General features: G+C 35.5%; 4 protein-coding genes across 6 annotated transcripts; 2 read left to right on the top strand and 2 right to left on the bottom strand.

The window, feature by feature from the left end:
• Positions 1–2,671: 2,671 nt before the first annotated feature.
• LOC149797690 (thioredoxin domain-containing protein 9-like) lies at positions 2,672–8,222 on the bottom strand. Its single transcript, XM_089962612.1, has 2 exons — positions 8,100–8,222; positions 2,672–5,616 (listed from the first exon to the last, which is right to left on the bottom strand). The coding sequence occupies exon 2, from the start codon at positions 5,569–5,571 to the stop codon at positions 4,909–4,911; it is 663 nt and encodes a 220-aa protein (XP_089818738.1). The 5' UTR covers positions 5,572–5,616; positions 8,100–8,222; the 3' UTR covers positions 2,672–4,908.
• A 492-nt stretch (positions 8,223–8,714) lies between these two features.
• LOC149797689 (iduronate 2-sulfatase-like) lies at positions 8,715–36,214 on the top strand. Of its 2 annotated transcripts, none has more exons than XM_089962610.1 (7): positions 8,715–8,971; positions 11,075–11,217; positions 20,884–21,061; positions 24,210–24,298; positions 26,785–27,001; positions 27,928–28,215; positions 30,340–36,214. In XM_089962610.1, exons 1-7 carry the CDS (start codon positions 8,905–8,907, stop codon positions 31,191–31,193), a joined length of 1,836 nt encoding a protein of 611 aa, XP_089818736.1. In that variant the 5' UTR covers positions 8,715–8,904; the 3' UTR covers positions 31,194–36,214. The 2 variants fall into 2 exon arrangements, with proteins under 2 accessions (XP_089818736.1, XP_089818737.1); XM_089962611.1 differs by lacking the exon at positions 8,715–8,971 and adding an exon at positions 9,087–9,209.
• Positions 36,215–50,319: 14,105 nt separating this feature from the next.
• Positions 50,320–173,891, top strand: LOC149797688 (uncharacterized). Of its 2 annotated transcripts, XR_016421861.1 has the most exons (13): positions 50,320–50,444; positions 85,236–86,848; positions 101,523–101,635; positions 110,836–110,941; positions 132,827–133,009; positions 136,636–136,817; positions 140,343–140,433; positions 144,832–145,007; positions 149,621–149,875; positions 153,777–156,109; positions 158,575–158,683; positions 161,975–166,723; positions 166,856–173,891. XR_016421861.1 is itself a non-coding variant. In XM_089962608.1 (12 exons), exons 2-12 carry the CDS (start codon positions 85,984–85,986, stop codon positions 162,074–162,076), a joined length of 4,515 nt encoding a protein of 1,504 aa, XP_089818734.1. In that variant the 5' UTR covers positions 50,320–50,444; positions 85,236–85,983; the 3' UTR covers positions 162,077–173,891. The 2 variants fall into 2 exon arrangements, 1 of the variants encoding a protein (XP_089818734.1); XM_089962608.1 differs by having other exon boundaries at positions 161,975–173,891.
• Positions 173,892–179,850: 5,959 nt separating this feature from the next.
• On the bottom strand, positions 179,851–213,288 carry LOC149797687 (transmembrane protein 272-like). The gene is made up of 6 exons (XM_089962609.1): positions 213,169–213,288; positions 208,950–209,055; positions 205,073–205,183; positions 196,224–196,283; positions 188,382–188,588; positions 179,851–185,347 (listed from the first exon to the last, which is right to left on the bottom strand). The coding sequence occupies exons 1-6, from the start codon at positions 213,193–213,195 to the stop codon at positions 185,160–185,162; spliced, it is 699 nt and encodes a 232-aa protein (XP_089818735.1). The 5' UTR covers positions 213,196–213,288; the 3' UTR covers positions 179,851–185,159.
• Positions 213,289–228,293: the final 15,005 nt, after the last annotated feature.

Genomic DNA, 228,293 nt, shown 5'->3' with positions numbered 1-228,293 from the left:
GTAATTGTAATCATTGATTTCAGAAGCATTTTAATTGTAATTGTCCTTCACTGGCAGGGTAATTGTCCTTCATTGGCAAGGTAATTGCATAGTTTAAGCATGATTGCAAACTAAAAGTCACTAATTATATTCTTAATAATTGCAAGAATAATAAAAGTTTCTATAAACAAAAGACCAAGAATGCTGACTATTACAATAAAGAATGGGCAGTTTTATGTGGCCAATATACAGTATAATTGTCCATAAACATTTACACAGTGTTAAGCTGTTTGTTTTCAATTATATAATCTATATAAAACAGAACAAAAAAAATGATAACAAGCTAATACAAACCAATTGTAATCAATCCCCCTGCAATCATAATCATGGTTTCCAAATAAAGTGTAATCATAATCATTATCATCAGTGCCAAACAACCTGTAATTGTAATAATCGAGCACCTGTAATTGACCCATGCTTAAGGAGTGGTGGCAGTGGAAAAATGTACATGGTCATAGTTGTTATTGTTCCTCTTGTTTCTATATTTTCAACGAAAAAGTTCTTGTTATCAAAACCTTTACATCCCACCTTTCTAGCCAGGCTCCTTTCTTCAGAATTTGATCTATTTCTTCTCTGCAGTTTTTGAGAAGCTGTTGGCTAATTCTTCTTATAACAGTGCCTATATCTGGTGCCTGATTGGCATAATTGGTATAAAATTAAAAGCTCTAAATGCCAGGGACCTATCTGCAAAATGTCGTCGAAACCAGTTAAGTGACTTTTAGGAATATGTTGGAAAAAGGCAATTGTTGATGGATGATGCCTGCCAGATGCAAGGCCATACCATAACTTCACTTGGCCTTTCGATCCGGTGATCTTAAATGAATAAACAAGGAAATGTCTGAAGTTAAATTTGTTAAAAAAATACACTAATAGATCAAATCTTCTGTGTCAGTAATAGATTCCTTTGACCGAGACAGCCCGAAAAAATTATATGAAATAAATAGCATGGCAAGCAGGAAAAATATGAAATACATGTACTGCAGAAGTTGCCCATTGTTGTCAATGAAGAACACCAAAGAAGAAAATGTTTGAATGGAAAATTTCTTTTGCAAATGCCATTTAAAGAAGACAATTTTTTCCCCAGGCAATAATCAATTATATATCCTGGGATTTTGTAGTATGGACATTTTGAAAAGATGTCCAATTGTTATAATGTTAAAACACTTAAATTCGACACAGAAACCAAACTAATTTAGAAAATGCCATATATACTACCTTCATGGAGCTTACATAAGATAATAACTTCTTTATTTCTTCTTGTGTATTGCCCATTAATGTGTAAAAAGACTCTGCCAATAAGATGCAATGGAAACCTCACAGGTATGTGTGGATTGCTTATTATTGATCTTGTCCGAGATGTTAATGTTAAAAGTATACATTCCAAGTTTTATCAAGATTACCGTATATCAGAAATATGTCTTCTAAATAATAACAAACTTTGCCAATAAATCCATGATTATCTCATTAGTTTGTGTGGATCTTACTCACAGAACTTGTCACTGATCTTAATAACATAATATACATGTATATAACATAAGCCATTTTTCCAAATCTGATTAATTTAAAACCAGAAACATGGCCTCCTGAGTGGTAACAATGCTGCCAATCAGATGCAAGATCTTCTTATTTAACAGTTTTGCTCCTTATTAAACTCCTCTGAGAATAAAATCGTATAAACCCATATTCCAAGTCGGATTGAAACTTGATCTGATATTTCCCCCATGTACTAATGTCTGTGTATACTTATACCCATGATATAGCTTTTTATGCTCAACTCTGGGAAAATGGCAGCATGCATAAAAGGTCTTTGATCGGCAACCTATAACTGGTGAGAATATGGCACTATAGCTAATTAGAACAGATATTTGGCATCCCTTGTATAAATGATAAGAATCAATCTTTTATTCAGCCAAATAAGTGTACATAATTTGGTGCCCTTCAATTTTCAGTAAGACAAATGTTAGGGACACTTGAATATTATTCGCTGCAAGCCACTCTAACTGTTGGTTTAAAATATAGAGCTCTTCACCATGTTACCAAAACTTTACAATAGCTGCCTAATTGCCATCTTGAAAATATTCTTGCTTCATCTCTTAAATGATTCATGATATTGATAATTGGTTGGATGAAAACATTACAATAGTCCCTAGTGCTGTATTTGTAGTCGTAATCAAAAATGCAATCCATCCAATATGCTGTCTTTTATAGTGACCTGATTTGCCTGAGAGTGTAGTTCTAATGGTCATCTTATGTCTTCATTTAAAATGACACAATTCTGCAGCCAAATGTTTTCAAGAGTCAAATTCACATTCATAATGAACATATGTCCAGGTATCACTCATTAGGCCCGAGATGCTATTGCAGTCTAGTCCTAACAATGATGTTTTTATACAATCCAGCATGCTCAAATATAGTTAGCCATTTTCACAGATGAAAAGAAAGAAAGAAAGACAGTAAAATGTAAAGATATAAAACAAATGATCTTGTCAACTTGGACAAAAACCTTGAGAATTTCATTCTCTCTTTCTCTACAAAACCTTTGCATTGTGGATTAAAAAAAAATAAAGAGAATTGTAGACAAGACTGGGTTGATATGAACAAGTAAAGGATAAGTAAAGAATACTGAACTCTGTTGAATGCAATAAATTTTATAATCAGAATAAATGTTTGTTACATTAAATATTGTAAGAAAAATACACTTAACTGGCACATGACAATGTTCAAGACCACTCAGATAAGCAAGGAAGCAAGGCATATATTACTATTATCTTGGAACTTAAGAAACCAAGTAGGTGTTTATGTCTAGAGTACATAAAACTGCCATATTTTTTTAAAATCTAAGTTATTTTGAAATTCTATTAAGCTGATCACATGATGAACCCTACCAGTTTGTACAAAGTGTTTGCCATTACATAAATAATTTCAGAAAGCATATCTCTTTGACCTAAGCAACTCAGACATAATAACTTAAACATGAATAGCTATCATGTTCCGAATTTGTGCTGAAAATATCTTGACTAAAATCAAAGCAAAACAAGTAATACTTTAGCTATCAAAGCTTGAATGGTTTTACTCCAGACAAATGTTATATAATAATGCAAATACCTACATTATGAGGCAGACCCAGTACCATTAACCTGACTTAGATAAGTTACCATTTCATCAACAGACTTGTGTAGTATTGTATAAACACAAACCTATGTAAACTATCTCCAATCCAATATATCAGGCTGATAAAAAAGTCTCCCTAAAGATAATGCTGTAATTACTATTGCTCACACTCAATAATCTTTGTGATTGTGAACATATCTACTAAAATTTATTGAAACTGAACGAAAAAAAAAAGTGGTAGCAAGGTCAGCCAGTAAGATGCAAGATTATCTCATAGATATGTGCAGATCCCATTTATTATAGAGCTTGTCCAAGTCATAAAATGTTGGCAAATAAATAAAATGCAAGATCGCTTCACTAATATTCACAGATCTTGCTAATAATAAAAATTTTGCATCATCTTCATGATACTGGCCTACTTAACAAGTGATTAAAATTAGAAAACAAGTACCATCACTTAGGTGTATGTGTGTGATTTAGATTTTTAATGAAGCTTTAACAATTTTTCAGTCATATCGCTATGATGTCTGCAGTGTGACAGTTTATAGTGATGTATAGCACTGGGGCATCATGCCGCAGACATGTAGCATGATGTTCCACTCAGTTACACTATCCTGACACCAGGGCGACCAGTCCTGACACTAACCTCTTAATGCTGAGCGCCTAGTGAGGCAGCTGTTAGTACCATTTTTTACAAAGTCTTTGATATGACTCAGCCAGGGTTTGAACCCGTGACCTCCCGCATCCGAGGTGGATGCTCTAACCACTAGGCCACTGAAGCGGTTCACTTAAGTGGTAAAAGTTCAGTCAAACAGATGAAAGAGGACCATATCAATATGCATTGATCTCATTATAAAATTCATTGGATATATTGGTTAAATAAGCCTATTTATAAAGTGTGATCAAGATCTGATCAGAAATAGAGCTGCCAAATGTTGACAAGCTTAGCCAATATTATGTAGGATCACCTCAAAAATATGAGTGGATCTCACCCACCATTGCACTATTGGCATCCATGGACTTGATGATTTAAACCTATTTAAACCTATTTATTGAGTCAGAGCAAAGCATGGATCATCAATACCATCTTCAGAGTGGAAACAAGCTCACGCCAACCTTTTTAATATTCATGGATCCTGCTAATTATCAAACCCTTAAAAGAGCCTGAAGTAATCAACCTATTGACAAAGTCTGATAAAAAAAACAAGGTCTTCGATTTGTACAGTGACAAAATAAGATTAATCTTATCTCATTAATATGCATGTATCACACTCATCATCAGCTCATCCAAAATCTTAATGATATAAGCCCATGTACAAGTTTGACAAAAGTCAGATCAGAAACTTGACATTCAAAGTGGTAACAGCCAATCTGATTCAAGATCACCTCATTAACATGAATATATCAAGCTAAACATCAAACATCAAGTGGAAGCTAGATCAGCCAATCAAATGCAAGATCACCATAATAATTAGCATGATGTGGAAGTTGTTCATTACTGAAAAAGAGACCTTGATGACACATCCACATTCCAAGTTTCATCAAAGTTGGGTCAGAAAAAAGGCTCCTAAAGTGGTATAAGGCAATTTTTGATGGGCAGGCAACAAATAATGGGCCATGCCATAAATGATCAGGTAAGCTAAACACGGAAGTTTCAATTTAGACATAATATTTTAAAGTTATGAAAGAAGAATGTCTGTATTTTAAATGTGAACACCAATACAGTCTCATGAACACTCATGATGTATAATTTGCAGTTCACCAATCATCTTCGTCACTACTGCTGTCTCCACCACCTCCACGAATCGTTTTCTTCTTTGCAAAGCCTAACACACTGGTATCTTTCTTCTGACCTGCAAGTGCTGGTGGGTGTAGCAGATCTCCCTGATAGTTAATACAGTCAGCTCGTCCTAATCTCCATTCTAACATTTCTGTTGGAAATTCGTCAGTTCCACCCAAGTCATCAAAACCGACAATATAGTCAACAGTCTTGCCATCTTTGGCAATGCAGATGGTTGGGATTACTTTTATCTTCAGCCTCTCTGTCAAGAATTTACATTTTTCTGCGTTGATTTTCATGAATTTTGTCTCCAGATGTTTGGGTGCCAATATTTCCATGTGTTTGTCCACAATCTTACATCGAAATGTGCTGTCCCTATAGAAATGACAAACAACATTTTTGCTCTTTTTACACTCTTCAAAAAATTGCTTTTCATCTGCCACCTCAAAATATTTTCCATGACCTGCAGCTAACCATTCCTGCTTTTGTTTCTGAGCCTGCTTCATACTCTCAAGCCGTTTCTGCCTTAACTTTTCAAGATCATCATCATCCAAATTGTCCAGTCGTTGGATTTCAGCATCAATCTGATCTTCCATGACCACTGTGGCCTGCAACATCTGTTTCTCTAGTACTTTCTCCATTTTCACTAAATTTTTCAATTATGTCTCATCAGTTCTTAAGCCAACCTGAAATAAATAAATAAATCAGATCTTAAAAAAACTTAAAGTCTTGCTGGCCTCTTCAAGAGTTTGGTTAATCAAGGTTTTGAGGTTACAGGAAAGAGAAGGATTTACACAGGGAAGAGAAGGCTTTGTACAGGTTAGATGAGAAATGATAGTCAATATACTAATATTTGTCAATATCAATATAAGAGGAACAGAACTGAAAATATTTTAATTCCTTCCAAATTTTAGTGATGAAATTGGTAATAAAATGTTATAAAAGCATTCATGCAGTGCAGAACAAACGGTGTGACGATCAAGATGAGCCTGCACATGAGGAAAAGGAGCAGCCTGAAATAATCTAAAATCATACATAAATAAAAATCACTGACAACCTAACAGGTAGTCTGTTTGGAATTAAATTTTTTAGCCTATCAAAGATTAGAATGGCATATAAACAGATGACGAGTCTATGTCTCTCTTTAATCTGCATGCTAGAAATACAACCAATACAATTAAAACAACAACCCTACTAATAAGAGACTAACTAAAGATGAAAAGACCATTTGGTTGATATGTGTGTTAATAATTTATCATATTTAGGCTGTGTATTGTGAATCATATTGATACACATCAGAGCAGTATCACTTCACCCCTAGGACATTTAAGTGAAGGGTTTACAACAGTAAGGTGAGAGTTCACACGGGTATGACATGGATTTAAACATGTAAGACAATGGCTTTTATTGGGACTCAACAAGATCTTCAAGTCATGCCAAATATTCAAGTGACTTTCATTTGAATTAAATAAAGTTTAAATTTAAAATTAAATTAAACAAAATAACAAATCTATGCAATAATGTATCCAAAATCTAATCAGCTATAACTTTTAATGCAAAACTTTGGAGTTTATGCTGCCAAAAAAGTCACACCTGTTATGTAAGTTAACTTGAGAATAAAAATGCCAAACTTAGTCAGCACTTTCTAAGGTTCTTTTTGGCAAATTAGACAACACTCTTTTTTACAGGTCTGATGGGCACCTCAAATTTAATACAGTTGGGAACCAATCTAGAATTAGAGTGACCACGGGCATTGGGCTATCTGATCATTTTGTTGTGGTTACCTAAAATTACAAATTAAGCGAATGATCAGTGGCATATGTATCTATGTATCTGCCATTATAAAAAAAAGATCACCAGATTTCTAGTTGCACTCAGTGGTTAAATATCTGTAATTGTTTCAGCCATGTTAGCCATTACTGAATAAAACCATGAAAGATGATAATGTCTGTTGACTTAAACGAGTACAAAAAGAGAGGACTTAATCAGTTATTTAAACCTGGCTACTGTTTTCCTTTTCTTTTTACTGACAATGTGAATTTTAGTACAAATTTGTATATATACACAAATGTTATTCTTCAATAAAAACAATTGATACAACCAATTATCAGTGCCTGGACAATTTTTTGCCTCGATCTGCTTTGCTCATGCAATTTTTAAGGTAGGTATCTATCCAGCAATCTACACAACTATACACACAAATGATGTCTTAATTGATTTTAAAATGAGATTTGTTGTCATTTTTAACAGTTTTGTTTTTCTACTATGCCATGAGATGCCATGCATTTACTTTTGCCACATTTAGTTTTGTTTGCAATTCTTAAATGTGTTTGGATCTGGACAGAATTTGTCTATAACCTTTGGATTGCATTCTTTTCTATTAAAAACAGTTCATTTTATTACTGCAGTGAAGTAGCTATTTTCATGTTCATGATGTCAGTGTGAGTTAAACATATACAGTATTCAGACAAACACAAAAGAACAAACCTAGAAACAGGTTCATCAACTGCAAAACTTAAATTTTGGTATTTATTACTCTGGTGAAATGAAAATTGCATATATCATTACATTACAATGGTTCGTCTTTTAATTAATGTCATATTTTGTATCCATACAGAAACAACTGTTTTGCAATAAAACACTGTATTGTTTTCATGTAGCATATTAATTATGCTAATTATTTATTAAGGATTATCCAAAGATAATCACTGTTATCAAGGCACTACTTGAAATCAAAAATGTACCAGCTTAAAAAATGTAAGAAATATCTATTTATATGACCTTCATGTTCGTAAATTATACCGAGAATTGGTCTCTAACCATTATAATGTATTCAGTTTTGATGAAGTAATGAGAAAGTATGTATTCTCAATGATGACAAGAATATCTAGTTGTATATTGAAATCTCTTTGGCACTATGATACTCATTTAAATTCTTTTATTATCAGCAGATGGAAGAAATTACTCTTTAAATGTGCCACATAATTTCATTCTTAACAATGCAGGGCGCAGTTAATTATGTAGATCTGTATCTGTACTGTATACTTTGTACGTATGATATATGTTCTTTTATGTTTACAATGTTTTTAATTTATATCTATATTTTAATTTAGATATATGGACTTTGTAGTCTGAAATAAAGAATACTTATCGTCTTATCTTATCTTACCTAAAATACCTTTATCCCTTGTACAAAAATTACCGACTCTTTGAGTTCTTTACGTCGTTACCAACAAGGACCAAATAAAGTTTCTCCAGTCTATGTTATGTTTGATTTGATTGGACACTTGCGGGCTTTTAGCCTGGTTCTTTGCCTGTGTAGCTGCTGTCCATACTTATAAGACGACAAGGGACCAGTCTAAAACAAAGTCTACTTTTTTCGGATTACTTTTGTTTTCTCCCTACAAATGTTGTCATTACGCCTCAACCGAAACACCCTGGCCTGTCTGTCAAATTTACTGAGAAACCTTGGATGTAATTCGTCACCATTGAGAACTATATTCTGAATTACTTTCGTTCACTTGAAACAATATGGCGGCTAAAGGAGACGAAGTCACAATTGCGAACTCACAGGCTTTGCTGCCGTAATACATGGTATACCCTTTACCAGAGGCCAATCACCAAACACATCAAATTGATGTGTATCTCTACAACTACCTCCGAGCTTCTATACAGACTTAGCGGAAATGGCCGAGCGATGCTCCGATCGCATGGTAATATGGATCCGGAGTCACGCGAGAGAGATGTAGATAGTATTTGGTATCCAGGTACCCTGAGTGGTCGGTTAAGTATTATTGGTATTTTGTGAAGTACTTGTAGTATTTTAACCTACGAGCCATGATACCCAGATACTGAAAGAGACAATGTTATAATCCGAATGTTGTCGGCCTTTTCTTTCGTAATAAGTGTGTAAACAAAGCAACGTGCAATAAATCACACATTTCACTTCCGGATCAGCGTTTTTGCCTCATTAGATGATTTGGGTCTATTCACTGTGTACTGTCGTCAAAATACAAGCAGGCAATCGTACTATAAGCTCAGGTTCTAAAGAATAAACAATTACCTTTAAATCAATACGATGAATGTTGTAAAGAGTTACTTCTATCACCCCAAACGTGAGAAGAAAATGCTAAATAAAAATAGACTGGGGTTACACCCCGGAAGTAATAACTAAGACCCAAGTCCGAATGTCAATAATGTGCTTCCAAAACTAGTAAAAGCATGAAGAGTTTGACCATAGTAACTTTAGTATTCTTGGCATTGTTTTTATTAGATGTCTGTAAGTTGCCCGCATTCAGTACTCCACTGAACACTCCATGCCATAAAGAAACGAGCTTTAATTTCAAATCAGTAATTTTACAATGCAGATCTTTGGAGAGGCGGATCCAGAGTGGTTTGTTTAGAGCTGTTAGGTAGTCCACATGAGTCTGACGTTTTATCGATAAACTTCGGCGAAATCTCTGACAACATGAAATCACCTTATCGGTAATATAAATGTTCATTTATATTACCAATAAGGTGATTTCATGTTGTCAGAGATTTCGCCGTACTTTATTGATAAGACGTCAGACTCATGTGGGTAGTCCTATCACAGGTGCTCGACGCGAGCTTGATGTTGAGGAAAAAAAACAAAAACAATAATCTGAAGGAAAAAAAATCATACAGAGTGACAAAAGTACTTTAGATTACCCCCATGACCTGTTCTGACATATATAGTATGATAGAGAGGGTCCTATGTCAGAACGGGTCATGGAGGTAATCTAAGGTATTTTTGTCACTGTATGATTTTTTGCCATCAGATTATTGATTTTTTTTCTTCACTCAACATCAGGCTCGTGTCTAACACCTGTGAGTCCTACAATATAAGACATATCACTTGCTATTTATGGTTTGGTACTATGTCTTACGTTGTAGGACTAGCTGTTAAGAGGTTCAGTCAGATTGGAACCATCTTTTCATTTGAAGTAGTCAGGGATACACACTCTTAGGCTGTTACTGCAAACTGAAACAGATAGGTTAACCCAGAACTGCAACAAAATAAGAATTTAGACTCGAAATGCCTTTTACTTGCATGTTGAATCAGTGTTCCAAACTCGACTAAAAATGTTGCAGACCAGTAGGGTCTATTCCATCCAAAGCAAATGGAAACCGCAGGTCCTTCATGGAAGCTGTAAGGCCCCACCTTCAAAATGCTAAAAAGTTAATTTAAATTGTAGACTTTATTGTTTTTTATGATCTTTAGTAGACAGGTTAATTTTTTGTTGTTGCATCAGTATTTTTTATTGGCATTGTTTAGCCCAGCTTGGAGACAAGTTTTTAGCCATTTTTTGAGTAACGCACAGGTACACACAAATGAGGTTTAAGCATAAACTAATGACATTTCAACTTTCACTTATGACACTTTTTGCATATTTAAGATGCTTGCATGGTTCAACACTATAAATGAAAGTACAAGTTCATTACTTTACTTGATCAGACTTGTTACATACATGCTATGTTAAAATATAGTTTTAAACACAGGATTAGCTGTCAACCAGAAAAACCAATATTTTGTCAAATACAGGGGTCATGTGTCCAAAACACTACTATATATATATGTGTGTGTGTGTGTGTGTGTGTGTAAAATCAAGCCTTCATAAACTTTTTGGTAAGCATTTTGTAAAGTATTAGCATATTTTTTATATAAAAAGAACGACTTTGCAATTTATATTTTACAGAAGTTAACAGATATGAAATATAAAGCCCACAAGAATAGAAAGCAATCCATGATCAGGGAATCCAATATACTGATATTCCTAGACATTCTGTAACATTTTCACTTGATAATGTCGTAGTAATATTCCCTCATTATTAGGCCCTCATTATGACATGGATTCTATACAAAAGGACAGTATGGTCATGAATCAGATTTGGTTTAAGTGATAGTAAAATTATATTATAATGGTTTTCATTATAAAATGACCTCATTGTAAGATTGAATATTCCATTATTCCAAAGAACAGTGTTTTATAATGAAGGGAGTACATGTACTTTACTTGGCTTTAATGATAATAAAATGGGTGTTAGCTTGTATCTTTTCCTTTGTTTCCATTTGTATATTATTCAGAAAGCTTTCAAATAATGTTCATTATATATCAATTTCAGCATCCACAGCACCAAACATTCTTCTGATAATTGTAGATGACCTTAGACCAACACTTGGCTGCTATGGAAATGGCAGTTTCTTGACTCCAAATATTGACAGTTTAGCCAGAAAATCTGTTGTCTTCAAGAATGCCTTTGCACAGGTAAATCTCTTTTTTATTTCTTCTTATGATATATAAAATTGAGCAAAATTTTTACGTCTTTGTTAATTGAATTTAAATTAGATAAAAAATGTCAAACTGAACTGGAAATGGGTAATCAATAACAGCATGTAAACACATGAAAGGCTGTTTAATGCTGAGGTTGTAGAAAAGTGTTTTGTCCTGAGAGGCAGTACAGCAGCTGACTTAGTGTGGGATAAGCCATATTAAACCCAGGATCCCATTAATTCTGAGTGTAGCACAGTAACCACTGAGCCACTTTGATTCCCTGAACTGTAATGAGAATTATTTGGTTCAGGCTTGAGAAAGAAGAAGTATATATGCACTCCAACAAATTAGTGATGGAGAATGTCTGATGTTTTGGATGGCTATTTTGATTGATTTGTTTGATCGTGAAAAGGCATCTGCAAGCATAGTGAACTTCTACATAATGTTAAAATTGTTCATGAAACATGGAAATTTTGCTATAAAGTCACATTTGTTTGGAAAACATTTCTGTACATTTACTAAGAGATAATGTAAACTCAAGTTCTAAATCTAAAATGAGTGAATAGTGATGTATATGCCCTCCCTACAGGTCCGAGATGTATGATGGCCACCCATGAGACATTAATCGAAGCAGGTCAGAGATATATAATGGCCATCCTAGGATCATTGATCCCTTCAGTTTAGACATTTTTATGGGAACCCAAGGATATTGATCCCTACAGGTCAGAGATGTATATACAGGTCAGAGATGTATATGACCACTCAAAGGATATTTATCCATAAAAGTCAGAGATGTATATAACCACTCAAATGATATTTAGTCAAGAGATGTATATAATGACCACCCTAGAAATATCGATCCCTAGAGATCAGAATTATATTTAGACACCCAAGGGATATTGATCCCCAAAGAGCAAAGACGTATGTGGACACCTAAGGATATTGATACTTTCAGGTCAGAGATGTATATGGGAACTCCAGGATATTGGTCCATACAGGTCAGAGATGTATATGGGTACTGAAAGATATTGCTCCATACAAGTCAGATATGTATATGGGCACTCAAGGACATTGGTCTCTTAAGGTCAGAGATGTATATGGGCACTCAAGGATATTGGTCCCACTAAGTCAGAAATGTATATGGCATTCAAGGACATTGGTCGCTACAGGTCACAGATATATATGGCCACTCAAGTACATTGGTCCCTACATGTCAGAGATGTATATGGGCACTCAAGAACATTGGTCCCTATAGGTCAGAGATGTATATAGGTACTGAAGGACATTGATTCATACAGGTCAGATATGTTCACTGTTCCACGTTTAAGCATGCCTGGATAACTTGCAAAACAACTTATAATGTAGTGGAAGGAGTGGATCTCATTTTTTCATACATACCAAAAGAATAGGTCCTCTGCTAATAATAAAGTTGTCATCAAATTTGGTAAACCAAGCCTTGATATATCACTTGTTTTGAAATTAATATTATCTGGAGATTTGAAATCAACATCATGAAATCTGCAGCCTTTAATAAGAAATAATATTTTTTAAAATTTTCTTTAGATTAATAATAAATACAATATACAGTGTGACCCCTCTATACTTGTATTGTGGATTCAATGTATGTGATGAAATTCGTGGGTGAGTACATGGTGTTGATATTCTATTCATGCTACACATAAGACATGTATTTATGTCACCTGTTTAGGCTCGAATAAACAATAACACAAGAAAGAGTGAAAACAACAAGCTTTTAAAAATACAGTAATTTATTTCCCTGGAATAATTCTGGAAAAATAAAAAAAATATGAACTTTAGGTTTTATAGAATCAAATCCAAAAATAATCCAAAAATAATCAGAGATTAAAACAATAATAGCAACATGTTCTACTGATTTCACATTTGAATCCCAACGAAGAATCCAAGATGGAAGATGATGACATATATGTAGTGTTTAAGTCTACAGTTCCTTGTAGAAATAAAAATTATCACTCCGGTTTCGGATAGCTCAATAAATTTTTATAGAAGAACTGTCCTTGTTCCACAATATTACATAAGCACATGTATTTTCCAGAAAAATAACAGAATTAATCCTTTTGAATCCAAGTAATTTGAAATAACTCCAAACTAAGTAATTTGAAATAACTCCAAACAGCACAGCATATAACTAATAGTTTAACAGCCCAACTTCTACGTGAATGGCAAACAAAACTAAAAAATATCGTTGACCAGTATACAGTAAAAGTAAAAAAATATCGTAGACGTGTAGTTGTCATTGACATAATTGTGTATTCGGCATCTGTTTTTATTGTTGGAACCATCATATTATTATCAACAATAACACCCTTGCTAGCAGTTGTAACAATTTGTGTTTCAACCACAACAACAATTGCTGGTCTTTTTAATATCATCACAAAAAAATATCTATGTACACAAATGCAAAATTATATGATTATGTAGTGAAATTACATAGAGCAACGCTAGCATACTCTAAATTATTCTTGTTATTATCAACAAGCCTTAACGATGGAAAAATATCAGATTCTGAGTTCATGGAGGTGATTAAAATCTACAAAGAAACAATAACTTTGATTGATTTAGATAATCCGGATTTAAATAATAATGACTGAGTTACTTCAACAGATTACCGCAAATAAAACACCATTGAAAACCACGATGATATCAGTATCCTCAACCAACCCTGAATTTAGAGTTAACTTTCCAACAGCAAATCCAAAAAAAGAAATAGCTCATGCACAATTACATGTGTATTACAGGTGGCCCAATATTAAATCAAAATCCTTTGGCGGATAACCAGCAAATATCTTGTATTTGCAAATAAAATCTCGACAATGGAACGATTGGCCGGTTGTAGTTATACCAACGGGTGGTTATCAAATTGAACAGATCAGCGATGAATTCCAGCATAGAATAAAGTCACTAACAAAAAAATATTTAAAAATAGCTATAATGGTTCATGAACCAATGTTATTAGCCGTGATAGAAATAAATTCACCAGATTATGTCGTTGATATTTATTCTTCGTCGATCAGAAGTGTTTTAGGATGGCCTGAATTAGCACCACCAGCAGCGCCTACAGCAATTCCTGAGCCAGCGTGTTCTGATTTTACTTCGGATAAACACTGATACTGGGGAATTACTACAGGATATGAAAACAGTATTCCGTTGTGGAAATCTATAAAAGCAAACCTGGACAGTGGCTATTTAGCTCAATACATGCATAATGAAATATGATAGATATATAAAACACCTCTAAGTGTGTATGCTACCACCAATGAAATCAAAATTATTTTTAATTATATTAATTAGGAACATAAACAACATTGAGAAAAATTGTGCTAATTATTCACTGAGTATCTTTTTGACGTGATGTCTACAAAATATGAAATCATCAAACATAGAAATATTAAACCAGGCTGTATTTGACTTAGAAATTGTTTATCGAAGCATTATGAAGACGGTAATCAAGTCAGAAGAAAGTTATAAACAGTTTTTCATAAATAAATATTCAATTATAGAAGCGGATCTAGCAACATTTAATTTTAATGGATTTAACACTGCCGAACTAAAGAAATCAGTCAATGATATCAATGATGAATATTTTCCTAAAACACTTGAGGAGTGGAGAAAAATACCACAACGGGAAACTATTCTCAGATATAACAATAATCGATACTGTGAAGGTTGTCATATTTCACCAGGAATTGTAAATATAACGTCAACGATCATGGTTAATCTTGTATGTCATGCAATTGATAGTAGTTATCAAACAGATCTTGAAAAATCAAATCAAAATTAGCAAGGATATATTTTGTAAACTTTTATGTCTCAAGTCCCTCCCGGATATTTGATCTTGCAAGAACCAATCAATCTGGTCTATCTACGATGTCGTAATTTGCTGTTTTCAAGGATACATTTCAAACTAACTGACCAGACCAGACACCTGCTTGATTTAAGGAATGAAATTCTGAGTATAAATTTATATGTAAGATCATAACGATTTTTAATCATAGAGTGTTATGCAAATTAATTGCTTAATCAAGAGGTATTATATAATGTACCAACATGTGAGAATTTTTATACATGACAAAGACATGCTTGAAAATGCCATCAGAACAATAATGACACCATCCCAAGTCAATAGAGAACAATTTAGTGTTAATATAATTATTGATGAATATGGCAATGAAAATTTTTGTTGACGCAGGAAAAATTAAATGAACTGAAGCAAGAACATATTATTATGATTATGTGTAACAGAGATCAGATTCAGAATTATGCACATTCTTGTACTGAATTTCATCAGCTTAAAATATTTTGTCTAATTCTGAATAAAAATCTCATCTCATCAAAAACAGAAGAATTTTGTTTTACATAATAATCCAACAAAGTAAAATCAGATAAGTATATTATGACAGAATTTATTGTTTTAAACTGATTTTTCATTAATTTGATGAGGGTTAAGTAATGAAAATCAGTTGGATTTTAAAAATTTTATGGGTCAAACCTCAAGCAGTTCTCTAAATGATTTTAGGATTTGTCAATGAATTCCTCCTTTTCCGCTCAAAAAGCAATAAAAATCAGACAAAATTCAGTACAAAAAACATTATTTTGGACTGTGTTTCATGACAATTTATTGATAAATCCTAATATCATTTAGAGAACTGAGTGAGGTTTGACCCTTTGAAAATCTGCAATTTAAATGATTTTTTTTACTGACAAATCGACTAAAATCAGTGAAAAACCAATGAATTTTGACTAAATTTCACTACAATCTCGGATTGTTCTAAGAAAATGAACAAAAAAATATTATAATCTGAATAAAAAAATAAATTTGAATCAGAATAAAAAAATAAATCTGAATAAAAATTACTTTCACTTTCACAATCACTAGCCACAACAGGGACCATAACTTTCATTTTCATCACTACAGTCACTGACAGTATTTTCACTTTTGCTAATAACAGCACTTTTGTTTTAACATGATCTTTCTTAATTGTCTCACACGTGTGTTCATATTTTTTATTCTGTTTCATATTCGTTAGACATTTCTGATCTAATTTTCTCAATCGTGTGTGAAAGTGAGACAAATTTATCAACTTCTGTTTCCTTACTGCAGTCAAGGATTGGAACATAGCTTGTTGAATGAGCTTGATGAATTTATACTCGGTAGTGTATATCTTTCTTCAGATTTACACTCTTTTAATGACTCAAATCACAAATAATTTTTTCAGGATTTAGTTTATCAGATATTTTTATACCATCATGTTTTAATTTTTTAATTGCAGAGATAATGGCATTGATATTTTCATAGTTCATTATGTAATAAATATATATTTATATTATATTCCTCAACCATGATGATGCAATACAGTTGTGTAAAACACAACCTCTAGATTACTAAATAAAATACTTCACTTACCTCTTTTCACTGCACTTCAGTCTGTCAGAGATAGAGAAATTCTCCATCTTTTATACGCCTACACAGAATCATTGGGTGAATGGAGAATAAAACAAGAAAATAGACTTGATTATTCTGAATCCACTGATGTTTCGATTAAAGATATTTATTACCCAAAAATTCAAATATCAAAATTATCATCTGCACCATCGGTATATGACCCTATAGCTAGACATAAAACAGTTTATCTCAATGGACTGGGGGTTGTGGTAAATCAACTCCTGTGATCGAATTATTCTTGAACAGTTGTTTAGAAATAGTTGTATTAACACCTACACTCACAAGAGAAATGAGAGAAAAAAATATTAAATTATGTACTAATCATAAATTATTTGATGGAAAGGATTAAAATGGACTCCTGAATGAATGGACGAGAAATATATTCCAAGGATTATTGTTTGGGATGCAATATGTACAGTGTTGCTAGAAGCGCTACAATTATTTCTTCATTGGCTTTTATTGCAGTATACTGCTGTAATAATGTGTGGCGATCATGGTCAACCACCATAGTCTTCAGCATTTATTTTATTGTTGGTGTTATTTTTTAAAATCATAATATCATTTAAGCTCTCTGTATTTTTTACCACCACATTGCACACACAATTGCGTTTCTCCTCCAACTCCAACACCACACCGTAAGCACGATTTTGATCCTAGACTTCCACGATGTACGCTTTGTAAATGATATCCACAGAATTCATTTACACAGACTTTGTTACAGGGAGTTGTAGAGCCTATCATTAGCCACTTACATTTGTTCTTTGTTTGAATCATTTTATATATATACATTATTTCCTTTGCATATTGATATCCAAATCAGCATTCAGCAAGTGTTTGATTAAATCATTCTACAATTGCCTAATCGCAATGAATTGCAGTATGTCCTTGTCTGATTTGGACATTATGTTGCTTCATCAACGACTATACTGCACCAAGAAATTCCTTGCCAGGATTAACGTGGCCATCATTGACCACCCTGTGGTCCAGATCCCTGTTGATAAATTTGTTCATGTGCAGATGAAACTTCAGTTGATAATGGTTCTTCTTCTTTATATCTACTTGCAATGTCAATGACAGTTAACGAGTATTTGTATGTTAATTGATGTCCTCCAATTTTAATAGTATCATGTGGTAAAAATATGATATCTGCTTGATGAACTTCATTTGGAACACTGACATCAAAATGTGCATGCTGAATTTTTTTATTTGGTGGTGGAAATTTGCCATATTGCCTGTCATGCTAACCAATTTGCAGCATTAGAACAAGTGACATTTGCTGCATCAGCAAGTTTATCAATTGCGATTTACCTTTCCAATATTCTCTTGGGCTATAATAAGTCAATTCCATTATTTCAATAATTGGTTGATTAATTACCGGCTCCGAATAATAATTTACCTTTCATCGCAGATTTTATTAAAAAGTTAGCTCTCTAAAAGATTTTTTATATAGAATTTAACAAGTGAATTAACTTCACATCTGCAATATGTCATTGCTGAAGATCTTTACTTTTATAAGCTACATCATGAATATGACATGCTCGATCAATATCATTTATAGGGTACTCTCCAGGTCTTGGTTGATCATTTTTTTATCAAGTCGACTATCAAGTTGGGTTCCAGGACCACAGTAATTATACCCAGGGTGATGTTTTTCTTCTGGGTATTTGGCCCATGGTGTTCCTGGCAGTTTTCCAAGCGAAGCGGCATTATCACTGCCTGACTATCAAGGAAATAAATATATATTTTTATATACCACATTTCACACATTTACCTGTAACACATGCTCTTTATTTTTTGTTATTATTGTTATTAATTCACTTGTGGGGGTGGATGATCTGCATCGAACACAATATAGATTCATATTATAAGTATATGGATGTAATTGATTTCTCAGTGACAAGAAAGCAAGAACCAGTCAAAGATCATCCAGCTCTACCAAATTCTATCAGAGCAATTATCATCGGTCCATCTGGGTCTGGTTAAACACAATTGCTACCTAATTTGATAATGAGATGGATCAGAAAGGATAAGTTGTATTTAGTAGCTCCATCAGTTGATCAGTGATGCTACGAAGTGCTTAAAGATTTTAATGAAAATGCAAATTTGTTAGATGAGGACGGCAATGATATTATTGAATTTATTGATGATATTGATGAAGCCCCATCTGTAGATTACCTTGATGGATTTATTAATAATTTAGTAGTTTATGATGATGTGATGCAGGATAAACAGTCAAATCCAGCTAAAATATTTTCCAGAGGAAGATATTAAAACACAGATGTGATTTATGTTACTAAGCAATATACACAAATACCTAAAGTGATTAGAGATAACTGTAATATTTTAGTTGTATTTAACAGAGTTAATACACATACTCTGCGAAATATTCACCGTACTTAGTGTAGCGGAGAGATGGATATAATTAAATTTAAAAACTTCTTTTCATGAGCACAGTCAACCCCGCACGGATTTATAACAATTGATTTACATGATCCTTGGTCATGATATCAAATAGGCCTTGATACAATTTTTGGATGAGAGACTGATTTAATTATAGCAGCAGAAGGTGTGTAACCTCAATAAAATGTCATGATGGGTAAACACGTGCGCATACTTTTTAAAAAAACACTAACAATAACAATAAAGTGACAAAAAAACTAACCCAATTAGAGAAACTCTCGGTTAGTTAGAAGCTTTGGTTTGGCATTATTGACCTTATATTTTCATTTCATAGGAAGCGTTATTTTTCTAAAAATGACACTCCAGCAAAAGTTCTGTTCACCCCCTCTGCTCCTTCATTATATAAGTAACATTTAGTGTAAATATCATTGTGTAAGTAATATCTTAATGTAAATATCTCTGTGTAAGTAACATATTGGTGTAAATATCACTGTGTAACATCTTGGTGGAAATATCACTGTGTAAGTAACATCTTAGTGTAAATATTACTGTAACATCTTAGTATAAATATCATTGTGTATGTAACATCTTGGTGTAAATATCAGTGTAACATTTTTATGTAAATATCACTGTGTAAGTAACATCTTAGTTTAAATATCACTGTGTGACATCTTGGTGTACCGGTAAACATAAGTGTGACATCTTAATGTAAATATTGCTGTGTAAGTAATATCTTAGTGTAAATATCACTATGTAACATCTAAGTACAAATGTCATTGTATAAGTAATATCCTAGTGTAATTATTGCTGTGTAAGTAACATGTTAGTGTAAATATCACTGTGTAACATCTTGGTGTAAACATGAGTGTGACATCTTAATGTAAATATTGCTGTGTAAGTAACATCTTTGTGTAAATATCACTAAATAACATCTTATTATAAATATCATTGTGTAAGTAACGTCTTAGTGTAAATGTCACTGTAACTTAATGGAAGTAACATCATAGTGTAAATATGGTTTATTCTAATCGTTGACAGATGTGATCAAGGTTAGCAATGGAAAACAAGTGAGAGGCATACTAATAGCATATGAAAAGGTTAGCAATGGAAAACAAGTGAGAGGCATACTAATAGCATATGAAAAGGTTAGCAATGGAAAACAAGTGAGAGGCATACTAATAGCATATGAAAAGGTTATCTTCAGGCTTCATTATTAACAAGTGAGAGGCATACTAATAGCATATGAAAAGGTTATCTTCAGGCTTCATTATTAACAAGTTTGAAATGAACCTAAAATTTCCTAATTGGCACACACAAGTTTATTTTTAGATTGTGATATCTTGGAGATAGGAATATGGTAACATATAGACTGGTGTATCGGGAAACCCAATGAACTGTATCGTCTCTGTCCATTGTTTCAAGGCAAACCTGTGCAGAGAAATGAAACCTAAAGCATATTTCTGAATTGGTGCATATACAAGTTTATAATACTGCACAAGGATGTTGATCCAGATGACATGTTGTTGTTTAGGAGAATGACAAGCATCTCACTAAGGTGAACATTCCTTTATATTTCTTTTAGGAAAGTGATATTTACTTAACCTTCATTGAATAAAGATTTATTGTCAAACAACAAGCTTAGTCTTAATTGTTGTAGATGTGCTACAATTGGGTATGGAAAATTAATATGATTTTCTTTCAAGATAGCAGATTTAAATAGGCATCCAACTCAGTTTGTTCTATAATAATGAATTCACCATTAATGCTTTTTTATCCAGCAAGCATTATGTGGACCAAGTCGCACTTCCTTTCTGACAAGTCGTCGGCCAGATACGACGAGGCTGTATGACTTACACTCATACTGGAGAGAGGCAGCTGGGAATTTCACCACTCTTCCTCAGCATTTCAAAGAAAATGGCTACTTTACACAGTCTGTTGGAAAAGTTTTTCATCCAGGCAAGTAAAAAACCTATAATATTTTTTTTTCTCTTCTCTGACATACTCTTAAGAATAATATAATAATTATTGTTATCTTTCTTAGATGCAAACTGTTGTGACAATTGGTCTACTGAAAACACTTTGCAGTTTGTTACTTTTCATGTGCAGGTGTACTGTGGTCAGTTGAGGTGTCTAAGATAAAGCAGGGATCATACATGTTTTTCCTAGCATCAACATTTGCTGAATCCCAGAGGGATCTTTAAAGCTTGACCCCTTAAGGGTGAGGGTTTCAACACACCCAAGGGATTTGGTAAACATTGATACCGGAAAAATAGCTGTATGATTGATATCGTTAAATGAAAATGAACAATAAAACCCTTTGACATTTTCAGATGTAACTTAAATGTCCTAAATGATGGCATTGATACAGTATGTTGGCTTTATCTAATCATTTTCTGGGGCATTGTACACTCCTTATCAGCCTGTGTAAGGGGGAGCTCACCAGTTATTATGTACTTTTGAGAGAGTGACATGTTAGGTGAAGTTGTTTGCATTTAAAACATGCACAATGGAGAGAATCTTGGTATACCTCTATGCTACATTAATGTAATGTGGATGATATTTCTTTGTATATTGTACTTTTGGAAATTGTACATGATTTAAGCACACTGCTAGCTAAAATGACTGCTCCCTTGTGCTAAAAAATCAGTCTGAATTAGTCTAATGTACATTATCCATAGCAGCTATTAAAATAGGGAAAATGAATTTTGCCAGATTAGACAATACTAGCTTCTGAAAGTGCAATGAATGAATTACCAAGTATATAAAATGTAAAAAATGTTATTGGCTCTTTTTTTTATACAATTTACCTCTGAAGTTCAGGAAGTGAAAATGGCCAGCTGGAGCTAGCACTTTTTTGAAAGATGCACATCTTGAGTAAGGCCAAGCTGTATACTCTATAACCCATATTACACTCACCAATCATACACCAAAATAAAGGGAATTAAAGGTTCTTCAAACTGTATCTAAGATATATAAGGTCATTTTTAAATAGCCAGTATAACCAGTGAGGAAAGCGGGGGAAATTCTTTTTCTTTAAAATTCTAACCCTCATTCAAAATACGAAACTGTAGAGCACCACCTAAAGCATTTGTTGTCCATGAATCTCTTGTGAGAGAGGTAATTTTGATGATCTGTGGAAAATAAATCCCACTTTTGCAGATTGTGTAGTATCGTATATCATTTTTGAGAGAAAAAAGTAATGGATGTAGCTTTGATGACCCGTGGAAAATAAACCCCACTTTTGCAGTTTGTACAGTATTGTACATCATTTTTGAGAAAAAAAGGAACTACACCATATTTACCTATCTTTGAGAGGTAAATATCTTGCCTGCATAATTATTTCTATTGCTATGAGTGAATCATATGAATTAGGAAAAGAAAATGAACCATTTTTTTAATTTCTCAGTTTGGAAAACTTTTAATGTGCAAATTGAGAACGTAAGAAAATTGCATGTTTTCGGTCAAAACACATGATACAGAATGATGTCATTTGTTTCGAGTGTGGCCCAGAAAATGGATTACTATAATAACACACCAGGGTATTAATACAATATGAATTTTGATGCTGATATGTGTATAAAACTATATAAATTCTAGAATGAATATTGTTACCTGTTACGGCTATTTGCAGTCAGTGTAACTAAGAATATTTACCTTTCTTTAGCATAATATGTTTTGACTCCTTAGATTTGATCTTGTCACGAGGCCATCATCAGAGAAATGACTTCAGGACTGGAGTCACATGATGAACTAAATATTGACCATGTGACAAAACCCTCCTGTACAATGGTAGAAGTTCCAGCCTGGAAACACAGTTCAATACTGAATCACCCAATAGCTTCCCTTATTTTCCTCCTCAGGGTATTGTTCTCTCTGCTGAGTTATCTGATGTCATCCCAAGAAATAGTATGCCCCGATTCTCTGCAATGTTCAGCAACTCCTGTCAGGGATTTTCTGTTGGTGTACAAAAGTTCTTTGACTGATTCTTTCAAGGCTCCTAGAGGTTTCCCCCAATGTAGTCTTTTCCATGATTATCACACTGGATTATCACAATGGAGTTTACAGATCATGATTATCACACTGGAGTTTACAGATCATGATTATCACACTGGATTATCACAATGGAGTTTACAGATCATGATTATCACACTGGATTATCACACTGGAGTTTACAGATGACTGAGCACTTCTTACTAAAAGGAGTTTGGATGTACCAAGATTGAGTGAATGGTGTTATAGGGGTTGTGGAATGCATGAGCTCCATGCTTTTGGAAGATTTTTTATGATCTTTCAGAGAGTTCACCAGTATATGGTGAAGGGACCAGTACACATTTAAATTCTTTCTCCTTCAGTAAACACCAACATCAGGTCTTTGAAGCCATTGGCCCTCAAAGCTTTCTTAATATGAATGACCTTGAGCACTCGGTCTTTCTCAGCACTGACAATGCTGTTCACCTGAAGCATCATTCCAGGGTTATCTATAGATTTCAGATCTGAAGTCATTTGAAATTTGACACCAAAATCTCAATAACCAAACTGAAAATCTCAATAGTCGTTTGTTTTCGAGTCATGAGCTCATAAACGGTGTTGTTCTTTATTTATTGAGCAAGTGGATAGTAAAGATTTCATTCAATTTTAGGAGATTTATTCACCTTCTCCTCAGAATTGTTGCTAAACTTCAGTTTCTTGGAATCAGTAAGAATGAATATTACTGGCAAGTCATTTCTGAGATGAGACAGAAAAGAAAATGTACTTTTTTGAACTATTGTGATTAATTGATACAACTTAGTGTGTGACAGTTCAGTGAAAAAGGAAGTTTGACTGGATTTATAAGTGAATATATATGGCATAAGTTATCTTTCAGGAAATTTGATTTGTCAGTGTATAAGACATGCCTTTCAAATGTACTGAATCATACTTATATAAATATTAGAATCTACTCCATTCTATTTTTCTCCAAACTACATATTAGTAAAATAAGTGAGGAAAACATAAATGTGAATAAACTTTGCTGAAGCATGGGTGGGTTGGTGGTGTTAGTGTATGAAATATACGTCTGCTTCTAGAGAAGATATTTGTAACCTCCTTTGATCCATTTTTCCAGGAAAATGCTCAAATGGCACTGATGACTATCCCTACAGCTGGTCTGTGCCAGCATATCATCCACCAACAGAAAAATATAAAATGGCAAAAGTAAGTATCATTTTACCAAACTATATAGTTAGTATTGTTATCATCATCATCATCGTCATCATCATCATCATCATCATCATCATCATATTGCTGCAATATTTACCAGCAGCAGTTCATTGGTATAATTGTTTTGTTCTGCTGATATAGTGGTCAGTATCAATATTTTCACACTTTTGCAAAAGACTTTAGGGATATTTTTATATTTCTTGTCTTTCTGTCCAACTCATCGTTATATCCCTTAAACTAACAACTGGAATTCACAAAACTGGAAAGTTTGTTCCCTATGTTGTAAACTTTTTCCAAGTGGGGTAAGTTTTGTCATTCTGTTTCTCCTGGCTCCTTTTGTACTTTGAGGAGTGTTTACAAGGTTAAATGTGCTACAATTTCTTCTTCATGTATGTTACCTGGTCGTAGTACCTTAGGTATGTGACTTTTGCTTCTCAAATCTAGCCCTTTCAAGCAGAAGCTTTTATAGCTATGGGTGGCAGTCAGACAGTGATCTCCCTTAGATATTAGAATTGGTGCCAGATTTTGTCTGTACATGTATGTCAGTTGCCACTTCTGCACATGCTAGATAATGTGCTGTCTATAGGGACCTCACAAATCTGATGTTAGGAGTTTCTTGTGTTCAGTTGTAGAGTATGTGGAGGAGTTTCGTGACTGAGCAGTGTGTACTTCATCTAAATTTCCAGCTACATTCAAACATATCACTAGCGGCCACCAAGGGAAAAGGCAAAATGGCTTTTGCACAGAGGTCAACATACATTAATGAGCACCACCTACCACTAACAGACCTTCTAAAGATGGAAAGACCATGAATTTAATATGTGTATTGATAATGTATCATATCACAGGCTGTGTATCATAAATCACATCAGTATGTGGCACACTGGTTCACCCCAAGTATTAAATATATCTTGCATATGAGTGGGTGAGTTCTGGAAGCCATATTTCTGATCTTTTTTTATAAACATTGAAATATGGACTAATATCATCAAGATCTGGATGCATTCTGAAATTAGAACTTGAGTAATATTGAGGTTATCTTAGATCTGATTGGATGGTCTTGTCACCACTCAGCAGGCCAAATTTGTTAATCCAATTTTGATCAAACTTGGAGCATATGATGATATCTCGTCAAGACCTTAGATAGGTCCAGTGATAAGAGAGGCACTTATATTAATGCATCTGTGTGGTTGAGTTTATTACATCCTTGATGCCATAATTGTGGGCTTGTATCATCAAAATTGTATTTAATTTTGATAATGAGCATAATTTGTACATATTAATGAGGTGATTTTACATATGATTGGCAGAGGTTGTTTCCTTTCTAGAAGGCATAATTCTGATCTGCTCTTGATAAGACATGGATCTTAAAGACCTCAGAGTTCAATAGTGAGTGAGGTCCATTCATATTAATGAGCTCAATATGCATGAGATTGGTTAAGCTTATGATTTCTATCTAACTTTGAACATAGGTTTATTTGTTTGAAATCTTGTATTAGTTCATAAGCTCTGTTTATATTTATGAGGTGATTTGCATAGATTTTAGGTTCAGGAAGCTGTATGTTTTATAGGGATTTAACAAAAATCGTAAATACACACTGTAGGTCTATCTCATCAGAAGCATGATTGATTTTGAGTGAAATTCTTGCATATTATTGACATGACTTTGCATTGGTTGGGCAGAACAAATATATATTCTCTAATCAAATGTTGATAACACTTGTTGTATAGTTATATGTTATTAAGATGTTCGATGAGTGTGATTATGAGCAAGATCTGTACATAAACATATTATGGATTAATCTTGTAATTGATTGGCTAAACTTTTTACCATTTTATCTTGTTTTGATTGGCTAAATTTGTTACCATTTTGTTTTGTATCTGATTGGCTGAACTGGTTACCATTTTCTCTTGTTTCTGATTAGCTAAACGTGTTACCAATTTGTCATATATCTGATAGGTTCAACTTGTTACCATTTTGTCTTGTATTTGATGAGCTAAACTTGTTTCCATTTTGTTTTATATCTGACTGGCTAAACTTGTTACCATTTTAGAGAGCAAATTCCAGCTGAATTTTACTACACCATGATAAATAAGCTTATATAGTGCATTATCATTGTCTAAGATATGTTCCATAAGATCTGCACATCTTAAGCATCTTAAGAAAATGCCCTTCATCTAATTGGCTGAACTTTTTGCCTTCCAAGATTATCAGCAAAAGATCATTTACACTAATTATACCTATCTCTTTATGAAGAATTTGTATTAAATTCAATTAAAATACAAATAATTAATGATATAAAGTTTGTGGGATTGTTTACATCAGTTATTTTCTTTGTTCTTACAATACTGTGTAATCTAGCTTAGTACAATAGTCAACTCTCTGTTTATGTAAGACAGGTGAGCAACATCAGGCTCTCTAGGGCCTTTTGTTTTTACTTATGTACTTGTCCAGATTTTACAGTATGTATATTACACAGGTTTGCCCTGGACCAGATGGGAGGAGATACATGAACCTTGTGTGTCCAGTAGATGTGAAGACCCAACCAGGAGGGACTTTACCAGATATAGAGAGTACAGATTTTGCCATCCATTTCCTAAAAAACTACTCACTGGATACAAATGGAAAACCATTTTTCCTAGCTGTAGGATATCACAAGCCCCACATTCCAATGAAGTACCCAAAGGAATACCTTGGTACAGTAATCCAGAGCACTTAATCTCCATCACTAAAGCTTTTAAACCTTTATCAACTGCTCCAGTGGCCTAGTGGTTACAGCATTCACCTCAGATGCAGAAGGTTGTGGTTTCGAACCCCAGCCGAGTCATACCAAAGACTTATAATTTTTTCTCCAGTATTTTTAAAATAAATCTCTATCTTTCTGTTTCTGCATTTACAACAGGTATGCAAATGATGTGTTAATAGCTAACTTTTAAATTTGTAATTACATAGATGTGATATAAGATTTATGTTTAGTAAGTTCATTTTTTAGAGCACCGAAATAAAACTATGGTTGTTTTAATCTGAGTCCTTGTTCAGCCATATTTGTTCCCTTTTGAGATATAGTACCCATTGAGGAACCATCCATCCACCAACAAAACTTAAATTTGTTGAGTGCCAGTCTATTCCAACCTAATTTTATTTCAGTTGCAGTCTGTTTGCATCTGTTTAACATAATAATTTACAGCATTCTTCAGGGGCAGATAATAGAATGCCTGGAATAGGAAAGGATTTACCCAGCCAAAATGATTATATAAAACTGGAAAGGTTGGAGGGGGTATGGTATAGAGAAACCAGAATGATTGCTTAGTATTTTAAAAGTTGTGGGGAAGTGGGTAGGAAACTAAAATGATAACATAAAAATGGTAAAGTTTTCTGAAGAATGTGGAGACAAAATCATAGCATAACAAACCCCACTTATTCAATAAAAAAACCCACTCATCTAGTAAAATTAAATGACTTAATTTTGCAGATTAATTTATTAAAATCCTGGGTATTTTTAAACTGGTATAGGCATGTTTGAGTGCATGATCCATGTCAAAACAATTACATGATCTTCATGGAAATGCTTTCTTCGAGCATTTACAACTTTGAATTTATATGTGTTTCTTATTCTTTTCAGCTTTATACCCCCTTTCTAACGTTAGTCTTGCCAAGGACAACACATACCCTGTTAATCTTCCTCCTGTTGCCTGGAACCCTTGGACAGATCTGAGGGAAAGAGATGATGTTAAGAGTCTTAACATCAGCTTACCTTATGGTCCCATCCCTTCAGATTTTCAGCTGCTAATCCGACAGAGCTATTATGCTGCAACAGCGTATATGGATAATGAAGTTGGGCGGCTATTGGCAGCTTTAGATGCAACAGGGCATGCAAATAACACCATTATTGTCTTTTTTGGAGACCATGGTACATTTCCTTCCAGTTTTGGTTCAGGGAATAGATTTTAATACAGTAATCCAAAACTATAAAGTCTTTCAACGTATCACTGATCCTGATAACTGTCATATATTCCATTAAATGAGTCAGATTTGTTTTGTTATTGCTACCTTATTTCACTTTCTTAAGTTCTCGGATAATGAGAACAATAATAATGCAGTTTCACAATCATTAAATACTGTTACTTTTGTATTTTAAAACACAGTAAGGACACAACCTTATTTGAATGCCCCTCATTATAAGGCTATCTCACTCACATTAAAATATACTGCTTTATAGAGGGTAAGATGGCCATCTTATCACAATCTGAGATAGCGATGACAGGGAAAAGTTGTCATAATGGGACCAAGATTATGAGTTTGTGTTTGATACTTGCTGCAGCAATACTTATTCTGCTTTGGAGCATGGAACATAAACACTGATGCCAGCAGTATGGAACATAAACACTGATGCCAGCAGTATGGAACATAAACACTGATGTCAGCAGTATGGAACATAAGCATTGCTGCCAGCAGTATGGAACATAAGCATTGCTTCCAGCAGTATGAAACATGAGCATTGCTGCCGGCAGTATGGAACATAAGCATTGCTACCAGCAGTATGGAACATAAGCATTGCTTCCAGCAGTATGAAACATGAGCATTGCTGCCAGCAGTATGAAGCATGAGCATTGCTGCCAGCAGTATGGAAAATAAGCATTGCTGCCAACAGTATTATATGAACATGCTTGCAAACTTGCAATGAGATCGAGAGAGGGAATATTTTTGTGTGTCCATTTAAAGTTGACATTATACATTGGTATATGAAGATTACACTCCTGACAACAGTGATTATGTTCTATAAAATTATTAATATTGGAATGTTAATGTAGACAACAAAAAGATGGTATACGGTAATATCATACTGTAATTAGCATGTCAATATTGACAGCATTAGTCTAAATAACACAGATCATGTACTGTAAAATGACTATTATTATTGACATATCAGTCTAGACACCACAGATCATGTAAAATGACTATTATTATTAACTGATTCGGCGTGATGAGGCTGTACCCTACTTCCAAGCCCTGCAGCATCAAGGCCATTTAAGATAGGCCAACGTGGGTGGTATTAAAACAAAGCAGACAGATATAGCTCTAAAAAGATATCAAATAATCTGGAAGTTCTAGTTGCACTACAAAATACAGTTAGAAAAAGCTCATTTTTTGGACCCGTTTTTTTTTTTTCACCCAAAATTTGCTCAAGATCGGAATGCGATTTTGTGTCCGGATTTTAGACCTTTAGGCCTCAGCTCTAAGGCATACCAGTCTTAACTTCACACAGACAGGTGAATCTTTGCAAAAACTAGGATAAGGTGGGCATTTGGAATAAAGTGCAGTCTCCATACGAAAAAGATGGGTCTATTAAGCAAAAAAAAAAAAAAGAACTCCAGCTTTTACCCTTCTGCTCATGCGCAAGCAAAATAACCAATGGAAATCGATGTTTCTAATACAACTAGGCATTATTCTCATGGATAATCTGTTGAAAACTGCTGTATTACAATGTATTCAGAAATAGCACCCCAAATCTCATTCCTACGCACATTTCAGGCAAAAACGACAAAAACCTCTGGGGCCAAATGAGTTAACACATCAGTCTAGACAACACAGATCATGTACAGTAAAATGACTATTATTGTAAGCACATCAGTCTAGAAAAACAGATCATTTACTGTAAAATATTCTAGCACATTGTGTTGAATACATAGATTATATATTTTAAAAGCACTAATACAGACACGTCAGTAAGTACATCGGTTTTGACAACACTGATTGTGTACTGTGAAAGGACTACTTTAAGATGTTGGTCTTGACAACAATGATTATCACATCAGTCTCGACAACACGGCTCATGTACAGTAACATGACTATTTTTAGCATGTCAGAATTGGCATTTCACAATAGAATAATGTTGGCACATGTCTAATTCAAACAAATAAAAATATAAAATCAGATCTTAGTGTGCATGTAGCAGTTGACAATCATGTGAATGTTTTAAGTGCATTAATATTAGTCATTGCATAGTATCTCTTTTCTTTTTTTCTTTTTGTAGGTTGGTCCCTAGGAGAGCACCAAGAATGGGCCAAGTATAGTAATTTTGAGGTGTCTGTCAATGTACCCCTGATGATCTATGTTCCTGGAATGACAGCCTCTCTTTCCAATTCAGGCAGGACATTCCATCATATCAACCCACTTGATGCACTCGACACTAATCATGAGCAGATACATGGATACACAGTGTTAAAATATGAAGGTTTTGCAAAGTCACAATATGTTGATAACGAGCTGCCAAAATTCACTCTGTCAGGGCTTGATTCAAAGCCATTGCATATGGTAATGGACAGTTCTGATATTTTGAAGAATGGTGAGAATTCTATTCAATACAGGGATGAGTTAGTAGAACTTGTAGATATTTTCCCGACACTTTCGCAACTTGCAGGGTTGCAGGTGCCTATTACATGCCCAGAAAATTCTTCCACCAGTACTTTTTGTACCGAGGGTGTTAGTTTGGTTCCGTTACTAACACTTACTATTGATAAAAGCTCTTCAAATGAACCTAGTATGAAGTGGAAGTCAGCAGTTTTCAGCCAGTATCCACGACCAGGTGACTTTCCAATGAATAACAGTGATGAGCCTTCTCTGCACGACATAAAGATTATGGGATATTCCATGAAAACTCTTAACTATAGCTATACAGAGTGGGTTGGCTTTGATCCACATAGGTTTACAATGAATTGGTCCGATTGTCATGCTAGGGAGTTGTATATACATGATTTGGATCCATCTGAGAATAACAATGTGGTAGAATTAAGACAGTATCAGAGTCTTGTTACTGAACTGTCACAAAAACTGCATGACGGATGGAGGCATGCATTTTTAGGTGCACAAGGAGATAACCCACCCTAAGGTAGTCTGGCAAATGAAAATTTACTTGACCATTTAATCATTAGTGCAATATCCCTTTAGAAATAGACTGTACCTCTCATTGTGCCAAAGTTGTGAGTCCATTATTAAGTCATTAGAGTCTATGTTTATTTTATGCCCACTAAGATTATGGTAGGGGCATGTTGTGTTGCCCATCTATGCCTGTCTGTTTATCCTTCACACCTTGGTTTTGTGTATGGGTGATTTATGGAACTGTTGTGGGGAATCTGTGCTCCATTAACACATTTCTATTTTCATGCTGCTTTATATTATTCAGATACATTACCTAATCATATTACCTTATGAGAGTGCCACTGCTCTCCAGCCTTCCCAGTTAAAATTTTTAGCTATAGGAGCTAAGTATTGTCTGGCCACATATGTGGCAGTCAGACAGAGTGATCTCCCCTATTTTTAATAATTGATGCCAAATCATGTGTGCACCTTAGCTACTGTTTCAGCTCTTACCAAGTAGCATTGCACTTTGCGGTTGAGAGACCTTGCAAATCATCAAGATTTTTGGAAGATATTCAACATTAGAGCAAGTTGGAGAAATATTCTTTTCAGAGAAGTATATTCTATCCATAGTTCCAGCTTTTTCTTGCTTCTTTCTTTCGCAGACAAATACTTTCTATGGAGCAAGCACAACATGCTGGGATGCATGGCTCCTTCCATCATTTCAGTTGGCCAGAGGAATTATTGCACATCATTATTCTGGGGATGAAAGCCATATTTACAGTACTTCATTGGTGGCAGGAGAACTACATGAAAAGGGTGTTTTCATTCTTTATGACAACACCACAGTAGTGATTTATATTAGAAGACAAGGGGGAACCAGATGTATGGCTTCTTAAGATACAGCATAATGACTTATACCGGATTTGCATTGCAGCATATAGAATTAGTACTCCAACTGGGTTTTCAGTTGAAAAGCTGCCTCACATACCTTAAGGGTTCAGAGGTGTTCTCTCTGGAAAAAGGAATGTAACTTCCTTCACTCTTCCCTATTCTCCTAAGGTATTATGATTCAGTAATATATTTGAGGAAGAAACTGATTTTTCTTGTAAAATATGTTTATTTGATGATAGTTACTCTATTATTAATACAGATGCACACTCTCATCCTGTCTTCTGCATGTACAGCCTGCTGGAGAGTGAGCATTCTACTCTTGTAGTAACTGAGGTACGTACAGGATTTAACACCAATGGGGCACACTAAAGATATGATGTACTTCTGAGAGAGTGACAGTTGTAAGGCAAAGTTGTTTGCATTTGCAACATGCACAGTGGAGAGAATGTAAGCTAGTCTTACAATGTAAGACATAGCACATGTTGTTTTTGTGTTAGTGATATGTCTTACTACCCAAATAATGGCCTTGTTTAGCGTGTTACAATGTCAGTTGACATCGGAATGAGTAGTAAAACTTTCAGGAATATCTCACACACTTGGCAACCTATATCGACACTCTTTCACTAATTTATGTGTAATTAATATACTTACTTGCTTTTTTTATCCTGGAGGAATGAAAATATGACACTAGCAAATGGATGCATTTTCATGTTCTGTTGACATACATTTGAATTTTTTTGCAATGCAACGGTAGCCAAGGTATGCAGAGGTATGTTTAAGTAGGTTCGTGTGGGGGATATGTTTCTTGAACGAAATGAAATGTTGATTACAGTTCCAATATGCATGATATATTTTTATTAATTTTGTTTAAAGAATAATATTTCAACTTAACCCGATTTCGGCATTCACGGCTTTCATCGTTTTCCAGCCAACTGAAATGTAGGACAACAAAACTTGAAAACAGGTCCATGTCTTTTGCAAGAATTTGAATTTATTAGAGAAAAGACATCAGGGTAAGTAAAGTCTGACAAAAACATTATAACTTTTCTTTGTAGAAAAGCATCGTTATTGGTTGCCTATTGTGTGTGATATTTCTGAAAATTTGAATTTCGTTACATTGTTAGTCAACATCAAAACATGCTACACAGTGCCATTACTAAGGTGGTAATACCCATTACCCCCCAGAACAAACATATCAGGTGACGTGTCTTACATTGAAGGACTAAATGTTAGTATACATCTACGTTACTTTCATTTATTAGACCTGAAATATTTTTAGATATTGTACTTGTGAATATTGCACATGATCAAAGTGCATAGCTGGCCAAAATGGATGATTTTATGTGCTTGAAAAATCAGTCTGAATTGGCCAAAATGGATAATTTTATGTGCTTGAAAAATAAGCCTCAATTAGCCAAAAGTGGATGATTTTTTGTGCTTGAAAAATCAGCCTGAATTAGCCAAAATGAATGATTTTATGTGCTTGAAAAATCAGCCTCAGTTAACCAAAGTGGATGATTTTATGTGCTTGAAAAATCAGCCTGAATTAGCCAAAATGAATGATTTTATGTGCTTGGAAAGTCAGCCTCAATTAGCCAAAATGGATGATTTTATGTGCTTGAAAAATCAGCCTGAATTAGCCAAATGGATGATTTTATGTGCTTGAAAAATCAGCCTCAATTAGCCAAAAGTCACTATCTTTAACAGTTAAAAAATTAGTGAAATTGAATTCTGCCAGACTAAACAATACCAGCTTCTGGAAGTGCAATGAATGAATTACAAAATATATATATATATAAAGTTTAAAAAGTTATCTGGTCTTTTTTAAAAACAATTTATGATCAAGTGGAGTGAGCAGTTTTTTTATTATAGGTGCACATCTAAAGTAAGGCTAAGGTGTATACTGTATAACCCAAATTACACCCATCAATCATAAACCAAAATTCTTGAACTATCTGCCCCTACGCAAAATATAGAACTGTAGAGCACCACAAATTCCTCTATCAAGGGGAGATCATTCTGATTGTCACCTATGTGGCAAGACAATATTTAGCTCCCATAGCTAAAAATTTAAACTGGAAGGGCTGGATTTATGAGGTAGTGGTAATACTTCATTGATATTATGATTAGTAAGTGTTGTCAAAGAAACATTTTACTAGAATAATTAGTTTTTAAAAAATATTCTTATATGTATGTGTAATCTTAATTTATTTGATGCAGTTGTTTGTACAAGTTAAATATATGATATAGATGACAGTGTAGTTCATATCATGTAAAGTTGTTGATGTTGTTGTTATGGGGTTTAATGTCATTTTTCAGCACAAGATAGGCTATACATAGCAGCCAGTATTAATGGTGGAGGAAGAACCCAGGAAAACCCCGGAAAGAACCACCAACCCACGAGAAGCTACTGACAAGCTTTCTCACATATCCACATTGGCTGAGCCCGAGACTCGAACCCATGCAGACAGAGGTGAGATGGCAGTGATCCGTGATGGAGAGCGCTTTAGACCACTTGGCCACTCTGGGTCCCATGTAAAGTTGTAATTACCTGACTGTTTGTAATGTGAACTCTTGGTGATGTCCATTATCAGTCATGATTCAAATTTCACCGTTGGCATTTTTGAAAAAACTGCAAGCCAGTTTTCATCAGACTTTGTTGCATCATTTAAATCAAAGTAGTGATTTTAGGAATCATCCTTGTAAACTCTTGGCAACCACTGCAGTCAAAAGTAAGAAACACATTTTGACCTTTTCAAAAGAAACAATGGACCAGTTGGAATCAACCCTTCTGGAAATGTTTCTAATGATATTCTATTACTGTGTGTTTTATGCCCATGCAAACTCTGGTTCCTCTGTACACCTCAATGGGTTCGGGAGCGGGAGACCTCAGTAGTATAACATAAGTGACCAAACCTGGTAATTGTCAATAATTACTGTTTATATAAACGCTACTTATGGAAAATTTACTGCCTACCTCCTAAAGTTACTACACCTAAATCTAGCTACATTATTTTCAGAGAACTGTCTCCCCACATCCTCTTAATCATCTCACTCTCCTCTGTCTATAAAATATACCAAAAGACAAACCAACACCCAATTTCCTTACAGAATATAATTGGCTAACAATTACCTTTGAAAGGCAGGCCCTATAGACCAACCCTGTATCTAAATTCTGAGCCATAGTAATGGTAACTGTTGATTCTGTTTATGCATGTCATCATGTCATTCTTAAAATTACATATTTAAATTTTTCTTACCATAATTTTCCTTTGATTATACTAACTACCATTTGGCTTCCATGGAAAGAGGGTGATTTTTTTAAAAAGAGTACCACATATCACTTTTTAGGTGCCTTTTGATTTCCAAACTTAGAACTGTTAAACGTTTGTGGATTTGTTGATAGAATCAATTACTTATTAAGAGTCAGTGAGATACACAATGTTCATTTTCATATACCCTTTTATAATATATTTATTTATAATCGACTTCCAAAGGTAACTCAGTTCATAAAGTTTGCCCAAATCAAGTTTTCTCTATTATATTCCTCCAACTGTATTTTTACCACAACAGCTTTTGTATGTGTTAGCAGCACTAATGTTATCCTGCCCAGTGGGATATGCACATACATGTAGTTTAAGCACAAGGATATGCATTACATCTTGTGTAAGTGCAAGGATATGCATGTACATCTTGTGTAAGTGCTAGGATATGCATGTACATCTTGTGTACGTGCTAGGATATGCATGTACATTTTGTGTAAGTGCTAGGATATGCATGTACATTTTGTGTAAGTGCTAGGATATGCATGTACATTTAGTACAAGTGCTAGGATATGCATGTACATTTGGTGTAAGTACTAGGATGTGCATGTACATCTTGTGTAAGTGCTAGGATATACATGTACATATGGTGTAAGTACTAGGATGTGCATGTACATCTTGTGTAAGTGCTAGGATATACATGTACATATGGTGTAAGTACAAGGATATGCATGTACATGTGGTGTAGGTACTTATGTTATTAATCTTATGCAAATTCTCCTGCAACATTACAGACAGAGACTTCAAACCTTGTCATATGTCTAGGGGTGGTTTTTTGATATGTGTAACAGTCTTATGATAACTATTAAATTATGAGACCAGCATGTCAGAGAATTGGTGTTAATTGCTATTATTTACCTGAGCGTCAACATATTTCAGATGGGGGCTTGAATGAAATTCTCTGGTTCATACCTTGGGGTCAGAAAGTTGTGATTCATGGGTAATAACTTTGAAGCTATTGTGATTCCTATTCATTAAGTAAACATACACTTATTGGGCATGAAAAGACAAACTCAGATATGAAACTTTTCCTCAGGGTAAATATTTATCCCCAGTGGCTTATCCTGGATTATAACATATAAACAACTGAGATCAGCACAACATATATATGTATACACTTACTGGACAAATAGATGTATACAGTATTATGTATATTTAATTTGTATTCATTGTTATTTTTGTTTCTCCATGATAATGTATTTTGGAATTGACCTTGTCAAGTTCATTTTCTACCTGACCAGTAATTTTTCTTTTGGTAAACAAAAATACATAATTATTATTTCCCAATTAATGTGGGGTAAATATTATGATCATTATCAATAAAGATAAACATATTTATTTGGGTCTGGTCTAGGACATTTGATATTCCCAATGGAATAACCTGTTGTACCTAATGTTTACCATATTATTTATTTTAAGTTTAGTAACAGATTTTATCTTGTTGACAGCTTAGAGGTTTCTCAGAATGTACTTGACCAACATACTGGTTTCTCCTTTGTGTCTTAGTTTTTTATACATAATCTTGTTTACTTGAAAAATTATTTATTCTTGCTTTAACATCTTGTACCAGAATCAATCTTATTGTTGTGTTCAGATTTTGATTTGGGTGAAAGTGTTTATTGAAATTATTGTTCACTGGAAATACAAAGTGCTCATCTATAATATTCTTGGACAGAAACATTATTTTGAAATTATAATGAACTCAGACATGGACATCTTGGATTATATTATTGTGATTAATTGGAAGACTGTTAGTACATCATTACACTTCTGGCTACTGATACATTTGAACTTTCAAGACTTCAGGCACATCAATTCCTTCAGTGCTGGATCATATTTCAAACACCACTGGAATTTTAATTAGAACTGTATTCATTAGGACTGGTTATAGAACCTTTTGGACTATTTGTGATTTAAGAATCACTGTAAGTTTTCTTTTAAATTTTCACTTTGTATTTATGGGAAAAAATGATTAGTTGAATTTTACAAAACTTCTTGGTTTTCACACTTTTCTGTTATTTAGTGTAAGACTGTAGATTCATAATAACATGCTGTTAATGTAAGCCCTAGGATCCATACTTAAGCACCACCACCCTCACTTTGGATTTAGCTCCTGGGTTAAAACATAGAAACTATAGAAATCCACCCATGCTATAAACATTGGAACATAGGGTTGAGTAATCTATTTTCTAGGGATAATGGCAACTAAACATTTATGCTGGGAAATGGGAAACCATTTTGCCAGATCTAAAATCAGTTATGCAGCCAATATATATATATATATATATATATATATATATATATATATATATATATATATATATATATATATATATATATATATATTTGGACAATTCTCTTTGTCACCCCAACACAACTTCCGAATATTTAGAATGGTGTGGGAAGAGCTGCATAATAAATTCTATCTATGCACAATGACATAGTTTTATTTACTTTCAAAGATATTGTTTTGATTTTTTGTTGTTTTTCATAATTCTTCACATAATTCTAGTCCATTATGCACACATTGTTTTATTTTGAATAAATTATTTCCTGTGAAGATCTGTAGTGTTACTTTTTATTTATCAGATTTTTAGCTGATAAAAAATAAAAAGGTTTTCCAAATTCTTTCAAATTAAACAGTTTTTGTTTGTACTGTAGACAGCTTGGCCATCTACAGGTAACTGCGGTACCATCAACTGTTGGGGGATGCACATGCAAGTCCAGCAGTACATATAGACATTTAAGTGAGCGATAGCAAGAACTGGGACTGGATTTGTAAAAAAATAACTCACTGCTGACACAAAAATGCTATATCATGGGAATGGATTATAACTGAAGAATATACTAAAAACAAAAACCACATTTAACTATTAAACCATCAGTACAAAGAGTAACATATATGTATCTCACTTTAATGCGAATTTGTAACTCACTTGCTCGCACATTTTTTAAACTTGAGTATGTGATCAAAACAAAATTTTGTCACTCAAGATATTGTCAAGGTAGAATCACAGGTAAAGAAATGATTACACACCATTAACCTGATCTAAGGCATAATGATTTGCAATGTTTTTGTAATTGTTATGAAAAAGTTGGTCCTGAAAAACTGTTGTTAATACATATTCAAATGCAAGACATTTATTGAAAGCATCTACTACTGGCTTGCTTTTCTAACTTCCACAACAGATGCCTGTATTGTATATTTATATATTCATGTGAAAATAACATGAAATTTTGATATAAATACAGCTAATTTATATTTGAAAAAAACATTGTATGCTTGGGGTGGCAAAGCTTCTGCTGACAAAATATTGAAAGTGCACATCTTTGGGTTTTTTATGTGTATTTGTCACCCACTGGCCTCTTCAGGTACATGGTCTTTGAGATGCAGTAACTATTCAAGTTCATTGCATGTGCACTTTGTGTGAAATTGAGTAATCAGTGAAAGTATTTTGCTACCGTATATACTCACTTGTAAGATAAGTGCAAGTGCAAACTACACAGAATGTGCTGGCAGATATGGGACTGTGCAGTTTGTTAGGCTCAATCAGTAGAACAAGCAAATTAGACCCTGATCTGCAGGTGCATTATGCTGTGGTAGATCATGATCTTTGTTGTTTGCAGTTTGACTTGACTTATTATCAAGTCAGTAATAGAGTACAGTTCTTATTAACAAAGCAGTCTTGTACAAGCAGAACAAGTACAGTTTGCTTCAATGAATGATAAATAGTTTCATCATGAAGCCAAAACTTTGTTTTCTTTGGTCAATCAGATTTTATTTCTTGCTCCTGTTAGTTGATTATTTGATATTTAGACATGTACATATATACAACTTGTATGCCAATATGGCTTCCTTAAAGCTTTTATTAATTAGAACAAGGGAATTTATCAAGGGCCTATGTTATTGGTTAGCTGTGAAACAAGTAGAATGCCTTAAATCCCATGACATTTTACAATGCATTAGCAAATAATAATAATAATAATAATAATAACTAAGACTTTATTTAGAGAAGGTAACTCAGTTACAGAACTAATCTACCTTGAGGCCTTTTGTCTGTTATGTATGATATATACAGTATATACAGCATGATGTAAAGAGTCTGGCTTGACATTAAATAATTAAGTGATTTTAAAAGTCAAAATATCAAGCCTGGAACACATGCACAGGCATCAGTGAAAACATAAAGATATATAAAACATAAAATATCATCCTGCATTGAAAAATTCAGCTATGAAAATTATGCAAAATTACAGAAAAGCAGGTGGTATTTTTTGTACTAGAACTGTTAAATTTTATAATGATTTCATCCATTTAAGACATTGATTATGAAAAGATGGAATGCTAGGAGCCTGCCTTATGTCACTGGACATGTTGTTTCATACCAGTGGACCAGTATATTGAAAACTGTTTTTAAACAATTCCTTCTTTGGCCTTGGTATAATGTAATTTTTTCTTCTTATGGACCTTAAATTTGGAGTACCATCAGCATCACTTTGGTAAAAGATATTGCTTAGATAGACAGGAATGTCTTTTCTGGATACTTTATACATCAATTTGGCCTTTCTTAGAAATATTCTTTCATGTATTGTTAAAACCTTTATATTATTCATTGCATCCTGAAAATTATCTATACATTGATCTAGAATTAAATGGCAAGCCCTCTTTTGGAGTTTTAAAAGTCTTGTTATGTTTCAATTAGAGGCATTACCCCAAATTACATTACAGTAGTCCAGATATGGCTGAATATAACTTTTATAAAAGATGACCCTATACTGAAGAGGAATGTGTGTTTTGATTTTCTTCAGTAGCCAAAGATAAGAATTAACCTTTTTGAAATGTGTTTAATGTGAACAGACCATGTAAGATTGTTATCCACGAATACACCAAGAATTCTATCTTGAGAGGTCATTTTGAGGCTCACGTTGTCAAATAGAACCTGGAGAATGTCGCTTTCTAGCCTTGCTTGTTTTTGTTATGTTGTAACTAGTAGGGCTTTTGTTTTCTCTGTATTTATGATCATACTGTTTTCCTTGCACCATACTTGAAGTCTGTTGAGAGCATCTTGTAAGTTATTTTTCAAGTACCGTTTTGGTTTTACCACTCTCAGACAGTGTAGTATCATCTGCATAGAGGTCAGTGGAAGAAATTGAAGTTTCAAATCTTAAGAGGTAAATCATTGATAAAGAGAATGAATAACAGAGGTCTAAGGATAGAGCCCTGTGGTACTCCACAATTAATATTTTTACTTTCAGAAAGTTGACCATTTAAAGATACTTTTTGCACTCTGTTGGTTAAGTAAGAAGTAAACCAGTTTAGGGAGTTTTCAGTGCATTGATAGATTTTTAGTTTTTCAAGCAAAATTTCATGGTCTACAAGATCAAAAGCTTTACAGAAATCAACCATAATAGTGCCTACCATTTCTCCTTGATCTAATGCTTTCAGCCATTTATCAATCAAAGATACAAGTGCAGTTTTACAGGAGTGATTCTATTGAAAGCCAGGCTGATTATCATGAATAAGAGAATTGTGATGAACTATGTCTGACATGGAAGGATAAAAATTTGCAAATGGTCTGTCATGATAGACTACTTGGTGTTCTGGTAGATAATAACCTATTATGGACTGAACATATCAAACATATCAGTAAAAAAGTCAATTAATGTACATGTCTTCTCAGTAGGATAAGACCGTTTCTACTTGAAAAGCACATAAAAAAATGACAATGTGCACGACCTTCTGTTGTTGCTGCAAAAAGAGTGGTCACACGGCTAGCAGATGGAATGTATGGCAGTATATACATTGATCTAGAATTAATGTGGAGAGTGGGGTCTCCATGCTCCAAATAAGTAAAAATGGAGATATAATAGTGAGGCCCTGGGTGTCCAAGTTGTCTAAAGTTTTCACCTTCACGGATCACTGCCATCTTATCTCTGTCCACATGGGTTCAAGTCTCAGGTCAGCCAATGTGCATAAGGGAAAAAGCTGCCAGTAGCTTCATATGGATTGATGGTTCTTATCAGGGTTTTCTCAGGTTCATCCTCAAATACTTTGATGGGTTGATGGGTCTTATCAGGGTTTTCCCAGGTACATCCTCAACCACTTATACTGGCTACCATCTATCGCCAATATTGTGCTGTAAATGGCACTGAACACCAAAGCAATAAACAATAGAAACAATAGTATTCAATTTTGTTATATGGCAATCAGGTGTACTTAACAGTTTAGCAAATACAGCTGACTGTAGATTGCCAAGGCTAGGTCTTGTGTAAACTGCATACTCAATTTTACCGTTTTATGACACCTAATGGTGTGTTTTATGTGGAGCATGCTTATTACTAATAATATGAAGATATTTTTCAATTTGGATGATATTTAAAAAGTGAAATTTAGAATTCCATAGAATGTTTGCTGACCTTGAACACTTAAATCTCTTTTAATGCTGCCAAAACCGTACAGAATGAAGATTGGTAGCAAGACAGTCATACTAATTCAGTAAGGGGCTTGGTTATTTACAGTAAAATATTACATTTTTTTATAAATATAATAATGAAAGTAGAAAAGCATATAAAAAGAAATATAAAATTTTAACATTTTGCAATACAAATTATATACATGATTTAAATTACCTAACTATCCTCTGTATATCCAAATATTTTCGTGCTGTTTTAATCATATATCAGAACAAGGATATCGTAAAATTCATTGTTACTTTACTGTTTGTTTATTTGAATGATCAGGCGATTTACTGTTTATCAAGTATACAGCTGCTTGTCAATGACATTTTGAAGTACAATAAAAAATATTGTTTGATACTTTCAACAATAATATGGCAGTATAGATGATGCTTATCACAACCACACATCCACTTAAAACCAACTTAAACTGGCATTTAAGACTATCAGTTTTTAATTTTGAATTTCATATCACTATACAAGAGTATTTCAGAACTGATCATATCGTGGTTATAAACAAGAATACCCCCAAGTCCCTTGGTCACAGGATACATTGTTTTCATCATTGACATTGACATGCAGAACCATCTATTTATATATATATAGAGAGAGAGAGAGAGAGAGAGAGAGAGAGAGAGAGAGAGAGACACACACACACAAAGTGGAACCTAGTTAATTTGGACACCTTTGACCCCAGCGACTATATCCAGATTATTGAGTTTTCTGGATAATTGAATGATGCACATTTTTATTTGACGATGTCATATTGTATACTTGTACTGTACACATAAATGTATTAGCTATGCATGCACTGTATATTCAGTAATAGTTGAAATGAATACATATGTTGATCTGTGTTCATTTCACTTTATTATAACATTCACTTGTACACATAACTATAAGTTTAAGCAGTTAAAACATGGAACACATCATATATTATGTCAGTTTCCTCTGACCTTTGTTTGCCTGGATTCTTAGGCAGATTGATATGCAGTGAGTCTTGCTGACCTTTATTGCCTGGATTCTTAGGCAGATTAATATGCAGCGAGTCTTGCTGACCTTTGTTCACCAGGATTCTTAGGCAGATTGATATGCAGTGAGTCTTGCTGACCTTTGTTTGCCTGGATTCTTAGGCAGATTGATATGCAATGAGTCTTGCTGACCTTTGTTTGCCTGGATTCTTAGGCAGATTGATATGCAGTGAGTCTTGCTGACCTTTGTTTGCCTGGATTCTTAGGCAGATTGATTTACAATGAGCCTTGCCGACCTTTGTTTGCCTGGATTCTTAGGCAGATTGATATGCAATGAGCCTTGCTGACCTTTGTTTGCCTGGATTCTTAGGCAGATTAATATGCAATGAGTCATGCTGACCTTTGTTTGCTAGGATTCTTAGGCAGATTAATATGCAGTGAGTCTTGCTGACCTTTGTTTGCTAGGATTCTTAGGCAGATTAATATGCAGTGAGTCTTGCTGACCTTTGTTTGCTAGGATGCTCAGTCAGATTATCATGCAATGAGTCTTGATATATTTGCTGGTGGATATCTTGAATGTTAACTTTTGCAAAAATATTTTTTCATGTGGGCTTGTATCTGCTCATCTACGCTTGCTTAATGGTGCCACCATAATAATGCAAACAGTTCAAATATTAGAAATTGGTATCTCACAGTTAAATGTGTTATGGTAAGTTAATATATAGCATTCATTTTTATATTACAACAGTTTCAGCTGCTAATGAGCCAGTATTTTACATCACTTTTTATTATGAAATGAAGTCTATACTGTCCAATTCTTAAATCAATCAACCTTTTTATCTGATGGGCTGTATTTTCATATATGATTCTTTGAATTTCTTATTTTTGGACAGATTATTTCTGGATTATCGAGGCAAGTTTTATTGTAATTTTACACTTTGGTACCCAGTTTTTATTTCTTTAGGAATTCCGTTCCCATTGAACTATGTCTGGATAGTGAGATTTCTGGATAAATGGTGTCTGGATTAATGAGGTTCTTCTGTGTGTGTATGTGTGTGTGCGCGTGCATGCGTGCGTGTGTGTGAATTCCATTCCCATTGAACTATGTCTGGATAGTGAGATTTCTCGATAAATGGTGTCTGGATTAATAAGGTTCCTGTGTGTGTGTGTGACAAAAGAGCACAAAGGTCTCATGATCATTGTGTACATTGTCTTTGATATTCACATATACAAGACTAAATTATAATTTATGTTTTTCACGAAACATAAATATCACTCGGGTGGCCTAAGTGGTTAGAGCATCCACCTTGGATGCAGGAAGTTGTTTGTTTGAACCCTGGCCAAGTCATGCCAAAGACTTATAAAAATGGTACCAGCAGCTGCCTTGCTTGATGCTCAGCATTAAGAGGTTAGTGTTAGGACTGGTCAGCCTTGTGTCAAGATAACGTGTCAGGGTGGGACATAGTGCCACATGTATGTGGCATGATGCCCCATTGCTAGATGTTACTATAAATGCCACACTGCAGACATCATAGCTATAAGACTGGAAAATCTACATTAAAAATCCACAAAACACACACAAAACATAAATCATAGTGAATGAAAATACATCTTAACATGTTGGCTATGCTATTACAAGTTAATACCTTTGTATAAATATTGCCAATCCAAACAGTCAACCTTATATTATAATTTAGACTTTTTCAAGTGCTTAAATGTACCACATGCAATCAAAAATATTAATGGTGGCAAGACAATACATACGGAGATTAGTATCTTGTATAACAGAACACCTGTACTCTCTAGTCATTTGATTTGTTCAAGGATAAGATTAGTTTAGGCTCAAAGGGCCTGAGTCCAACACATCATGACCACACTGGTGTCAAAGGACTTGACCTTGCTAAAGATCACATGTTCTGCAAACTGCCATGCAAGGTAGATCTCTGGAGAACATTTTAACATGGCAAGTAATATAAATGATTCAGCAGCATCCCAGCTGGTTGGAAATATGTCTCAAAATTCATGATAAGAAAGAGCTATAAATCATGTAGCTGAAAACAGTTATGTTCACCCAAAAGAACTCATTGACCTCTCTCCCCTAACCTACCATCTCCCCTCCCAGGCCATGTACACACACACTGGGAATTATAGGTCAGAGAGTGCAGCTGGATAAAACTTATTATAAATATGAATGGTTATATATGCATGCCACATAGAAAAATACATTTTGAAGTTTTGCCTGATTAAATTAAACAAAATGGTGAATGTATATTGAGATATGTCTTAAATAAATTAAAATAGCAAAACATGTATTGAAATTTGTTCTTGAAAAATTGTGACATATATATTGTAGTTTTTCATGTTTACATAAAAATAGTGACATATATATTGTAGTTTTTCATGCTTAAATAATACTATCGAATAAGATAATGTCAGAACAAATACCAAAACTAGATAAAATGCATAGCCACCCTAAATATGTATTCCAGGATTAACATAATTGAGACATATAAATAAGAAAAATGTAAACAAAATCATTAGCAAATGACTTGGACATTAATTTACCATTATTACAACTCTATGGTTTCAAACTAAGTACAAAGAAAATGCAAAGCCAACAGGTTTAGTAAAATTAAGAAACAAATTGATTTCTCTAAGTTACAAAGATAAAATTTAAGATGAACTTAATGTATTGTAAATTAAATCCCAAATAATCCAAAATGTTCAATAACAAGTCAAAAAGTATAGTGTTCCAAATCAATTCCAATATTGAATGTGCTGATGTATCATTAGTCTTGAACAGGTTGATGTACCAACAGTTCTGATATATCACAATGATATAATACAGAATGTCTTTGAATAAATACACAATAATCCCAAAATAGCGATTTAGTCCAAAATGTTAATTAGCACTTAATAGTTCAAATTAATAATTTTTAAATATTTCCTCTCAAATTGTATCCGAGCACAACAGCATACTTTGGCAGATTGAACTTAAACAAAGATTAATAATTTTGTTTACAACAACTTTTTATCAAACCAAAGACACTAAAATGACCCAGAAGTGGGTAAGAAGTTTGCTTCCAGAACATTCTAAGTTTCTAAAAAAAAAACAATCTTGAATGCAGATATCAGTAAACAACCTATTTATAACTTACAAACATGACAAAAATCAGAAAAACACCAAAATGCTATCCTCAGTTAAGGACAATGGTAAATCACACATATGAATTAAATGTACATGATACATCCCCTCATAAAGAAAAAGAAAGATTTCTACAATAAATTGTTCTTTTACATATTAGTCAAATATACATAAGGATGTCCTATGAATATCACAAAATGAAACAATATAGTATTTCTATGTATATGAAAGTACATCTGCATTCAGGTTATTTTTTTCCCTTGGTGTGCCTAATGTCAGTGTTATATTCCTGCAACATCAGTCTCAACCTCAGCAATCCCTAATTTATATTTTTCATTTTGTTAATGAAAGTAAGGGTGTTGTGATAAATGAAAACAATAATCAGAAAAGGAGCTGAACTAATAAACACTTTAAAGTGTTGCAAAGTCAATATCAAAGCTAACACTCCTTCCTAGTTGTGGAATAATTTCTCTGGTTGTGTTTATTTCTTTTATAGAAAAAATAGCATAATGATCCACACCATTTTCACCTTCTTCAATGACTATTTCACCAACCCCAACATCACTTGCATCTTCCTACACCTTAAATAATTGACTGAAAATAGGAGCTGAAAGAATTGGTGCACTCTTAAGTACTGCCTTGAATTTATCAAAAGCCTCCATGGATATTTGTCAGATCAATGAAACTTGGAAATTTGTCATGCGTTCAGCAATAATGGAAATATATGAGGATCCAGCTATACCTACAAGATGCATCAGATGCTTTTTACTAACAGGCACTGGGAATTCAGAGATAGCCTTGACCTTAACTTCTATAGGTTTAACTTGACTGTGTCCCATAATATGCCCTGAAAATGTAACACAAAAATGGCAAATCTCACTTTTATCTAAAATATTAATTGTCAGATTTTCATTACTGCATTGATCAAAGAATTTTCGAATGGTTTCCAAGTTATCTTTCCAGGTATCATTACAGATGATGACATCATTGTGTAGACATCATATTATCTAGACCAGATATTATCATGTTCATTGAAGACTGGAATGTTGACTGATAGTGTTTTGTACTAATGGGCATATTTATAGAGTCCATCTGGAGTTGTAAATACTGAAATTTCTTTTGCACATTCCATGAGAGTAATTTGCCAGAATCCTTTCAAAAGGTAAAATTTGGTGAGACACTGCATTTTCCAATGTTGTCAATGCAGTCGTCTATTCTTGACATTGAAAATGAATGTTTTGATGACACTGTTGACTTTTCCATAGTACACCTGTGAAATATATTATCTGGTTTAGGAGCAAGAATACATGGTGAACTCCAGTTACTTTTACTTGGTTCAATAAAATGATTTTTTCAGCAAATATTGAATTTCTTATTTCAAACATTCTTATCTTGAGAGGATTCATCCTGTAAGGATGCTGTTTAACAGGTAGACTCTACAATCTCATTGTCATGATAGATTGCATTTATTCATGTTGGAACTTAGGAAACAAGTGTTCATATTCACATAATAGCTGTTTTAGTTCACTCTTTTCTTGTGGTTATAGATGTGAGAGTTTCTGGTTCAGATTGTTTAATATATTTGAAATCTGAAAATTGTTTGTACCAAAGTCATTACAATCAGATTGCATTCAATCAAATACATCCTCACTGTATATGACATATATATCTAAATTGACTGACTTATTAGCTGGGCTATCTCTACCAAAATACCATATAACATTTATATGGCAAAGTTGTTTCAGCTTTGCCACCTGGGAGTATTAATGATACATTTTAAGTCAATTACATTCTTTTTAATTGTTAAAGGACCATTAGATTTACCCCAAAGAGGATTTTGAGGTATGGGCAAGAGAGCCAGAACTCTAATACTGTTAAAACGGGGGGAGAATTGTCCCTCCGAAATTTGGTTTTCATTATCTAGGGGTTGACCGCCCTCGATGTTATTGCCCGGTTCGAGTAATTGTAAATATAAGTGGTGAAACTCATAGGTGGAATAGATAGAGATCTGAGCAGGTATATAGAACAAACCAACACGAGCCCCCATACATGTAAACAAACAATTTAATCAATTACATACAAACACTGTGAAAATTCATTACATCAGGAATGTATTCTGCTTTTAGGAATTTAAACTTTCACCGAAATACAAAGAAAATGCAAATAGATTTAAATAAAATAGTCAATCTGTTTAATGATAGATTTAGTTCAACATAGGATCGAGTGGACAATCGAAGCCAACGTCTTGTACGATTTCATAACCTGCTCGTCCTCGGTCTGTTTTGCTTCCTCTGTACTGTTCAGACCCTTGGATCTCAGGATGATACTTTCTACCATCCATCTCAGGATATTCTCAGAATACGTCTTCAGGAATTAATACGTCGCAGGATTGCGTCACAGGATAATACGTCTCATATGTCTCATACGTCTCAGAATAACATCACATCATATGTCCCAGCATATTGTGTCTCAGGATAATACATCTCATATGTCTCAGAAGCTATTTTCTCCCTTTGCTTTCAACGTTCCTCCTCTAATCGGTAAATTAGTTCATCGATTCCTTTCGACAATAGTCCCCTTTTGGACAACAGTTGTTTTATGGAAATTTCTTGCAAATTCCCGGAGTCCTACTTTTTGGGTCTCCTGTTGCAGGAAAAGCTTAGACTGATTAAAATTCGATGCAGGCGATATTAAAACCTATGAAATTTTGTGTTGGAACACGCCCTCTCATTTAACGTAACCAATCAGAATTTTTCCAGAGGCGCCAAAGTCAGGGTCAACTTGACCCTGGTAGTTTGAGTAACAGAGTTTCTGCGTTCTCTCAATTTGTGACAGCTTTACCATGAAAATGAAGTTTTCCTTGTCCTAAATTGTCCGCCTGGCTGCTGTATAAACAAATGTTTAATTAGGAACAGAATTCTCCCTCTAAAGGGCATTACCGTACACGGTAGTATGGCGATATGATACGCGCTTGTCTCCATAAATCTAATTAATGGTTCTCTGGTCTCAACTAATGTATTCTTGTTAGATCGACATAAAATTTGCCACTTCACAAATACCAGACTGAAAACTCCCTTTTTTTGTATTCTGTCATACATTAACATTTCTGACTGAGTAGAATGAAGATTCGTTGCTGCTGCTTCACAGACCTTTGACCACTTATATTTAAATTCAGAGGCATAGTCAGGAAGACTAATCATGGAATCCAAAACTAGGTAAAAAGGTCTAAAACCTAATGATGCTTAAACTGATTCTCTAACAGCAAACAACAGCAAATAAACCATCATCCCAGTCTTTTCCTAAATAAAAAAAATATGACTTCAAAGTTTGATGAAAGCTTTCCAAAGCCCCTTATTTTCAGGGTCATATGAGTTTTTAAATTCTAGTACTACCTTTTGTCTATCCCAACAATTTTTGACCCTTTTACACTTTTCTGGATTGTTTTCAGTCTCTGCTAATTAGCCCGATACATTTCCATAATTTTGGTACTACTTTATATTACTCTAGACCAATTAATTTTTACATTTGTTTCCAGGTTTTCTCAGTCTCTGCTAAATTTGGTTCCGTGTCATAATTGTAGTACTTTTTTTACTCTCAGCCATTTTAATCTAATTATCTGGGTTTTGTTTAATCCATGGTAAATCACAGAACTGTTTCGTAATTTTAGAATTACTTTAATCATGTTCATTTTAATAGTGGTTTTGATCTTTAACATCAGTATAAAACATGCAAATTTGCTGCCATTTCAGGCAGAATCTGATGATGGATATCTTTGACATTAAGGGTCATAGTGTTACCACATGTAAAGTCACAGCGTAATTTTAATTCGACCATAATGGGTGCAAGTTTCTCATATAACTACTTTTATATTTGAAAGGATTTTCATTTTCATCATTCAGCTTCTGCAACTGGACTTGATAATTTCTCTCCACATATAGAAAAAGTTTTAAAATGTCTGTGTGACGATTGGTTGACCAAGTCCTACGTGGTTTGATTGAGGGTGGGGTTATCAATTTATGGCTGAAAAACTGGATAGAGTAATATATATATATATATATATATATATATATATATATATATATATATATATATATATATATATATATATATATATATATATATATATATATATATATATATATATATATGTGAGATAACCAGAATTCCATGCATACTGTTTTATTTTTTTTAATCCATTTTGAAATGTTATATATCTAGCAATGTATATGTCATAAAATAAACAATTTATTTTATTAATAAAACAATAACAACCCTAAAATGTATCATACGTTAGTGGTGTGTTACCAGTACCAGGCTAGTTCACTCGGAACTTCTCGTTTATGTCCGTATGGAGCAATCTGCTAAAGCGGCCGATTAGGCAACGATGACAAGCAGCTGCACAAATGAATTCAAGGATTTTGGCCGACGCATCACCAAAACTGCTAAAAGTTTCAAAGTAATGAGTTTAATATAGAAAGATGAAATAAATGTGGTGAGTATCACACTTTATTGGATATATCCTTGGTAATATGAGAAAACTGTAACTGCTTGAGTCGCACAGCTCTGACTTTTCTTTGTTACGCTTGAGTGAAAGCGGTGAACGATACTATAGTGGGAGAAAAGTAGACCTAGGCCCAGATATGTTTACATTGTCAGGATAAATCTATCTGGCGTTTAAGCAGAGCTAAATAATAGACGTTTGCAATATTCCTGATGACAGTTTAACTTTGCTGTATATTGGGATGCCTACTGTTGGTAACGTTTGTGACGAGAAAACGTTGCTTTGTATGAAAATGGACAAACCGTGTGGATGTTAACAATAACATTATCGTCATTATTGCACTTGCCACAGTTAAATCCAAGTGAATAACCAGGACTATCGGTCAGTTACGCTTTTTTTTAAAACCATGTGTGTTGACCATGAAAAATGCATGCTTATAACGAAGTGCATTCTCTACTCGCCACGTTCCTTATGTTTTTTGAGGTTAGTAATTTGTAATTAATATTTTTTTATTTTTTAAGACGTTGAAGTAAAAAGAAAAATCATAGGTCCTGATACGTTGAACTTGTACATTGTTTGTGGTGATGTAGATTTATCGATAGTGTTAGGATTGGTGTGACTTTCATAATAGCTAAGTGCATTTCCTTCAGTTCTGAATGTGGTCCTTACAGTTTAATCACTCTGGTGGCCTAGTGGTTAGAGCATCCATCTTGGATGCAGGAGGTCGTGGGTTTAATCCCTGGCCGAGTCATACTAGAGACTTATAAAAATGGTACCAACAGCTGCCTTGCTTGGCACTTTGCATTAAATGGTTAGTGTTAGGACTGGTTGGCCTGGTGTCAGAATAATGTGACTGGGTGGGACATCATGCTACATGTCTGCAGCATGATGCCGCAATGCTAGACATCACTATAAACTGCCACATTGCAGACATCGTAGTGATATGACTGAAAAAATTTTAAAAAGCTACATTAAAAATCCAAATCACAAAGCACTCTCTCTCTCTCCTGGAATGTGCTAAATGTTTTATTGACTTGCATGTGTGTCCCCATATTCTAAATGTGAGAAAACATGTACATTACACTCTGATGTACCAGACACCTCCATGTAAAGAACATCTGCTCAACATTTAATGGTCCATTTTCTATTTTGGTTGTCATTTTAACCAATATATGACAGACACCATTCAATAAACAAAAATTGGTGAACTGTTGGGTGTCTTTTATTGACATTCTTCAGATAGGTTTCACTGTAGCTAATACCTGTCTCTAAAATGGTGAAACTCTTTGTTAAATTTTGTATTGGTAAATGGAGTTTTGGGGAGAATGATGATTATACATGAATGTTATTGGTGTGATTTATTTGACAGTTTCCTGTTTTGTTTCTGCACAACAACTCAGGACCTCCACATTCTGCAGTTACCAAATATTATGGATAGCTTGCAGTTGGGGTAAGGAAGGTGCATGTTTATTTGGGGGTAAATGGTCAAAGGGTATAAGGTCACTGATGGTAAAAAGGAAGGTTTACACAGTTCATTATTTCAACATTACAAATCCAGACCAAATGTTGTGAATGACCTGCATTTGGGCCAATAATGGGTTAAAAGGTCAAAGTTAAAGGAAAATGTCGTTGGGAACTGAGAGAACAAAAATGTAGATTTATTAATAGTGTTATGATTGGTGGGACTTGCATAATAGCTAAGTTTATTTCCTTCAGTTCTGAATGTTGTCCTTACAATTTAATCACTCCGGTGGCCTAGTGGTTACAGCGTCCGCCTCGGATGCGGGAGGTCATGGGTTCGATCCCTGGCCGAGTCATACCAGAGACTTATAAAAATGGTACTAACAGCTGCCTCGCTTGGCACTTTGCATTAAGCGGTTAGCGTTAGGATTGGTGGGCCTGGTGTCAGGATAATGGGACTGGGTGGGACATCTAATGCTACATGTCTGCAGCATGATATCCCAATGCTGGACATCACTATAAACTGCCACACTGCAGACATCGTAGCAATATGATTGATTTTTTTTTAAAGTTACGTTAAAAATCCATATCACACACACACACACATGATTTAATCAGACTTTGTTCCTCATACATGAAGTAAGTAGAAAGTGTAATAATTTATCCTGAAAAATTAAGAGCAAGATTTGGTAATATATTGCTGTAATTCTTTTTCCATTATAGGTTTCAGTTATTTTACAAACTTATTCAATTCATGGGGAATAAATAAATTGTATTGTAAATGACCATAACAGTCAAAGGTTTACTGAAAACCAAAATGATCTGCGAAATTGTCTTTTGGTGCTATTTACAAACCATTGGGTCATGTTACTAATAATAACTAAGAGCACTTCAGGTTTCAGCTAAAATGGTTGCACTTATAAATAAATATTAAAATTGGCAAGTGAAAATTGTCAGCTGGTTGCTGTTTAGAATCATAATGCCAGATTATATATTAAACTGCCATCCTAACATGTGACTTGGTAGGTTTACAGGCTGTTATGTGACCAGTATAAAACATGACCTGTGTACCTAACCTTAATGCAAATTGACAAAAATGCAAAGATTGAGATAAATACAGACAATTTAGTAGAAAAATTTCAGTCAGTCAAAAATATGCATATTTTGTTAAGGCTTTACTAATATGAACTATCATCAGAAGAAAATAAATGTTAAAACCATTTATCACTGAATTTGTGGCCATGCAGTATCAAGTGATATAGTTAAGAGAACTCCAGATTGTTTATTCAGTCTATCCAGAGATTGAAGTAGGGTGATGAACGATGCAGGGCTGGCCTTAGGTCAATTGGGCCCATGCTCACAGGGTCCCTGTGCGTATCTATTGAGAGAAAGTAATTTTAGAGCAGTGGAAGAAAATTTTAATTTCAATATCATATAAAACCTTTTAAATTTTTTATTTCCAAATGCCATGCTCACAGGGGGCTCCACACATAAATCCATGGGGCCTTGCCAAAATGATCCAAATTTGGCGTGGCGTTTGCTAGTACCATTAATGGACAGCTGACAATTCTGTCAGCACTAATGATACTTTTAAAATAGGCTCATTTTTTTTAATAATTGCTCATTAATTTGCCTTGACTAAAAACTTCACTTTTTGTCATCTTCTGCCATTAATTCTCCACTCAGTTGATTTCTGCTCTCATTGTGTAAGGCAATGAAATTGTTAGAGCCTGGCAGTCAAAACTTTTCGATGGCCCAGGGCTGATAATTTTTTTCTCACTTGTCCTGCTTTCATTTTCAATTGCACCAAAATTGTAACCTCTTGCCTAGGTTCGACGTGATATATGAATTTTAATCCATATTAAAAACAACAGCGTAACTTCCATGAGAACAAATGGAAGGGAATTTACTGGAATTCATACATTACCTATGTTCTTATAATTAGCACCAGGTTTAAGACCATTCACTTCCTGGAGTGTACATTGCATTTCCATATAGAAAATGGTTTTCCTCACTCGGCTAGGATGTGTTAAAGAAAGCTCCTGTTTTATTTGTTTTTATTTCATTTTCATTTAGTTTTAGTATTCCCTTTGATAGTGGAGTGTTAGTAACTCTAACTTCAAGGATCTTTTGCACATGTTGGTTGGTGCTGTACAAATACTGAACTGAGGTTAACAAGACAATATAACAAGATAGTTTAAAATATTGCTTTATAATCATATCATATTTCTTATGAAGTGTTTTGACTGGCAGATAATTTGGTTGCTTAGCCACTTATGTAGGCATGCAGTAATGGAACTCGTTTACATGCAACAGTTTTCAATGACCACATGCTGTAGTATCACATGATGTGAATGAGTATATGGAGGCAGATTCAAGCATGCACTATGCTGGGAGAATGTAAATGGCCACATAAAGTTAGACAGTCAATTAAAATATGAAAATGAGCACTTGTTGGACTTATTTTAAAAATGGAGGAGAAAAAAAACATGCTTGTCCCATTGATTAGCTGCCTGGATATCTGGCTCTTAAAAGGGATATTTGTCATATGTTTCCTTACATTGTTATTGCAGGAGACCAGTGCATACTTACTCTTTGGCAAATAATTAAATGGGTAATAAAAAAAAGTTTTCTCAAGTCATTCAGAAAAGTCGGATATTGTTTACATGCATGTCTTTGGTTTCCAGGTGAAAATTTGATGACGTGGAAGTGGATGCAGACGTGAGAAGACACATCACTCCCCAGAAAATAGTAAAGAGTGATTTTGTCGTAGTTGCAAAATTTCAGGGAGGGAGTCAGTTTTACCTTGTTTTCTTACTGAATGGATACTTAAAGCTGTATATATATCTTTGCTTTTCTATGTCAGTATTCTTACCCTTCTATTTCTTATCTACGTATCTGTCCATAACTTGTTGTTGTTGTAGGGTTAAATGCCATTTGTCAGCACACAATAGGCTATACATGGCGGCCAGTATTAATGGTGGAGGAAGAACCCGGGAAAACCCTGGAAAGAACCACCGACCCACAAGAAGCTACTGGCAAGCTTTCTCACATACCTACATTGGCTGAATCCAAGACGAACCCACGCAGACAGATGTGAGATGGTAGTGATCCGTAATGGAGAACGCTTTAGACCACTCGGCCACTCGGGCTCCCCTGTCCATAAGTAACATTTATATGTCTTTTTTATAACTTAATAATTTATGTGTGGTTTCAAGGTGCAGAGATAAAAAGAAATAAATTGTTTGCTTCTAAAATACATATAATATGGTTTCCTTAAAACATATGATATTTTTCTTTTACCATCATGCTATATTTTTCTTTTACCATATTTTTTAACTTTGTTATATTTTCTTGTCATATTTTGATGAAAGCTCAAATCCTCCAAGGGCAATTAAATTTTCCAATTAGATTTCCATGGGCAAGCCAGCTTTTATCAGATTTGTGAAACCCTTATGCAGAAAGTTGCAGATTACTGAAAAACAGTGGTTGCTATGGAGAGGTGGCAATTATGCACACATGATTAACAGACCAGGTTTGACTGACTTGATGCTTTTGGTGTTCAATTTTGTCCAAATTTTAGCAAATTACACCTGTATTTCATGCTGATCATTTTTTTATCTGTATTCTTTCGTAATGTTGTGAAGTTGACATTTGCAAAGTCTTTATTTTCTTGTGAATTTTCTTTAAAATTTGTGATTTTTGAGGGAATTCTAAATCAGAAAAAAAGAATTTGCTTTCATTCAGTGTGGAAAAATAGGCACGTATTTTATCAGAGAATGAAATCACTTGAGAGACACTTGGGTGTCTTGTGACTTTTTCAACATTGCCATAGGAAGAAAGGACAAACTTAGACATGACATTTAACCACAGAGATCATATGAAAAGGTCAGCAGTTTTTATACACTGACTTTGAAAACAAGATCACATTTCATATCAGTATTTTTACAGATTGTGTGATCTGTCAAGTTAAAATGTATATAGCTTCTTATTTGTGCATGGTTGACAAGGTTTCCTATTTGTGCATGATTGACAAAGTTTTCAACTTGTTCACTGTTGAGAGATATATTTATTAAATAGACAAGATTTTTCATGCCTTGAAATGGATAGCCAGAAGTTTTAAAAGCAAAGGAATATCTATATTCTGTATATTGAAATACTTCTGCAGTTTTGGACGGATGGAGAAATATTTACAATTGTCTCTTAATCTGCTAAATTTATTACATTGTAATGGCAGATTTCATCAAGACAAAGGTTTTAAAAATGCATTTTTGATACACTACAATATAATTACATGCCCAGTTCCAGCAAAGAATTTTCTTATGGATGGTCAGGGTTGGCATGAGTGGTATCTTTTATGATAGCTGCACTTTCTTTAACAAAGGCGTACCTTTGGGATAAAAAAAAATGATATATTTTGCAACCAAAAGACTTGCTGCTAATGATGAAATTTAGAACTTTCTCTTTCTGGAAAGTGAAAAGTTGTGGGTTTGACATTTATTGTCCATGATAGGCTGTACATTGAAGTCGGTATATTTGGGTGGAGGAAAAACTTGGAAAAATCCCGGGAAGAACTACCAACCTACAGGAAGATACTGGCAAGCTTTCTCATACCCTAATATTGGCTGAGCCTGAGACTTGAACTCACATTGACAGATGTGAGATGTTGTTGATCTATAAAGGTGAGTTACTTGGATCACTCGGAGACCTGGGACCCTGAAAGTGAAAAGATTCAAACCATATTCGTAGGTCCTGATATGTTGAACTTGTACATTGTTTGTGGTGATGTAGATTTATCGATAGTGTTAGGATTGGTGTGACTTTCATAATAGCTAAGTGCATTTCCTTCAGTTCTGAATGTGGTCCTTACAGTTTAATCACTCTGGTGGCCTAGTGGTTAGAGCATCCATCTTGGATGCAGGAGGTCGTGGGTTTAATCCCTGGCCGAGTCATACTAGAGACTTATAAAAATGGTACCAACAGCTGCCTTGCTTGGCACTTTGCATTAAATGGTTAGTGTTAGGACTGGTTGGCCTGGTGTCAGAATAATGTGACTGGGTGGGACATCATGCTACATGTCTGCAGCATGATGCCGCAATGCTAGACATCACTATAAACTGCCACATTGCAGACATCGTAGTGATATGACTGAAAAAATTTTAAAAAGCTACATTAAAAATCCAAATCACAAAGCACTCTCTCTCTCTCCTGGAATGTGCTAATGTTTTATTGACTTGCATGTGTGTCCCCATATTCTAAATGTGAGAAAACATGTACATTACACTCTGATGTACCAGACACCTCCATGTAAAGAACATCTGCTCAACATTTAATGGTCCATTTTCTATTTTGGTTGTCATTTTAACCAATATATGACAGACACCATTCAATAAACAAAAATTGGTGAACTGTTGGGTGTCTTTTATTGACATTCTTCAGATAGGTTTCACTGTAGCTAATACCTGTCTCTAAAATGGTGAAACTCTTTGTTAAATTTTGTATTGGTAAATGGAGTTTTGGGGAGAATGATGATTATACAAGAATGTTATTGGTGTGATTTATTTGACAGTTTCCTGTTTTGTTTCTGCACAACAACTCAGGATCTCCACATTCTGCAGTTACCAAATATTATGGATAGCTTGCAGTTGGGGTAAGGAAGGTGCATGTTTATTTGGGGGTAAATGGTCAAAGGGTATAAGGTCACTGATGGTAAAAAGGAAGGTTTACACAGTTCATTATTTCAACATTACAAATCCAGACCAAATGTTGTGAATGACCTGCATTTGGGCCAATAATGGGTTAAAAGGTCAAAATTAAAGGAAAATGTCGTTGGGAACTGAGAGAACAAAAATGTCTTTTGCAAACAACAGTTGTTGTTGATGATGTGCTTTCACTGAAATTTATGACACACGCTGTTTAGGAATGACATCTATTGATTTTGGGGTTTAGAGGTCAAACTTCAGGATCACTGGCTGAAAGAAGACAAATGTATTTTGGATAATAACTTAAATTCTTGACTGTATCATCATTAATGCTTGTGGAGAGCTTATATTTGCGGTAAGAAAGAGGCTTATTATTTTTGGGGTCAAAGGTTCAGATATCTTGGCCATTTTAGCTTAAAGAAAAGTTGGTTTTGTAGATTAGCTTTTGTTCTAGATTAAGTTCCCTAATTAAATTTATGGGTGCCTTGCATTGAGGGTAATAAGAGAGCCTGTAGATTCTAGGGTCTAAATATCAGTGGTTACATTTGTGGTAAGTCAAATAAGTACATTTATTTCTAGACTGTATTCCTGGACATGGTGGCCAGATCATTGAGACCTGTTGGTCACGGATCTCCTGTGTCAACCTTTCCGTACTTGTGCCTCTGTACAAATTTTGTAAACATGTGTTGGGCATATAATGTGCCTTTCAGAGTACGTTTTTAAAAATTTGCAGTTTCTTTGCACTGGACTCTCAAATTATGGAAAAATGTGGCCCAGGAGTTCCACTGTAAGAATCATATGAAGAACAAAATTATGAGTATTAGGGGTGAAACAATTTGATATAGTGATGTAACAATACTATTTCAATAATGATATCCAAATTGATACAAGAGATGGCTACTTGGATCAAATTTGAACACTTCCATTGTGTCACATTATGATAGATTCTGTTCAGATTGCTGGTGGTTGTTTGTTCATGTCCAGGGTAGAATAATCAACACCAATTAGAACTACAGGTAACTATCTTGTGCACTGATGACACACCAGAAGTACTGGCATCCAAACCTGAGCCAAATAGATACCAAGCAACAGAGAAATTTGGCTATTATATGATATGTAAGTATTTAAAACAAGATGGTATCCAGGTGGGCTACTAGAAAGATTGGTATCCCAGCTTACTTTGAAATTTAGCTATCCAGTGAAGATATTTTAATTTGAAACTGAACTACCCATTTTCCATGTTAAGTGTTGTTAATAACTTTGCTCTATTGTGAAATATTTTCATAATTTTCTTTTCAAAACAAGAATGTAGAATAAATTATGATATAATTCAGGAATTGGGTGCTGGGCTAATTGAATTCAACAGTCATATGTAGCAGAGTCTGCTAACATTATGTTAATTTCTTTTACAAGATTTTTATGGACCCTACTTTTGTGATTTATTTACATCTGATAAAGTATGTTTAATTATATACATGTAGAGACACCCAAGAAAAACTGTTGGGAGAGGAGGAACAAACATGTACATTTTACTTCCTGGAGTTTTAACTAAGGCTGTAGAAATTTTCCCACACTTTTAGCATGCTGTAAGTGGCATTAGCTTTGTCTCCAAACTCATGCTGATTGCTCTTCTATATATCTGATATAATGGCTTGCAGCTACAATCAGAAGCATGCAGCTGTATCTATCAGCTTAAACACCCACTCCATCTGTAATCTCAGAGAATCCCTCATTATTTTGTTCTCTCAGACTTTAAAGTAATTGTAGTACTTTACAATTGAAATGGTTGTAATTTTTCACTCCTGTTTAATAATTAAAAGAAGAATTTCTGGTATTTTACATCAGCAAGTGGGATGGGTTTAATATTATCATTTCTGAAGTACTTAAAGCATTAGAAATCTGTCTAATGATTCAGTCTTATGAAGCAAGTTGTATTATTTGGTTAGCTGACTGAAGCTTTTCTATGTAATTGATTGTGTGACTTAATTGTTAGTCCACAGTTCAAGAAGGGCAGTGGACCCTTGATAAATGCATGATCTTGTTGATGGATTACATAATGCTATATAAGTGGGCATGTCGGCAGCCTGATCTTGGGTGTTAGTTTCTTTTCAGAAGTAAGATCATGCATTGTTGTTTTGTGGTGCATGTTTATGATTCATATTTGTGAGGTATCTTAAAAGGGATGGGGAATTTTGATCAAGTGATGTTGGCATGTACACCATGTATTGGGTTATCAACAGATGCATGCCCTCTGGTTTTGACATGTGGAATTTAAATTTTGCCCATTTTTAATGCATGGATATTCCAACCTGTGCATTTTTGTGTGACTTGCCTTGATTTCGACTGGAGCATCAGTCATCATTACCCTTATTCGCCTCTGGCATAATTTCATACTGAGTGTAAAGTATCCAAAATAAATTGACTGTATGTGACAGTGACTGATGTTTACTTCACTACTGTTTACCCCTTATTGGCCCCTTAGCAAAACCAATATGAACTGGGCAGAGCCAGGAGGTTCCTTATGTAACATTGTTTCGAGATCATCTTTGATCTTTATGCTAGAGGAAGAGGAATCAGTTATGACTTGATTGGATTAACTTTTAGATATCCAGGTTTGTTTTGTTGCTGTTAACATGCATGTGATTGTACCTGTGGTAGGACAAGAATACCATTTTAACACATTAACCCCTGGAGCTTTTTGCCATTTTTGCCTGAAAATCGAGTAGGAAACACATTTTGAAAGCTATTTCTGAATAGACTTGAAAACACCAAATCCCCGGTCATCTTTCAATAACATACTGCCTAGTTATTTAGAAACATCATTTTTTGTTGGCTATTTGACTCGTGCATGAGCAGAAGGGTAAAAGTTGGCCTTTTTTGTTATTTTGTGCTAAACGGAGCCATTATTTTTTTATGGAGACCACTCTTTATTCCAAATGCCCATCTTATCCTACTTTTTGGAAAGGCTCATCTGTCTGTTTGCAGTTCATACCAGTTTGCCTTAGATCTGAGACCAAAAAGTCTAAAATCCGGACACAAAATGGGATTCCAACCATAGGCGAATTTTGCATTAAAAAAGAGTCAGGTCCAAAAAATGAGATAAACTAGATATTCCAGATTATTTGGTATCATTGGCAAGCTACATCTGTCTACCTTTCTATAATACCACCCACTTTAGTGTATCATGCATGACCATGATGCTACAGAGCTCGGCAGTAGGCCACTACCTCCTGCCCCATAAGGTCGTCGCTAGGGGTTAATGTGTTAACAAGAATTTTTTATTTTTTTTTTACAATTCGTCTGGGAATTGCTAAATTTGTAATTATGTGCAATGTCGATGCACAAGTGATTAAATACGCAAGGAATATTAAAATTTTGTGATGTCATCAAAATGGACTTTAACACGTTAACCCCTGGAGCTTTTTGCCATTTTCGCCTGAAAATCGAGTAGGAAACACATTTTGAAAGCTATTTCTGAATAGACTCGAAAACACCAAATCCCCGGTCATCTTTCAATAACATACTGCCTAGTTGTGTTAGAAACATCATTTTTCGTTGGCTACTTGACTTGCGCATGAGCAGAAGGGTAAAAGTTGGACTTCTTTTCTCTTCTTTTTTTTGTTGTGCTAAACGGAGCCATTATTTTTGAATGGAGACCACTCTTTATTCCAAATGCCCATCTTATCCTACTTTTTGCAAAGGCTTATCTGTCTGTTTGCAGTTCATACTGGTTTGCCTTAGATCTGAGACCAAAAAGTCTAAAATCCGGACACAAAATGGGATTCCGACCACGGGTGAATTTTGCGTTTAAAAAATGAAAGGTCTAAAAAATGAGGTTTTTCTATCTGTATTTTGTAGGCAGCTAGATATTCCTGATTATTTGGTATCATTGTAGAGCTACATCAGTCTACCTTTGTATAATACCACCCGCTTTAGTGTATCATGCATGACCATGACTAGCTACGATGTCGTAGCCTCAACTTGATTTGTTGTGGTTGAGGCTACGAACTGATCCCATATAATGTAATGGAGCAAAAAAAATCATCACCAAAGTGAGAAAAACAAACAGTGTAGAAATCAACTACATAAGTATAATCATGCTGTAAAAGAAGTTTGGCTTATTTTGAATTTATTAAACCCTTACACGATAAAATAAATTGGCTTGGTTACTCTAACCGTATCCTGTCCACCATGACAGATAACGCGAGACTCTCGCCGTGACCCCTTTTCTACGTAAGGCTTGCCAGACCATATTTTGGATATTCTACGCTATATTATTATCAATCAAGTGCGAATAATCGCTTCTTGGTGGAATTTCAAAGTTGCCGATAAACCGTATTTACTTTTAATGCGCAGAATTTCTGACCCAAACGGCGCCAAATTTTTACTACGATTTATTTACATTACCAAATAAGGCATCAATGTCCTTATATGGCACACAAACAAACGAGGCTGAGAACGGAAGTAATCATTATTTGAAATAATATGGCGGATGATCTAAACGAAAATATCGGCTAAAAAAGGTAAACGAGATTTTGCAACTATTTCTACAATGATTTCCGATACTTCCAGTATTAAATAAGAGGACTACTCAATTTATTGGATTATATGCAAGGAATATGTTTAAAGTGTTATTATTAGGCTAAAAGAGCGCCGGGTGTGAATCACACCCGGCTTGCTCCATTAACACGTATATGCTCATGTTAGTACCCTGTCCACGAGGTAGGAGTAAGGGTACTAATATTAGTACTAGACCATGACGCTACAGAGCTCGGCAGTAGGCTACTACCTCCTGCCCCGTAAAGTCGTCACTAGGGGTTAATGTGTTAAAGACCATCTACCATGCATACCATTTTGTAGTTAGAATCTGTTGCTTTTAGAAAATTAACAATTATTTTATATTTTTATTAAGACAAAAATAATCAGTATATTTGTGCCTATTTTCCCCATATTACAATAACAAGTGGGAATTAGTCTACTGGAGACCAGAAATGTTATGCATGTACCAGTGCAATGATGTGTGGTAATCCAGTTACATATGCTGACATGTGTACACATTAAGTTTTCAATTGATTGCCTTGATGTTGCAATCTGGAGAGATGAGGCCAAATGCAGAATGTTTTATGAGGTGTTTTAAGCAATAAATGGATCAAAGGTGGTTCACGAGGGCTTTGGTGATCTTTAATACAATTTGGCTGATTGTGAATTTTGTTAATGTTCTTGTGTTATTCTAGATGTTTATAGGGTAATATTTTAGGGCAGTAGATATATGTTTTAGTTCAGTTTGTCAAAATGCATAAACTTAAGCTTTATCTCAATAATAAATAAAGTGACCCCCCACTGGTTTAAGACATATGAGATTCAGGAATACATCTGATGTCCAACTCTGAAACTTTCTCCTTAGGATGAACATGGCTTGGTGGAGTATTGGAGAACAGAAATCTAGGTACAGGTAAAACCTGTTATAACGCCATGCCTGGGGTCCAAACAATCACATCACGAAATAAGCGGGATCACGTTAACAAATTTTTCAAAAAAATTTCCCATAGAAAATGCACATTGAAATTTCAATGTCATCAGTTTTAACTAACCTCTTGATCATATAATCTACTAGGAATACGAATAATCAGAGTTTCCGGGAGCATGTATTTAGGATATTAAAAAGAGAGGTCACCTAAATAAAAAAAATGGGAGCCATGCTGCCATCATGTTATAGGTGGAATTGCATCATAATGGGTTTTATCTGTATATAGAAATAGTTATAGAGGATTACAAATATAAACCAAACAGAATGGAAAATACTATCATTGGATTATACAGAAGAATTGTTGATAATGCTAAAAGAAAACAAATTGTTAGTATTATCAAGCATTCCTCAGTAGAATCCAGGGACATCACTTTCCATTTTGTTAGGTGTATATTTGTAATCATATACATATATATATGTCTTGTTCCAGTGGATACCGAGTTTATATAGGCAACAATCCATAATGGACAGACTTTCATAGTAATGTATATTACTTATGTTCAGTCAGTGTTGAATGAGTGGATACTTGATGATAATGGACTGAATAAGTGAGCCTGTTGACAATTAATTGTATATACAGCCTTTAATTTAATGTATGTGCTACTATACCATAATTCAGTTATCCCAAGCATAGGTCATATCAACCTTAATGTGTAAGGTCATAAACTAGATACTGTAACAGTTAATAACATGGCATCTTGATTTTAATGTAGAATAAATGGTTGACAAATGGCAAATAATGAAAAAGGATGATATGGCTTTAAAAATCATTGAGCACATTCTTGTAGGGACAGAATAAACTAGGGATAAACACACTTATGTAGAGACTATAAAAGCAACAAAATAATGCCAGCATTTTGTAATGAAATAGTAATAAATTCATTATGCTATGCAAAGTAACTGCTGCATAAATTGAATAAATAGAATAATTGATAAAACATCCAACATTCATATGTGTGGTTTGTATATTGTTCTTTGAGAATTCCAACTGTTGCAATTTGAAACATAAAACAAGTACAGTATTAGACAACACTTCTTTAGAAACACTGAAATAGCTCCTTTGTTTTGTTATGTATCAAAATTCTGTCTCACACCCTCCATATGTATGTATACAGTGGCATAACTTACCACCCCCACTTTCTCAGCAATGATGGTGGGTGGGTCATTTCTGAAATTTTGCAGGTGGGCAAAAATATGGAGTTGAGAGAGAGAGAGAGAGAGAGAGTAATACCAGAGTTGTTGAACATGCAGCCTATGGATACCATGAGATGCTCCAAACTCTGTGCTTATCCCAATTAACTAAGAAAGCAAGTGAACCAAGTGCAATTATCAAAACATTCAAGCCTTCTCAGGTCCTGAGTAGAGCAAGCATATCTTTAAAATTGCTTTAGATGAGACACTATGTAGTCTGAGCATGTCAGTGATTCACTTCAAACAAAAGGCTTCATGGGAAATGGGAATGAACTAGTCAACCCACTGTAGCCAAGAATGCTAATATGTTCAACACAAGAATCTGTATCTTAAATATTTTTCTCATTCATGAAGAAAAGTGATAATTGTAATGTTCATTTTATTTAGAAATGTCAGTTACATGTTAATTTTGAAGAATAACCCTAATAAAAAGAAGTGTGAGGAGCATCAATCATTTCAGAACTCTGGTGTTATGAGCAAATACCGCCTTCCAATCCCATATAGGTCACTTGTATTCATTGCTTAGATTGGGCTTATAAGTGACTATTTAATTACTTATAGGTCACTTATAATAATTAATATATCTGAAGGATCAGGATTTTATCTATATAAATTTAGCCTTTCATATGCAAATCACTTGCCACACTTATAGGCCACTTGTAAGTGACATAGCTGAAGTAGAGATTTCACTTGTAAATAATGTATACATCACTAATACGTCAAATGTAAGTCATTCATTTACTACACCGATTTACTTCAGTGTAGTTTTCTTTCCGAATCTGATGGCCATTCAGCTTCAACTGGTCCAATATTCAATTTTCATTATGTGAACCCTAGGATATTTGTATATACCACATGGTGCTGGAAAGCACAAAGAGTGAACAAAACGAAACTGCCATAGGGAACAGGTCATCATAACCCATGGATGCAGACACATCATTGGTATAAATTCTGGAAACAGAAGAGAAAGCATGGCCAAGCCTAAATTATGATAGTGTTTTCCCTGGAAATCTTATGGGGTCTAGATTTTTGCTAGTGAAAACATCTTTTTGATATCATGTAAGTTTTCAGTATCCAACAATACATATTTTTTTCTATGATTTCATTGGAATATCTTAAGTTTAATGTTATGTGCCAAGTAATATCCTTTTACATGAAATTATAGAAAAAAAATTATTGTTGGAATGCAGAAAAGTCTTTGTTTACAAGGTGTGTCTGAAATGTGGTAGTTTATGCTCGCTTGCAACCCCATTTTGCAATTCACACTCACACATACACACACTCAACTTCATTCTAGTTTTGATATGACCCATCAGTGTTGGAAGTTTTATTTAATAACTTTTTTGAAATCTCAAAATAGTTTAAATAAAACATGATGAAATTGTTCTGTATGTTTGTTTTAGTTGATAGTTTCACTGATATTGATAATTCTGGTGGCAAGTTATGAATTTTTGGAGCTAACAAATCATAGCACCTTTGTTGAACTTAATTTTATTTTGTAGTGAACCTTGGACTGGTGGCTATATTTTGCAATGAATCATTTGTCAAAAAAGTGATATGTATATGAGCTTACAGTTTAATAGCAGCAGTGTCATGCTTATCGTTATTTTTAGCTTTTATATTTTCATGGGAAATAACCTTGTTTGTTTGATGCAGCTCACATGTCATCTGCAGAACAGTCATTTTTTCAAGGGCACCATGTTAATGGACATATGTCAGATTGTCACCAGAGAAAAATTGCTTCTTCTGAGTGTTTTACTGCACTGCATTCTTCCCTATAACATATATTCCCGAGACCACTCCTGTGGCCTAGTGGTTAGAGTGTCCGCCTCAGATGCAGGAGGTCGTGGGTTCGATCCACGATCAAGTCATACTAAAGACTTACAAAAATGGTACTAACAACTGCGTCACTTGGTGCTCAGCATTAAGAGTTTAGTGTTATGACTGGTCGGCCTGGTGTCAGGATAATGTGACTGGGTGGGACATCATGCTACATGTCTGCGGCATGATGCCCCAGTGCTAGACATCACTATAAACTGTCACACTGCAGACATCGTAGCGATACGACTGATTTTTTTTAAAACTATGTAAAAAATCCAAATCACACACACATACACATTCCCTATAACAATATTATATCTCAGTGTTACATTTAGCCATTCTGTATTTATTTTATTTACTGGAAACCATTGTCCCTATTTAGAATTTAGTTCTTGAAGGGACAGCTTAGGCTACACCCCATAAACCACCCTTTAGGGGGTAGGGTATTCTTATCAGTATAAAGCTATAGTTGGGTTCACAGAAGAGCCACAGTGAGGTGGGACTTGAACCCTTTCCTGCTGTACAACCCTCTCCCAGACATTGATGTTCCCGTAGGAGTTCATCTAGTGCATCTTCTCAGAGCCTTAGTTTAGCATTATGTACAATGGGTAGTTCCTTCCAGTGTGAGTGATGGTTAAGGACTCATTTCAAGAATAACCCTCACTATCAAGGAATCCTATATTCCTTCATCAAGCCAATCTGGTGAAATTAAGGAAAGAGTTGCACATCCTTTTGCATAATGAGGCAGTCAAGCTGGTCCTGAACAATCAGCCTCCCTCATTCTACTCCCAAATTTTCATGGCCACCAAGAAGAATGGTAAGTTCCATGCCATATTTGATCTCGCCTATTTAAAACAGTTCCTTCTGGAGGAATCTTACAAGATGGAGGCCCATTCATTAGCCTGGAACACAATGCATGTGTCAGATTTGTCTCCATCCATCCCATTTGCACATGCTGATCTTTCCTCCATATCCTTTGGTTTTGGACCGCTCCAGTGGCCTAGTGGTTAGAGCATCTGCCTCGGTTGCAGAAGGTCATGGGTTCAAACCCCAGCTAAGTCATACCAAAGACTTATAAAAAAGGTATTTGCAGTTGTCTTGCTTGGCACTCAGCATTAAGAAATTAGTGTCAGGACTGGTGGGCCTGGTGTCAGGATATTATGTGACTGGGTGGGTGACGATGCTTCATGTCTGTGGCATGATGCTCCAGTGCTACACAGTGTATACTTTCACACTGCAGACATCATAGCGATATGACTGAAAATTGTTAAAGCAATGTTAAAGTTCTAAAACACTCATAAAACTTTTGGTTTTGATTGGACTGGTGGTTTTGTTGATTCTGAGTTCTGCTTGCTTCTGCATCCATAGTCAGAACCTGAGTTATGGGAGTAGTAGTGGCATACCTCTAATTACTGGGAGCTCTGGTTCTTCAGTATTTTGATGATCAGCAATAATCCGATACCGTCCCTTCATCAAATGGACTTCCTCAGGAATCAGAACTTAGTTTGGGTTCCATGTGATTGGAGAGATTGAATCCTGGCACTTCTAAAGACACCTTGAGGAAAAACATTGTTGTCTGCTCACCTCTGTCTGTCCCTTTTGGGAACCTTGAAAGCTGATGCCAATCTGGTCCCCTTCAGGTGTCCCTATTAGTACTCTCTACAGTTTTTCCTTCTCACAAGGTTGAGACTACACTGAGATTTTCTCTCAGCTTGGATTCCACTTGGATCAGATAATGATTTTCATCAACATTTGTGCTGGTGGATGAATCAGGATAGATTAATGACTGGGGTTCCGTTGCTTGTACCTGAACTCCACTTGCTTCTGCCTACTATCGTGTCAGATTTGATTCAGGGTACTTGTTTAGATCTGGAGGGTCTAATTCTCCAGTGTCATTTGACTCTGGATGAATTGTCCTTTCGCATTAACAATCTTGAAATTACAGTTGTATTCATTGACTACAGAAGGTGTTTGTTGGTGGTCACACAACATAATTCACTTTTGACAGTTTTGTTAAATAAACATGAACAACTTTTGGCATAGTTGTTAAATGTAATACATTGAGAGCAAAAGGCAAGAACTTAGTCCTTCTGATTTCTTGGAGTGAATTTTTTTTATATGTATGAATACTTCAATAATTCAATACAAATATTTGTACTAAAGGTGGAAAAACTTCATGTATAAAAAAAACTAGTTTTAAAAGTTATTTTTCATTCTTCAGCAGCCATGAATAATTTTTCATTGTTTGCCTCTGTATAACTTTACATGTAACAGTATGTATCATATCATCAGTTGTGTGTTGTGATTCATATTAATACATAGCAAAGGGAATCATTTCACCGATTTCTTAAACTTACTCTTGAATTTCAGCATTTCTTTTTACTGTCATGTTCAAACAAAACTTGTGTGAGTTTAAGAGCTACTGGCAAAGAATACATCCTATGTGTTAATAGTTTATTTGTCATTTTAATATTAAATCTGTGTTTTAAAACTCTTTTGCGTTGACTCAGAGTGAAGCAAAGTGTTCAGGGTGGTTAATTATTATCTGTGATTTTTTTTATGCATCTGCTTTACTAGCAGAAGGGGGCACGTGGTTTTTGTTTTGAGTTGTTATGCCTGTGTCCTGAATCTAATGTGTTGACAAGACAAATGCTTGGAGAAGATGGAAGAAATTTGGTAAGCATAGTAATATACACAACCCAATTAGATTTCCAGACTTTTTAAACAACTTTTTTGTTTGTTTTTGAGTTGAAGGCTATATATATGACAGCCAGTATAACTGGGGGAGGAAGTACAGTACTGGAAAAATCCTGGTAAGAACCACCTACACATGGGAAGCTACTGGTAGCTTTCTCACTTGACCAACATTTGCTGAGCCCCAGGCTCAATCCAATGTGGACAGAGGTGCAATGGCAATGATTGGTAAAAGACAAGTGCTTTAGACCACTCGTCCACCCAGGGCCCCAAATAACTTTTGTATTTGTTACAATTATTTAGAACTTGTTGGCGAGCTGTCCTAAATTAGAAATAACTTTTATTACCATTAACACTGAAGCTATATTCATATGTAGATGACCAGGTCATGTAGTCTTCAAACATTTGATGCAGGAATTTTATGCTTACTTTCTGGTGGGGGGCCCCGAGTGGCCGAGTGGTCTAAAGCGCTCTCTGTTTACGGATCACTGCCATCTCACCTCTGTCTGCGGCGGTTCGAGTCTAGGATTCAGCCAATGTGGGTATGTGGGAAAGCTTGCCAGTAGCTTCTCGTGGGTCGGTGGTTCTTGCCGGGGTTTTCCCGGGTTCTTCCTCCACCATTAATACTGGCCGCCATGTATAGCCTATCGTGTGCTGAAAAATGGCGTTAAGCCCCAAAACAACAACAACAACAACTTACTTTCTGGTGTACCAGTATCATGCAAATTGATCAGTTCTAGTAGAGGGACCAAATTAAATCATGTGAAAGTTATGTGATTCTAGCTTTCTTGTAATTGAAGTTCTAGATCAGGTCCAAGTTTTTGGACATTAAGCTTGATCTAGAGTTTTCTGCTAAAACATTATTGAGAATGGATGGGGAGTTGATAAATTTACAGGTCTGTGATTAGTGTATATTTACGCCCCCACTACTTTATTATGTCATGTCTGTCTGTCTTTTATTCTGTCCTATGAGTTTATTGCCACAGTTGCACAGTATAGAGAAAGGAAATTTGACAGGCATATTTCTTTTTAAATGTACATGCCCTGACTAGATTTAGGGCCATTACTACAGTTGTTCAAGTTTCACACGTTTTTAGATTATGTTTTGTTTTTACCTCTACTGGTGGTAATAAACCAGAAGAATTTATCAGATGGTCTGTCATTCGTCAATTAGCACCAGTTTGTTATTGCTCCTCTTCCCAAGCTACATGGAAGAATGCCATGAAATTGTGCACACATATTCATCCTTTGGTTTAGTTGGTCCCAAATAAAAATGGTGGTACTTTGACATCCAATATGGCCAACACAATGACCATCTTAAAAATCTTGTTATCACTTAACTCATCCAGGATGAATGGTTATATTGATATGGGTTATTCACCAAAAAGCTTTATATGATGTCCAGTTGATCCTTATGAGGGCCTCAAGGTAGGTTAGTTCTTAGCTAATTGTGTTACCCTCTTTAAATAAGGTCAATATTATTATTATTATAGTGAAAATGGTACTGATCTGTCATCCATCGCTAGTTATTGTTTCTCTTCCTGATCTATGGTCATATTGACATGGAGTTTTTCCCCAAAAGACTTCTCATTCTTATGATGTTTTTAGTTGGTCCTGAATGGAATGTCGTGTTTACATAGGGTTTGCACCAAAGATTTTTAATGACATTGTGTCAGTACTAAATTAAAATGGTGCTGGTGCTAAATCAAGTATGGTTGCTACAGTGGCTAATTTGAAAATCTTGTTATGGCTCAAAAATATCAGAGATGATTTCAGCACTCAAAGTTTTGAAGAAAAAAGAAACGGTCTTATTTTGTATTCCTTGAAATTCTTTTTGGCCATTAGAGCATCAGTCTCTTTGAGTGATTCTTGTTTATGAAAACCTTGTTAGCTGGACAAGGAAAGCCACTTGTACACCATGCAGGGTCTATTGTATGATGTGTGATGGTAGTACTGGACGTAATTTTAAACAACTGAGACAAAAATTAAACATAATCTTTCCACAAAAAAACTTTATTTGTTGATTAAATCCCTCAAGTATTTGAGAATTCTCCACTTTATGCAAATCTCCCCTCAATTTTCAGTTCTAGAATCAAATCTTGTAGATAAAACAAATGTGATAGGCATATTTCTTTGTATATGATTAGGACCATATTAGATTTTCATATCATTAAAATAATTTTTAATTTTTATGTTGGGGTGTTTTGCACATTTGAACTTTGGATTTTAAAATCCATGTTCGGTAGACATGTTTAAATACATGTATGTGGATGACCGGATAAGATTTTCTTGCAATAATAGGAAATATTTTTGAACTTTTTGATCATAGACTTTTTAGTCTGTCGTTATTTTACAAAAACAAAGGCTGTTTGTTTGAAGATAGACTTCTGACATTTTTTAATGTAAACCTTAAACATTTATATGTTTAAAAAAACTACTTGAGCACACAGTGGATAGTGAAATCTGGTAAGCATGTTTGCACATATGATGATGACATAATTCAACTTTTGTGCCATTTAAATGAAATTTGCATGTTTTAGTTTTTGATTTTGTTTAATAGAAATCATCATGACATATATGACATTAAATTTTTTTTTAAAGAAGCTGTTCCACAATAAAATATGACCACCATTACTAAAAACAGAAATACTTAGAAAATTCTTCTCCAAACATTCTCAACAGAATTTGACCAATTTGACTTGGCATGATGGTCTTTTAAAAGTTAAATTTGAATGATGCTGATCAGTTTTCTGGTATAGTCACTGTTAATAAGGCACTGTTAGTAAGAATAGAAAAAACATTAAATGGCTTGTCAAGAATTGCTCAACAGAATTGACTAAAATTGACAGAAATTATCGTGGTATAGGTATCTTTTAAACTTCAGATGATGCTGATCTGTTGTCACACATGGCCTTACTAAATATAAAATAAAACCTTAAATGACTTTTCAGAATTGCTTAACAGAACTGGACCATATTTAGCAGAAAGCATCCAGGCATAAAGGCCTTTTATGTTGGTAAAATGATGCAGATCTGTGATCAAATATGGCCACCATTACTAAAATTGAAAAGAAACTTGAAATAACTTCCTTGAAACCACATAACAGAATTTGACCAAATTTGACAAAAAGCATCTTGGCATGAAATGATTGTAAGTTTGTACAATGTTGTCAATCTCCCATCAGATACAAATCTTTCTACTAAATATAGAAAATCAAAACTTTTCAATGACTTTTGTTTAAAACTCTTCTTAATAGAATTTGACCAGATTTGAGAGTATCCTAGTTTGAAGGCCTTTCAGATTTATAGAAATGGTGATAAGTATTTTAAATAGAAAAACATTTATACAGGTAGTAAAAATTATTCTCAACAAGATTTAACCATCTTTGATAAAGGCATTCTGATGGAGAGACCTGGCAGACAAATGTTATGTGCCATCATATGTGGATGAAGGTGTTCTTAAAATTTAATCAACAGCACTGGAAGAAATTTCTACAGAACATGTCCTACTGATGTAGATTTTTGGCCAATTATTGCACTTTTCACTCCCCCCCCCCCCCCCCCCCCCCGCACATTTTAGTTTTATGCCCTGCCATGAATGTTGAAGGGACTATTTTTATCTTTAGTCACTTTCTCATTTGTGGAGTGATAAACAACTTTGTGGATGGGTGTATCTTGCTGACTAGAACATAAATTAGCTCTCTTTATACCTTCATTTTGCACCTCAGAGGCATCATTCAATTTTTTTTTATTCAAGTAAGTATTTCAGTCAAATTTGGTGCTTAATTTTGTTTTGGGCACTTGCTTTTTGTTAAAGCGCTGGTAAATAATCAGATTTCCAGCTTCAAACATAAATACCAGGTCCGTATTACATTATAATAAGTTTGTAAGTCAATTGCAAAGTTGCTATATATCCAGGGTTGTTTTCTTTATCCCAGTATGTTAGCATCAATGATATTGTGATACCATCAGTGTAACTGTTTTTCCACATGTCCATCCATCTGCCTGTAACTTTTAACTTTCCAAAACAAGGGTGGAATTTCAACAACCATTAGTTCTTTACTTGATGGGCCATGAAAGACATTTTTGAGTTTTGGTTTTCTGTTCAAAGAAAGTTTCTTCTTACAACCGGTTAGGTGTAATATGGTAGGTAATGTTTCCTAATGCCTCTCTGTTAGATAAAGTTCTTGATCAGAAAAACAGGAAAAGTTTTTGGAAGACTAGAAGTACATGTACATATATGTAAACATGTTGCAGATTTTCATTTTCAGAGCTGTGGAGATAGGGCTTGGTCAGGAGTTCACTAATGGATGGAAACTGACACTTTGACTCATTCTGTACTCTTTGTACATGTACCAAACCCTGCTAATGTGTTAAAAGCATTGAGGAAACAAAGTTAGCAATACACATGGCAAACCAATCTGCGGTTGATTAATGAATGATGAAAGGGTCTATTCTCTGTGAAAATATTTTTCACTGCTGTCCTTGAAACATTGTTCTTATCCAGAAACCAAGAGTAAGGGTCTTTTAAAGAAACACTTGATATTGTAAAAAATTTATGCCCTAAAGAGCTTATGTATTGTGAGAAAAATAAAAGTTTCTCCTCAGGCTGTAAGAGCCCTCTGTTTTGAAACTGTTCTCTCTCACAGGTTTTACTCCATCCTTAGAATAAAAGCGACTCTTCCCAATCTTGACCCTTCATTTCCTTTTAACACTGCATGAATACAGTTGTACTACGTTGTTGCTCATGGAGTGTGGGATTTTGGTTTCCTGCATTTTTTTGTGTTCTATGTTCCTTAAATTTTGTCCCTGTCACTTTTTTGTCAGAAAATAAAACATAAAAGAAACACCTACAACTTTTCCTTTTTTGATGTCAATCTGTTTTGGCACCAGCAACAGCCAGTCATGAAAAGTGAGAAAAAAAAGAAAAGATTGCAATGAATATTTTAAAACAATGTATCTGGCAGTGAAAACATTTGAGATTTGTGGTAGTCTGCCAAGTTGCAATGTGAAGTGCTTGACAGCCATTGGTTCAATGTATTTTCTTGGTTAAAGTCACCCCTATGGTAAGGAAGATAGCCTGAGGTTTGAATAATGACAAAAGATAATTTATGCAATACACAATTTGCCATTTAATTAATAATTTATTATGTTGAGAAAAGTAATTCAGAAAACAGATTTTTATGATAATACAGTAGAAGCTGTCTTGAAAGACAACCTCATCTGCCAAAAATTAATGGTCTTTCAAGACAAGTGGTCTTTCATAACAGATCATAACTATATAATCAATCAATAAATCTGCAAGGAGATTCTGGTCTCATAGCAGTGGTTTCAAAAGACAGGTCTTACTGTACATGCTGGTAGACAATAAGAGTACCCTAAAGAAAAATTAGAGCAAGATTTGGAATGGAAAATTCCTTGGTACAGCTCATTTCAGGTTATGTCAGTTTTCAACATGTTCATGTTTTCATGAGTTGCGTGTGAGCGTGTGAGCATATGTTAAAACATTTATTGCAGTAATGTAGGCATTCAACAAACATGTGACTTAGCAATTCAGACCACAATGTTAAGGTGGCAAAACTGTGGAAGCAAATTAGATTATCTAAAATTAATAGCACTATTAGTGTTTTATATATTTTTATTTTCCTTTGACCTCCCTAAAATGTTGTGGTTGATGTAAACAATATCCCCTGCTCTTGGGATCCTATGTTCACCACTGGTACAAACGGATCTCTTTATTTACCAAGTGGTAAATTTACATGTGTCACCATAATTTTATCTTTAAAACTTTTATATAATAAAAACGTGTCTATCCATTTGTCTATTTTTCCATCACTCATCTCCTAAATCACTGGATTGAAGTAGACCAGTCTTTGTATTTCACTCATGTATATAATTTTGAAGGTTGCCTATTGAGAGAGGTATTATTTTAAGCAAGAAATCCCCACCAAGGTCTTTATGAGGAGGTCAGCAAGGTCTTGACAAGGAGGTCAGCAAGGCTTGGGAGGAGGTCAGCAAGTAAGATGTACATGCAGCAATATACATGTACTATAATATCGACTACAAGGACATTTTTTAATTCTGATTTAATTTTTTTATCCAGTCCAATCTGATTAAAATTTAGATCGGCTTATAATATAGTTTAATGTTTGCCGATCTTCAGAATTTCAGGTCCTCACATTTTTGTTAACCTATCAGATAAAATAAAACATTACATTTTGTGTTTGTGGGAATTGTTGTTAGAAACAGTATATTCCAAATTAAGTTTTTCATTTTCATAAATGTTCAAGACTTGAACAAAATATATTACATTGGTTGTATATCAGTGTATGGAGATACACAAGTTAGAAATCTCAGACTTGCACAAAATGTATTATGTTGGTTGTATATTAGTGTATGATGTGAAGCAGGTTTGGAAATTCTGAGCAATTAACATATTTGATACATGGGTGAAATAGAGTATTGTATGGTGAAAATACAGTATATGTTTTGTAAAGAAATATACTGAATTTAGCATTTTGTTACATTTAGTTACATATTTTATTTTAATTGAAGTAGATGCTGTCTTATTTGATGATAACAACTGCAAATTACACTATTCCTTTGGGTTTAGGTATGACTGCCTACTAGAGGACATTGGTGGTTATACTCAAGGTTGCATGGTTAAGTGAAAGAAGCAGGAAGGAAGTGCATGTACTCCAGTTTGTTAAGCATGTTTATACACCAGCAGCAGGAAATATTCTAAGTATCCACCCAAATATATATGTTTGGATTGATGTATTCAGTGAACTTTACCGAATTAACCCCTTTGTAATCAGACCTCCACTAAACACTGGCTTGGTTTGGAAGGGTACAGCATGCAGTTTCTCAATACATAGAACAAAGACACTGGTTTGATATCTAAACAGACCTGCCCTGTTTGGCTATCATAGTGTGACCTTGGGAAAGGCATTTCCCATTTCCTCAGGACCACTCGGGTGGCTTAAGTGGTTAGAGTGTCTGCCTCAGATATGGGAGTTTGCAGGAACAAACCCTGGCCAACCATAGTCTGAAGATTTATTAAAATAGTACTAACAGCTGCCTCGCTAGGTGCTCAGCATTAAAAGGTTAGTGTTAGGACTGGTCGGCCTGGTGTCAGGATAGGATAGTGTGACAGGGTGGGACATAATGTTACACATCTGCAACATGATGCCCCAGTGCTAGACATCACTGTGAACCACAAAATGCAGATATGGTGGCAATATGACCAAAAAAATTGTTAAAACTGTGTTAAAAATTCACATCACATACACACACACATACTATTTGCTCACCATCATATAGCCGGTAATGTATTAATAGTGCCATTTAACAGAAACAACTAACAAACGATAATTTGGTCCTAGTAAGGCTATCCTGATACATGTTTTGATCAAACTCCCATATACTAGCCACCTCTATAAAATGGCAAAACTGTTTGGTCATGTTCTAGTGGACCTTTTTGGAAAGTTTACCTTTATATCTTATAGATGGATGGATAAAAGGTGTCATTGTGTTAGGCTGCTGGCCTCCAGGGATTTGATGTGGTTGTGTTGAGGTCTTACTACCAGTGCTTTAATGGTTGCTGTTGATTGTGATCTAGTTGATGCTCTGACCTCCCTATACCTCCCTCTTTCTGCTTTAATGTAATCACCGCCTAGTTAAAAAAAATGAACAACACCTGAAATAGATTGATGTTGCTTCCAGTATTATGGTTAAAAACAATTTCTACCAACAAAAAAAAATGATTGTGCAGGCATTCCAGCAAACCAGGGCTCAAACACTCCATTTCCTTTGTTTAAAATTTTTAATGATTTTATTATTGGCACATCTGTCTTGAAGCACATGTTTCTTTTTCTCTGGATTTTGCTTCAAATCCAGTATATGCTGTACACAGTTGTGGTGAGCTGAGCAGTGGGTTGCCACATCATCACAATGAGCTTCTTCACTGATGGAAAAATAGTCCAGACAAAATTAGGTCCAGATTAGATATATGTAATGGTATCAGCAACTTTCATATTCTTTGTCACACCTGCTGTTTACATACCAAGTATAATACATTTTGTTCTGGACAAAACTGTCATGAAAAAAAAAGGATCACTTACATGTAAACATTTACAACAGTTTCCAGTCTGAAAGATGGAATGTGATCTGCACCAGATTTGTGGTTCTAACCCCTTAGCAGTCTCCAGGATTGTCCAGATAAATTAATTGGCCCTGATCAGATCTGTGTATGAATCTAATTTGGTCCTTACCTACAATAAATATGGACCAAAATTACATTTGGATTTTTTTTCTGATAATTAAATATTGGTTGCTTTTTAACAGCACTTGAGTGCTCTTTACTGGCTATATATTACTAAGGAAATAGGAGCTAAGTGTGTGTGTGATTTGGATTAATAAAAAAATTCAGTCATGTCACTATGATGTTTGCAGTGTGGCAGCTTATCGTGATAGCTAGCACCCGGGGCATCATGCCACAGACATGTAGCATGATGTCCTACCCAGTCACATTATCCTGACACCAGGCAGACTAGTCCTAACACTAACCTATTAATGCTGAGTGCCTAGCGAGGCAGCTCCTGTACCATTTTTAAAAGTCTTTGGTATGACTCGGTCAGAGTTCAAACCTGCAACCTCCCGCATCTGAGGCAGATGCTCTAACCACTAGGCCACCAGTGTGGTTAGTGAGCTACGTGTCTTTTGCTGACCTGGAAAGGTATAAAACCTGTGATCTATTGGTTAAAAGTCCAACAACACTACCAACTTAGCTACTGTATTCCCATATATAAATGTGACCATGATGATTCCACTGGCTGAATCATTGAAGTTTGAGCAGTATAGACCTTTTTCATAAAGTCGAATCTGGGTATTTCCACTCCAGTATTTAATGCATGCGCAATCAACATAGGGCAACTTTTAAGCAATTGCCATAAACATAGTGTATGTTTGTGAAGAAAGTTTCAAACAAATTTTTAAAGGTTTGATATCTGTACCCCCTTCACAGAAATAGTGTGTTTAAAAATCATGAGTACATTGTTCATGCCTGCCTAAAACAGAAAGGGTAGATATGAGCACAAAAAGCATCAGAGAGGACCAGGGCAGCAGACAGGATTTGTGGGCCCTATGAAAAATTATCCAATAGGCCCCAGTGAATCATAAATTGAAACAATGGTGGACCCCCTGACCGTTGTGGTCCCAAGGAATTTGTCCTACTCTGTCCGCGGTCCTGGAAAGGACTTACAAAGTTGTATGATCCATTTCTGAGAGGAAAGGGGTGGGTGGACGATTTTCTTTTGTGACCTAAATTACAATTTGTACAAATCTGCGTGTATTTAGATGACTCTTCAAGGCTATATACTCTTGAAAACATTAGGACTTACAAACCTTTGTTGCATATAATTAATTTCATAGTGGATGGATGCATACAGGTGAACACAGCATCATCAATGCCAACGTAATCAGATCCCAAGCCCAATCCAAGAAGTCACATGAGTTACACATAGCTCATAGTACTGTAGCAACTGGCCATTGCAAATGTATTGCAGGATGAGCTAACTCATTATTATCCATATTTTTTCATGGAGTTAGCAAACTAAGGAGAGAGAGAGAGAATAAATTTCTTAGCCAATCCAATGTATCTTAAGCAGTTTTGGGATTCACATTCATTCCCATTTAATTTATTAACTAAATGGCAAATATTTGAGGAATCTGCTTAATATGTGATGTGCTGCCTTTGGTGTTCATTGTTTGTTGCTAATTAGACAAGTTGTTTATTTTCGGATTTTTCATTACCATGCAGACATAAGAGGGGGCAGGCAGAGTTAAGATGAGAGTCACGATGCAGTAACATAAAGCAATAGATACTCATTTATTGTTAAAAATACTTGATGAAATGTACATTTCAACTCTTATATTTGTGTGCTGTTATAGTATTGTTTACTACTATCTGTGGCAATCTATAATGACAAATGTTCTATTCTTTTTTTGGTCGGTGGGGTGGATGCTCTCCCCGGTTTATCTTTTCAGACCATTTGGGAAGGGCCTCCTGCCCTATTTGTGGTCATGTTGTGCTGTATTCTTTATATTTTTTTTAATATTTTACCATCTTCTGTACAAGTATAATTGGATATATACATATATAATGTAATTTTCATTTTTTATTATCTTTTTTCTTCTTCCTCTTTCAATTATTGTATCTTTTAATAAGAATTTTTTTTAAAATTATTTTTTTTAAAAATTGAATATTTGATGTAAGGCTTTCAAGGCTTTCTTCGTCTTCTAGGATGAAAGTTCTATTCATGTAAGAAGTGTTGGTCACTCGAGTTGCCCTGCGTCAAATGCGCATGACCATAGTGGATGCGGCTATGGGATAGGTTTGGCCAGCTAAAATAAAACGGAAGGATAGTCAGATAAAACACAAGCACTGTTTGAAACACGCACTTAAAACCAAATACAAGGAAAATAATCTGAAAATCAAGAGCTCAGATTTGTGAACAGCAGTTAGGGAAAATATTACGATGATCAGTAAAGCCAGTAAATATGATCGATAAAGGCAGTAAATATGATCCATAAAGCAAGTAAACATGATCAGTAAAGCAAGTAAACATGATCAGTAAAGCAAGTAAACATGATCAGTAAAGCAAGTAAACATGATCCATAAAGCAAGTAAACATGAACCATAAAGCAAGTAAACATGATCCATAAAGCCAGTAAACATGATTAATAAAGCAAGTAAACATGATCCATAAAGCAAGTAAACATGATCCATAAAGCAAGTAAACATGAACCATAAAGCAAGTAAACATGATCCATAAAGCCAGTAAACATGATTAATAAAGCAAGTAAATATTATCCATAAAGCCAGTAAATATGATTAATAAAGCAAGTAAATATGATTAATAAAGCCAGTAAATATGATTAATAAAGCAAGTAAACATGATCCATAAAGCAAGTAAACATGATCCATAAAGCCAGTAAACATGATTAATAAAGCAAGTAAATATTATCCATAAAGCCAGTAAATATGATTAATAAAGCAAGTAAATATTATCCATAAAGCCAGTAAATATGATTAATAAAGCAAGTAAACATGATCCATAAAGCAAGTAAACATGATCCATAAAGCAAGTAAACATGAACCATAAAGCAAGTAAACATGATCCATAAAGCCAGTAAACATGATCAATAAATCAAGTAAACATGATCCATATAGCAAGTAAACATGATCCATAAAGCAAGTAAACATGATCGATAAAGCAAGTAAACATGATCCATAAAGCCAGTAAACATGATCAATAAATCAAGTAAACATGATCCATATAGCAAGTAAACATGATCCATAAAGCAAGTAAACATGAACCATAAAGCAAGTAAACATGATCCATAAAGCCAGTAAACATGATCAATAAATCAAGTAAACATGATCCATATAGCAAGTAAACATGATCCATAAAGCAAGTAAACATGATCAATAAAGCAAGTAAATATATTTTCAGTAAAGCAAGTAAATATGTCTTCTCAGATCAGCATTTGAAGTGTACAAGATAATGGGACTGAAAGAGACTTGCACATTGGATGTTTTATGTCATCAGATCAGTACTACTTAACAGTGGCAGATATGGAGAGTCACTGTGGGTTCAGTTGAAATTTCATTTCTTTAAAAAAGTAGAGCTTTTCGGTAAGTGAAAGCAAAATGTGAAGCAAAATAAACCACTCCCATTTTAAAATAATTTTGACCCTTTTAGAAAAAGTCCAGGAAAATCACCTGCATAATGTTTATAGGTAGTATATCCGAAAAGGCATGCAGACCATAAAATTTCAACTCGGATTTGAAAAACCCACAATCGAGAAACAGTGATACTTGAATTACTGTAAATTTTATCTTATAAAATGCCAATGTTTGGTGACGATTTCATTCATGTTTTTACAAATATTTGGCAATATTTGCTTAAATTATCTCTAATAGTAATCCCACCCCGAAGATTTTGATAAATTTACTAGGTTGGTCATATGTTCTCATTTTTTAGACTAAGTTCACCCAAATTGTTCATCATTAATGAAGCCAACATTACAAGGATTTTTAAAGTCTCATATTTAACATTTGTTTTCCTCAAAGGTATTTTGATGTTCAAATTAAGGATTTTGAGTTTGGGGTGGAAATTATTTGCTCAGATAGTTTTTGTTATTTTTAGGTTTAATGTCATTTTTCATCACAATGTTGCAGCCAGTATAACTGATGGAGGAATAAACTAGAAAAATCCTGGTAAGAATTACTGACCCATGGAAAGCATCTGGCCTTAGCTTTCTCATGTAATATTTTAGGCTTTTTTGTGTTTGTTTACTTTCTAAGCATTCTGGTTTATTTTGCTATTTTTTGGCACAGTAACATACATAGTATATTTAATGCCAATTGTTAGAGATAAGAACCATGCTCAGGGACACATCACTGTATCCGACCTAGGCTCACAATCATGGTATCCGACCTGGGCTCACAATCATGGTATCCAACCTGGGCCCACAACCATGGTGTCCAACCTGGGCTCACAACCATGGTAATCGACCTGGGCTATTCCTATGGTACATGCAAGATTTGAACCTGCAACATTTTGGTTGTGAGTGCTGCATGCATGCCACTGAGTCACTGCAGATCATGCCTCTATTAATAATAATTACGACATACTGGAGGGTCCATCATATTCTTTGTCCCCACACTCACAGTGGGTCATTTTGTCTAAGCAGTAAAGCAATATACCACTGTAATGCTGTCCAGATATAAACTGTTCAGTAAAATATACTTATTTACACCTGATGCCACATCTATAGTTGCTTTTTGAAAGTCCAGTAATAGGATGGCGTCTTCACTTAATTATAAAATAAAATTGATGGTCTAGTGGAACATTTCAAATAACTTCCATACATATTTTTTAGTCAGTCAGGAAGAATCCACTTAGCACCCCTAAAGCTCTCCAAGCATGTTGCACTCGACATAACTAATGTCACCAGCAATTATGTATAGAACTTAGGACTACAAATTAGTGTTTAGGAAGCTCCTGGCCTTTCGAAACCCAAGATTTGTTTTGCTACAGTTTGGAGGGAACTGTACTTAACTCACAGACAGTTTTGGAACATAATACATGTAGTTATAAAACGTACAAACGGAATTTTTTGTAGTAACTGTCATTTTATCTAGAAAAGGGTTTTATATCGTAAATCTCTAGGCCTGTGTTGTATATTTTCCCGGATTCAAATATTTTGCTGTTGATATTGAGGTAAGTGTGTTTAATCTACCTTACATGTATATTAACTTCAAATTTGATTGAAAAATCCTGTAATCAGTACAGTGAAAAATAGTATGATCTCATCAACACAAGTGCATTAAATTGTACAGACTGTTTACTTTCCATCTTTAAATTTAAATTTGCGATGGATAGGTTGCAAAGTTTGGAACTGAGTTTTGTCCAGGATAGCCAAACAATTTTTTTTTACAATTAAAATAAGGCAAACACAACCATTGTAATATATTTGAGTGCAACATTATTTGCACAGATTTTCTAGCACATGCATGTAATATGACAGGAAAACCTTGTGTTGGATTTTTCTGCAAATTGGTCAATTTATCTGAAGTTGTTTTTGCATAATTTATCTTTTATTTGTTTCAGCTGCTAAACAAATTTGTAATAACTTTTTTCCCATACATACTCGCTTATAAATTGAATCCATCTTCTTAGAGCATAGACCCTAATCTGGCATTGCATAATGTGTCAGCAAATCAGGGTATGTTTTGCTTGTTATAGTGATTACTCCTAACAAACTGCACAGATCCAGATCTACCAGGACATAATGCAACACTAGATCTGGCACAGATGCAGTTTGCAGTGGGACTGGACTGATAAGTGAGTATCCTGGTATATGGTATATACAATGCAGCTGCATTTTGATGTACATGAACATTACATGGTACATTGTATTGTATTACATTACCATATATGTTTCAGGCTGATGATTATTTGTAAACAAATGATTTTCATTTCTGAGTAGATATAATACAAATTAAATTAAATATCTTCCTGGGTTTTCTTCGGCCAGAGGTGAGACAAAAACAGGATTATTATTTTCAATTTACTGATCATAGAAATGTTCCATTGTCCAAATGTAGATTGAAAATTTCATATTTGTGACAGGCAACATAAATATATATATTACTGTATAGATTGACAACTCACAAGTTGCTTCCCCCAACACAAATATGTTGAAATTATAATTTCTATGTGAATCCTTTTCATTTTTGGGTATTTTTTAAGTCTTGGGTTTATTTGTAGATCTGCTGAAAAAATGGGTGTCTGTACCATTTGCATATATATATTTTTATATTGAAAAGGCATATTTTGTTCTAGCTTTGACATGCTCACAGATGGTTCTGTATATTTCATTTTTGTATACAAAAGAGCCAGTTTTTGTTTAGAGGCTAGTATATTTGGATAACATGTCATAGATTTCAGTGTTCAGTGTGTAGCTTTCAATTTGAACTCCTATTTGCATGATTCATCTTCACCAGACAAATTTTCATTCAGTATTAAAATTGAGGAGAACATGTATAGATTAATTTGATTATATGCAGTTTTTGAACTAGTTGACTCAGTGCTCCAAATTCAGAAACCTTTGGAAATTCTCAAAAGAACAATTATTGCACTTGTAAGGGAGCTTTGCCCATAAATTTTGAATCAGTGGATAGTTGCCAGATATTTTGTAGTGACCCGAGGCTAGTGTGTCAATTTATGGTCAGGTATGGTTCTTTTTTATGCTAGTAGTTACTTGGTTGGAGACCAAATCCAATTGCTGGAGTCGGTCATTACGAGGCAGTTTGGTAGAATCTCTTTTATAAAACAGGTCTGGTGAAAGAGCCATTTAAGATTGTGTGAACTTAATCTTTCAAATTGATTTTCAATTTAATTCCACCTTATTTGTTCCTTTGCTGATTGAAACTTGTATTATTATGGATCTTTAAATACAGAATAAAACCACTAAACAAATCCCTGTGTGTGTAGATATCATTCCCATCAATAATCAAAGTATAGTTTTATTAAATAAGGTACCCAGCATAAGGCAACTTTGCCTGTAGTATTTTAGAACACTTTTATGGTTTTTCAGAAAGCATTGATAAAGATGGAGTACTTCAAACACAGTCCCAAGATATTTTTTTTCTGAGTCTAAAAACAATCATGGTGGTTCCCACTCCCCATCTTTTTGGTCTAGTGTATTATCTGTATAAATCCCTAAATCTGTGGTCTTTCATCAGACACCTGTTGTACAAGGCTTGCTTCATAGCTTCATGTGTTTCCATGAAAAAGAGGTCTGTGGCATTGCATGAAAGACGTGTTAGCTGTCTGCTTTGGTATGCAAGAGTCTTAGTTTGGGTTTTTAAGGGCAACTTAATTATAGGAGGACAGCAAATAAATTGGCACTGGTATCTAAAATATTCTTGTGGATTGTTACAGTGATTTATATCAGTATGTTGTACAGATTAATTACCGTTGCTGAATCATGGTTAAAAATATCTTTGGAAAGATATTGAATGGATGAAAATGAAAAAGAGCATGTCTTAAAAAGAATATAGAAAGTAGTTATGAGTCATGACTTGTGAAAGTGTCTAAATGTACATGTAGATGTTTCAACAAGTTTCTTATGAAAGTATGCATTTATTCATATGCATGTTTTGCATTAAATATATGCATAAATGATCACTCCGGTGGCCTAGTGGTTAGAGTGTCTGCCTCAGATGTGGGAAGTAACAAGTTCAAACCCCAGCTGAGTCATACCAAGACTCATAAAACTGGTACCAACAGCTGCCTCGCTAGGCACTCATCATGAAGAGGTTAGTGTTAGGATTGGTCAGCCTGGTGTCAGGATAATGCGACTGCGTGGGACATTATGTTAGAGGTCTGTGGCATGTAGCTCTAGTGCTAGAGATTGCTATAAACTGCCATGCTGCAGACATTGTATGACTGAAATTTTTTTAAAACCATGTTACAAATTAAATCACACACACACACACACATATGCATAATTAAAAAGCAAAATGAAAATGGTACATACTTTTGAAAGATTTCTTGTTTGTCCTGTACCTTAGACACCAACCATTCTTGAGTAGTAATCATACACAGTGTATGTCATAACACATTAAGGCATAAGAATGGATCACTGCCTTTTATTACAAATTTTGTTTGCAGATAATCAGGGTTTGGATGTACGAATGGTTGATTGAGTACCCAAACATTGGTCTTATATACATGCATAATCTAGTTTTGACTGTGACAACATTTTCATAAATGTATGTATGTTGTAATACCAGACTATATTTGTTTTTCAGGCTAATTTATGGTGAAACTTCATACTTAATGTTTCTGCTGAGATTGAGGTCAGTGCAGTGTATTACGTGCATCCAATATCATGCGTGGGAAAAAAGCTGCAACAAGTGCCATTGATTAGCAAGCAGGCATTGAAATAAATTTATCAAGAAAACCTTCTGGATCACAGTGTTCTTTTGGCAATAAATGAAGGTCTCTGATAACATCTGAGAATATGTTTAATTTCTGGACTGCATTCTTCTGCTTGAAGTAAATGCTTGTTGCTAATGTGGATTTGGAAAGGATAGCCCTCTAAACCAAGGAGAAATGAGAGAAAGAGGTCACCAATATTTTTAGAAAAGTTTAGCTGAGAAAAAATAATCAAGACAGTCAGTGAAGTCTTTGTCATTTTAGAAGCAGACAAAATAAAAATAAAAATAATTTGTGAGGCAGTAAAAGAATTGAAATTAAACATTCGTTAAGATGAACATAATCATTACTCAGAAATTTGGGTAAGAAGTTCTGTTTTTCCATTGAAATGATCTTAAAAATAAACGGCTTTCAAGAATAAGCAGTTTGCATGTTGCATTATTAAGCAGTGAGGATCTTACAGCTTAGAAAAGAGGTTGGCAGCTCCAGAAGCTTGTATAAATTGCTGCAGTGATTTTTACAAAGTCATTTCACGAACTAAAAGCCACAGATGGGTATAAATAATGGTGGCAGACTAAGATAGTCATATTATAATTCCGGCCACAGATGGTATGAAAAACAATGGCCAATGCAACTGTTAGTAGTTTCACTCAGCTGTCCACCAATCCTGGTCATCAGTCAGTTGATAGCATAGCGGATTTGCAAAGTTTCTCAACGGAGGGCACTGTAATGGCTTCCCACTTGCCCACAGATTCCATACAGCCAACTTCCTCATCCAGTGTTTTGACATCATTTGTGACGGACTTGGTAGGCAGTGAGTCCAGGTCAGAAGATGTGTACAGCAGTTTCGAGAAGGACTTGACAGATGCTACTCAGTTTCCTATGCAACATGCCACACATCGCAGTTCTTCAGAAGCTTCACCAACCCTATCTGTCATTGGAACTACTGACTTTTCCACCATTAAAGTACCGGACAATGGTGGTGCTTCAAAGGCTTTGTTTGATCAACCCACCCTGTCCTCATCATCAGAGGAACATCACAGTACCTCAGCCTCACACTCTTTACAAGTGCCTTCTCAGACTTCAGACCTGTCTTCCTCACTTATGCCATCAAGTTCAGACTTGATCGATCAAGTAACAGTTGATATGGCTGTCTCGGATTTATATGAAGGAACATTGTATAATTCCTCTTTACATGAAAACCATGAAAAAATGCATACCAAAATTAATATTGACCTGACCCCTGCTTTGCCAACAGGGTTATCAGATATCAGGCTTTATTCTTCTACCTCTGACTATCCATCAGTGAAATTAGGGGTGGATTTGGGGACTTTAACACCAAGTAAAACTGAAATGTTAATCGCTGGTGTGAACACGGACACATCTGGATCCATTTTATACTCAACTCCTGTACTGCCATTCCCACTACCAAGTGATCCACCAAGGGTACCAACTAGTGAGCCAGGAAGTTCATCTGTGTTTGGAGGTAAGTGATACAGATGTGAAATATTCACCGTTGTTTACAGTATTAGAATATAGGGAATTCTGAATGGAAAGAAACCCCAAACAAACTATGGTTGGACTGGCATGGGTTGAATGTCCAGTTGTGTGTAAACAAGGCCCTCTCAGAGAGGATGGATCTAGAAATCCAACTGCACGTATTTGTAATCTTGTGAGAGACAAGATTGACCAGTTCCATTTAACATGCTCAATATTTTTCGGTATTTTTTATGCGTGCATGTCGGTGAAAGAAATCAATAGCAGCTACTAATTTTTTCATTGAATTTAATTTTTCTGAGAGGTACAGTATTGCAAGTGTTGAAATTTTTTACTCTGCTTTTAATGAATGTGAAAGGCATGACATGGCTGTCACAGTATTCTGTAAATATATTCATTCATCAGATTAGTATAGTATAAATTGCAGGCTTGAAGGCTCAGTGAGCCAGCCTATGGTATGTCCCAGTGTATGTCATTCGTCAGATTAGTATAGTATAAATTGCAGGCTTGAAGGCTCAGTGAGCCAGCCTATGGTATGTCCCAGTGTATGTCATTCATCAGATTAGTATAGTATAAATTGCAGGCTTGAAGGCTCAGTGAGCCAGCCTATGGTATGTCCCAGTGTATGTCATTCATCAGATTAGTATAGTATAAATTGCAGGCTTGAAGGCTCAGTGAGCCAGCCTATGGTATGTCCCAGTGTATGTCATTCATCCATCATCCATCCTTCAATAATTGGAAGTTACCACTCTGGAGGCCATATTTATAATCTTGAATAAATGATGATTAATGGGTGTGGCAGGTTGGATGGTTTTTACATGCAAAGGTATATCAGCACATTAATGGCCTCATCATGTTGGATAAATGGGGAAATACAGCATAAGCACAGTGTTGTACTGAGGTTGTCTTTTTCAGGGGACACTGCTTCCTTTCAGAATTTTCCCAAAAAGTGTGATTGTGTGAATCCCTCCCCATTTAGTAAATTTTCTGTGAGTGTAAAGAAACTTGTAAAATTCATTTTAGTAAAGCACAACTATGTCATGATAAAAATTACATTTAAAAGGTGTTTTTTTTTCTCCATTAATCAGCCACTTTACAACAATTGCTTATAAACAATGCTGTTGACTTGGTTGACTGGCAATCTGACTTTATTAATTGATATTCATTGAACATTTGTCAATGAGGTTATTCTGGCTTTACTGACAGTTTGCATTTTTCTTATTGTTTAAGCGCAGGTGTGTTTAGCAGGCAAAAATAATGGAATCAGTCCTATACCTTCAAACAAATATCAGGCAGCATGATCGACAAAGACTTTAATTCATTTCAATTCAAACCACAAATGATACGATTGCAAGATTGTACAGTATGCCTATGGGTATGCAGTAATACTATCAAGGGTACATTTACAAAACAGTCATGGGATTCCTGCAGGCACAACAATGTCTTTGAAGGACTTGCTTAATATCTAGTCATCCTGAGCACAGTCTGTATAACATGCAACCAACCACATCTGATATGTGCTGATTAACTCTGGAGTCAGTGAATACGTTTAACAGTGTTCAGACATATATGATACACCAGTATGTAGTAATTGCAGTTTTATTCACAGACACGTCTTCCCCACTAGCGCGATTCAGGAGACATACAATTTTCAAAACCATTGTGCACATCTGTGTGACCACTCTGCATCATATCCCAAAGTTTTAAGTCACTGTCTTGAACAATGCAAGATGAGTTGTATGACATTACAAGTGCAGACATGCATTTTTTATGTATTAGGTCACCAGTACATGCCTGTCATCAGATCTCCACACATTAAAGGTATGTTTTATCTTAATCAGACCACATTTACCACTTTGCAGCATAAACCAGCTGTATGTGATGAGAAAACATTCTCCAAAATTTTGCTGCACTATACGTAGGTTGTTGACATACAGATAATTTATCTCTTAAAAAATCCCCCCAATTGTGTCCTCAGTTACAAATCTTTAACATTATAGAATACAATTATTTCTGTAAATGGCTGTCAGTAAGTTCTAACCGTAGAAAATGTTTACAGATCTCTACTTAGTTTAGACTCATTACAAGGATTCCATCACATTACCCTGTATCTTTGAATCACAACAGAATTGCATTCATAATAGCAAAAGTTGAGCAGATATTAAACAAAAAAATTGATAATCATAAACATTTTTTTCCTAATAGTAAATACACTCATTCTTTCAAACATACATGTATATGTCTACACGAGCAGACCATTCTGGTGGCCTAGTGGTTAGAGTGACTGCCTTGGATGTGGTAGATTGTGGGTTCAAACCCAGGCCAAGTCATACCAAAGACATAAACATGGCACTAACAGTTTCCTCGCTTGGTGCTCAGCATTAAGATGTAGGTATTAGGACTGGTTGGCCTGGTGTCAGGATAATGTCACTGGGTGGGACATGATGTTACGTATCTGTGCCATGATGCTTCAATGCTAGACATCACTGTAAACTGCCATACTGCAGACATCGTAGTGATATGACTGCAAAATTGTTAATGCTACATTAAAAATCCAAATCACTCACACAGAATCCAGTATCATCAGGTAAAGTGAGTATCAAACTTTGACTCAACTGGCAGTGTAGTTTTCTTTCAGAAATTGATTACCATTCCAACTTGGCTTAAAAAAAAAAAAAATTCTGTCTCAAAAATCATTTATCAGGTATGCATCGTAGCATATGTATGTATATCCCATGATGCTGGAAAGGCAAACAGACCATGATGCTGGAAAGGCAAACAGACCATGGCTGGAAGTTCAGCAGAAACATGACAGTGAGCATGGATGAGCTGAAGTATCTGCCAATTAATTTTTCAGCAACCAGAAAAAAATTGGTCCTTGATTTTACATATTCAGCACTATGCATTAAATTTGTTATATTGTTTTCAGCAGGAAAAATGAAATAACATGATAAATTTTTCATATGTTTATTCCCTTATCATAGTAATCATTTAGTTCCTTTGTTCTACCCATTGGATGCTCATCAATATGCAAAAAGATGTAGATGGAAACAGCCACTAAATTCATTTTAGTAATGGTATGGGTTTGATTTTTTTGTCAGAAGTTTTTAAAATAAAGTAAACAGGTTGAGGAGGGTACTTTATATTTGGTCTTGATGCGTGTTAATGACATCAAAGGTTTCTAGTGCAGGTTCAGAGCAGCTTTAGGGTTCCGAATGTCACATCATCAAACATGTGGATATCAAGTCTTTTTTGCAAAATAATTGCAGTGTGATAAAACCTTTTATTCAATACTATGGCAAAGTCTATTCAACTTAACTGTTGTTTTTTTTTAAACAGGTAATTTCAAACGTTTATGCAAACAAAAAGTTATTTGAAAATGATAAAGAGTATTTGCAAAAGTGTTTCATGCTAAGTCATCAAAGTGTCAGGCCTTTTCTGGGATGTACAGTTATAGATTTGTGCCTGTTTCTAATTTTTTTAAAAAGAAACCCAGCTGAATGTATGAAATTTGGACACTATATTTTCAAATCTAACTCTGTTTCTTCATCCTGTCTCGCATATATTCAGAAAATTGCCCCCTTGGGATTTTCCCCTGAATTTCTATAATAGACCCTGAACAATTTGCAATCTATCTGCTGAGCAACAGGTATGTTGCAAAATACCCATGTACAATGCAGTACAAATACCTTGCAAACTGATCTTGGAAAAATAACTGGATTTCTCTTGGATAAACGTTTTATTATTGATTTTATCAGATTGCCAACAAAAATGGGGATGTTCTAAGAACATGCTAGAAAATAAAATGTATGGTAAGGTAAGTCAGAGGATCAAATTTTAGCTAGCCTCTACTGCAAATCAGGAAGTTCTGGTTTCACGGTATGATCCCAGTGTATGGCTGGATAGTCTTCCCTTATTGTTTGCAGTTTACACAAGCACGCATTCAAGTTGCTTTATTCTAGTGTTGATACCTTCTTTCAGTTGGTTTTGTTTGAGATCCTAAAACATTTTGAATAAAATTACTTCTCAAACTTTATATGACTCTCATTGAAATTGATAAATTTTGTGAGAAGGTATTAAGTTTTGAGAAAATATTTATAGTAGCACATTTCTTAGATTTAGACTGTATTTTGCGTTAACTCTTACACAGACAGTTACAATTATGTGTGAACCATTAGTTCTGTTACTGTTAACACATTAACCCCTGGAGGTTTTTGCCATTTTTGCCTGAAAATCGAGTAGGAAACACATTTTGAAAGCTATTTCTGAATAGACTCAAAAACACCAAATCCCTGGTCATCTTTCAATAACATACTGCCTAGTTGTGCTTGAAACATCATTTTTCATTGGCTATTTGACTTGTGCATGAGCAGAAGGGTAAAAGTTGGACTTTTTTTTTGCTAAACGGAGCCATTATTTTTGTATGGAGACCACTCTTTATTCCAATTGCCCATCTTATCCTACTTTTTGGAAAGGCTCATCTGTCTGTTTGCAGTTCATACCGGTTTGCCTTAGATCTGAGACCAAAAAGTCTAAAATCTGGACACAAAATGGGATTCCGACCACGGGCGAATTTTGCATTAAAAAAAGTCGGGTCCAAAAAATGAGGTTTTTCTATCTGTATTTTGTAGTGCAGCCAGATATTCCAGATTATTTGGTATCATTGTAGAGCTACATCTGTCTACCTTTCTATAATACCACCCACTTTAGTGTATCATGCATGACCATGATGCTACAGAGCTCGGCAGTAGGCTACTACCTCCTGCCCCATAAAGTCGTTGCTAGGGGTTAATGTGTTAACTGATAAAGGCTTAGATGACCTTCAAATGACTTGTTTATTAATTTTAAGCAAAAATAGGTGAACCATAGATCAATATTTATTACATTTATTGTAAATGTCACTTATGCTATATCATTTGAATAATTAACATACATTGTATGGTATGTTCTTAATACTTCAGAAGACTGCTTAGTGGAAAGGTAGACTGTTAGATTATGTAAGACCGGTGAGTGCTATTAAACCAAATGGACAGTTTGTTGGTTAAATGTCATATCATCCTATTTTAGCAGTAAAGTCATATAAACTTCTATGGAGAACTTTTAGGGTTAAATTGTTCGATTCTTAAGGAAACGGATCAGATCCTTTCTTAAACTGGTTCTATCATCCAGGCATTTGTGAAGGATGATGGGCATTCTTGGGTAAAGCTGGAGGTGGAGCATAATATATATACATATAGGATGTTATTCTGTCATTAGAGGAAATAAGTTTGCTTCAGAGAAAAGGTAGATTTAGTTTTACCTGTCACATGACATGTTATATAAATTGTACATCTGATTCATGTGTTTCATAGTTTAAAGCCAGCAGTTGTTGTTGCCTACATAGTTAAGTGAGGGGATTCTCCTTTGTGGTAAAACTTTAACTTCCAACAAAGGAAGAGGGGTGTATACATGCAAAGCCTCCAGCTTTGCTCCAGTGATGACCCTCATACTTCACAAATGCTTGGATGAGGAGACTAATATTTTCCTTAAAGCCCACCGCCTCACACATGTACATGGCCTCTTTAAAGAAACAAGTCAGTCAATAAGGAAATATATTCAAAATTGTCAAACATTTAAGTTAACATGTACATCAGCATCAGAACAAATACCATTACTTATGGTTCATTCCTTCACTATCATATTCTTCTTTTAATGGTGAAGACAAGTTTTTTTAAACATTTATTGCAAGTAACAACTGCCTACGCAAACCCCTTATTGCTGTCAAATATTTCTAAAAAAATATTTTAATCATCTAGCACAGGGGTCGGCAACCTATGGAACGTGTTCCACAAGGTGGCATGTCAAGAGGTATTGTGTGGCACATGAAGGGCAGCCAAAACTCTGAATTTTAACAATGTTACTCTCTTAATGGTGGCACTCATTCATTTTGTAATTAATCTGGAAAAAAGTAGCATGCTATGTAAAATAGGTTGCCAACCCCTGACCCAGCAATAGTATTAGGTACATGAACAATAAATAATACACAAAAACTGGAGTAGATTTCCGAATATTTATACCCTGTCATTATAATGCAATGTATGCATTGTACGCAATGTTTCAGTTGTTATAATTAATCAGCTTTAAATGGAAACTGTTTTCAACTTTTAAACAAATTAGAAATTCTGAATACTTTATCTGTTATACAAGTCATAATGCGTAAATTCAAAGATTGTAAAGCTTGTGCCTGTGGAGCTGTAGATAAAGAAATAAAAATTAATAACTGATGTGGTGTATGTTTAGTTTTGTTTATAATTATCTAGATGATCAATCACTGTGTTATTGCCCACATTGAGTACATAATACAAATTTCATATGAAATTATTAGGGATGGAATTACAGAGAACTCATCAGAGATTTAGAATAGAATCACACGAGTCCCCATATGTAAAATTCAATCAATTACATAATCAAAATGATGTGATTTTCATTTAGCTGTTCTGTTACTGATAGAACAAATTTCGTCACATGATTGAATGACAGATCGAACTCAGATTGCCTGGCATGACAGCATCAGCTAGTGCTTCCGGTCATCATTGGTGATTGGTCGTCATTTTTTGTATCTTTCATTCTCTCTTTCCCTTTACTAGTCTCTTCAGGTCATTGACCTCTTAGCTGTGGACTGTGCTTCCTTTCCCACTGTGCAGTCAGGTGTGTAGAGCTATTTTCTTTCCCTTTGTGCTTTATTCAAGATTCAAACCTCCTTATGAAGTTAGATTTCAACCCTCCCCCTTCTATATCTCTCACTTCAACACTCATCCGCAAGGACAATCTAACGAGAAATACTTATTTCCCAGTCAGCTTCTTGCTGCCTTGCAGAACTGATTCATTCCGAGGGGACTTTCTTAAAACCCTGATTTAATTTAGCCAATTTGGATTACTACTTCACCACCATAATGCTTAACTGTTCTAGAGAAGTCTGAAAATTCTTGCCAGCCCGCCTTTATTGTTGACTATTCTGGAAAATATCATCTTATGACACCCATTTCACATAGACCACAACTTTCTAAAATCTTCTCTGGTACATGTCACCATGGAGAGTTGATCGCTATGACTTCATGTTAACATCTTAACATCGCTTTATCTGACTGCTAACAAGCAAGTCCTAATTAAAACTTGGTTCATGCCCCAAGCAGAACAGATTAATTATTAGAAGTTACCAAGCTATAGCGATCCTACCAATACATCCAGCTTAATGTTTATGTGTCATGCTGTGCTGACCTCCTAAAAATGCACTACTGATGAATGTACTGTGAAATTGATACCACAGACAAATTCATTATGTGTACAGAAATTCTTCAAAAGTTTGCACCATTACAATAACCACAAATATATTTTCCCAAGTAAATAGAGTACACAGGTATTTCAAGACCGGTACAAAAGTATTTCAAGACTGGGCTTCACTCAGCCTCAGGTCCCAGGTGGACAAGTTGTCTAAAGCACCTAGCCACTCATGACTGTCTCACTTCTTTCTACCTGCAACAACAACAACATCAAGACTGGGCTTAACATCTAACAATGTTATTGTTTTGTGGTTTAGGTGGACTCCTGTTGTGCAGCCCCTTCAGTTTTTACTAATAAGCAAAGGGTTCAAGCACCAATCATTGCCAAATCATCTAAAGGTATGAAGTAACATTGCCTTGCGAGTGTTGATGACACTATAAAGGCTTATCTTTATTTATCAAAGAATCTGTATGTAAGTATCAAATTAATGTTACCTCAGAGACACAGAGGGGATTAATTTCCCTGATGTTACACTAAACATTCCATATTTTTGATGCCAAATTGTACTGCTTATTTGTTCCTGGTCTCCATTAATTGGTAATGAATTCCTTGATTTTGGACCAATCTCCCGATAGTCACTGCAGCTACAGAGAGGGATTATCCCAAGAGGATGAAGTTGACAATTGTGTGGGCGTGTCATTAGGTTTTTTACCCCAGAAGTCGGATTGGAAGAGAAACCAAACATGACAAAACTAGAGGTAACTGGAACTCCAAAGTGGAACAAGTTAGAAGTGTTTTACTAACATGATCAGCAAATATTTTCCCATTAAAATTAAAAGGGGGAAAATGTCTGTGATTCATCCATGCCATATTAAAGGAAAAGCATCTTTTTAAAGAGCGCCATGATAAGAACTTCATTAATTGATGGTTTAATTTGGATGCCGAGAGATCTGTATCAGGAATAAAACTCTGTGCGCATAATCTTTGAAAAATTTCTCTCTTTCGCATCCATTCTATGTAGTCTGAAAAGTTTCTGGAAAGAAAATCTGCCTGGATATTGTTGCAGCTGTCTTGGGTGGTGGCAGCTGCATTGGGGAATTGGCAGGTAGAGCAAATACGAATATGTGTTTCCTGTGTTAAACTAAACCTTTAATATCTCAATAATGAGTTGCACAGAAGTTGATTTGTTAACATGTAAATGATTACTACATATCTGATCACACTCACTTTCAGCCTCTGCAGCAAAATATAAAATGTTAAATGAATGTACTTTAGGTATAGAAGACTGGTAAATATTGTCAGAGTTCAAGCATAAAATATATATTTCTTTTAAAACTATATACAGCTTACTGTTGCTACTTAGAGCTGCTTATTCATCTATCTCGTTTCTAATATCAGCATTTTCAGTTTTAAGTGCTGTAAATAATTCTTTAATTAATTTACATAAACACATATAACTGTTGTTTTCTCTACTATATAGGCCAGGGGAGGGGTGGACCTGTGAAACAAAATGATTGATGTCCATAAGGCAGTATGGTGAGCATGCTGTAAAGATGCTCTTTGTATTTGTAGACTGCAGAAGCAGAACATGTCTTGAAATGTGGATTCGATTCACGCTGACTATGTACAAGACTAGAAAATGTGAAGCAGTTAAATCACATCAACTCTTCCTAGTGCAATGTTATGTTTACCAGCAGTATGGACTGCTGATTTGAATATATTCCTTTCCAAACACCATTCTCACATCTGCATAGCTGACTGATCCAATTGAATAGATGGCATTCCACCATATTAATAGAGGAGATAGTACATGTATTGTTAGACCAAATTCCAGCATTGTTCCTTCTTATTTATCTGATTTAAAAACTTGCATGGCATGAACAATTGCTAGCAACTCAAGGTAATTGATTCAAAAGTTAGCCTCACTCATTGTATTTCTACCAGAGATTGACCTTTCTGAATAAATCTCATATTAGCTTCCCACCTGGAGAGTGATGCATCAGTTTTAATAATGTAATCTCCTCCTATATGGTCTTCCATTAGATTTAAAGTTGGAGGGTGAGTTGCCAACATAGATGGGGGATTTGGGGACCTCCCCCATTCAGGATACAGTGGGGCAGAGACCCTCTCAACTTAAAATGCTCTTAAGGTTTTCAGAAACCACTGGATAGCTTTACCTGGCACCTGAATCATTGCCAAATTTTCAAGTATGTATAGGTAATCCATGTCTATTGATTTGTAACACAGATGTTTCTTATTTTTCTTATAAATATGTACCATCACAAAGAAAAAAGTCGGTAATTTGCCATTTCACAACCATTTCATTGCTCATTGATGTCATAGTGAACCAAACGCATGATTGTGCGGTGTGCCTTGAAGACAGAAAAGAGCACCACATGGAGGATGAACACCAGTGCAAACACACTTAACTACTCAGTAAACTTGACCTGTAAAAAAATTGCCTTTTTTTTTAGTAGCCTGGTGTAAAGTAAAAGTTGCCAGGTAAACCACCCAGTTCCTGTCTGATAAGGAAGGTCTTGCTGTTGTTGGAATAATTTACCATTCCTCGACATTTTGGTATCACCAGTCCGGCTCCTGCAATACTATCTTTATATAATTTTATTTTATTTTCAGAATTGTTATTCTGATCAGGTCTCTTTATGTTATCACATTCCAGACATCAGTAGTAAATTGGGGCACCCAGGATTGCATAAAAGGCATTTTATGAGCACACAAATAAATGCTGCAATCTCTTGTACTATAATATGTTTTTTCGGAAAGGTTCTTAGCAACATTATGAACTTTTTCCTCTTTCTTTTTGAAAAAAAACTTCCAAAATAGTTCTTTTTGTTGCAGCAAGCACAGATTTTACCATATTGTTTGTGAAACTGAAAGATTTGAGTATTTCACTTATAATCTGCATATTTTATGAGCAAATGTGACTCACCATCCAAATCAATGAGTCATCAATATACACTAGTAGGAACACCAAATTCACTATTTGAACCATGCATAAGGATCTTAGTGAATGCCCTTGGGTCAGAAGAAGTCCCATGGGTAAACAGACAAATTGACAAATTTGCCCATTCTGAATAAACTTCAGAAGCTTGTGATAATGTATTGGAGTATTAAAGTAATCATCTTTCAGATCAATGGAAGTAAATAAATCAGTTTGCTTGATGAGATCTAAAACTACTAAAAAAGTTTCTTTCTTAAAATGTTCATAATAAACAAAATTTTCAAATGTTTCAGGTTGATAATTGGTCCGAGTTTCCCATTTGATTTGGGTGCAGTACAAATGCTCTAAACAAAGTGATCACTCTCTCATATGGATAAAACTATAGTTCCTTTGGATAGAAGTTCCTCTATTTCATAAGTAATAATGGTTCTTTGTTCATCAAAAAATGGAATTTGTTTTGGAAAATGTGATTGGAAAGGCATGGGTTGAAACTCAGTTTTGTACCTGAGACAATCTTAAAATCCATGGATTACTTTGTGAAACTCCGTATAGTAATACAGTGCTTTAGCTTCTCTACTGAACTCACCTTCATGGGTTTTAATGAGGTCTCATTTAGGGCAGGCTAGTATTAGCAGTTCTCCTTCTCCTTTTGGCATTCTGGGATTGGGACCTGTAACTGCTTTGGACATTGTAAGGTTGAGACTGATATCTCGATTTCTGGTTGAAACCATGACCTCTCATGGGAAAATGACCTCTAGCAAAATGGCTTCTACTGAAGCCCTTGTAAACTTTGAGTGTAATTTTGTTTTGATAGTGCAGAACTGGTGTCAGATCTTTTAACTTTTCTATCAACATCATCCCTAAAAAAAGCATAGAGGATATGGGGGTATTCATATTGAAAACATTATCATGTACATTCTAAGAGATAGCCATTATTGCATCTGCGCCATGAGAGCAACAGCACTTGAAATCAAGCTTTATTCTTTTTTTTTGCAATTTTTCACTTTAGTAAATTAGTCTACTAATTTGACAATAGGCTTCATACCTGCAGCAACACGGTGCTGTGTATCCCTAAAGGCTCTGTCATACATGTATGAACTCATTTCCTTATATAATTCCCAATTTCTTGATTTACAAGTAGGGGGCCCAACTTATTACAGTTTTCTTTGATGCCGTACTTCTGTACAATCTCATTTATTGCATGCTAAGGAGTGCATGCAGCATTTATCATCGTTGCCAATGATTAAGAAATGGGCTTTCCTTTTGGGATACTTTCAGTTTGAGAAACTGCCAAATGCTGTCAAGATTGTTTGTGCAAGGACCATTGTTATCTGCTCCAAAAACCATTAAACATTTACAATTTTCACATTTAATTCTTATAGAACTTCACTAAATGGGGCCCCAAATGATAGAGTGGTCTAAGATGCTCATCTTTACAGATCACTGATCACTGACATTTAACCTCTGACTGCATGGGTTCAAGTCTCAGTCTTGGCCAACATGTTTATGCCAGAAAGCTTGCCAGTAGCTTCCCGTGGGTCAGTGGGTTTTCTTGGGGCTTTTCCTGGGTTATTCCTCAACCAGATATACTGACTGCCATGTGTAGACTGTTGTGTGCTGAAAAATGTCATGAAACCAACAATAAAACAACAACAACCTTTATTACAATACGTTATCAATTTCCTGTTCATTAGCCATATTTGGAGGCATTTAATAATAATAATAATAATGATAATAATAATAATAATAATAATAAAATAATAATAATAAAGACTTTATTTAGAGAAGGTAACTCAATTAATTATAGAACTACCTTGAGGCCTTCTATCTGTTATGTACAATATATACAGTATATACAGCATGATGTGAAGAATCTGGCTTGACATTAAATAATTAAGTTATTTTAAAAGTCAAAATATCAAGCCTGGAACACATGCACATGCATCTGTGAACACATAAACATTATGGCGGTATTTATTGTACTGGAACTGTTCAATTGTTTAAAGATTTCATTCATTTGAGACATTGATTATGAAAAGAAGAAATGCTTCGAGCCTGCCTTATGTCACTGGGAATGTTGTTCCATACCATTTCATGGAAGCCCAATTTAAGTGTCAAACCTGTTTCAGACAGGTTGTTTAAGTCTATGAGACTTGACTTCTTTGACTGTCTGACATGTTTGTCTTTATGTGGCTGCCATAACAGGGTTTTGTTTTACCGACAATCAAACCTTAGAAAAAAGGACTTAAATTTCATCTTTTTTATTTCTTAGTTTTATTCCCCAGCTTCTTAACTCCTCACCTTTGAGGAAGTTGGCTCAACCAAGCAAAAAGCAGCTATATTTTGTTGGTTCTAAATGTAACTTGTGCCATTCTAATCACCATAGATGTTATTATGGCCATCTTGAGAATCTTGTTATTGCTACTCCTCCTGATATAATGGTTTTGTTGACTTGGGGTGATTCCATTGAAACATTTCTTATGATATATATTTTTTTCTAAATGAAACTGGTACCAATTTGAAGTCCCCAAATAGTTACCATTGCAGCCTTCTTGGGGATCTAATAGTGTCTCTGGAGGAACAGACAGTTCCATCAAAATGGGCTTTCACCATGTTATGTATATTTAAAATGTATTGTGTGCTTGACCTTTGTCCATAATTGAGGGCTGTGGTTTGTCCTACATGACTGTTCTCATGTTTTTGTCATGTTTGTAAGTCATTAATAAGTTATTTACTAATATTTGAGTTCAAGGTCTAGCCTTATGAACAAACTTAGAATATTTTGGAAGTGAACTTTTGACCCACATGGGGGTAATTTTATTGTGTCTTAGGTTTTGTTATATAAGGTTGTGATAAACAAAATTATTCTGTCTGTGGAATTATTTACATTTGTGTTGAGTTAAAAATTGTCTTTAGAGGAATCATTACAAATTATTCATTGGGAACATTAGGAATACAAAGTGCTTACTGACATTTTTGAGAAAAAATAGCACTTTAGGATTATTATGAATTCATTCACAAGCATTGTGGGTTATGTCACTGTGATACAGAAGGACTGTTAGTACATAAACTTATTCAAGTATATTGATTCATCAGCACATTCAGTGCTGGAATTCATTTAGAACACCACAGTTTTGGACTTGTATGACAGATGTTTAGGATTATTGAGGATTTATGTCAGAATACCTTAAGTTCCTCTTACACAAAATTATCCATTCTTTCTTTAAGTGTCTGTGGAATTATTTACTCTTGTGTTTCAATATAATTTGAGAAAAATTGTGTTTTTTTAAAAATTATTCATTGGAATTACATTTTGGACAAAAACACAACTTTGGGATTATTGTGAATTCATTCATACATTCTTGATTAAATTATTATACATTAAGACTGTTGAGACATCAGCTGATTTAAGATTATTGGTACATCAGCACATTCAATACTGGAGTTCATTCAGAACTCTCTGTCCATTTTGGATTAGTAATTATTTGGGATTTAGTAAAACAGTACTGCAAGTTCATCTTAAATTTTCAGTTTGTAACTTACATAAATAAATGTATTTGTTGATTTTAATAAGCTTGTTGGTTTTGCTTAATTCTATTACTTACTTTAAGAGTTTATAATGATAACAAGATGCAAAACACTTCTTGCATACTTGTTTTAATGAATAGTTGGCCCTAATGCAAATGGCATCCATTAAGGCATCCAATATGGCAGCAACAGTAGACATCTTGCATATATTGTTTATTCTGATCCTCCTAAATGATATGATCATATAGACATGAAGGTTTGCTAAAAACTTTTTATGCTGTTTAGTTGGATGGCGTGCACTTGGATAAGGAAAGAAGCCTATCAGTTTTGGGGTCATAGGGTAAGGTCACTTTGGCTGAAAGAAGAAAAATGGTTTCATTGAATAAATATCACTTGACTACACAGAGCACTAATAAACATAATATGGCTGTATAATTTGCCTTTATATATTTTTGCTAGCTAACGGGGTGTGGGTGAGGGTGGAATTTCAGTATTTCATACGTTCAGCATGCACATTATAATAGATGACAGTAGCTAAGTAAGTTTAATTAGTAGATGGGGAAAGGTTGAGTCTCTAATCATTTCATTTGAATGGCAACATTTCGCTTATTGTAAACCATGTAGACATTTTTGCAAACATTGCAGCCTTGTAAAACACTGATATCAAGAATGAAAAAAGTCTCTTTTTTGGGCAGTCTGAGATTAGTTAATACATTTTCCAGGCAAAGTAAATATTTTACACTACTTTTCAAGAATTTTACAAGAATATATAGTCCATAGTTTTTTGCAGTTTAGTGAAAATTGGAATTCTGGACAATTTAGGCTTTTGAAAGATCTTTTTACATCCCTTGAAATTATTTAGCTTGCTGGATAAATCTAAATTGATCATAAATAAAGAATACATCATTTTTTTCAGAGGGTGGCCCAATGAATATTGTGCTGTTTGTGGGAGTCCCTGTGTGTGGTCTCATAGTTCTTATTCTCCTGGTGGTCCTAGTAGTATGTCTACGCAAGAGGAAGGCAAAGAAGGTACAGAATGATTCTTCTTTCCTGAGGCATAGTTATTCTTTAAATTCAATATTACATTTGTTCTGACTTTTCATCTTGTCTTTTTTTGACCAAAAGTTTACAACCTGTGTCCTTCACTGTCATATCAAGGGAGGGAAAATACTGGTCCAAAATTAGCCAGCCGTTGTATAAAGCCACCAAGCTTGACTTCACAATGGTGCATTTTAATCATTTGTACCCCTGTCGACATGCCACTCTTTTTTTAAGGCCACCTTTTCAGTGCAAAATGGTTGGTCTTGTAAGAGGGAACACTGTATGTCCATTCATTATTGTAAACCTTTTTCTGTTTACAGCAATTAAATTCTGTAATGGCCTCTTATCAGGCAGTTTGATTGGATATTTTATTTTGATAATTTACCTGATTGTAGGATTCAAACTAGCATTTTTGTGGTTGTGAATCTAGCATGGTGACCACTGAGCCACTGTGGCCCCAGCCTCTATTAGCTTCCTCATAAAATGAAGGAGAGGTCATCTGACCCATACGACATCCCTGAATCCGCAGGGGTACAAAATGCTGCAATTGCTAGAGCTTTATTACTGGTATATACTGTAAACCAAGTCCCAGTCATTTTGCATTTAGTGTATTTAGTATTTTCCGTTATTGTGCATAGATATGGTCACATTGTGGACAAATCTGCGCATTTACAGTTGCTAACTATGTGATATAGAGCAACTTTTGTTGACACAAAGCCAAGCACATTTTTAGATATTGTTAGCAAAGTAATCAAACTCGTGATATTTGAAACAGTTTTCAAGGTGATGTTGATATAGACAGTATGGTGGTCAAAGCAGATGGTAAAGATGAAATTGTTCAATAACTATTGTAATGTCACTGTCAGGAGAATTAAAGTCAGAAAAATATCTAGGACTTCACTGAAGGAACAGAGACAAATATTTTGTGCTAAATTAAACAGTTCACCTGCTTGAAAACAAAAGAAAATTTTCAGTATGCATGATTACTTGCTGCTTACAGAAATGCAGATAATTTGTGGACAAAACAAGAAAGATTATGAGTATTTCTGCTGTCATGAAAACTTCACCAGCAAAACAGCATAACAGCTTCATTTACATCACTGCTGTCATGAAAGCTTCACCAGCAACACAGCATAACAGCTTCATTTACATCACTGCTGTCATGAAAACTTCACCAGCAACACAGCATAACAGCTTCATTTACGTCACTGCTATTATGTGGCATCCCAGAGAAGTAAGCATGACTATTTCATTCTCTGAATTTATCTGATATCACAAAGAAATAAACTTGAATGTGATTCATTCACTGAATGTATGTGAAATCACAAGAAAGTAAGCATGAATATGATTCATTCATTGAATGTATGTGATATCACAGTGAAGTAAACATGAATATGATTCATTCACTGAAGGTATGTGATATCACAGTGAAGTAAACATGAATATGATTCATTCATTGAATGTATGTGATATCACAGTGAAGTAAACATGAATATGATTCATTCACTGAAGGTATGTGATATCACAATGAAGTAAGCATAAATATGATTCATTTACATAATTTATGGTTTTCTTAACGCATTGGAATAATGATTAAAATCTGAATTATACAGTTGTAGCATGATTTTTGCTTTTTATGACTATTTGATTGAAAGTATATAATAAATAAGTTATTAAGCGTGTAAAGAAAAATATTTTCATAGACTCGTTTTTGTGGGCTGACTTGCAGGCTTATTGATTGGCTACTGCCAAATCACTTTCTTGACTTGAATATTTTTAGTACCGATTCAGTAAGGCCAAAAAAAAGTTGTTTCCTATTGCACTGGTTTTAAAATTGGGATAGGTAGGTTTGTGTTTTTTAAACACTATATATATATTATAATGATTAGAATATATAATGTACTAAGCTCTTCAAGTACTGGGCTAAACCAGCTCAGTTTTATGCACAAATCAATTTTTTAATTTTCTATAAAAAATTTACATTTTTTAAATTTAAACATTATAGAAAAGAAAATGGTACTGCTCAGACATCTGGTATATATGGGCACCTTGAAAATTGTGTTATCACTACTACTCCTGAATGAATTGTCATATCAGCATGGGATTTTCAGTGAAAGACTATATGATGTCTGGTTGGTCTTATATCAAAATAGTGCTGGTCTTGTCTCCAATATGGCCATTATAATGGCCATCCTAAAAATCTGGTTACTTTTCTTGGGTGACTGGTCATATTAGTATTGTGTTTTCACCAAAAGACTTGTGTTTTAATGGTCCTAAAAAGATACGGTACCAGTCTGATATCCAATATGGCCACCATGAAAATCTTGTTATTGCTACTCCTCCAAAACAGTAAGTCATAGCAACATATGATTTCTGCTTGTGATGGTCATAACTGAAAAATGGTAACCAAGTTGACATTTATTAATGTCCTAGGGGCTTAAACTACGTAACAAGACAAGAAAGCACAAAACCAACAAGTATTGTAAAATTCAAATATTAAATATATATTTCCCAACAATACAAAGCAAAAGAATTAAAAATAACTTACTGTATGAATTCCTGAAATTCCTAAATGTTCTGTTTCTAGGTAATCCAGATATACTCCAAAGGAATTCCAAATGAAAAGTATAATATGCTTATATGCTAATACCACCAAAGAATCACAGCATTAAAATCCAAAAATCGTTACCTGAATTAAAGTTTAATTCAAACACTAATAAGTTCCAAAGATGTCCATGAATGTTTAATGGTAAATCCAAAGATATTAATGTCTTTGAATGATTTCATAATAATTCTGTATGTGGTATTGTCTGTTACAAAAATGTTTCAAACTTTGCTCGTCCAAAGAATGGCTATCAATTTAAATAAATAAATCAAGATGCTCATTGTATCTCTTACAAGACTGATATCAGCTCTAAAGAATGAATGATTTTCGCATTCTGTTGCTTATAAAAGATGATAATTTCATCTAACACCACAGTGTCCTTTGTACAGGACAAATGTCATCCTTGGATCATGTGATGTTGTTTACTTGAACTTGGTACATTGACCTTGAGATTTATGAATGAAAATGGGACTACATATCATACATGTACTCATTTTTATAGCAGAACTCATTCATAAGACATTGGCAGTATATAAAAAATGACATTAACTAAATGACTCTTGTAAAAACTATTATAAAAATAATATGCATGATATAGATATACATAACATTATCCAATATGTCCACTACAGCAGCTAATTTGAAAATCTTGTTGCTGAAGAGTAGCAGAGATGGTTTCATTTTAGGGCTGGGATGCTATGTGCATCTCCCAGACCTTTCTTATGAAATGGGCGGTGACTGTAAGGTAACTCTGGCATGCTTTAGAAGTTCAAGAGTTGCTAGTAATAACTATTAACTGGACTTCCTTCAGATTTTTTTGGATTATTAGTATTACTCAATTCATTTTACAGTTCTAGAATTACCTTTTTGGAGAAATGTTTTCTGGTCAGTAATAAAAGTCTTGGATAAATAACATGAATCCGTTTTCAGAACTCTGATCAGCTTTTGACTGAGGCTACATTTACATATCAGAAGCAATGACTGTCTGATATGTAATTGTTTTAACTCAGTTGAAGTGAACTGGATATTTATTTTGCTTGAGTGATATTAAGCTGACTGGATCAGACAAGTTTTAGCTTTCAAATTGGAAATAGTTGAGTCATGTCCATTACAGTGGGTTCATATGGAATGCCAGAACTTTCTTAAAATCACAAGTTTTATTATATGATGTACAATCTTTTTTATATGATGTACAAACTTCCTTGTATGATATGCATTTGTCCTTAAATAATGTACAGACTTCCTTGTATGCTGTGCATTTGTCCTTAAATAATGTACAAACTTCCTTATATGCTGTGCATTTGTCCTTAAATGATGTACAAACTTCCTTATGTGCTGTGTATTTGTCCTTGAATAATGTACAAATTTCCTTGTATGCTGTGCCTTTGTCCTTAAATGATGTACAGACTTCCTTGTATGCTGTGCCTTTGTCCTTGAAGAATGTACAAACTTCCTTGTATGCTGTGCCTTTGTCCTTAAATGATGTACAGACTTCCTTGTATGCTGTGCCTTTGTCTTTATATGATGTGCAAACTTCATTATATGATGTGCCTTTGTCTTTATATGATGTGCAAACTTCATTATATGTAGTGCTTTAATCTTTATATGATGTGCAAACTTCTTTATCTGATGTACTTTCTTCCTTTATGGTGTGCAAAATTCTTTATATGTGCTTTTGTCATGTGATGTGTGAACTCCTTTATATCTGGTGCTTTTGTTCTTATATGATGTGCAAATATCTTTATACATGTATGTGGTGCCTTCGTCCTTATATGATGTGCAGTCTTAATAGGCAGTGCTTTTGTCCTTATATGATGTGCACACTTCTACCTGAAGTCTTGTTACTGTAGGACCTATTGACTAGGCCAGAACATTGAAAGTCATACAACAATAGCTTGCACACAATATCGGATGAGATTTTCTGTTCTACAAATATCCCAATGTAAGAATCTAAATTTACTTGTTTGAGAACATTGGACATATAGTCTACCATTTTTTTTCACTGTAGTCAATATAAAAATTAATCGGCTGCGAAGGTTCCGTCTTACCACATCATCATAGAGAAGTTTGCACTGAATTTAAGAAAGTTTTGACTGAATGTAAGATTTTTCCATTTTACTACATGATATAAGGATAATAGCACAACATATAAAGACATTTGCAAATAATATAAGGGCAAAAGTGCATCATATAAAGAAGTTTGCATATCGTATAAGGACCAAAGTACATCATATAAAGAAGTTTGCATATCATATAAGGACCAAAGTACATCATATAAAGAAGTTTGCATATCGTATAAGGACCAAAGTACATCATATAAAGAAGTTTGCATATCGTATAAGGACCAAAGTACATCATATAAAGAAGTTTGCATATCGTATAAGGACCAAAGTACATCATATAAAGAAGTTTGCATATCGTATAAGGACCAAAGTACATCATATAAAGAAGTTTGCATATCGTATAAGGACCAAAGTACATCATATAAAGAAGTTTGCATATCGTATAAGGACCAAAGTACATCATATAAAGAAGTTTGCATATCGTATAAGGACCAAAGTACATCATATAAAGAAGTTTGCATATCGTATAAGGACCAAAGTACATCATATAAAGAAGTTTGCATATCGTATAATTACCAAAGTACATCATATAAAGAAGTTTGCATATCGTATAAGGACCAAAGTACATCATATAAAGAAGTTTGCATATCGTATAAGGACCAAAGTACATCATATAAAGAAGTTTGCATATCGTATAAGGACCAAAGTACATCATATAAAGAAGTTTGCATATCGTATAAGGACCAAAGTACATCATATAAAGCACCGCATATAAAGAAGTTAGTACATCCTATAAGGATGAAAGCACCGCATGTAACAATATTTGCATATCTAATTAGGACAAAAGCATGTCATATAAAGATGTTTGTACATACTGTAAGGACGAAAGCACTGCATGTAACAATGTTTGCACATCAAATTAGGACAAAAGCACATCATATAAAGATGTTGGTACATCCTATAAGGATGAAAGCACTGCATGTAACAATGTTTGCACGTCTAATTAGGACAAAAGCACATCATATAAAGATGTTTGTACATCCTGTAATAATATCATCTTAGGATAGTTCTGGCATTCCATATCTTCATGTATTGGGTGTAATCTGAGTATGGTTTAGGATTGATCCAAAGACAGCATATTGTTTTCATTTTTAATGTATTTCGGACTCCATTCTGTACATGTACTGGGTGTCTGATATGGTCCCACACAGAAGATTTTGATCCTGTCAGATTATAAATTTCAACAATCTCTTCTTCATCACCCATATTTGCTCACTTTTTAATTGTTCTAATATCAGTAAAAACTTTGTGTGTTGATATGTACAGACTTGTATTGATTTCAATATAAAAAACAGCGTTGATAGAAGTGTAATCTTTTCCCCAAATTAGTCTCAATTGTTATGACATGTAAAATGATTGGAGTGTTGACCTTTTGTGAGTGTGTATTGACCAGTCAGTACATGCCTTGAATATAAAAATTTATGGAGGAGTAAAACTAATTTTATTTACATGTACAATATGTAATACTTACCTGTCACTATTATGAAGGTTTTACCTTTCCACAATAGAAATATCATATTCATGCTAGGTGCACCAACTCCCTGTTCTAGAGATTTCTTTGAATATGTGCAGCATCCAAGTCTGATGTTTATCATCAGCCTATTTGCTATAAGTACATCATCCTTTTTGTACAACCATTGACTGTGGAACGAAGAACTATAGAGATAAAAAATAAGTGATGGTTTTGCTATTTACCAGGGCTTAAAATTTATTATACTTTATGGTGAAATTATCCTCTGTATCTATCAAACAATTACTGTTAGGCAAAATAACGTTGATGATTTTGATGAGCCACTTACCCTCCCTTCTTATGTTGTAAGGGTGTTTTACATAGTGGTAGGAATTTATGATCATTAAGTACCAGACCTGCCAACCCGGACGAGTCCATCTCAGTAAGGCAGTTGATTATTTTTTTGTAAGATTGACCAGTTTTCAGTAAGGTGTAACAAAATATCAATAATTGCTATTGTAAAGCTGGAAAATGTAATTAAAAGTTCAACGCAGCAACAATAAACATTATGTTCAACTGAAACGTTTGTAAAGTATGCGTAGACTTTATTTACCACAAATAAGTTGCACAGACTTAAGTTCCAAACCCTGTGCAACTCAATGGCTTGTTGCTATCTCTCAACTTGACATAATTCTTGGAAATTCTTTTTCCATTTCATATGACAACGTCAATCATATCTACCGCCATGAGACATACTCAGATTGGCATGTGATGTCCAATGAATGTAATTGTGTCCTTTCCAGCATTTATTCACAAAAATCTGACTACTCTTTTTATTCTTCTGTGTTGATTATTAAAACTTCTTTAGCTTTTTTTCCCTTTCGTCTTAAACATGCATCACTTTCTGGATGCCAAAAAGAAATATATATATAATCAACAGTTTGATCATGCAGACACTTTGCATGAACAAACAGGTGCAGTTTAAAGCATCTGGGGTGCAGCTGTAAAGTTAGTCTGGTTCCCTGACTTATTTCACTAATCCTAATATGAAACCTGGATCCATATCAAACACAGATGAATCGATTATCCAGATTTTTCGGCAACTATCATTTTCTCGTAGTTTTTGCTTGTATGATGTAAGTTTGTATTTTATGGGTAATTTTCAAGACTTATGGCAAAATTGTAAGAGTTGTCAGGTCTGAACTACTGATTATCAAAAAAAATTCTCCTTGTTGTTGACACAACAGTATTTGCAACTAATGGGGATGACAATGTTATTATGATTATTATTGTTAATGCAATAGCGTGGTCACAACATGAAATTTCACAATAGTTGTTCATTAGTAGAGATTCTAGGTACCCCAGATATTTAGGTGTTGTGTTATAACATTACTATAACTCAACAAGTATGTTCATTTGTTTATAATTGGTAAATGAAATAAAATGAATTAACTTGGACATTCTTGTTTTTCAATACAAATCAGAAGCAAAGAGTAATAAAGAAGCTGATACAGCCCTGGTGATGTTGTTATTATAGTTCATCTTTTATTTTTTATCATTCTAAAGTTTCTTGTTTTCAGAACTTTATTTATAGATGTCTCAGTTGGTAAATGTGGGCATAGGAAAGATCCATGGAACACTCCACTTTTATATCGTTCACAAAATATACATGATTAGACCAATGTTCCATATGGTTGGATGACATTTGGGACCTTGCCAAACATTGATGTACATATTAGAAGGGGAAGGAAACACATTTTTATTTTCCTTTAAGATCAGTTAGATCTCAAATTGTGCAAAACTTAGCTGGATGTTGTTGTTGTTGGGTTTAACGCCATTTTTAGCACACGATAGGCTATACATGGCGGCCAGTAATAATGGTGGAGGAAGAACCTGGGAAAACCCCGGAAAGAACCACCGTCCACCGACCCACGAGAAGCTACTGGAAGCTTTCTCACATACCCACATTGGCTGAATCTTAGACTTGAACCGCCACAGACAGAGGTGAGATGGCAGTGATCCGTAACAGAGAGCGCTTTAGACCACTGCCACTCGGGCCCCCCCCCAAAAAAAAAACTTAACTGGAATTGACTGCATCTCCTCATGTAAAATAGGGAGAAACATCATCTTCCAGAAGATAAATACTGTCACTACCAATGAAGTAGTAGCATATTTCTCAGAGGATATGTGCTTGTCCACCTACTAAAAGGAAAGAGCCACACCCCAGTTAGACAAGAAGGGGCATCTTCTTAAAAGAAGGCAGCTTCTATCAGAAAGAGACTTATTTAGGTTATTAATAGTGGCAGATAAGATACTATTGACAAAATGAAGTTTATGAAATGAGTAAAATCAATTAAATTTGTGCAATACTTACCTGTCACTATTGGATGCCCAATTTCCACCCTGTGCTGATGTCCTTCATGGCTAATGATGTACGTGTACATCAGATTAGGTTGATGCATGTCTTCTAAGGAGTCTCCAGAACAGGGAATTGGTGCATCTAGCACAGACAAGGTCTTACTATTGTGGAAAGTTAAAGCTTGATAGTAGTTGCAGGTAAGTATAATTAAAAAGATTTTCACTCCCCGAAAAACTATTTTCAAGGCATGTACTAATTGGTCAATATACACACCCAAAAGAGCAATTCTCCAATCTTTTTACATCTTGTATTGCATTTTGGATCTTATAATAATTGAGCCAACTTTGGGATAAGAATAAACTTCCTACAAAACACCTGGTTTTTGATGGAAATTGTTTCTATCTTGTACATATCGATATTCAAATCAGTCTGCAGATTTCAAAGTATAATATATGCAACAATCAATTGCCTCTGCACTAATTACAACATTCAACAGATAAAAGGAGAAAAATGGGATTGAATTCCTGGACATCTTTTGGCTAGTAGATTATCATATCTGTTCAGGAACTCTTGTCTCTCTATAGTCATTGTAATTTGCTTGTGCATGAATCAGTTGTTGCTAAAAATGCATATGTATATTATATAATTTAGAAATCTCCTGGGAGGGCATATAATCAGGACCTTTGGCTCAATACTCATATGGAAGCTCCTCTGAACCCAACAAATCCCAGTCTTGATAACCAGAATAAAATTCCAGGTAAGATTTTTTTGGTTATGCTTGCTTGCCAGAGAGCATCAATTTTCTCATGCCACTGCCCTACTTTATTGTTTTGCTGGACTTTTTCACTATATTTCATGTCAGCTTATATGCACAATTATTTTTCCCCTTGACTTTGTGTTAGTTGTTATGCATGGTGCTAATGCAGTAATGAAGACATGTTCTGTTGCATTTTTCACTTTGTAGAGTAAGGCATAACATTAGTACATCATGACAAGTTGCTTGTGCATGCACTTTCAGATATTTTTTTGTGGCCAAATTTGTTTTTACATGCTTGATTTTTTTATATTAATTAGCTACAGGATGGTTGATTTTCAAGGGATTCTTATTTTAGAGTAAAACTTTCATATGAGGAAAATGTAATTATGATTCACAAAAGATTATTTGTATCTGATGGGATATTGACATCAGTGTAGGACGTAACACCTGTGTAAGCAGATAGCTGGTAGGACATTGGTATCACAGTGTTTATGACTTTATCACCTGTGTAAGTAGATAGCTGGTAGGACATTTGTAACACTGTGTAGAACTTCTCACCTGTGTTAACAGATTGCTGCTCTGACATTGATATCACTATGTAGGACAGGGCATATCACATATGTTAGCAGATTGCTAGTTGGGACATTCGTCTCACAATGTAGAAGAAATCATCAGCATTAACAGATAACTGCTAGGATATTCCTATTAGTGTGTATTACTTCTCACCAGAGTTAGTAAATAGCTGTTGAAACATTTGTACCAATATGTAGATGTCTCACCTTTGTCAATAAATAGATGCTGGGACATTGATATCACTGGATGTCTTGTGTTGGCAGATAGCATCTTGGACATTTATATCACTGTGTAGGATGTTTCACCTGTCTTGGCATATGTCAGCACAGGATATTTGTTTTTATGGTAAGACATATCACTTTAGTTAGCATATAGCTATGGGGACATTCATTTCACTGTGTAGTATGCCTCACCTGTGTTAACAGATAGGTGTCTGTAATGATTGTATCCCTATGTAGGACATCTCACTTCTGTTAGCAGATATCTGCTAGGACATTGATATCACTGTTTAAACTGCCCCACAAATGTCAGGGATAGCTTCTGTAACAATTTATATCACTGTGTAGGACATATCACTTGTGTTAGCAGATGGCTGCTGAGACATTTATATCACTGAAGGACATCTCGCCTGTGTTTAGCAAATAGCTGCTAGGATGTTCGTGAAGATCTGACAGTGACCACTTAGGGGTCATGTTCTGGTGGCCTATGTCATTTCCATAATCACTAATTTTATCAGCCAATCAGAGGAAGTCTTATACCTTTGTGTTTGGGAGATTGAGCAGTGTGGCTGAAGAAAATCCATGTGTGCTGAACAATATGATTCACTTTCAAATTTTTGAAAGATGTATTTCCATTGGCTAATTCAAAGGTCTCTAGAACATGACCCCTAAGTGGTTGCTGTCAGATCTTCATGTAGGACATAGGAGATTTGATTTTAATCAGATTGTATAGCAGTGGCACTTGGAATTTCTCTGCTCATCTTTCCATTTGGCACACTATCTGTTTGTATGTCTGACCTTTGAGTGTTAATTCATAAACATGATTACACTGAGACCACTAATGTAACTAGATAGGCATGTGATATATGTGTATATATATATATATATATATATATATATATATATATATATATATATATATATATATATATATATATATATATAAGAGAGAGAGAGAGATTTTGGTCGACACACAGGTTTTATTTTTCTTGCCTTTCAGTCTGCACACTTTGGGTTTCAAGATTTTTTTTTAAATGCAATTTTTTTAATGGTAAATTAAATAGAAATCACCTGACCTATGCAAGTGATATTTGATAGGTTTTTTGAATATATGAATATGAGACTTGCTGAGGTTTTTCTTTGCCAGTTCATTTAAATTTAGCAAATTCATCAAATTAGGAAGGTGTGGAGATTATTTGGACATGGACTGGTTTGACTGCATTGGGGTCATATATTAAATGTATTTATAATGATTTATATTTTCCCAAGGTCTCAAATAAGCATGTAAGTAATTTTATCTAGATCCACTTTTTGTCATACCCGCATGATAAAATTGCATGTTATTTGTCAGTTTAGTGTTGTTATGTGCGTAGATGCATGTTACTGAAATCTGCATGTTGTTCCCTTACTTGACAGTGATGAAGAAGATGCCTCGGAAGGTTCGAATGAGAAAAGTCAAAGGTAAATTTGCTGGTTAATTTATCAGTGGCTCTGATAAAGCTGTGGTAGATTTAGTAGACCACGTGTATTTGCATGCAGCTAATGCATTTATCTGGATTTGACTTGATGCTTTTTAGCGTGAATATACAGCTTTAGTTTTTACCTATTCATGGAAATCTTGATAAGATTTTGCATGATTGTTTACTCTGCATCAATATGAATTTACTCTATAAATATTACGTTCTTTAAAAGTTGTATTTTTAAAGAATACATTATTTGTACATGCGTTTAAGAATTTTAAAAAATTGTTTTACATTTGTAGTTCATGCAAAACAATTTTCAATTAAGGGCTTAAAATGTGAGTTGTAACTTATTTCTCAGGTTGTATTCAACAAACTGAGTCACTGTTACCTACTTTCCACTATTTGTAAAATGTTAATAAGTGCTTTAGCAGTTGGATTATCTTGTCAGTTTCTAGTTACTAACAGCTATCCTTTTCAGATAAGTGGTTTATTACATTTAGCTTTCAAAGGCAGTGACCTGTTTCCATCATTTTGTTGCCCATCTTTCCACCCTACTGACTGCAGTATCACAGGTTTATTATCACTACTCCTCATGAACTGCTGGGAAGATTTTCATGAAACTTTATTCTCACATTTTCATCTCCAGGTCTAGTTGTTGTTGTTGTTGTAGGGTTTAATGCCATTTTTCAACACACGATAGGCTATACATGGCAGCCAGTATTAATGGTGGAGGAAGAACCCGGGAAAACCCCGGAAAGAACCACCGACCCACGAGAAGCTACTGGCAAGCTTTCTCACATACTCACATTGGCTGCCAGGTCTAGTTGGTTCTTAACGAAAATGGTGCCTCTTGGACATTCAGTTGGTTACCATGGTGGCCATCTTGAAATCTTTTATATCACAACTTATCATGAATGGATGACCATATCAACATTTTCCTGAAAGCACTTGTGATCACTGCTTGGTCTAGTGGTTAGAGCATCTGCCTCAGATGTGGTAGGTCATGGGTTTGATCCCCAGCTGAGTCATACCAAAGACTTATAAAATAGTACTTACAGCTGCCTCGCTCGGTACTCAGCATAAAGAAGTTAGTGCTAGGCCTGGTCGGCCTGGTGTCAGGATAAAATGTGACTGGGTGGGAAATCATGCAACATGTCTGCGGCATGATGCCCCAGTGATAGACATCACTATAAACTGCCACACTGCAGATATTGTAGCAATATGACTGCAGAATTGTTAAAGCTATGTTAAAAATCCAAAAACACACACACAAACCTTTTATAGAATACAGTAGTCACCTGGTCACAACAACCATTCTAATTTTCCCTCTGCAGATTTTCCATATAAAAGTCGTGTATATAATGGTCACCATCTTTTGGTGGTCAGCAGTCAGGTGTTTCCAAACCAAATGTTAGTTTCTCTGTGCTTTAAGTGGTCACTGGAACATATAACATTCACTGCTTACAGCATGCAAAAATTTAACTTTTTATCCTATTTAATTAGGTTATGCGGTTATTAAATATTCACACAACTTTTCAGTCAAAAACAATAGTCACATTTAACTCATTAACCCAGCAGCAGGGGGGGCGAATCGGACATTTTGTCCAATCGTTATTTTGCTTAATTATTACTTTCTGCACTCAACGATCTAGTGTCATCAGCGCCTGGTAAAAAAAAAACGACGAAGTCGTTGGGGGATCGTCCAATCGTCATTTGGTTTAATTAACACCTTCTGCGCGCTGATCCCCAGCGTCGTCAGCGTCCGGTAAGCACATCGACGACCGCGTCGATGTCATTGCCCCCTCTGCTGCTATGATCTTACAAACAGAGTGATCACTAACTCCTCCTCTTGCAGATCAATTAGGTTATTTGACTGATCGGTAAGTCTGAAATTAATTCTCGTTAAAAACCGATCATGGCATCGCATATAGACCGGATTAATCGGACTCTCAATGATCAAAAATCCCGGAGGGGCTGTTGGTGAAAACGAATAAAGGATATACCCCTGTTGAGCTTGATTTGATTGCTTGGTATCCACCTGATAACTCCCTTCGATAACATCACACACTAGATTGATCGCTATCACTGATGCGATATTTACGTTGTATGGAGCAATATGCCTACCACCATCTCCGTTATCGTGTCTGAGGATAGTTGATGGGGGGGTGTCCGCGGGTGGATTCTCAGGCCATCCTAGTATGGTTCTTATTGAACTGTTATAAATATCAACCATATACCCCGGTGTGCTTATTTCAATCGTCGACGATAACGTCGGTTCATGAACCGTAATAGCGATTTTTGATTCCTTTCCTGTGATCGATTTTATCCTGCGTTGAAATTCTTTATTGATTTGCTCTATTTGGTATGACCCAGTTGGTATTGTAACCTCCTCCCAGTTTGGGGTCCCATCGGGTTTATTTGTCCGTGCAAAAACCAGCGAGTTATTAGGTTGTTGTCCGTTAAATGCGTCCGCTCGGATATTAGGCCAACTGTGATATACTCGCAATTTTGCCAGCGCTATTTCCTTTACTGGAACCGGTGATGGGAAGTTCACACTGAATTCGGGTTTCGTTGATGTTATCGATATCATACTTGTTTGTACCGGAGTGGTGTTCTCCGCGATCCGCTGAAGTAATTGAGACCCTTCGGGGTTCAGCGACATTATTATTATTCGTTGTTTTTAGTGTCTAATTTTAACAACCAGGTGGTTTCGGCTTCCAGTTGAAAATCCTCGATTTTTGACATCGCGGAGCTATATAACTGGACCATCGTGGAGAATTCAACATCGGATACGAACAAATTATCAATCGATAACGAGATCAACCCGGATAATTTCGAGTATGCGTCGGATACTATTTGATGTTTTACTGTATACTCGTTGAGTTTTTTCTGAAAACACGATGATATCTTCCTAGTGATTGCGTTGGCAACTCCAGCAACTGTTGTCATTGCGGAGACAGCGATTGGAACAGCGATCGGGGTTATCGTGGTCACCGTGGATAAAATAACACCGGCGCCAGCTACTATACCCGACACCGAGTACACGACCGCGTCGATGGCGGTTATTTTACGACGGTATTTTTTTATTTTTACACGGTATTGTTCGGAAAGCGTTTTCAAGTTCGCGGAAAATTCTTTTGCGGTATCGAATCGATATTGATGTGACGTCGGTGATACCTCTGATTCAACTTCCTTGGTGGTCATTTTTATTTTAAAAGAGCTAGTGTTTTTAATTACTTAGATTCGCTGCAAATTCCACATACCATGTAATGTTTGCCCGGGCTAGATTTCTATCAACGGCATAAATTGTAAACTGTTCAGTTGCGTTCTTGTCTATAATTGTTGATATTGTATTGTTAAACCCGGATGAACTCGACGATAATATATTAAACTGCATCATTGAAACCAGTGTCAATCGATAAATGCCCTTAACAGTTGCGGTGATATTTACTGTATTCTGTGTAGGAGTCCAATCGAATGATCCATGCCGAATTGTGTATACTGTGTTGATGATGTTCTCATGAGGGATTTTTATTTTTTCGAATTGCTCTGCTACTCTCGGTAGTCCGTCTTTAATCGCTTCAACATCAGTTTTAATCGTTCCTATTTCCTGTATATGCGTGTCCACATCTTTTTTGTTCGCTGCAACATTAGTTTTGATTGTTTCTATTTCCCGTGTATTCTCGGTTATACTTTTTTTGTTCGCTGCAACATCAAGTTTGATTGTTTCTATTTCATATGTATGCACGTCTATGCCTTTTTTGTTCGCTGCAACATCAGTTTTAATTAATCCTATTCCCCGCCAATATGCGTCTACATTTTTTTTGTTCGCTTCAATATCAGTTTTGATTGTTCCTATTTCCTGTGTATGCGTGTCCATATTATTTATGATCGTTGTAACATCAGTTTTGATTGTTTCTATTTTCCGTCCATGCGAGTCTACATTATTTATGATCGTTGCAACATTAGCGCCGATTATTTCTATTTCCCGTTCATGCGTGTCCATATTATTTATGATCGTTGTAACATCAGTTTTGATTGTTTCTATTTCCTGTCCATACGCAGTGATATCATTTATAGTTATTGTGATTTCATCCGGTTTGGCATTTTTTTTACCAAGGAATTTATCAAAGTTGTCATCGATCCTGTTAACATTTTTTCGTAACGAGGTAAATTGGCCCGACAGCGTCGTAAACTCCAAAATAGTATTTTTTATTGTTGCAAGATTCGGTTCGGTTACCGTCGGGATCCAAAAAAACTAGCGGTAGTGAGTTGTATATCGGTGACAGATTTTTTCACCTCGGTGGCAGATTTTTTCACATGCGCGTCAAGTTCGATCACGGATTCATTCAACCTTATAGTACCGTCTCGGATTAATTCTATTATTCTCTCTATCTCCACTATATGTTTACCTGGTCTGAGTCGTCCGTCGCTGGTATACAGCGCGATAGCGTTCTCGGCGGCATCACGCTGTCGTATTAAAACGTCATTCAGTGACATATTACCGGATTTCAATTTACCCTGGCGGTCTTGAAATACAACTATTTCGCCCGGGTCAACACTTGTTAGATTCAACATATCAGCGATTTCATCCTCAATTAGTTTTTTTATGTCGGCGGCGGTCGTTTCCGCGGATTGTTTCAGCGCCGAAACCGGTCGCCCCCAGATATCAATCATTATTATTGTAAATGTTATTCTCTAAAATCCGTTGAGCTTCTACAACCCCACTAGTGTATTCGTTTACAACCACATGAGGTGGTTTCCGCGATGATGAAATCGCCGCGAGTACGTTCAATACCTCACGGCCACATATCGGTGGGTCACTTAATCGCTGTGTTGGCAGCGTGGAATAAAAAACCCGGGCTGAACACGCCCGGGCTGAACACGCCCGGACATACCGCATGAACTCTTTCGGCGGGGCTAACCCGTATGAATCAAAATAGACGATTGCACGCGGATCAATCGCGTACGCAACCCAATGAGTTCCCGCTCCGGAGGACCCATCGAGGTTAATTATGCCTGTTTCAGTATTCCTTGGGGCCGCCGGTAATTGATCCCTCATAAAAACACCTCTGAAGTTTTTTATCGCTAGCGCGTTTGCGGCGCCTATTAAATCAAAATTAGACATGGGAGTCATTGACTCCCGAGTCAATAAACGGTTCCTGGTAGTCTTAGACCCTTTCCCGAGTACCATGAATACGGGGTTCCCGGTAGTCTTAGACCCTTTCCGGCCACGGGTCGTTTTTTTTTGTAACCTTTCCCGGTTGCCTTCTTCAATGCCATCCCCGCCGCGGTACCAACGGCTCCTAACGCCGCCGCCTTAGCCACTGCTGGTGCGGCCGCGGCAATCAACGCTGGAATCGCAGCTAACAGTGGAAATATCCCACCGGTCCTTTCCATGTTTTTAATTGCTGCGGCTGAAAAATCTATTTGAACACCCTTTTTATTCTTCATCGCATCATTGAAATGTTTTATTTGACGCGCCGTCAACGATATCTTATGATTACCACCTGCCATCTGTGACGGCTTCAGCGTTATTGTGGTTCCGCATTGTTTAGCCGACTTTGATCGTAATTTCTTGACTTGACCATCAGTCAACTCTACACTGACGACACTATACGACATTTATTGTAAACGCGTTTTGTGCTTTCAATTACATGTTTTCCACTGGCGCATCAACGATTCTCATTCGTCCACCAACGCCTTCTAGCAGCATTGATTTATCGCTGAGAATGACAGCAACCGCTCTATAATTAACACCACCCGGGGCTATACGAGCTCGGAAGTGTATATCAACGACGGATTGTCTCGTTAAATCAAGATGTTCCAGCGAAAAATAATAAATCGGATACAGGTTTTTAAAATCAAGTTGTGATATTTGCAAACCAGTGTCGACGTTTTGATCACGACCCATATACGACAGCAATCGATGATACACACGTGCGATATGGTTGTCGCCGTAATTAAGCTGTATATCCTCGGATGGTTCCTGTTGTCCGTTTATTCTCAGCGAAACATCCCTGACTCCTAATTGATCAAATATCATATGGCTGCGTTCTTGACTACCCAATCGTTCCCTATTCTGCAGCGCTATGAATATATGACGCGGGGCTGAAACACCCTGTTTTGACGCCAGGTGCCATGTAAACGTATCGGCGACGTTATCCTCTTTAGCATCAGTTGTTACCGCTAGCCAACTCAACAACGATTTCCCTCCCTGTTCCATAAATGCTAACAATCGTGCTTCCGTGGTAACTGATGGAGTCAGCACCGGCATCCACAATGCCATTTTAGTTAAAACGACTTTACCGGCAGTGATGCCAGCAGCACGCCATATTGCATTGTTATCATCGCCCCTTCGCGTCAGCGCGATTGTATGCTTAGCCCCATAGACAACTTTTCTGACATTTCTGCAGAATCCAAATATGTGATGGAGTGGAATCGCGCATGAAAACTGTCGGCGTGGTCCTTGCAACATTCCTACTCGTGCTGCGAATCCTAGATTGTAATCATTGTTGGTGCTTTTTATAATATTGAAATTAGCGCCTGGTCTTACTCTGCGGTCTGGATTGGCTGCTTCAGCCTGTGGGTCAACTGCGGTATCTCTTTCCGCCAGCACGTTAACGTACTGAAGATGGTCAGCGTTATTGGTGGTGTCCTTCGAAAACATCATAGATGGGCCCGCCGATCTTGTATAATCATCCGAGTATCTCGCCAACCCAATTATCGTTGTTGCAACATCAACCTCGCGTTCTATTGATTCAATTTCTCGCCCGTCAATAAGATATCTGGCGCTCTCAAATAACGCCATGATACCGTTGTTGACGAAGCCAACTCGAACACGATGGTCATCTGCGTATGGTGCATTATCGGCGGCATTTGTCACGAGTTCTCCCTCGATTTCGATAAACGCTTCACACGGCAAAAAATATTTACTGGTATCCTGGACTTGAAGTTCAATTCGCGATCGTAGGTCGGGTTGCGCTGCATAATAAGAATAAAATTGATAATCACGGACAGAATCATCCCTGCGCACTGGGGCGTCCATATCAAACGCGGGATCAGCGGTTCGCGCAAACATTCTATTATTTATCATGTTGATGTTTTCAATTGAAATCCATCAACGTCGTTTTCGTCGTAAATTCTTTGAATTTAAACCACTCCCCGCTATCGCGTTCATGAGCGCGTTGGTTGCCGCATCGGCGGATGGCGAAGTCGCCAACGACTGAGTCGTCGCCAACGACTCTAGTTTTTCTTCCACGGCGTTATTTATTACTTTACTGACATTTGCAGGCATCACTGTCGTTGATGGCATTACCGGTGGTTTCTGTTTTCTTTTTGAAAATCTCTTGGATTTCACCAACGACATTAGTTTGTCTCGTGCGGCAGAAAACGCCCTTCCGGCAACATCTCCAATGGCACTAATACCCTTATCACGAATAACATCAATAGCCTTCATTCCTAATTGTTTGGCTAACGGCGCTACTTTTGGAGCCATTCTTGTAAATAACCCCGCAATGGTGCTACCGAGACCATCTCCATAGTACGCGCGGTAAATAGGCAATCGCGAGTTTACCACGTAGACGAGTACTGGTTTATCATGGTTGTAGTGTATGATCATCCTTATTAAAAACACCAGTTTTCCAATTAATCATCCACGAGTTCGTCTATGAGCGTTCGATATGCATTAATGTCCATAATACCGCCTGCAAATAACCGCTTGCAAATATCAGCGGCCTCATTGATTATTTCCGGAGAGTTATTTCCGGCTCGTTTTCCTCCGATTAGTACTTCCAGCCGTGATATATCACTGAGAACACTATTAGGACAGGTAACGCCGTAGGATTCTTTACCAACAGAGTATCCTTTTCCTTTTTTTGGTGTTATACTCTTAACTTCCTTGTGGAATGCGTCGTAATCGGATTTACTACGATGTGGTAATGCATCTTTATGTTTACTCGCTAAATACACTATTCTTGCCCAGTCCTTTAACGACTTTATATTTTTCTCGTAACCGCTATTGATATGCTTCTTATCTCGTATGCTCTTAGCAAAATTGTTGGCAGCAAAATTAATTAATTCTTCCCTGTTGCTGAAGCCTCTAATTTCATCTATTGTGCTCTTCTTGAGTACAATACGGGGTATATTCCCCTCTTTTTCTTCCGGTATTTCTTCTTCTGGTGTTTCTTCGGGTATTTCTTCTTCTGGTTCTTTCGCAGTAGCACCTAATTCTTCCTCGTCGGCCATTGTAACATAAGGTTCTTGTGGTTCGGTTATAGCGAGTGGTGGTGGCCTCCGTGTTGTAGCAGCCGCTATTTTTGCAGGGAGTGTTTCTAAAGACCTTTTTGTTTGTTTTGTCTCTGCCGCTATCTTTTCAAGCGCACCAAGAACGGGTACAGTTACCGCCGTAACATCCTTAGTCGCTTTAGTTACCGGGGCAAATAACTGTTCACTTCCAACAGCAAAATCAGTTTGCATTTGTTGTCGCGTTTGAAGTTTCTCTCTCACTCTGTCTCGTAACGGTATAAACTTTCTAAGCGCTGCTAGCCGCTCTCTGGCTAGCCGAGTAGTAAGTGATTCACCTACCATTATTGTAAATTGATCCGCAATTTTCTAATTTTCCGCCGAGTGTACCATCGGGGGCTCCACGGAGTTTTCGTCTATAATCCTTCTAATGTTTTTGATCTTACTAGAAATCTCCCGGCGTCGTTCATAAACACGTCCGAGTTTTTTTCGTATTATTTCAACGGCAGTGAATAGTCCAATGAATGCATTTGCGTCATTGTGGTACAGGTTCTCATTAATCGTATGTTGTAATCGTTTTATAAAAAAATACTCGCGGGCCAGGGTAAAACGCCCCCGTTTCGACTGTTCGTTAATAATCTCATAATCGGATAATATTTTTTCACTGTCGAGACCATCAGATAATTCAATTCCTTGATTTTTTAATTTTGAAATCTCGGCTAATATATTATTGATGTCTTCGATATTCATTATTCTTATAAAACATCTTGTTTTTAAATAAAAAGAAAAATGAAACCCCGTGTATCAATTCCGAAGGTGTTTAATAATTCGTTAGACGTGACCTCGTCAGCGCCATAGGCGCCGGTGACTTCATCACTCGCTGATTTCTGTTATATATGAAAATCGAATTCTATGCCCGGTCTTTTTTGAGATCGCTGAATTCTGTATTCCTTCTGCAACAAATCGTATTGAGGCGATATAAATGTCAAAATATTTTCCTGCTTCATTCATCGACTGAAATATTTTTTCCTCGTGAGTTGTTGTATCAAATGACTTTACGGGGTTTGCTTTCTTTGGGTATTTACCGGTTTGGCCTTTTTTGGTATTCTGACTTTGCGAGATAGCTTGCAAGTTTGTAAGAGAATTATCAGTCTTATTATTATTAATATGATCAATCACAAGCCCATTTTCGATTAATCCGTTGAATGCTTCAAATACAATCCTGTGAACATAATACTTCTTTTTTCCGGCACCAAACATCAAATACCCCTGATTATTTTTCCATCCAACCGGCTTCTTCAGTCTACGATTTCTAACAATGCCGTCGCGAGATGCCTCGTAATTGACGACCAGGGGATGCGGCTGAAATTCTTGGTCCATTTGTATAATAATACTACTTGTCTAATTTATTATTTGGTTTAATTATGAATCTTTCAACGTAGTCTTGGGGGGTTTTAATGACGAAATCGGCGGTGGGGTCAATGACGGCGTTTTTAATTCGCTTGTCATAATAGCGTTTTAGTTCCCTGTATCGCTTTCCGCCACAATTAATACACAACTGCGATTTTCCTCTTACACCGACGTGACAAACCAAGCACGGGAGGGGGCCAAGAGAACCATTACGAACGCTTTGTAAATGATACCCGCAGAATTCACCTCTACATGATTTATTGCACGGGGTTGTCGACCCAATCATCAACCATTTGCAGTGATTCATTATACTATATTCTTTCATTTAAATACTTGTTTTAATTATATGGATGAGTTTGAGAGATTAGCAGTAATTAAGCCCTGGAAAAATATTAAGTTCAATCTCGATAGAGTCCTCAAGGACACACCAAAAGCGTTAATAAACGATAAAACCCTGTTGAATAAAATACGCGATTGTATCAATGAATTCAAACGTGATGGTGCATCTCATAGTTGGTCAACATTTCGAATTGATGGTGTTGTTGATGCTACCATGAACGACAACCGCGCAGCAATGATAATATCACAACTTGACAGTAAAAGGTATTTCTTCAGAGTAAAATTCATTGTCCGGGTGGAATCAGGCGATTGGATCATACGTGATAAATTTGAACCAGTTTTCAGCGACAAGAAAACAGTCACTGTCAGCCGCGACTCCAAGCCGGGGTTGTTAACCGGAATTGACAGACCATACTATGAACGAGCGTATCCTGAAACAGCAGTTGTTTATGGAATATACCCGTTAAATAAGAAACCTGATATCGGAAAACTGAAACCGATGAAACAGTCAACGGGGATAAATTGTGTAGCAGAACGAATAATAGAGCATTTTACAAATGCATGTCGAGGAAACAAATTGACTGATTTACGACGTAGCAAAATCAACCAGTGGGAACTAACCGTAAAAGAGCGTGGAGCGACCATCAGCGACATAGCGAGATTAGAAACATCGCTGAGATTTCCAATAACCGTTACAACGATAACCGGTGAAGTATTACACGAATCAAAGTACAAATCAAAGGGAGCCCCAATCAAAATTATCGATCATAACGAACACGCATGGACGCCCGTGATCACAATATTTCCACGGAATAGAACAGTAAAGTATATACCCGAAGAATTCCTGGGAGAACAATTCTCCAAGGACGGTTTTCTCGCGGAGAGGAAACTATTTGATGCTATTGCCTACTTGTGTAAAAACGACCCTGTATCAGTGTGGTTACTTCGCAGCGCTGAAAACGATGCGGATACCTTTGATCAGTTTGTAAGGCCAAACGGTGAATTATATCGCACTGAAGCATTTCACAACAGGATGAAAAAAACCGCCATAGAATTTGAGGAGCATGATGAACAACTGCTAACAAATTGTTTTACGATTCCATCGGTTGCGGCTCATGTTGCAGCAAGGAAAAATGCGTGGAGACCAACGCGCAAGGAATTTCTGCCGGATGTACAATCCAGTTGTTTGGAGTATTATCACGGTGGATTATGGAACACTGAATACAACCGCGACGCTATGATCTCGGTTGATATGGTTGCCTGTTATCCAGCGAGTTTTCTCGGGTATGGATCCGCCGCCGAGTACTTTAGACGATTTGGACACCCCAGTCATGAAATGACTCGTGTTGCTATTAATGGACCACTGCCTGATTTTGATTTAACCGGATTCGCTCGCATAGTATCATTTGAATTCGCGGCAGGACTCCATCGCTGTTGCTATATTTGGATCGGTAGACACATGGCTGAAAAGAAGTGGCTGCCAATAGCGCTGCTACGGTATATGATTGATTGTAGCATGCTAGTTTCGTTGATTGTCAGTGACGCGATTATATCATACCGGGCACAGACTGAAGTCTGGTTACCAGAACCGGAGCGTCTAGATAGCATAATTGACGAGTCCAGAAAAAACATTGATGCCGACGAGGAATATATCATCGAATGGTCCAGGAGGATATTTAACCAACGAAACCGCGAGGCAAAAGATCTCGGTAGAAGAATAATCGGTAAGTTCACACAAGGTGGAAAAAACTGCGACTACAAACGATATTGCTCACGGCTGATTATAGATGACGCAGAATATGATTTCGTAATCAAGGACGCAGTGGCAAAAAATAGATACGTGAACTGCAAAACAGCTTTCTTGTCCAATGGAACGAGGTTGGGTACAGTTGTTACCTACAGCGATGGAGACAGCCCAGCATACCCGCATTTGAGGGCGTCTATGCTGGGTTATGCCGCTATCAATTTATTCTCGATGATAAATAGATTCCCCGATACCGCGGTTAGAGTAGCAGTTGATTCGTTTTATATTGACGTAGCGTATAAGGGAAACGTAGCCGAGTTTACTAGTCCGGACGAGAGTTGGGGTACATGGAGAATTAAAAATGAAATACGACGCGATTATTCCCCGTCAGCAGATGTCACCGTTGAGAACAACTACTTACGCGGTGATAAATTGTCAGAATGGTCTAATGCACCATCGTGTTCTGATCCAATTTGTAGACACAAGACGGTTTATTTAAGCGGCTGTGGCGGGTCAGGAAAGACGACTCGGGCAATTGAATTATTTCGAACGCGGGCAAGTATAATCGTGCTTACACCGACCCATAGACTAGCGCGAGAGATAAAACAACGAAATGTTGACGCCGTTACTTATCACAGCTTTTTTCGATACAGCGGCGGTGAGTGGACCCCTGATCGAATGGGTGAAAAATTTATTCCCGATATTATCATCTGGGATGAGATATGTACTGTTTCGTTAGATACTTTACAAATGTTTCTTGAGTGGTTGCTGCGCGCGAATACAGCGGTAATCATGTGTGGCGACCATGGCCAACCACCACCATTTGTCGGCGAGGGTCCACATGATTGGTTAAGGGGTTTTGTGGACTATTATGAAGAAACCGATACTGATTACCGAGCACTTGATGAACAACTGCGCGAGGTTAAAAAACTAATCAGATTACAGCCGGATAGAGTTCAGTGTGAAATAATCCGCGAGGTAATTCCAGAAACGCCGTTGAATGAATTCTGGGAAACATGGAGACCAAACGATTTAATTGTAGCGAGTAGAAAGATAGTCAGAGACACACTTCAGCGGAAGTTGTTTACGTTGCATAAGGAAAAGTTTCCAACGCGTCCAGTGCCGTTATGTTATAGACCCGCGGACACACGGCGGCAGAACATTGAAGTTGAAATTCCAGCCCCGACAGCGTCGGGGACAAAAAAACAAATTCTCGTGCTGAATGATATCGTGCTCGTTGATATCGGTGTCGTCGAGGACGCGCTACGTGCTGATAAATCCCCGTGGACGCTAGGATACGCAACGACAATACACTCCTCGCAGGGATTAACCATCACGGATACAATTGTTTGGATAGTTGATAATCGCATCGAATGGTCAAATCTAGTCTATCTTGCAGTGTCCCGAGTACGGAGAATGAATCAGCTTCGAAGAATTGTTGTTGACGGAGCCGGTGACGAAGCCGGCGACAAGGTCACCATCGATGCAAGCGTCATTGATAGAAAACTCTCGGGTTACCGCCAACAGGATAAAAAAAAACAGCGGCGTTTTGATATTGATGCCGAATTAATAATCTCGCTACGACAACAACAGAATAATCACTGCGCGAGTTGCAATTGTATAATGAGTTGGCGTTATTCGGATAAAGACACTCGCCAATTTACCGTGGATAGGATCGATAACAGTCTCGGTCATGTCAAAAACAATGTGAGGTTGACCTGTCTTGAGTGCAATAGACGCAACGGCGCTAGTTAAGACCACGTGGGGGCAATTGAGTATCGTTAGGTATCACTTGTAGTTGCTCGCGTGTAAATCCGCGCTGAGGAGCAGTTGAATCCAGTCTGTAGATCGGTGGTCTACCAGTTGATCGTGTTATCGTTGATATGTTATGTGTGGTAACACTCCAAATAGGATCGGTAGCCCTTTTTTTACCGCCTTCAAGCTCTCCTGGTTCATATAGATATCTCACGGTGACATTGCCGAGAATCGGCTTGGAAACGCTATTTATTTTTGATTTTCCGGGTATATACTCGTATTTAATCGCGTCGCTGGGCTTCATGTTGATTGCTCGGGTAATCTCGTTATTTAACGCTGCAATTACACCTGGCAACCTTTTAACCCATTCACGAGATCGTTTTTCTTGGATGAATTCCTTCGCGTACTGATATCCAAATAACCGTTCAGCGAGAGTCCGATTGAATCGTTCAACAATTGCCTGATCACGATGTAGCGCAGTATGACCTCGTCGTATCGCGACGCTATGATGTTTCAGCGTTGATAAAACAGCGCCGCGAAATTCACTACCGGGATCAACTTGTAATAGATTTGACCAGCGCAGAGGACCTCTTTGATAAATTCTTTCAAACGCAGCGGCTACTTCAGTTGCCGACTTTGTTTTTAACGGCTCCGCTTGTTTGTATCGACTCGCAACATCAACTACGGTTAGCGCGTATTTGTAACCGTTGTCATGCGGCAGAAATAGTATATCAGCCTGATGAACTTCATTAGGCACGCCGACATCAAAGCGAGAGAAGTTGATTTGTTTAGGCGGTGGTAGATAGATTTGCCATATAGCCTGTTTGGATAACCAATTAGCCGCAGTGGTCTTTGTTACCTTTGCAGCGCTTGCAAGCTTACCAATTGCGGCCTTCCCCTTCCAGTATCCTCTCGGAGAATAATAGATGGATTCCATGTTGTTATTATAAACGCTAGCGTTTTCAATTAGCAGCGCGAGAAGCTCCGCTTCCAATCATTAATTTACCTTTCATAGCCAATTTTACCAACCATGAGGCCAATTTTTCTTTGACGGATTTATCAGGAATAGCATTTAATGCGTGAATTAATTTTACATCCGCGATATGACGCTGTTGCAGATCGCTACTTTTGTAAGCAACATCATGAGCATGACACGCCTTATCGATAGCGTTTATTGGATACTCACCGGGTTTGGGCTGATTTTGATCATCGAGTCTAATATCTAATCGTGTTCCGGGGCCACAGTAGTTATATCCTGGGAGGTGTTTTTCTCCTGGATACTTTGCCCACGGTGTTCCGGGGAGTTTTGCCAATTTGGCTGCGATGTCACCTCCTCGCTTTTTTTAAAAACATCCCGGGGTTTAATAGAAATAAATCTAAATTTCTTTGTACCGCATTGTGCACACTTGCCAGTAAGCGCCGATCTGTTATTTCTTGTTGTAGCGGTTGTCATATCATTTGTGCCAGTACGTACTCTACACTTCACACAATATAGATCCATAATTTATGTATAGAGATATGAATATAATTGATTTTTCGGCGACTAAAACAAGAGAACCAGTTAAGCATGTTGCAGCGTTACCAAACTCGATCCGGATGATTATCATCGGACCATCTGGATCAGGTAAGACGCAATTGTTACTCAATTTAATAATGAGATGGATGAAGTGGGATAAGTTGTATTTGGTTGCTCCTAGCGTAGATGATCAACGATGCTACGAGGTGTTGAAAGATTTCAACGAGAATGCATCAGCGATCGCTAAAAAAAATGTTATTGAGTTTATTACGGATATCAATGATGCACCGGGTATTGATGATATTGATGGCGACGTTAACAATCTAGTCGTGTACGATGATGTTATGTTAGACAATCAAAAAAACCCAGCTAGGATATTTTCCAGAGGCAGGCATAAAAACACTGACGTGATATATGTCACTCAACGATACACTCAGATTCCAAAAGTAATTAGAGACAACTGTAATATTCTTGCTGTATTCAACGGCGTTGATACACACACGCTACGAAAAATTTGGCAGACATGGTGCGGCGGTGACATGGACTTTAATGTTTTTCGAAACTTTTTTAGTCATGCTCAGTCGACCCCACATGGATTCGTAACGATAAATTTACATGATCCTCGGACACGATATCGTATCGGACTTGACCAAATATTCGGTTAGTTGTAAATAATTTTCATTGTAAGCAGCAGGGGGGGCAATGACATCGACGCGGTCGTCGATGTGCTTACCGGACGCTGACGACGCTGGGGATCAGCGCGCAGAAGGTGTTAATTAAACCAAATGACGATTGGACGATCCCCCAACGACTTCGTCGTTTTTTTTTTACCAGGCGCTGACGACACTAGATCGTTGAGTGCAGAAAGTAATAATTAAGCAAAATAACGATTGGACAAAATGTCCGATTCGCCCCCCCTGCTGCTAACCCATGGCGCTGCGTTTACGTAGCAGGATGTAGTAGCCTATGATACACTAAATTGGCTGGTATTATTGAAAGCAAGACAGATGTAGCTGTACACTGATATCAAATAATTGGGACATTCTAGTTGCACTACAAAATACAGAGGGAAAAACCTAATTTTTTTTACCCAGTTTTTAACCCAAATTTCGCACATGGTTGGAATCCGATTTTCTATCCAGGTTTTAGACTCTTTGGCCTCAGATTTAAGGCAGACCGATCTGAACTGCACAGAGTGGTCTCGATATGACAATGATGGGTCCGTTAAGCAAAAACAAAAAAATCCATCTTTTACCCTTCTGCTAATGCACGATCAAAATAACTAGTGAAAAATGATGTTTCCAACACAACTAGGCATTAGGCTAATGGAAAATCGCTTGAAAGTCGATGTATTAGGATGTATTCAGAACTAGTCCTTAAAATGTTTCCTACTTGCATCTCAGGCAAAAACGACATAAACCTCCAAGGGTTAATGAGTTAAGACCAACTACTTCATTTGTGGTGGGAGGTGGGGTTGAATTTTTTTTAAAAACAAGCTTGAAATATTTTTGCTTTGATTTACAGAAAAAAGCAGACCTATTATATCTTTGTTATTTGTTGAAAAAAGAAACTATCCTGAGGTAAATGAAAAAAGTCCCCCAGTCCCCCCCCCCATTCCCATCAACCACCACAAAAGATTATATTGTCGGTTCCTTTAACTTCTTTTTATTACTTAATCATCAGATGCCTCATATAAACTGACTTTTTTCATCCCTGCAAACTGAACAATTAGCTAATTGTTCAGTTATTATTTTAAAGTGTGATCACCTGTTCCTAAGTGTTGTTATGCAAGCTGGCCAGACAAAAAGCTTGTCCTATATTTCACAATCATGAAAGGCATAAGCAGTGAAATTGGTGTTTTATCATGAAGCACATTACAACACCCGCATAAAGTGCTCACCTGGGTACAAAGGCCAGTTTTGCTTTTTCAAATGTGTGGCCACTGTTGACAGGGTTGACTATAATAGTTACATATCACTCCAACTTTGCATGTGAGTACATCTCACAGATGTCTGAGACTTGTTAATTGATCTTTTACCCATGATATTAGGTTCAAGGTCAAAGGCCGTGATGAATAATTTGTGCTGTACATACAGATATCTTGTGAATGTTTTAACTTGAACATGTAAGGAAATATTTTTGTTACCAAACTTGGTATGTTTGAAAATCAAGAAAATTCATTACTCAGAAAAATTACAAAGAATAACATGACAGGAGAAAGAAAACTGTAATGGATTTCTTGAAATTCTTTTGGATAGTAGCGTGCCAGTAATTTTGGTACTTTTGTATGAAACTGATTGCACTAGAAACCTCATTACATTTACTGCATAAGTCTCCTTAACATGGTGCATTTATTTCTTTTTCACTGTGGTAATGTCTTAAAATACATTGGTCACTGCTTAGTAAGGCTTCACCTCAATTAGGTTATTTCACAGTAGTCATATTATTTTTTATGCTATGACTTTATTTATTATATGCTCATTTTTTCCCCTGTTAACTTTACGTTGTCAGAATTGTTCAGTATTACCTGATACTGAACTCGCGCGATAATACATATATAGCATTCACATGCATAAAGGAACTACTTTCTATTGTAAACAAACAATGGATGCAGGCAGACGCCAGCACTTTTGATTTGTACACAAATCATGTACACTTGTGTAAGAGGCTCTTTACGTTGTGGTTGTTTAAATTTGTTTCTGAATGAACTAAAACAGATGTTTCGTGGACTGCCATATACCAGCTGCTTTGGCACATTCCATGTTGATACAATGTTACGGATTTAGGCTAGCTACATTATATAGCAGACGCAAGATAAGGTCCTTACAAATAACATACAAGTGACAAGTCATATACTCTCTTCTCTAGCTGGTGATAAGAATGGCAAAATAAAATATACTTACAGTTTTGCATCCTGAATTTCCTCAAAATGTATTTTCTTAATTCTGCAAATCCGAATTACATGAGCCATGTCATATGTTTTCAATCTTGATTACACATTTCAAAATCCTCCTTACTGCACTCAAAATGAAATAAGCATTAAATTCCATTGCGTCTTTTTGATAATTGCAATTGAAAGACTTCATATTTTTCCCACATTATGATTTCAACCATTCAATGACAGAAACAGAAACACATTTGCAGATGTCAACACACTTCTCCCTTGCTTTTTAAATCTCTTGTATTTCATGTGGAATCGTCACATACAAATCCAGTCAATAATCACGAAATTTCCTAGAATCAAGAAAAATACCAAAAATCTATTCATTCCAGATCAAATGGAAAAGTTGTTGCAATGCACATTCATTCACAGTATGACTCCAAATTTCAATTTTAACTAGACATGCCATTTTCTTTCGAAAGTTATGTCGAGTGCGCGACTAAGTTCAGATTTATTTGGGCAGAGTTATGTGCGCAGTAATAATATTGATTTGTGTAATGATGAATATGCGCTTGTGTATTTAGTTTGGAATGCGGCATACATTCATTTACGTTGTTTCTTGTAGTGTATTGTGTTTATATAATTAAACCTTAGGTAGAATACAGAAATGAGCATATAATAAAAAGGTTACTGCATTTGTATGGGAAAATATGAACTCGTTATGTCGGAAGGATATACTGCACTCCCAAGGTCATGCAGTATTCCATCCCAAAACTCGTTCATATTTTCCCACACAAATGCAATAACCTATAATTATAGGAGATAATTAAGATATATTGTGTACTTTCTAGTATGCATTTTGAAACGGTAACAATTGTAATACAAAGTATGTATAATATGAGTCTTTAACATCTTTTCCCCATGAATGGATAAATTGAATTGATTGATGATTTGTGTATTGAAGCACTTTCTTTAAGTTCTGTACCTGTAATGGATTATTGTATGTGTAACTGATTAGATGACACACAGGTAGATGAGCCAGATATTTGCTGTAAGAATGTGTGTCATTTTAAGCATATTATTGACATAGTATAACATACAACAAATGTTGAGGCATGGTAGAGTCCTTGAATGAATAAGTGAAGAGGATTATGATTGAATGATGATTGATTAATTGATTGACCAATTGACCTGCCTGTTCCTCCACCCTTTCTTTCTTCCTTTCTGCCAGCAAATGCATAGGCTAGGTTCCCAGTAAATTCATTTTCCATTAATATATATGGTTATCGTTTGTCATTCCATTCTCCCCATATTGGCCTTTCTTGATTTATTGCATCATGTGAAAAACAGAATTTTTTGAATATCTACACTGCTTGCAGCTGGGGCATCTAGTCATTGCCTTCTCCATCCATTACAGAAATTTTTTCATGTTGTTTTTTTTTTTTAAAAACATTTTTAAATTTGTGGTAGATGTAGTAAAATTTAGTAGGCATAATTGTGTCCATATCAGGATGACCTACTATACTTTCAGATCATTTTGTTTACATTTTTGTACATTTTTAAGTTTGTTCATCTGGAGTAAGATATACACTTTCTGTCTGTTTGCTTGACTCGTTTTTGTTGGTCCGTTTCTCCAAGTATCTCATTGTCTTTCCATGCATACAGATACAGAACCATACTTTTTAATGAAATTAAGAATTATCTTAACAGTTTTGATCTATGTGTTTAAATTTTATGTTCAGTTGATCAACTATATGAAGTGATCTGTGATTTCCCTGGTGGGGAGGATTCCCAGTTGAGGCTCAGGAAGGGGGATATGGTGAAGGTGGAGACCAGAGAAGAAAATGGCTGGTGGAGGGGCTCAGTTGGGGAAGCTGCTGGGTGGTTTCCAGGTAGCTATGTGGAACATGTTCAACAAAATTCAGGTATGTAATGCTTTTGTTATATATGTGTCTTTGTTCTTAATTCACACATGATATAATCTTTCATTGTGTATTGATCTATGCTGGGGACTGTACTGCTTTTATCTGCATATCAGAACACCCTGCTAATGCTAATAACATAGACAAGGCCTGAATCAAAATCATACAACTTTTGAGCTTGAGACTTGTGGTCAACCAATTGCAAGAAAATTTAAATTTATAAGACCATTTTTGATTGTGGTGGTACAACTCAAGCTCAGACTCCAGTATTATGATTTTCAGGCCAAATTTGGAAGATCGTGATCACTGCTGTTTGTTAAGTTAATGATTTTATGCATTGATTCTCATAGGCTAGATCATTATGCATTGGTAAATCAGAGTTTTGTTTGGCTATGATTTGAAAGAAACTAATCTGATTCAGTTTGGCAGGAACCTTTATGCCATGGTGAATCAGGGTTTATAAGTTTCAGTTAATGATTTAAAGCAAACTACATTGATTCTGATAGGCCATGTCATTATGTTATGGTAGATCAGAGTTTCCACAGTTAATCAGGCAAACTACATTGATTCTGATAGGCCATGTCATTATGTTATGGTAGATCAGAGTTTCCACAGTTAATCAGGCAAACTACATTGATTCTGATAGGCCATGTCATTATGTTATGGTAGATCAGTTTCTATGGCTAATCAAGCAAACTACATTGATTCAGATATGCCAGGCCATTATGCTATGGTAGATCAGAGTTTCCTCAGTTAATCCAGCAAACTACATTGATTCTGATAGGCCAGACCATTATGCCATGGTAGATCAGAGTTTCTACAGTTAATGAAACAAACTACATGATTCTGATAGGCAGGCTATTATGCCATGGTAGATCAGAGGTTCCACAGTTAAACAAGCAAACTACATTGATTCTAATAGGCCAGGTTATTATGCTATGGTATCTCAGAGTTTCCACAGTTAAACAAGCAAACTACATTGATTCTGATGGGCCAGGCCATTATGCTATGGTAGATCAGAGTTTCCACAGTTAATCAAGCAAACTACATTGATTCTGATAGGCCAGGCCATTATGCCATAGTAGATCAGAGTTTCCTCAGTTAATCCAGCAAACTACATTGATTCTGATAGGCCAGCTCATTATGCCATGGTAGATCAGAGTTTCCACTGTTCAATTAATCAAGCAAACTACATTGATTCTGATAGGCCAGGTCATTATGCTATGGTAGATCAGAGTTTCCACTGTTCAGTTAATCCAGCAAACTACTACATTACGATAGGCCAGGCCATTATGCTATGGTAGATCAGTTTTCACAGTTAATCAAGCAAACTACATTGATTCTGATAGGCCAGGCCATTATGCCATGGTAGATCAGTTTCTATGGTTAATCAAGCAAACTACATTGATTCTGATAGGCCAGGCTATTATGCCGTGGTAGATCAGAGTTTCCACTGTTCAGTTAATCAAGCAAACTACATTGATTCTGATGGGCCAGGCCATTAAGCTATGGTAGATCAGAGTTTCCACAGTTAATCCAGCAAACTACATTGATTCTGATAGGCCAGGCCATTATGCCATGGTAGATCAGAGTTTCCACTGTTCAGTTAATCAAGCAAACTACATTGATTCTGATAGGTATGGTCATTATGCCATTATAGTAAATCAGTCTCAACACTAATTTACTATGCACAGGTAAATACAGTAAACATTAGATATGTATAGAATTTATGAGATCATTACCTGGGTTGATTCATGCATTAAATCATAAAGATTATCTCAGACACTAGTGATTATTGATTGGATAGTTTGGATGCCATATCTGTGTTTGATTCAAGATGTATGTATAAAGAAAATATTTATGTGTGGCCATGCTAAATGAGTACAGTATATTTACAAAATAATTTCAAAAGACAAAATGCTAGTTATAGATATTGTATAATTGATTTTTATTGGTCTTTTTAGTCTCAGACCATAGCATTAGTGTCTCTACACATAGGTGTATTCTCTACATTAACTTGGTGAGACATTGATGTGTTCTCTACACAACTTGGTGAGACATAGGTGTAATTTTTCCTGTGGTTCAGGCATTGACAGCATTGTTTACAATGTAAACAAGTTTGTGTTAAAGTTTTCAAATCAGATATTTGGAGGAAGGAGGTGGGATATTTTGGTGTAAAGGTTTTTTTCAAGTGAATCTGGATTGCAGTGACTTGCTTTCCAGGGTGTATTCACCTTTGCTTAAAATTGTCAAAAAGCTCTGAATTGCAGTACATATTTGCTAATTGCCAACAGAGTTGCCATGTGAATGTGTTTGTAATGACTACATGTTGTTTAGCAAAACTGGATATCGAAAAGACAGACATCAGGTTGGGGGCAGGCAGGAGGTGATGCATCACCATGCAGACATAGTTGAGACAGGAACTTTTTACATTATGGACCATGTTCTCCATCAGTTATTTGCTTTCTGAAAGTGATACAGCTCTTGGCATCCAACTGTAACTAATTAAAATGTTTTCTATGCCTCTTTGACCTTCCTTATCATGAACAAGTTACCATTATCTTGTATCTAAAGAGAAGTCAAGATATTGAATTTTCAGGATTCAAAATATTCCTGTTAGCTAAGCTTAGCACTGGGGCCATCTTGATTTTAGGTTTTATTAATTTTATCTCTTTGTCTCGTCTGTTTAGCTGATCTTTCCCATGGTTTCATTTTTCTATTGGCATTGGCAATGTCGGCAGTGTTAATGTAAATATGAAAGATTTCATGTGGAAGTTTTAAGTTATATACAAGGAGGCCAACATCATATCACATGCAGGTAAAACTGATTCCTGAGGATGTTAATGTTGTTAAATAGTAATCTTGACTCCAGTCTTAATGTATCATCATATGACACTGAATTTCCGTTTTCTCAGTTCTCTTCATTCAGCAATATTTGTAACGTGCACTTGAGTTGTTTAAGTAACAGATAGCATTTGCTATCTATTAGAAGCACAGAAATAGCATTGTGAAGAAAATATTTCTACTTCTAACTGCACGCATTATGTAGGATTTACTTTATCCATCTGTGAGTACATTGATTTTTGGGTTGTTTCTGTTCTGACATTAACTTTCAGTTCAACTTACTTGTTGAGATGCAATTAGGGTATATTTTGGTATAAAGTTTTTACTCACATTAAATCTGGGTTGCAGTGACTTTTCCAAAATTTCAGCTTTGTTTAGGGGTTGCAGTGAGATTTTCAGAACTTAAGCATTTTTTAAGTATTGTACAAATTTAAAGCTCTGAATTTCAATGTATTTTCACTTATATCCAACAGAGTTGCAATATGGATGTATTTTGTAATGAGCGCGTGTTGTGTCAAAACTGGATAACTGATCTAATTTCCAGGATTTATTTAAAGTTGGTTGAAAACTTTGACTTGTGCCACAGAAGTGTGATTATTTGTGAGCTCCTGTTCTCTAACTCACATGTTGAGTACACATCCATTGTTTGTCTTGTAGACTTGCATTGTTGAGTACACATCCATTGTTTGTCTTGTAGACTTGCATTGTTGAGTACACATCCATTGTTTGTCTTGTAGACTTGCATTGTTTATTAATATTATTATCCCAACTCTTTAACTTGCTAGATGAATTAAGCCATGAGGAGGAGGTCCAGAGATTTCTGTTATCAGATGGTGAGGGGGGTCAAGAGCGACAAGTTAGTTCCTTCATGTTGAAGAAGAAAAGAGAGCAGTCAGGCAGCTTTACAGGAGAGATACAGTCAGGACCATTCAAAGAACCAATCTACAGCAAGATTGATAAAAACAAGGTACACTCATTCAACAGGAAACTTACTTTTTGCTCTGCTAGTCACAGACCAGAAGAGTTTGTGGTATGACCTGTTGTCTGGCATCTGTTGTCCTTTGCCTGTCTATCCCATGTACTCCTTCTAAACCATTTAGAAGATCACCATAACAGTTTACTCACAAAGTTTCATCCCAAAGTCTAGATGATCCTAAATTAAAATGGTGCTGCAAGAAGACCTTTCAGATTTACTTAAAAAATTGCCGAACTGATATGGATACTGCTACTAGAAATAGAAAACCCTTTAAACAACTTCTAAAATGCCCACTTATTAAACAACTTCTAAAATGCCCACTTAATAACAAGATTTAGCTAAATTTGACATAAAGCATCCTGTCATTGAGGTCTTTTAATTTGTTACAAATGATGCTGATCAGAATTTAAGTATGCCCACTATTGCTGAAAATAAAAATTTAAATGAGGTTTTTTTGAAAAACTGCCGAAGTTGTCAGAATTTGACCAAACTTTGCAGAAAGCATCCTGCCATAGAGGCTTGCAAGTTCATGAAAGTCTTGTTCATTTGCCATCATACAAGGTCACTGTTACTAAAAAAACAGAAAAGAAACTTGAAATTAATTCTTATCACTTAACTGAATTTTTACCAAATTTATTAGTAAGTATCCAGGCTCATTTTTGTACTTGATGTTGAGCCACCATCAGACATAGCCACTGTTGCTATAAATAGGTAACCATTTAAATGACTTCTGAATAATTGCTTAACTGAACTTTTCAGAAACTGCATCACAGCATAAAGGTTAAAAGACATTTTGGAAATTGCGCAGGAGAAATTGACCAAATTTGATAGAAAACATTTTGGTAACAAGGACTTTAATATTTATACCAATAATGGTGATTTACCATCAGATATTTTGACCATTGCTAAAAGAATCTGGATGATCCTCCAAAACCCACTTATCAAAAAACACTCAACAAAATTTTACCAAAGGACATGGTTTGATAAGGGCTGATTTTGGCGCCCAATCTGATTCCAGTGAAACTCGTAAAGATAAAAGATGTCCCTCTCTCTTCTTAAAATGTATATTTAAGTGTTATCCAGGATCACTTTTAATAAAGAAAATTGACTATTAAAGAGCCAGTGGTTTTGTCCAGTGTTGTGGAACCCATTTTCTTGGATTATAGTCATTTGCCCATATGAAGCTGACTACCAAAAACAGCTGTATCGAAAATTCGGCATTTGCACATAGTATTCCTCATAGTGAATGATAGAATGTAGAAATGTTTCTATTTTTGTTTTAAAATGTTGTCTAAATGATGTATATATTTGCTTTAAGTACCGTTGTTTACATATGACACATATTTTCATTTTCATTTAAAAAGTTAGGCTTATGTTTATATTTAACAGTGTCTAAGTGTATGAAAATCTTGACTTGATTGCCACAGACTAACACTTTGTGTATTACTTTACCACAAATAAACATCCAAGAGCAGCACAGATCAATTGTGCAGTAGCAATAGCTTTTTGTTGCTGTTGTGTATCATTACAGATCAGGGATATCAGTTTTGATGTATTCGTTATGAAGACAAATAGTGGACAGGATCATTTCTTATTTTATATGATATGGGCCTCCAGGCTGAAGGAAAGGACAATAAAAATAAAATTGTAGATACTTTATTACAGATGTATTTGGTCCAGTGTGTACACAACCCACCCCTCATCCCACCATTATTTCATCAACATTATTGCTGTCACTTAACCAATTAGCAGTCATCTAAAAAATCTGTCTCTCAAATACTTTGACAGAAATATTCTTTCTCAGACATATATAAGAAATAGAACCAGTTGTATCCATTTTCGAAGTTGAAAAAAATTATTTTGAGGTATTTGAAAGAAAAACATAAAAACTCTCAAGAAAATATACCCCCCCCCAACATTAAACATAAGATCAAGCCTTAAATACAGTTATACCAATTGTTCAGTGTTGAATTTAATGAAGAAACGAGGCAATAAGGAAACTTTAAACTCTGATAGATGTCAGAAATGTTTTTCTTATACATTGATTGGGAATCTATTCAGAAGAAGAATTTATCAACATTAGCACTTGCACATGGGCACATGACATCAAGCAGTTGGTCATCTGGTATTTTTTTTAAAAGAGCAGTATACACTAGGATAAATATAATTAATACCCAATCAGTCTGCATGTGTGCACACTTAAATGTATACATGCGTAACACAAGTACAAATCAAGTTGACACAACAATTTTAAAAAAATATATAAGACATTCAAAATGCGCTAACTGAACACTGGCAGAGTACTAAAGATATGCTCCACAAGGACTGTCACCGCCACAGTTTTCTAGTTAGGCTTATTCACGTAATCTCAGTCTCTCTCACAATCTCTCTCATCACAGGTGTACTTAGTCAATCCCCAAGTAACGGCTACAACAGAGGCAATGTGACCTAAAATTGATTTGCACAAGTCTTATGGCAGATTGTCTAAGTTACATATTTTGCCTTCATTCTTCTTCTCATTAGTGACAAGCACAAATAAGAACATGTATAAAATTTGTATATGTGTTAGATTGTGACAAAAAGTATCTTCTATAAAAATGAAACTTGTTCTTGAATGCGCTGTTTGTTTTTAAGGACTTCAAACATGCATAAATTAGCAAAATTAGAGTTTTTGATTGAACACAGGCCTATATAGGGGCAAAATTAACTTATTTTTCAAATGATTTCGTTATATTATGTTTATATATCTTGTAGTTAATATATATTGGATATGGCATAACCATAGCAAATACTTTTGCTGGGGCCAAAATCAGCCCTTATCAGATCTTGTCCTTTACAGAAATGATTCAGGCATGAAGGACTTTTAAGTCTGCACAAGTGATGCAAATCTTCCATCAAATATGGCTTCTATTACTAAATATAGAACAAAAACTTGATAACTTCTAAAAACAGCATAATAGACTTGGGTCAAACTTGATAGAGATTGTCATAGCTTGAATGCTTTTTATACAAATCATGCTATTCTGTAAAAAATGACTGCTATTATTAAAAGTAGTCAACATAATTTGAAGAAATTTGAAGAGAATCATACTGTTGACCCAACAGTTTTGGACCCAGTATTGATCCACTTCAGCCTTTTGATTTAAGGGAATTCATGGCCAGAAATACCTTAAACCAAAATTTGTATGGCTACCAAAGGTTTTTGTTTTCATGTAAAATATCACATTTTTTATATAAAAAAAGATGAAACTGATCTGGCATTAACACAGACAACTCAGATACATATTTCCTACACAGGTGAGGGTGGCTGAAGTGTAGGGTAAATACTGGAACTTTGATTTGTCTATGGATGGATCAGAAACTTACTTGATGTAGTCATTGAGGTTGAGGGAACTAGAGAACCATGATGTTACCATCAACTTTGAATTTACTGCCGAGTTTGTCAAAGACATAGATCAGAATCCAAACAATTAATCCAGGTTTTTCAGTCTCACTGTAATTTTCTTTTCATTTCAGATACACAAAGTATCCGTACCGAAGATACCAGAAAAACCACCTTCTAAACATCCAGCGATCATTTTGGGAGAAAGCAGTTCAACGCCCCTTGGTAAAAGTACTTTTTAAACCCTCTGCCTCCACAGGAAGAGCTGTTTAGTAAGCCTTGTATTCATCCTTTTGTCCATCCAGCTGGCACACAAAATCATTAGCACAACTATTCCCACCTTTTTTTAAATAAATTGCGATGAAATTTTGGTCAGTATCAAGCTTATTATCTGAAGATGCAGTTTCTGGATATACAATTAATTGACCAGAAGACCTTATGGGTCAGCCTTTTGTCTGTTATCCATCTTCCATCCATCTGTTAGCACAGGTTTGCTATCACTAATCCTTATAAACTACTGTGAGGATTGCCATGAAACTTCACACACATCTTGAAAATCATGTTAATCCTGCTTCTTAAAAATGGATGGTTGTATCAGCATGTAGTTTTCAGCAAAAGACTTATTATAGGGCTGAAAATTAGTGGTTTGATAACCTAATCTGTCAGACAATTACTTTTCATAACATCAATAGCCCACTGGCTAGTAGAAGTTCAGTTGTTGCCAGACATCCAGACATTTGTTTATATTATTGTAGGTAATAGAAAAATTATCCAAGGTCTTTTGGAGCTAAGTTTGTGACTCCTTAAGATTCCTTGAGAGCTAGAACAGTTGGAATTTGACTTTTCATGTTTCGAGACAAGGTTCTATTTTCCCAATTTTCAGTTAAAAATTATTGTTAATCTCAGTATGTGACTGACATTGTTTTGTTGGAAGGACTAGCATAAAGTCAGCATCATTGGTAAATTTCTCTGTATACCAGTCCTTCTGGCCACAAAGAAAATTATGTTAATCTCTTGGCCTGTATTATGTTGTGTAATTGGTCCTAACAGAAACTGGTGCCAATTCACATCCAGTATGGCTGCCATGGTAGCCATTTTAAAAATTGATGCATTGAAAGCCATATCAACATGGGGTTTTCATGAAAACACTTAATACGATGTCTGGTTGGTCCTAAATGAAGATGGATCTGATCTGAAATCAAGTATGGCCACAACTGCAGTCATCATAAAAATCTTGTTATTGCTACTCCTGCAGAACAGAAAGTCATATCAGCATGGGTTTTTCGCATGAAGATTTCTTATGATGTCTGATTGGTCTTAATTGAAACTGTTGATCTGATATCCAGTATGGCTACCACAGTAGCCATCTTGAAGTTTATTGGTACTCCACCTAGATGGAAAATCATTTAAACAGTTGATCAGAATCAAAATGGTGCCAGTCTACTGACATCCTTTATAACCACCATGGCATTGATCTTAAAATTTGTGTTATTGTTACTCTTTAAAAAATGGAAAGTCATATCAAGATGAGTTTTTCACCAGAATATTGATTATATGTCCTGAATGAAAAAGGTGCCAATTTCACCTCAAATATGGCTCCCACAGTGAACATGTTAAAAGTCTTGTCACTGTTGAAAACATGTTGAAAATCTTGTCACTATTTCTGTTAAATAGAAACCAGTATCAAAATGTGATTTCACAAAAAGTCTTCTAATGGTGATCAGTTTTGTTCTAATTTAAATGATGTTGATATTATAGTCATTATGGCTGCCAAAGTGGCTAATTTGAAAATCTTATCCCTCTATATAAGAGATGGTTTCGACACTCAGTACTTAAAAAGAAGAAATGGTTTTATCTTGCATTCATGGAAATTCTTTTTGGTTTGGTAGTGTAAGTCCACTTGAGGGACTTGTGCTGCAAGAGTTACTCCCTTTTTTCTTGCAAATGGGCAGTGTATGACAGAATTTTCTGAACGTGACAACTCTTGCAGTGGATTGCTGTTAAATGTATTATATATTATGCTCATCTTAAGAAAACTTGTGTTGACCATCTGTTTACACAGTAATTAATGGGTTGGATTGGAATGTGGGGGAGATTGGGGTTATTTATATGAGCAAATTGCTCACCATTCATCAAGTCCTCAGTTCATTGAATTGTTAAGTATCATTAGGCAAAAAGTACAGTAGCATTTTATTTTTTAGCCAAGAGAATGGAGACATTGTGGCTTTTGAATTGGGCTGTACCCATATGCTGATACAGTGTGACCCCGCTATAGCACGCTCCATTAGAACACGAATTCGGATATAACGCGGTCATCTTGTGGCTCCCGAAATTTCATATACATGTATTTTTCTTGTACACAAAAAATTCTTTCTTAAAAGTAGGAAAAAAACCGTAAAAACTTTATTATCATTTTGGGGAAGAAATCGTGTATGAATAATACAAGATGATTGTGGCGTGGCTCCTGAAATTTTGTATGTATTTTACTCATACACGAAAAAGTAGTTTTTTCTTCTTAAAAGTATGAAAAATAATGCATAAAAAGGTTATTCTGGGATCACGTAGGTCTTCACCAATGTCGCAAATTTGGATTTTTTTTTTTTCCTTATTGGCAGCAAAACATACCATATGGCAATTTTTTTTTATTGGCGACGTTGTTAACTGTTTAAACTTTTATATACAACCATTGGTTTGGAGTGCAGAAATTCAGAGGCCCCATGAAAGGAAGCCGCTTTCTAGATATAAAATGCACTGAAATTCAGCTATTGTTATATAAACAAATTCTTTGTCCATATTGACAAGCCATTTAAACAGTGCATTGTTATATTATAATCCATTTATCATGACATCTAGGGGGCCCTGAGTGGTCTAAAGCGCTCACTGTTCTGGATCACTGCCATCTCACCTGTCTGCGTGGGTTCGAGTCCACCTGCCAGTAGCTTCTCGTGGGTCGGTGGTTCTTCCCTGGGTGTTCCAGTGTTCTTCCTCCACCAGTTATACTGGCCGCCATGTATAGCCTATCTTGTGCTGAAAAATGGCATTAAACATTAGAACAACAACAAAATCATGACATCTAGCATGAGTACAGTATGTTGTGAAATATCCGCTTTTTTGTTGTTGACATTACTGGTAATGGAGATCAACCGGACGAGGTATTATCTCGTAATCTATCTTTCGCTAGTAATTAATATATTTACAAAGACTGACATTTGTATATGGATGGTAAGTAAAATTCCTCTTCTTTTCACTCAGAATTAAATCCTTCAGAACACTCAAATTTTCTGTATCAGTCCCTGTCATCAAACCAGAACACCTGCGTCTCTATCGTCCTTTGACCCTTTGTTATATTTCAGACGCATGCATGAAAGGCACCATCTTACTTATTGGTTTATTCAGTAGGCATGGAGGGACACTAATTAGAATAGTACAAATGACGGCCAATTCCTTTTTAAAAATGTACCCAGATAAAATAGTTTGCTGAAATTTCAAAGGAAACAGATTACCTTTGAAGCACCGATTGTTTTGAAAACGTACTTGGAAAAAAAATCGGTCTCAATCATGCAATACAATTATTTGATGTTGCCGCCGCAATAAGAAATGGGCATTTGTTTGGTTCTCAAAAGCTGTTCTTTAGCGGTAACTTCAATAACGCATGCACTCTTCATCAAAGAAAGCCGACAACAATCTTTCAATAAAACAGAGAACTTTTCATCAAAGGAAGTCAGTACCAAACTTAAATGAAAGTGATGGAATCTGATGGATTTTTGCATTTTCCAATGTGAATGGAACATGTTAACTGTCCGTCTGTGAAAGTTTTCTTTTTATATGGAAAAAGTTTATGGTTATGAACGCTACCAACAGCAGCTTAAAATGCAAACTAACTTTTACCGACTTGGGACGTACTGAAAAGTAAATGTGCTTCATCATTCATTACATGATTGTGCTACATTTTCCCACTGAATTCAGACCAATATGACCTGTGACAAAATTATTGAATATTTTAAAGCTGTGTGTGCATATTTTCAATGGAATCACTTGTATTATGGATTCAGTGTATATGATGAAGTTCGCAGGTGAGTACACGGTGTTGATACTATTCATGCTATACATTAGACATGTATATATAAACAGTATTCATGTATATGTACCAATTCGTGGTTCTCTAAAATAAACTATTATATATGTCTTCTCTGTTTTCACTGCAGGTGTATTTCTCATTTAATATGCATTGATTTAAGATGATAACTGTGCAGATGAAGCACGTATTTTACCGCCCACATTTATTACCTACCTACCTACCACCCCCACCCCCAGCATTTTGTGTGTGGGTACATTCATAATTTTCTTCAGCTAACTGTCCTGGTTGTTTATTACATGGTTCGGTCTATAACGCAGTTGGGTTCTATGGCTCCCAACTAACGTGTTATAGCAGGGTCACACTGTACAAGTATTTGTTTTATGTTTTTGGATTTGATTCATACAAATTATACACATAACAAGGTGAGATTGGAATTGGGGTACTGGTCTATGGCATAAAAAGTCACATTTCTTTAGGTGATATGTTTTTTGGTTTAACCAGAATTTCATCATCATTAAAAACATGGATCACTCATTTCATTTCAGCTGATGGATGCAAATTCAGAGCTGTATATTCCTATAGTCCTCAGTTTAAAGGGGAGATATGTCTTGTAAAAGGGGAACTAATCAAAGGCATTGAAAAGGACCGCAACGGTTGGATGAGGGGGATCAAAGAATCAACTGGAGAAGATGGCTGGTTCCCTGCTGTATATGTCGATGAGGTACTGTATTAGAAATGTGCTAACAAGGACACTTAACCTTGATGTAAAAGCTGTATTACCAGTCTAAATATGCATGGACATCCTGAATCCATTTAAAGTAGATTCATTCAATCAGCAGCCTTTTTTGTCCTACTAGCAAGGGATATGTGACACTATAGTATTCAGTATAGTTTGTTTGTAAACCCACTGCCAATTTTAAAAACAAAAATTGTCAAAGATATAAAAAAAAAATGCACAAAACTTTGTCATTTCATTCATCAATTTATAATTTATAACCTGATTGTCACCAGGTTGTCCCTGACATTGTCAACATTTGATTTCAAGGATGGGTTTCCCCTATCACATGCTAATCAGGAAAGAGTGGTAGTGGAAACAAGGTCATCTGTATGGATGTCACTATTGCAAGATTTTCCAAGAGATTTGACATGATTAGATAAAACATAAGACGTTCTGGTAATTTCTTGTAAACTTGAATTTCTGTTTTTAAACTGTTAAAATTTGACTTGTAAATATTAATATTGCAGATATTCATGACATCATCAGCATGTAAACTCATATGAGATCAGGATATCCCATTTGGTTTTCTCACATCCATTGCAAACTGTGTTGAACATAAATAGGAATGAGAGGAATAAACCACTCTTTCAATAACAACCGTTTTTTCTGGGATTTTTTTGCATTTATAATAGGATCTGTTTTTAAAGACATCACAGTGGGAACCCACAAAAGCTCACTCCAAAGACAAGTGGCATTTATTAGAGGTTTTGTTTATTAAATAAAGTATTATATGTAGAATACAATTTGTGATCATTTAAGGCAAGTGATCTCTTGAAAGAGGTGAGGCTTAAGCACAGGGTTGACCTTATATGTTTTGCATAATGGATGTAATATGTTTTGGATGTCAGCATTGTTACCTGTGTGTCAAAGATATGCTTTGTGCAAGATCAGTTGCTTTAAATTATTAACATGTGACAGGTTTAGAAGTGTGGCATTAAAAATATAAAATATTAAAGTTTCAGAATTTACCTTTAGTGAAGTTTTTGATGCTCATTTCATGCCATTCAACTGGCTTACTTTTGATGCACCTTTGGCATTCTGTCAAATCTTGCTTACTTTTTATGGTAAATATAGAATGCTACCAATCCATTATATCACTATAATGTTTATTCAACATCTTAAAAGCAATACTGTTGAATCAAAAAAATACTTCTTGAATTTTTTCTTCTTCAGAAAAGTCAGGTAGAATTAACTTTATTTGAAATATGATACGTTATAAAATATAAATATTATATAAAAATTGTTTTCAGATTGACACCATTTCAGTATAAGACCAAAACTTAATTGACTGGAAAACATGTACCAGTCCAATTTGTATTGCAGTCAGAGCTTTGTTTAGTTGCCAAAAAAATGCTCAGAGATTGCTGAGGGCTTTGTGTTAAAGAAGTAATTCATTCCTCATGTATTGTAATATGAGTGAAAGACTTATTTCAGTCCTCATCATTATATTCCCGACTTAACACAATTCCATATATAATGTGGTAGCACTATAGACCCCAACTAAAAAAATTTAAGCCAAATTTTAATTTAAGAAAACAAATGATAAAATTGTGAAAATCTATCAGCTGAGAACCTTTACATAAAAAAAAATACTTGATTGGATATAACATATTTGTTTAGTCAAAAATTAACCCTAGCTTGCCACTGTTGTATTCATTTAAGGGAAGATATTGTATTCTTAACAGGCTATTGAACACCTGTAATTATCCATGCCTCTAATTAGCCATAACTGTCATTGGTGTGTATCAACTTTTGTATTTGGCTCAAGTACAGATAACTGTCAATTTCCTTTAGTGCTAAACCAGCCCAGCAGATCAATGACTTAATCTCTATAAATACAACTTACTGATTATACAGATGACCAGGTTATTGTCACCCATTGTTTATTGACACCTGGATCACATTGGATCATATAAAGGATTAGCAACGTAATGAGACCTGCCTTCATAATTATGTTGGAAAAACAATGTTGTTACATGTAGATGCAGCTAGGGAAACAAAATGGCCAATATGGAAGTGCACACATTTTGTGACGTCATGTGAAAATAATGGATAAGAAATCTGCTAAAAAACTAATTATGAGGTCCAAGATCTTAATTGTTGGGCAAAGCATGGGAACAGAATAGTCGATGCTGCTACAATCTTTCCTTGACGATTTAAGTGTTTATGTCTATATCCCTTCCTCTAGTGGCCTAGTGGTTAGAGCTTCTGCCTTGGATGTGGGAGGTTGCAGGTTCAAACCCCAGCTGAGTCATACCAAAGACTTAAAAAAATGGAACTATCAGCTGTCTCAACTTGGTTTTCAACATTAAAAGGGTAGGCCTGCTGTCAGGATAATGTGACTGGGTGGGACATCATGCTATATGTCTGCGGCATGATGCTCCACTGCTAGACATCGCTATAAAATGCCACACTGCAGACATTGTAGCAATATGACTGAAAAATCGTTAAAACTACATTAAAAATCCAAATCACACACACACACATCTGTCTATCTATCACTTTGTGTTATGGGTCCCTCCGCTTGTCATGTTCTTGTTATTATGGGTCCCTTCGCTTGTCTTGTTCTAGTTGCTGTTGCATTCTGTAATCTGTTGCAGTGCAACCCAGAAGTTATAGATGTTCATTGGATGATATACTTACAGCACAAATAAGGTGTATGAAAAATAAAAGCTTGTTTTGTGATGCAGATTGTGATTTTCAGTAATTCACAGAGGAGGATGTTGAAGAGGCTAAAGTTGCTCTGTCAGGGACATTTGAACTCATTTGATGATGTTCATTACTGAATTAAAATAATGAGGACTGCCTCATTGTCAGATGTAAGACTGATACTGACAAAAATCCAGGGCTTCTTTGGCACCAAAAATGAAAATTCATATCACCATCAACAAGATCTGCTAATGACAGTGACCAGGAGAACCTACCAGAAACAACCCATGCAGTTTTTGAAGCCATATTTGTATTCGAGAAAGGACTGATATGGCTAGAAAGCTGTGACAGCGAGCCCTTGAAAATTATGCAGTTGAGAAATATCATACACTTTGCAAATAATAATAAAAAAGCAACAAAAGAACAATCAATTCTCAAACAACCAGGAATAACAAAATCCAGTTGGTAATGTACATCTTGAAAGTGAATAATGTTTATTTTATTTTGATTTAATAGTAATTTTGTGAACAAACGTGTTTGATTCCAACATCATTAGATTCTAAATGGATTACAAACATGTATGTAAGTTTGTCAATTTTTCTGTTATTCCTTATTCTGGAATTGCTGAAATTGTGCTGCTTATAATGTGACATCACTCAATTGCTGATCACAATACGTAACTTATATTTTGAACTGAAATCAAGATATTTTATTGAGTAAAAAATGACTTGACATCACAAAGTGCACATGTTATTGATAGATGTTCAGTTTAATTGGGTGTAGATGTGGTAAATATGTGATCATGAGCTCCTAATTAAAAAGGTATTTAACATCAGGCTGCATTGGCCTCAAGAACAACCTAAATTTAATCATAAGTTTTCATTTAGTGATTACGTCATTTGTAATCACTTTGAACTTGATGCTGCTGTAGATAGAAATTATAAATGGCAAGTACATTTATTACACTGAGGTCTTCCAAGCTTTCCTCACTGATTATACTTGCTGTTTTAAAATTTTAGGTATTGTTTTATGAATTCCCTTTATTTTGGTGTATAATTGATTTGTGTAATATGAGTTATAGATCATACAGCTTGGCTTTACTTCAGATGTGCACCTTTTTTATGTATATATGCACTTTCAGAAGCTGCTATTCTCTAGTCTGGCAAATTTCCTTTTCCCAAGTTTGAATAACTGCTAAAGATAGTGTATTTTAGACTAATTCAGGCTGATCTTTTGAGCACAAGGGATCTGACATTTTAGTTAGCAGTGTGCTTAAATCGTATACAATTACCACAAGTACAGTATCCAAAGAAATTTCAGCCACACAACATGAAAGTAACATAGTGGTATACCAACATTCTCTCCACTGTGCATCTTGCAAGTGTAAACAACTTCACCTTGTACCCGCCACTCTCTCAGAAGTTCAAAACTATAGAGCACACCCTGAGAGACATGTTTTTGTTAGTGTTTTATTGGATTGTTTGTTCATGAGCCCCTCATGTGGAAGTGATGTCTTTTTAAGTACAGTGTCTACACTGACTTTTGATTGTTGGGGACTGTTGAACTGTGCAGTAGATTCATGTGCAGGGTGGCAGGAAATCTGAGCCTACTCTCCAGTACCGAAGCAGACACAAACTGTTTTTGAAATTGAAGAGTAGCTGTCTGCAAAGAAGTGTATTTTTCACCCTTTTTTAAGATCACATTTTCAGTATCATAGCATTCCTTTCATGTAAGATAAACAAAGGAGCAGCCATAATCAGATAAGACTGGAAGTAGTTTATTATGCACGACACTACAGATTAAAAGAGCAATGTCAGGCCCACTTTGGCCTCTTGCTGTTTAGCATAATTCAAAAACATAGCACTACTTGTACCTCATTATCTTCACTTCCGTGCCCATCATTTCAGATAAAAGAGGTAGCTGAGGACAAGGATACTGTCAGTCAAATATACAAGGCTCTGGATATCAACAAATCAGCCTTGAGAGGACAGGATTTTGTTGGGATTCCACATCAAGTTCTGTATAACTTTACTGCAGAGAAACCTGGAGATCTTTCCTTGAAGGCAGGGGACACTGTTAATGTGGTTCAGACATTAGAAAATGGCTGGTTTCTGGGCTGCAAAGGACAGACTGTTGGATGGTTCCCCAAAAGTTTTGTTCAGGTACTCGAGTTTATTTGCTACTTTTTTGTGTGACATGCTTTTGTATATGAAAGACCCGAGTGTTATTTTGCAGTATTTATCTTATACTTGTCTTATTAGTGTCAAGATTTTCATTTAAATTTTCTTAAGTCGTGCATTGTATGTGGTTATATATAATTGGAGATGAGTGTCACTTTATGGTATTGCTGTCTTTATCATTTTCTTGGTGAGCGTTAAGATCTTTTTTACGATAAGACACTAATGCCACTTTTACAATATTAGTGTCTTTTTCCTCCAAAATGGATGATTTAAGATGTGTATCTTATGAACAAAAGTGCATCTTTTCTATTTCATTGTAAATTATTATTATTATTGTTTTAAAGTTAGGAAATTGTGGGAGAGGTTGACTTGATACGGTCTTTCTCATTGCTTGCTTCCTTTTGTTTTTCTTTATCCCGTAGCAAAATATACATGAGGCAGTAATGTTTAAAGTTTTGGAATTACAGGTTCAAATACACCATTGATTCTGATTGGATCTAGATTGTTAATATATACAAGTATGTATAGCTCAAAGGAAGGTGCAGTATGATTGTACAGCTGATTGTTATTTTTAATTTGTTCTGGATGGGCTTCCTAGACTCTAAGAACATGATGATAGGATTCCTGATTAGCATACTTATGTGTTGGCATCTTTGTTTACCATGACCTACCTAAACCATTCCTGGACATTCCATCATTTTCATATAGACCCTGGTATTAGCTGCTACTCATCCCACATTAGCTGTTACTGAATTTGATCAAAAGTTAGATGGCTTTGGACAACGTCTCCATTTCCAGTACATCCTTAGTCTATGACATCTGTTACCAGGACAGGGTACATCAGGCATAGCCAAGTTTTTCCATGGTATGGGCCAGATAAGTGATTTTTATAGCCACTGACACCATATGATCTGAATAAGTTGATCAGACTAGGTCACAGGCTGGATCCAGCCTGTAGGCTGTATTTTTGTCCACCCATGGGGTATAGTGATCTATTTTCCTTGTATACCCAGCCCACAATGCTACAGTATGAGTATTCCATCATTGCAGACTACCAGGCCATTACCAAGATGGTAAAGTGGCCCAACTAAATCAATCCAGGGCATTCCATCACCTTATACAGACCCTATCACTAGCTGTGATGATCATGATCTAGATAGCTAGTACCAGATCCAGACACCAGAAGTCAGGTGGTACTGGACTGTGTCTCCAAACCCAGCACATATTTGACCAATGCCAGATTCTGCCTGGACTCTGTTAAGGTGATATGTCTTCCTGTTATACCCAGCCCCAGTTCCTAAACCCCCCCCCCCCCAAAACCCCAGATATTGGCACCTGATCCAGCTCAGGCTCATGAATGCCTAGCATAACTGGCACCAGAATCAATGAACCTTGGTCCCACACTGCATTGTATTGGACCCTTGGAAGTATCATGGTCCAGCTCAGGATTGGTCCATCACTACTCTCAATGCCTTTGTGATCCATTACTGGCTGATGTGGATCACCATTCCAAAACACTTGGCACAACAATAGAACTTACAGTGAAACTCAAGTGAATGCCTTGAGATTACTATGGCAAAGCATTCTTCATTCACCTTCATCAACACCCTGCTTCACCAGTCATCACACCCTTCACAGGAGGTTTCAGGCACCATCTCTCATCCTCAATCCTGTTTTGTCCAGGGAAGACTCAACCTCTCTACATCATCTGAGATAGCTGGTAAAACCCAGCCTTCTGTTCTTTGACTGAAATAGTCTTCCAGTCATCATCTTCTGCTCACTCAGTGGCTTCTAACAGAATTCCAGCATCTGTCAATATCTTAAAGCAACAATAGTAAAAACCAGACTTTTTCACCACTGCTTTAAAAGGTAGTTCCAAGTATCAGTAGACCTTTCATTCCATTGTAATGGCTGCCATACAACTTGAGCCTCACTTTTTACAAGACACAGATGCCAGATGTTTACAAAGCTATGGCAGGTCATGGGTTGCAAACACAGTAACCTGTTTAAAACGTTATGGCCATTGGCTTTATGCTTGAGACTTTTCAATGGATATATTTCCACAAGCTAAACATAGAAATATTTGGCTTGTACACTTTGAAGGGCACTTCAGTACTCACTTGAATGCCTTTGCTGAATTCATTCAACATTAGCCCACAGAATGATATGCATTCCTTTCCCATTAGCACTGCTAAAAGACCTTCGTAAGGCCATCCTGACCTCTTTTTATATGGCCAGATAGAGGTTGTCAGAAAACAAGCAAACAAAGAGGCAAACCAGTTGGCCGGGTGAGCAGGACATAGTAGGGGAAGAGAATATTCATCTAAAACAATTAGATTAGTCACCAACATCATTCACAAGGGGGGAATTGCAGGCCCAAAGTACAGGGTGAGCATCCCTTATTAGCAAGATAAAATTTGTTTCACTGTTGCTTCATCTTGGATTGTTTGTCAACAAGAAAAGAGTCCATCTCATTCGGTCCCATATCTTAATTGATCTGGGCCTTAGATCCCAAACTCCTATTGGTTTCAAGTTTTGGTCTCACCTAGTAATGTTCTTTTGGGGTCATCTTGGTGGTATCCACCTTCCAGTCAAAGAGTTGGATCTTACCACCAAACACCCTTGCCTGTGCCACTTGTTTGAGACCCTTTTAAAATCACACTTCTATCCTCGGTATTGGTTGAAACATTGCCTACAAGAGCCAGTGGTCAGGTTGCAAACTATGTGAGTTACCATCTCAGCAAATGGGAGAACCTTGGCAGGAATTTCACAGAAGGCTTAGTGGTCAAATATAATATGTATGGATGCCAGCACAGCTGGCTGCATTGCCTAACTCCTGCATTTTTTTCAAGTGTACAGTTTTGGTTGTCCTTTAAAATTGTTCCTTGCAGATTAACCCCCTGGAGATGAAGGACACATCACATGCCTTTTGAATGTAGTAGCATATATTACCTTGAAAGGATGCAGTTATTGTTTCAGTCATCAGATAACCCAGTCCCCAGACTTCTCCATTCCCATTTGGGATTTTCTGATGTGGTGTTCTCGTCAACAAATCCACATTGAAGTCCACAACATCCCAGGCATACTATGACTCCTAGCAGACTAACTATTCCAGGGAAATCATTTAATTTAAACTGCTTGGTCCCTTTCATTCAGTCTTCAATTGAATCTGTACCAGTTTGGGTTGTCCTTTGCAAGCCTCTCTGTGATGAGTCAAACACCAAGCTACTGACCCTGATCTCACCAGGTGCAGGTCTGAAAACCCATGCAGCCAACATTCTTTTCCCCCGAATTAGAATGGTCTCACTTAACCTGCCACTCCACTTACCCCATTGATTCACAAAGTAGGTCAATCTGAGTGCTAGCCAATCCTGATTAATCACCTCAAGCAGGAAACATAATGGATTAGCTACTTCCTCAGTCAGACATGAAGAATTAGTTCACTTTTGGGCAGAAATTCACTTTTTTCTGTGTTGATTAGATAACTTATGAAATTAGGTTAAACTTTATGTGATGATTGGGAGATGGGGCAGGAGTTGGTCCATAGTATATATACATTTAAAGTACCATCACGCCAGTTGCTAACTTAACAGAAAAATGTAGGAAATGTAATGCTGTTGGACTGGTTGAAACATTTAAAATGGTCTAATTGACTTAGTTGTCATAATAGCTTTTTTCAAGATGTATGTTTAATTGGGTATTTTATTCAAATTCGCCGGTTGAATCAACTGTTGTGTGTAATTATGGTCTTGTGACACAGTGTTTGCAAAAATAACACTAAATAGGCAAAATTACTCTTTAGTCACATTTGTTAATAAAGCAAGCAAGAAGATGTGGTGAAGGTCTTGGTTAGCTTTGTCCTGATTTATTTAATGCTTTTCAGATGATAGACCAGTCTAAAGAGGTCACAAAAGATTCAAAACCAGAAAAGGAACAACCTGTGTTTCCCATGTCACTTAACGTACCAGAAAAGCCAAATGTGCCCAGCACAAAAGAAGGAACAATGACAAGCCTCAAAGCACCACCACCTCCAACTTCCCTTTCCAAGATTCCAGTATCTCCTGGGGCCAGCAAGATTCCTAAATTTGCTCAGAGACCCTCTAGACCAGCTCCTGCTCCACCAGTATCTGCTGGAAGCAAGGAAACCCAGTTAGACTCATGTTCAAAAGAAAATGCAGATGGGAATATGTTGGGTCCAGATAAGGCAAGCACTGAAGCCAGTTTTCAGGAAAATCGTTCAAAACAAGAACTGAACGAAGAACAGGACCAAAAAGGAAAAGCAAGCCCTCCAGAGATTCCAAAACCATTTGAAAAACTGAATCTTGTTAAAATTCCACAAACTAATGCTCTTTCTAGTTTAGCAAAGGAGTCCCCATCCAGACCTCCACCCCCACCCAGGCCCTGTCCTCCCAAGCTTGGACCTTCTAAAAGTTCAGCAGTCTGTCTTCGAGAGGACTCAGCAAGTGCCAGTGAAGATGAACATTATTTCTCAATAAAGGCACATCGTAAATTTGACATCGGAATACCCAAACCTCCATCGCAAGAGGAAGTGGAGAACAAAAATAGTAAAACACATCTAAGTACCTTTGGGAAGGTGGAAGGGGAAGTAACTCCAGAGAGCACCAAACAGTCTGGTTTACTCTCATCACCTGAAAAGAAAGTCGAATCATTTCAAGTTAAGGGTCCCTCCACAAGGTGCATACCTAAGCTAATAAAGCAGAAATCAGTGGATGAGACGGAGTCTCCAACTTCATCTCTAAATGGTTACCCAGTAAAGGAGGTGACAACAGATAGTGGATATATATGCAAAGATGAGGTTGAGGTATCAAATGAATGTGTCGATGTGGTCAATAGTGCAAACCTGACTTTTGACAAAGTCAGTGAACTAGATCTTTCAGATGATGAGAGAGTCACTGTAACAGTAAAGGATCTTCCAAGCAAACTCCCCCAGTTTAAGAAATCTATAACAAAGCCAGTGTCGGGTGATATTAATTCTGAAAAAGATGCTGAGCCACTGGTGAATGATTCAGGGTTTGAAGATAAATCTGAAACTGAATCAAGTCCAGTAATTAATGGGACAGACATTGTGCCGGAGAAGGCCAAATTCAGAGATATGAATGGAAATGAAGATAGTGTCAGTGATATTGAGGCAGATGTTAGTTGCCTGGAACCTGTGCGATATCAGAATGATTCCCCTGAAGGAGCGTCCAAAGCAAAGCCAAAGGTAGCTTCCAAACCCAAGCCAAAAGTTTTGCCAAAACCAAAAGTGTATGGTTCACATAACAGACAAGAAGAACCTTCTGTAATGGTGCATGCAGAAAATTCTCCATTGTCTAACACAATTGGAAATGTGGGTGATATTGTAACTAATGAACAAGAAAAGACAAAAATGCTTGTGTTCAGATCATCTCCAGTTCTGACGTCAGATTCTATGGAATCTTCAGGTAATTTAGATCACAGTTTAACTGCGGATGGCTTTCCAAGTCCAGAAAACTCGGACTCGGTGATGAATGAGGACAATTTATGTGAGAACCAAGATTCTTGTATATCTAAAACAGATGATTCATTATTAGCAGAAAGCCTTTATGATTATGCAGACAAACCAGTGCCAAAAGAAAGAACAGCTAAGCAACAAAAATCACTGAACAGTTTGAGGCAGAGGTCCAACAGTCCACATGGCAGAACCAGCATTCCAACACCAAAAAGTCGACAAAGATCCAGCAACAGTGATAGCAAGGACAGCCCAGGATCCAATCTGAGGACTCGTTCCAGCAGTCCCAGTAGTAGAAGTGGGATTCCTGCTCTTATTTCAAGACAGGTGTCAGAGAGTCCAAATGCAAAGAAGAAAATAGGTTCCAGTATTCCAGGACCAAGATCTCGAAGTCCAGCAATGACAAAATCAACGCACTCACCCAAACATTTCTCTGGTGGTAACAGCATAAAGGATCCTTTGAAAGAGGAAGATAGGTCTGATGCAGCTACAGAGAACAATAAACCCGTGTCAAAGTTGCAGAAACCATCAAAAATATCAAAAGGTGGCGATGGGAGCCAACCTTCCAGAGCCCCCAAACAAGGGAAAAGTTTGCTGCCAATGATACAGAAATCTCTCTCTTCAGATCATGGGTCAGGGGTCAAGGTCAAATCTCCAAGTGGTATCCCAGTGTCAAGACCACCACGACCACCCCCACCAAAGTCATCAAAGTTGGTAGAAGAAAAGTAAGTACTTTTATTGTATGTCCATCCATGCTTTTGTTGATGTGTTTTAAGAATATGTTGTCTTGCATATAGCTGCAATTGCAGTAATGGCGTCAATCATTTTATGATCATGCATTTAAGTTTTAAAAGTCATGTAACTTCATCAGTTGTTGTATACCTGATATTTGATGATTCAGATTGACTGTGTATATAATTAAATGTACTTGTGTGTCTGATATGTGAGGGATTCAGATTGTGTATATAATGTAATTGTTGTGTGCCTGATATGTGAGGATTCAGATTGTGTATATAATGTAATTGTTGTGTGCCTGATATGTGAGGATTCAGATTGTGTATATAATGTAATTGTTGTGTGCCTGATATGTGAGGATTCAGATTGTGTATATTATTAAATGTACTTGTGTGCCTGATATATGAGGATTCAGATTGTGTATATAATGTAATTGTTGTGTGCCTGATATGTGAGGATTCAGATTGTGTATATAATTAAATGTACTTGTGTGCCTGAAATGTGAGGATTCAGATTGTGTAAATAAATAAATTGGTATGTGCCTGATATGTGAGGATTCAGATTGGGTATATAATGTAATTGTTATGTGCCTGATATGTGAGGTTTCAGATTGTGTGTATAATGTGTAATTGTTGTGTGCCTGATATGCGAGGATTCCCATCTTATTGTTGTTGTTATAATGTAGAAAATAACAGTGCTGTCATAGTGCTGTTCACGGGTGAGACATGAACATTTCACTGTACCCATGTATACCAAAGTACCATGTTTGTCAAATAGCATATTGGGGGTTGACCCCACAAGTGTCATTCATACTGCATGTACATACCCTCTGACACTTCTGATATGATTTGCTGTCACATAGCAATGAAATGATTCATAAATATATTGATGCATCAATACCTCTGCTGCAATGATACACATATCGATACAAATGGTGGAAAATCAATACAAAATGATACTTAACATGAGCATTTTAATCTTCAGCTGTTGTCAGAAATTGTATTAGTCATTTGTCTTGTTATTCATTAAATTGAGAATTCATCTGAGGCAGCTGCTGCAGGTACATGCACTCATTTTTTAAAGTTAAAATGAAAAGAATGTGACAACACTCACTCGCCATATACAAATTAACACCATGTGACATGGTTTGTAATATTCCTTCCTGTCTGGCCCCCACAAACTCCGTGGTAATTGTTTTATTGCAACAGCTTGTTTTGGCAAAAAGTATTCCTATTTTCCTCTGGCTCTTGCTTCCCCTTTTTTTAATATTAGGACATTTATGTTTTGGTGTAGGGTCAGAGCCAATTATCAGTCGAAAAGTAGCTGCTTACTAGCGGGATTAGGAAACTTGAACACTCATACATTGAGCCATACATGCATGAAATTGATGGGAATATGATTTATTAACAAAGAAATTGAGAGTATAACATTCTGTGTGTCTTTAAACTGTTGACAGATGAAATGTAACTATAGCATTGATGAAATTTGACCTGTAACTCACCGGTTGCATTGCTAGTCACATGACATAAATGGTTGTATTTGATTGGCACATTGTACCCTGGAACAAGCATTATGTCATAATTTGAACTTGCATCAAAGAAGTTTTACAAATTCGCATTTAAAATATGGGCTACCTACAAAACCTAAAATGGCTGATTCCCAGCATGGTTCATCATCAGATGAGGATTATGTTCAACAAATACAGGCTGATGATAGTTTTGATGACAACAACTTTTAAAGTTATGAAGTATATCAGATTATTGGAGCTGGGAAGTGTTAATGCAGATACCAGTGGGTGAGTTTGAGTCCGAAAACATTATTAACGCGTTAACCCCTGGTGTCACATTTTTGCCTCAGGAGGTGGTACCCTACTTCCAAGCTCTGTAGCGTCAAGCTCATTTAAGATTCATCAGAGTGGTTCACCTAAGACCATCAAGTTAACATGTGTATTGATAATGTAGGCTGTGTATCATGAATTGTACTGATATGTGGCATAGGGGTATTGTGAAACTTTGGTGTGTGTGTGATTTGGATTTTAACATCGTTTTAACAATTGTTCAGTCATATTGCTATAGTATATGCAGTGTGACAGTTTATAGTGATGACTAGCACTAGGGCATCATGCTGCAGACATGCAGCATCATGTCCCACCCAGTCCCATTATCCTGACACCAGGTGGACCACTTTTAACTTGAACCTCTTAATGCTTAGCACCGAGTGAGGCAGCATGTGTATCGTTTCACTCCTATTGTCACAGCATCATATCTCTCAGAAGGTGTAATCTGTAGGCATAAAAAGTGCTATCATTCACATGAAATTTCTATACAGGTAATCAGCATTTTGTCATGAGAATTAGTGTATGTTTACAGATCCCTCCCCCCAAAATGTTAAAAATGATTCTAAGCTTCATGGTTTCATGGTAGGCAAGATTATACATTTATTAGCTTTTTGACAGGTCTGGTATTGAGATAAGCACTGTGAAGCAGGCAGTAAAATGTCATCAGGCCCATAGTGAAGAGGAGCTGTCATTTGAAGTTGGGAGTATTATCACTGAAATCAGTGGGGTATGTTTGAAGATCATATTTTTATTATTATGGTAAAAGTCATATAGGACATGTAGGCATTCAGCACCAAATATTGCAGTAATTAGTGTCAGTTTTTCGAATTTGATTCCACGTACCTTTATATGGCAGTTATTCACTCATACAGTGATATTCTTTCAGGTCATTATTTATATGACCAGAGAAGTACATATGGCAAAAAAGGCGTTCACGCATGAGACTATCTTTGGACAAGATCAGTGTAAAGGTGTGATCCAGTACAGTCTGGATTGAATGTCACGTGCTGTGATGTCATGGTGAAAACTATGCATATCGAAAGAAAAATTCTTACTACTGTTTATTCTGAAGATTAGACTTGACATTTCTTTTTCTTGACCAAATTTAGTATCTGGCCACCTTTGCAATAAATAATTTTCATCTGGAAGTTTCTTGTTGACAGTTAAGATGTAGGTCATTCAATAATCATGATTGAATAAACTTTGCTTAAACAAAATTAGCATTTTATTTTAAACTCACAATTTATATTTAATCTGAGATGAGTAAATGCGCATACATGACCTGTATGACTTTCATTATAATTGGGGACACACACACGAACTGTAAATTTGGAATACATTAGGTCTCAGTTATATGAATCACCATTATCATTTTAAGCAGCAACATGGCCTTGGACATTTTTAATACAGTCTAACCTGTTGATAGTGGCCATCCATATGTTTGTACACAGATGGCCCCAGTACACAGGTTCACCTGTAAAAATTGGATTTTGAACAAATACCATGCACTAGATGTCATTATCATTATAATCATCATCATCATCATCATCATCATTAATATTTATTATTATTATTACATTATTTAAATTATTTTATGTGCACTATTCAGCAAATTATTAAAATACATATACATTTTGCTTTCTGCCAAATTTATTTTGTGACCTGTTCACCTTAATTCATCCTATAAATTCAATCATCACTGGCTAAAATAATCCGTGATCTTTGTTATGTGCGCGATGTCAAGACACTACTGTTATTTTTACCGATTCACAGATTACATATGACTGTAAAACAGATGACTGACTCTTTGGTCCACCAACGTGTATAAATTAGACTTGGAAATGATGCTCATGCGTAAGAAATAATGTTTGCATTAGACAGTTTCTCAACTCGCCAAGATCAAAATAGACCGTTTATGTGAGAGACCTGTGATGAATAAGAAGCCATATATCAGAGGTCTCAAATGCAAATCACTACAAGGGCCACATGAGGAAGTACACTTGCTTAAGGGCCACATGAGGACTAGTACACTTGCTTAAGGGCCACATGAGGACTAGTACACTTGCTTAAGGGTCACATCATTGAAACCTTTACATACAGCAATACGAAAGTGGAGTCAAAATGAAAAAAAAAAAAACCACGAGTAATATATTATGCTATTATATTATGCTAAGTGGCAAGGAATTATATGCCCACCCAAATTTTTTTCACAACTGACTAGCTGTGAAGAAAAAGTCTGCATTACTAATTATTTTACAAATTCTGTGTTGTTGAGGGCCGCAGGAAATAACTCCACAATCCACATGTTTGAGACACCTGCCATATAGGTCTTTTCTTTTGTGACTTATGAACTGAAATATTGCATGCCTTTTAGATACATTTCTAATATTGAATAACCCCTGACCCTTATGAAAGTGGATGTAGCTTATATCTCATTTGTTAGTTAAGTTTTGTCATCATAAATAGTTTTTATTTATAAGCAGATGAATTGACATATGGAACCATACCTGTCAAACGTAAACAAAAGGCAATTTCTATTTCTACTGTGATAGCACAACTACGTTACCCACAATCCAGTCAGTGAATTGATTCAACCCTCTACATTAATAAAAACTGGTTTGCTTTTGAGTTTGATTTATTGACATTTGACACCTTTGAGTTATATTGAAACTTTGGAATACATTGAGTACACGTGAGAGAAGAAATGATAGGTTATCGATTCACGTGATAGACATTTATCTAAATAATGCCTTCCACATGAAGCTGATGTTTAGTTGCATAGACTCAGCAGTCACTGTAGATATACTCCAGCAACAGCTCAAGGTAGGGAGAAACCATTGTATGGTTAGAAAACATGTGGCTACTCTCTGCAGAAAGCATGTGACCATTACATAAACTACATTTATGTAGGAAATTTCCTTGGGGGAGATTAGAGTGACCATTGTGATTGTGAACAAGCGACTGCTGTGTTAAGGTACCTGTAGAGAGAAATCTGACTGTACACTGAAACTTCTCTCAACTTGCCACCCGAGGGACCAGTTTTGTTTTCTTTCCACTTTTAAAATGAAGACCGGGTTAGAGAGGTATAGAGATGCCACAACCTGCCCTGTTGGGACCAAATAGATGGCTGGTCTGCAGAAAATACAGTTTATGGAGGGACAATATATGGAAGTTATATTGTATAAACAAAGTATATTATCTAACCCTTTCTTGTGTTCTTCAACAAATTCAGATAATTGAAGTTCTTTCTACTGTAGTTACAGTTTTGCTTTGTTGCTAAACTCTGGCAAATTGTTGTAATGGTCTTATAAGATCTGTATCAGGCCTTTGTGTATAGGAAACAAGTTGATGATATAGAAGTTTTTAATATGTATCTTCCATGGTTTGTAGAAGTAGGCTTGAGATAGAAACCCCACTGCAACATGTATATCTCTCCATCCATTACGCCTTGTTTAAGTTTTGCATTTAGGTCATTTCAGGAACAGTGGTTGGGCATCTGTGTTCCATGAACACATTCATAATCTGTACATTAAGAATATCTGTACAAGCTGTAGAAAAGTCTTATTCTTTCTCCTAGAATGAATTTCTAACGCAAAACATATTTAGTCAGTTTAATCTAATCCAGCATCCACCCATTTTATTTGTGCTAACATTTTTAAAGATAGTATCCCATATGTTAGATTGCTGATTGCCACAAAGTCACTACACTCACTGTATGACAGTAAAACACATTTTATGGATGGGTTAAAAGGTCAAAGGTAAAGGTCATACTTAAGCATCAGACTTTTGTGTATGCAAGATAATTACCATATTTTACTTGGGTTTAATTGGTATTAAACTACAAACAACATAGATCTTGGTCTGCATGTGCACTATCAACGAGCAGATTATGTTCTATGCCTGTCTGCTGGTAGGGCAGTATTTGTTTATGCAGTTTGTAGTTAAATGGGTTCTGTAAATGACTGAATACTGTAATGCAAGATTCTTAAGGATGAAGATGTATTATTTCTGTTTTCAGTGTGATAGGGCAGGCTGGTGTGTGGGTATGTTGGAAGATGGAACTACAGGTCTATATCCCATCAGCCATGTTAAAACAGCAGAGAACCAGAATGAGGCTTGATGAGGAGTCTGATTATGTTCATGTTTTATCAGCATCTAGGCCAGCATTATGATGAATGAGAGATCTGGCTCACATTCTAACAGTAATGACATCTGTATAATGGTCAGTTGTTCAAGATTTTCTGTACTGGTATTTTTCCCCAACACATTTATTTTATTTCAAACATTTCCAACATTTCTGTGTTGGAATTTTCAATAGTTGCATGTATCAGGTTCTCTTTTCCCATCATTTAAGTTTGTAAAGTTTTGAAACTGAGAATTTATGTGTTCTTGTTTTTATAGCACTACTGTATTAAGTTTTTCCATCACTGAATAGCTACGGGATGAAATAGGGCTTAGAGAGAGAGGTGAAGTAATTTATGGCAGGAAAACAAAATGGAGTGATTTAATATAACATCTTTAGTTTCTTTATTATGATCCATTGCAACACTTCTTGAACATTAGTAGACCATAAAATGATAGTTTAAGAATGTTTATATAAAGAGAGTTTCACTCAAAGACTTTTTATTATGTCTAGCTTATCCTAAAAAATGGTGCAAACTGACATCTAATATGGCCACCATGGCATCCATCTTAAAAGTCTTGATCATGACTCTACATGAACAGAATGTCATATTGAAATGAGGTTCTCACCAGACTTCTTATGATATCCAGTTGGTATTCAGTGAAAACAGTGCCAATATGTTGTTCAATATGGCCACCACTGTAGCCAGCTTGAAAATCTTGTTATTGCTAATCCTTCTAAATGGAAAGTCATATCTTGAAAATATTGTTTCATCTCTACTCATGGCCAAATGGATGGCTATATCAGCATGGAGTTTTCACCTGTAGGCTTCTTAAGGTACCTTGTTGGTTCTAAATGAAAATGGTGCCAGTCATTCACCAAATATGGCTGCCTTGACTGACTGAAAAATCTTGTTGTCACTACTCTCCCAGAATTAATGATCATTATGACTTGAGGTTTTCACCAGAATACTTCTAATGATGTCTACACTTTCCAAAATGAAAATGGTGCCAAGCTGACAGCCATTATGTTTACTACAGCTGCTGATTTGAAAATCTCGATATTGCTGAAAAATATCAGCAATGGTTTCAACATTTGACAGTTAAAAAAAAGAAAGGGTCTTACTTTAAATTCTTGGAAATTCTTTTTGGCAGATAGACTATTAGTCCCTTTGAAGGACTCTTGGTATTTTACTTCTTTCAGTTATATATATAGTAAACCATTTGCAAGTCCTCCAAAGGTAGATAAAACTGGATCATAATATTGTATAATTTCATTGGAATATACGTTCAGTTTTCTTTTGGACAATTCAGTGATATTTACTTTAGATTTTTTGTATTGTGTAATTTGACTTCGGAATTGGTATTGGTAACTGTGAAAGACAATCTTAAGTTATGGTACATTTTTTACTAATTACTAATATCGCAAATCGTAAGGAAAAAGGAAGTTACAGTGTGTATTGACACTAGTTTACAAATCTGAACCAAGTTTCAGGGGTCAAGCTAGAGTTGAATTTTAGCGAGAACAGGGAGAAGTGGGAGCAAAGCAAGAAATGCAGTGTGTGTGTTTCCCAGTGTGCATATCTGCATTTAACATTAGTTTTAAGCAATGCCTTATTTTCTCTTGAATGATTTCTGAGTTGTATTTCTATTATAAACACATTTGGTACATGTATAACAATTAACATATTCATATGCAGTGTATTTTGTCCACGTGACTTTCAAAGAGCACAGTAGATGCTGTACATTGTAATAAATTTTAACTGATAGGAGTACCCAGATTACAGTATTGTAATTTCAGGTTAGTAGCAATGCTTAATCAATTACCCATATACAAGATTTTTTAAAAACTTTCTGAATGTTCACTATGAAATGGCAGTTGAAGTGATTTCTAAATTTGTTTGAAACAACCCCTGTAACATGTATATGAGAGCATATGCACATGTATCTTCAAGTGATACTGTTTTTACTCATTTCTTTTTGTGCCAACAAATATTACCATAACTATTCATAGATAACACATTGAAGCATTAAGTTTAATTTATATTTGAACTAAGCCCATCTTTCTAACTGAATTGAAACAGCAACCATGTGCAGAGTACATACAGATCAGGAAAACTGAAATTCTGTGACTTTTCAATTACCAGTTTTCAGTGACTACTCATGGTATCAAGTATTCTACTTATATTACTAATTTAAATATAAGAAACAACTACAGAAACAATATAGAAATAAATGAAGTTTTACTGATTTAAAAAGGAAAATGCTATTTATAATAAAATCTTAATAGGCCAAAATAACAATTTGTGTGTTTCTGGTCCACAGACCCTGTTTCTCATTGCCGACCCTAGCACCTTTTCCCCCAGGTAAAAAAAACATCCCAAATGGATTTTTGCATCAGATTTGAGCTGGTTTTGCTCAGTACTTTGAAGTGCTTAATACATCATATATGCTAATCATTATAATATATATATAATGTTGTTTTTTTTTTAAACTTCCTACATACCCTAATTCTAAAACTAGTGCACTAGGAAACATTTTATTTTTGCCTAACTGGAACCAGATATTAACCACTGCTCTTAAGCTTCTGTACTTTCTCCTCCAGCTCTAATTCCATTGCTTTCACTTGGTCTTCTTTTTCTTGTCCTTTTTTCTGAGATATTAGTGTTAGTGGCCCTTTCTCTTCTGCTTCATCTGTCAGTTTATCATGTGCCTGGAAAAAGCTGTTGACATCTTCCTCCAGTCTTGGATTCTTGCACTTTAAATTTTTAATTTCCTCCATGATTATTTTTGCTTCATTCCTCGTTTGGCTGTTCCTACTTCCTTTTTCTTTTGATTTAAATGCTGTTGATATTTTTGCCAGGCCCCACCTGCTAACAAAAGAAGCCCCTTGCTGATTGAAACATTTTCCACTCCTCCAGCTTTTCTCAGGTCTTCAGGAATAATCCATTGTGCTATAGGTGCCTCTTTAGAAAGAGTCTGTAACTTGCTTAGTTATGGAGAACCTTGTATCTACAGTGGCCTATCCCTGTCAAAGAAGAAGTAAATGCTCATAGAAACTCCACAGTTCATCAAAATTCTTATTCCTGGCTAACTTGTGTTAAAAGGGGTGTCAAACTTGTCTTTGGCAGAGTGAAAAGTCTCTAAATGGCTGAGAGTCACCAGATATGACATTATCACAGTTTTTCAAGCTGGTTCAGTTCCTGGTCACATATGCTTTCAGGTTCTTTTTAATTTTGTGATGCACTTAAGTTTTTCTTGATCTGTTTCCATCTGCTGTGGATCCAGGCATGTCAGGCATTGGACAAGAGGTAATAAATATGAGATTTCTGTAAGGAGCTTGGCAACAATTTTGACAAGAAATATTTGGCAGGCATACCTGAACTCTAATTTCTTCCTTTCAGATGTGCCTTGTTGAGTTTGAAGCAATGTCTTTTGAACACTGAACCCATTGTTGACCTATGAATTGTCCAAACGATGTTTCTCATCTTCTGCATTTCTCTTTACCTTAGCAGAGAGTGATGCTGTCTGCTGCATGATTTCTGGTTTAAAAATGTATCTGTCAGACTCTTGATGAAGATCACAAGATCAGAAGCAACAAATGGAAGCATGCGCTTGTCTGTTTGGTACATCACCAGAAAAGGCTGAATTTCTCAGGCAGTCATTAAGAAAAACTGAAGTTTTGATATAATCAGTGATTCAGTTATGCCTCTCTGTACTTTCCGAAAAGATTTGTTGCTGGGCTCATGGACAATCTTTGATTAGCTACAAAGCAGTATGCCCCATTGTTAAGTATAATGTAAATCATCACTCTTTTTGCTGGATCCACATTCTCCAAACACATGATCATTTTGAAATAGGCATTGATTTAGCTAAGGTAGTTGGGGAAAACAATCACTTATTATTATCATGTTTATTGTAATATACAAAGGCACCTTTTATATTAAATATTAAATAAAGCTTAGAAGCTGTCATTTAAATATAAAACAAATCACTTTTATGGCTAAATTAAAAGATTTTTTACAGTAAAATAATAGAATGTTAAGTTTACTTATTATACATGTAAATTTATAAATTTTACCCCTACAACAACAACAAAATAAACATCAATCAGTTTTAATCCCAAGAATAAGTTAGGATGCTTTGTAGTTTTGATGTGCATCACAGGGAAAATAATTTCAAATCAAAATGCAAATGAAAAATAATTATCCAACTTTCTGATGCTTACAAAATTTCAAGGGAAAAGTACAGGACCCTGTAATGTGAGTAGAGCCTTGTCATGCAGGTGCATCAAGGAAGAGGTTAAAGAAACTGCTGAGAAAACCCTTGTATCTCCTATTCAGCATCAGCACATCCTGTGTGAAATGCATTGCCCACATCTGCTTGTTTGAAGCAAACATCTGCTTCATCTTCATCCTCTGATTGCATAATTTTGTACACATGCTGATTTACATCTGGACGATCCATTGAAAGCTGTACAATTTTTGTGTCCTGGATTGTAAATACTGAGTTAAACTGGGTTGTAGATCAGCTGTAGCATGCCCCAAAAACTTTGTTGTATTAGTATGAGGAGATCCCATCCCAGTTTTGTATGTATAAATCCATCAGTTTCTCCTGCAGATCTTTGTTCAAGTTCTGCCCAAAGGCATGGGTCGGTGGTTCTTTCCGGGGTTTTCTCGGGTTCTTCCTCCACCATTAATACTGGCCGCCATGTATAGCCTATCGTGTGCTGAAAAATGGCGTTAAACCCAACAACAACAACAACAACTGCCCAAAGGCAATGCACAATTAGTGCCTTCAATTACTTTTCTCTTTAAGCTGGGCTTTTGATGTAAGGGGTGATGCCAAAAGTTGTAGGTGGTCTTCTTGTCACCGTAACTATACTGCTGAGCAATTGTGCTGTCTGGAAACGTTGACCATAAAAGAGCACCATAATCATTGATGAGATAAAAACTATCATGACTGTTTACTACTTAAAATGTCCATAATTTTTCTGCATTCAGCTCTTCACTGCTGTGCATTAAAGCTGTCATCATGACTGCACCCCTATTGTCATTTATTGAAGTTGGCAAAACCCACTTATAAAGCTGAAACTGGCTTTTCTGATGCCGACAACAGCAATGACAATTCAGTGTTTTTGATGATGACAGTATGAATGCTGATATAAAACAATGGGCTCATGATTTTTTCATAAGTTTCAAGTGGTTCTTTCCTTTTGAGTGCATTATCTATGGTTTTCTTGCAAACTATGCAAAGCGCTTTATCTTGTGAGGTTGCATCTTTCCTCAGCCACTTAATAAAGTCTTTGTCTTGTTGCCAACTACCTCTGAATGTGTATTTCCCCAGGTATTTTCCTATGATCACTCATTCAAAAAACTCGTAAATGAACCATCCTTGCTTGCTGGAAAATTAAAAAATTGTGTGAAGTGAAAGAGTACACATATGTTAATGAGGTCATATGAAAAGGGTGCTTTGCATGATATCTGATCACTTCCATTGGATTCTGATAATGGAGGAAAGGCTAGCATATGACAGAACGTCAAACCGTCCTTTCAACCTGGACATGACATAAAATTAAAGACTCGAAAATAAAATTTTCCATCACATTTTATTGCATGCAAAATCTCTCAGATTTGACGACTTTCCATTACCTAAGTGAAAAATCAATGATTTTCAAGGCCTTGAAAATGTGGTGTTCATTTCTCAATGACCTTTAATGACAGTGCTGACCCTTTTTAGAAAGAGGTTTTTTTCTTAATGTAACCACTCACGTTCTAGCTTTTTTTACAACAGTGCATTGATAGGATTGCAAATTTAAGGTTTTTTATTATTTGTGTGCCTACTTTAAGTAATGATAGGCATTGTTTAAATAGTATTTGCTTCTCTGCTTTTTTTCGTATTTTCAAAATATAATTAAAGTAAGAAAACAACTTAGACCTTACAACACTTTTCAAATTCCATAACAAAGCATTGTCTAGTGTTTCTAATCTACATAATCACATTTTTAGGCTTAATCTTCAATAACACAATATTTAGACTTTGTTATGTATGAATTTTATGTTTTCCTAAATACATTTGCCCGATGGTTAATGAAAATAGACATTCTAATAAAGTGGTACTTTTGAGACTCTGTGATCTCAGCCGTTATTTTCCATGGCAGGTTCACTTACAGTTTCAGACTGATTTTACGAAGAAAATAATGCACACTTTTAATGTGGGATACTCACCCATAGATGTAATTTAAATTTTTTTTTATTATGAACTCTTTGCAATCTAAGAACCGTGGCATATATTTTTTAAAACTGTCTTCCCATGGCACCATGTATTTTTAAATAGAACATCCCTAAGGGTTTGGGGAGAATATTATTGATGTTATGAGATTATTTTATTATGTGTTTAAACTGAACATTTTTGTACATAGGATCTAAGTAAGAGATACTATATATATATGGTACATATTTATGTATTATAAATAGTTATACTTCATATGATTTTGCCTATACAGTATGACACGAGTTGCTTATAAGATTTCAAAGTCAGAAGATGTTTATTTATGCAAACATATCTCTTGTATTGTTTTGTATTCTTCCTGTGCTAGAAGTAATGGCAACAAAAATATTCGTTATATGTATTATGTTAAGGTTATATATAATAATTCTTGCTCCACTGAATACATCGTGATGTTAATGGTGGATAAATGTGATGCATAATTAGTAACTAAATTAGAAGTGTCTCCAAGTCTGTGCCTTTTTTAATCACATTTTTGACTGAATATCACGTCATGTTACTAGGAATCTGTGCACCTAAGCCATCAAATTTATTTTGACATTTCTTGACAGTAATTGAGGTAATACTGCCTGTGTAAGACAATAATATAAATCTGAGAAATTCTTTTAGTGAAATACAGCAGTAGTACATAGGGTTACAGAAATAAGAAATAAGGCACAATTGCACAGGTTTTTGTTTATTCTTTTTTCTTGAACATTAAGTGAATAATGTTACAAGTATTTCTTTTACTGTTTTTATTCATTGTATTGCATTTTTTTATTGTATACTTCTGGTTCTTCCATTCATTCAGCAATATATCCTGCTTGTTTAGTGCAAGAATTTTACATTTTCCAAGGCATACAAAGTTGCATTTAACAAGAATATATCTCTGGACTAGAAAGTACAAAAAACATTGAGCATTTTCTAGGCTGTGGACAGATGAAGGTACAGCAATAACTATGTTGAGCAGGCTCGACAAAAAAGTTAAATAGTCTGTACTTTCCTCTTGCTAGTAATTGTTATCTGTGGAGTAAATTAATGCTGCACATGTGTTGGGCAGATGTAATCAGTAGCCATGTTCAGAATCGTGTTGGTCAGGGTGTAATCAGTATCTGTGTTCAGAATCATGTGTTGGGCAGGATGTAATCAGTTACTCTGTTCGGAATCATGTGTTGGGCAGGATGTAATCAGTAGCTATGTTCAGAATCCTGTGTTGGGCAGGATGTAATCAGTATCTGTGTTCAGAATCGTGTTGTGCAGGATGTAATCAGTAACTCTGTTCAGAATCATGTGTTGGGCAGGATGTAATCAATAACTCAGTTCAGAATCATGTGTTGGGCAAGATGTAATGAATTACTCTGTTCAGAATCATGTGTTGGGCAGGATGTAATCAGTAACTCTGTTCAGAATCATGTGTTGGGCAGGATGTAATCAGCAACTCTGTTCAGAATCATGTGTTGGGCAGGATGTAATCAGTAGCTATGTTCAAGATCAAAATAACAGACACCAGACATAAAATAATTGAAATCCTCTGATCCTTGAAGGTCTCCAATGATTGCTGAAATTATAGAGATCATATGAAAAATTGAGATCAAAAGCAATTTAAATTTCATTTTTTTGGGTTGTAGTCCGAATGATTCAAGTGAATACCTGAGTCATTTCCATGTTATTGGTCTGAAATTAATTTCAAAGAGGCTGACTTGCATGCTTCTGATCATGTCCCATATAATGAATGTATCAGTTTCAAAACAAGAAGTGCTAATTGGAATAGGTAATGTTGATGGACTGCAAAGTATTTTACTGGTCAGGTGATTATTTCACTTTCACACCTATTTGTCCAGCTGTTTTCCCAAGAAAATCTTAAATACAAAGATATTACTCTGTCCATTTAGTAACAGTTCCACACATAAAGGTCTTTTTTAGTTTTGCCATGACATTCTTGATTTGTGATCTCTGGATTTTATCTCCCTTATGGGTATTCCTTATTTTAAATATGAGTAGATTGTCTTTAGATGATTTGATATGTGTGAATGCCATTGTGTTTAGTAAATATTTATTACAGTGTATTCAGTAGCTTTCAGTATGCTAGCTTATACTAAACTTTTTCTAGCATTTATGCCTTGCTATATTTTCCTGCTTTTTGACATTCCTGTTACCAGCATTGTCTCAACACATTATCATGATTATTATTTAGTTTACTTTAAATGCAGCAATGTAAATGTTTCATCCTGGGTACAGTATATCATAATATTTTAATGTTTAAGGAAAAAATATTATGAATGCCGAAGTTTGAGCATATTAATAACATAGCATGTTTGCAACGAACAGATACATAAGTATAATGCTTTGTCATATTGTATTTGGTACAGATATTTTCACAAATTGAATTAAAATATATATATTTCCATGCAAGATTTGTTACAGCTTCGTGTGCTATAAAACTGTGTGATTTACTGTATTTCTCTTGTTCCATTTATTTGAAATGGCCAGTCTCTCTTACGTTCTTTCACAGTTGATCAAAATAATTGAGTTGATCAATGAAAACACAGCATTCTTGTATATTACAATAGTCTACCAATAGAAATTGTCTGTATAACCATTAGTACATGTATTAGCTAATTGGGTGCTGATACCAATGTATGTGAGATGAGGATCAAGGTTTGCAAGATATACATGCCATTATGATGTGAAATTGTAAAAAAAATATTGTAGAAGTCACTTGCAGGATGTTTGCCATGATAATCAAGATGACCCACTTTGTAAATCCCTGAAACGTTGGAGTGGGTTAATTTGAAAAAATTTCTTCACTGAAAATTTATCAAAGTATTGTGAAAATGGAACATGAACATTTCATCTAGAATGGGTAATATGAGAAGAGTTGTGTGCAGTTATTTATCTATGTATTTATTTTGTAAATTTTATTCTGAAATTTATTGACGTTCTTGTAGAGTTTCAGGTTAGGAGTTTAAGTTATTCTATTACAAGAAAATCTCATTAAAATTACATGGAAGTATCTTTCACACTAATCTACAATGACAATTTATTCATAAAACCTTTCATCACATTGTTGTAGAATTTTCCCCATGTCAACATTTTTGTTTCTCATACCAAAACAGTCATATAACCATTGTTTGGCACAAGCTTTGGAATATATATGTAAAATCACGTATATTCCATTCAGTATCATGTTAGTTTTTCATGTATTCATAATTAAGACTTCATATTGAATAATGATATTTCAAGGTCAGTAGATTCTTCATAGATGATCAGCTGATATTATTGTATAAATACTTATGCATCGATAGGTAAATGATAAGTCAGGACATAAAAATACTGAGAGGCATAAGTAACATAAAAAGTCATAAGACATTTCAGTGCAAGTCAGATAGTCTGGTTAGAAATATCTGATGCCATCATTAATAATATACAGATTTTTCACAATACAATAATTAGTAATCAGACGATAATCTCACTGATGTTTTCAACAGTTGGAATTAAATAATCCTTTATAAAGAAAGAAAACTTTTGTTCAAATATATGAGAATGATAACCTCTTAAGTCTTTCTGTGTGTTACTTCATATTGGCACATAATGCTCACCTTTATTAGTGTCATGACATAAAAATCAATCACAATTCTGTAGTGTAACACATAGCTATATCACATATCAACATTGTGGAGTAATGCAAAGTCCGTATTGTTATGTGATAAATAGAATCTTTCATTTGTGTCCATTTAAGTAAAATGTATGAAACTAATTGAATAATACATTTTGCTATTCGCTGCAGAATGTTATTTATGATGTAACACCTTTTATTTTGTCATAATGTCTTTTATTTCAAAATTTCATTGTCCCAACTATTTTCATAACTTTTATATCAAAATTATTAAATGAACACATGTGCAAGATCTTGTATTTATGGGTACAGGAACACTATTGTGAAATGTACTGATTTTTAAAAATATTTTGTTAAGACTATGAAAATGAGCATATAAAGGATTATTATTAGCATAATTAAGAATCGTAGATATTCTAAAACTATTTCTTGCCTAATATCTCTGTAACCCCCTTGATGTATTTGCTGCTGTATGGTATAATTTCAGAACAGGGGCTGTAACTTGGTCAAATTTGAGCAGAAAAAGGTGAAATTCACAGTTAACTTCAGCTTTCTTAATACAAGAATCCTAATCAAAGTTGATAACCTTCTACTAGAGTTCTTCAAACATCATTTACCAGTAGCAGAAATTAATTTCTGACCTATGGGGAAGTACCCCCACCATAGCAAAAGATCAGGTTCATAAAACTGGAAATGAATTATACCCAGATTGATTTATTTTCATGGGAACAGTGATCCTTCATCGTAAAACCCATTTTACTACTGCCCCACTTATAATGCTGGTAAAATATTTGACTCCACTAAATTGTTTGCTTTTATAATTGATTTTTTGACTTATTTCACTCAAATGTTGTTGGCAAATGAGAACCATTTATAATGTGATTTCAATATTATACAGTTTATTTTATGACTTTATGCAGTATTATTTCATTGCTTTGTGGTTCATACCTCAGTATAAGGTTCCCTCACTTGTAACACAGGTCACTTTATGGCTTTCATGAAAGCATCAGGGAACACTGCATAAATTTGTTTAGTTTTGCCTTTGATGACATTTTTATTAGTACAGAATTTTCATGGTATACCTGTGATGGTAACGGGTTAGTAATTTCTTCACAATGTTATGTCTTTAATATTATGGTCTGTAGCAGCTGTAAACTACAAAAATTAGTACCCAACAAATAAAAGTAATTCAGAGTGGTTGGATATATTTAAAATATCCCCCCTTTTTTAATTGAGTAGCTTAATTAATCGATGCTGAATTTATTTTGCAGAAAGTGTTTTTAAGAATCATGCATAAAATCTTTCATTAACTTTGATTAACTTTGTAATATAGTAGCATGTAAACATGTTTTTAAACGTTTATATTATCTGTTTAAGTCAGTTCAATGGTTATGGCATTGGAATTGTGACCAGAAGGTTGTGGGTTTGATTCCCACCATTAGATCAGCTCAAGTTACCTTCCATGATGCATCCTTTGGGCAAGTCATTTTACTGGTCTTGGCATGGTATCATTTTAACAGTGTTGTCATAAAACATAAACCATCTGTTTCGGTTTTGGAATGTACATAGTAAATACTATTTTATGTAAACAAGTATTTGTGTGAATCTTGGCATGAGGATAACGAGTCAGTCAGAATGGGCTGTAACTAACTGTTCATCTAAATACTAATTAAATGGGTCATAAATATTTATCAGCGTGTGCCAATGTAGGTTTTATGTCTCCATTTTAGGAGTGGTTTAGATTTTTGTATACCTATACAAGAGCTTGTGATATTGGCTTTAAAATACTCGGTAGTCACCCTCTCTTTAATACATATATCTATTACATTATTGTATCCACTTTGAATCTCATCCATGTATTTCTAACTTTCTATAACTTACACAATTTACTTACAGAAGGATGGAATAAAATTTTCTGTATGAAGAAAAACTCTTTGTTTTCCTTTTATGTAGAAATTTAATTTCTGATGCATTATTTCCTTGGCTGGTTAGTCATTGACCAATCATGTCATTATTTTCTGTTGACTTTTGTCTTATTGGCAGTGATCATCATGGAATGCCAGAAATAACGTTGACATTAATTTTGCATCTGTTTGCTTTTGTTTTGGTCAGCTGTAGGTAAATAACAGTCCCCCAGCCAGTGCTACTAGGTGAGTATACTACTATAAATCTGCCATTATCAATGTAGTAAAGTAATAGCTTGTAAAGATTTTCTTCAACAAATTTACAAATCTTGGACAGCTCGGTAAAGAATTTTTGAGTTTACAAGAAATATGTTTAGTGAATACAGATGCCCTTGCCAGTAATGTATAATTGAAAAAAACAACAACAACCTCAGTTCATGATGTGAGGACAAACTGTTAAGTGATACATGGACAATAGCTTGGCACACTTTTGACTGAAAAGAAGTTGAAATTTGAACTTGACATAGTATAATTGATATTAAGTGGGACAAATTAAGGGTAAACTTCTAATCAGGGTATCTTAAACCTTTTTAGTGAAAATAGTCGGATATGTGGCAGAGGCATTTTGAATTCGTTCATGAAAATGAACCCGTTCTATGATGAAATATTATCTCTCTTTTGAATATGTTCCATGATTTCATTAATGTTAAATATAAGCCCTACTACCTCCTGAATCCAGCCATCTCTTTTTTTTCTGTTTATCCAGTATGTATGTATGTATGTATGTATGTATGTATGTATGTATGTATGTATGTGGGGGTGTGTGTATACAAATCATGGCAAATAACAGTCCTTTCAAGTGCACTGGATTCAGCAAGGGATCATGTTTGTCGGGGATTGATTAAGAAAAATGTAATAAACTGACTACGGCCAGTGCAAAACTAGGATCTAACTAGCCAAAGCGCTTTTGACTCTAAAGAGTCTTTTTCAAAGGCAAATATGGTTATGGGCTATTGGGTGACTAATAAGCAAAGTTAGAGAATTACTGAAAAGAAAACGTGTCGGCTGCAAAAAGATAATTTTATTTGTGAATGGCAGTTATTTTCTAGTCTTGGTTTCAATGTTCTAAGGCGGCATATCCAGTAAGATTCCTTTTCTTTTTTGGTTTCAGAACTCCATTTGGGGGTTGTGAGCAATTGCTGTTAAGTGTTATATCACTGAAAGTGTGGCCACGGGAGAAGTATATATCACTGAAAGTGTGGCCACAGGAGGGGAATTACAACTGTAACAATGAAATATCCGGGATATAATTTACGCATACATAAATTTACATAAAATAACATGTCGCTGTGGCTCATCGATTTCTTGGTCAAAATAAAATATCTTCCAGCATCCACAACATGTCATAGTCATGTAAAGTTTTGCAAAGACAACAGTTTTTTGGTTTTATTTGTTTGTTTTGTATTTGCCTTTGAAAAAGACTCATTAACCCATTTGGCCCCGATCCCGTCTGTAGGCATGATGACGATGTACCCTACTTCAAAGCCCTACAGCATCAAGGCCTTTTAAGATACACCAACGTGGGTGGTATTAAAATAAAGCAGACAGATATAGCTCTAAAATGATATCAAATAATCTGGAAGTTCTAGTTGCACTACAAAATACAGAGAGAAAAAGCTCATTTTTGGACCCGTTTTTTTTTCACCCAAAATTCGCTCGAGATCGGAATGCAATTTTGTGTCCAGATTTTAGACCTTTTGGCCTCAGATCTAAGGCATACCGGTCTTAACTGCACACACACAGGTCAACCTTTGCAAAAACTAGGATAAGGTGGGCATTTGGAATAAATTGCGGTCTCCATACAAAAATGATGGGTCTATTAAGAAAAAAAAAAAAAAAAAAGAACTCCAACTTTTACCCTTCTGCTCATGCGCAAGCAAACTAACCAATGGAAATTGATGTTTCTAATGCAACTAGGCATTATTCTCATGGATAATCTGTTGAAAACCGCTGTATTACGATGTATTCAGAAATAGCACCCCAAATGTCGTTCCTACGCACATTTCAGGCAAAAATGACAAAAACCTCTGGGGCCGAATGAGTTAAGAGTCAAAAGCAGTTAGGCTAGTTAGATACTAGTTTTGCACTGGCCATAGTCAGTTTATTATACTCACACACACACACACACACATATATATATATATATATATATATATATATATATATATATATATATATATATATATATATGACAATAACTCTTGTCTATTACCTCCCCTTACCACCTACAGGTGGCGCTAGTTTATAGCTTTTGCAGTAAACTGGACATGTATAGTTCACTTGGATTCTGTGTTATATTCATCCATCTATTGAGGATTACTTTAATTTTTAACTTATTACATCTTATTCTACAGGTGGTATGCTTTATTTTTTAATTTTCAACCATATTTATGTGAAATTTCTTAATCTGCATGGACTTAGTCTCTGCGTTTCTGACCACATGGTTCTCACATCTACATTGTAATAGAATTACATATTTGTAGTTTGTATTTGTGCACGCTGTCACTTAGATTGTTAACATTGTTGACTATTAGCACTTTTCTTTCTTTATTCCTTTGTTATTTCAGAACATAGCAATGATGACAAAGTGTATGAAGTGCACAAAAAAATGAAAGGCCAGCAAGGATTTACATGATCCATGCATCACCTATGCCAAATGTACATCGTCCGCTATATGCAGCACATGTGCTGATTGGTCAGATACTACATGGTTGACAGTACTAAGGAAAAGTGTAAAGGACAAGTAGCAACGGGGGAAAATCAAAGCCTGAGAAGCCAGGCAGAATCATCTCAAACAGGCCACATGTTCCATTCTTGCCCAGATCTCCTTTATGGCTGGGTCTTGTCAGGAGAGCCTTGCAGCAAAACAATTCAATCCTTCAGTCATGGAAAGAATTGCATGAGCTAGAAGGTCCTTCACAGTCAATGGTGCATTTTCAGGGACTGTTGCAAAATCAAAACATTTTTCTTTAAAGTGCCTCTGTCCTACAAGTAGCTGACTTTTTTCCTTGGCCATTTAAATAGAAAATGTTTTCTCTGATTACTATTAAGGGCTACCATTCTATAATATTGTACAAATTCCTTCATCATTGCAGGGAGGATCTTGGTATAAAAAAATGTCCGCTCTGATTTGTTGTCCTACCTTGACTTACATTGGCTTAAGTCATTCATTCTTGTTTCGTAAGTGGAATCTTTCCTGGGTTCTGACCTTGGCTGAATTCGAACAAATTGATCCTTTAGCCTGGATCTCGCTGAAGCTCCTTTCATATGAAACCTGATAGTGTTAGCTTCAGCATGCCAAGTCAGTGAGTTACATGCTCTCTTGGTTGACCTCGCCTACCTTGTTTTGATCAGATGGCTCAGTTTTTGTTGAAATATTTTTACAAGTTACTGAGCAGAATGATTGATTGATTAGTGTTATGGTATATGAACATATAAGAATGATTGAGTGATCCGTGTTAATTGTATATGAACCAATGATGAATGATATAGTGTTAATGGCATATGAAGCCATGATGAATGATAGTGTTAATGGCATATGAACCCATGATGAATGATATAGTGTTAACGGCATATGAACCCATGGTGAATGATATAGTGTTAACTGCATATGATCCAATGATGAATAATTCTTATTATATGCATATGAAGCCATGACGAATGATATAGTTCTTATTGTATATGAACCAATGATGAATAATTCTTATTATATGCATATGAAGCACTGATGAATGATATAGTGTTAATGGCATATGAAGCCATGATGAATTATATAGTGTTAATGGCATATGAAGCCATGATGAATTATATAGTGTTAATGGCATATGAAGCCATGATGAATGATTCTTGTTGATGGTGTATGAACCCATGATGAATGAATGATTCATTGAGAAGTGTTCATGGCATATGAACACAAAGAATGACTGACTGCTGTTAATGGCACATGAACACATGAAGAATGATTGTCAGATTGATTAGTGTTGATGGAATATGAACACAAAGAATGACTGACTAGTGTTAATGGCACATGAACACATGAAGAATGATTGTCAGATTGATTAGTGTTGATGGCATATGAACACAAAAAGAATGATTAATTAGTGTTAATCACACATAATGGTTATATCATGGCAAGGTAATTAAGTACCTCAATCACAGACATGACCTGGCCTTGTCTGCACAGGATTCAGTCTTGCACCCTTTTTGAAGAGTCTGGCAAGATTACCACTGAGCCACAACATCTGCCATTGAGCAGAAATTAATCTGTGAAGATCTGGATTGAGCGGGATGAGATATTCATTGGTAATACTGTAAGGCTTGGCAACAATTCCTGTAAATATGTTGCATTTTCCATATGTTCATTTCCACTGAAATGTAGACTATTTCAAATATGTTTATGTTACTTGTAAACATTGCTGCTACCCTTCTGTTGTTGTTTTGTGGTTTAAAGTCATTTCTGAGCATAAGATGGACTATATATGACAGCCAGTATAACTGGTGGAGTAAGAACCCGGGAAACCCTGGTAAGAACCAAACTATGGGAAGCTACTGCCAGCTTTCTCACATACTATCATTGGCTGAGTCTGAGACTGAACCCATGTGGCCAGAAGAGAGATGACAATGATCTGTTAAGGCAAGTGCTTTAGATCACTCGGCCATCCAGGGCCCCTGCTACCCTTTTATGTAGTTAAGGGACTATTCCTTTAATTTCAATCATACAAAATGGTGGAACTGTTGTGTGTAAAAGCAAAATTTATATGACCATTGGGACATGGTGGTTAATCAAGAACAGACAATAATACCATTGCATCACATTTTTTTTTGTTTACATCTTCAGAGCATTTTAGGAGTTTGGCACATATTTGTAGCAACTCTATGTTTTCTAAACTTTTGTTCCTGCTATTCTAGTATTTCCATGGTCTGAGCTTTTTTGTATAAATCTAGTCTTCATAACATAATCCAACAAAATACAATTATGACCAAATAATAATGATAACCTTATATTATTAATAATCATCACCCTAATTTAAGTTGGTACAACTATATTGGTGGTTTGTACATTATTATAAAAGTCATTATTCTTGTGGGGATACCAGTTTGTATGGATTTCATGATTTTGACAAACAACATATTTAAAATGATTTTTCCGTGGACACTTAAGGATCCCCTCCCCTATTAGGAATTTAACAAAAATATAATTTTTTGCATAACCATGAAACTCGCCTTAAATAAATTTCAATAAAATATACAGACACGAGGAAAAATAGGAGAAAACTAACGACCAATACCATGGAAGAGTGATGATGGATTAAGAGGAAAAATAGAAAGTTTTTAGCAAATAAGGGGAGGGACAGAGTAATGTTTCTGAAAAGGACATTTTTTCCAACATAAGTACAATATGTTGAAATTATTTACTGTCATTGAGGAGGATAAAAAGCTTCAAATGAACTGTTGCACCATAATAACAGCTGTCCCAAGGATACAGGATCTCACATAGTGGGCCCTGAATAAAGATATTTACCTGAGAACACTTAACATGAAAATAATTTTTAAAAAAAACAAAAGACATAAAGCAATGGCCTGAGAAAAAAAGGAGGTAAACAGCCTACAAAATACACAGTGAAAGAACATAAAGACATGGGGCATTCTTTTATCCCCAACTATAATACAGTGTGAAAACCGAATGGAAATTTTATCAGAATGAAAGAACACTTATGAAAATCAAATCCCACTAAAACTAAAACAATTCACCGTACAAAATAACAGAGCTGAATCAACCCTGAAGCTTTTCTATGACGATGTTAGTCATCTGGTCCACATCATGATGTTGACATCCAAGGTTTGGGGGATAATTACTGAACTAACACTAAAATCAATAACTAACAGTAAATATATCTAAATATAGGTAATAATCACAGAACAATGTTAAGACAGTAATATATTTATCGAAAGTATTCTTACAAAAATAGGAATACAAGCAATATTTATTCTCTATAAATAATGGCAAACAACGTCCACAGAAACAAGAGAAACATGAGAAAATGAGATTGCTCACATTACTGATATTTACCCAACAGTAAAATGGAAGAGCAGCTGGCAAAGAAATCTGTGTCCAAGGGATGCTTTCTGTAAAAGATTTTCAACTTTATTGTTGACTGCACGTTATTAAAAAAAACATACCATGTTTCAAGGTTTCTACAAGTTTTATTGTTGTTGGAATCATGGCTTTAATGTCATTTTTCAGTGCATGATGGTTGCCATTTAGTGGAGGAAGAACCATCAACCCCTGGAAGCTTCTGACAAGCTTTATCACATACCTACTTTGGCTGAGCCCAAGACATGAACCCACATGGATTGAGGTGAGATTGCAATGATCTGTAACGGCTAACACCTTAGACCAATCTGTCATATATTTTCATCCATATCTGATGGCACATCAGCATCATTCATCAAATACTGAATGGCCAGGATACTTTCTGTCAAAGTAGGTAAAATTCTGTCAGCACTTTTTTGAGAAGTCTTTAAAAGTTTACCTATTTTTAGTAACAGTGGCCATATTGGATGACAGAACCGCAACATTAATTTTAAAACCCTAAATGCCAGAATGCTTGCAATCAAATGTGTTCAAATTCTTAGCAGTTTCAACAAAGTTTTTTATTTTTAGTAGCTGTTGACATGTATAATGATGGATTTACAAAATATGGATAACCTTGATCCTTGACTTGAAAGCCTTTTGCCCTGGATGCTTTAAAATTTCATCAAATCCACCTTAGTGGTTTCTGTTAAGTTAATTTTCTATTTTTAGTAATGGCAACCATGTTCATTGGTGCACTGGAATGATTTATATATTAGAAAGCCTTCATTCTTGGATGCTACCTGTCAAATTTGGTCAAATTCTGTTGACCATTATTTTTAAGATGGGATTTAAATGTTCTAATTGTTGTAATGGCATCTATATTTAAAGGCAGATTGGCATTATTTATATAAATATGAAAGCGCTTCATCCCAGGATGCTCTTTGCTAGATTTGGTCAAAATTGGTCTTGTGTTTTCGAAAAGTTTAAAATAGTAACTGCTGATGGAGACATGACACAACACTTGACAGATACATATCTGTACCATAAGCTTTTGTGCATAACAAATAACAAAAAAACAGTATAAGAAAGGAAATACAACATGAAATAAATTGTACAAATATACAGATATTATTGGAAAGACTTTGTATTGGTAATAGTCAATATGTATAATTTTAGTCTAACAAGATCTAATACAATTTCTTTACTGTTTACAAAAAATATTTCTGTGCAATTCAATAATGATATTGTGGCTTTTGAATTTTATCAGAATTTTCTTACAAACTACATGAAAGAATTGTTTTAATTCTTGCAGGACAACGTGTGTATACATACATTACCACAAAACGTTTTAAAAATGATACCTTTAGTTTAAAACATTTGAAGTATTGTGTTCTGAGGATGAATTTGTCTTAAGAAAATCATTTTTGTGTTTTCAAATGAGTCCAACATTTGGTACATGAACTGGGTAAGAGAATTATTGAAAAATAAGTTACCTTAAATCAAGTTATGCAAAACGCCTAGCCATAATCAAAGTACTGAGAGTACTAAACATTTTTTTCCTTCAAAAATGTCCAAGTCCAAAAATTATTCTTAAAAAAAAATCTAGAAAATTGCTGATTTGAAAAAAAAAATCAGATAATGTAAATATGGATACTAACATTCACCTGTCTACATTGAGATGATTTTGCTTAATGGTACTAACATGGTTTTCTCAAACACACCCCAACAAAAAAAAAAAGAACCTTAACAAAAAGCTATTTACAAATCAAAAGTCTTTTATATTATAAAAAATAAAATTACTATAATGGCCACACAATTTATTAAGGTCATCAGCATCTGAATATCAAATAAAACTACCAAATTACTGGACTACCTGAAGTTCGAGCATATTTTTGCTAACAAGATATTTTGTCCAAAATTATGTAAAGAAAATTTTTTAATATCCTGTTATGGCTTGGAAATCAAATCAGCTTATGTATGTATGACAATAATGATGCATGTAAATTTTCATGGTACTTGGTTTCAATAGTTATTATGTAAATGAGCTAACATGGATTCACAACTCACATAAAGCCATATGTACAAAAAAAAGACACATCACTCGTCTGATACATCCACAAACTGGGTTTGATAAAAACCCATTCATACCCATTGGTGTTGCCTGCTCACAAGCTATCACAGATTTTAAAATATTCAAAAGTAAAGGTCTTTGACCCTGAAATCAATGTCAGCATGCTATTGGAAATGCAACAAAATCATAATTCAGCTGTATAGTTTACAATTCATTAGCTTCATCAAACACAAAGAAATGCAAACAGTGACCTCTGACCTGAATTCAAGGTCAAGTAAGACTGAATTTCAAACTTGTTTTCCATAGCATGGACACAGTGGTGGAAAGATTTGTACTATCTTTTTTTGTCATTAACTGCATAATGCAAGAAGTGAAAACCCCCATGTCAGTATCACCATTCAGTGAAGAGGAGTACTGATAAGACTTCTTATATGTCCATTATGTTGAAGGTTAGATAAGCACCCGTTTCATTCATAACATGCAACAAATTGAAAAAATAACCCATATCATATAATCATTACTACCACCTATTCAAAAGAAGTAGCCATAGGAAGATTTTAAAGATGGCTATCAAGGCCAGTGAAAACAACATGTTGATATGACCTTCCTGGAGGTCATAGTGATAACAAGATTTTCAAGATGGCCACCACAGTGGCCATACTGGATATTCAAGCAGCACCATTTTCATTTTGAACTAACAAGACCATGGGATGAATGTGTTTGTAAAGTTTCATGGCAATCCTCCAATTAATTTAGGACAAGTAGCAATAAAAATCTCGTTCTAACAGACAGATGGACAATAGACCATCCCATGTTCTCTCCTGGTCTATGACCAACTGAGCTAAAAACACAAAAGAAATGGACCACAATAAAATTCCCCAAAGAAGAGTAATTTAGAACATATTTTAAAAAATGTCCTAAGATATCGAGGTTGGCAGCAAGACTGAGGTAAAAGGTCTTATCAAATAAGTTTCACAACAAGAAATCATCACATAAAAAAATCCCAACAGGAATATGTTTTCATCTTGACTCTAAGGTAACAGGTCTCAGTTTTTATTACAAAGTTAAAATGAGAAAGCTTATATGTTTTCAAGATAAAGTAGGACGAGGCAATATGTTCTATAATAATCCTTGTTATATAATGCTTGACCTTTATACACTGATGATGATTTATACATACAAAATGCAAGGTTGCATCCAAAGAAACATCTAAATGTATGTAAATAAAGGTATCTCACTGATTTTTAAAGACGTGTATTTAAGAACTGTAAATATATAAAAAAAAAAGGAATGAGATAAATATGAAAAATATTGGAATCTGCATGCACGGTTTGTCTTTGTGGGCTCTTTGCAATGAAATTTGTCGATTTTTTAAATTCGCCTTTAGTCGTTACTTTGTTAATAAGATCACTCTGGGGACTTTAGATAAGTGGTCACCCATTTTATTAAAACCACTCATGGGATACTGGATCAGTGGTCTTAGTAAAAATATAAAAAGGCATCATTTGCCCAAGATATTAATTTACAAGCATGATATGGGAAAATTTCTTTAGATTTACACTAATTTTTTATTTATGCCATAATCTGATGTATGGTGTAAATCAAACATGATCTGTATATTTAAAAAAAAAAAAGGAATATGATTCTTCAAACCTTAATTAACAAACAGCATTAAGTTTAGATCTGCATAATTCAGAGGCAGAATCTAAAAAACACAAGTCAATTATAACTGCAGCTTTTATTAAATTAAATAGCATACAAAGTGAGAAAAGATTAAATCCCTCAGTAGCATTTTCAACATTATTAACCTTCCATCCTTTACTTATGAATACTAAAGTCACGTTTTTAAGCTTCTGCCTGTAAAACAGGCTGGGGATATTCAGTAGTCTGCAGCTGTGTAAAGGAATTTTTTCCAGATTAAAGTTCCTGTTAAAATTGATTAAACTCAATTACTGCCCACATCAGTCATGAAATTTGCTGATGGGTGCATTTCCATGTTACAGCAGGATGAATCCACATCTAGCTCACAGGACCCATTATTTAAGGCTGATTGCTTTTGTTCAGACTTTGTGAAAACAAGTCTCATGTTAGTTTCTGATTAGCAGTTGGGCGACTTTATGTCTTACTGACACATTTTATATTGAGTCCAACTGCAAACTACACAGACCCAGATATGCTGTTGCCTAATGTGCAGACAGATCTGGGTCAATGCAGTTAGGAATAAACATCAGAAGAAACAACATGACCCTGATCTGCTGGTATATTATGTTACAGCATATCAGGGTCTATACTGTTGTAGTTGGACTGGACTGGACAGTAGTTTTTAAGTGCCAAATAATCTTTGCTAATAGTTTCTAATATAACACTGTATACATTAAAAAGTGATTCTGCTGCACAGATTTCGATTCTGTCTTATAAGCATGACATCTGACTAATGAAACCATATATCTCATAGTATATGCCTGGATTTTGTTACATATTTGTCTGATGTTCAATCTTGAGAAAAAGAACACAAATTTTACCTATTTCTGCTGATATAAATTTCACCATGCAGATTCCTGTACAGTTTAAAGGAAGTGAGTGCTGTATATGCTATATTTCCTGCATACAGTATAAGCACAATAGACTGGTCACAAGTAATTTCATTTAAATCTGTATGTGCAGTAATACAATTTAGCTATGGTAAGTGAATAAAAGGAAAATATAAGTTATATGGTGAGTATGTAAATGATATATTGTTGATAAAATACAGTACAGAATCTATCTTAAGTTGGATTCTCCATATTTTTACTTAATCAAAAGAAAGACTTGTGTATTTCATTGAATAAGCAGGGTACAACTATTTCACAGCCCAACTAATCTTGATGAGTGAAAATCAACGCTGAGCAAAATAAATTTCAATGTAGCCAAACTTTTAGTACAGAATTAAGAACAAAAATTAAAATTCTGAAACCATTTTCCTTCCATCATCGTTGTTGGTCTAGTATATCAAACGTGAAATAAGTTAAGATAACCAAGTGATTCTGTATTCACAATCCAAGTCCAGTGTTTTTGTCAATTCCATGTGTTTATCAAGATGTGTATGGCCTACTGTTCCTTTCCAAAGATGGCAACCCCTATCCCCAAGCAGCAAGTGCAACAGCAGACTGTTCCCAACAGGATATATGTGGCTGTTGTGACCCAGAAGGCAAAATAATACAATGTTGGGTGGCAGTAATTGCTAACTGTTGGGTCAGGAGACCAATGATTGTATGTCCTATAGATCCAAACATTGCCTGAAAGATAAAGAAATAACAATAAGTAAGAGAAATTTTTATTGTAAGTTACTTTTCTCTAAGAATACTTAACATGATCGCCTTAATGTTAGAACTGAATTTTTGCTAACTCTCAAATACCTCCCTCTGGGAAAGACATCAAAAATGTGTCTTTCCTGTCCATATATAAAATATGCTAAAAAAATAGCATCGATGTGAAATAACTTTTCCACTACTATAATTACCTCCCCTTTAATCACTGGGTGACTACCCCTTTACCAGCAGTTTATATATTTCAGCCTGAATAATAAATCAGTAAATCTGATTGCATTTGCAGACAAATGTGTACGGGCTTAATCATAATGTGATTGGGTAAGTTTTCTCACAAAAACTAAATTACAAGAAAAATTTCCTATTACGAGCATTAAACCACTCTGCATCCATTCGTCTGCCATTAAATTACTGGTCACCATGTTAAGCATTAAACCACTCTGCTAAAGCAGTACAAGGTAGTGACATTGAATATTATTAATAAGGAAAACTAAGTTCTTTCCAGAGGAAGCAATTTGAGGTGAATCCAGCAAAAGCTTTAAATCCTTTACCATGACATGATTGTGCTGACCCTTAAGTCTGGTGGATACTTGGGCAACTACCACTGGGCTCATCCAGATCCTCTCAAAAGTTCCAGTGAGGTCAGTGAGTAAATAATTGATTTATGGTTACCCATGGATGAAAAACAGATTGATATTTGGATATTTCTGTTGAGGTGTAGGGTCAGAGCTAATTGCCCACTGAAAAGTTGGAATTTACCACCACATGGTAGCCACTTACCAGCAGGCCTAGCACTGTTATAAAAACCTGAAAGGACACATAATTCTCAATAAACAATGACCAGAAATTTGTCTCTGTTGCACTAACTTGGACAAAGCCAGATTTATCATGCAGAAAGCACATGTCAATGCAATGCAAACAAAACCATCTTTGACATGTGCCTTATGCTTGGTGAATATTACCCAGTTAGTTGTGCTGGGAAAAAAATGTCAAAAATTGTGTCCTGTCGTTTATTTACAAACTGTATTCGATTTTCTTTTAATATTTGTGAGTTTTTGTACAACAACATTTGAAAGGAGTTTATTGTTGATATCACATGACTACTGGACCTGGGATGTCATGGGCATGTAGGTTGCAATATTTGTCAGGGGTCATACTACCAGGTGAAGTGGGCGACTAAGTTGCCTAAAAAATGACAATTTTGCCTTCTTCTGTAAGGAAAGTGAAAATGACTTTGCCTTGTTATTTTTTTTGAGGAACATTGACTGACAATACTTTTTGAGATGTCCCCCTCACCTTAGTCAGGGTACTTCATGTTGTGTTGTAGCAAAATGTATTCACCAAGCCACCAGTAACTAGGCCTCGTTCTGATATCAATTATGCCGACAAACTCATGCACACTCATAGGCATGTGTTTTGATAGCTGATTGACCATTAACCATTTCCCAAGTAAGTTAGCAACTATCACTGCCCAATTTTTGCATGCTATCCTTTGATGATAAAAACAAATAGCAGTTTGTGCTTTAAGAATAGAATTGGTGATCTGGATATTTTAACTGCCTCTTGTACACTATTTCATCATAAAATTAGTTTGAAACTGTAAGTGAACCAGTAATGGGGAAATAATGGCAGATATCACTGTATCTGGGAAGTACCAGGTTATTAGACTGTCTATTTTCATAAATCACCAGGCAAATATATTCAGATAAATATAAAATGTATAGAAAGCAAAGCCTATGTATTATGTTATTTAAGATTTAACTTTAAAATGCAATTATGCAGGTCAGAAACATATGGGTAAATGCTATGCTGTGGAATTCACATGATGGGCTGTAAGGTCAAAGTTGTTTTCTGCCTTGTATTTGTGAAAATATGAAAAAAAGCAGCAAAGCAGATACTATTTAACCAACGTCTAAAATTACTTCAAGCACACAGACAACCCCCCCCACCATAAATATGCAATCCTATCAATGGACTGTTGTAATGAAGCTTTATAAAGTGAGTGGTTACATTATGAAAACCCCTCCTTCTAAAATCACATGTACTCACATGTATGCAGACCCGCCAGCTCTACTGAAAAAATCAGGATAATACCGATTTTTGGACCTATCTCCCGATTTCTAAGAAAAAATCAGTATTTTTCAACTTCAAGTTTTTTCCCGTATTTTGTTTCAATTTACAAAAACATCATTTTCTGTTTCCCTGTTTCTGTATCTGGTATGCTTCTTAGAACTTTACCATATCCGGCCGGATTTCCGGTTTTCATCTGCCAATACAAAGAGATTGTCTCACAGTATAGTTCTCTTTATCTGACCCCATCAGCAAATCACAGCATCATAATGGATAAGTTTCTCAGCCAGAAGTGAAAAAAAAGAAAAGGAAGTAACTGATGAATTTTCACCAGCCAAGAGAGAAAGATGGGATCAAAATTATCAGAGTGATTGAGAGAAGCAGTTTGCTTTCATCTGTCCATCAACTCACAGGGCCCATCATGCATTCTGCCAATGTTGCTCACAGCATCTCTCAATAAGATGTGGTGGTCTAGAAGACACGTGTGCATTTGCCCTCATGTACATGGTACAGGGTTTGTTTCGAACACGTTTGGAAGTCTTTCAAAGTGCCATTATTGTGAACTTTTATAAAGTATTAAACAAAAAACTGATAATGGGTAGTTGATAAAGCAATTTTACTAACTTGCAATTACTATACTGTAATCGGGTTAGTTAGTTAAAATTCGTTACAATGTAGTTTCTATTATTCTCTTGCTTGAATCATGTGTCCAAACTAACTCATAAAATTTTCGACTTGAAAAAAAAGAAGAGTATAATTCAAATTATATATATCTATCACTTCTCCCTGTTTTGCCCCAAAAGAGAAGTCTTCACTTACATTGACACTTATTTACTTCCATAGACACCTGTTCACTTCCAATAGTCATGTGTCGAAAACGGACATAAATGTTATGGGTCATTATGAATCACAATAATATGCCTTTAAGGAATACCTGCTATAAACCAAGCAAACAGGAAGCAATTCAAGGTGGAATCAAATGGGTTGGTTTTGGCATTTTGTTCCTCTGCATTTTCTTTATCCTTGTTCATACACCGCTGTATAAGACTGGACAGATTCTTCAAGATTCCAAAGCTACCAGCCACAATCAGGTAGATCGGGATGTAGTATTCTGCTTTGCAATCATTCTTGTATAGCGCTCCTGAGAAAATAAAAAAGTTGGGAATATATTCTACACCATTATATTTAAATTTTCTAACAAATCTGGATCCAAAATTTTTAAAATCAGATGGTAACCCAGTAGTCTCCAATGTATGATGTAGTCTCTTATTTAACTTGAGTAGTATTGACTTAGAGATTCCTATTTATTGCCAATTATACTTGATTATAACAAAATATCACATAAAATAGACTGATTTATTGATTTATTATAAAATAGACTGATTCATACAGTGGTTTTACATAAAACTAACCAATTGTAAAATAACCTAACTTATTATGTACCTACAAGAAAGCAGTCTTGCCTATGAAGTGGCTTTGTAACAAATCCAGAAACTAGCTAAAATTATACAAGAGATCATTGTACATAACTGTTTTGATATCTGATTATGCATGACACCCCAGCCATGATTTTAAAACACCTTTGAGAAAATTTTATGCCTGGCATAATCTCTTCCAATTAAACAAGACAGCTTGCCTCGACCTCCATGTCAATTGTGACCACAAGCTTATGATAAATTGGTATTGTACACATCAAGATCTGTTACAATTCTGAAAATATCCATTGAATCTGATTGGTCAATTTAAGCTGATACCATTCCATACATCCTGGGACAGATTATGTATAAGACTTTGTATATACAGTCTGATGCACATGATGTGGCATCAAAGAAAGGTAATTCAAATTACTGTTTAAATGGGACTTGTAAGAACTCTGTAAAGCATCAAGAAGTTATAAAAAAAAACTGGATAACATTTTTCTTCTAACATCAAAAGGTCAAATGTAAATAGCAATTAAAACCACAGAAAAAACTCAAATAGGTGTTCATTTTTCATTTTTTTAAAACGACATTTGTTTTAAAAGATTTAATGCTATGCTGAGAAGTCAAGCTGAGATCAGTGTATTGATTGGACTGTAAATCCACAGTGAATGATTTGTTTCAAAGTCAGGATCAGCAGACCTATTTCAGTCTGGATTAGATGACCTATTTCAGTCTGGATCAGCAGACCTATTTCAGTCTGGATTAGATGACCTATTTCAGTCAGGATCAGGTGAACCATTTCAGTTCTGTTTTGCTGCACACTTAGTGATGACTTGCGCTACAGATTTGTTTCACGGAAATTTCTTGTTTTGAAACCTCTCATGTAGATGTTGAATTAAACTGGATGTATACAAATGCAGTAGTCTGTACGAGACTTTTCTGTGTAATGGAATTATCAGCTGTGGTTATTTATCGAGTTTGCAGCACTATTTCATATTCCCATTACTAATGCCATTCAGAAGTGGACTCAATGGATGAACTGCTTATCCATGACTGTAGGCACTAAAGGTTGGGCTGTGATAGTCATGGGCTTCACCAATGTCACAAATTGCGATTTTTTCCCCTTATTGGCGACAAAATATACCATCTGGCAATTTTTGTGTGACAGCCTTTTTTGGCTGTTTAATCTGTACATACAATCATGGATTTGGAGTGGAGATATTCAAACGGACCATGAAAGGAAACCACAAACTTGGATATACAATGCTCTGGAATCTATCTGTTACATAAACAAATCCTTTTTTTCGCACTGACAAACCTATCTTTATAGTACATTGTCACATCATAATCTGTTTATGTTGACATCTGGCTTGAGTACTGTATGCTGTGATACACTCAGTCATGCTACTGGACTATACCTACAATCGACCGACCTCTGAAGAGTCGAACAGAAACAGCAATAATTAATTGAACAATGGCTAATCCTTGTTCTTTAAAATAAATATACCAATAAAAAAGTACTGATTGCTGTGTATAAATACAAAGCAAATGGAAAAAAATCTAAATCAGAATTATATACTGTCAACAGTGCAACATTATCATAGGTAAACATAAGTTAGACGTTGCATGTTCATCATCTGATCCCAACAGTAAGTTTAAAAAACTAACATCATTTGGATTTAGTGCAAATTCATCAGACAACATAGTCAACGAACCCGTTGTTAAACCTGGCAGCCCAGATGATCTACATGTAGTGATGGTAGCAATGCTTCAAGTGCAACACCACATCATGATGAACAGGTCAAAGGTTCCTAAAAATTTCTTGATAGCTGGAAACTTGGGCATCCATGGCTGAGATATGATACAAAGTTTAAAGCAGATGTTCTGTGATATATGTATCAAGGCACAAGTCGTCAGTTCATTTACAACTGGCTGTGATATTTTGAATAAGGAGTGTGTCACCAAACATGAATCCAGGTGGTGTAAGTATTATATATTAATTTTGCTCATTGATCTTTTACTCTGCCATCAATCCAATGTTACGACTGCAGGGACTTAAACTATGCAATAAGAAATAGCAAAACAAACAAGTTTTACATAATTGAAAATAATTTATTTCTCAAAATACAGGAGTGAAAGAAATGAATTAACTTACAGCATGGGGAATGAATTCCAATTTCCTAAAATCTATCAATTCCAATAATTCCAAGAAATCTGAATAAGTTCCAATGAAAAATGCCCTTTCTGTGTTGAAGTTTCAAATGTACAGAAAGAATTAACTAATTTAAAAAGAACTCAAAGAGTTATTGAATAAATTTAGTTAATACCATACAGTTATTCTAGCGTGTCATGCAAAAAATAAATCTTGTCAAAGCTAAGTCAGGAGACTGAACTCGAAAACACAGTCTGGGACCTACCATTGGGAAGTTTTTTTTTGCGGCATATTTAAGCATCATTTTCATTAAATATTCTCCAATATTCTGGGTCCAATACACGTGAAATTCTCAAAAAGGACATGCTGTTTCTCCCTGTGGAGCGTGTTATTTGCCCCCCCCCCCCGTCCCCATTTCACATTCTATACAATAGCTGAAGGTTAGACTTAAGCCTCTTCGACACACTTCAAAGAAACTGCCTGTTCTACAGTTAGTGAAAGCACTAGCTATTGATTGACAAATAAACCATGCCCCTTTTTTGTTATAACTAACAATACCTAAAACGGGTGTGAATTTATGTTAACAGTTCAAATATTGTCTCAAGCTACCATACATGTGATAACTATTTCCCATATTTTATATCCCACCTTATTTCCTTATTGTTAGCTAGTATATGCATATAACACTGTTGACTCAAAAAATGTTTATTTCCGAATTGTTCTTTTGGGGGGCAGTTTGGGGGGGCCACATATGCTCTGTGATACGTTTCTTCTTTTAATTTACTGATGGTAAATAATGCTTATATATAAGGTACATTAATGCCAGGTGTTGACTCGTGTAAGTTTCATTGGTGGGAATGGAGATCCTAGTTTGCTTGTTGAGAAAAATTCTACAGCATTCAGTGATCATTCTTGGGAATTAGGAAGCAATTCACTATAAGGAAAGCATTTAAAGCATGGCAAAATTAAATTTCTTAACTCCTGATTGACAGAGATGTACTCTGTGAAGCTAGCCATTAAAAAAGAATGGGGGGGGGGGGCATTTAATTACTGAATGCATGCAATCGACGGTCGCATTATACGTCACTTATCTTATATTGCAAAGTACGATCATAGGGTTTTAGTATGAAAATGTCATCTAAAGTTCCTTACAAAACTATTATTTGGAAAATAATATACATAGTATAGATTTGCTTCATACCTGATATTCCTATCATAAAAATGAGTGAGACACTGCAGATGTCAGGAAAGTAGATATTTTACATTTGATAATGTATTTTTTTCAGGTGACAGTCATACCTATGCACTAACAGTGATGTGTGATGCAAAGACCATGGAAGTACTGAAGATTGCAGCTATCAGTTAAAGTAAAAATGCCATTATCAGTGCCAAGAAGAACAGTTTCTTTGTGGCTTACTACAATCGCGACAGATCATCATGTGACATTCTATAACATTTTAATAGTGCAAACAGTCACGTAATGTTTTGTAATATTACAGCTGTATTGCTTATTGTCAATAAAGTAATAACTATCTCATCTTTGTCAATTTTCATTGCCTATTACATTAATAGACTTGCAAAAATATTCACTGTTTGTTCTGGCAACATGTTTCGAAAATTGGCGACAAAATATTGAGGTTGGTGATGTTTCTTGCAACAACTTTTTAAAAGCCAGTCAGGACCATCCTTGATGGGTTGCCAAATAGATTCAGATTTTAAGATAAAAAAAAAGTTATGCTGTGTGATAAAATCATCATACTGGATGATAGGCGAGTGAGGAGTTATATATCCAACTTACTGGTATATGTTATAAATATTCAATAATTGAAGTATGTTTATCTGATGGAATTTTGAAAAGAATGCAGTTTACGTATAAACAAGAGCCTCAAGTGAGCATGATATCATCATCTCCGAAACATTTCATATATTTTTTTTTACTACATCCCCATAAAAATGATTTTTAAAGTTAAGGGCATAGTTAATATGTTCAGTCTCTTGCTCATAATCAAACTATAAATCCATTTACCAAGTTTTATAGAAAAGAAATATTGTCCCATGAGTTAGAAAGATAGCAAGCCCATCCAATTAGTTGTTGGGTATCTCATTAAAACCAGTTGATATCCCTTATTATGGAACTAACCAATGACACTGATAATATAAGCTTAAGGTGGAGCAAAATCTGATTGGAATTAAGTCCCCAGCATTGTAACAAGCTCAGCCAATCTGTTACCAGATTACCTCATTATTATGCATAGATCTTGCTCTTGACCAAAACTCATCTGAGATCTTCATAACAAATTTGTCAAATATATGACTTCTCCAGGATCTTCATTTTCAGCCTCCTGACCATGTGGGATCAAAACTGGATCAGGAATACAGTTTTGATGGGTAAAAAGTGCAGCCAGTCATAGGTAAGGTCACCTCATGGATTCTGCACAATGTCAACCCCATTTGAGATATTTTTTCATATAAGCCTACATCTAAATTTTGATAAAAATCAGATAAAAAAATATTTCTTCAAGAGTTGTAACAATCTGAGCCAATCAGATGCAAGATCACCTCATTAATATGCAACGATCCTGTTCATTTTCTGAAACTGTCCAAAATCCTGATGATATAAACCCATATTCCAAACTTAATAAAACTCAGATAAGAATTATGGCACTGTCAGCGAATAAGATTACCTCGTTAACATGTATAAGTCTATCTGTGGTACGAGCAAATTACTACTTAAGTGCCTGATCCAACCCGCAATCTGGTTTTATCTGCTTATTTACATCATAGGGTGTGGCTTTAGAAACTGCTTATCCAGTCCATGTCTTGTGAGAATTGGCACTCACCTGACTTAGCTTATTATGATATAAGCAAATATTCCAAGTTTGATCAAATCTGGATAAGAAACACGGCCTCTAGATAAGTAACAAGTTCAGCCACTCCAATGTAGGATTACCTCATTAATATGCCTGCTTCTTGCTCATTATCGAACCTGGACAAGATCTTAATGATGTAAACATATATTCCAGTTAGATCAAATTTAGATGGGAAATATGGTATCAAAATTGGTAACAAATCCAATCAGATGCAAGATGATGTCATTAATATGCACAGATGGCTTTCCATGCCAAACTTTTCACAGATCTGAATCCACTGGATCCAAAATATGGCTTCTGGCAGGGTAACAAGTAATTGTTCACAGACAGACAATGCACAATGGCCACCCAACACAAGTAGGCTGTATGGCCATGTGATCCAAAAAAATATGACCACACACTTTATGGACATTATATATTTAATCTTTATCTCTTAATATCATATACCGCTCTGGTGGCCCAGTGGTTAGAGCATCTGCCTCAGATGCGGGAGATTGTGGGTTCAATCCCCGGCCGAGTCATACCAAAGACTTACAAAAATGGTACTAACAGCTGCCTCGCTTGGCGCTCAGCATTAGGGGTTAGTGTTAGGACTGGTTGGCCTGGTGTTGGATAATGTGACTGGGTGGGACATCATGCTACATGTCTGCGGCATGATGCCCCAGTGCTAGACATCACTTTAAACTGCCACACTGCTGACATTGTAGCAATATGACTGAAAAATTGTTAAAACTATGTTAAAAAGCCAAATCACACACACACACACTTAATATCATATAGCTTTTGAAGTCTTTTAAATTCCTTACCTTTTATCGTTTATCTTGTACAACTACAGGTCGTGTTTTAGAAGTATTTATCTTCCCCATTTTTTTTTTCTTCTCATAATTTCTACTGTAACCATTTGGAATTCAACTTTAATGGTATCCCTTGTACAGACTTGCACCATTTCATTTCAGACTGGCACCATTTCATTTCAGACCAACCAGACATTATAAGAAGAGCTAACATCCATTTTTTATTGATTTGATTGTAAAGAGTATTTGACAAAAGCAAAGATTGGTTTGAAGAGTCAAAAGACGAAGCATCTGTTTATGAGTTACCATAATCAACCTGTTTTAATTGTTTGACCTTCTGGATTAAAAATCTTCCAAAAAAGTAACATATATGTACAACAACAGCTCCTATTTAATAATTTTCCATTTAATAGGACAAACAAGTGCCAATTCGGCAGGAAACTCTATAACTTGAAGAGATACGAGCAACTTAGATTTTATACAAATATGCTAAAATGAAGCTGTCATTAAAAATTGTACAAAAATATCTCCAACGAATAGAGATGATAGCTGACTGAGTATGAAAATCAATCAATAATCTTTAAATTGTAACCAACTTCCATTTGATCCCTTTGGATCTAGGATACGGACATTCTTCTGTAGTCATTTTAATGGTACTAATATATCCTTCTGTAGTCATTTTAATAGTAGTCATTTTAATGGTACTAATATATCCTTCTGTAGTCATTTTAATGGTACTAAGATATCCTTCTGTTGTCATTTTAATGGTACTAATATATCCTTCTGTTGTCATTTTAATGGTACTAATATATCCTTCTGTAGTCATTTTAATGGTACTAATATATTCTTCTGTAGTCATTTTAATGGTACTAATATATCCTTTGTTGTAGTCGTTTTAATGGTACTAATATATCCTTCTGTAGTCATTTTAATGGTACTAATATATCCTTTTGTTGTAGTCATTTTAATGGTACTGATATATCCTTCTGTAGTCGTTTTAATGGTACTAATATATCCTTCTGTAGTCATTTTAATGGTTTTAATATATCTTTCTGTAGTCATTTTAATGGTTCTAATTTATCCTTCTGTAGTTGTTTTAATGGTTCTAATATATCCTTTGTTGTAGTCATTTTAATGGTACTAATATATCCTTCTGTAGTCATTTTAATGTATAAATATATCCTTTGTTGGAGTCATTTTAATGGTATTAATATATCCTTTGTTGTAGTCATTTTAATGGTACTAATATATCCTTTATTGTAGTCATTTTAATGGTATAAATATATCCTTCTGTAGTTATTTTAATGGTATAAATATATCCTTTGTTGTAGTCATTTTAATGGCATTAATATATCCTTTGTTGTAGTCATTTTAATGGTACTAATATATCCTTCTGATACAAAACAACTGAGCTTCAGCATTTTATATTTTTATAAAAGGAACATAGATGCATTAATTAACAGCTTTTCTGATTTACTATACTATTCCTTTTGAAGACTGAATTAAATGATTAACAAACACATCTAACTGAACACTTACCTATGACAATCATTGCCACAGGAATTGCCATGATTATACCAAGCATTATGGTACATCCAACTAAAAATAAAAAAATAGAAACGTTCTCTTAGGAATAACATTTATTCATTTAAAACAGTCATCCAACTGCAAACACCAGACTCAGATCTGCCATCCTATAATATGCTTGCAGGTAAAGACAAAAACCGTTAACTTAAACATAAAATGAACACCAGAATCAAGAGGGTATACCATGAATCTATCACTAATGATTTAACAGCGAATCTGGCTTTACACTGTTTTCCGCTTGATGCATGTTATACTCATTAGAAAAGAGCATGTTTACCATGATCTGTCACTCATTTTGTGTCACAATGAATCTGGCTTTACACTGTTTTCTGCTGGATGCATGTTACACTCATTAGAAAAGAGCATGTTTACCATGATCTGTCACTCATTTTGTGTCACAATGAATCTGGCTTTACACTGTTTTCAGCTGGATGCATGTTATACTCATTAGAAAATAACGAATGTTTACCATGATCTGCCACTCAACCTGGCTTTACACTGTTTTCGGCTGGATAAACATTAGATTATAGATCACATACCATGATATGTCACTTATTTTATGTGACAGTGGATCTGGCTTAACTTTGCTTTCAGCTGGATATACATCAGAACATAGATCACATACCATGATCTGTCATAAATTATGTAATAGTGAATCTGGCTTTACACTGCTTTCAGCTAGAGGCGTGTTCTATAAATTAGAATAAAAAGCATATACTATGAGAGTCACTCAAAAGATAACTGAATCAAAGTTTACACTGTTTGCATTTTAAACACAAACCATTCCAGAACAAAATCCAGTACAGGTATCTGTACTTACAGTATTTAGAGTTATGAAATTTTTTTTCTTGAAGACTAAAAAATAATGAAATTATTTGTTTAAAACAAAAAAAGATATTAGGATCTATAAACAGGTAAACTGGATGATATTCAACTTAATTACATATTTTTCAATGAAAATTAAAGACAGTGACACCAAACATTTAAGTTACGTGATTTCAAGTTGTGTTACCATTTCATGGAATGCAACTGTCTTGTCAGTCAGGGGTTAGCTGTACCCAAAAAAATTAGGATTAGTAGATTAAAAGAATTAAATTTATGTTATAAATAGCTGAAAATTAAAATTATGATTTATTTTGTTACTGGCAATGCAGATAAAAACATTTACGAACTAGAAGAGTATTTTATACAATGAACAGCAAGAAAGTAAGCTCAATTATACATTTAAAAGACAAAGTCAGGGGTCATTTTTCTTCAGGCAATAACCATAATATTTACCTTTCAAATCTGTACAACTGATGATAAAATATTTATTAAGTTTCCTTTCAGTCCATCAAAAACAAAAACTGCATGACTAGTTGCAATAATAAGAGTGTGTGATAGACCGAGTGATTTATAGGTTACTGCATTTGTTTGGGAAAATCTGAATGAGTTTTTTTGATGGAATACTGCACAACCATGGGAGTGCAGTATATCCATCCAACAAAACGAGTTCATATTTTCCCATACAAATGCAGTAACCTTTTTATTATATGCTCATTTTCTTATTCTACCTAAGGCTTAATTATATAGACAAAATAAACTACAAGAAACAAAGTAAATGAATATATGCCATATTCCAAACTAAACACACAAGTGCAGATTCATCATTACACAACAACAACATTATTAATGCTCACATAACTCAGCCCAGATAAATTTGAACTTGTCCCACGCTACACACGAGTTTCAAAAGAAATGGCATTTTTGTCTACTTAAAATTGAAATTTGGATTCATATTGTGAATGAATGCGCATTGCAACAAGTTTTCCATTTGATGTGGAATGAAAAGATTGTGGTATTTTGTCGATTCGACAAAATTGTGTGATCATGGACTGGATTCACCTGTGCAAATTGTACATGAAAAACATCAGATTGAAGCAGCACAATTTCAAAATGTGTAATCAAACTTGAGAATTCATGACACGGCTCATGTAATTTGGATTTGCAGAACTAAAAAGGTACATGTTGAGGAAATTCAGGATGTAAAAATGTAAGTATATTTTTTGACATTCTTATTACCAGCTAAAGAAGGCAAGTTTATACCTTGTCACTTGTATGCTATTTGTAAAGACACTGTCTGCCATCTAATGTATAGCTAGCCTAATTCCAAAACATTGTACCAAAAAGTTAACGCGGAAAGTGCCAAAGCAGCTGGTATGTGCCAGTCCATGAAACATCTGCTTTAGTTCATTCAGAAACAAATTTCATCAACCAAAACAAAAAGCGCCTACTATGCGAGTGTACATGATTAGTTTACAAATCAAAAGTGCTGGCGTCTGCATCCATTGTTTGTTTACACTAGAAAGTAGTTCTTTTATGCATGTGAATGCTATATGTGTATTGTTGCACAAGTTCAGTATCGGGTAATACTGAACAATTCTGACAATGTAAAGTTAACAGAGAAAAAAATGAGTATATAATAATGATTGAGCCATAACGGTATCACACTTTAATGGCGTTGAATATTAATATTTCAAATTTTGGTAGATCAAGTAAGGAGGGAAATAAAGGAGTAAATTGCTTGCACATAAGCATGTCTATATACACCCGAACAAGTCAAATTTCAGGACAGATGTCTTGAACACAGACATAGCGTCAAGGCTGTTATTATTAATGTGCAAAACTGATAGAGCATGAAATGTGAACAATGGACAAAGGATATGAATAGCACATGAAGGCAATATGGATACCAGAGCCCAGCAACATGGAATGAATTGCCCACTGGACTTAGACACAAAGATCCCATTCAAGAGTGCTCTTAAAACTCACTTATTTCAACTGCAAGAACAAACTTAAAGACCTAATAATGTTTCCTACCTTAAATATTTTTAGCATGTTTTTTTTTAATTTATGTTTTCTAATTTCATGGTGTTTGTTTTCTGTAATCATATCATCATATGTGTTTTTTATGTTATAGGTGTTGTCTAATGTTGTAAAGCGCTTAGAGTTTCTAAAGATTAGGCACTATACAAAGTCCTCATTATTATTATACGAATGTGTGCAAAATTGTAAAATACTGAACAATTCTGACAATATAAAGTTAACAGAAAAAAAATGAGCATATAATAATTGAGGATTACTATATACCTTTGCATACAACTTTAGTTGGAGTACAAAATATTTTATATACCTCTGTAAATATATATAACTCAGGTGGGGGTATAAAAAATAGATTTTAATTTCCCTTAACTTACAGTTCCACATATTATCAAAACACTTCCCCTACCTTACATTTCCATATATTATCAAAACAATGTACCATAACTATTGTTAAAAAATTCAAACAGCCCGATGCCCTATGCCTTTCTAATTTTAGAACGGGCCTATCATGTATTCTAAGTGAGATGCCTATCTGGCTTGTCCCAAAAAATTCAAATTTGCATGAGGAAACTCGGATCCTGCTGAAACATGTGTAAATGTATTTTCAAGATGTTGACACACATGCATCATGTGGAATTTCAGTCAGGGCTTGTGAGTTTATTTTAGTCACCAGTCCTGGGCCTGAGTCTAAACTTTTGTTGTCTCGATAACTTACATTTCATATATTATCAAAACAATTTACCACAGGCAAGTATTATTAAAGCATTTTCTCAAACTAATCATGAACAGGTTTTTTATTAACACATTAACCCCTGGTAACAAGTTTAGGAGGAAGTAGCCTACTGCCGAGCTCTGTAGTATCAAGGTCATGTATGATACACTAAAGTGGGTGGTATTATAGAAAGGTAGTCAGATCTAGCTCTATAATGATCCCAAAAAATCTGGAATTTCTAGTTGCACTACAAAATACAGAGGGAAAAACATCATTTTTTGACCCGATTTTTTTCTACCAAAATTTTGCCATTTGTCGGAATCTGATTCTGTGTCCAGATTTTAGACCTTTTGGTCTCAGATCCAAGGCAGACTGGTATGAGCTGCAGACTGACAGATGAACCTTTGCAAAAAGTAGGATAAAATGGGCATCAGAAATAAAGAGTGGTCTCAATACAAAAATAATGTGGTTGTTAAGCAACAACAAAAAGATAGAAGAAAAAAAGAACTCCAACTTTTACCCTTCTGCTCATGTGTGAGCCAAATAACTAATGAAAAAGGATGTTTCTAACACAACTAGGCAGTATGTTATTGGAAGATCATGTGGAAGTTGGTGTTTTAGGATGTATTCAGAAATAGCTTTCAAGATGTGCTTCCTACTCGAATTTCAGACGAAAACAACAAAAACCTCCAGGGGTTAATGTGTTAAGCATTCTGTAAAATAGTGTCAATCTAGACATTTTTTTCTCATTAGTTTTTTTACAAGTAATTTTTACACCTGCTTCCTCACAAGAAGGTTTGTTTTAATGTGGTCATAACCAAAATAGAACACTCCCTCATTATATCGTCCATGATAACTGTGGAGTATACTGTGTCATTGTGAAGCCATCATATAATGATGTATATTATAAATAGAATCTAATTTTAATATATAGATATTAAAAATAAGAACCATGATGATATCCACCAAACAAAAGAAAACAGGCAACAATAAAGGTTGTTATAGTATGTGTTGCTGCAGTGTTTGATATCTAATTTTATTAATCAATGTTATTAATCTGACTGATTTCCATGTGGTGTTTTCGTTGATGTGTGTGATAAATTGAAGCTCAAACTAATAAGCCCTGTGATTCATCTTCACTACACAATGGTCATCGATCCATTGTTCTACCAAAATGATATGGAATAGAGTGGAATCATCTTTGCAACATGGGGGACACTGATCCATTGTTCTACCACAAAGACATAGAATAGAGTGGAATCATCTTTGCAACATGGGGGACATTGATCCATTGCTCTACCACAATGACATGGAATAGAGTGGTTTCATCTTTGCTACACAATGGTCATTAATTCAAATTGTTCTACCACAATGACATAGAATAGAGTGTGACATGGAATAGAGTGGGTTCATCTTTGCTACACTGGTCATCGATTCACATTGTTCTGATACAATGACATGGAATAGAGTGGATTCATCTTTGCTACACAATGGTCATCGATTCACATTGTTCTAATACAATGACATGGAATAGAGTGGATTCATCTTTGCTACACAATGGTCATCGATTCACATTGTTCTAATACAATGACATGGAATAGAGTGGATTCATCTTTGCTACACGAGGGTCATCGATCCATTGTTCTACCACAATGATATGAATAGAGTTGATTCATCCTTGCAACATGAGGGTCATTGATCCACATTGTTCTAACAATGACATGGAATAGAGTGGATTCATCTTTGCTACACAATGATCATTGATCCACATTGTTCTAACACAATGACATGGAATAGAGTGGATTCATCCTTGATACACAATGGTCATCAATCCACACTGTTCTACCACAATGATATGAATAGAGTTGATTCATCCTTGCTACACGAGGGTCATTGATCCACATTGTTCTAACACAATGACATGGAATAGAGTGGATTCATCCTTGATACACAATGGTCATCAATCTACATTGTTCTACCACAATGACATGGAATAGAGTGGATTCATCTTTGCTACACAATGGTCATTGATCCACATTGTTCTACCACAATGGCATGGAATACAGTGTATTCATCTTTGCTACATGAGGGTCATCGATCCACATTGTTCTACCACAATAATAGGAATAGAGTGGTTTCATCTTTGCTACATGAGGGTTATCGATCCATTGTTCTACCACAATGACATGGAATAGAGTGGAATCATCTTTGCTACATGAGGGTCATCGATCCATTGTACTACCACAATGATATGGAATAGAGTGGATTCATCCTTGCTATATGAGGGTCATTGATCCACATTGTTCTACCACAATGACATGGAATAAAATGGATTAATCTTTGCTACACAATCGTCATTGATCCACTGTTCTACCACAATGCCATGGGATAGAGTGGAATGATGATTCTTGGCTAGTGAAGATATGTTTGCTTCTGTTAAAAGTTATGTATTTTCAGTTCCCAAGTAGTAGTAGATTGTGTCAGTCAGATAAGTTTAGGCAAAATTTACAGTGTGTATCATAATGTATCATACAATGAGTATCATAATGTATCCTACTGTCAGAGCTCTAAAATTAGCATTTTTGAAATAAATTCATATTCGAACACAAAAAGGTAAATTAAATAAAGTTGAATAACACAAGTACTCTTTCATCCCTAGTAGAGGTACACATTGATATATTCTCTATCTTGAGAAATTTACATTAAATGATGATTTTACCTGTTATTTTAATATTGCTCATTACACAAAGAAACGACCATTTTCTTTATTACCTCTTAGCCCACTACTTATCAGCTAAATTTTTAAACTGAAACAAATTATGTTTTTGTGTCTTCAAAGTTACTTGTTTGAATTATTTTTAAAGGCTATTAATCAAGATTTGTTTTCTCACCTTACAAAATGTTACATGACTAAATAAATACATTACACATATCTGTGATTAATATTAATATATTGCATCTTTTGAACTCACTGATCAATACAGTAAATGTAAATAATAACAATGTATTTCTGTTTTTATCAGAAGAGATTTTGATACTATAATCCTTTCATTCATAACTAACTATGGAAGTCTAGGGCAGCTAGGTAGCTTTACTGGGCCAATCAGGTATGGTGACCTTTGTTATTACCATAATTGCAAATTTTATCAGCCAATCAGATAAAGTTGTTTACATTCACATCTGGGAGACCGAGCAGTATGGATGAAGAGTGTGCCAAACGATTTGATTCACTTTCAACTTTGTAAAAGCTGTATTTCCACTGCCTAATTCAAAGGTCACCAGAACATGACTCCTAAGTGGTCGATGTCAGATCTTCAAATAGGACAGTGGAAATCTTATTTTGATCCGATTGCTGAGATTAGAGATATACATGAGGCAACTAATGTGAACACAGCTTCAAATCTAAATTGTGCATGGACAATATTAACGATGCTATTTTTGATGAGTATGGACAGGCTGGGCCTAATTTAAAATTGAAAACTTAATAGCAGAATTCAATAAATATTTTGCACTGAAACTTACGCTTCCCCATATTTATCCAGGCAGAAAAGATCATAGTTCAGGGATGGTGTTTTGCTACCTAAGAGAAAAGAGCTGGACAGATATTTAAATGAATGAGTAGAGAGAACCTGTACATTTTCAGATGCTTATAAAACTGAAGATGAAATGTTTTTCTCTGAATTGCAATACACACACCTCTCCATGATAAATCACAGACATGCCAACCCTTACAATTTTGCCATAAGCCTTACGAAGATTACCATTAAAATATGGACTTATGGCATAAAAGCACAAACTACAGGTATTAAAATGATCATTGCCAAAAAAAATCTGGAAATTTTGTTTATCCGTATTTGATTTGGATCTGGGTTTCATATCAGAATTAGTGATATTAGTCAGGACCCAGACTAACTTTATAGCGGTTCCTCAGATGCTTTAAACTGCACCTATTTGTTCATGTGAAGTGTCTCATGATCAAACTGTTGATTATAAAAAAAAAACATTTTTAAAATTGTGTCCAGCAAGTGATTCATGTTTAAGACAAATGGGAAAATAAGCCTCTTGAAAATGTTAATACTCAACAGAGAAGAATACAAATATTCAAATTCTTGTGAATAAAAGCCAGAAGGGACAGAATTATATTTATTGGACATCATATGTCAATTTGAGTATGACTTGTGGTGGGAGATATGATTGCCACTGTAATGTGAAATGGAAAAGGAATGTCCAAGAATTACGTCAAGTTGAGAGACAGCAACAAGCCACTGAACTACATAGGGTTCAGAACTAAAGACTGTGCAACTGTACTAGTGGTAAATAAAGCCAACTGTATTTTTAGAAACCTTTTAGTTGAACATAATGTTTATCGTTACTGCATGTTTCGAATACCAAACTTTTAATTTTGTTTTTCAGCTGTACAATAGCAGTTTATGATATTTTGTTACACCTTACTAAAAACTGGTCAAACTTAAGGAAACAAAAATCAACTGCCTTACTGAGATGAACTTCTCAGGGTTTGGCAGGTCTGGAATCGATTCTCACGATAATGAATATTTAATCTTGTCACATTTGAAAAATGTATAAAATTGTTCAGATTTTACCCTAGAAAGATTATAACACAATGCTTGGGATCCAAAGAATATCATCACAATATAACCGAGATCACATTAACAAATTTTCCAAACACTTCTCCACTGAAATTGTGTATTGAAATCTCTGTGTCATCAGTTTTAACTAACCCACTGATCATATATTGTTTGTTTTGTTTGCTGGGTTTCATCAGAAATCAAATATACTTGTTTTGAATTGTATACATGCCTATATGGCAGAAATGGTGCAAGGTGATTAGTTAAATATACACACTGACAATGACTATACTAGATATAAGAAAAATCATGCAAAAAATAATGAAAATGATATGCAAATTACATTCTTTTTATTGATACAATTTACCATAAAGTATTGATAGCTTTTCTTATTTTCCTTAACAAATATAACACTGCAATATGTTTTTAAAAATGTCATAAGTTAAGGCAACATTAAATGCAGTGCTACATTTTACCTGTATATGATCATGTTAAAATTACCACATCATATGTCAAGCTATTTACAATGTTTGGTGGACACATAAAATATGCATAAAATTGGCACATATGTTCAAGTCTGTTAGTTGCTTACAATTATACTAGAATTACAAAGCACAAACTTTCAGCATCACAAATCTTACTTGTTCCAATAATAATGGTACAGAATTTCTTTGCAAATTCAATATTTCCATGAGATTCGGCACGTGCTGACTTCATCCGACCATACAAGGAGTCATATGTTGGAGGTGGATCTGTGGATAATAAGAATCAAATTTAAATTACAAGTCAAATTTAAATTCTTTTACGTATGAGGTATGGTAACATTAGTTTGTGTGTGTGTGTGATTTAGATTTTTAACATAGCTATAACATTTTTTCAGTCAGTATGGTTTTGATAAAGTTTAACAGATACCATATCTTTCAGCTGAATCGACCAGCCCCCAAACTACATTTACAATTTTGGGAGCACTAAATAATGATATCTTTGCAAGTAAGGTCACCCTTTCTTTCAACAAACTTATTCGTCTGGTCCCCTGGTTTTATTTTGGGAGAAAATTCTGTTTATCTTTTCTTATACCACGTTTATATTATTTTGCAGTAATACATATCAGTTCCCAAATGTCAGATCCCTCATGTTACCATACAGAACCGCACCAGTAACCTAGTGGTTAGAGCGTCCGCCTCGGATGCGGGAGGTGGTGGGTTCGATCCCCTGCTGAGTCATACCAAAGACTTTCAAAAATGATACCTACAGCTGCCTCGCTTGGTGCTCAGCATTAAGAGGTTAGTGTTAGGACTGGTCGGCCTGGTGTCAGGATAATGTGACTGGGTGGGACATCATGCTACATGCCTGAGGCATGAAGCCCCAGTGCTAGACATCACCATAAACTGCCACACTGAAGACATCGTAGCAATATGACTGAAAAATTGGTAAAGCTACGTTAAACATCCAAATCACACACACATTTCATGGTATGCATCATGTGTTACAGTGGATTATAATATGAGATAAAAACTCATTTCACAGTATGCATCATGTGTTATAATGGATAGTAACACGAGACCAGACTAAGTTCATGGTATGAATCAAGTGTTATAATTGATGATAATGTTGGGACCAAACTCATTTCATGGCATGCATCATGTGTTATAATGGATGGTAACATGAGACCAGACTCATTTCATGGTATGAATCAAGTGTTATAATGACTGATAATGTTGAGACCAAACTCATTTCATGGTATGCATCATGTGTTATAATGGATGGTAACATGAGACCAGACTCATTTCATGGTATGCGTCATGTGTTATAATGGATGGTAACATGAAACCAGACTCATTTCAAAGTATGCATTATGTGTTATAATGGATAGTAACATGAGACCAGACTCATTTCATGGTATGCATCATGTGTTATAATGGATAGTTACATGAGACCAGACTCATTTCACAGTATGCATTGTGTGTTATAATGGATGGTAACATGAGACCAGACTCATTTCAAAGTATGCGTCACGTGTTATAATGGATGGTAACATGAGACCAGACTCATTTCATGGTATGCATCATGTGTTATAATGGATGGTAACATGAGACCAGACTCATTTCATGGCATGCATCATGTGTTATAATGGATGGTAACATGAGACCAGACTCATTTCACAGTATGCATCGTGTGTTATAATGGATAGTTACATGAGACCAGACTCATTTCATGGTATGCATCATGTGTTACAGTGGATTATAATATGAGACCAGAATTGTTTCATAGTATGAATCATGTGTTATAATGGATGGTAACATGAGAAATGACTAAATCTAGAAGTCAATAACAGGATTCACTAAATGAATCATTCCACTTGTTAAAATTACAAAGGTTTGGGGTCTGTGATCATTATTCATGTCATTTGTACATTGATCAGACTTGGCTGATGGTGGATACCAAGGATAACAAATGAAATTGGGAATTCAAATCGGCTAAAACATCCACCCTGCCAATATTAATGTGAAATGAACAGTGTACACAAATTACAACCTTTTTCAATTAAATCAACAACAGTGAAACAGAATGATAACGGCCTAGTCAGATTTTTACTGAGCATTTTAGCATGCATTAATTCTGTAATAAATATATGACACTTAATGAAAATAGATGACACGTTTAACAAGCCCTTATTTGGACTATGTCATATAATTACTTATGGTAACAAAATAAAAATAATGGTCCTACCTTGTGACAAAAAAAAAAACAGAAACAGCAATGGCTAAAATGCAGTTGGAAAGAGGGAGCTATGGTAAACAAATTTACAAGCTAGGATCTGCTTGCTTTGGATGAATAATTAAAGATAAAAGTGACAGTAAGCATGATATGTACCAAGTAAGAACTATTGAGTTATTGGAAGTCTCATGCTGCCATGTGGCCTATGGATTGGACAGTCCCAAAATTGCAGTATGACGTTATTGAATTCATGGTTAAAATCTAGCTTTAGAGAACCAAACGAACGCCCATTTCTTTTGTGGAGGCAATATCAAATAATTGTACTGCATGAATGAGACTGATTTTTTCCATTTGCTGAGCATGTTTTCACAACAATCAGTGCTTCAAAAGTAAGTTTTCCTTTCAAATTTCAGCCACTATTTTATCAGGGTACAGCTGTAAAAAGGAATTGGCCATTGTTTGGACTAGTCTAGTTACTGTTCCTCCCTGGCTACTGAATAAACCAATAAGTAAGATGTGGTTTCTTTTCTAAAATATTTTTTTTACATTTGTGGTAGCAGCGTGATGCTGCCTTCCAGGCATGCATCAGAAATTTAGCAAAGTGTCAACGGACGATAGAGATGCAGGTTTTCTGGTCTGATGACAGTGATTATTACAGAAAATGTGAGTGTTCTGAAGGATTTAAATATGAGTAAAAAGAAGAGGAATTTTTCTTACCATCCACATACAAAGATCAGTCTTTGTAAATATATTAATTACTAGCGAGCGGTCAAAAATTGGACGAAAGATAGATTATGAGATAATGCCTCATCCAGTTGATCTCCATTACTAGAAATGTCAACAACAAAAAAGCAGATATCTCACAACATACAGTGCTCATGCTAGATGTCAAGATAAGCAGATTATGATATAACAATGCACTGTTTAGATGGTTTGTCAATATGGACAAAGAATTTCTTTATGTAACAACAGATAAATGTCAGCCCATTTTATATCCGTTTGCGGCTTCCATTCATGGGGCCCCTGAATTTCTCCACTCCAAATCAATGGTTGTATATACAAGTTTAAACAGCCAACAATGTCACCAATTAAAAAAACTGTCTGATAGTATATTTTGCTGTCAATGAGGGAAAAAAAATCCAAGTTTGTGACATTGGCGAAGCCCTATTAGATCCCAGAATAAACATTTTATGTCATTTTTCGTACTTTTAAGAAGAAAAAACTACTTTATTATGTATGAGAAAAATACATATAAAATTTCAGAAGCCATGCGATGATCATCTTGTAATATTCATACATAATCTCTTCCCCAAAATGATAATAAACTTTTTACGTTTTCTTTGGGTACAAGAAAAATACATGTAGGTGAAATTTTGGAAGCCAGACCACGACCATGTTATATCCAAATTCATGTTATAATGAAGCAATGCTATAGTGAGGTCACACTGTACCAATAATTTTACTTTTTGGAAAATTCAGAAATATAAACATAACACAATTTGATATCAATCATAGCAATGCATTGCAGTTTACTGACCATCAGTGAACAAGAGCTGGTTCCTCTTAAGTTTGACAGATGGTGAATTTACCAATTAAATCTCAAATACTTTATATCAACACGTTTTGGGACACAGAAAAGTTTAAACTGTTTTATGTACATGTATATCTTAGGACAAGAAAAATAATTTTACTTTTGTCCAAAGATTAACAGCCATTATTGTCCTCGACAACATAAGCCAGTCTCTACTATACAAATGTTGAAGGCAAATTATACAATTTTTCGAAGACATTATAGCTTACCCAAAGGAAAATGTTGGCCGGTTTGATCATAGTTGGGTGGAGCTTCAACATCCTGCTGATAGCCGAGTCCAGTGGATGAATATGGAGGGGGTGCGGATTGAGCCTCCTATTGAACATAAATAAATACATGCATAAACTGGAACCTTTATCTTTGATAATTAAACATAACCAGTAAAGATTATGCCTCTGTACATCTTATCTACATTAAAAAGGTTTTAAATAAAACAGGATAATATATGGGCATAGGAGTTTTTGTCTTGTGATTCTATGACAACACCCCAATGCTTTTTATTATAGTACCGCTCCGGTGGCCTAGTGGTTAGAGCATCCGCCTTAGATGCGGGAGGTCGTGGGTTCGATCCCTGGCCAAGTCATACCAAAGACTTACAAAAATGGTACTAACAGCTGCCTCGCTTGGCGCTCAGCATTAAGAGGTTAGTGTCAGGACTGGTCGGCCCGGTGTCAGGATAATGTGACTGGGTGGGACATCATGCTACATGTCTGTGGCATGATGCCCCAGTGCTAGACATCACTATAAACTGCCACATTGCAGACATCGTAGCGATATGACTGAAAAATTGGTAAAGCTATGTTAAAAATCAAAATCACATCACATTTTTATTATAGTATATACTTACTTTTAAGTCAAGTCCAACTCCAAGGTGCACAGATACAGGTCTTACTTTGCATTATGTGCCTGGAGATCTGGATCTATGCAGATTGTTAGGAGTAATCATTTAACATTTAACCTTGATCCGCTGGTGCATTATATAATGGCAGATCAGGTTTATGTTGTTTGCAGTTGGACTTGACTTGTGAGTACATGGAGTACATATTCTACCCGCATCCCATTTATCTATGGTCGCAAAGTGAAATCTGACAGGTATACTACATGTCCTAGTATTATCAATATATTCAAAGTTGGTCAAAATATATTCATAAGTGTTACTACAATTTTTATATATCTGATCTCTAATCCCCTATCAGGGACCCAATGGGTTTCGAGTCTCACTTTCTGATTATATTCGTTTACAAATAATGAATAGAAACTTTGTTTAGTATTAACAGTATATAAATAATGATGCTAGATCCAAAAATTTCCTCTGACCCGATGGTCCAGTTCCCTGAGTAGCAATCAGCTGTATGGAAGCATTTATTTCAACCACCTTTGGTCCCATGGAAGGAAGATATTATGATAGGGTTCTTTATGCTTTTTTTAGTTTCTAATAAAAATATATAACATAAAAGGCTTTGTCCACATAATGACATCTTTCAAGCAGTCAAAAAATTCCCAATTGAATTACCTAATTCCCCAGTAGTGCAATGCCAATGAAGGACTGTTAGAAGTTATTTGACTTCCCACAGATAAAAGATTTGCCAGTTTCTTTACAAAAGTCTTCATTTTTACAGCTGTCTTTATTTTAATCTTTGTTGTCTTTTTGGCTAAGTGAGCTGTAAAATTCTGCCTTCAGTGTAATAATCTCAGTGAGTTGATAATGTAATGTACAGTGAGTTTAGTTTTGGTCGTAAAATTAAACTATGAGGATTACTGTCAATTATCTTTTGAGTATCCAGAGTGGTTTTTGGTCAGCATTCTTTGCGAATGTGTTTTTGAAAACATCCAGGAACAATCTCACCTGAGATGTCTCAGATGCGACTTCACAATGGGATTGATAAGGTACAGTAAATAACAGTCAGAGGTTAAAGAAAATATAATGGCAGCTAGACTGAATAGAGAAATTGCCTTGGCTGAGAATGAAAGAGAACAATGTCGGAAATATAGCTGCAGTTAGTTCCTGGCATGCAGGTTGCAGAAAGGCAAACTTTTGTTAACTTAAGTACCATTTTGCATTTCTCTGCATTTACCCAGAGAGATGAAACTGGATCATGTACACACTGTGGCAGAGAGGATTTATGTCATGGAGTTAAGATAAGAATTGAAACAATCTGACATGAAACGAGTTCATAAGAATGAAACAATGGAAAAAGTGACTGTCGAAATATTGGACAGATTAATATAAATATAAAGGTTTTGATATGTTATATGGGAATTAACTTTTGATTTCATATTAATAATAAATGCAATGAAATTAAGTAAATCAAAATTTCAGGTATGTTACCTTCCAGAAATGAAAAAATTTCATTTGAAACCATTTTTTTTATTTTATCTTTGTAATAAGTATCTATTAAATGAATTGTTATTTATACAAAACACAATTTTCATATTTACTAAAATGCCCTGAGAGTATGTGTTTGTCCCTTCTTCTCCAATGTTTTTCTTAACTTAAGTACAGCATACATACACATTTAATGAAAATAGATCTTTTGCAACAAATATTACAAATACAGATCCATTTTCTTTGACTATTTATCCACCTCTCCAATGCAGATACAGAAAATCTCTGTGTAACATATTATTTAGAACCTATATTGAATACATTTTACACTAAAAATGTTAAATTGTTGTATTGCGTAAAGTACAGATCAGGACATAACTGATTCTTACGATGAGGCTGGGACTCGATTTGACTGGAGATGAGCAGGACTTTCCTACCCATTTCTGGAGTCCTGGACAAATGATTCTCAAGTTTCAAAATGAAGGGAAATTACTGCAAAATGCACATTGGAGGAATTATGCTTGAAAATTTAGACAGGGGAGATAATAAGCACAAAATTATGAATTCTATTAACTAGGAAAATATAACTCAAAGTAGGCTTTTCATCTGGAATATAAAATGTACAAAAACTGAAGTGATTACCTGAGTTACAACATTATAGTTTAACCTATTAAAATAAAACAAAACCTTTAACTCTGCCAAAATGTTAAGAAACTGATCATTATTTAATAGTAAAATCATTAAACTGAGAAGAGAAAAGGAATATTTCTTATTTCACTCTGGGAAAGAAAGGTACTGGGCTACCTTAGTCCTATGTAAGACACAGAAGATGTTGATTTTATTTAGGTGCTATGTCTTACAATCCAAATAACAGCTGTGTATAGTGTGTTCCGATGTCAACAACATCGAAATGAGTAATCAAAGTTTCAGGAACATCTCACAAGCTTGGCAGCCTATATCGACACGCTTCCACTAATTTATATGTAATTAATATATCTACTGTGCTGTCTTTTTCCAGGTGGAATGAAAATATGATACTAGCAAATGGACGCATTTTCACATTCCTTTGAATCTGTTGCAATGCGACAGTAGTCAAGGTATGCCAAAGTAAATTCAAGTAGGTACATGTTGGGGATATGTTTCTTGAATGAAAAGAATCATTACTTACAGTTCTAATAGGCATAATATATTTTTATTCATTTTGTTAAACAATAATATTTCAACTTAAGCTGGCTTCGGCATTCCCAGCTTTCATCCCTTTCCAGCCAACTAAAATGTAGGCCAACGAAACTTGAAACTAGGTCCATATTTTTGGTGAGATTTGAATTTATTAGAGAAAAGACATCAGAGTAAATAATGTCTGACTAAAACATTATGACTTTAATTTGTAGAAAAGTGTCATTATATTAGTTGTCAGTTGTTTGAAATATTCCTGAAAATTTGAAACACACTACACAGTGCCTATAGTTTGGGCTGAAAGACCTTGACGCCCACAACATATATATCAGCGTCAGGTCTTACATGTAGGACTCTGGGCTAGATTAAATTTTTTGGAGAGATCATAATTGGACACAAAACATGCTATTTTGGGTTTAATGCCATTTTTCAACACAAAATATATGGAGACCAGAACAACATACTAGATGAACGATGGGAGACATTATATTGACCAATCGGAGTTGTACTCTACACATTATAGATTTATATCCCGTTGTACCCGTACTGAGTAAGCCATGATATGATTACGAGTCCCAGTGGTTTTACCCGTTGTGCAATGTACCCATATAAAATTACTAAAATAGCAAAATATTATCCCGGTCAAGTCATACGATACCCGCATAGAATAAATCATGACTGCGTGTTGTCTCAAATGTCAAAAGAAAAGAAAGTCTTTCTCGTATTTAGAAGAAAATACTTTGGATCGATTAAATTTTATCGATAACTCATTTTCAGTTAAACATCGCAATTGAATGTTTGAATACAATATAAACAAAAATACTCCTGTCATCTTCTATGTCATTTTGGAAAGTAAATGAGAAAATATTCCAATGCATAAAAAGTGATAAAATACATATAAGCCTAAACAAATGTATATAACAGACCATTTCCTTCTTATCAAATGACGCCATGTTCACGATTTGCTATAACGATGCTAAAAAAAACATAGACTGGTTGCTCATTTATTGAACCGACTTTTGTTTGCACATCTAGCCGGATATTCGTCAGCCAAAGACTTACTAATTTTGGAAGTATCAATACGATTACCACTTTTCAACATCGCTGTTAAGAAAGAGTAACGACGTAATATTTTTCAGTAAATGAATTGCAAATGAATTTTAATATATACGACGCAATGGGATGGAACAAGATTTGACCAAATATCGTCACATTTACCCCCTCGTGGAAGAGCGCAGGTATTTCGATCATATTCGATTTAATGGGGGCAGTAATGTAGAGGGACATATGAATATTGATGTAAAATTTATCAAAACATCGATTGTAAATATAGTTTTTAGATGACGAAGTGCAAAATGTACAATGTTTGTAAATCAATCTCCTCGTAGAAGTGGGATGATACTTTCTTTTTCTCTTTGGAAAAATTAAGGCTGTCACTTATCACTTTATACTAATTATTCCCATTCCCAAAATAGCGTCGTGTACTTATTTCCTTCGAATTCGCCTACTATAACGATATTTATATATTAAAAAAATATATGATCGAATTGTTGGTTAACCTTAAACACAAGATAACAACTGCTACATGTGAAACCGAAAGTATTTGTAATGTTCGGATTGTGCCATTATCAGGCAAAAAACTTGGAAGACATTTACCACGGTTTGATACCGAGACTTTTTCTTTTGCGTTCTCCTGATTTAAAGAGGAGAGTGCAACGCAAGGAGCATGAGAAGCAGAGGACTAATTTCTTTACGAAAGAGTCGAAGTGATTCACTAGCATCCTTAAGAGACGAAGATGAATCGAATGGGATTGGCTGGTTAGCTGCTACATTAAGTTGGAATATCAACGGTGGAGGAAACGGTGAAAACCTGGACTGCAAGCGAGTGGATGAGTGTGCATTGGCAGACCCCCGGTGCTATAGAACACGAGAAAAACACGCAGATCGTCGAAATTTCAGCAAGTATACATTTATACCATGATGAGTTGACGGCCAAACGTTTCAGTGAAGCAACCACTGTAGTCACACAGCAAATGAGAGAAACGGTTGAAAGCCCACGCCCGAGGATATGTTGCAGGACGTCGAGAGAGAATGCGTCAATTCGGACACGGTTGGCTTTGCAACAGCTTCTGCAACAACATTTTATCGGAGGTAGTAAGCCTCGACATGGTCTACTGATACTAAATCAGATTCGTGTGCATGGTAGCAGCAGGGAGCGGCAGAGAGGGCGAATCCCACAAACTATGTCGCTTAACAGAGCCTTCTATCGAGAACATTTTAGATAGAGCAGTTCTTTTCACAAAATAAACCCTCCATTCAGAAAACATGACAAAATAGGCTTTCTCTGCTGACTTGAATGGTTATCTCATGAAAATATCTACCTATACAACTATTTCTGTTAATACAAGGGTCTATCTTGCGAAAACACTCGGTATTGTTCCGCTCTCTCTGCTGCTCTGTCTTACATAAATCACGTCTGTGTTTTTGTGTCTGCCCCTGGAAAATATCCTGGCAGGGTTTGCCTGTCGTCGCCCTCTCTGCTGCTCTCTAGTTAAAAATTGTATCTAATCCGACTCGAGGATATAAATTAAAAATTACTTATACCAAATAATGGTACACTCAGAATCTTACACAGCCCCGTTGTCTAGGGAGCGAGCAGAAGCACTTAAAAAATATATACCGGTGAAGGAAATGTTCAAAAAAGATGTGCAATTACAACAACAAGCACAAGTTGAGTATGCAACTGAAGCAAAAGAATTATTTAAACCCGTGACTGCAATTACTGAAAAGGTTTTAACTGCTATTGGGGGGCCAGAAGAAGGAAAAAGTCTTATTCAAGTATTGCGGGAAGAATCCGCGTTGCAACCTGCTAGACGAATCGAAATTTACTCCCGAGGGTATAAAGCGAATTGATGAATTTGAATTGACAGATGCCCATAGCAGTTATGATTTTGGTAGGTTTGCTGCCGAAAATTTTCCGCGACGAGATCAATATTTAAAACCCGAGTATGTTAAAAGTGCAAAGAAAGATACTTGGGGTGATTGATTGTATAAAATAGCTACAAACGACTACACCATAGACAGAACAGATGTTGGTTATCCATTTTTTGCTAATGGAATAAGCGACTACAATAAAGAACAACGAGAACAGCAAAAACAGGAAAAAAGAGCGCGTCAACAGCAACTGGTGGAAAAACGAGAACAGCAAAAAATAATACGAGAGCAAAAACAACAAGAAAAAAGTTAGTACAAGCGCAAAAACGACAAGCAAAACGACGTCAACCTTCCCCTGTGCGACAGCCTGAAATAGACCTTTCACTTCCTGCGCCGTTGGAACAGACAGAGAAAAAAAAAACGAGGAAGACCCAAGAAACCATCACGGTCGATAACAGTGCCACATGCAGATGTGCCCGATCCATCTCCGTCGCCAACATCTGATGTTTCGGGAGTAGCTTTTGCTAATCCTGAACTGGATGAATCTTTTAACCAATTACTTGAAGAGCTTGGTAAACAGGAGGAGGAGGGGTGTAAAAAATCTCAGCCACCACCCACTGGCAGTGGTTATGGAATTCCTTGCCCTGATAATATTTTCAATGATGTGTCTCGGCTAGAAGTTCTCATCGGAGGAAGACGTGCCGGAAACAACTCGCCGGAAATAACCAATGAGGCCTCTGATATTTGCCGGAGATTATTTCAAGGTGGCATCATGGATGCTCATGTGTATCAAGACTTCGTTGATGAGCTCGTTGATAGTGACTAGGGTCACCGTGACTAAGGTTACCGCGATTAGACACATGGCAATAGCATAACATGGTCATATATAACAGGCACACAACCGCGCAGTAAACTCACGATTACCAATTTATGGAGCAACTTACGGAGACGGGCTTGGCGATACAGCTCAGCGATTATTTGCAGGATTGGCACCAAAGTTGGGTCCTCTTGCAAAACGGCTATCTATGAAAGCCATTAATATTGTTGGCGAAAAAGCCCCCGGTGCAATTGTTGGCGCTGCTGGCAAAGCACTCTCGGCAATCAAAGACAGAATAGCGCGACTAATGATACGTAAACCTCAAAGTGTGCCGGTGAAATTACCAACCACCGAAACCCGACGCGGGCTAAGACTTCCAGGAACTCCACCATCATGGTACCCAAAACGGTTTTGAAAATCGTTAACGATTTTACACCGATGTCCAATTTTGATTTGCTCGATGCTGTTAAACAATTGCGTATAAAGAATTTCAGAGGCGTCAATTACCACAACAACCGAATAATCCAGAAACCGGAATTATTAATCTTGATAACAGCGATGGTCCAGGAACTCACTGGGTTGCTTACGCGATCGATCCACGTGGAATTATCTATTTTGATTCGTATGGGTTAGCACCGCCAGTTGAATTTCTCCGATATACAAAAAACATCCCCCTGTCAAAGACAACGACGAAAGTTTGGTATTTAACACTACCAACACAAACACTAACCGATCCTCCGATATGTGGCCAGCAAGTATTGAATGTTCTTGATGCAATATCAGCGTCAACCAAACCACCTCACAAAGTCGTGCACGAGTATACCATGGGTCGATTTAAACAGTTTCCTATCAAATAATGGTTGATATTTACGGAAGATCTCTTCTCAACAGAAAAGTAAAGCGCACCGACGTGGATTTATCAAAATATGCGACCAGAGATGAAATCGATAATCTTTTAAGTCTGACCGGGATAGACCCAGATGAGGTTGTTATTTTTCAGGACCGGCATGGAAAACTAAAAACCAGCGATATCAAATGGCATGAAATAATTCGTAGGGTTATTGGAGCTACTTCGGGTAACCTTCCTGTGTTCACTGACAGCGGAAAAATCAGAGATTCGCTGATATCAATCACGGCGTTTCGGGATGATACGCAAAAAGCTGCAGGGGAACGTGTAAAAAAGACCGGTGATACAATGACAGATGACCTCAATCTCAACGGTAACAAAATAACCGCGTTAGCGAATCCAACATCGCTGGAAGATGCCGCAAACAAACAATATGTTGACACAGGCACTAGCACCATTGACTGTAAACTAACAACGTTGCGGGTCGAGTATGATGTTCACGTGGGTGCTTTTACAAGATTTCGAAGAAACTTTCAAAAAACCGAAAAAACCGATGATGCCACGGATAAGTTCTTTGGAACTCCTCCCGTCATCGACATAAAACTTTCTGATATCAAGACCAACATTGACACGATCAAACAAACTCAGCAGTATATCGTAACGGGGATTCCTGAGATCGTTAAAAAAACCAGTTTGATTAAAATCCCACCTGGAGTTACTCCTGGGCATTTTACCAACATAGTGTACACGGTATCATCTGGATTTGCAACATGGTCTGAACAAAATAATACGTTCAAATACATCGCAACAGCCACTGGCGTGTACAGGTTTTCTGTGTTCAGTGCTGCAAAATTTGAGATTTTTTCAACAAAATATACCTGGCGACATTCCACCGATAAGTTTTCCGGGGTTGTGACTGTTTTATTAAACAAGGGAACCGAAGAGGATTTTATGTTGGTATCAGCTGATGAGACATTAAACGCAACATCTTACTGGTGGTGTTTGGAATTTGTAGCTGAAACGCCTCAATTGTTTACTGCGTAAAATAATAAATTGGCCTTAACGGAGTCTACAGCGCAACAATATAGGTACGATCAAGTACGCGAATGGCAGTCAGAGTTAAAAAATACTATTAACAAATACACAGTAAAGGTAAAAAAATACAAACGGCGTGTGATCGTGTTAGACACATTAGTATATTCGGTATCCGCGATAGTTGCATCTACTGGAGTATTATTATCAGCGTTGACACCAGTGACAACTGCAATCGCGGTCACAATTACAGTTTCAACATCAACGACAATTGCAGGAGTTGCTAATATTATCGCGAAAAAAACATCCTCGTGTGCGCTAACAAAATTGCACGAGTATGAAAAGTTAAACAACGCGACCACAAGCACCTACTCGAAATTGTCATCGTTGATATCATCCAGTCTTGATGATACAACAATATCAGATTCCGAATTCGCGCAAATGGCAAAGATGTACAACGATTATACTCAACGTAGAAAGTACTTCGATTTGAAACGACAGCAGATAAATAACAACAATGTCAACGGAATTACTTCAACAGATGTCGCAAATACAAGCCAGGCGCGAACATCTTTGTTAACAGTAACATCAACTAAGCCAGAATTCAATATTAATTTTTCAACTGCGATTCCAGTAAGCGAGATCGCGTTAGCACAATTACGAGTATATCACAGTTGGCCCAATATCAGATCAAAATCGTTTGGTGGATTACCAGCAAATAATTCGTTTGTGTTTGCATACAAAAATAAACCCGATGGCACGTCAGACTGGAACGTCCTTGGGTTACCAACCGGGTCTTATCAAATCGAAGAAATCAATGATGAATTACAACGTCGAATAAAAAATATCACATCAAAGGAATCCAAAAATGCAATAACTGTTCATGAGCCAACGCTGTCGTCCGCGATCGAAATAAACACCCCAGACTACGCCGTGGATATATATAACAGTTCAATCAGAACAGTGTTAGGATGGCCTGAAGTCGCTCCACCGACGCCACCAGTACCACCAACGCCTAAAAAGTCCGATTATGTCACTGACAAACAATCATATCATGAAATTACCCCGTCATATAAACACCAACTGGATGCTATAAAAAGTGCAAGGTTGGGTAGGAGAATTGGCTTATACAGTGCGGACTATATTCGGTGGGATTTTACTTATGTACGAATTCCCGGAAGGGCTACATTCTATTCTATTGAGCTGAAAAATATTATTGAATATTTTAAAACCATTAATCTAGAACATAAAACACAACTAACACAGCTGCGGCGGCTCTTCCAAGAACATCTTTTTTATATAACAAGTTCATGGATTGAAATATTAAATCATCTTGCCGCCGACATGGAATATATTAACCAGCGAGTAATTCAGGCAACAATTGATCACAGTGATGGCACAAATCGTTATAAACAACAATTTCGAACCCATTATTCACTGACGGAAGCTACGTTGCCGAATTTTAAATTTCCCGGATATAACGTACCCGAGTTAAGAAAATCAGTCACCGACCTCATCAATGAGTCCTTCGACGACATACTTGCACCACACAGGCGAACACTAACGGAGCCAACTGTCCTCAGACACAACAATAACCCCGAAGGGCAGGGCCGGCATGTATCCCCGGGTATCGTAAACATAACCGAAGTGGTCGCGGTCAATCTTGTGTGTGATGTCATTGATGGCAGTTACAGCACAGACACGACAGTATCAAATCAAGCCCAGCAAGGATTTATTCTTTATTCATTTACTCCGAAAGAACCACCTGGATTTCTGATTGTGCAAGAGCCAATCAATCCGGTCTATCTACGATGTCATAATCCATGGCTGACCAGAATAAATTTCGCGCTGACAGATCAGCGTGGGAATCCTCTTGATTTACGGAATGAAACACTACATATTAGTCTGCTTGTGAAATGCTAGAAGTCGAAGACTTCCACGATTTTCCAGTAAAAATATTTTATTTTATATATATTTTCTGCAACACTGACAAATTCACTGAAATGTATAGGGTGTTTACTAGTAAAAATCACAGAAATCGTCCAATTTGCTAATTCTGATAGGGTGTTTACTAGTAAAAATCACAGAAATTAGTATAAAAAGTAATGTATATATATATATATATATATATATATATATATATATATATATATATATATATATATATATATATTATTGAAATCTGAAAAATATATTTCACAATTAATCAAGCAAGTATAATATAAAGTATCACCGCGTGAAATGTTTCATACATAGTAAAGAACTTCTTGATAAAGCTGTCAGCACCGGAAAAGTTACCCCGGAAAAAATATTTGTTGATATATACGGTAATGACGATTTTATACTGACTGATGTGCAACTACAGCGACTAACAAAAGATCATGTTGTGATCGTGCATTGCGGTATACATCAAATCCTCGAATATATACGCATATTAAGATCTTAGATTTTATAAATCTATATGTACCACCACATAAATGTTTTCGTGTATGACAAACAAGCACTCGGGCAAGCAGTTAGGGCTGCATTTACACAAGAAGAAATTAACGTTAAATTCATTATTGACGAATACGGAGACGAAGGCTTCTTACTAACACAGCAACAGTTAGATAGTCTCAGACGCGAGCATATTATTTCAATTGTATGTGACAGAGGTCAAATTCTCAATTATCTACACTCCTGCATTAAACCCCACCGACTTATCTCGCTGATTTCATCACCTTGATAAAATCAAGGTGAGCTATCTACTTCCTTGATTTCGTCAAGGTGAGATATTTACTTCCTTGATTTCGTCGTCGTTGATTTCATCAGCGGACATACAATTTTTTAATTTTCTAACCCGCGTATTTATTATTTTTTTCATTTCATACTCTTGAGCTAATTTCAACCTAATTTTTTCAATTGCATGAGATAATGAAACAAATTCATTTATTTGTGCTTCTTCTACTGTAGCCAGCGATTTATACAAATTATTTTGAATTTTATTTTACAAATCGATATTGAGCAGGAAGAATATAACGCCCTGCGCATGAAGCTTCATGTAATGATTCAAAACCAGACATAATTGTTTCAGAATTTAGTGATATATTAAATCCGCGCTCTTCTAATTTTTTAATAGCAACACTCATATCATTGATATTTTCGTAATTCATATTTATATGAATATTATATATTTAAAAGAAAAAAAATGGACACCACATCTCCTTGAGTTTCTAGCTTATCATATGATAGGCTACCAAACTCAGGAGAGGAAACACAACCCACATGTGAGTCCCTAACCTGTCAAATAACAGTCTAGAGAGCCCAGAGGGCGTGTTTGCGAGCGACGAGACATTCCCCGTATTGAACCCCTGGCTTATCAAATGATATGCTAGCAGGTTCATATAGGGACAACACAACATATAGTATTTACATTATTTACATTTGTAAAGCTCCTAAAGTGCCACCTCATTTTAGCAAGCTTACAGTAGGGCAGGACAACATATAGTATTTACAGTAGTAACTAAGGACTGCACAGTACATATAGAAGCATATTTACAGCATTGTATTTACACTATTTACAATCCCATATGAGCAGAGCATACATAACTTAATTCTAACTTATCCTAGGACGGTACAGACATATAGTATTTACAGTAGTACCTAAGGACAGCACAGACAGATAGTATTTACAGTAAGACGACTTATCCTAACGGAGTCATTTTCTACACTCAACAGCAATCAATACCATCCCCCCAAAATCAGCCCTGAATGACGCAAAAAGCATCCGCCATGAGCGGATATGACGAGATGGTATTGATTGCTGTTGAACTTCGAAGACTCCGTCTTCTAATAAGATCGTATCGTATATAAACCGACTGATACTTGAAAGTTCAAAAATAGCTCACGTGATGGGCGTGACTTATTTAAAATGTTTTATTTGTTTTTTTATTTGTTTTTTTCTTAAATATAATCGTATAAAAATACAGATGAACCATAAAACCGAACAGGTGTAATAAAATAAAGATTTTCTCTGTGAAAAAAAAATTATTTATTATACACCCGCCCGTGTTGACAGTTTTTGATAAAGTCACTTTGACGAAGTCACCTTGACTTTGTCACTTCGACATCGTCAGCGGGGAAGTAATTGGAGATCGTATAGGTAACACGGAGAACCGTTTACCTGTCTGTGGTATATATCGTTAACTGAACTAAATTTAAATTCTGATTTGAAAAATACCTGTACTTGTGAACGTGGAAGTGTTATAGACTGAGACTCAATTGGCTGTAAATAATAATTGTATACCGCTCTGCCGCGCTGAATAAATTTACCTGTATTGCACAATCCCAAGGAGTGTTGTGCAAAGGGAGGGAACTAATTGCATGAGATATACTTAACGGAGTTATCTCCGTTTTTACATTAAAAATCCTCGAATTTTAGTGAAGTAAATAATGAAAAATAATCTTCTGTCCACATGTTTTTGAGAGGGTAGATCTGGTCACTTTATCTGCCACACATCATACCGAACGGGAGTTAATACCGAAATACTTGGCAGCTGAGTTCACTGAGTGAAATATGTTTTCTTCACAGGTACTTATGTTGAAAGATCTGACAGCTCTGGGAATTTTTACAAATTTACCAGTGCCACCTCTTGTAGAATTTTCGCTCTTACTGATGGCCTGTAGATTTTGAAGGGAATTATTAAGTTTTTGTCCATCAATGTGATCAACTGGTTTTTTCAACCTACAGTTTCGAATATTTTAAGCGATTTGGACATCCAACGAACTCGATGACACGAGTTGCTATAAACGGTCCTTTACCGATTTTTCCCTGACAGGATTTGCTCGTGTGACTTCGTTTGAATTTGCTGAAAAACTTCATCCGTGCTGTTATGTTTGGTTTGGCAGACACTTTAGTGAAAAGCATTGGGCGCCAATAGTGTTATTGCGATATATGCTTGACAGCCGAATACTGGTATCGTTGACTGTCAGTGAAGCAATCATATCATATCGACGGCAGACTTAAGTTTGGTTGCCAACACCGGAGTGTATCAGTTTGGATGAGGTTATTGGCGAGTATGCACGAGAGAGTCCAAATACTCCCATGGATGTCATTGTCGGTGAGGCTTCTAAAGTTCTTAAGATTAAACTTAGCAATAGTGAAAAAACAGCAAAAGATCTCGGACGAAGAATAATCGGTAAATTTACTCAAGGTGGTGCATATGATCATAAACTACATCATTCACGATTGATTATCGATGACGCTGAATTAAATTTTATAATTGCTGACGCCGTTGCGAGAAATATATTTTGTAATCGGGAGGACGCGTTCTTGTCCGACGGGGAAAAGTTGGGTACAATTGTAAGTTATATTAGCGGAGAATCACCTCAATACACACATTTAAGATCTTCAGTGCTGGCCTATGTTTCTATAAATTTACTATCAATGATAAATCGATTTCCTGACACTGCAGTTAGAGTTGCAACGGATTCATTTTATATCGATATAAGATACTCAGAATCACTGAATCACTGGCTCGTTTTACAAGCAACGATGAATCATGGAGATCTTGGAGAATAAAAAAGGAAATGTTACATGGATATTGTGAATCCACTGATGTTGAAATTAAGGATGATTATTGTAAATCAGAATTATCAGAAATGTCGAACGCAACATCTGTGTATGATCCAATCACAGACACAAAACTGTTTATTTGAGCGGACCGGGTGGTTCTGGTAAGACAACTCAAGCGATTGAATTATTTCGAAATTTAGATATGATTGTGCTAGCACCTAAACACAGACTCGCCAGGGAGATGAAACAACGAGGAGTCAATTCTTGTACTTATCACAGCTTTTTCAAATACAGCGGCGGTGTGTGGACGTCAGATCGAATGGGAACAAAATATATACCTTGGAAAATAATTTGGGATGAGATATGTACGGTACCGTTAGATATATTAAAATTATTCCTGGATTGGCTGCTAACAAAAACTACTGCAGTGATAATGTGCGGCGATCACGGTAAGCCACCTCCGTTTGTTGGTCCATCTCCGCATTTGTGGTCAAAAGATTTTGTTGATTATTATGAAGAAGTGTCTGATAATCATAGAGCACTTGATGCAACGTTGAAAGAATTTAAAACATTAATCAGATTACAACCGAATAAAATTCAATGCGAAATTATGCGCGAGATGATTCCTGAAACTTCAATGAGCGACTTTTGGAAAACGTGGAAACCAGACGATTTGATAGTGGCAAGTAGAAAGATAGAGACACACTTCAACAACAGCTATTTCAATTACAACAAGAAAAGTTTCCAATGTTGCCAGTGCCGTTATGTTATAGACCAGCTGATACACGACTACAGAATATAGATGTTGATATTCCTGGGACAGAGTCAAGGAAACAGAATTTAGTATTGAATGATATTGTGTTAGTTGATATTAATGCTGTCAAAGATGCACTGCGCATGAGTAAATCCCCGTGGACGCTAGGATACGCAATGATGATACATTCATCTCAAGGACTGACTATCAGTGATACAACTGTCTGGATCGTTGATGATCGAATCGAGTGGTCAAACTTGGTCTACTTGGCTGTGCCAAGAGTCAGAAGAATATCTCAACTGCGAAGAATTGCCTTGGAAGAGTCAAACGCTGATAGCGATGAGGACAACAGCGACATAATAAGAAAAAAACTTACCGGTTACAAACAGAGTGCCCAAAAAAATAATCGCGATTTCGACCTTGATGTTGAATTTATCATGACACTGAAACAACAGCAGAATAATCACTGTGCGAGCTGTAATTGTATAATGTTATGGCAGTATTCGAATAAAAATTCAAGACAATTTACCGTAGATAGAAAAGATAATAATCGTGGTCATACACGCGATAATGTGATGCTGACCTGTCTTGAATGTAATCGACGTAGAGGTGCTAGTTAAGTGATCGGGGTGGTAATTGTGTGTTCTCGGGAATTACTTGTAATTGCTCACGTGTGAATCCACGTTGAGGAGCAGTTGAATCCAACGTGTAGATTACTGGTCTACCAGTGGATCTTGTTATGTTAGATATCTTGTGCGCGGTAATACTCCAGATAGGATCAGTCGCTCTCGCTTTACCACCTTCAAATTCACCTGATTCATATAAATATCTTACAGTGACATCACCCAGTATTGGTTCTCGTGAAAAACCACGTCGTTGCACAGGTATATTTTTTTTAGTGATCCCGATGGCAGGATTCATGTTGGTTGTTCGAGTAATTTCATTATTTAGCGGAGCTATCACACTTGGTAATATTGTAACCCATTCACGAGATCTCGTATCCTGAATGAATTCCTTCGCGTACTGATATCCAAATAACCGATCAGCAAGTGTTCGATTAAATCGCTCAACAATTGCCTGATCACGGCGAATTTCAGTATGCCCTCGTCTGATTTTGACATTATGTTCTTTCATCGGCGATGATACTGGACCAAGAAATTCCTTGCCAGGGTCAACTTGTAATAGATTTGGCCATCATAGAGGTCCTTGTTGATAAATTCGTTCAAACGCAGAAGCAACCTCGGATGCTGTTTTAGTTGCTAACGGTTCCGCATGTTTGTATCTACTTGCAACATCAACTACAGTTAACGCGTACTTGTATGTTCGGCGACGAATGGTATCATGTGGCAGAAATAAACTGATGAACTTCATTTGGCACACTAACATCAAAATGTGCAAAGTGAATTTGTTTAGGCGGTGGTCGGTAAATTTGCCATATTGCCTGTCGGGATAACCAACTTTTAGCAGTAACTCGCGTAACTTTTGCCGCTTCGGCGAGTTTACTAATTGCTGCGCTACCTCTCCAGTATCCTCTTGGGGAATAATAAATTGACTCCATTATAATTAATTACCAGCGGGAAGTTCCACTTCCAAATACAAGTTTAGATTTCATTGCAGATTTTATTAACCAGCTAGCTAACTTTTCTTTGAAAGATTTATCAGTGATGGCATTTAACGCATGAATTAATTTCACATCCGCGAGATGGCGCTGTTGCAAATCCTTACTTCGGTAAGCTACATCATGAACATGACATGCGCTATCGATAGCATTTACTGGTTCTTCTCCGGGGTTTGGTTGATCTAAGGCATTAAGTCTGATATCAAGTCGGGTTCCAGGACCACAGTAATTATATCCTGGGAGATGTTTTTCTCCTGTGTATTTAGCCCACGGAGCTCCTGGTAACTTTGTTAACTTGCCTGCAATATCACCTCCTTTTTTTTTACCTGACGGAATAAATTTGAACTTTTTTGTACCGCATCGTTCACACTTGCCTGTAAGCGCTTGTCGATTATTTTTTGTTGTAGTGGTTGTTATATCTGCAGTTGGGGTACGTGTTCTACATTTCACACAATATAAATCCATATTATTTTTTTAATATATCTAATGGAGATCACTGACTTTTCTGCTACAAAACGACGAGAGCCAATCAAACTTAACTCGGTGCTACCAAATTCAATTCGAATGATAATTATAGGCCCATCTGGGAGTGGCAAGACGCAGTTGTTACTTAATTTAATAATGAAGTGGATGAAGTGGGATAAGTTGTATTTGGTAGCACCATCTGTGGACGATCAGCGATGCTACAGCGTGTTAGAAGATTTTAACGAGAATGCAAAATCGATAAACGACGGTGATGATGTTATTGAATTTATTACTAGCATTGATGAATCACCAAGTATGGATGATATTGATGGGGGAATTAATAATTTAGTCGTATACGACGATGTGATGTTGGACAAACAATCAAATCCTGCCAGGATATTTTCACGCGGCAGACATAAAAACGTGGATGTGATTTATGTAACTCAACGATATACACAAATCCCGAAAGTGATCAGGGACAACTGTAACATTCTTGCGCTGTTTAACGGCGTTGACACACACACGTTACGAAATATACATCAGACTTGGTGCAGCGGCGATATGGATTATAAACTTTTTAAACATTTCTTTAGTCGTGCTCAGGCAAAACCACATGGATTTGTAACGAAAAATTTACATGATCCTCGAACACGGTATCGAGTCGGATTAGATACAATTTTTAACTAGAAAGCAGCAGAGAGGGCGACGACAGGCAAACCCTGCCAGGATATTTTCCAGGGGCAGACACAAAAACACAGACGTGATTTATGTAAGACAGAGCAGCAGAGAGGGCGGAACAATACCGAGTGTTTTCGCAAGACAGACCCTTGTATTAGCAGAAATAGTTGTCTAGGTAGATATTTTCATGAGATAACCCTTCAAGTCAGCAGAGAAAGCCTATTTTGTCATGTTTACTGAATGGAGAGTTTATTTTGTGAAAAGAACCGCTCTATCTAAAATGTTCTCGATAGAAGGTTCTGTTAAGCGAAACAGTTTGTGGGATTCGCCCTCTCTGCTGTTCAGGGAGAGCGAATCCTACAACTTCTTTGCAGCGGTCATTTTTAAACATAATAAAGCTTCCTACGAAAAATGAAAATACAAGGTCAATAACGTCAAACCGAAGCCTCTAACCGACCGAAACTAATCTAATTGTGTTATTTTATCTTTGACGTTTCTGTTTTCTTTTTTCTTTTATACGTGTGCTCGTTTAGCTACTCCACCACTCAATACTTGTCGTCGCCCTCCCTGCTGCTCCAGTGTGGTGCAATTAAATCATTATTATATTAATAATAACAGCAACAATGGAATCACACACATCTAAACTAAATCGATAGCAACTAGAGGCAATTAAGAAATATATCCCCGTTCGTAATTCTGTCAATCAGCAACTACATGGTCGTCAAGAGTCTCAAGTGAAGTTTACAGAAGGTGCAGCACAGTTATTTAAACGAATTAATGAACCAACAAAGAAAATTGTTACAGGAACTGAGGCAGCACAAAAAGCTCTTGAAACATTGTTGTTGATATTGCTGGTCGTCTTCAAGCAACTCGAACACCACCCGGGCAGCCTCCTCAACCACATCCAGAGGATGAGCCACAACGTCTGCCAAGAGTTAGAATTAACATTACATATAAATTCATGCCTGAATTTATTGCCACTATCAATGACAGATACCAAATAATTAATATTTCCGCGTTTCGATATTATGAAAAAGAGAAGTATGTAAAACCGAATATGTTAGAACGATGAGACCTGTCAGTTGGATTAGTGATGTATATCGCATCGCTACTAATACTCTGCAAACCAGATCTGCGGAAGATGTTAATAATTTTTGGCATCTTTAACCGGATAGTAGATGAGTATATTAGACAAGCAATGCAGGAAAGGAGACACAAAAAAGAAGAAATAAGGTAGAAAGTTGAAGAATCTAAACAAGCAAGGAAACGGAAGGGCAAAAAAAGAAAGAACTAAAGCCGCAACTTAAAGAGGGTGAACGAGCAAGGACACAAATGAAGACGATTTAGATTCA

Source organism: Sinohyriopsis cumingii, chromosome 6 (genome assembly GCF_028554795.1).
Source record: "Sinohyriopsis cumingii isolate HCF-2022 chromosome 6, ASM2855479v2, whole genome shotgun sequence".
Taxonomy (NCBI): domain Eukaryota; kingdom Metazoa; phylum Mollusca; class Bivalvia; order Unionida; family Unionidae; genus Sinohyriopsis; species Sinohyriopsis cumingii.
Note: the sequence above shows the minus strand (reverse complement) of the source record. Positions and strands in the feature narration are given on the sequence as shown.

Coding starts and splice junctions, on each gene's coding strand:
- LOC149797687 (XM_089962609.1), bottom strand. CDS start 213,195: ATGGCGTCATTTGATAAGAAGGAAATG. Junction 196,284..205,072: donor TACCATTATTATTGGAACAA/GTAAGATTTGTG, acceptor TTTTATTTTTAG/TTGGATGTACCATAATGCTT. Junction 185,348..188,381: donor GTTTGCTTGGTTTATAGCAG/GTATTCCTTAAA, acceptor TTTATCTTTCAG/GCAATGTTTGGATCTATAGG.
- LOC149797689 (XM_089962610.1), top strand. CDS start 8,905: ATGATTTGGGTCTATTCACTGTGTACTGTCGTCAAAATACAAGCAGGC. Junction 27,002..27,927: donor GTACCCAAAGGAATACCTTG/GTACAGTAATCC, acceptor TATTCTTTTCAG/CTTTATACCCCCTTTCTAAC. Junction 28,216..30,339: donor TGTCTTTTTTGGAGACCATG/GTACATTTCCTT, acceptor TTCTTTTTGTAG/GTTGGTCCCTAGGAGAGCAC.
- LOC149797690 (XM_089962612.1), bottom strand. CDS start 5,571: ATGGAGAAAGTACTAGAGAAACAGATGTTGCAGGCCACAGTGGTCATG.
- LOC149797688 (XM_089962608.1), top strand. CDS start 85,984: ATGGCCAATGCAACTGTTAGTAGTTTCACTCAGCTGTCCACCAATCCT. Junction 136,818..140,342: donor GCAAGATTGATAAAAACAAG/GTACACTCATTC, acceptor TTTTCATTTCAG/ATACACAAAGTATCCGTACC. Junction 145,008..149,620: donor CTGCTGTATATGTCGATGAG/GTACTGTATTAG, acceptor CCATCATTTCAG/ATAAAAGAGGTAGCTGAGGA.